The 288,358-nt window shown below is 42.6% G+C and overlaps 3 protein-coding genes across 3 annotated transcripts; 2 read left to right on the top strand and 1 right to left on the bottom strand.

Moving 5' to 3' along the window:
• Window positions 1-92,440: 92,440 nt before the first annotated feature.
• LOC125459075 (protein FAM162A-like) lies at window positions 92,441-120,150 on the bottom strand. Its single transcript, XM_048545021.2, has 5 exons — window positions 120,099-120,150; window positions 119,429-119,753; window positions 111,303-111,411; window positions 102,583-102,691; window positions 92,441-93,443 (listed from the first exon to the last, which is right to left on the bottom strand). The coding sequence occupies exons 2-5, from the start codon at window positions 119,598-119,600 to the stop codon at window positions 93,342-93,344; spliced, it is 492 nt and encodes a 163-aa protein (XP_048400978.1). The 5' UTR covers window positions 119,601-119,753; window positions 120,099-120,150; the 3' UTR covers window positions 92,441-93,341.
• A 40,132-nt stretch (window positions 120,151-160,282) lies between these two features.
• LOC125459005 (sodium- and chloride-dependent neutral and basic amino acid transporter B(0+)-like) lies at window positions 160,283-218,618 on the top strand. Its single transcript, XM_059651262.1, has 13 exons — window positions 160,283-160,303; window positions 163,100-163,253; window positions 165,010-165,141; window positions 169,453-169,750; window positions 186,124-186,256; window positions 187,590-187,730; window positions 193,499-193,727; window positions 195,759-195,884; window positions 202,284-202,402; window positions 208,800-208,899; window positions 209,128-209,237; window positions 209,330-209,500; window positions 218,140-218,618. Exons 1-13 carry the CDS (start codon window positions 160,283-160,285, stop codon window positions 218,287-218,289), a joined length of 1,884 nt encoding a protein of 627 aa, XP_059507245.1. The 3' UTR covers window positions 218,290-218,618.
• Window positions 218,619-227,658: 9,040 nt separating this feature from the next.
• On the top strand, window positions 227,659-274,155 carry LOC125459004 (sodium- and chloride-dependent neutral and basic amino acid transporter B(0+)-like). The gene is made up of 14 exons (XM_048544877.2): window positions 227,659-227,727; window positions 227,955-228,105; window positions 237,872-238,003; window positions 241,243-241,410; window positions 246,375-246,513; window positions 250,990-251,122; window positions 253,577-253,717; window positions 255,231-255,459; window positions 257,147-257,272; window positions 267,241-267,359; window positions 270,201-270,300; window positions 271,239-271,348; window positions 271,450-271,620; window positions 274,006-274,155. The coding sequence occupies exons 1-14, from the start codon at window positions 227,659-227,661 to the stop codon at window positions 274,153-274,155; spliced, it is 1,938 nt and encodes a 645-aa protein (XP_048400834.2).
• The last annotated feature ends 14,203 nt before the right edge of the window (window positions 274,156-288,358 follow it).

Here is a 288,358-nt window from a genome sequence, read left to right as displayed (position 1 = left end):
GCCAATCTACCATCCCCTGAGAAAAAGAATGGGAAATGACATCACCAATGCAGGAAATGACATCACCAACCCAAGGAAACCTAACCAATTAAACAGAAAGCGGGGCATAACACCAGCGCTTCGTTGGAGGCTCACTGACAATGTTACCTAGAATGGTGACGAAACATCTGAAAACTAACCTTCCAGCTCAGCGAGCAAACTCACATCCAGAGAGGGAGTACCAGGAGGTTCACTTAACAATGATGAACACCGTCGTCAGCCATGGTTCAGTTGGTAACACGTTTGCTGCTATGGAGGAAGGAATTCCTGGAGTATGTACAGGATGTATTTCTGTAACAGTACACTGAGGAGCCAACTTAGGAACAGGTATTTGGGTTTAATTTTGTGTAATAAGAAGAAGCTAATTAATAACATTGCTGTAAAGGAGTCTTTGGGATGTTGTGACCATAACATGACAGAACATCATATTAAGTTTGAATGTGTTGAGGAAATTATGAAGATCTGAGGGGTAAGTTAGACATAGTGGGCTGAAAATGCACTAAGCAATTTGATAATAGACAGGCAATAGCCAATATTTAAAGAAGCTTAACACAATCCACAATAGGTCAACATTGCTCTGAGGCACAAATCTCCAAAGAGAAACATAAATTAATTGTGTTTAGTAGATAGAGTTAACAATCACATCAAGTCAATGGCAACGACTTATGATGATGTCAGAAAACTAGTAAGCCTGAGGACTGGGGGCAATTCAGAACCCAATAACATCGGACCAAGAAGCTGATCAAGGAAAGAAAAAGAGAATAAGAATCCAAGCAAGTAAGGGGCATAAAGGTGACTACAAAAGTTTCGCTACCCATTTGAAGGAAAAATATTCAGCTAGAACAAATATGGGCCCCTTTCAAATGGAAATAGGATAATTTAGAGTGAAGAACAGGGAAGTGACAGAGAAGTTAAAACAGTTACTTTCTGTCTGTATTCATAGAACAAGATACAAAATGTCTCCCAGACGCAGTAGGCAACCAAGGAAGTTGTAAAACTGAGGAACTAAAAGAAAATAGCACTAGCGAAGAGTAGTTTTGGAAAAGTTAACTCTACTGACGTTGATAAATTCCCTAAATCAGATTAGTTGCATCCAGAGTATTTAAGGAGGTGATTCGAGAGATAATGTGTGCATTGTTAGGTATCCTTGTGGAAAGTTTGCTGCTGACTAGAAGGGACACATGTAACTCCACAATTTAAGAAGGGAGGGGGGAAGCTGAAGTTTTAGTTTGATGTCAACCATCAGGAAAAATGTTAGAATCTATGACAATGTCATTTTTAGAAAGGAATAGCAAATTATGCTGTGTCAACATGGAATCATGAAGGAGAAATCATGTTTGGCAAACCACTTGAAGTTTTTTTCTGGATGTTAATTGTAGCATTGATTAAAGGAGAACCAGTGGGTATGGTGCATTTGGATTTTCAGAAACGTCCCACTGGGCATAGGAGCAAAAGTGAACCATTTGGTCCCTCGGGCTTGTTGCAATATTCAGTGCGGATGCTGTCCAAACTCTACATTTCCACAAACCTCCCAATGACTTTTGATTTCTCTGCCTAACAGGAATCTACCTCTGACTTAAAAAATACTTAATGAGCCACTTCTAATGCCTCCTGAGGTATGAAGTTCAAAAAGTGCACAACCCAGTGAGAGAAAACGAAAAAGATTCTCCTCATTTGAGTCCTAAGAGGGCACCCACTAATTTTAAAACAGTGCCTCCCAGTTCTGGACCCACCCACAAGAAGAAACATCCTTTCAATGCCAGGCTGGTCAAGGCTATTCAGGATTTTATACACTTCAATCAAGTGCACCCTCTCTCTGCTAAACTCTAGTGGAAACAAGCTCAGCCTGTCTAACCTAACCTATTAGACAACTCACTTTTCACATTTATCAAACTTGTAAATTTCCTCTGAATCACTATCTTCTTTAAATAAGGAAAATATAGTATTAGAAATATCATCTCACCAATGCTGTGTATGACTGAAGTATAATGTCCATATTTTTATGATGGATTCCAGAATAACTGTGGACATAATCCAATGAGTCAACTTGATTTAGGGATCATGAAATCATAATGAGAGGAAGCAGAGTCAGTCACAGCACCCAGATGGGTGGAAGATACCACTGTCTAGGTGGAAAAAAAAACATTCCTTCAATCCTTTCTAAAGCTCCTGCTTCTTGCCTTAAGACTGTGCCTCCTGGATATTGACTCGTCTCTACTAAGGAAAAATGATTCTTACTCTTTATTCTATCAATGTCTGATAACTTTGTACCATCAGGGGTCTCTTCAGTCTTCGCAGCTCTAAGGAAAATAAACATAGCTTTTCAGTCTCTCTTCAAAGCTGAATCATAAGAACATAAGAAATAGGAGCAGGAATTGGCCATCTGGCCCCTTGGCCCTGCTCTGCCATTTAATAAGATCATGGCTGATGTTTTTCGTGGACTCAGCTTCACTTACCTGTCCACCCACCATAACCTGTAATTTCTTTACTGTTCAAAAATCTATCTATCTTAGCGTTAATAAGGTAGCCTCTACTACTTTACTAGGCAGGGAATTCACAGATTCATAACACTTTGGGAGAGGAAGTTACTCTTCAGTTCAGTCCTAAATGTGTTCTGAAGAAGAGCCACCTCACCCAAAACGTTAACTCTGATTTGTCTCCATATGTGGGTGCTAGAGCTGCTGATCTTTTCCAACAATTTATATTTTTGTTTCTAAATCTGCTCTCCCTAATTTTGAGGCTATGACCCCTAGTTCTAGCTTAACTGCCAGTGGAAATATTTTTTTCCATCCCCACCCTTGTCTGCCTTCCAGAGAGACCACTCTCTCCGTGACTCCCTTATTCGCTCCACACTGCCCTCCAAGTCCACCACACCCGGCACCTGCCCCTGCAACCGCAGGAAATGCTACACTTGCCCCCACACCTCCTCCCTCACCCCTATCCCAGGCCCCAAGATGACTTTCCATATTAAGCAGAGATTCACCTGCACATCTGCCAATGTGGTATACTGCATCCATTGTACCCAGTGTGGCTTCCTCTACATTGGGGAAACCAAGCGGAGGCTCGGGGACCGCTTTGCAGAACACCTCCACTCGGTTCGCAATAAGCAACTGCACCTCCCAGTCACAAACCATTTCCACTCCCCTTCCCATTCTTTAGATGACATGTCCATCATGGGCCTCCTGCAGTGCCACAATGATGCCACCCGAAGGTTGCAGGAACAGCAACTCATATTCCGCTTGGGAACCCTGCAGCCCAATGGCATCAATGTGGACTTCACCAGCTTCAAAATCTCCCCTTCCCCCAACGCATCCCAAAACCAGCCCAGTTCGTCCCCTCCCCCCACTGCACCACACAACCAGCCCAGCTCTTCCCCTCCACCCACTGCATCCCAAAACCAGTCCAACCTGTCTCTGCCTCCCTAACCTGTTCTTCCTCTCACCCATCCCTTCCTCCCACCCCAAGCCGCACCTCCATCTCCTACCTACTAACCTCATCCCATCTCCTTGACCTGTCCGTCTTCCCTGGACTGACCTATCCACCCCCACTACCTCCCCACCTATACTCTCCTCTCCACCTATCTTCTTTTCTCTCCATCTTCGGTCCGCCTCCCCCTCTCTCCCTATTTATTCCAGAACCCTCACCCCATTCCCCTCTCTGATAAAGGGTCTAGGCCCGAAACGTCAGCTTTTGTGCTCCTGAGATGCTGCTGGGCCTGCTGTGTTCATTCAGCCTCACATTTTATTATCTTGGATTCTCCAGCATCTGCAGTTCCCATTATCACAGTGGAAATAACCTCCCTGCTTCTATCTGTATGTGTTTCTATAAGACCCCCCCCCCCAATACTTCTAAATTCCATTGAGTATAATCCCAGTCTACTCAATTTCTCCTCAAAAACCAACCCTCTCAACTCCAAAATCAACCTAGTGAACCTCATCTGCATCCCTTCCAGTGCCAATATATCTTTCAAAAGTTAGGAGACCAATACTGTACACAGTGCTCCTGATGGGTCCTCAGCAGCGCCCTATACAGCTGCAGCATAACCTCTCTGCTTTTAAACTCTATTCCTCCAACAATGAAGGACAATATTCCATTTGCTTTCTTAATTACTTGCTGCACATTCCTCCAACAATGAAGGACAATATTCCATTTGCTTTCTTAATTACTTGCTGCACATGCAAATCAACTCTTTGTGATTCATTCACGAGGACACCCAGGCCCCTCTACAGCATTTAGATGATAGTCCATTTTGCTGTTATTCCTCAAAAAGTGAATGCCCTCACATTTCTCAACATTACACTCCATCTGTCACATCCTTGCCAACTTACAGCCTATCTATGTCCTTCTGCAGACATTACTGTCCTCTGTACATTTTGCTCTACTACTTACCCTTGTGTCATCTGCGAACTTTGACATACTACACTCGGTCCTCAACTCCAAATCATCCATGTAAATTGTTTACAATTGCAATTCCAACACTGATCCCTGAGGCACGCCACTAGCCACTGATCTCCAACTAGAAAAGCAGCCATTTAAGCTCATTGTTTGCTTTCTGTTAGTTAACCCCTCCTGTATTCATGTCACTACATTACCCATAATGCTGTGAATCTTTATCTTATGCAGCAGTCTTTTGCATAGTACTTTGTTGAATACCTTCTGGAAATCCAAATACACCACATTCGCTGCTTCCCAGTTGTCCACTGCATTTGTAATGTTCTCAAATTATTCCAGTCTAAACTGAATTCACATCCTGGTGAATCTCCTCTGTACCGTCTCTAGGGTGCACATCCTTCTTACACAATCAGAACCGCATATAATACTCCAGCTCTGGCTGAATGTTACACACAGCTCCATCATAACCTCCATACTGTTGAATTCAATGCCTTGACTACTGAAGGCAAGTGTCTAAAATGCCTCCTTAACCACCTTATCATCTTGTCCTATTGCCTTCAAGGAACTAGGGACACACACACGCCAAGGTCCTTCAATATGTAGTCCTTTACCTTTGTAGTTCTCCTAAAATGCATGACCTCACATTTTACAGGATAAAATTCCATTTGCTACTGTTCAGCCCATCAGACCAGCCTATCTGTATGGAAGATGAAAATTAGGAAGAATCCGAAGCTGGAAAAAGACAGTGAAAAATAGATTTCAAGATAGAAATTATTGTGTGAACACAAGCATTGCAAGAAATAAAATGATGAACCAGTGGAAAGTATCATTTTTATTCTTTTTATAATTCAATCTTATTGCACAAAAATTTTGAATATAAATTTAAATGACAAGCCACTTGAAAGAGTCTAACAGTTAGTGCAGTTGCATAAGCAGTCTGAAGTATTTTAATAAATGTTACGCAGCTTTGCTAAATTATCAAGTGGTCACGAATTCCCGGACAGTTCCATCTGTCTGAATTTTAATATGGAAAATGCAAATTAGGCGAACATAGAAATTAAACATGCACAAAGTGAAAAATTAAAGATAATGTTATACGTACACAATGATGCAATGAGTGACTGGCATCTTATCACAGCACGGCATTTTGTTTCTGAATGAGTATTTAATTATGCTGATCTACTTGATGGGAGCAAGATGCATTTTCTAAAGTGCCAGTCCTTTTAAAAGAGAACAGCATGTCAGAAAACTAGTGTAGCATTAACTTATAATTTCCATTGAATGTCCGCAAAACTATGAAACTGTGATGATTTTCACAACAGTTTGTCTTAAGTGTACAACATTTCCTCAAGGATTTCCATGAATGATATACAAAAGCTGTGACAGAGAATAGACCGAACTCCCAAAGACTTCAACACGTATTACACTTGTGCATCCAAATTATGAACATTGTTTATTCAAAAAAACTTGGCATTTTCCATGCAACAATGATCAGTCATAAAGTATTTACAAAATGTACTAAAGGCTCAAATGAAGTATAGCAGTGTTAGAAGTTGGTTAATTTGGCCTCCAACAACCACAATCATTCTTTTTTTCTGCTCAATGTGGCTCTAAACAGCAAAGAGTTTCACACTGATTCTATTGACTTCTGCGAGGGTGCCTTGATGTCATTTTTCGTCAAATGGTGCCTTAATATCAAGGGCAGCCACCCTGATCTCTGCTCTCTAGTGAACTCGCTTGTCCATGTTTGGACCAAGCCTGTAATAAATTCTGATAAGATGGCAGTTGAGTATGGTCTCTGAGCCCGGGGTTTGTCTGCTTCGTCTGCTTTTCATTTCTTTTCTTTTGTCTCCCCCTCTTTTCTCACATTTTTCTTTCTCTTTATTATTTCATTTTATTTCACTTACCTCTTGTTAAAGCAGCAACAGCATTGGCAGTGAGTTGGCCCAGTGCAGACCCATGGAGGAGGCGTTGGTGAGAATTTGGGTTCCCAGTGGCGTCAGTGTCCAATGCAGATTCACGGAGGTGGTGGTGGAGGCGAGTTTGGGCCCAGTGTGAGAAGCTGCGGAATCAGCAGCGGCTGAATCGGTGAAGTGGGCCCGAAGCAGACTCAAGGTGCTGGCGGAGTTGAGTTTGAGCCAGTGCAGAAACCTGTGCAGTGCAGAACATTGGTGATGTCTGCATTGGTGGGGTCCAGTGAGGACTCACAGTGGTGAGGTGGAGACAAGAGAGGGCTGAAGAGTGTGGCTTTTGTTCCAGCAGCAGGGCAGTGAAGAGGACTCATGCCTGACCACCAAGCCCATGGCCCATGACGGAGCACTTAACAAGTAGGGCTGTAAAGTTGAACAATTTTTTCCTTTATTTCTCTCTTCTTCTGCCTTTATATTCTATATTTTGGGTTTTTTTGCGCTTTAGGGCAGTGCCAAAAAGTGATGATATTATACGGACTTTTCTCTGCATTTTGTAAGAAAATACATATGACAATAAATAAGTAAAGCCAAATCAAATCATGTTCAGTCCTGACAGAACCCAAAATGAGGGCCATTTTCCACATTGCTGTTTTGTACTTGCACTCGAACAGCTTGAATAAAGGCACAGCTACTCTGGAGCACAAAGCCTCAGTTCTATTGCTGGAACATTGTCAACGACCCATAGATTTTTAGGTACCATGGCTTCAGGCATTTCTTGATATCACATGAAGAGAATTGAATTGACTGAAGACTGGTATCAAGAGGAGGCCAAGATTAATCATTTTATCTGAAGATAGTACAAATCTTATGCTTGAATTATGCCTCTACCAACATTGAAGATGAGGATATTTCTGGAGCTGCTTCCTTCCATTTGTTATTTAATTTTTCACCACCATTCACAACTGGATGTAGCTGGATTGCAGAGTTGATCAGTTGGTTGTACAATCTCTTATCTCTGTCTATCACTTACTCTGTTTATATGCTTCCACTGTTTGACATGTGGGTAGACCTCTGTTATAGTTTCATAGCAGCTCATTCCATACATGCACCACCCACTGCATGAAAAAGTTGCCCCTCAGGTAACTTTTATATCTTTCTCCTTTCACCTTAAACCTATGCTTTCTAGTTTTGGACTCCCCTACCCTGGGTTAGGCTATTCACCCTATCTGTGCCTCTCGTGGATTCTATAAACCTTCATAAGATCACTCCTCAGCCTCCAACACTCCAGGGAAGATAGCCTCAGCCTATTCAGCCTTTCCCTATTGCTCAAGCTAACTTTGGCAATATCCTTGTAAATCTTTTCTGCACCCTTTCAAGTTTAACAGCACCTTTCCTATTAGCAGGGAGACCTGAATTGAATGCAGTATTCTAAAAGTGGCCAATCATGACACCCTAACTCCTACACTCAATACACTGACTAATAAAGGCAAGCGTACCAAACACCTTCTTCACTATCCTGTCTACCAGCGACTCCACTTTCAAGGAACTATAAACCTGCATTCCAAGGTCTCTTTGTTCAGCAACACTCCCTTAGGCTAAGTCACCTGAGCACCAAGGCAATTAAAGATCACCAAGTGTCAGATTAGGGCACAGAAATATGCATGGTGGTTGGGAATTTCAAGATCTTTAGATGAAATGATCTTCAATTTTATCAACCTGTACTATCCATGACATAGAAGTAAATGAGCCTCTTGTTTTCTCCTAGACCATAGCACCACCTTGGTAAGGTTTTGTTTCAGTTTATGGGGAATGTATCCCTTATCATCATTGATTAATACTCACTGGCGATCAAGGTTGATTGATTTGCACCTTAGCAAAATCATCATTCTTCAAAGAAATCTTCTCAACGTGTGGCATCTCACAAAAAACTACCATAATTCACAAATTACTGGTTGAAGATCTTCACAAAATTGTAGCGCTTTATTCATATCACCAGCTTGCCTAAGTGCCTACAGGTCAAAAGAGAGGCAGATACAAACAACACGAGCCTTATTAAAGATAAATGAATATTTTAATCAGAGATAATGGGAACTGCAGATGGACATAGGTAGGGAGTTCCTGGACCAAGGGGAAGAAAATGGAGTCCAGATAGGTGGAGATGAGCTCGGTGGGGCAGGAGCAAAATGTGGAGCTGGATGAACACAGCAGGCCAAGCAGCATCTTAGGAGCACAAAAGCTGACGTTTCGGGCCTAGGTCCTTCATCAGAAAAGGGGGATGGGGAGAGGATTCTGAAATAAAAAGGGAGAGGGGGGAGGCAGATCGAAGATGGATAGAGGAGAAGATAGGTGGAGAGGAGAGTATAGGTCGGGAGGTAGGGAGGCAATAGATCAGTCCGGGGAGGACGGACAGGTCAAGTGGACGGGGTGAGGTTAGTAGGTAGAAAATGGAGGTGCAGCTTGAGGTGGGAGGTGGAGATAGGTGAGAGGAAGAACAGGTTAAGCAGGTGGGGACGAACTGGGCTGGTTTTGGGATGCAGTGGGGAGATGGGAGATTTTGCTCCTGCCCCACCGAACTCATCTCCACCTGTCTGGACTCCATTTTCTCCCCCTTGGTCCAGGAACTCCCTACCTATGTCCATGGCACCGCCCACCCCCTCCACCTCCTCCAGAACTTCCAATTCCCCGGTCCCCAACACCTCATTTTCACCATGGACGTCTAGTCCCTATACACCTGCATTCCTAATGCAGATGGCCTAAAGCCCCTCTGCTTCTTCCTGTCCCACAAACCCGACCAGTCCCCCTCCACCGACGCCCTCATCCGCCTAGCTGAACTCGTACTCACCCTCAACAACTTCTCTTTCGATTCCTCCCATTTCCTTCAGACAAAGGGGGTGTCCATGGGTGTCCACATGGGCCCAAGCTATGCCTGCCTCTTTGTAGGTTACATGGAACAGTCCCTCTTCCACACCAACGCTGGCCCTAAACCCCATCTCTTCCTCCGTTACATTGATGACTGCATTGGGGCCGCCTGGTGCTCCCAAGAGGAGCTCAAACAGTTCATCCACTTCACCAACACCTTCCACCCCAACCTCAAGTTCACCTGGACCATCTCCAACACATCCCTCACCTTCCTGGACCTTTCTGTCTCTATCTCAGGCAACCACTTAGAATCCGATGTCCATTTCAAGCCACCGACTCCCACAGCTACCTAGAATACACCTCCTCCCACGCACCCTCCTGCAAAAATTCCATCCCCTATACCCAATTCTTTCACCTCCACCCCATCTGCTCCCAGGATGAGGCATTCCACTCCCGTACATTCCAGATGTCCTCGTTCTTCAAGGACCACAACTTACCCCACGCTGTGGTGGAGAACGCCCTCGACCGTTTTGCCTGCATTTCCTGCAACTCATCCCTCACACCCTGCCCCCACAATAACTGCCAAAAGAGAATCCCCCTAGTCCTCACATACCACCCCACCAACCTCTGGATACGACACAACATCCTCCGACACTTCCGCCATCTACAATCCGACCCCACCAGTAAAGACATTTTTCCATCCCCACCCTTATCTGCTTTCTGGAGGGACCACTGTCTCTGGGACTTCCTTGTCCGCTCCACACTCCCCTCCAACCCCACCATACCCGGCACTTTCCCCTGCAACCGCAGGAGGCGCTACACCTGCCCCCACACCTCCTCCCGCACCCTCATCCCAGGCCCCAAGATGACTTTGCACATCAAGCAGATGTTCACCTGCACATCCGCCAATGTGATATACTGCATCCGCTGTACCAGTTGTGGCTTCCTCTACATTGGGGAAACCAAGCGGAGGCTTGGGGACCACTTTGCAGAACACCTACGCTCGGTTCACAATAAACAACTGCACCTCCCATTCGCGAACCATTTTAACAAAGGTGAAAGACACAAAATCAACTTCAGTCAAATCATAAGGTTCATGGCCTGCCAAAGATCTGGATTTGAGAAACAGTGCAGAGGGGAAGCAACATTAGGAAGGAATAATCGTACCAAAAGCACAATGACTGAGATCATATCTCAAGGCACTACAAGAAGATAAAGGAATGCCTCAATTACTGTAGCAGAAGAAAATCATGATTAGGATGGGCTGGATATCCAAAAAGACAACATGAACAAGGAACTGACATTCTCTAATGATTCAAAAAAAAATCACAATGCAGTGTATATAGATCTTCAATCACCTCTGTGGGGGAACAAAGGTCAAGATCGGAATGATTAATGAAATCACCACAGCAGTCATCCCTGTTAAACAGAGACCTGGGGGAGGGAATGGTGTAAGTAGTAAATATTGTGTAAAGACAATGATTTATGGGAATATGTAGAGTAAAGATTTAACATGCTCAAATTCAAACACTGAACAACGTTGATGATAATTGAAGAGGTCACATGATGGAGAGACTCTAAAGAGAGAAAGACTTTAAAAAGACTTCAGCGGCTTCCCTTAAGTGATGTACAGCACCAAACTGTCAAGAGTGTAATCACATTAATGGATTTTCAAAAAGATTGAGGCTGATGGTAGCTCATCATTGGGGAAGTATGCAGAAATCATCAGCCATGGCTACTGAGGATAGTAAGCAGTCAGATGTGGTATCATACTCCATAATAAAGCTGGCACATTGAACTGCCTTAGAAGATTCCCCAAAAGACTGGAGTTTCCACCTTAATTTTGGGATCACAGAAATTCTGAATGCTCAGAGGGTGAAATTCTTTTCCATTTATTTAGAAAAAGGTTCCTATAATGATGCATATTCCATCTTGAGTCTTGGAATTCAGGGGAAGCCGGCTATCATGTGAAATCTGCCAGCACATTGAGACCAAAAAGTTTGATGTAATTACAGGCTTGCGTCCTTTCTCGTACAAATCCAATTCACTGCATCCATTATTGGGCAGGTCAATTCTCAGAGAAAAGTAATAAAGTCCTTTGGGTTTAGGGAGAGCATTGTACAACTCATTATCAGTTTCTGTTCATTCCAGGCTAACTTCTTTATTTCAGAATTAAAACAGTGGATAGCCAAGCAAGAGTCTCTTTCCTTAACTCAATTTGGGGTTATCTTTTCAAGGTAATACATGAGTTAAAGTGAACAGAAAGTTTCTAATTATCACATGTCCTGGTGAAAGATAGTGTAAACAGTCTCGTTACTTATGCAGCAAGAATAGGGAGAGTTCCATTTCAAAGTACATGCACAAATTGATTGAATTCTGAAAGCAACCAAATTAAAGAAATACTGAGAAAGGAAGGGTCAGTGGCAGTGGAGGACAAGAGAAATAGTTTGACATAAAGGCTGAGGTAAGGTGAGGTGATCTTTGTCTCCAATGTGAGACTGAAGGAGACACTTAAAGGTTAAGGTTGAGGCATGTAGCAGTGAAATGGGGCATCTGGGAACACACATTAAGTTGGAATGAAATTCAAATTAGAAGAGGTAGGATAGCTGTAGGATTGAAAGGTTGTTAGGAAGAGAGTGAATTAATATGAAGAGGATAGAATCAGTGACATAATGAGAGTCAGGAGCTGTGGGTGAGATGGAGTAGATGAGAAATATGCTGAACTTGTGCCAGCACATTTCAATACTTGCAAGTATCTTTCTGCTGCTTTTACATTCTTTTTAGTTCCCATAGACAGCAATGCTACATTGATATAAATTAATAATTTAGCAGCCATGGATATAGATGTATTAATTTATTTTCAAAAATGAAATGTCAATAATTTCTTTAACAACAGCTGTCACACCATTATAAATGCGCCTTTAAATATTTGCAATTTCAGGTGCCAAACTGAACTTATAACTTTGTTATTTGTTAGTTTATACTGAGAAAAACTGTAATGCTGAACATTTAAGTTATTTCTTTATTTTTCTACATTTTACCTAACATTTTATACCTAAGTACATAGTACCTAAGGTGGTGCTGTGAATGACAACATTGTAAACTTTTTGTACTTGAGTATACATGACAACAAAGCCTAATTCTAGTTCTAGCTTCTCAGTTAATTAAAGCAGACTAGGGGCAGCAACCTACATTGACTGAACTTTGTATTCAAATATCTCTGGATTACAAACCTGGTCGAAAGTTGATTATTTGGTTTACACTTAGATTCTGCAACATCAAGAGAAATGGTCTTGAATATATTTGGCATTTTGATGGCCTTGTGACAACCCAAAAATGCTTTACAGGCGATTGCCTACTGTTTCAAATTAGAATTATTGCTGAATCATAGAAAACATGGAGTTTTGGGCTCAACAACCAAAAATAGCAATTCAATATTTCAGTGAATAGTTTGTATTTTTGGTGCTTTTCGTTATGGGATAAATATAGGCCAAGGCACAGGGGAAAGGTCTTCTTCAAACATTGCTTTGGGATTCTTTATGTCCTCTTCAGAGGCAGATTGGACCTTCCTTTACGACCTCATCTGAAACATAGTATCTCCTGTGGTATTGACTGAAGCATACTTAAGGTTTACTTCGCTTTTAGTTTGTTAATTATTTTCAAGGGCTTTGCTGGCTGGGCCAACTTTTTGTGCTGAATACTAATCATCCTTGAGAAGGTGGTGGTGAGCTGCTGTCTCAAACTATTTCAGCTCATGTCCTGTTGACAAATCCACAATGCTATAGCCAAAGGAGGACCAAGATTTTAATACAATGACAATAGACGAATACAGTTCCAAGTTAGGAGGAAACATAGGAATGTAAGCGAAGAATAAGCCATTCATACCTGCACCACCATTTTAGATCATGGCCAATGATCTATCTCAATGCATTATATTCATGTGCTGTCCCCATATTCCCTAATATCATAGAAATCTAGCCATGTCATTTCTTGAACATACTCATTGACTCAGCTTGTCTGAGATCGATAATTCCAACAATTCACTATACTCTGAAGTGATGAGGTCCCACCTAATCTTAATCCTAAATGTACTATACCTTATTTGGAGATGGTGTCCATACGGTGTCCACAGCCAGGGGAAACCTTTCCTTTTTGCACCTGCACTGTCTATCCCATTAAGAATTTTGTAAGTTTCTATATGATCATTTCTTACTCTTCTAAATGCCAGGTAATGCAGACTCAATCTTCCCTTGTGAGCTAGTCCCATCATCCCAGGACACAATCTGGTGAATTTCTGCAGCACTGTCTTTGTGAGAAGTATATCCTTCCTTATTCAAGGAGACCAGAACTGCACACAATATTTCAGGTGTGGTCTCACCAGTGTTCTGTTACAATTGAAGCAAGACTTCTTTGCTACTGAACTGAAAACCTCTTCTAATAAAGGCTACCTACTATTTACTTCCGAATTGCTTGCTGCACCTGCATACCAACTTTCATAGTTGTATCGTAGTAGTATCCCTGCAGTGTGGAAACAGGCCCTTTGGCCCAACAAGTCCACACCAACCCTCAGAGCATCCCACTCAAACCCATCTCCCTAACCTACACATCCCTGAATACCATGGACAATTTAGCATGGTCAATTCACCTAGCCTGCACATCTTTGGACAGTGGGAGTAAACCGGAGCACCCGAAGGAAACCCACGCAGATGGGGAGAATGCACAAACTCCACATAGACAGTCACCCGAGGGTGGAATCAAACCTGGGTCCCTGACGCTGTGAGGCAGCAGTGCTATCCACTGACCCACCATGCCGTCATTTCAGTGATTTATGAACAAGGGCACCTAGGCCCTTTTAGGTATTAGCACTTTCTAATTGCTCACCATTCAAGAAATACTCTCACTGTCATTCCTCCTGCCAAAAAGGATAACTGTACACTTTTTCGCATTATATTTATCTGAGATGATCTTGTTCACTCATTCAGTATGCATAAATCCCCATAGCCTTATAACAACTCTTATTCCCACCATGTTTAGCATCATTGTCAAATTGAAAATACAAGAGTCATATAGCACAGAAATAGGCCCTTCAGTCCAACTCCTCCATGCTAACCAGGTTTCCTAAACTGAGGTAGTCCCATTTGCCAGCATTTGGCCCACATAATTCTAAACCCTGTGATAATAGGAACTGCAGATGCTGGAGAATCCGAGATAACAAGGTGTAGAACTGGATGAACACAGCAGGCCAAGCAGCATCTTAGGAGCAAGAAAGCGGACGTTTTGGGCCTAGACCCTTCATCAGAAAAGATTCCTACGATCCCTTATATATCTTTTCCCTCTTACTTCAAACCAATGCCCTCTAGTTTTGGACTCCCTACACTGGGGAAAAGACCTTGGTTATTCATCTTACTTATGCCCCTTCTGGTTTTAGAAACCTCTATAAGGTCACCACCCCAGCTTCCTATTCTTCAGGGATAAAAAATCTCAGCCTATCCAGCCTCTCCATCAAACCTTCCAATCTCAGGAACATCCTTGTTAATATTTCTTGCACCCTTTCCAGTTTATCCTTCCTACAGTAGGGTGACCAGAATTGAAGCAATATTCCAAATGTGGCCTTACCAATGTCTTGTACAGCTGTAACATGATGTCCCAATTATTATACTCAGTGCTCTGACCGATGAAGACAAGCATGCCAAATGCCTTCTTCACCACTCTGTCTACCTATGACACCACTTTCAAGTAACTATGTACCTGCATCCCTAGATCTCTCTCATTAACAACACTCCCTAGGGCCCTACCACTAGCTATTACCATTAAATTACACCCACATCCAAATTCTCGATATATATATTTTGAACAGCCAGGCCCAAGAACTGCCCTTTGTGATATCTCACTTATCACAGCCTGCCACCCTGAGAAAGACTCATTTAGTCTGATTGTCTGCTATCTTCCTGTTAATCAATCCTCAATCCATTCATATGTTGACCCCATTCGCAAGTGCTCCAATTTAATTACTAATCTTCTGTGTGAGACTTTATCTAAAGCCTTCCACAAACCCAAGTATGTCGCACCCAATGATTTCTCTCATTGCTTCTGCTAGTAACAGCCTCAAAAAACTCAATCAGGATTGTCTAACCCGATTTCCCCCAATAGGATGGGGTGAGTTTTTTTGAGAGAAACTTGCAGATACTTCTGCATTTTCTTCCTTTGTCCTTCTAGATCAACCAGGTCACATGTTTGGAAGGGTCTGTCGATGGAACCTCAGCAAATTGCTTGTGCTTCATGTTTGTGTTGCACACTACTGCCATTGGACATTGGTGGTGGAGAATAGGTAAGTTTAAGGTGGTGACTGGTGTGACTATTATCTGAGCTGCTTGTCCTTGGATGGGTTTCTTCAATATTGAAGCTGCACTGTTTCAGGCCAGTGGGAATTTATTCCATCACATTTCCTGATTTGTACCTCACAGATAGGAGAAAGCCTTCACGGAATCAAGAGATGAATCAGTGGCAATAGAATTCCTAAAGTTGAATGGTTTTCAACACAAAAGGACAGCTCCATGCCATTCATCATCTAATGCTCTGGCAGAAACAGCAGTCCAAACTTTGTAGCTGAAGAAATGGCCTACAGCGTCACTAGATACCAAGCTGTCATGCTTTTTATTTGATCTTGGACTATCCCACATACAACTACAGGCATAACACTGGCAGGATTGCTAATGGGGAGAAGACTCTGCATGAGTTTAAATCTGATATTTCTGGAGCTGGGAGGGTGAAACAGCATCAGGAACACCAATGCTGGACAGAAGATTCTGCAAATTGAGAGAGACAATTTAATTTGGGGGACAATGTTTGTTGCAAGAATCACAGGAATGGCCTTGCCCGTATAAGAGGTTTGATTGATGCAAGGTCAGGTCCCATGTCGTATAAAGTTCAGGTCTGAGTGACGGTTCTGAACAAACATGTGTACCATATGAAAGCTGCAAATTTGCTAACTGTGCAGGAGCAAAGTGTGTCCTATCCCTCAGGACAGACAGAATGGTTGCCAGAACCCATGGTTCACCGTTTCTGATAAGCGTTAATGAGTCCTCTAAATCAGAGATGGACAAGATGGATGTAGTCATCTCAACGCCTTTTTCACCAGAAGAAGAATGTGAAAATCTACCAAGCCGTTCTGGGTGCAAGAAGCAAGTTATACACTGCTTGAATTGGACGCTGAGTCGGGGGAACCCAATCTAACGCTAAAATACTCCTGGAGCCTTTCCAAAAGAATGGACTGGTCTGCATCCTTACACTCAGAGGGAGAGCAATGTAGTGATTGTAATGAGGTCAGCCAGGTGGATCTCATTGAATATGAGTTCCTTGATTGGGGCTGTTAACCTGGGTCCAATCAGGGAGCTCTGGTTGGCAGATAGAAACAGGAGTGTCAGAGGTTCAAACAGTGTGAGAGCTGGCTCTGAATGAGGTAGGAAATCCACATGTGTAAATAAAGGGTGACTTGGTGAAGTCCATGCCAATCATGGTTCCAAACCAAACTAGTCCCATCTGCTTGCACGTGGCTCATATCCCTCCAAACCTTTCCTAATCATGAACTTATTGAAATGTCTTTTAGATGTTGCAATTCTACCTGATTCCACCACTTTCTTTGGCAGTTCATTCCACACGCGAGCAACTTCTTCTGTAAAAATATTACCTGTTCATGTCCTTTTTAAATCTTTCTCCTATCACCCTAAAAATATGTCCCCTAGTTTTGAACTCTCCCACCATAGGGAAACGATCCTTGTCATTCACCTTATCTTGCCCCTCATGATTTATAAACCTCAATTTAGTCACCCCCTCAACCTTCTATGCTCCAGTAAAGGAAAGTCCCAGCCTTTCCAGGGTATTTTAAATCTTAAACTCTCCATTCCTGCTAACATCCTGGTAAATCTTTTCTGAACCCTCTCCCATTTAATAATATCCTTCCTATTTCAGAAGTGCACACAGTACCCGAGGAGAGGCTTCACCAATACCAACTCTGATACATAAAGATCTGAGCAATGAACACAGCCATACTAAGCACCTCCTTGACCATCGTGTCTATCTATGATGCAAATTTTAAAGAATTATGTATCTGAACCCCTAGGTATTTCTGTTCTACAGTACTACCCAGGGCTCTAAGCCCTGTCCTTGTTTGCTTTACCAAAATGCAATACCTCACTTTATCCACCACTCCTCAGTCAAAAACCTCAGACAGTCACAGGGCAGAAGGATGGAGTCTGTGGCTTGTTAACAAATCTTATGTCAAGGACTGAAGTCAATAGTTTGTGACTTCCCAATATTTAAATTGAAGGGAACTTCTGCGCATCCAGTACTATATCTTGGACAAACTGTCAGACAAATTAGTGACCCTATAGGTTTCAAGACACTTGGAATCGGATATTAAGGGCGTACATGTAAAAACTAATGGTGTGTTCCAAATGGTATATCTGAAGGGCAACATATAGATGAGCAGAAGGCAATGATCATGGCCAGTTCCTTGGGGAACCGTGCAGGAGTAAGAGGAGGAGGCATTGTATTGGAGTTACTACTTACAATGAGACAGATAAAAATTAAACCAAGCAAATGTAGCCCAATTAGCGAGTCAGTGATAGTGTGCTTTTGATGTAAATCTTTGTGATTAGCTGTCCTAAGGATCATAGGTGATTAAGGAGGATGAGAAGGAATATTTACCTTTCCAACAGTCAACTGGAATGTCATTAATGACTTTGTTAAAGGCCATTTCAGTTTTGTAATGGAGCAGAGACTTGATTGGAAAGATTCAAATAAGATTGCTAAGAAAAACAGCAGGATATGATGCATTTATGGAAATAAAGTCAAGATTTGAGGGAAGGAAGTTTTGGGATGAGGCAGTAGTTTGCAAGGGTAGAGGGACTAAAGCTTGTCTTTTTTTGAAGAGAGTGATGAAGGCAGGTTTGGAGGATAGAGGGGTAGAATCTATGAGGGCAGAGATAATAGTGTCAATTTGCATGAGACCCATAAGGAAACACAATGTGCTGCCACAGTTTTAGATATCTAGACACCTGTCATAAAATTAGAAACGCTGGAGAAGTTCAGCAGGTCAGGCAGAGAAAAACAGAATTAATGATTCAGGGTCAGTGAGTATAGGGTTCACCAGATAAGGAGGGCAGATGGGTGGTCAACAGTTTGGTTAGAAGAGGACCTGGGGAGTAAGATATGATTATCATCACCACAATGAACAGAAGAACATGAGGAGAGAGAATACAGACAGTTATGAATTTAGGATGAGAGCAGGGAAGAACTCTAAATGAAATTAGACCGAGTGAGCTAGGTCTAGAGATAGTTGGAAGAATAAGCAAACCCTGGATGTTCCAGTTCCCTAGATTCCCTGTCCATAAATGTGACCATTCTCCCTAGTCACCGGAGAATGAACATTGTAATGGAAGCCAGTACCCTTCCGCCCCTGATCTCCTGCCACCTTATTTTAACAACTAGGCAGCTATTTCAGGTTTTGGTTGGGAGGTTCGCAAATGTAACATTAATGAGGCACAATGGTTAAAGCTGTTCTTGGTGAGACAAAGCATTCACTTAACAGCACTCTCACTCAGGAATGCATATCCAATTTAGTATTTAGCACTTTCTTATTGTGAATCAATCTGCATTTAATAATTGATGTTACACACTCTGACAGGGCTGGTTCAAATTAGCAGCACACATTTCATCACCTTCTCTGTGATGACCCTTTTAAAGATTGTAAATTACTTGTAAAGTTAGAGAAAACCAATGAACTGCTTTCTCAATTCCTTCACAGAATCTTGGAGGTTGACTTTCTGCAGATGTTCTCCCAATTGACTGGCAGAAGATGCAGAATGGTGTTTGTGTTATCCCTACAGCAGCCAATCAGGGAAGCCTTCAGCCTCACAAAAATAAACCCTTGTTTTATTGTGATACAGTTTATTGCATACTTCACTAATCCCACTAATCTCTGGTGAAATAATTATGTGGGTTCTTCATTTGAACAGAAGATAATATACTGATGATGTTCATGGGAGTTCAATGCTTTTGATTTGTATATTGTTACTTCAGGTTGCTCATCAAGTCAGAAAACTCATACATCACATCCTGTTGAGCTAGGCATTGATTGGCAAGTTTAGAACATGCTCCCTTAAAGGTATATACACATCATTTCACAAGTAACTACTTTATTCCAGCTAAGGGTTTACTCTCAAAGTTCAAACTATTGAATGTCATCAAAATAAAATTGTGCCAGAATTTCTAAGGTGTGGTTGCCATTCCTTCTCTCCATTTATTTTTTTCACCAAAGGAGACTTCGCTTTTCTGACAATAGATTCTGATTGGGGCTCCCTCGGAACTATGGAGCCATCCTTCCATTCTGGTAGAGATAGGAGGAACTGCTGATGCTGGACAATCTGAGATAAAACGATGTGAAGCTGGATGAACACAGCAGGTCAAGCAGCATCAGAGGAGAAGCTGATGTTTCGGGTCGAGACCCTTCTTCAGAAGCACGGAACTATCAGAGGAATCTGCCAAGGACTGGAATTGACTGTTCCACCCAGCCACTTTGACAGAATGTAAGATAGGTGTGAGGTTGGGGAGCCAGGAGGGCAGGGGAGTAATGTGCCTGCTGGTTAGGGTGTCAACTTATGGAGTCATACAGCACAGAAACAGACTTTACATCCAGCCAGCCCATGCCAACCATGTTCCCAACCTATATTAGTCCCTTTTGCCTATGTTTGGCCCATACCCCTCCAAACCTTTCCTAATCATGTACCTGTCCAAATGTCTTTTAAACGTTGTCTCTGTACCTGCATCCACCACTTCCTCTGACAGTTCATCCTATATATGTACCACCCTCTCTGTGAAAAAGTTGTCTCTCAGGTTCCTTTTGAAATTCTTCTCCTCTCAACTTAAACGTATGCCCCCTAGTTTTGAAATCCTTTTCTCTGGGGTGAAGATCTTGGCTATTCACCTTATCCATGCCCCTCATGATTTTACAAACCTCTAGGTGTTACCCCTCTGCCTCCTATGCACCAGTGAAAAAAGAACCAGCCTATCCAGCTTCTCCTTATTAATCAACACTCCAGTCCCAACAAAAACCTTGTAAATCTCTTCTGCACCCCTGACCAATTTAATACTATTTTTCCTATAGAAGAACAAACAGAATTATACACCGTATTTCAAAAGTGGCCTCACCAACATCCTGTACAGCCACAGCATGACGTCCCAACTCTTATATTCAATGCACTGACCAATGAAGGCAAGCCTACAAAAACACTGTCTTCACCACCCTGTCTACCTGTGACATCACTTTCAAGGAATTATGCAACTGCACCCTTCAGTCTCTCTGTTGGACAATGCCCTCCAGGGTCTTTCCATTAATTATGTAAGTCCTGCCCTGGTTTGCCTTACCAAAATGCAACACCTCACATTTACCCAAATTAAACTTCATCTGCCACTCCACAGCCCACTGGCCCAGTTGATCAAGATCCCATTGTACACTTAGATGACTAGGTAAGTAGGGTACCAGGTACATAGTCAGCCTTTTGGGTAGCGTGCCAGCTGTGCAGTGTCGGAAGTGCTGCCTGGTTTGTGCTGACTACCTTCCTGGGCCCTGACACAGGGTGTGCGAAGTGGAACGTGGTGTGGTGGAAAACACAGGAGGCAGATGCTTCAGAGGCAAAAAGAAGTCTGATTTTATTGAAAAACAGGCAAATTGAACCCATTCATAGAAAACAAACAAGTGAATATCAAAACCCGCCTACCTCTGACTGAGACCTGTTCCCTTTTAACTCGACCCCCAGCTAAGCTTTGCAGCGAAGAATTGATACAGTGGGTCAATAGATACAGTGGACGGCTATTACTTACGACAGAGAATACCTGCTGACTCAGAGTCCTATTCCACTTCTTTTCCTGGACGGTGCCCTGCGCTTTTAGCCTGAACCCCACCTTCCCGATCTCTGACTCGCCAAGTTGGATTAGAGGGTCTCGATGACCTCAAGCTAACCCCTGGTGTGAAACGCGATCGTGACTGGCTCTTGTTCATTGTCTCTTGCTGTAGCTGGGACTCCGTGAAAGGCCACAAGTGCCGGGAACAGTCAGTCTAGTAGTGTCCGCTGATGCGGTTAACACGTTAGATCACACTGGTGAGCGCCTTGGGTTTTCTTTCTTTTCCGACGGGTGGTGTGTGAGGCACATATAGGTCAGTTTGATAATTATTCAGGAGTTAAGCTAATCTAATTTTTCTTGGCTAACTGTTTTACTTACTGTCATTGTAACCCTCAAAGCTCTGATTTCAGCTGAAACTTTCAGATTGAGCCAGGTGTAGAGGAATAGCTCAGATGTGTGACACTGAATTGTAGAGTGTGCTATGATGGGGATTCTGCAGTGCCCCTGTGCTGAAATAGTGATTGTCTGGACATCAGAAAATCCGGGAAATCGTTTCTGAATGGATTTTAACATGGAACAATATATTTACAAGTTCCATGAAATGTGTTGGAGAATTGCCGATCTGTCCCATGTTTGTTGTAGTGATTCTTGCTGGAGGCTATCAGAATGTTGGCTATGGTTGCTTGGTTTTCCACATTGTGTTTCTGGTTGCAGATCTGTTCTGATTCTTAGTGGATGTGGGTGTCCCTGGCTGGCCAGCATTTCTTGCCCATCCCTAGTTGCCTTTGAGAAGGTGCTGGTAAGCTGCCTCCTTGAACTGCTGCAGTCAACCAGCTGCAGGCTGACCCACAGAGCTATTAAGGAGGGATTTCCAGGATTTTGACCCAGCGGCAGTAAAGGAACAGTGATATATATGGGATAACAAAGTGTGAAGCTGGATGAACATAGCAGGCCAAGCAGCAGCTCAGGAGCACAAAAGCTGACGTTTCGGGCCTAGACCCTTCATCAGGGGCCTTTGTTTCACCCAATCATGCCATTTGGCACTTATGCTCCCAAGGAATTTGCAGCTGGGAGCATGTTGACAATCAGTGCTGAATTCCAATACCATCAGCTGAATATTTCTACTCAAACTCTCTACTGAATGCTTGGTTTGGGCAATTCATTACTTGCAAACTAGCTATGGACATCTTTAATTTTGTCCTGATTTATGAGTAATCCCAGATACTCCTAAATGCATTGACAAGTGACGACAGAAGAGGTTTGCCTTCCCCTTTCTGCCAAATCTACGAAGGAGTTAAAATAAACTAACACCATTATCAACTAAGTGACATTTAAAGTTGTATGTCAAGCTCCGACCTTTTGCCTTTAATGTCAGGTTATCCACTTTTGTTTCCTACTTGAAAGATAACTCCTACCTGTGGGACAACTGCAGCATATAAATACCACCTACTGTTCTGTCTGACTATCACTGCTGACCTTGAGGTGATGTGCCGTTTTACGTAATTTGTCAGAACCATATGAAACATACTGAGTAACTCCTGCACTGGTGAATCTGCAGAAACTGGGCATGTTTCAAACTTCTCACAGATTTTAAAAAAAAGTGTAAAACAGAAGGTTATTTGAAAGTTTATAACATTGCAGATGTCACTGACTTTTTGAAAAAAAACCTTGCTACTGCGACTTGAATTGTGATGGTCCTCACTGAAGATTATTAGTTGAGGCTGACTAATATTGTTCTCCTTCGAAATAAAATCACAGTACTGGGTATGCTGCATTGAATGACTTTTAATTCACGTGTCCACTGACATATCCTTAGCATATTGTGTTGTTATTTCTGCAATCTTCAGTAAAGGGTGATGAGTCAACTTTCAAGTTTACAAAGTTAACTTGGAGCTTGTTAGCTTTCAGTTTGGTTGAGAGAGAAATTCGTAACATCTGTTCTTCCATCTCTCTGAGTGCAGTGAAGCACTTCCTTGAAGCTTTGCAAGGTGATCTTTTGTGCCCGAACCACAATTTGCGTGGCAGCTGGAATTATCTTTGTGATTGTGTAACCTTGCCAGGGTAGTAGGGAAATTCTCATAACCTCTTCAATTGAGTAAAATAAATCGAAGAGATAAGTATGTGTGGCACTTCACTGGAATTGCGCATCTGTAAATCATTATGTTGGGTAAAAGGGTTAATCTTTGTTTTGGCTGTTAAGATCTTTCTGAATTGCCTCATATATATAGAGAAAGGGCTTTGTCTATTTAGATGGAATAATCGGTAGCTGTCTCTCATCTCTGAACTATTGACAATGAGATGGCTCAGATTTAATATTTTTCAAGTTGCCTGGCAAAAGAACCAGAAGGGACACAAGAAAAACATTTACACAGTGTGCTTAACATTGGAATGCACTCCCTCACTGACACTGTGGTGGATACGCCTCCAAATCAGTGTTGAAAATGGCATTCAATAAATATCTGGAAATAAAAAGGAAAGAGTGGGTACAAAGTGAAAGGTGGCAAGAACTGACACAGTCTCAATGGGCTGAATAGACTCCTTCTGAGCAGCACTTTTCTATTCTATAGAATCCAAAGTACATCACGAGGTGCTTGACAGAAGCTGACGCAAGAGGTCAGAGGGAGTAATAATCAGGAGACAAAAAATAGGAGAAATAGCTGGGCCCTGATTTCTCCTTCTGGGACTGTTATAAAAGTAAATTCTTCTTTGAATTCTGACATCTGATTTCTGGGTGGCAGAATTTCAGTCAGTTAGATTTCCTTCACGATCACAATGTTGATGGAGGGTTTTTACCCCATGAGCGATAATGATTTCCCTCCCACTATCTTCCTTAACTTGGACCATAATCAATGCACCATGTCCCTGTGATGCCCATTCTCATTGCACCATGTCTACATAATGGTCACTCATCACATTCTCCCATTCGCCACAGGCACAGGTACTGGCGACCTCCTGGGATTCCTGACAGCTGTGCCATCCTTAAAGACCAGCCAATCATCTGGCCAAGCGATGGTGGCCCTGCACAGTACGTTTTATTTGCCCCAAAAATGGCTAGGTGCCCAAGTGACCAGGGAGCCATGTCCAACTTCCATGTCAAGAATTACCACCAAGTAGTTTATTTTCCACGGATGGAAAACTGCACATCAGTGAAACTGGATCATGTTATTAGATTAGATTCCCTACAGTGTGGAAACAGGCCCTTCGGCCCAACAAGTCCACACCGTCCCTTGAAGCATCCCAACCAGGCGCATCCCCCTATAACCCACATACCCCTGAACACTATTGTCAATTTAGCATGGCCAATCCACCTAGCCTGCACATCGTAGGACTGTGGGAGGAAACCGGAGCACCTGGAGGAAACCCACGCAGACATGGGGAGAATGTGCAAACTCCACGCAGACAGTTACCCGAGGCTGGAATCGAACCCGGGTCCCTGGAGCTGTGAGGCTGCAGTGCTAACCACTGAGCCACGGTGCCGTCATTGTGAGGATGTTAATACGTACTGATACATAGGCCTCTCATTTTCCCCAGCATGAATCCCAACAGGGTGGGAAGAGGCCATTCAGCCCATCAACTCAGTACTGACTCTCTGAAGAATATCCCACCCAGAGCCACCCACCTACCCTATCCTGTAACCCGCATTTCCCATGGCTAACCCATCTAGCCTGCACATCCCTGGACACTATGGTCAATGTAGCATGGCCAATCCACTTAACCTGCACATCTGTGTGGGACGAAACTGCAACACCCAGAGGAAACCAACACAGACACGGAGAGAATGTATAAACTCAACATAGGCAGTTGCCCAAGGGTCAAACCAAATATGTCTCCCTGGCACTGTGAGGCAGCAGTACTAAACACTTAGTCACCGTGCTGTCCTAATCGTCATTCAATAATGGGTTGGAAAATGGGACATTTTGCTCTCCGCAGTGGAAATGCCCTTGCTGTCAATCTCACATTCAAGTCCCACTCTCAAGCTGTGAAAGGGGACTTCACAAACATGACCTTTTGTACCCTCTTTGACACCCTATCACAAATGACTTGAATCATAGTAATTCATTGGTATGACAGAGGTCAAGCCCCAACTCAAACTCAGTCACCCTATGACTCTCTTTATTAATTCATACAATTCTCTGATCATGAACACACAAATATAACAGTAACACTGCTCTGTCAGACTCTTTATCCAACTACAAATCCTCTTATTATAGTACACTGTTCTCCAACGGAACAGTTGAAATTACACAGGTAACTGGTGATAAACTGGCAATGATACAGGAGGAGTATTCCAGAGGCCCAGGCTAATGGTCTGGGAGATGGGTTCACATGATAGCTCTTTACCCTCTGTTTATTTGAACACAACAGGGCTTTTTATTTCATTTAAAATGTTTGTAATTGCCACTCCAGTGAATACTCAGCTATTTCCACACTGTGATCATGGAAGAGCAATAAGACAGAGTTTCCTGATTTATAGATTAGAGGAGGATATTTTGACCAAATAAAAGTCCATAAGAAAAAGTATAAGAGTGAAACGTTCTGTGGCTTGGTGACTAAATTCAGGCTGGATGCAATGGTTCTCTGTTTTCAAAAAGTTTAAAACTGCAAATGAGTGAGTATGTTCCTGTCGAGTTAAGTTCTTTCTATAACACCTCCACTGTACATGGAAAGAGAAACAATAGCAGAAAGTGCTTTCATGTTGGTTTGGTAGAGAGAGAAGGAGAGGAAGAACAAAAGATGGAGAGCTAGAGAAAGCCAGAAACTGGGAGAGATAGTGAGAGAGATAGAGAAACAGAGACAGAGATAGACAAACAGGGAGAGACAGAGACAAGGGGAGATAGAGCTGGGGAGAGAGAGAGAGAGGCAGGGAGAGATAGAGAGAGACAGAGACAGATCTACTGCATAAAATGTGCTCTAAGTACAAATGATTGACTGGTCATATGACTGCTTCCTCCAAATGAACAGTAATTCAAATGTGATTGTGTATCCCAACACTCACTTGATTAGGTCAGGCCTTGGATTCCTTCTCTTAGTCAATTTGTGAAAACCATTAGGTTTTGCAGTCTTGACTCCAACAAATGAATATCTCAGGAGATTGCCAGAGTTTTGTTGCCAATGAGACTGGAGATTGGAATCCATCACTCTCCTATTGAATCACTGGGCAGAATCTATCCAGGCTTTGAGTGACGTGGTTGTGGCAAGGCAAGTCTCAGAATCAGATGAGAAGTTGGTCATCTCAATGTCAAAATCATCTCGTTACAGCTTGCTCACGTTTCTCAAGCAATGTGGAGGGATTCTCATCAGGCAGTGAGGAGTTTCTCATTGGCACTGATTGTTGTCAACAGCACAACTCACCTCAGGTTGTGACTTTACCAAACTCACCACATGAACCAGCCGTCAAGAAAAATCCACGCAGAAACCAGAGTGAATCTTTGGCATATCCAACTCACCACTTGCTTCTAAAGGGCTGGTCCTTTTCTAAAATGTAATAGGCAGGTGGTCTTGCAGTCACTGGATAGCCTTGGGTTGGTTAATGTTACGATTATGGTAGGATGGCAAATGGCAATTACTCAGAATCAAGATATCGATACCTATGCAACCCTACAGGAGTGGTCCCAGTCTTCTCCTCACAGGGCAGGAGTCTTTACCTTATTGAGGGTGAGGAGAAAGATGTCCATGCGCTATTTCTCAACTCTGTTTTGAGACATCTTCTCCTGCAGATCATGCTGTCTGTAGTGGTAATGTCACTAGTTTAGTAATCCAGATCTCCCATGCTCATGTTCTGGGGACACAATTTCAAATCTCACCATGACAGATGATGAAATCTGACTTGAGTAAAATCTAGAATTAAAAAACTAATTAAAGCATCAATTGTTATAAAAGCCTCTCTCGTTCACTAAACAGTCATCTTTACCTGGTCAGGCCTCCATGTAATTCCAGACCCACGGCAATGTCGTAGAGAGTTAGTGTTGTACAGCATGGAGACAAATCCTTCAGATCAACTTGTTGACACCGAGCTGGTCTCCAAAATAAATCTAGTCCCATTTGCCAGCATTTGGCCCAAAACCCTCTAAACCTTTCCTATTCATGTATCCATCCAGATGTCTTTTAAATGTTGTAATTATACCATTCTGTGCCACTTCTTCTGGCAGATCATCCCGTATGTGAACCATCCTGTGAGTGATAACGTTGCTCCTCAAGTCCCTTTTAAATCTTTCTCCTCTCACCTTAAACCTATGCCTCCTAGTTTTGGACTTCCCTACCCTGGCAAATAGGCCTTTGCTTTTGCCTCTTATGATTATGTAAACCTCAAGAAGGTCACACTCAGACACCAACACTCCAAAGATAATAGCCCCAGTCTATTCAGCCTCTTCCTATAGCTATAACCTGTCTGCCCTGGCCAGATCCTTATAAATCTTTTCTGAACCCTTTCAAAGCTCTGGCAACTGTTGATCTGGTGTCACATGTATCAATGATCACTTGTGATCTGGGAAATATAATGTAGCCTAAAGTTGTAAACAGAGCCTCAGTACTTTACTTTTCACTTTGCTTATTCTCACATGATTTATGGTTATATATTACAAATGAGACTTGGCGACCTTCCTTCACTGCTCATAGCAACATAGGAAGTAGGGGCAGCAGCAGACAATTTGGCCTTTTGAGATTGCTCTGTCATTCAAGGTGTGTCTGTCCCAGGAGCATAATATCCACCCCACCCCATCGCCCTCACTTGCTGTGGAAAGTGTCCCTCATTGTGGGTTGGGATAGTTGCAGTAATGAGGTGTCAGGAGGCGTCAGTACATGGAGTAGCAGCAGATGTGTCTTTGCCCATTGGAAATCCCAGAGATTTCTGTCGGCCAAGCAATTGAAATGGAGGAGTCAAGGAAGCAAAGGACCTCCCCCACTACTCAGGGTTTTCATTCAGCCCATTGGGATTCATCAGTTGCAGGAAATGCTGGAGCAGCATACCCACATGCATAGGATGGGCCAACATCCATATCTGTAGAACATTTTATGGACTGGACACTGCCAGTCACACAGGTATCCTGGAGGAGACAACAGAAGTGCCCATTTTGCAGTCCCTGCCATGCCACCTGGAGCGCCAATCATGGGCTGAGAAAATTGCCAGAAATAGAATAGGGTGTCTTACCTCTCAAGGCCAGGTCCTCAACCTCATCTTTCACGGCCCCTTCGACAGCAGAGACTCAGCATTTTGTGGTAACAAGAACTGTATGTCTCCGGGCAGCCGAGAAAGGCCATAATGTGATCACATGGCCATGTGCGTCTCAGTGGCCAGGCTGTGCAGGTTAGCCTCCCAGATAAGGAGAGCAGCCTTTGAAGATGTCTGAGTGTGGAAAGCATCCACAGTGAAACGCTGGGGAGGGTTATGCTGATGTGCACTGTAGTTATTTATCTCACTGTAATCAAAGAAACTTAATTATCAGAGGTGCACAATATTAAGTGTGCAAATCCATCATAAGAGTGTCAACTGGACTGTAACTCCACACTGTTGACAGTGAAGGCTCAAGGCTTTCTCAGTACGAGTAAGATTCCAGTGTCTTTGTGCATGGCAGGTATTATTTGTTTTGGTAATGGCAATTCACATCAATTGCACAAGGCCCTCAGGCCTTTGGGTTAATCAGCTGAACCTCTGCCTACCATTCTGACACCCTAGGACCTTGACACACCCACATGCTGATTATGAATGTACAAACTCCACACGGACAGTCACCCAAGACTGGAATTAAACTTGGGTCCCAGGTGCTGTGAGGCATCAGTGTTAACTATTGTGCCACAGTGCTGCCTTACTGTAGTAAGCTCAATGTCCTCTGCATCTCTGATGCCTCACTAGCCATGAATCCAACCTTTATGACGATAACATCTGTGACCAGAGTGAGGTGCCAGTGTGTAACTGACTGAAATGCTGCAGCAGTCCAACAGCTTGACCTGTGGAAACCTCCAGTGGTGAAGAAATTTAAGACTATTATTACTTTGACTGCTCCTGGTAGGGCCTGGCCATGAGCTGCTCACTAACAAGATACTTTAGAGAGTCAGATGCTTAAGAGACTTTTAAGTGACTTTTGGATAGGTACATGGAGGATAGTAAAATGTAGAGTATGCAGGATAGTTTGATCTTAGTAGGATAATAGGTCAGCACAACATTGTGGGCCGAAGGGCCTGTAGTGTGCTGAACTCTTCTATGTTCTATGTTCTTAAGAGTGTGGTCCTCAGTGAACTTGTGTCATGGGAGCCTACCTCTCCTTCAACACTGCCTCTCAGTCATGCCAACATCTCGTCACCTCCATCTGTAGCACTTGCGCTCAGATTAATGTCCCTTTCTCCTTATAACCCCGCATCTCACACCTCTGTACTCCTGATGCCCATCACTGTGCCCTTCCTGTGCATGACGCACCTTGTCATCTCCTGGTGCTTTGATTTTTGACGGCATAGCACCCATTTGCATCCTTTCTGGTGCCCAAATATGGCCCACACAGGCTTGGTCCATAGTCTCCCCACCTAACAGAAACAAGTTCTCAGCATCCACCCCTTCTAAACCATACATTATCTTGTAAGTTTCTATTAGATCTTCCCTCAACCTTCTAAACTCTAATGAGTACAATCCCAGGATCCTTAGCTGTTCATCATACGTTAAACCTACCATTCCAGGGATCATCCGTGTGAATCTCCGCTGGACACGCTCCAGGGCTAGAATGTCCTTCCTGAGGTGTGGGGTCCAAAATTGGACACAGTATTCTAAATGGGGCCCAGCAGAGCTTTATAAAGTCTCAGAAGCACATCACTGCTTTTGTATTCCAACCCTCTTGAGATAAACATCAACATTACAATCGCTTTCTTAATCACGGACTCTACCTGCAAGTTAATTTTTAGAGATTCCTGGACCAACACTCCCAAATCCCTTTGTACTTCTGCTTTATGAATTTTCTCACCATTTAGAAAATAGTCCATGCCTGTATTCTTTTTTCCAAAGTGCAAAACCTCACATTTGCTCACATTGAGTTTCATCAGCCATTTCCTGGACTACTCTCCTAAACTGTCTAAATCTTTCTGCAGCTTCCTCACCTCCTCAGTACTACCTGCCCGTCCACCTATCTTTGTATCATCGGCAAACTTCACCACAATGCCCCCAGTCCCTTCATCCAGATCATTAATATATAAGGTGAACAGCTGCGGCCCCAACACTGAACCCTGCGGGACACCACTCGTCACCGGTTGCCATTCCAAAAAAGAGCCTTTTATCCCAACTCTCTGCCTTCTATCAGACATCCAATCCTCAATCCAAGCCAGTAGTTCACCTCGAACACCATGGGCCCTCACCTTGCTCAGCAGCCTCCTGCGAGGCACCGTATCAAAGGCCATTTGGAAGTCTAGATAGATAACATCTACTGGGTTTCCCTGGTCTAGCACACTTGCTACCTCTTCAAAGAATTCTAACAGGTTTGTCAGGCATGACATCCCCTTACTAAATCCATGCTGACTTGTTCTCATCTGACCCTGCATTTCCAGGAATTTAGAAATCTCATCCTTGACAATGGATTCTAGAATTTTACCAACAACTGAGGTTAGGCTAATCGGCCTATAATTTTCCATCTTTTGCCTTGATCATTTCTTAAACAAGGGGGTTACAACAGCAATTTTCCAATCATCTGGGACTTCCCCTGACTCCAGTGACTTTTGAAAGATCACAACCAAAGCCTCTGCTATTTCCTCAGCCTCCTCCCTCAGAACTCTAGGATGTAGCACATTGGGGCCAGGAGATTTATCAATTTTTAGACCTTTTAGCTTTTCTTGCACTTTCTCTTTTGTAATGCCTACCATACTTAACTCTGCCCCCTGAATCTCCCTAATTGTTGGGATACTATTCATGTCTTCCACTGTGAAGACTGACGCAAAGTACTTATTAAGTTCTTCAGCTATTTCCTGCTACCTCTGAGTTAAACAGTTGTGTGTTCAAGACTCATTCCAGAGACTAGTTAGACATACCAGTGCAGGACTGAAGGAGTGCTGTACTGTTGGAGGTGTCACCTTTTAGATTGAAGTGCAATCTATCCTCAAAGGTGGGCTTAAAAGAGTGCAAAACCTTTTCAGCATACTGTCCACATGTTCTCACTCAACATTGCTACTCTTTTTCCTATCTTCTCACAGTAGTCACACTTCAAAAGTACTTCATTGGTGAAAAGGAGCATTCCAGTGTAAGTAAGTGGTGCTATGTGTAAGATATCACATGAATGAAAGTCTTTTAATAAGCTATATTGAGCAGACGGCAAAGACCTCCACGCAGTTTGGACACATAATGTACTCTCCTTTCAAATTTGTTCGTATCAATGAATTTTTTATCTCTTACCGAAGTTTGCATTTAGCACTTTTATCAGAAAAGGAGGCAGGAATGCCACAACGAGTGTTAAATCGACTTTAATTTGATAAAGAAAATGATTCATTCTTGGTGCTTTCAACAATAAGTAACCCATTGTCCTTCATATATCTCCTTGACCTTTATATGTTGAAAATTAACAACTTCAATCCATCTTCCACACATTCAGACAAAGGTTTTTTTAATGACATTTTTTGACAGTCGGATGTTGACCAGATGTTAATATCACCAGAAAGGTTGCTGCAGACGTGAACAGGGAATCAGAAATCATCCATGACGCAAATTTCCAAGGTTTCTAATGTCAGTTTGTGACATTCTCTGCCATTGTCCACCCACCATTTTTGTTTGTCAGATCGCTTTGCCACTTATACACAGATTTAACGACCCTTAATCCTGTTTCAATTATTTACTTCATGGCTCATGGTTTTGGATTTGCCTTTTAGTCTGAGAATATTACTTGTCATTTTCAGAATTAAGGATATAACTGCAGAAAGAGGGTCGTGGGTGTTGTGGGTGTTAATTGATTGCTGGGCAATTAGGGATGGAAAATAATTGGTTAGCTACCGGGGAGGGTAGTTGAGGCACAGAATCTCACAACCTTTAAAAAGTACTTGGATGAGCACTTGAAGGATGAGAATATTCAGGGCTAGAGGCTTGGTGCTGGAAATTGGGACTAGTGTAGGTCATATTGTATTTTTGGTGGTACAGACTCAATGGGCTGAAGGGCCTCCTCAGCACATTACGATTCTGTGAAAGTGGGGAATCTGACACCAACAAGCTGAGAGGTTATTCCTCTCAAAAGACCAGTTTGCATCTAGTGAGGGAGTAGAGACTGAAAGATTGACATCTTTAAAAACTAATTGAAGAATCTATAGGTTTCCAAACAAATTCTGGTGGCAAAGAAAGCAAGCAGATTAGCTTGAAAGGAAAGAAGAAGTAACCAGACACAAGAGAGAGTGAACAAAAATTATACCTCTGAGAATATCTGAAACTGGAAGAAACTAAAGTAGTTTCCAGAGGTCTGTGGCATTCTAAAGATTGACATGTGTTAATGGCAAGGAATGATTTTAATCATTCATGGAAACTTGAACTTGTTAAAGAGCAGATTTTTTGAAATACAGACTGAACTAACTTGAGCTCATTGCCAAGACATCTCTGAAACTTACATTACAGTACATTCCACTTTGCAATCACCGTTGAGATGGGGATTGTACATCTGCAAATATCCATCAAAAAGACTAAGCTGAACGTGACCATTATTTGGTTAAGTGCAAGTTGTGTTCAGTTTGGTGGAGCAATTCTCACTGCAAGGTCAAGTGAGCTTTCTTGCAATACCTTACCAATCTTGCCACATTAATTTCCATTTGAGCCCTCAGAACGGAATCACATCCCGTTTTCCACGTCATCTTACCACATGCAGTTCACAGAGGAACCCAGTGCTCTATTGTCGGGGTGGGAGAGGGCTCCCTCTATTAGACAAGCAGCCCTTCAGGTTGTGCCATTCTTAAAAGTAGGAGAGCTGCCACCTCCAAGCTCTGCTTCTCCTTGTCAGGTGTCAAAAGAGAATGAGAAGTGCTTCTCGAGAGGGGGCCGCATGTCTTTGTGAACAGGATGCTGGAGAAGAGTCTTCTTCCCAGAGAACCTGCAGAAGAGCTATGTCATTGTACTATTGCAGCCTGGTTGGAGATCACCGTCTGAATCAGTGCCATCTAGGAGGTCAGGACGATTAGGCACCAGTGCAGGAAGAAGTTGAATGATCAAAGTACAAGGTTAATAATTAATTAATAATTAATAATCAATGTACAAGGCTTTGCTCTCTGTTCATTTGCTCTTAACTGTGCCACCTCACATGAGGTTTATGCTCTGACAGCCCCTCAGTCCTTCACATTACGCTCATCCTCTCGCATTGTGAATCCTGCATGATCTCTGAGCTGCCATAGGACTCCCTCAGATCGCCTCAACGCCTTTACCTTCCCCCACCATGCACGAAACCTAATAGCCATTTCACCCGCTTGCGTCTTACTCATTCAGCCCCTTTATGTCATTTATTAAACTTTGTTTAGAGGATGTGAGTGTCTCTGGCTAGCTAACCAATTATTTTCCATCCCTAATTGCCCAGCAATCAATTGAGGGTCAGTGGGCTATTTTCCCTGGAGCAACGGAAACTTATGGAAGTAGAGAGGTGACCTTGTAGACGTTTATAAAATCATGGGGGGCATGCATAGGATGAATTATCAAGGCCTTTCTCCCCAGGATAAGGGAGTCCAAAGCTAGAGAGCAAAGAACAAAAGGGACCTAAGGGGCAACCTTTTCATGCAGAGGGTGGTACATGTATAGAATTAGCTGCCAGACAAAGTGGTGGAGGCTGGTACAGTTATAACATTTAAAAGTCATCTGGAAGGGTACATGAATAGGAAGGGTTTAGAGGGACATGGGCCAAATGCTGGCAAATGGGACTAGATTTATTTTGGAGACCAGCTCAGTGTCAACAAATTGATCTGAAGTGTTTGTCTCCATGCTGTACAACACTAACTCTCTATGACATTGTTGTGGGTCTGGAATTACATGCAGGCCAGACCAGGTAAGAATGGCTTAGTGAACTACAGAGGCTTTTATAACAATTGGCATTTTAATGAGTATTTTAATCCTAGATTCTACTCAAGTCAGGTTTCATCATCTGTTATGGTGCGATTTGAAATTGTGTCCCCAGAACATGAGCATGGGAGATCTGGATTACTAATCTAGTGACATTACCACTACAGACAGCATGATCTGCAGGAGAAGATGTCTCAAAACAGAGTTGAGAAATAGCACATGGACATCTTTCTCCTCACCCTCACCAAGGTAAAGACTCCTGCCCTGTGAGGAGAAGACTGGGACCACTCGTGTAGGGTTGCATAGGTATCTGTATCTTGACATCTGAGTAATTGCCATTTGCCATCCTACCACAATCGTAACATTAACCAACCCACAGCTCTCTGGTGACTGCAACACCACCTGCCTATTACATCTTAGAAAAGAGCCAGCCCTTCGGGAGCAAGTGATGAGTCGGATATGCCAAGGATTTACTCTGGTTTCCGTGTAGAGTTTTCTTGACGGCTGGTTCAAGTGTTGAGTTTGATAAGATCACAATCTGAGGTGAGTTGTGCTGTTAACAACAATCAGTGTCAATGAGAAACTCCTCACTGATGAGAATCTCTCCACATTGCTTGAGAAAAGTGAGCAAGATGTAACGAGATGATTTTGACATTGAGACGACCAACTTGTCACTTGATTCTGAGACTTGCCTCGCCACAACAATATCACTCAGAGCCTGGATATATTCTGTACAGTGATTCAGTAGGACAATGATGGATTTCAATCACCAGTCTCATTGGCAGCAAAACTCTAGCAATCTCCTGAGATATTCATTTGTTGGAGGCAAACCAGCAAAACCTAATGGTTTTTACATATTGACTAAGAGGAGGATGTCAGAGACCTGACCAAATCAAGTGAGTGTTGGGATACACAATCACATTTGAATTACTGGTCAGTTGGAGGAAGCAGTCATATGACCAGTCAATCATTTGTACTTAGAGCACATTTTATGCAGTAGATCTGTCTTTGTCTTTCTCTACCTGCCTCTATCTCTCCCTCTCTCAGGCACTCCCTGCTTCTATCTCTCTATATATTTCCCCGTCACTGTCTCTCTCTGCCTCTATCTCTCTCCATCTCTCTCTATATTTCTCTGTCTCTGTACCACTCTCTCTGCCTCTCTGTCTTCTGCCTCTGTCTTTGTCTGTCTCTCTCTATCTCTCCCTGTTTCTGTCTCTATCACTTCCTGCCTCTGCCTTTCTCTGTCTTTGTCTCTCTCTATCTCTCCCTGTTTCTCTTTCTCTGTCTAGCACTCTGTCTTTTGCTTTCCCTCTCTTTCTCTCTCAACCCACCTGATATGAAAGCTCTGTCTGCTACTGTTTCTTATTCCATGTACAGTAGAGGTATTATAGAAAGAACTTAACTCCACAGGAACATACTCACTCATCTGTAGTTTTAAACATTTTTGAAAACAGAGAACCATTGCATTCAGCCTGAGTTTAGTCACCAGGCCATAGACCGTTTCACTCTTATACCTTTTCTTATGAACTTTTAATTGGTCAAAATATCCTCCTCTACTCTATAAGTCAGGAAACTCTGTCTTTTTGTTCTTCCATGATTACAAGTGTGTAAATAGCTGAGTATTCACTGAAGTGGCAATTACAAGCATTTCAAATGAAATAAAAAGCCCTGTTGTGTTCAAATACACAGAGGGTAAAGAGCTATCATGCTGAACCCATCTCCCAGACCATTAGCCTGGGCTTCTGGAGTACTCCTCCTGTATCATTGCCAGTTCAGTACCATTTCCCTCTGTAATTTCAACTGTTCCATTGGAGAACAGTGTGCCATAACAGGAGGATTTGCAGTTTGATGAAGAATCTGACAGAGCAGTGTTACTGTTATATTTGTGTGTTCATGATGAGAGAATTGTATGAATTAATAAGGAGAATCATGGGATGACTGAGTTTGAGTTGGGGCTTGAGCTCTGTCATACTAGAGAATTACTGTGATTCAAGTCATTTGTGATGGGGTGTCAAAGAGGGTACGAAAGATTATGTGTGTGAAGTCCCCTGTCACTGCTTGCATGGGGCTTGAATGTGAGATTGACAGCAAGGACATTTCCACTGTTGAGAGCAGAAAGTCCTATTTTCCAACCCAGTATTGAATGACGATTAGGACAGCACGGTGGCTAAGTGTTTAGTACTGCTGCCTCTCAGAGCCAGGGAGCCACATTTGGTTCAACCCTCAGGCAACTGTCTGTGTTGAGTTTATGCATTCTCTACATGTCTGTGTTGGTTTCCTCTGGGTGTTGCAGTTTTCTCCCACACAGGTGTGCAGGTTAATTGGGTTGACCATGCAAATTGACTGAAGAGTCCAGGGATGTGCAGGCTATGTGTGTTAGCCATGGGAAATGCAGGGTTACAGGATAGGGTAGGTGAGTGACACTGGGTGGGATGTTCTTGAGAGGGTCAGGACTGAGTTGATGGGCTGGATGGCCTTTTCCCACCCTGTTGGGATTCATGCTGGGGATAATGAGAGGCCAATGTATTAGTATGTATTAACATCCTCATTATGACATGATCCAGTTTCATTGATGTGCAGTTTTCCATCCGTGGAAAATGAACTACTTGGTGGTAATTCCTGACATGAAAGTTGGACATGGCTCCCTGGTCACTCGGGGACCCAGCCATATTTGGGGCAAATAAAACGTACTGTGCAGGGCCACCATCGCTTGGCCAGATGATTGGCTGGTCTTTAAGGATGGCACAGCTGTCAGGAATCCCAGGAGGTCGCTAGTACCTGTGCCTGTGGCGAATGGGAGAATATGATGAGTGACCATTATGCAGACATGGTGCAATGAGAGTGGGCATCACAGGGACATGGTGCACTGATTATGGTCCAAGTTAAGGAAGATAGTGGGAGGGAAATCATTATCGCTCATGGGGTAAAAACCCTCCATCAACATTGTGATCGTGAAGGAAATCTAACTGACTGAAATTCTGCCACCCAGAAATCAGATGTCAGAATTCAAAGAAGAATTTACTTTTATAACAGTCCCAGAAGGAGAAATCAGGGCCAAGCTATTTCTCCTATTTTTGGTCTCCTGATTATAACTCCCTCTGACCTCTTGCCTCAGCTTCTGTCAAGCACCTCGTGATGTACTTTGGATTCTATAGAATAGAAAAGTGCTGCTCAGAAGGAGTCTATTCAGCCCATTGAGACTGTGTCAGTTCTTGCCACCATTCACTTTGTACCCACTCTTTCCTTTTTATTTCCAGATATTTATTGAATGCCATTTTCAACACTGATTTGGAGGTGTATCCACCACAGTGTCAGTGAGGGAGTGCATTCCAATATTAAGCACACTGTGTAAATGTTTTTCTTGTGTCCCTTCTGGTTCTTTTGCCAGACAACTTGAAAAATATTAAACCCAAGCCATCTCATTGTCAATAGTTTTGAGATTAAACACCTACTAATTATCCCATCTAAATGGACAAAGCCCTCTCTCTGTTTATATGAGGAAATTCAGAAAGATTTTAACAGCCAAAACAAAGATTAACCCTTTTACCCAACAGGATTATTTACAGATGTGCGATTCCAGTGAAGTGCTACACCTACTTAACTCTTCAATTCTTTTTACTCAACTGAAGAGGTTATGAGAATTCCCCTTCAGACTTTATGGATATTCACTTTGTGATTCTCTCTGCTACTGTCTCTCTCACAGACACAAAACTGCAGACTAACTCCTGTCATCCTTGAGTAAAGTTGATCATTTCTAACACTTTTCCTTGGACCTCTTAAAAAATATCTACATACTTCTTTCCATCATAATGTCTCCACAAGCTGAACTGCCCTTCAGCTGACATGAAATGTCTTTTCAATTAAAACCTGCTAATTGCCCCGACTGCCGTATTCTGAGAGTCATAAATCTCAAAGCTGGAAACATTACATATCAATTCACTTTCCAGGTACATTGCTTGTCATTTAACTTAAATCACATGATATCTGGGAAGTTATGTTAAACTCAATATTTAAAACTTAATTTCTGACCTCTTGAATTAGAAATAAAAATCTCTTTTTATTTCACTTTCAAAACCAAGTTCCCAGTTAATAACCATATACAACAAACTTTCATCATGCGACTTAAGATACAGATTCCACACACTTTTTCAAGAAATTCATTACCTCAATTAATTTAAGTCTTCTTGGCTTTCAGTTGAATATTCCTTTGTTGATAGCTTTAAACAATTGTCCCGCATTTGCCGCCTCCTCCTTTCCCTCTATTTCAGCATGCACATTTAAGTCCTTTCTCTTATGCTCAGCATTTCTCCTCCTGAAGCTGCATACTTCTCCCCACAGGCCTATCCACCCCCCTATCCCAAGACCAGGTGAGAACCTCCCAGGCCTGGCTCATGGTACCACCATCAGCTTAGGTCACAGCACCTACCCTCTTGCTCCTTCCACAGCCTTCGTTCGCCCCACCCTACTCTTCTGAAATGATGTTTTGCTGGAAACATGATCCAACTTTTCCTTCCTTCTGGCCATGGTCCCTCAATTCCTTGATCTTACAATTCCTCGATCTTCTGCCATCATTTGTGACAACGCTGATATTTCATGGCCATAGACTAGCGGACTCCCTCAGTGTTGAGAATCTAAAAAAATTACCTCTGTACCTGTTCAATAAGGCATTGGAAGAAGTCTACCATTCATGTGGAAGTCCTGTTCAGTTGATCAGTTTCATGGGCAATTTTACATCCCTTAACAGCCCTGCCCATCTTACTACCAAATTGGTTCCAAGGCCATTTATTTCATTGTTGTCAGACATATTTCAACAGCCTTCACTTTATGAAACAAGGCTACAGAAACTGGGAGTGAATGTTCTTTTAAGATCCAAGGAAAATATGAATGTTTTAGATGGTGTAAATAAGGGGATCTGTAAATGTAAATATTACCAGTGCTGAGGTGACTGCAAAGGGATTTCAAATCAATAACTTGTAAATAGAATCATCACGAGATGAAATTCCCACTTGGGACTGCTTAAGTGAATGAATCACTTCCTACTAATCAAATTTGCAAAGCACTTAGAGCTTCAAGAGATAATACAGTCTGAAATGATTCTGCCTTTCCATTTGGAGTTTGCCTTTTGCAGTTGACATCATTAATACATCAGCCTGGTGCTGGGGCTATTTTAATCAAAGGTTATAGTGTTAAAAATAGATTGTATAAATCTGGACATCTGTCATACACTCTGTCCATTTGCCGCTCATTAAATGCAGCCAAATAGAAATTAGGAAAGGGGCATAATTATAGCTGAATTGGAATCACCCATATCTGAATGTTAAGATTTATCATACTAATACTGATAGTGAGAATTCTATTTTAGCTGAAAGCTGTTCTCCTCCATCTATCTGAGCTGAGATATATAATTAATCTAATTCGCAGATTTATACAAGTAAGTTTGGTTCTGCACTTGCTAAATTAATTTCAATCTGCAGTTTAGAGAAACACTAAATGGAAGCTTGCTACATTTGCACTTAATTTAGTTGAACTTCAGAAGCCATTAAATTTGTCTGTATACTATAAAGAACTGCAGGAGAGTTAGAAATCTGGCTTTTTTTTTCTCCTCATTGCTGTATTAGAAAAACTGAAAGTCACTGTAGTCCCAGAGGATCCTCGGCTGCTGTCTCATTAGAGAGATTTGGATGACTGATGATGAGCTTCTAGCCACTTGCTTCCCTCCTGTGCCTGTGTTCAGTTAGTTGAATACTGTTTTAGCTCCAAAGAGCTTGCTGAATTCTATTTACTGGTTGCTACTGAACTGCGTCTCCATGTCATTGCCCACTTGTTGGGCTTTAAGACAGAGTCAGAAAAGGTTGTCCTGGGATTTGAAGCTTATCCCACATTTCTGGCAATAAGTTGCTGCGTTTGGAACAGAATTCAGTTGTCAGGGAGTTACGGGTACAAGCATCCTGACTTTTGAACATTTCATTGCTGTCTTCTCCCTTCCTGCACGGCAGCTACAGATCAGCATGGTGGCGCTTCTGCCGACTTCCAGATAAGTGGCATCGAGAGGCTTTCAGGTGAATTTTTCAGGAGGAAAGGTTAGGAGAAAAGCTGTGGGACATTGAAGGTTGTAATGTTTTTCTTGGGGCTTTAGATGATTTGTCAACATTCTGTCCTTGCCGCTAGCTCCTGACCAGTTCCAACCTTAAACCTTCCCAACTCAGGGTCTAGTGAATATCACATCCAGGATTCTACCTTGGTTGTAAAGAGCCCAATTACCATGCTATGCCGAATGCTTTGACTTAGTTGCACTGGGATCTTCAACCAGCAGTAAAAGCAGTGGTGTTAAAATTGTCAATCAACAGGAACATTTGGCAAAGTTCATCCACTTGATTTAAGCGCCTAATCTCTCCATTCCTGCTGAGCAGCAAGAATCCACATTCCCATCCTTACCCTAAGGCCTGCATGAACATTGGGCACCTTCCTTACCACTTTTCGTAGAAGCAGCTCAATCCCCAACCTTTTTCCTCTTCACTCCTCCAAATGTGAGGTATCTTGGTATGTTTCACTTTGTTCATTGCTTTGTTATAACTCTTCACTCTTCAAATCCCTGATCAATTCCGATACAACATCCTATATGTGTTCCCAACAGTGCTCATTTCACTTCTTAGTTGACAGGTAACATGAGAAACAGTAAAATACCTGTTATGGTTTGGAATGCACTCCCTGAATGGGTGATGGAAGGAGTTGACTGGTAATATCCAAAAGTCAGATTGAGTGCCTGAGCGAACTGCATCCAAATTTTACTGATGTTACAAAAGCTGGTAAGTAAAATATATAAAAGACTGTGTTTGCATGGAATCATGGAAACATGATGCATTAGCCAAAGTTACTAGAATCCTGAATCTGGAAGAGGAACAGGATTTAATTCATAAATGAAAGAAACTTAAAGGCGCTAGGGCCATTTAAACTCAATGTTGAGTTAAAACATGTCTCATGAGAGTAAAGATTGCTTCTTGCAGAATGTGATTGCATAATTTTTATGAGTAGACATGAATGCTTATTAAAAGGCAGATGGGGACTGTGGAACTGTCAAGTTGTTAAGTAATTTAAATCCCCTGCCTTTTAATTTTTTGATGAACAAGAAATACCTTGCTGTGTCTCTGGGTTGAAAACAATCTGTAGTTTTGGTTTAAATAGTTGTTTGTTGATATAATCTTCAGGGTTATCATCCTGGTATTATTCCTGTTTGACCACTTTCACAGTAAAGCAAAGTTAGGGCTTTATGTTCACAATTTGATTGGTAACTTGAAAATCTAATTGAGGGATTAGTTATCTCTGATGTAGGGTAATGGATATAAATGTCTGTTTTATGAGACAACAAGTACTTGACAGAATTTATATTTGTTGAATATGCTAAATCAATTAGACCACTTCTTAAAAAAGATTGTGATGTCTCCAAGTAGACTTTGAACAATGTTTCATTATATCTCAACATGGCTCTTGAGGTCTGTCTAAGTGGATATGGGTGAGTTGGCATGGAAGATGGAATAAAAATTGATGGTGGGCAATGGAAACGCATTAAGTGGACACAGGGCTACATGTGGCAGAGCTTGTGGGGGATATGAAGGGCTATGGGCATGGGTAGAGGTGCATAGCTTGGCATGGAGATGATGGATATCATTGGGGTGGGTAAAAGGGCATGAGTCAGTATGTGTCAGCATGGATGGGACATGGAGAGTAGGTAAGGGTGAAGAGATGTGTAGATGAGGACAAAAGAACAAAACTATTTTTATTTACAACTGGAACAAAGACCCAGAGCACTAAGACAGACTTTTAACCAGATCCTGACAGCTCCACTCACCCCAAACTGTTTCTGGAGCCTGATTATAGCACATTGCATCCACAGTGAAAAATCCAGCCATTTGGGTCAGATTTTCACAAGCCAGGCTTTGTGAGCAAACAAAGTTTCCCAACTTCGAGTCCCTGCCTCAAGAGAAAAAAAGTCTGGGCCAAAGAATCTGCAACTTGTTGTAGAATCAAATGGGAAAGATATTGGGAAATGCAGCATAATGTGTGGGAACTACATGCCTTTCGTGTTTGGTAGGAGGAAGTCAGAATTTTACTTTAACTGCTGAGAGATTAAATATCGTTCGCATTCAGAGCAATTTGGATGCCCTTGTGTGAGAAACACGGAAGTTAGCATGTAAGAGGTCAGCAAGACAAATTTATATTGGTCATAATTGCAGGGTGATTAGAGCAAGAGAATAGAGAAAATCTTGTTGCAGTTGCACAGATTGTTGGTGAGATTATACCCGAAGGAATGTGTGTAATGTTTGTCTGTGTACATAAGGAAAATTAGATAGGATGCCTTAGATAGGGTGTAAGGAAGGTTTGTTAGTTTGTTCCCAGAGGCATAAGAGGATTGCTATGTGATGAAATGTTAACACAAATGGCTTATATACTCTGGTGTTCAAAAGAATGTTGCATGAGCCCTTTAAAATATTGAGACGGTCAAACATTTATTTTTGAAATACTAATGTCTAGCGGTGAACTTCCCAATCATTAATGAAATGGTTGAATCCTTCACTCATAAATTGAGGGCCATGGTCACTCATCACAATAGGCTGAATATTATATTCTTTGATAAGTGTGTGTCATGTGGGATTGTCTTGGAGGGCAGCACATTGCGAGGTTAGTGAATTTCTCCAATCTACTTTAGCAAAATGGCTACATTAGTTATGAACCATAACCCTAAGATGTCTCTCAGATCTGATTTCCATCTCCACTTACCATGCACCCTTCCTTTCCCACGAGAACTCAGCAGACATCCACAGAAGGACATGGCGTCCCTTGTGCCCATGCCTTCAAAAAAGGGTCACTGTTTACCTGGACAAATATTGCCAATCCAGCTGGCAACATCATGGCACAGTAACCAGAATGCCATATTGCCCAGGCACATACCTGTCATTACTGACACAATCTTACACATGGAACCCTATTCTCTCAACACTTTGCTGTTTAACACTTTCCTGTTCACCGCTGCATCCCATCTAAACGTTTAGACATTCAAGCAATCTATATACGGGAGGCCTCGCACCGCCCCCCTCAGATTGGACCAAGCTCCAGAATCACATGATCTGCAGTCCTATGGTGTGCACCACCACAGCCCTGAGCTGAGGCATGGGCAGCATTGTGTTGGTGTCCTGCATCAGTTTGTGCGTTTGGGTGGGGGTTCACAAACATGGCAGGTACACAAAAGTGCTGTAGGACAGGGAGTTATGGCAGCTGTCAGGTTAGTGGGCACATGTCTCAAGGAAGTTGTAATAGTGATCACATGTCACCTGAACATTAATGGAATGGAACTCAATGGAATGGAACCAGATGCCTCTGCTTTTTTCTCCCCTCCCTGAATTGTGCATGCAGGATATCCAAGAGGGTGGCAGAACATCAACATTGCTGTGATGCTTGCAATAGAGGTCACCGCAAGCCAATGGCGATATTTATAAATGAATTTTCCACCTTGTTAGCAGAACCTGGTTTCCATGGTAAACAAGGTGACCAGTGTTTTTGATCTGCCCTCTGAATCAGAGATAGTGTGTTCATCACATCCCACTCTAGAGGTTTACACACATTATGTCTAAGCTGACACTGACAAAACAGGGAGTGTTGTTCTGTCAGATATGGCAATTTTCAGGTGCAACATTAAGCCAAAACTTTGAATGTCCTCGCAGGTGCATGGAACCATTTCCAGGGTACAATTTGATGAAGAGAAAGGAAGCTTCCTTGATGTTCTGGCCAATATTAATCCTTATCTCAATGTTCCTTGTCTGGTCATTCACACTTTGCTGCTTAAGACACTGGACTTGGGTGAATTGGCTGCTTTATTTCCCATAGCAGGGACTGCACGTCATTAGCTGTTAGGAAATTTAGGATATTCTGAAATCATACCAAGAAGTTTTTTTAAATGTCTACCTTTTTTTGAAGTAACTGCCTGACGCAGGAAACGGTTGAATGCTCCATGGAGCTGCATTTTTTATTTGGTTTCTTATCAGTACAATGGCCAGAATCATAAAAATGCAAACGTCTTATGATGCTAATGGACGATTAGTGAAAGTGCTAAGGAGGCTATTTTTGTCTCTCCACTTAGAAATCTTAAAGATTTGTTTTGCGTTACAAAAGAAAATTGGTTGTTCAGTCAACTCTGGTCAAAGTCTCATGCAGCAAGCTTTACATCGGCCCATGCTCCGGATATATCAGGAGTACTTTTCAAGAAAAACAGTTGGGAAAAGAGGTTACACATCCACTTCATCTACTCCACTCTCAGGAGGCTGTAACAACATATCCTGTCATAATGTTAGCTAGAGGAATGAGGTAATATTGTCTTGGGATTAGCGTCTTCAATCAATCTCCCTTGATTTCTAAACTATCCAGTGTTTGAATCTTTTATGATCCTCTAACTCCCTGTTTCGGTTTTGATATCATGAACCACACTAATGGAGATCTCCCAACTCCCTGATGATGAATGGGCCCAGAGTGAAGGATTGTTCCCACGAGCATTGATCATTTTTATAGGGAGAGGCTGATAGGCTGGGGTTATTTTCCCTGGAATGTCAGAGGTTGAGGAGTAACCTTATAAAGATGTACAGAAATGAGGGGCATGGATAGAGTGAAAAGCCAAGGCCTTTTCCCCAGGGTGGCGGAGCCCAAAACTAGTGGACATAGGTTTAAGGTGAAAGGGGAAAGATTAAAAAAGGACCAAATGGGCAACTTTTTCACACCGAGGGTGGTCCGTCTATGGAATGAGCTGCCATAAGAAGCTGTGGAGGCTGGTACGATAAGGACATTTAAATGTCGTCTGAATGGGTACATTAATAGGAAGGTTTAGAGAGAAATGGATCAAATGTTAGGAAATGGGACCAGATTAATTTCGGTTATCTGCCAAATTGGACGAGTTGGACCTAAGGGTTCGTTTCCATGCTCTATGACTCTATGACTCTAATTTCTTGTTGTATTTTTTTTTCTAGTCCTGCGGCTTGTGAACTAGTGCATATTTTTGGAGATTTCCTGTTGTTGCCTGAGTTCAAATAGTTGACAGTGAATGGTTCTGGCTGGTCTTGCAGTGTTTTCATTTCCATTTAAATCTTGTACTGAAATAAGTTGGTTCAAGATGGGTATATTTTGCTAAGTCTTCCTCTGGGAACAAACATAGCTGGGAGAATGCAGAGATCATCCAGAGCAAGATAAGCTGCTGGAAAATGATGGAGCGGTAGAAAGAGATTGTACCCACCAAGAGTCATTAGGGAGCAATTAGTTCATCTTCTGCTGCAAGGTTTGAGACTTTTGTACATTTTGTGAATGAGAACTCTCAATTGTTGCTCGTTTCAAGCCCTGAGTGTTCAGTTGAGCAAGTATCAACCCTGGTTTTTATGAAGTAAAAGTGCTCACCAGTACCTCTCAGATAAGAAACTGAGGACAGAAGTGTGAGAAGGTGCAGGAAGAAGTCTCAGAAATTGAGGTGATAAAAGAGGAGGAAGTGAAGGAACCAAAACAAAGTTGCTGGAAAAGCTCAGCAGGTCTGGCAGCATCTGTGGAGGAGAAAACAGAGTTAACGTTTCGGGTCCAGTGACCCTTCCTCAGAACTGATGGTGGCTGGGAAAACGTCAGTTTATATGCAGAAAAATAGGGAGGTGGGTGGGATAGGGAGTAAAAGATGGGATAGAGCCCAAAGAGAGAGAAAGACAATTGGACAAAGGAGTTGCTACCGATCAGGCTGGGAGGGTGAATAGTTGTTAATGGGGACTGTTAGTGACTAACAACAGTGGGGAGGAGGTGGAACTTGGGAGGAGGTGGGGGGCCAGGATAAGGAATTCTGAGAATTGGAGGAGAAACTCTCGGAAATGAGACAAGGTATAAACTGGAGGAACAACAAGACAAAGGAAAGTTATAATGTAGTTAACACCCTTTTGGCTAGAACCTGGTCCAGATTGCTAACATAGAACACAGAACATAGAACAATATAGTGCAGAACAGGCCCCCAGATGATGCGCCTGCCTGTGAACTAATCTAAGCCCTTCCCCCTACACTATCCCATCATCATCTATATGCTTATCCAAGGACTGTTTAAATGCCCCTAATGTGGCTGAGTTAACTACACTGGCAGGCAGGGCATACCACTCCCTTACCACTCTCTGAGTAAAGAACCTGCCTCTGACATCTGTCTTAAATCTATCACCCCTCAATTTGTAGCTATGCCCCCTTGTACAAGCTGAAGTCATCATCCTTGGAAAAAGAATCTCATTGTCCACCCTCTGATCATCTTCTATGACAAGTGATGACAGTTACTTTAGCCACATTTCACCATACATCAACAGTTCCAAAATTGCTTGTACACATTCACTCATTAAATAATGGGTGCAAAGTGAAACTAATTACCAGGCATTCCATCAATGCACGTCTTCCATGATCCTTTGCATATCCATGTGCTCATCTGTGTTACTTCCCCAGTGATTGGAATGGGAGGCTGCTAAGCGTAAATTGAGGAGATGTGATGTCCTTGGAGGTTGTCTACTGTGGCAGTCCAACCTTTGAGGGAAGCTGCTTGTGTTACACTGGAAACTGTGACATCGGTCTCCCGACACTGTGACATGGTGACTTCCTCATGTGTAGGCAGAGCTGGTGACTTGCTCCATGCTGAAAAGGAGCATCTCCAAACTCTGCCAAAAGAACCATTAACAACTGGTTCCATGATCCTTGACATTGACCACAAGCTTTCTGGCAAGCTTAGGCTCTGCAGTCACTCACTTTCCCCTAGACCCTGGACCATGGAAGTCTCTCCTGGCAACAGAAGTGTATTTCTCATGCATTTATCTAGCTTTACCTTAAACTCAATTCCAAACCTGTTGATGTCATCAGAGATTTTCCAAGTGGTTCGTTAATTTAAAAATGGCACAACCCTTGTTCTGATGCTGGGTATAAAAAAAGTTAATTGGGACTTGCAGACTGTTGAATATCTGACTGCTCATATATAAAAAAAGTTTGTGCAGATAGATTGTTTACATCCAGTCAATCCTTTTCACCCAATCTCAGTCACTGAGGAATAAGTTCCTTGTTGTTATGACAATACAGTATCTTCTGTGGATATTGTGGTTGGTTGGCTCGCTGAGCTGGCTCGTCGTTCCGCAGACATTTCATTACCCTGCTGGGTAACATCATCAGATTTGATGATGTTACCCAGCAGGGTAATGAAATATCTGTGGAACAACGACCCAGCTTAGCTTGGTAATGTAATGTCTGCAGAACAATGAACCAGGTTGGCGAGCCAACCAACCACAAGAATTAAACCTGGACAGCCATAAAAAACAAAGTTAACAGAATTAGTGTCTTAGCATCATAGGCTGTAACAAGATTTGTAGCAGATTTGAATGTGAAATCCAGAGAGGCCCAGCTCGATATTGGGAACATCCTGCATCAACTTTTATGCTTTCCACAAGCTGTGAAGCAGGTGCCTCACTCAACAGCGGTGTGTGCCAATTAAAAGGGATTATTGCTTCTTAATCACTTTGTTAATGGACCATCCTCACCTCAATAATATTCAGCTTTCTATCTTACCAAACTCATCAGACAAGCTCAACATTAAAATAACTTGACATGGGAGAGATAATGGTGTAGTGGTAATGTCACTGGACAGCAATGCCATTGTAGGCTATCATTTTTCATTCTGTCCATGCGGGTTTTCTGTTGCTGCTCTCAGAATCTAAAAATGTGCAGGTTAGATGCATTGGCCATGCTGAACATGGGAGTATGGGGATAGGGATTCCATTTTATGAATCAAACAAGAGCATGTATCTGATAGATTCAGCTCACTGCTTGCTCTGAAACACGCTGCGGGTTGTTGCTGCGAATCAGACAGCATCCATGGGCACAGGCACACACAAGTCTCACCCATGGGCACGAGCAGTTGTCTCTTGCCATGGTACCTCTCCAGTACACTGATAGGCCAGTTAGAAAGCTCAGACTCATTGCAAGGCACTCCAGCATCAAAAGGCAGCATTGGGGCCACTTTGTGTTCATGGGTAGGCACCCAGCTCAAGGTTCGGACCAGGCTGCACCTCAGGGCTACTTATTTGTTCACTTGATGCTAGCTCACTTAGCCTCTGCCTACAGCACCCTAACCATGCCATGCTCTTTAGTACAACGGAGCTTCAGCCATAGCCAGAGCCTGTCGAGCTGCCATATTGAAAAGCAGGCTTTTTGTCAGCAGGGACCTATCATGGCAGGAATGACACATATTTTACTGGATGCCACACGGAAATGTCAGTCTAATACCTACAGAATGTTCCAGATGCCTGTGCTGCAAACACTGTACATTTATTCAACCAAAGGTCATGTCAGAAACTGATGGAGGCTAGTCTTCAGCTCAGACAAGGAGGACGACTATCTGTCAAAGCACCACACTCCCAGCAAGGTGTCCTGGCAAACCACATAAAATAAGTTACAGCTTAAATCACAGAGCTTTATAATTCACAGAGCTTGCATTTAGGATTGTCAGTCAGAACTGGCTTTGTGATACATAAGTGGGCTTAAGTTTGTTTGCTGACAATCAGACACAAGCTAAGTTATGAAACCAGCAAACCAGCAGTGACTCACTCAGTGACACCCTCACCTCTGAGTCTGATTCTTGTTCTGCTCCAGGGATATGAGGATTGAACTCAGGTTGATAATTCCATGCAGTACTGAGGGAATGGTGTATTGTTGGGGATGCGTGTCTTTCTAAATGGCCATCCAGCTAAAGCCAGATCTGCTCGCTCAGACTCACTCATTGAAGTTGGGAGGTGTTGTTCTCCTTGGTGCCCTGGCCATTGCATATTCATTAAACAAATATCAGGGTAAAACAGGTAATCTCCTTGTTATTATCCGTCTGCTATGGAACTTGCTGAGCACTAATTGGTTGCAATTTCATGTGTTACAACAATGGCTACACTGTCATCATTGGCAGTAAAATATTTTGACACCCTGAAGCAATGAAAGGTCATGCAAAATTGCAAATTCTTTCTTTTATATTCTCAACTTCCAATACAATATTGTTTCTCTCATATTTGACATTTTACTCACACAGGCCACACTCACTTTTTCATTGCTTTTAGGTGAAGTGGAAAGTGTGTCTATTACATTAAGTTTTATCGGCCTTATATTTTGAATTTCACTTCCTACCCTTCAACCTTTCTCCATCTCCCCAAATATCTTATTTTCCAAGTATCTGTCTTCCTTTTAAGCACCACTGAACTGATTCCCCATCAATAGTTTTCTGGAGAAACACATCCTGACAACCTATTTTGTTAGGTATTTGTTTCCTGGACTCCCATTTACTGATCTCATTCAAAGATTAGTGACCTCTAAAGTACATCAAAAAAGGTGACACTGTGTGTTGTAATAATACTCTCAAATTCTGTCAGAACAAGAGTCTTGCCTACTTAAGCAGGAGATTTGACTGCTCGTCACTTTCAATAAGAGATCTTTAAGACAAATAGAAATCTTGAAACATTTTTCTTTCTGAAAATCATCATTCTGCAGTGATTTCTGAGTTCTACATTTTGTTCAGTATTACCATAGGTTTGGTAAAAAAAACTCACCTCTATGTCATGAAGGTTATGAATCCTTTCAGAGATTAGAGCATTGAATCGAGGCTAATATTCTCAACACAGTACTGAGGGAATACTATCCTCTCAAAGAGGTTACCATTCAGTAAGACTTTGAACTGAGCTCCTAATTGGTTGGGCGTAAAAGGTCGCATGATGCTTTTCGAAGGAGAGCAGGAAAGGTCTCCCTGGTTTTCTAGCCAAAGTTTATGTCACTGTCAACGGCACCAATCACAGATGAACCAGGTGCAACTCCGTTGTATAAAAGCAAGCTGCTCCAATTGCTGGAATCTGAAAAAAAAGAAAATGTTGCAGGAAGTCAGCCATTCTGGCAACATCGATAGAGAGAGAAGCAGAATTAATGCTTTGAATTTTGCCCTAGGCACTGCTTGTTTGGGAGATCTAGGTCTGATCATTCTTCCGAACAAGGGTCACTGGACCCAAAATGATAACTCTGATTTCTCTCCACAGGTGTGGCTGGACCTGCTGAGTTTTTCCAACAATTTCTATTTTTTTAAGCTGTGAACAAGTTGACTACCTTGTTTACCTGAATAAAGGCTGAGGCTGCATTTCAAACCATCAGGGAAGTGGTTTGGGGACATTCTGAAACGAGGGTCCTGAATAAATGCGCTTTCCTTTCCTTGTGGTTTAATTACGATTATTTTATGTTAACTATTTTACGCTTTCTGCATTTATTTCTATCAGCATGTTCTTCTTGATTTTGTTGCTAGCTGTGAGGAAACCAAATGACTTTATTTGAACAAGCGGTATATTTATCCACTATCTTGTCCAATTCTACTTTTTCAATCATTTCTGATAGTGTTTCCCTAATGTACTCATTAGAAATAGGCAAAAGTGACTGGTGCCAGTCTGTCAAGACATGCTAGTTTACTGCTGAGTGAAGTATAGTCTAGACATACCTGTGTGCTTTAAATCAATAACTTCAGAAATTGCAGCCCAGTTTGGGATATATGCCCAAAACATTTTTGATACGTGCCTTGATTGCCAATGAAGCAGTGGATGTAGCATTAGCACGGGTTTATGCAGTTCTCTTCTTCTTGCTGTCTCTGTCTCTGGTACCTGGATAATGTTATGCCTTTTCCAGTTAATTTCAAGCATAACACTCTCCTGAGATTCACATCACTTTTTAAACAAAAAGGAATAAGCATGAAAAATTGCATTCGTGCCTGAAAGAAAAAAAGGGAATGAAATATTCAGAAGGCATTATCACACCCTTCCAAGCTATCTACCATTTAAGAAAAAACTCATAATAATCTTGTTGATTAATGATTAATGGAATTACTTAAAAAGGTCGCATTCTTTATATTTCTATTCATGTTCCATAATATATTAACTACAGGAATGGCAAAATAACCTTACCAGTCTCAGCGACTGAGATGACAAGTGTAGGATTGTTATTGGTTGAAGATGTTAATCAACAATGCACAGTGCAGACATATATCTTTCTATTCTCAGTCTCCCTCACTGACATTTTGACACTGAATATTTCAATCTGGCTATTTATCTTTGGGCAGGGTATTGAAGGTTGTGTGTTCAATTACTTTATGTTTGACAGGCAAGCTTCACTCATTAAGGCTGAGAACTTGGCAAATACAGGAAATCAATGCACACCTTGTTATTCAATCTTACTGTTTAACACCTTTTTCGACAAAACTATTACAGTGAATCACCAGCTGTGATATTTTAAGTAGAATGAACAGATGAATGTGCATTGAATTGTTGGTGGTAAGGGAGATGAGGGGAGGTGGTAGGGAAACAGATTGTAGTCAGAGTTTAAATTAAAAAAAAGTGATTTTTTTTCTCTCTGTCTGCACAGAAATCAATGAATCCTTTGAGTTTGTTATTCTTTGTGCTAGAATCTTAGTAGCAGGGACCTTGCAAAATCACAGTAATTGAATTGCTACAAAGAAGAATGAGGCGATTTGACCCATTGTTTCTGTACCACCTCTCCAGATGAACAGTTGATTGAGTGCCATTCTCTGGCTTTCTATAACCAAAACCCAAGAAGATAGTGATGAGTAGTGATATCATTCAGCAGGGCAAGGTGTGACTTAGTTGGTAGCGCACTCACCACTGGGTCCAGTCAGCGAGGGGGTCCTGTGCTCTTTATATTGGTGTTCCATGTTTGATTATGTGCTCCGACCTGAACCTGTCAAGACCCAGCACTATGCTCACCTCCACAAATCAGACATGATATCAATGCCAACCTGACATCCCCATAAGCCTCCCGCCCACTGGTATCATCACCTCCTCAACCAAACCTAGTTTGAATACCAATCCACATTTCTCCAACATTGTACCTTCGCTGTCCAGTATCCTAACCATTTCTATTGAGTTAAGCTTCATGATTCACCAAGGTAAACATTAGTTTATTACATAACTATGAGAGCAAGTTACAAAGTTTTTAAAAAAAGTGGTATTGCGGTGAACAAAAATACTGTATACAAGACAATATGTACAAGTCAGGCCAGAAGGTCTCATTTGTCAGTTTGAGGTAAAAGCGTTTTACCTTCTGGACAGCTCTGGTAAATAGGCTTGGTGAGAAGCTACCAGAAGCTGGGCCATGCTCAAATTCCAGTTATATCTGTGTTGCGAGGGATGGAAATATTATACCAGGTCCAATGCCAGTGGTCTTCAAGTGCAGTAGCAATGTCCTGCTTTGGACCAAGAAGACTGGCGTCAAGTCCCACAAGCTCCAGAACAGCATAGAACCATTGAGTAGGCTCAGGGCCTAATGGATAAGGTACTGGCCCTCTAAGGCAGGGATTGTGGGTTCAAGTCCCGTCCGAAGGGAAGGCTTTTTTTCCTGCCCTGAGATGTTCCACATAATTTTAACAGTCATTTAGTTACTTTGTGCCTAGCTAGCTCGGCCCATAGAGAATGGGCCCTTAGTCTTGGAGTTGTTTGCTCACTTCCTGTGGTGGGCACTAATGCTTTAAATGATGGTGCTTATGGTGCAGCAGAAGTGTACCCACCTCTGGAACAGGAAGTCCAGGTTAAGTCCCGTTTACCTAACAATGTGTCCAAATGTGTTGATTTTAGAAATATTTGTATTGGGCCCACTTACTACCAGCCCTAAATATCCAGTGGAACTGAACCCAGACATAGTAAAGATCTGCTTCATTGTTGTCACTTGGCCTTTCATGTGTGAAAGTTGAGACATTAGTGAGGACCCTTCAGGAGTACTCTGTCTAGTTCTAGTTGCCCTGGAAAAGCTGGGATATTTTTCCACTGGAGTGTAGAAGGTTGAAGGATGACCTTGTAGGTGTTGGTAAAATCATGAATGGTATAGAGTTGAATGGCAGGTGCCTTTTCCTGAGAATGGGAAAGACGAGGGGACATATTTTGAAGGCGAGAGGAGAAAGATATTAAAAAAATACATAGCGGGGGGCAATTATTTTACGCAGAGGGTGGTTGTGTGTGAACAGAGGAAGTTGTGGATGCAGGCACTGTTACAAAGTTTAAAAAGTATTTAAACAAATACATGAATAAAAAAATGTTTGGAGGGATATAGGCCAAGTGAAAGAGGAGCAGATAGTCAGGAATGATGAGCCCCTTTTCAGCCTGCTGCCTGGACCTGTTAGTGGTCACCTTGGCTAGGCCCAATAACAGAGCCGGGGGGAGACCCCTCCAACTTGACTACCCGTCCCCACACTGGGTGACCTTTCTGCTTATACTTTCCTTGTGTTCATGGTGGTGAGGCCTTCTCTGCTGTCCCCAGTGGTGACCCTTTACATGGGCAAATAATGCCAACTTAACAGTCTCATGCCACTGCTGCTTGTTTTACGCAGTGGTGGGCAAGGAATTTGTAATGTGGGGAGTACAACAAACCCCTGTTGCTCGCAGGATCTAGGGGCTATGAGAGGGTGAAGCATGGTAGGTGTCCCAATGTCAAGGCTGACATTGAGAAGGGGCTTGAGTGCCCTCTGACAGAGAGAGCAGAGCCGTTGTCTGATTTATGGCAGAAACAGGTAGATTCTCAATCAGTTGGGAAATCGAGTGTTTACAGGGAAAAAGCAGGAAAGTAGAGGTAAGGACTATTGGATGGTGGAACAATCTCCAGAAGCCAAAAGGCCTACTCCTGTTCCTATTTCTTATGGTGCCCCTAATCTTACAGACAACTGACCTCCCAACACCTTTGATCCTCCACATCATTACCACCTTTCCACATTCAGTGACCTCAGATTTGGGAGCATTCATGATGGTGACCACTAGGTGGGTGTTGTGCCTAAGTGTTGCTGTTGGCGTGTACAGTTTCTGCTCTCTGATAAGTTGGCAGGTCTGGGCAGGCAACAACCTCTCCCAATGGGTTTCCCTATCTGAGACGATGAGGTAGGGTCACTGGATCTGAAACATTAACTCTGATTTCTCTCCACAGATGTGGCCAGACCTGCTGAGCTTTTCCTGAAATTTCTATTTTTGGCCCCGGTTCACAGCATCTGCAGTTCTTTTGGGTTTCCCTATCTGCCTAGGGAGTGGAGGTGTCATATCTTGCAGTGGGTCTTAATCAAAAGAGGCGACATACATGCACCTTACTGTGTCTCCAGTTAGAGCCGGGAATTTCCCCATCACCCAGTGGATTGCAGCCTGGATTTCGCATTTCTGATGGTCTAACATAGGAATTCAGTTCCTCAAACAGACTGAGTGAAATCAGAATTCCTAACACCATTTGTTTGTACATTAACACTGCATTGACTGTGTTCACTTTGACATGGAAATGAGTTGAGGGCATTATTGGTGACGTATGTGTATGATGCTCTGTTAATACACAGCTGGCAGACAGTGAAGCGTCTTTGAGAGAAACAGTTCCTTTCAATTTGCAGAACATCATTCATTGCACAGATATGCCCTTTCCTGGTGCTAATTGGCTGGGAACATTTTACAACATCCGAACAGGGCATTAGTCAGTAGACAGAATGTGTGCAGCCAACCTAATCACCTACCAGGTCACTGCCAAGTCCTCTGGAAGGCGCCGTGATTCCTGCTTCCTGTGACAGGTAAGATCTTCTGCACAGAGACAGTAAGGATGAATGAATCCTGGGAGATTCCAGCTTTCTTTAATCAGCCTTGCCGAATGACTCCAATCACCATGACAACCAGCAAGTCTGAGGAACCATGTTGAGGCCCATACTGATATCAACTTGGCCCAATGTGTGGAATCAAAAAAGGGATAGAAGGGGGTCATTCCACCCATGATGCCTGTATCAGCCTCTGAATTTTGTATTGTGAATGTCTTTAAGTTGTAGGACTCTCACTTCTGAGTGAGAACACTGTGGGGTTTCAGATCTTAGGACTTTAATGCATAGTCTGTCAATTGCTGCCTTATTGAAGGAATGCTGCTCTGTCAAAATTGTTTCTCTTTATTCTCTCATGGAAAGTGGGCATTGCTGATGGGGTCAATATTTGTTGCCTATCTCGTATTGCTTGTGAACTGAATAGCCCACAAGGCCATCTCAGTCAGCAGTTAAGAGTTAACCTTGCTGTGGGTTTCGAGTCACGTGTAGGCTTGACTAGATAGGATGGTAAATTTCCTCCCCTAAAGGACATTAGCGAACAAGATGGGTTTTAAATAACTATCAACAATGGTTGAATGGTCTCCATTAAGAAAAACTAGCTTTCAATTAGAGATATTATCAATTGAATTCAAAATCCATCAGCAGCTGTGGTGGGATTTGAACCTAGAATCCCAGTCTATTAGCATGTGCATTGCGAGGCCAACAATATTAAGACAACATCATGACCTCCCCTTTTGAACGGAGCACTGAAGCAAGACCCTCCCTTCACAGGATCAGTCACATCAAAGTCTTCTGCAAAGGTTTTCTCATTCTACCTTATCATCCTCTGGTAGATGAGCACTCATCAGTCCTGGGCACTGGCGACAAATTTGCTTCTGTGAGATTGAGAATCGAAATAGCAACCAGCAGAAAACATTGCCGGCCTCAAGGGAATAACCTCACCTCCACTGTGGATGGTGAAGGTTATAAGTCACAGTGAGGCCATGGCTGAAAATCCATTTTTTTGTTATTTGTGACATTCTCAGCTCCCTCCCTCTTGAAGTAATTGGAATGAGGCCAATCCTGTGGACCTTATAGGATATAAGTTTCCTATCTGGAGCTGTTAAACTGTTCCAATCAGGGGGCCCTGGCTGACACAAATGAACAGGAGTGTCAGGGGTTCTGCTCATTCCAGGAGCTGGCTCTGTGCTAGCTGGGTCAGTGTCATGTACAGTGCACTGTGTAAATAAAAGGTGACTTGGTGACGGGACACCGACCTTCGTGGAGTTTATTCACCTCTCTTCCCCAGTCATATCTTGAATTGTTTTCCAAGCAGTCAGTGCAGTGAAAACTCACCCTCCTTAGGATACTAGGTATTGCTAACTTTCCAGCCTATCAGATTAAATTGACTCTGTGGCAAAGCTACTTAACTGACCATCCCAGTGACAGACAAGAGCAAGGCATAGCAGAACTGAGGTGAGTTTGAAAGTCACGTTAATAAAATGTGAACACAAAAGCAAAATAGTCCCGAATTCTGGAATAAAAGCTAATCAGTAGGTCTAGAGGGGATCTTAAGAGCACAACGGCTGACGTTTCATGCCTAGACCTTTCATCAGAAAAGGGGGAGGGGGAGAGGGTTCTGAAATAAATAGGGAGAGAGGGAGAGGCGGATCGAAGATGGAGAGAGGAGAAGATAGGTGGAGAGGAGGCAGACAAGTTAAAGCGACAGGGATGGATCCTGTACAGGTGAGTGTAGGTGGGAAGGTAGGGAGGGGACAGGTCAAGGGGGTGAGATGAGGTTAGTGGGGAGGAAATAGAGGTGCGGCTTGAGGTGGGAGGAGGGGATAGGTGAGAGGAAGAACAGGTTAGGGAGGCGGGGATGAGCTGGGCTGGTTTTGGGATGCAGTGGAGGGAGGGGAGATTTTGAAGCTTGTGAAATTCACATTGATACCATTTGGCTGCAGGGTTCCCAAGTGGAATATAGGTTGCTGTTCCTGCAACCTTCGAGTGGCATCGTTGTGGCACTGCAGGAGCCCCAGGATGGACAGGTCGTCTAAGGAATGGGAGGGTCAAATCCAGCTCCACACTTTGTTATCTCGGATTCTCCAACATCTGCAGTTTCCATTATCTCTAATCAGTAGGTCTGTTTTTTTTCCATTAACACCAGCAGCTTTCACTGTGCACTAAGTCCATTAATAGCTGTGGAGGCTTCACACTGAGAACTGCAGCTTAAAAATAGGCATACTGTCAGTTTTGAAGGTGGATATTCCAACAATGAAGGTGTAGAATTTATTTGGGTTAACGTACTGTCTCCTGGCGTAACTCTGGTGTCAGAATCGGTCCCAATTCCAGACAAATGGGGGAAAACACTGCGTTACTTTCTGCAATAATTCCATTGGAAGGACTCCATGGAGATTCTATTCATTGATGCCCAGATGATCATAAATAGCAGTGCCCTTGCTCTGTGAATACTTAGATGAAATGCCATCAGTTTTAGCAGATGACCAGGAGGATAAGGCATCATACTTTTTAATCTCTGTATTGCTGCTTTATAATCTGAAAACATACTACTTTGATGAAGCATTGGTTATCTGCCATCATAGATTCATAGAACAGAATTATGGAAAATAGGTGCAGGAATAGGCCATTCAGCTCATTTGGCCTGCACCATCATTCAGTATGATCATGGCTGATCCTGCAATTTCAGTACCCCACTCCTGCTTTTTCTCCATACCCCTTGACACCTTTAGCCGCAAGGGCTGCGTCCAACTCCCCTTTGAATATATCTAATGAACTAACCCCAACTGCTTTCTGTGGTAGAGAATTCCACAGGCTCACCACTGTCTGAGTGAAGAAATTCTTCCTCATCTGCATCCTGAACGATTCACCCCTTAGACTATGCTCCTTAGTTCCAGATTTCCACAACATTGGAAACATTCTTCCTGCGACTCACATGTCCAGAACCAGCAGGATTTTAGATGTTTCTATGAGATATATCCCCCTACCCTGGCATTATTCTCAATTCCAGCAAGTGTGAGCACAGTTGACCCAAGCTTTCCTCATGCCAGTACTGTCATCCCGGGACTCAGTCTGGTGAGCCTTAGCTGGATTCCTTCAATAGCAAGAATGTCCTTCCTCAGAATAGGAGACTAAAACTGCACACAATACTTGAGGTGTGGCCTCACCGAGACCCTATATAAGTCCAGCAATACATCCCTTACTCTGATAGTCAAATCCTCTCACTATGGAGGCCAGCATGCCATTAACCATGGCCATTATCTTAGCACCTCCTTTCTGGCACAGTCTCAGTAATGTAGTTTGATGTTTCTTAGGTGTTTACGACGTCAAAGGTGCCATACTAGTGCAAATTGTTGGCAGGTCTGGCAGCATCTTTGAAGGAAAAAAATAAGAGTTTGCATTTTGGATCCAGTGACTCTTCCTCACAACTGATGGTGGCTGGGAAAATGTTAGTGTATATGCAAAAAAATGGGGAGGGGAATGGGTAGGGAGTAAATGATAGGATAGAGCCTAAAGAGAGAGAAGAGCAGTTGGACAGACAAAGAGTTGATCATGATCAGGCTGGGAGGGTGAATAGTTGTTAATGGGGACTGTCAGTGACCAACAATAGGGGGCGCGTAATGGCTGGCTATGTGGTAACAAGGCCTGGTGTGTGCGGTAAGGGGCTGTGACATGGGAGAGTTTAAGCCCTAAAATTATTGAACTCGATGTTGAATCCAGAGGGCTGTAGGGTCCCCAAGCAGAAAATGAGGTGTTGTTCTTCCAGCTTGCGTTGAGCTTCATTGGACCACTGCAGCAAGGCAGTGACAGAGATGTTTGCCATGGAACAGGGTGGTGTGTTAAAATGGCAGGCAGAAGGTAGTTTAGGGTTTTATCTGCGAGCAGAACATAGATGTTCTGCGAGCAGAACATAGATGTTCTGCAAAGCTGTCACCCAGTCTACACCTTGTTTCCCCAATGCAGAGGAGACCACATTGTGAGCAGCAAATGCTGTAGATTAGATTCTGGGAAGTGCAGGTGAAGTGTCGCTTCACCTGGAAGGTGTGTTTGGGCCCTTGGATACTGGGGAGGGAGGAGACAAATGGGCAAATGTTGCACCTTCATTGATTACAGGGAAAGTGCCGTAGAGCTGTGGGAGGGTGTTGGCGGTGAAGGAAGTGTGGACCAGGGTGTCCGGGAGGGAAGATAACAAAACGTGGAGAGATAATGGGAACTGCAGATGCTGGAGAATCCAAGATAACAAAATGTGGGGCTGGATGAACACAGCAGGCCAAGCAGCATGTTAGGAGCACAAAACTGACATTTTGGGCCTAGACACTTCATCAGCAAAGGGGGATGGCGAGAGGATTATGAAATGAATAGGTAGGGGGGAGGTGGACTGAAGATGGATAGAGGAGAAGATAGGTGGAGAGGAGAGTCCTGGAGGGAATAATCCCTGAAAAAGGCGGATGAGGGAGGGGAGTGGAATATGCGTCTGGTGGTGGCATCTTGCTGGAGGTCGCTAAGTGAGAACCTGGTTGGCATTCCATGTTTCTACACTATAGTCTTGGACAAGAACTCCAGGTGCAATTTAAACACATTCTTAATATCTGCACTGCAACTTCAAGTAGCAATTATCTTCGGCCCTTGGTCCCAACATCCTAATTCCACAAATACAGCTTCTCCAATTCACTGTGTGCTTTCCCCCTGTGTACGGAGGTGCAAGTGCATTAATAAGGCAGAGTGGTGGAAGCTTGCTTCTTTTTCCCTGTGCATTGAATCTCAACATGTAACCAGCTGAAGATCGCACAGCATTTGCATACCAGAAATTATTTTATTGAACTTGACGTGGTTTCACAAGTCATTGTGAAATTCAGCCTGAAATCATGTACCACACAATGATAACCTTCTGAATGTGAATAAGGATGGTTCCTTCAGGACACCTTACTGCTCTATCTTAGCTGAATCCAATCTAGTAGAATGGATTTCCCAGCAGTCAGCTTGGTGACACTGAGCCGTGTGAAATGTATCACCTTGAATGGCAATGGAGGAAGTAGATAAATTTTAGTCAATAGTTGAATGAATTGTGAGACCTTGTATCTGTACTGGAGTAATGTCTCAACATGTGGATGGGAATTACAATAAAAAGCAAATTGAATGGATTTTCAATACTGGCACTATTTTACACTACGCAAGCACAAGTTGGGAATTGAGACTATTGAGGTGGTCAAGTGATTTTGTCTGATATTTTCGGTGATAGAGTGACTGTTCATGCATACGTACTCAATACCCTGTCTATCAAAGCTGTTATAAATTGTGCTAATTACTTTAGGCAGTAGCGCATAGCATCAATTCCCTCACTATATTGTCTTATTTTCATATTACTCTATCCATATGACCATAAACCCACAGGACGTAAGAAATGAATTAGGCTATTCACCCTATCAAGTCTTCACCCCATTCAATGAGATTATGGCTGATAGCTCAGTGGCTAGTACTGATGCCTCATAGCAACAAGGACCAGCATTCAATTCCAACCTTGGGGGACTGTCTGTGTGGGGTCTGCACATTCTTCCTGTGTCTGTGCAGGTTTCCTCCGGGTGCTCTGGTTTCCTCCCACAACCCAAAGATATGCAGGCTAGGTGGATTAGCCATGAGAAAAGCTGTGTTACAGATTTAGGGTAGGGGGGTGGGTCAGCATAGCATGCTTTTTGGAGGTTCAGTGTGGATTTGAGGGTTGAAAGGCCTGCTTCCAAACTGTAGGGATTCAATAACTTACAAATCAGCCCCCCAGACAACGTCCCCTCCTAACTACCATTAATAAACGCACTGTAACTGCACATTACAGTTTCATACTTCAGTTCCAACTGATAAGAATGTTCACAAATACCTATACCTTCCACCAAGCACAAAAATGAGTTTTACTTTTGACTGGTTTCCTCTGATTTCAATCTTCCACACCATCACTCTCAAGTGGTGCCCTGGAATATGAACCGACAGCAGCAATTTGCATTTATATCCCACTTTAAATGTAATGAAATGTCACAAAGTGCATCACAGCTGCATAACCAGACAATTGTCTTCGAGCAAGACAAATTAGATTAGCACATTTATTGAAAATTCCTCCTTTGCTACTTTAGCAGAGCCCTTGACCTGATGAGTTAGCAGTACACCTTTAGACATTTGAAGGAAGACTGTTGTGTGAAATGCTTTTTAAATAACAGACAGAAAGTGATGTAAGATATTAGCCCCTCAACAAACACAAAGAAAGACAGAAGCTGGATGGTCGTCTGGTGGTTCCTCTTTGAAAACCCATTTGCAGCAAATGAACTAACACACCTGCTCCAAATGTATTTTCTCCAATTTACTCAATCAGCCTTGCATTTGGGATCTGAATGATGCTTTGTGTCTGTGTCCCTTGCTATTCTTCGTTGGCCACAGAACAAATGGAGAAATCATTCATGCTGTTGGAGAGCTGTGGAACATCCTGTACTAAAACTGAGCCGAAGAAGGGTTTGTTAAGCTTGGAGCAAGGCTGTTCCTTAAGTTATGTGCTGTACAGTTAGCTCTGTTGGAAATATCTTCATGGGTTCAGTGCCGACTGTTACTCCCATAAGCAGTCTAAGCATTTTATTATTACAAATGTGGGCTTGTGTCAGTTCACAAAAATAAAATGAAAAGATACTTTCAATGGTTTCATCTTTTTTGACGGCTGAAGTAAGACTTGCTATGAATTTAGGACGCTGCTTTAGTCCAGAGCAAGTGACTGTACAGAGGGGTGAATAGATTCAAGTCTCATGTTATGCCATGTGCCTTTGCAAAACTGTACAAGCAATAAACATTTGAAGGTGTACCCTGTACTTATTATTTTCTACTATCTAAAACAGGACAATGTAATGTAATGTTACAATAGCCCCAGTGGACCATAGGGCTGATCTCTCATTAGAGGGAGATGACTAGTGGCGATTTAACCTGATGGCCACTTCAGGCAAGGAAAGAGGTTGAGAAGGAAAGTCCTTCGTAGTAACCTCAGGTGGTGTAGGAATTGAACCCATGCTGTTGGCATCACTCTGCATTGCAAAGCAGCCATCACTATTAGTTCGGGCCAAATCATCCTCTCTCTGAAGTCTCCTGCCTTCTGTTTGCCTGATTTCAGTGTCAGCTTTCCGTCTTATCCACTGGCGTATCCTGGCAATGACTCCTGATGTCTTCAAATTAGTAGACCCGTCACAACAGAACCGCATGTAAATCTTCAATTGAAGGTTAAGTGGCATTTCATTGTTATTTTTATGCCGGTTCAGTGACCCTGTCGCATTTCTACTATAGACCCATAGGCCCTGTTTCCCTCCTGATTTAATCTTTGACAACAATGTTTAACTCCATAGTAACATATTTAATATTTAAGTAACCCCTCATTCTCTCCCTCTCCAGCCTTATAGGAACAACAGGAGGTGATTCAATTCCTTAAGGCACTTTTACTACTCAGAGAGATTATGACGTCTCTGTGACCTAACTCTACATACCATCCTCACCAGCTCTGACACCCAACGTCTACGTCACCCCCTCACTCAAACCCACCTTAGCTATCTCCAAACCTATCCCCATGCAGTTCCTTCGCAGCTTTGCTAAACAAATTTCAAATTTAAAACTGGTGATTTATACGGCATTGATTGTCATTTTGAGAAAGAGTGTTCTAACATCTGACAATCTGTGCCATTGGAAAGCTTGGAAGTGTTCCTTTCTATCACCTGATTGAAACTGAAGAGTGAATGCAATGAATACTTGAGGTCCCACACAGGTGTTTGCAGAATACCACATTCTTCTGGTTAAATTGCCTGGATCATTACCTCTATTTACCTTTAATTCCATGAACTTCAGTTTTACTAATATCAATGAAAGATCCTATTAAAGGATTTCTGCAAGTTAACATCAATGAGTTCCATAGACATTCTTCTGTCCACTATTTCAGTTAGCGCTTCAAACAAAAAGGAGCTTAGTCAAGCCTGAGTTGCCTGTCCAAAGGCTGTAATCTCTACCTTGTGTAGAGGCAAGGACACATCCCGCCCAGCCAGAACGGGAACCATACCCTGTGCTGTTGACGTCAGTCTGATCTAAAATAGGCTATCCAGTACATGAGGGAATCGGTCCCACAAAGAGTCTGAGTTGCAGGAGCTAGAATCTGCTCAATGTTGAGGCAATGGCCTACTGGTATTTTGCTAGAGTATGAATCCAGAGACACATGTTATGTCTGGGGGTCTGGGTTCTGCGTTCATAATCCTGTCAAGGCAGATGGTGGAACTTGAATCCAATAAAAAAAATCTGAAATGAAGAATCTAATTGTTGATTATTAGAAAAGCCTGTCTGTTTCATGAATGCCCTTTTGGGAAGGAAAACAGCCATCCTTACCTTACTTTTGTGTGATTCCAGACCCATAATTGCCCTCTGTGCAACGAGGGATGGGCAATAAATTCTGGTTGAGCCAATGATGCCCATGTCCAATGAATGAATAAAAAAACACTACGCGCACATTGTAACCTCAAGCTATGGATATTAATGATAGAGGTTCCCTCACATATACCCTGGAGATACTCAGTGCTAGTTTTCTCAGCTCAATGCAGAAACGGTGGCCTAATGGTATTATTCTTTGGCTATGAATCCAGAAACTTAGTTAATATTCTGGGGTCCCAGGTTCAAATCCTGAAATGGAGATGGTGGAATTTGAAATCAATTTTAAAAACAAGTCCAGAGTTAAGACTCTACTGATGACCATGAAACCATTATCTATTGTCAGGAAATCTGCCATTCCTCAGCCTGTCTGGCTCTGAAGCGGCCAAGTGATCCACTCAGTCGTACCAATCACTACGAAGTCTCAACAAAGAATTAAAACCAGGTGGATCACCTGGCATTGACTGTGGCACTGGAGAAGCACTGGAACGGCAGAAACAGTCCTGTCGATGCTTCAAAGTTGTCCTGAGTAATATCTGGGGGCCAGTGCCAAGATTTGACAACTAGTCAAATAATAGTTTGACAGTAGTCATATTTAGGGGATCATGCCTTACAGATGATGGCCCAGACCATTACCACCCCCAGATACGCCCTGTCGAGTGGCAGGGCAGACCCAGTGGAGATGGATACGTGGTGGTATACAATCGGGAGGAGGATTCCTTAATATTGACCCCATGAAGTCTCATGTTTTCAGATAAAGCATGAGCAAGGAAACCTCCTGCTGATTACCCACCCTGTCGTCCTTCAGTTAATGAATCAGTACTCTTCCACGTAGAACAACAATTGGACAAAGCACCAAAGTTGGCAAGGGACCTCTGGCTGGGGGATTTCACTGTCCACCACCAAGACTGGCTCAGCAGCAGCGCTACTGATCAAGCTGGTTAGGTCTTAAAGGACAAAACTTCAAACTGGGTGTGCGGCAGGTGGTGAGGGAACCAGCAGAGCGAAAAACATACTTTAACTCTTCCTCACCAGTCTGTTGGCTGCAGATGCATCTGTCCATGACTGTGTTGGTAAGAGCAACCACTGCACATTCCTTGTGGAGATAGAGTCCCACCTTCACATTGAGAATACCTGCCATTGTGTTGTGTGGCACTATCACCGTGCTAAACGGGACAGACTTCAAACAGATCTAGCCACTCAAAACTAGGCATCCATGAGGTGCTGTGGGCTATCAGCAACAGCAGAATTGTACTCCAGCTGCAAACTCATGGCATGGCGTATCCTTCACTCAACCATTACCATCAAGCCCGGGGATCAACTCTGGATCAATGGACAGTGCAGGAGAGCTCTCAGGGGCAGTACTAGGCATTCTAAAGATGAGATGTCAACCTGATGAGGCTACCAAACAGGATAACTTGCATGCCAACCAGTATATGCAGGTAGTGATAGACAGAGCTAAGCAACCCATCAAACAACAGATCAGATATAACCTCGACAGTCATGCCACATCCAGTTGTGAATGATTGTGGACAATTCAACACATCACTGGCAGGGGAGGTTTCACAAATATCCCCATCCTCAATAATGGACGAGCCCAAAACATCAATGCAAACGAAAAGGCTGAAGCTTTCACAGCAATCTTCAGCCAGAACTACCAAGTAGATGATCCATCTCAGCCTCCTCCAGTGGTTCCCAGCATTAGAGATACTAGTCTTCAGCCAATTCGATTCTCTCCATGTGATTTTAAGAAATGATTAGAGGCACTGGATACTGCAAAGGCTATGGGCCCTGATAACTTTCCGGCAATAGCACTGAAGAATTGTGCTCCAGAACCAGTTGCTCCAATACAGCGTTGACATTTACCTAACAATGCAGAAAATTGCCCCCAGGTATGTCCTGCACACAAAAGGCAGGACAAATCCAACCCAGTCCCAGCAGTGTACCCTAATCATCAGCCAGGTTAGAGAACATGTCATCAACTGTGCTATCAAGCAGCACCTGCTCAGCAATAACCTGCTCAGTGACGCCCAGTTTGGGTTCTGCCGGGGCCACTCAACTCCTGATCTCATTACAGCTTTAGTTCAAACATGGACAAAAGAGCTAAATTCCAGAGGTGAGGTGAAAGTGACAGCCCTTGACATCAAGGCCCCATTCAACTGATGGTGGAATCAAGGACCTGGAGAAAAATTGGAATCAATAGGTCACAGGGGGCAAAACCTCCCCTTGGCTGGAGTCATACCTGGCACATAGGAAGATAGTTGTGCATGTTGGAGGTCAGCCATCTCAGCTCCAAAATATCTCCACAGGAGTTCCTTAGGGCTAACCATCTTTAGCTGCTTCACCAATGACCTTCTCTCCTTCATAAGGTCGGAAGTAGGTATGTTTGCTGATGATTGCATAATGTTCAGCATGACTTTGGAGATATTGAAGCAGTCCATGTTCAAATGGAATAAGATCTAGACAATATCCAGGCTTGGGCTGACAAGTGGCAAGTTATATTCATGCCAAACAAATTCCAAGCAATGATCATCACCAATAAGAGACAATCTAACCATTACATCTTGACATTCAATGGTGTTACCATCCATGAATCCCCACTGTCAACATCCTTGGAGTTACTTTTGACCAAAAATTCATTTAGACTCGCTATATAAATCCAATGGCTATAACAGCAGGTCAGAGGCTAGGAATGCTATGATGGATAACTCACCTCCCGACTCCCCAAAGCCTGTCCACCATCTATAAGTCACAAGTCAGGAGTATGATGGAATACTCCCCACTTGCCTGGATGGATACTGCTTCAACAACTCAAGAAGCTTGAGGCCATCCAGGACTAAGTAGCCACTTGATGGTCTAAATCCACAAAAATCCATCCCTCCACCACTGACATTCAGTACTGGTAGTGTGTGCTACAAAAGACGCACTGCAGAAATTCACCAAAGATCATTGGACAGTGTCTTCCAAACCCGCAACTACTATTATCTGGAAGGACAAGGGCAGCTGAAACCAGAATACTCCACCCCCTGCAAGTTCCCCTCCAAGCCGATCACCATCCTGACTTGGAAACATATTGCTGTTCCTTCACTGTCACTGAATCAAGATCCTGGAATTTCCTCCCGAAAAACATTATCAGTCAACCTACAGCACATGGACAGCGGTGATTCAAGAAGGCAGCTCACCACCACTTTCTCAAGGGCAACTAGGCATGGGTAATAATGCTAGCTAAGCAACAACACTCACATTTCATGAGCAAATAAAAGAAACTGAAAGTTTTCAAGGCATTCAGTCAATCTATCCTAAATATTGCCTCAAATAGTAACCATAAATATTATTAACAATAAATTTTGTTACTGAATTACAACCAAACAATAATTGTCCACTTTTACTCGCTCATTGTTCTTCAATGGTGGAATGAAATGAATAATTTTCCAATCTAAAGGAATTCCTCAGGAACGAAAAGAACTTTGGAAGATTGGAGTTAGGGCATTTGTAATGTTCTCATCTAGTTTCTATAAAATGATGGGGTGGAAACCATTTAGTCCTGGTGAGTTGTGCTTTACTTTTTGCATTTCTATTAACTCCTATAAAGTCTCTACTGCATGTTTAGTTAAAGTTATGTGCATTTCCATAATTGAAATGATGAAAATAAAAGAAAGAGATATTGTCATTGGAAGCAGCCCCAGAGAAGGCCCACTAGGCTGATTCAGGTATGGAGGGACTGTGATCTGAGGAGAATTTGAGTAGAGTGGGCCTGCTGGTTGGAATTCAAAAGAATGGGAGGGGACCTTATTGAAATATGTTGTGCCCTTAGGAAGCTTGACAAGCTAAATGCTCAGCAGGTGTTTCCCCCTGTGAGAGAGTCTAGGACCAAAGGGAAAGATCTCAGAATAAGACATGGTAAATTTAAGACAGAGGTGATGAATTTCTTCTCAGAGCGTAGTCAATCTGTGGAATTCTTTACCACAGAGTGTTGTTGAGGCTGGTTTATTTAGTACAGTTAAGGCTGAGAGAGACAGATTTTTAATCAGTAAGGGAATCAAGGGTTATGGGGAAAAGGCACAAACGTGGAGTTAACAGATCAGATGTCGTTTAATGGTTGAGCAGACTCAATGGGCCACATAGCCCATTTCTACTCCTACGTCTTGTGTGGTCTTCCAAGAATCTCTTTCGGAATCAATAACTCTCGTCCCACTCTGGCAGCTTGTCTATGCTTCCTGTGGGTGTTGTAATCTGGTATCTTTGATTCCCACTCCTGACTGCCTTAAAATCATTTCTTTTAGGAATGGTTGCCATATTAGATCCTCACAGTTGGCTTTATTCCCAAAATTAATTCTTTTGGCCCTTATCCTCCCCCTGTTTGTACAACAAATGTGTATTTGACCATAGTGTGTGAGCTATGATTCTGCTCAAATGTTTTTTCTCATATATTTCTTGTTCCTCCCTTTGGTTTCATGACAGAAGAATCCTAGAATGAAGCAGTGTAAGCCTGCCCTCTTCAGGCTGTAGGGATTTAGATTGTGGGCAAAGATGTGATACAGCTTTCAAAATATAAGGAATAGATAGATTAACCAAATCAGATTGGACAATTTTAGAGAGATAGCAAGAACTGCAAATAATAGAGTCAGAGATAACACAATGCAGAGCTGGAGGAACACAGCAGTTCAGGCAGTAGCAGAGGAGCTGGAAAGTTGACGTTTTAGTTCGGGACCCTTCTTCAGAAACCTTACCAGAGGGTTTCAGTGGGAGAGAGATCCACTGAGATCTTTCTGGAGGGAGGAGGATAACTTCTTCAAGGTGGGCATCCTTAGAAGTGGCTTCACAGGGGGTTATAACTTACTTGGAGATAGTAAGAGCTGTAGGTGCTAGAGTCAGAGATAACATAGTGTGGAACTGGAGGATCATGACAGAAAAGAAGGGTCCTGATCTGAAACATCAACTTTCCTGCTTCTCTGATGCTGTCTGGCCTACTGCATTTCTCCAGCTCCACACTGGCTCATTATAGAGTTTTGCTATATTGGTTAGCTGTATAGTTCAACTTTTAATGTGGGATTGGTTAAAAACCAGTTTTATCATTCCACCTCCACCTGGTAGAATATTATGGCTCATTTTGAGGGAAACTTCAGCAAAAGAAGCTTATACTTTACTTGTACACGGCATTGTTAAGACCAAATCTGAATTATTGTATATAGTACTGGTCACCATACTTATGGAAGGATGTTAATGGAGGCAGCTCAAAGAAGGTTTATCAAACTAATACATGGAATGAGAGATTGCTAAATCAAGAAATACTATCCTGGCTGGTTCTCTATCCTCTGGAGTCTGGAAGAGTCAGAGTTGACTTAATTGATATACATAAGATCCTCAGAGGATGGAACTTGGTGTTTGTTGATAGAATGCTTCCTCTTGTGGAAGAATCTAAATAAAAATAAGGGGTCTCCCTTTTAAGACAGAGAGAAGGATTATTTTTTCCTTCAGAGGGTTGTGAATCTTTGGAATCCCTTCCTTAAAAGGCAGGTAGGGGATGCAGAATCTTTAATTTTGTTTTGAGGAAGGGTTAGATAGATTTTTCATTATCATGAGGATGAAAGATTACTGGGGGCATGCAGGAAGATAGATGTGAGGTTAAAATTAGATCAGCCAATGATCTAATTGGGTGACAGAGTGGGGCTAGGTGCGCTGAATGGCGTTCGCATGTTCCTTGTTCGTACCTTCAGATGTTTGTACCCCTGATCACAGTCAAACAATTTCAAGGCGAGCAGATTTAGGAACTCACAAGTAGAATTTTTGCAACCTGTCAGGATTGTACATTAAATTCCATTATATATGCTTCTATAGAATTTCCATGTTGCTTTCTAAATTTAACAATGCCTGACCACACATCATATGAATTTAACCTGATGGCTTTCTTGTTAATTATATCTATAATTTTTAAATAAAATTTCAGAATCTTCCTCAGTGTCCAATTGTCGAACCTTTGGAGTCATAGAGTTATGCAGCATGGAAACAGGCCCTTCGGTCCAAGTCGTCCATGCTGACCAGATATCTTAAATTAATGCCATCTCATTTGCCAGCCTTTAGCTCATTCCCTCTAACCTCTTCCTATTCATGTTCCCATTGAGATGTTTTAAATGTTGCAATTGTACCAGCCTCCACCACTTCCTCTGGCAGCTCGTTCCATACATGCATCACCCTCTGCATGAAAAAGTTGCCCGTTTTAAATCTTTCCCGTCTCACCTTAAACCCGTGCCTCTAGTTTTTGGACTCCCCCACTCCAGGGAAAAAACCTTGGCTAATTACCCTATCCATGTCCTTCATGATTTTATATCTGAGAACACTTTACACCTCATCTAGGAAGCAACTGTCGACACCATCTCTTGTTTTACTCTTGGTAAAGGTAAAACCAGTATTTACATATCTACTTCATTTTCCCAGCAAGTTTCAACTTCACAGAGCTTCGATGGGAAGTTACACACCACACTTGACACTTAGCGTCAGCCATTCCTCTACAAAGTCATAATGCTCAATCTGAACAGAATGCCAAATATCCAAATTTCCAACCTTCACCTTTAGGCAACCATCCTGTACTGCCAATGTCAATTTGGACCCAAGTGAGCTAGTGACATAGAACACAAAGATACCTTTTTTCGTAGATAGAGTTTGTTAACTACTCAGTATTACAGCTCCTTCCACACACTATATCCCTTCTTCCTCTTTTTATTTCTACCCAGTTAATTAATGAATCTATTAACTTCAATCACCCACTGAACTACTTCCTATATGGACACGTTTCATCTCCTAGGGGAGGGGAGCGGAGTTGTAGGGTAGTATTCCATATTTTCCCACTCTTTTTATTGCATGACACGATGACTGGCTCCCCAAACAAACAAATAATTTTCTGCATATACCATTTTTAAGCATTGTAATTGTCTCTGTCTTCCCACCAAATGGAATTTGAAATCTCACCTTTTTACCAAGTCCCACTCATGGCTTCATTTTCTTAAATTGTGCAGCATTGACCCATTTTCCTTGTCCTTCAGAGCTTTTCAATCCTTTGACTTTGACCTTTTGAGTATCCTTTCCTGTCTTTAGTAAGAGAATCCTGTAGAACTCTTTCCCTAAATCTTCTGCTATCTTAGTCATTCATCCATCATAGAAAACCTCCTTAAAAACCTTTTCTCTCAACCAAATTGCCTTTCTTGGTTGCACCAGTAACCATTCCTTTTGTATTTCATCCCGTAAAATGGTTTGGGAATTGTTCCCTACATATTTATTGTAATATCAAGACAAGCAAATGAGCAGAAACCTGACGGACAGAATATGATGTGGAAAAATGTGATGTTATGCGCTTTCCAAGAATTGAGGAACTGATAGTATTTAAATCAAGAAAGATTGCTCAAAACTACAGCACAGAGTCCTTGAACATAAATGACAAAAATCTGGCATCCAAGTTCAACAGATAACAGGAAAACAAAAGGAATGTTGGTCTTTATTGCAAAGGAAATGAAGTATAAAATTAGGGAAGTTTGGCTCAAACTATACAGGACACAGCTGGAGTGCTGTGAGCGATGTTGGTCCCCTTATCTAAGGGAAAATGTATTGGTTTTGGAAGCAGTACAGAGAATGGTCATAAGGTTGATGCCAGGGCCTGTCTAATGAGGACGGGTTGAGTAGACTGGGTCTGTACTCATCAAAATTTGAAACAACGAGAGATGACCCCACTGAAACATACCAGATTATTAGGGGACTTTATGAGTAAATGCTGAGGGATTGTTTCACCTTGTCGAAGAGCCTAGGAGGAGAAGGAATAATCTCAGAGTAAAGTGCCATCAATTTAAGACAGTTGTAGGAGGAATTTCTTTTCTCAGAGATTGGTGAAACTGTGGGTTTCTTGAGGCTGTCTCGTTATGTATATTCAACGCTCAGATAGATTTTTAATCAGTAAGGTAATCGAGATTGATGCGATAAGGCTGATAAATGTAGATGAGAATAATCAGATCAACAATTATCCCATTGAAAGCCTGAGCAGACTAGATGGGCTGAATGGTCTACTCCTCCTCCTCTGTCTTATGATCTTATGGTACTCAACCACCCCCCAACCAATAAATCATTCCAATTTCAATTTTTATTTCTTTACTTCACTGATGTTTCCCAGTTTACTTTTGACCGCTGAGAAAGATTAGCAATTTCTTTCCAAGTCTCGTGGCATGAACCATTCTCAATTCAAACAGCCTAATTTTCTCATTGCTAACAATTTGAAGCTTTCTAAGCACATTTGCCTGACCTGTTGGCTTCCCAAATTGAAAATATTTTGACTGGGGTGACTGATTTCCCCTAGACTAAAAACTTGATTCTGCCTTTTGAGCAGAACTCCTAATTCTGTTGAACTGAAGTCAAAAGATAATCTAATTGCCTCAGGTCTACTGTAAAAAGAACAGAATAAATATTCCATGCATTCACATCATGGGGGTGATGTCAGACACTTGACTGAAGCCACATGCCTTTTGTAAGTGATGTACTTTGATGATTCTTCCAAATTACTTTCTGACCTACCAACTAAAGAGACCTTCACAGGTAGAACACAAACAATAAATATGCCTGATCACATAACCTCGGTACTGATATGTTAGAAAATGCAATAATTTTTTCTATAATAAATATCAATGCCATGATATCCGCACATATTTCTGCATCGCCATATTAGAGGAACGTACTCTGTTCAAATCAAACTCACAACATAGTAACAAACGTAGCTGTCTTTAAAAGACTACAATATTGTGGTGGTTGATATTTGGAAAATGAATTGAACACAAACTAGACAATAACAATGGGTGATAGAGAATTTAGACAAAAGGAGAGTTCCTCACCTCTATCCACCATCAGTTTCTGTGAGTTTATTTTATTCATTTGCAGGATGTGGGTGCCACTGACTAGGCCAGCATTTATTGCCCATCCCTCGTTGCCCTTGAGAAGGTGGTGGTGAATTACGATCTTGAGCCGCTGCAATCTACCTTCTGTAGGTTGGCACACAATGCCATTAGGGAAGGAATTCCAGGATTTTGACCCAGTGACGGTGTTATATTTCCAGGAACAGTGATATATTTCCAAGATAGGATGGTGAGTGGGTTGGAGGGAATTTGGAAGAGGTGGTGTTCCCATGTATCTGTTGCCTTTTGTCTTTCTAGGTGGAAGTGGTTATGTGTTTAGAAGGTGCTGCCTGAGGATCTTTGGTGAATTCCTACTGTTCATCTTGTAGATAGTACACATTGCTGTTACTAAGCGTTGGTGGTAGAGGGAATGGATGCTTGTGGATATGGTGCCAGTCAAACGGGCGGCTTTGGGCTGCGCTCGTCCAGGCAAGTGGGGAGTGTTCCATCACACTCCTGACTTGCGCCTTGTAGATGTGGACAGGCTTTGGGGTGTCAGAAGTACAGTCAGCTTTAAAGGCATCCAGATCAGGTGTTAGCTATCAATAAAATATAGCTAATTTATTTTTCATTAGAATTTTAGGCATTTAAAGATAAGATATAATTCTAAGATTGCCTCAATTAAAAGACATGGATAAGTATGCTGGGCTCTTTTGATTGTAATACACCCCAATGTAGTACAAAAAGAGAAGCTGAAAGAACACTGTTCCTGGCTTTCAATTCAAAAGTAATTGTTTCTCACAACAACAAATGCAGAGTTGCACTTGCACTGACACTGTCAGGGACACATTGTTTAAGATTTATAATGTTTTTAAGGGATTATTATACATTCATAGGGATTGGACAACCAGTGACACTCTTACTGAATAACAACTGTCCAAATCTTATATGTAGCTCTATTTAAGACACCATGTAATAAAAGATCCTGAGAAAGGGGCAATAAAAATTTTGTTTGCCATTGGTGAGGAGGGTTTTTATAAAATTAACATGTCTGGTCACTCCGTGGATGATCAGAATGCTCCAGAAAACATCTGGAAGTTTCTTAATGACCAGTTCAATGTAAGAGTTAACTTTAGGATTAATTGATTCCATCTTATGTCATGCAGTCAATATCCCCTATCAATATTGGGCAGGTTGTCAGAAAATGTCATTGCAATGGCCTGCTTGTGACTTTTCCAAAATATTAGAGCCATTGAGTCATTCAGTATGGAAACAGAGCCTTTGGCCCAACTTGTCCATGCCAATCAGGCATCCCACCTGACCTAGTCCTATTTGCCAGCATTTGACCCATATCCCTCTAAAATCTTCTTATTTATCTACCCATCCCAGGTGCTGTTTAAATGTTGCAATTGAACCTGCCAATATACAGTTCCAAATTTTATTTGAAGCATGGTTCTAAAAATAATAACTTGTAGCGAATGCTACATGAAGGCCTTTTTTCACTGCATCAGTTTTAACATGTTTCATAAGATTACAAGGGAATTTTCGAAATCAGTTAGACTTGAGCCATTCCTCCTCGCAGAAACACTTCAGTTTATAATTCCAAAAGACAAATGGTGTGTGAACTTTCATTGCAGAGGGTTTGGGGTACCAGATTGCAGTAGTCTAATAATTATACAGAGCCTAGATGAAATCACCATTAGAAGTGTGTGCAGTTTTGGTCCCTTTACCAAAGGAAGGACAAACATGCTGCAGAGGAAGTAAGTGATTAGTTGAAGATGGATTTAAATGTGAAGCCATACTGACAAGCCAATAGCAATTAGATGACTTGGGTGCACCAAACAGTGTTGTGCCGGTCAGCAAAATGTCCCTGACCAACAACATCTGCAACTGATGTGATTTGATGAGCCTGTCCAAAAGCTGTCTAGCTTTTCATACTGTCTGTAAAGTTTGTGCTGCCGGAGGATGCTAGATAAGTATGTGCCAGAAATTCGTTTCCAAAGGTGAAACCAGACCCCAGGACAAGGCATAAGTGACAACATGATGGTAAAACACACAACACTGGCAGAACTGAAAGTATTGAGAAAGTTTATGGTGCAAGGCAATCAGAAAACATTTTTGATTGTTAGTATAAAATGTCTTGATAGGGCAAGATGACACACACCAAAAGCTAAAATTGACAAAGGAGTTAGTGCCCAACATTTTGCAACTAGTTCCAAGAAACACATGTAGCTCAGCAAGTTATTCTTCATGGTAGAGCCTATGAGACACCGTCTTACACTATATAACGATGTAACAATTCTGAGCATTGGTACAACTACACTGCAGCACCAATACGTTATTTCAAATTGGCTTCTGAAAAACTTTTAGTTGGTTGATAACAATGATCTAGGAGTGACAAGATCGCCAGTGTGTACAGATCTCATTATATTCAAATACCACCCAATGTGGAAGAGAAGCTGATATGTGACAAAGTGAAATCATTCAGTGATCTCAATCTCTTGTACCCAGACCAAGTCAACAAGATCAACAATGTTAAGTGTGTTGCAATATCAGGCTCAGAGATGATGGACCCGATTTATTGATCCTTCAAGGAAGCTCAGTGGAGGCTTCGAGTGGAACTGAAATAGATAGGGTGAAATGGCACAATTCAGAAAGTCGCCCACCATGCAGATTAGTGCAGCATTTTAAACAAATATGGCAACATAACAGCATGCCTAAGATCCAAGGCACTTCAAACTTTCACTCAAAAGGTATCAATGCAAAATGTTGATATGGAAAAAGATTGAATTTCTAATGTTAGGTGTGAAGTGGGAGTTCAATCCCCCTCCTTCACCCCCAACCACTGGGCGAGACTCAAGTTTGTCCCAAGTTTATTTGAACACCTGCAAGGGGAGCGGGGGGAGTACATATCCAAAGATGATGTATGAGCTCCCCTGGTCAGTTCCATCATATTTCTATATATCTGACTGCTGTAGTTTGTTTGATGTATCACTCACAAATTAATATGAGTTATCACTGTTTCATGGTATTCAAGTCCACTTCATACACACATTCCAGAAATATATTACCTTACGACGATCAAGCGTGCCCTTCGTAGATTAGGAACTCACACTTGCATTAAAAGCCCATCCTGTGGTTTATGAAAAACTGCAATTCTGCTTGTTGTACATTTACTGCCAGCTGCAGTCTAGAACTAAAAGCATAATTGAGCCATAGTTTCTGTGTCCCCTTTACCCCCTTCAGATGACTGTCCATTTAGCAGCAGAATGCCAAAAGCTCATGACACTGAGAGTGTTATATATCGGCTACTATCTGGGCTGTCACTTCGCAATAACATATTCCAGCAGCAAGTGGATGGAGTTTCTGAGAATGTACCTTGCTGTGTTGTATCATTGACAATCTCACAGCCGACGGTGAGGCAAAGACAGAGAACAAACGGAACCTTTAGCCAGTGATGACAGCAGCTTGACAACGCAGATTTGTACGGAGCAGCTCATGATACCAGGTAAATGTCAGCCAAATAAACCTTTTAGGGTGTATTTACACAGCCCATGGAGTTCGTCCCAGCCCAGGTAAGGTCTAGAACCCACAGAATAAGATGGACCTACAACATTGCATCAGATTTTTTTAACTTCCTCTGGAAATATATTCCTGCCTTCCGAGTTTACCTCTGCTGAGCAATTTGATCATGTCTCCGATGTGTGATAAGACAAAGTATGGAAGTGCCAGTTTCAGACTAAGGTGGACAAGGTCAGAAATCACACAACACCATGTTATAGTCCAACAGATTTGCTTAAAATCACAAGCTTTCAGAGATCTACTCCTTCATCAGGTGACTTCACCTGTTGGACTGTAACCTGGTGTCGTGTGACTTCTAACTTTGATAAGACAAACATCAACACGTCTTTGGCGGTTGCAGGGAAAATGCCGGGTGTGGTGGGGTTAGAGGGGAGTGTGGAGCGGACAAGGGAGTCACGGAGAGAGTGATCTCTCTGGAAGGCAGACAAGGGTCGGGGGAGGAAGGTAAGCGAAGTTGCGGTCCTTGAAGAACGCAGCCATCTGGGATGTGCGGGAGTGGAATGCCTCATCGTGGGAGCAGATGCGGCGGAGGCAGAGGAGTTGGGAATAGGGGATGGAATTTTTGCAGGAAGGTGGGTGGGAGGAGGTGTATTCTAGGTAGCTGTGGGAGTCGGTGGGCTTGAAATGGACATGAGTTACAAGCTGGTTGCCTGAGATGGAGACTGAGAGATCCAGGAAGGTGAGGGATGTGCTGGAGATGGCCCAGGTGAACTGAAGGTTGGGGTGGAGGGTGTTGGTGAAGTGGATGAACTGTTCGAGCTCCTCTGGGGAGCAAGAGGCGGCACCGATACAGTCATCAATGTAACAGAGGAAGATGTGGGGTTTGGGGCCTGTGTAGGTGCGGAAGAGGGACTGTTCCACGTAACCTACAAAGAGGCAGGCATAGCTGGGGCCCATGCGGGTGCCTATGGCCACCCCCTTAGTCTGTAGGAAGTGGGAGGAATTGAAAGAGAAGTTGTTGAGGGTGAGGACGAGTTCAGCTAGGCAGATGAGGGTGTCGGTGGAGGGGGACTGGTCGGGCCTGTGGGACAGGAAGAAACGAAGGGCCTTGAGGCCATCTGCATGCGGAATGCAGGTGTATAGGGACTGGACATCCATGGTGAAAATGAGGTGTTGGGGACCGGGGAATTGGATGTCCTGGAGGAGGTGGAGGGGGTGGGTAGTGTCACGGACGTAGGTAGGGAGAAAATGGAGTCCAGATAGGTGGAGATGAGTTCGGTTGGGCAGGAGCAGGCTGAGACAATGGGTCGACCATGGCAGGCAGGTTCGTGGATTTTGGGAAGGAGATAGAAACGGGCCGTGCGGGGTTGGGGAACAATGAGGTTGGAGGCTGTGGGTGGGAGGTCCCCTGAGGTGATGAGGTCATGAATGGTGTTGGAGATGATGGTTTGGTGCTCGGGTGTGGGGTCATGATCGAGGGGGCGGTAGGAGGTGGTGTCGGAGAGTTGGCATCTGGCCTCGGCGATGTAGAGGTCAGTGCGCCGTACTACCACTGCGCCACCCTTGTCTGTGGGTTTGATGGTGAGGTTGGGGTTGGAGCGGAGGGCTGCCTGTTCTGTGGGGGAGAGGTTGGAGTGGGTGAGAGGGGTGGAGAGGTTGAGGCGGTTAATGTCTCGACGGCAGTTAGAGATGAAGAGGTCGAGGGAAGGTAGGAGGCCTGGGGGTGGTGTCCAGGAGGAGGACTTGTGTTGGAAGCGGGTGAAGGGGTCAGTGGAGGGAGGGTTAGGTTCCCGGTTGAAGAAGTAGCGTGGAGGCGAAGGCGGCGGAAAAACTGTTCTATGTCCAAACGTGACTGGTATTCGTTGATGTGTGGTTGTAGGGGGACAAAGGTGAGCCCCTTACTGAGGACAGACCGTTCGTCCTCAGTTAGTGGGAGGTCTGGGGGGATGGTGAAGATGCGGCAGGGTTCAGTGTGGCTGTCTTCTCTGGGGTTGCTGGCTGTGGACGTTGTGGGTGGGGCGATGAGGTCATCGACCGTGGGCGGGGTTCCGTCGGCCGTGGGTGGGGTTCCGTCGGCGTCGGCCGTGGGCGGGGTTCTGTCGGCGGTTGGAGTATCGGGGTGGGCAACTCATATTCCGCTTGGGAACCCTGCAGCCCAATGGTATCAATGTGGACTTCACCAGCTTCAAAATCTCCCCTTCCCCCACCCCATCCCAAAACCAGCCCAGTTCGTCCCCTCCCCCCACTGCACCACACAACCAGCCCAGCTCTTCCCCTCCACCCACTGCATCCCAAAACCAGTCCAACCTGTCTCTGCCTCCCTAACCTGTTCTTCCTCTCACCCATCCCTTCCTCCCACCCCAAGCTGCACCTCCATCTCCTACCTACTAACCTCATCCCACCTCCTTGACCTGTCCGTCTTCCCTGGACTGACCTATCCCCTCCCTGTCTCCCCACCTATACTCTCCTCTCCACCTATCTTCTTTTCTCTCCATCTTCGGTCTGCCTCCCCCTCTCTCCCTATTTATTCCAGAACCCTCACCCCATCCCCCTGTCTGATGAAGGGTCTAGGCCCGAAACGTCAGCTTTTGTGCTCCTGAGATGCTGCTGGGCCTGCTGTGTTCATCCAGCCTCACATTTTATTATCTTTGATTTTCTTGAGCTGGTTCTTTCAATAAATTCTTGTCAACTGCAATACTACAATGACAGGAAAATCATAATTCCCAAAATAGATGCATCACAGAAGGCTGAGGTATGTGTCTTTTCCAAGATAAGAAGCTTATTTTTTTCAAAGGCTGTGTCATCTGCGCAACCTAACTATTCCAATATTGAGCATGAGACATTAGCTCTGGTATTTGGCACCATCTGGTTTTACATATATTTATTCGGCAAGAAACAACACAATTAAAACAAATCGTATGACATCGGAAATGAACTCTTTCAATCTGCCAATAAGTGCACCACCACATTTGCTGTATTTACTTTTCAAGGTCCAAGGATGTGACTTTAAAGGGAGGGATAAGCAAAATGCCAGGATGATTGTTATTATGGACCAAACCCAACTCTCTCAAAATACATTCAGAAAATAGTCTAGGCCCTTACTTTTTCTTGTTTTAAAGGTAAGTGTAATGCATTGCATTCCAGATGCATGCGATTTGTCAAAATACCAGATTTGAAGCAAAACACAGTTTATTTATACACTACAGTTAAAATACAACAAAAGAAAAATAAAATAATTTGCTTGGCTATAACTCAATCAAAATGCTTGACAAAATAACAGATGTAGTAACTATTTCTAACTATCTGTTCTAGTATAATAACATCCCATAACACTCCCTTGACAAAGGATAATTCAGAAAAACAGATTGTCTCACATGCAACTCCAGCAGCAGGAAGAGAACCCCTGGCTATTAGTTGTAGCCAAGAGAGGGAAAAACAGCTTCCATATCCAGCTTCAAGACCCCAGCAACAACTGAACGAAAAATCTGAGTTCTGCGGGAACTGGGCCCACTATTCAGGCTGCTCCTGTAGTTCCAACTTTAAAAATAACTCCAAGGCCCCATAAGCTGTTTACTTAGCAAGTTTTCAATTAACAGTTTGGTGCCTCTACCTCAAAGCCTCTCTTTAACAAAAATGGACAAAACACACCCCTTAGAGCCGTTATTATAATCACATTATGTGACAATTTGACAATGAATGTAGGAGTTGGGAAGTCATGTTGAGGTTGTAGCGGACCTGGGTGAGGCCTCTTCTGGAATACTGTGTCTAGTTCTGGTTGCCCAGTTATAGGAAGGATATTATTAACCTGGACAGGGTTCAGAAGAGATTTACCAGATTTTGCTGGGTATGGAAGGATGGAGTTATGAAGAGAGGCTGGATTGGCTGGGACCTTTTTCACTGGAGTGTAGGAGGTTGAGTCGTGACTTTATAGAAGTGTTTCAAATTATGAGGCAGATAGATAGAATTAATGGTAGTTGTCTTTTCCCTAAGATTGGGGCCTTCAAGACTGGGGGATACATTTTTAAGGTGAGAAGAATGAGATTTTAAAAAGACATAGGGGCAAAGTTTTTGCAAGGAGGGTAGTTTGCTATGTTAGGTTTGTTTTCAGAGACCCTCGTGGACTTGATGCAATAACAAGACACAGATCTGTTTAGAAAAGCACAAATCCTTTATTACAAAGCAAGAACAAGCCGTAGAGGATCACTGTACTCAACCCGGCACAGAGTGCAGGGTCTCGTAAGCGATTCTCCCTGAGCAGCGGACAGTCCCCGCTTTTTATATCTTACTGAGTGCATAATACATAAAGCAATTTACATCTCACAATGGCATATTACATGAAACAATCACTACATCAGACAATGACATAATACATATGCAATAAGCAGCAAGACAAGTAATTTGTCAATCAAGTACAACCAAGAACAGCCCCTACCTCTCCACTTGGGTATACACTCACCAGATCAGGAAATACAGACAAACTTCTGAAATCTTACATTGAAGTTTGACTTGATAGTTCTATAAATTCTATTTGAATTGCTTATGCAATTATCAAATTAACAGCACATGCCTAAATGAAATTATGGGCATGCTTGGGTGACTGTCTGTGTGGAATTTGTGTGTTCTCTTCATGTCTGTGTGGGTTTCCTCTAGGTGCTCCGGTTTCCTCCCACAGTCCAAAGATGTGCAGCTTAGGTAGATTGGCCATACTTAATTACCCATAGTGTCCAGGGATGTGCAGGCTAGGTGGATTAGCTGTGGGAAATGCAGGGTTACAAGGATGGGGGGGGTCTGGGTGGGATTCTCTTTGGTGCATTAGTGTGAACTCAATGGGTCGAATGGCCTGCTTTCACACTGTAGGGATTCTATGATTCTATAAGATTTTATCTTTGGGAGAAATGGGAATGTATTGTTGTGTCTCATGGTCAGGATATCAAGGTATACCTGAAAGAGATAACAAAGTGTGGGGCTGGATGAACACAGCAGGCCAAGCAGTACCCCAGGAGCACAAAAGCCGACGTTTCTGGCCTAGACCCTTCATCACCTTTTTTCTGGTGAAGGGTCTAGGCCTGAAACGTCAGCTTTTGTGCTCCTAGGATGCTGCTTGGCCTGCTCATCCAGCCCCACACTTTGTTATCCTGGATTCTCCAGCATCTGCAGTTCCCATTATACCTGAAAGAAATATGTTTATGATATCATCACTGCTTCATTACATGTGACGAGTGGATATAAAGTTCTCATATTCCTTCCTCCCTCAGATTATTTGATGCATGACGTACTACTTGATTCATACTAATCTGTTGTTAACTGCTAGCAAATGTTAGCCAATAGTGATGTGTCTGTGGAATGTAACGTTTGTATATAATAATTTGCCAGAAAAAGTGTCTGTTGGATCCTTCAATCTTCGAGTGAGTCTTCCATCAAGCCTCAACAGCATCCCCATTCCACATATAATTCTGATCCAAGTGTATGTTAATATTCCTTTCCTGTTTCTTAGCATTACAACACCCCCTTGTGGATTAAATGCATTGGGTGTTTGTTGTGGACAAACACTGAGCTGCGCTTTATCATGCAAGCTGAGAAGACAACACATAGAACATAGAACATAAGACATAGAACAGTACAGCACAGAACAGGCCCTTCAGCCCACGATGTTGTGCCGATCATTGATCCTTATGTATGCACCCTCAAATTTCTGTGACCATATGCATGTCCAGCAGTCTCTTAAATGTCCCCAATGACCTTGCTTTCACAACAAATACAGGAAGACAAAGAGAAAGGCAAACAAAGAAGGGGGCAAGAGAGAAAGGAAAAGAAATGGCGACATAGTGACATACTGGACTAGTAACCGAGAGGTCCACGATAATGCTTAGGGGACTGAGGTTCAATTCTTACCACGGCAGCTAGTTGAATTTGAATTCAGTTCAAATTTCAGGAAGTGAAAGATTGTCTTGATTCAAATCAAACATTTACTAGAGCAGGAAGGGGAGGGAGATTGTGATTCAGGGTTTGGGGAGGGGTAGGATATTGTGATTCAGGATTCGGGGAGAGGGGGATTGTGATTCAGGATGGAAGGGAGGGGAAGGAGATTGTGATTCAGCATGGAGGGTAGGGGAAGGAGATTGTGATTCGGGATGGGAGTGCAGAGGTGATGGTTCAGGGAGTTTGGCAATATTTGTGATAACCCAGGGAAAGGAGTGCCAAACTTTTTCACGTGAACTCCATTTCTCAGGTCTGTGGTGCACCTGCAGAATTCCAACAGAATGGTTGCGGCGCAAACTTGTCAAAGGGATTTGTGTTACACCTACTGACTGATTGGCGGCAGCATCAAGAATGGTCACATGCATGTGGACTTGAATAATCATTCAGAGAGAGCATTTCAAATCCCATCATGCATTGGAGGTATTTAAATCTTATCAGGTGTTTGCTCAGTACAGGCGATGTCATAATCACTGAGCTTTTGTGAAAATCTGTCAGATTTGTTAACTGTGGAAGTAAATCTGTCAGCTTTTCCTGGTCGGACCCATATGTGACTGTACAGCCAACTGATCCCTGAAGCAGAGATAATGGGAACTGCAGATGCTGGAGAATTCCAAGATAATAAAATGTGAGGCTGGATGAACACAGCAGGCCAAGCAGCATCTCAGGACTGATGAAGGGTCTAGGCCCGAAACGTCAGCTTTTGTGTTCCTGAGATGCTGCTTGGCCTGCTGTGTTCATCCAGCCTCACATTTTATTATCTTGACCCCTGAAGCAGTCAGTTATCTGGAAGATGGCTGATTAGCACCTTTTCACAGGCATGTCGTGAAGAACATTGGTCTTATCACTGGTGTCCATATACAATCGGTGAATAAACAAAATAACTTGCAGGGCAACAAGATGGTCATCTCTAACAGTGCACAACGCTGCTTGGCCTGCTGTGTTCATCCAGCTCTACAACTTGTTATCTCAGATTCTCCAGCATCTGCAGTTCTTGCCACCTCTGGATCACTTCAAAGAAATCCTGACTGTTTTTGATCTGATTTCTTATTGTCACACGTACTGAGATACAGTGAAACATACCATTTTGCATGCTGTCCAGGCAAATCATACCTTATATAAGTATAAACAGGGTAATAGAACAGAATGCACAATATAATGTTCCAGTTACAGAGAAGGTGCAGAGAAAGATCAACTCTAACATATGAGGTCCATTCATAAATGTGATAACAACAGGGAAGAAGCTGTTTTTAATTCTGCTGGTACGTGTTTTCAAACTTTTGCATTTTCTGCCAGATGGAATAGGTTGGAAGATAGTATTACTGGGACGGGAAGGATCTTCAATTATATTGGCTGCTTTCCCAAGGCAGTGGGAAATGTAGATGGAGTCAATGGAAGGAAAACTGGTTTTCACGATGGAATGGACTGCATTCACAACTCTTTATAATGAAAAACAATGTTTTCTGCTGAAGTGCAATTACAACTTTAAAGCAGGGTAAGGGCTGCATTGCCTGTGGTTGTCAAGTCCATAGCATCTCTTTTTAATTTTTATGTATGGGCTGTTTCCAAGTTATTACTGGAGATAAAAGAAACATTGTGTGGTTTACAGTAGATTGCAGCAGGACAGGAGGCTTCAGACAGCCCCTGTACATAAAGGGATAGCCCCATTTACTTCCCTCTTGCCAAGGCCAAGTGGGTGGATTGACCTTGATGGTTAGCATAGGGCTCCCGGAGGTGTAGAGGCTGCCATTGGTGGGGTTCACATTGCTTTTAGTGTGTCTCACGGGCATTTGCATGAACTGAAATAGATTTAATCCCCTCAGGGTGCAGCTGTTGTGTGACCACAGGCCATCATGCCAATGCATGCCTGTTATCCTGGTCAGGGTTTGTCGCATAAGGCATAGAAGCAGAATTAGGCCATTTGGCCCATCAAATCTGCTCCCCAATTCGATCGTGGCTGATATGTTTCTCAAATACATTCTCCTGTTTTTCCTTATAAACCTTGATTCTCCCACCAATCAATACCTGATATCGCTGTCTTAAAAACTCTTAATTACTTGCCCTCCACAACCTTCTGTAGCAATGAATTCCACATATTCATTACCCTCTGACTGAAGAAATTGCTCCTCATTTCAGTTCTAAAGGTCATCCTTTCAATCTGAGGCTGTGCCCCTGGGCCCTAGTCTTTCCTACTCGTGGAAACATCTTCTCCAATGTTCACTCTTGTCAGGCCTCTCAGTAAGCTGTAAGTTTTAGTCAGATCCCACCTTATCCTTCTAATCTCCATTGAGTACAGAGCCACAGCCCTCAGCTGCTCCTCATATGACAAGGGCTTCATCCTCAGGATCATTCTTGTAAACGCTTGCCTTACAATGGCAGCATTTCCTTCCTTAGGTGGGGCCTCCAGAACTGTTCACAATATTCCAAATGCAGACGGACCAGAACATCAAACAGCCTCAGCAGTACATCTCTCCTCCACTTCACCCAGATTTCTATCGGCTGGTCAATGAAAGGCTACATCTTGGTGGCTTCTCAAAAACTTTGATGGCTTTCCATTTCACATTGGGGAGGGGGGCGGTGTTCAAGATCTGTGTAAGCCCTGAACCAGATCAGAGTTAGACAGCTCTGTCGGCTTCGACGTGGTTCTTTTGGTAAACCTCCCAGCGCACAAACGATTGGTTGTGTACAATATCAGCTCCATCTACAGCCTGGGTCCTGAATGTCCCTAGCAGACTCACCTCTAACTGGCCTTATGTATGACCTCTGAGCAGGTATCATTCCCTCGTACGTACACTCACACCCTGTGAGCAACCATATCCATATCCCACCTTAATCCTAATCTTTCAAATAAGCAAATATTAGCATCCGAGGACATGGCCGCAAGCGTCGAATTCTTGGATAAGGTTGGTCCAGATTTTTCTCAGGATATGGAACTCCTGCCTAATTTCCAGCCGAAGCCATTTTTCACTCACGGGGCGATTCACACCAGCGCAAATCATAAAGCTGGTTTCGCCTTTAAAGTACATTGAGAGTTTTGATGTTTGCAATTTTCATTGCTTCCCCAGAGACTTATCCCACAATATGGGAGATACATGTTAACGGTAGTGTCGCTAGTGTTGCCTTCTGTTAAGTTTCCCCCCATCTCCTGCATCAAAGTGGAGGTGGAGTGGAAGTGTGTCAGTCGGCTCCACCAATATGTTTGTGGTTTGGGTATCATGGTTGAATAAGCTGTGTGTTGTAAATGTGGCATTTCAAACAGTGTTCAATGTTCTATTATGAATGAAAGAAGTTTCTGACTTAAAAAGGGTTGTGCTGGCCTGAGCAAAGATTTCTAGTCAATGGAGATGTAGGTGCAGTTAAGAGAACAGGAGATTATTCTGATGCTGGTGTTGAGAGGATATGGCCTCTAGAGAATGATCTGATACCTGCTAATTCATATCAGATCGTTAAACTTCTTCCTGAATGCATTTACTTTCCTGTAGTGACAGTCTTGGCATTGCCCAGTGCCGCCACTCCTTCCCATTTTATCTTAGAATGAATATTGTCTGTCTGTCTGTCTGTCCTTGTCTGACAAAAGCCAAAACATCAAATGGAACCACAGAATCCCTACAGTGTGGAAAGAGGCCATTTAGCGCGTCAAATCTGCACCAATCCACGAAAGAGCTTCAACCCTCCCTCCCCCATTACCACACATTTCCTATACCTAGCCGACCTATCCTTGGACACCATGGGCAGTTTAGCACAGCTAATCCACCTAATGCGCACATCTTTGTGATTTTGGGAGGAAACCAGTGCACCTGAAGGAAACCCATGCCCACACGGAGAATCTGCAGACTTTACTTAGATAGTCACCTAAGGGTGGAATCGAACTTGGGTCTCTGGGCGCTGTGTGGCAGCAGTGCTAACTACTGAGTCACCATGCTGCATTCTTCCCGCTCACATTAAGCCATTTGCCTGCAATTCATGAATAACTGCCACCTCTTTTTGTAACCCAGGTGGACTTCCCCTTTAAGAGGGGAAGGATGTTTCTCGGTATAGTGCAGGCCTTTATGACATTGAGGTCCCTGCTGATGTACGTAACCCGCGAATGACGTGTGTAGCACAAGGAAAGGAAACCAAATAAGTAGCCCCGATTTAAGGTGCAGCTCTCAAAATAATGAAGAGATGTGGATTCAACGTTTTATTGTTCAGCAGTTGTAACAACAGCAGTGCATTTATAGTGTATAATGTATTGCAAGATCTGAGCATTTGTTTTATAGCCCCCTCTGCTGCCTTCTTTATTGGGGAGGTGTAAATAATTTACTTCAATAATGGCTGTCCGCAGTGCTTTTGAATGTTGTTGTCTTACCCAGTGCAATGGATAACAGTCCTGAGGAAAAAAAACTCCCAAAATATTTGATGTTATAAAGGAAGATTTGAAGTTGAGCTTGCCTAAAGATATAGTAAGGACAGTGGCAAAAAGCTTGGTCAAGGAGGCATCTAGATGGCATCTTGATGAAAATTGATGTACAGAGCCAGTAAGGTGTAGAGCTAGTGATGGACTGCACTCAAAGGCATAGCCACTGATATTTGGACTGAAGTGAGCAGATGTCTTGAAGGGTTGCAGTGCTGGAGGAGGCGACAGTGATAGCGAGGGAAGAAGTCATGGAGCGATTTCTAAATAAGGACAATAACTTGAAATTAAAGGCTTTTAACTGGATTTCCACACTAACGTATGCCTCCCTGGTGGTGAAAGGAGATGGACATTAAAGTCAAAAATATTATATATATTTAATAATATGTATGTATACTTAAAATATACTCTGATAGAAAGTGGGACTGTTTACAAGATTCCCAGACTGATTAAATATCCCCTGTTGCATAAGGCTGGAGATAGCAGGAACTGATAAAAACCTTTACAATGGGCTGTTATGTGAGTGGAATTACACTGAGTCATGCAGGTGTGCTGACAGCCAAGATTGCAGGAAATCAGTAACTACTGTCTCTACCAAATATGGATGAAATGTTCAGGATTAGTCATGTGCAGATAATTCCAAATAAGGCGCATACTTGGCACAGAGACCTGTGTGTAAGGCAGTCTTTTTTTAAAAAAAGAATCCTTTCAGAGATAATAGTAGGAACTGCAGATGCTGGAGAATTTGAGATAACAAGAGATAACAATTTGAGATAACAGCTGGATGAACACAGCAGGCCAGGCAGCATCAGAGGAGCAGGAAGGCTGATGTTTTGGGCCTAGACCCTTCTTCAGAAGAAGCCTTGTTGTCTCTGAAAAAAATCCTTAATTTGTTTTTGGCAAAGCTTCAAAGAATCACTCTGCAGGAGGTATCATACAGCAGGGGTGGTGACCAAGACGTTGAGGTGTTCCAACCTGGCCAGGTGCCATCTCTCCCTGATAATAACATTTGGGGTTAGTTACAGAACCCAGAGTAGTGAAAGACGGTGATAGATATATTTATAGTAGTTAAGTGTGTGTTATTTATTTAATTACTTAATAAGTTAATGAAGTTTTATGGAGGCCCAAGTGTGTCTGCTGTATCTTTGTCAAGGTATATACTGTTGTCTCTCGGAAACGGGCAACACCTCTTTCATAAGCTGATTTACTTGAAGATGGAGAGAGGCAAATGTAATTCCTCTCTTCAAGAAGGGAAATAGGGAAATCCCTGGCAATTACAGACCAGTAAGTCTCATGTCTGTCGTCTGCAAGGTGTTAGAAAGGATTCTGAGGGATAGGATTTATGGCCATCTGGAAGAGCATGGCTTGATTAAATGCAGTCAACACGGCTTTGTGAGGGGCAGATCATGCCTCACAAACCTTAGCGAGTTCTTTGAGGATGTGACTAGAAAAGTTGATGAGGGTCGAGCTGTGGATGTGGTGTATGTGGACTTCAACAAGGCATTTGATAAGGTTCCCCATGGTAGGGTCATTCAGAAGGTCAGGAGGAATGGGATACAGGGGAACTTAGCTGTCTGGATTCAGAATTGGCTGGCCAACAGAAGACAGTGAGTGGTAGTAGAAGGAAAATATTCTGCCTGGAAATGAGTGGTGTTCCACAGGGCTCTATCCTTGGGCCTCTACTGTTTGTAATTTTTATTAATGACTTAGATGAGGGGATTGAAGGATGGGTCAGCAAGTTTGCAGACGACACGAAGGTTTGAGGTGTCGTTGACAGTATAGAGGGCTGTTGTAGGCTGCAGCGGGACATTGACAAGATGCAGAGATGGGCTGAGAGGTGGCAGATGGAGTTCAACCTGGATAAGTGCGAGGTGATGCATTTTGGAAGGTCGAATTTGAAAGCTGAGGACAGGATTAAGGATAGGATTCTTGGCAGTGTGGAGGAACAGAGGGATCTTGGTGTGCAGATATATAGATCCCTTAAAATGGCCACCCAAGTGGACAGGGTTGTTAAAAAAGCATATGGTGTTTTGGCTTTCATTAGCGGGGGATTGAGTTTAAGAGTCGTGAGATCTTGTTGCAGCTCTATAAAACTTTGGTTAGACCGCACTTGGAATACTGCGTCCAGTTCTGGGCGCCCTATTATAGGAAAGATGTGGATGCTTTGGAGAGGGTTCAGAGGAGGTTTACCAGGATGCTGCCTGGACTGGAGGGCTTATCTTATGAAGAGAGGTTGACTGAGCTTGGACTTTTTTCATTGGAGAAAAGGAGGAGGAGAGGGGCCCTAATTGAGGTATGCAAGATAATGAGAGGCATAGATAGAGTTGATAGCCAGAGACTGTTTCCCAGGGCAGAAATGGCTAACACAAGGGGTCATAGTTTTAAGCTGGTTGGAGGAAAGTATAGCGGGGATGTCAGAGGCGGGTTCTTTACAAGGAGAGTTGTGAGAGCATGGAATGCGTTGCTAGCAGCAGTTGTGGAAGCAAGGTCATTGGGGACATTTAAGAGACTGCTGGACACAATACGGTCACAGAAATTTGAGGGTGCATACATGAGGATCAATGGTCGGCACAACATCGTGGGCTAAAGGGCCTGTTCTGTGCTGTACTGTTCTATGGTGTATGGTCTAATATGCGGCTAACTGCCCTACCAGCCATCTTGTAAAAATGGATAATTCAAGATCACAGATTTTCAGCGCAGTTGAATATTAATAAATTCATGAATCAATCTATATCAGAAGTACCAGCCATGATCCTTTTTGAAACTTGTTGAAAAAATGAGACATATTGATAATGCTTTCTATCCTGCACTTACCAGGATACACAAAAGAATGCTGAAGAAACAATAGTCCCAATTCCACAAGAAAAGGAAACTAATTGCTTGGCAAGTTGACTTTGGCTGAGAATTTGCCATGGAGAGAGCATTGGAATTGTTTGACTGCAAGACAAAACACTTTGGCAGCAAGCTTTTCAGCAATATTCAAATAATCCCTTAATTTCGGATGCCTCTGGTCTTCACATACTGGAGATTATTTAAGAATGTAGTATGAAATAATCTCGCAATAATTATTCAGGACCCCAAAGTTCCATCCTCTCATAATGTACATTACATGAAATATATACACAGACCTAACAAAACTGTCTCTTTCCAGGCATCATATTTTTATGACAAGCAGATAGTCACCATGACTGTGCAGGAAATTTGAGCTATGAGAGTTTGAGTTGACTGTCTGATGCTAGGATTGTAGCAGCATCCTGGTTACGTTATGACTTCAAATAGCACCATGGCATTTGAGGGCATTTTTGTTCACTTACGTCAGTAAGGCTGGAGTTAACAAGTTAGCATCAGTAATGGTGACCTTGAAAGTGACTAGATTCTTGGGAAAAACAAACCACCCTGTTCAATAATGTGTAGATTTACTATTTTTATCTGTTCTGGTATCTAGGTGACTCCAGATTGTGACCACATTGTGGTCAAACTCTTATCTGGCCACCGACATAACCTAGCAAGCCGTTCAATTCTTGATTGCTTACTTGTGGGATGTGGGCATTGCTGGCTGGCCAGCATTTATTACCTGTCCCTAAGTTATGTGTGAGAAGGTGGTGAGCTGCTTTCTTGAACCGCTGCAGTCCATGTGCTGTAGGTGGGGACACAATGCCCTTAGGGAGGGAATTCCAGGATTTTGAGTGAGGGAACAGCAGTATGTTTCCAAGTCACTCACCATCCTGACTTGGAGATGAACTTGCAGGCGCTGGTGTTCCCATGCAGCTGTTGCCATTGCCCTTTCAGATGGAAGTGGTCATGGGTTTGGAAGGTGCTGCCTAAGGATCTTCTTCAGTGCATGTTGCAGAAAGTACAAGAGCATCGGCGGTGGAGAGTGGATGCTTGTGGATGTAGTGCCAATCAAACAGGCTGCTTTGCCCCATGGCAGCATGGTGGCTCAGTGGTTAGCACTGCAGCCTCACAGACCAGGGACCTGGGTTCAATTCCAGCCTCAGGCGACTGTCTGTGGAGTTTCCACATTCTCGCTGTGTCTGTGTGGGTTTCCTCCCACAGTCCAAAGATGTGCAGGCTAGGTGGATCGGCCATGCTAAATTGTCTGTAGTGTTCATGGGTATGAGAGTTATAGGGGGGTCTGGGTGGGATGCTTCAAGGGGCGGTGTGGGCTTGTTGGGCCAAACAGCCTGTTTCCACACTGTAGGGAATCGAATCAGATGGTGTCAAGCTTCTTGAGTGTCGTTGGCGCTGCAGTCATCCAGGCAAGTGGAGAGTATTCCATTATGTTCCTGACTTGTGCCTTGTATAAGAATATTTTCCTGTCGCAGACAAGAAAGACACGACTGTAGTCACCACACTAGGCTTGTCTCAATTCTTAAATGTAGTCTCAATCCGAGAGTCCCTGAGATGCTCCAGCATACATCTGTCTTCCCAGGTGAAGGATGCGAGGCTATGCAAGGAGTGTACCTCTGGGTGTGGAGATAATCTAAAGCAGAGTTACAACGGTCCAACCTATGGGGGTCTTCAGTGCAAAACCAAAATCAGTCTAACCTCAGTAAAATTATCTAAAGTTTAATGTGTCCTCAAACCATAGCTTCTCTGCATCAAAACAGAGCAGAAATAAAGTTGAGTTGCTTCCGTAGCTGCAGCCTAAGTGGTCTATTAGAATACATTCTGTTGTGAGACCTACAAGGCTACCACATTTGGGAGAACTGATATCCAGAGGAAAGTTCCCCAGATTTGACAATGATTTGTGTGGGTCAGGTCTAATGTTTGACGAGTGTCATTGGATTAAAAAATATCTTGTTATTAACAATTAGAATCATCAAGGTTTCTGAAATGTCAAAACTGAATTTCTTCAATAGTGTCTTGTGGAAAGGATCTCTATCTGCTCTCTCATATTTCGCTACTAACCTTCAATACAGTAGATGGTGATGTGTTACAGTTCACTTGGGAGTCCAGTTGTTAACAGTTCACTTTTTTAACCTGAACAGGACAAAGCTGTAGATAGTGATGGTAGTGTCTCTAGTCACAAGGCTGACTACTCCCTACTGTCCTTAGCACCTTCCATTGCTGTGTGTTGAAAGATTTACAGGTTGATTGCCAGATAAATTGATAATGTTATGAACACCCCCTCCTTGGCCATAATGTATTGGAATGGGACTTGAACCTGGAGGTTCAGGCTTAGAGGCAGAGACTCTGCTCTCAGTAAGCTCATCTATTTTCTCCGTTGTGGGAAATCCAGAACAATGGGGTTCAATTTTAAAATGGTTATTCAAGACTGATTCAATAATGCCCCTTCAGTTAAATGGTCTGACATCAGGAACTCTCTCAAAATATTGTTCAGGCTGGGGTGAATTGAATATTTTAAACTGAAGTTGATTTGTTTTTGTTAAACAAGCTTAAGGGTTATGCTGATTTTTTGTTTTAACAAGGTGGGTTTTAGGTTAGGGTGGCACAGTGGCTTAGTGGTTAGCACCGCTGCCCCCCAGCGCCAGGGAACCGGGTTCAATTCCTGCTTCGGCTGACTGCCTGGACTGGAGGGCTTGTCTTACGAGGAGAGGTTGACTGAGCTCGGACTTTTCTCTCTGGAGAGAAGGAGGAACAGAGGTGACCTGTCGAGGTGTACAAGGTAATGAGAGGCATGGATATAGTCGATAGCCAGAGACTTTTACCCAGGGCAGGATTGACTGCCACGAGTGGTCATAGTTTTAAGGTGTTAGGAGGAAGGTATAGAGGAGACGTCAGAGGGAGGTTCTTCACCCAGAGAATTGTGAGCGCGTGGAATAGTTTACCAGTGGTAGTCGTGGAAGTGGAGTCATCAGTGACATTTAAGCGACTGCTGGACATGCACATGGACAGCAGTGAAGTGAGGGGAATGTAGGTTAGGTTATTTTAGTTTTGGATTAGGATTATTCCACGGCACAACTTCGTGGGCTGAAGGGCCTGTACTGTGCTGTACTCTTCTATGTTCTGTGTTCTATGTATGTGTGAAGTTTGCACAGTCTCTCTGTGTCAGCACAGGTTTCCTCTCACAGTCTGAAGATGTGCAGGTTAGGTGGACTGGCATTCCAAAATGCCCCATAGTGTCAAGGCATGTGTAGGTATTTCCTGCAGAAGAGACGAGGCCCAAAACGTCAGCCTTCCTGCTCCTCTGCTGCTTGGCCTGCTGTGTTCATTCGGCTCTACACCTTGTTATCTCTGTAGGCTAGGTGGGTTAGCCATAGGAAATACACAGTTATGGGGTAGGGTACGTGGAGTCTGGATGGGATGGTTTTCAGAGGGTCAGTATGGACTCGATGAACTGATTGGCTTTTTCCACACTAGGGCTTCTAGAAGTAGATGGAGTTCAGATACAGATCAGTCAAGACTGAACTGAATGGAGTAGGTTTGAAAGCATGAGTGGCTTTCCAGGCTTTCGCTCATGCAAACTGCATTATAAATGTCACACACATCCTCACAGCAAATGAAAAATAACTACATTAGAACTGTGGTTTCACAAAAAAACTAACAGTACATTTGACAGGCATTTAGACAACAAGATAATTTTTATTCAGGAAGTCACAAGAACCATCAGGCTAGAATCTGCTACAAAATATTAAATTGATTTAATATTACAGTTTTAGACATGACATACATGAAACCTTTTGAAGGTCAACTTTCATAATTAAAAACAGATTTCCCTGATGTGGGAGGATAGTGGTTTACTGGCTTGGTTCACTGTGATGTGTGGTGTTTTATCATGATTGGAAAGATGCTGATAGGATGTTGCAAATTTAGCTCTGATAAAGATCAATCCACACTGCAGGAGACCAACCTGGTTCTCAAAGTGTAGGAATTATACTAGAAAAACAAAATACTGGCGATGCTTTAAAAAAAATTGAAATAAATGGAGGATCATTCATTAACATCGCCAGAGAGCTGAGCTGCGACCAAGTGCTGACGTGATGCTTTGAGTATTCAAAAAGAGGTAGCGAAAATTCCATTATGTATTGAGATTAATAATTTAATAGAGATGTGGCCCAAGTATCCGTGTCATATAGACACAGACTCCAGCAGGAGGAAAAAAGTCTCAAATTTCTCAGCTTGTCATCAGTGAATAAAATACCAGTAAAATGAGCTGGCTTCTCTGCTAGAAACGAAAACAACAATTCATTGGAAGGTGTCAATAATAATCTGGCTTCAGTTGACAATCATAAAATCTTTAAAAAAAGTTTCAGAGAAGTGTGGAAGAGTATAAAATGGAAATAAGGGAGGATTGGTCCATTCTTCAGACCAAGCACTGATGACATTGCTGAGTACTCATCCTGACTGTCGTTAACTGTGTACCAACATACTTCAGAACCCACTGTTGAAGAGACTATTAGTTTGTCTTCCGTGCCACTGATAGGAAGAGGTAAATTGGTACAGCTAGTCTTTATTGCAGTTACTGTGCCTTTTCTGTGGCCAGCTTCTGTTCGAATTCCTCCTTCAGTTTGGCTTTTTTTTCCAAGTTCCATTTGGTGAGGTTCTCGTGCTGTTTAAAAGCCTGTAATTGGGGAAAGGGAAAGAATATAAATGAAATAATGCATCAAAAATACAATGTCTGAGCAAAAACAAACTCTGATTATCTGAAAATTTTGAAACAAAATCCAGCTGATCTGAGTGAGTAAACAACCTGTACAGAAGGGAATGGGTTCATGTGGCTCAGTGATAGTGTGACTATCTTTGGACCTGGAGGCTTTGTTCAGGTCCCACCTGCATCAGTGGTGTATAACCACATGGAGATAGCAAGAACTGCAGATGCTGGATTAAGAGTCAATACAGTGTGAAGCTGGAGGAACACAGCAGGTCAGGCAGCATCAGAGGAGCAGGAAAGGTGGTGTTTCAGGCCTGGACCATTCACCAGAGCCCAGATGAAGGGCCCAGGCCTGAAACACTGACTCTCCTGCTCCTTTGATGCTGCCTGACCTGCTGTATTCCTCCAGCTGCACACTGTATTGACTGTGTATAAGCACAACTCTGAGCAGGTTGATTTTGGAAAGCATTGATGGCAGGGAGAGCTCCTCAATTACAGGTTCAAGACTGTCAATGTCCAGGTTCTGCTTTTCTGGGGACACTTAGCACAAGGTGGTAGATGGATGTGTGTGTGGGGAGTCTTACTGTTATCAAGGTGGGACCAACAGTACACAAAGTAATGCAGCAAGGTCACCAGTGTAGGACCATAAAGGTGCATCCACGGCAAAGACTGGAGATGATGCCCTTCTGAAGAGACTAGCTAAAGGCAGCTTTGTGTTTGGTTTGTCATCATTATCATTCATTTCATAGCTTATTGTCACTCTCTCCATGGCAACATTATGAAACAGCATAGAGTTCAGATGATGTCAGAGAAATCCTCCAAGGGATTGAAGCTTCCAGACAGTGAGGCCTGTATTCAGTGAGATGACCGTTAGCCTCACCCCACACACATTATTTTCATCTCTCTTAAAAAATGCCATCTGATTTCAGGCTGAAACCAAGAGGACAATCATCGAATCCCTACAGTGTGGAAACAGGCCATTCAGCCCATCAAGTTCACAGTGACCCTCTGAAAGTATTCCACCCAGATCCACTCCCCACCCTATCCCTGTAGCCCTGCACTTCCTGTGGTGAATTCACCTAGCCTGCTCATCGCTGGACTCTACGGACAATTTAGCATAGCCAGTCCACCAAAGCTGCATATCTTTGGGACAATGGGAGGAAACTCACACAGACACCGTGAAAACATGCAAACTCCACACAGACAGTTGCCCGAGGGTGGAATCAATCCCAGGCTGCTGATGCTGTGAGGTGGCAGTGCTAACCACTGAGCCACCATGCCGTTGTGAACAATCTTGACCTCTGTCTTCAGTCAAAGATCCCATTAATCCAGGATTCTGTTGCAGTTGCCTTTCTGTCAAAACAATGAGCTGTTTCTGAAATAAATGCATACTCTCAGACATCAGAGTTTCTTTTTAAAAACAATCTTCCATAAGGACTGCTTGCTGTTTGGTGTTCAAAAACTGGCTTTGTGACATCCTACAACACTCTCACAAGTGAAACGATTGTGATACGTTCACCCGTTCTCTCCTAATATGCCGTTCAGTTCAATGGCAACTCCAGGGCCTAAGGCTGTGCTAGGCATTGGATGCTGGCAGGGTTTGAGTCAGACCTGAGGTAGGCCTGTTGGGGTCATGGGTCACTTGCAGCTTTGAAATAAATCACTGCGTAAGCAGGAAAACAAATAAGCCTGATGTCAATTAGCACCTAGCAAAATTGCACAGGTCAGTTTGTTTTAACGGAGTAAAATGGAAAAAGATGATGGCACTTTCTGCAAAATATCCAATTTTCAGACACCCCTGGTGTTTTTGGACAGTTGGCTTTGAGCGACGATACCAGTATCTTAAATGAAAAATGTCTTGTGTCAGACTGCAGTGCTCAGTGTTGAAGAAATCTAACTAAGTTGATTCTCCATGCTTCTCTCTCAGCTAGTATGGTCACTTTACATTGCAGCAAGCAGTAATTCATTTTGAACAGACTGAAGAACTGCAGGGTTTCACTGTGAATCTACAACTAACTGGGTTCTGTAACCTGTCACTATATACATGTTGTTACTGTAAACTCACACCTTTTTGGTCAGGATGAATGATAAATTAACATATGTCTTTCATCATCCCCTCTCGGCTAGGTCTGTTTCGAATATGGAGCATGTGCGGCCTTTAGTTTGATTGCAAATATACCAACTTCATCGAGCCAAATCAGGCTCAAATTTGTCAATAGACAGTCCAGGTGTAAATCCGCTTGAGTTGCTGCCAAGATCGTGTTTCCTTTGAATACACAACAACTTGTGTGCTCACTGCAAATTTAATGACCAACCACTGATACTAGGGTCTGAGTTTCCAATCAAGGCTCAGATTGGAGGTGAATGGTTCCACAAGTTAGCACTGACAAACTTTGTGCAAGTTCCCCTCCACATCCCCAACTCAAAAGGACTCGAGTATCTTTAAGACAGATTCCTGTTAAGTATAGGGGAGAAAAGTTACCTGGGCCTAGTTGGAAATGTGGAGTAATCCGATCAGCCATGATGTTTTTGATTTAAGGAGCTGGCTCGGGGTGAGGTGGCTGAGTGGCCTACATTTACGTGGAATTTGCATGTTGTTAATTGGGGCAAGACAACATCAGATTGGTGGAGGAGAATCTCCTCTTGCGAATGCTGTGATGCTCATTATGCACAGGAAGACAGTCCAGTAAATAATCTTTCACTTTTTCCTGATTATTAATTCTGTTTAGTTTCTTGTTTATTGGTGTCAGGTTAATGAGTTGGTAGATTTCCCCAAACTTCTGGCACTATCATCCATTCCTATCAAAACCATTATCAACATTCTCCCTTCAAAGTATTCGCTCTCAAACCCTTTGTCCCTGATCATTACTGCTTTGTCTGTAATGTCTTTTTCCTTGACAGCTCCTTGAACATGTTGCCTCTCAAATCAATGCAAAGCTTTCATTCAGTTCACTCTTTGAATCTGTAATCGGGTTTCTGTCTGCACGACAGCACTGAAATGGCTCAACCACAAACAACAAATGGCATCTTTTATGAAGGTAACTTCATAAGTTACCTTCTTAAACTACTGCAGGCTTTAGTATCACTGGGAGCAGGGTGCCTTCCAATTAAACTGTGAAACTATAGACGTGATTTTCATTGTTTGGCAATTCCTAGAGAAATGCCAGGAACAATACCAATTACTCTACTCTATATTGCCTTCATCGATCTAACCAATGCTTTTGACCCCGTCAATCAAGAAATGCTATGAAAGACCCTGACAGTAGCTGGCCTTGCAGTGAAATTCAACAATATCCTCTGTCTCCTCCATGATGATGTCACTGATGGTCCTCACCAATGGTAATATGCTGAATTCCTTTAAGGTCAAGACAGGGGTCAAGCAGGATGTGTCATCATCATCACCACCCTTTTCTCCATTTTCATCACCACCATTCTTCACTTTGTTAAGAAAAAAAAACTTTTCCCAGTGGTGTGGACATGGAATCTCAGCTAGTTGAAATCCAAGGGAAAAAATAACACGAATCTCACTTGTGGAAATTCAATGTGCACATGGCCATGTTGTCTCTGCTCTCTTGGAAGAGAATCTTCGAGCCTCACTTGATGTCGTCATGGAAGCATACTGAATTAGACTCAGCCTCAAGTACCAGAAGATTCAAATCCGTTAACCGTCCCGAGTCATGTCCTGGTCCATCTCTCCATTCAGGCCAACAGAAAAATCCTGGCAGATGTAGAATACTTCCCTTCCCCGGGAAGTAACCGCTCATCTAACGCTGACATTGATGTAAAGATTCAACGTTGCATCCAATCTGTGAACACTGCCTTCGCACGCCTAGGGATGAGAGTCGTCAACAAACGTGAGATCCGTGCACATGCTGAGAAATGTGTGCATACCAGTTATTTTTCTGACTGTTCTATATGGCTGTGAATATTAGAGTATGTAAAGGTGCCACGTCAGTACCATCCATGGTGTTTGAGATGGATTCTCCACATCACCCAGCTTACTAACAACAGCATCCTTGAAGGAGCCAATAACACCAGCATCAGGGCCGTGACCATCCAAAACAAACTCAGCTAGGCTGGCCACAGGCTTCGATGCTTGAGTTCCGAATGTCAAAGCAAATCATCTTCGCCCAGCTAAAGGAAGACACTCAAACGAATGGTGGAAAAAGGGTTTCAAAGACTCTCTGAAGGCTTCCCTCAAGAAATGCAACATTGATGTCAATGTGTGGGAACCCTCTTTCATAAGAAACTGAATTGGGATAATCTGTATGAAAGAACAAATTCTTTGAAAATACCCAGCGACAAGAGGAAGTATAGAAGAGAAACCAGAGAAAGGAATGCCAATAATCTCAAGCCCAAGGAGCACTCCCACTTTCTGGAAACTTCTGCCAAATGTGTGGTCAGATTGGGGCTCATCAATCATGTAAGGACCCACAGAACCCATGACCCAGTGAAATGGAATTTCCTATGTGGACAATCCATTAGCGAATGATTGCAGACATCAATGATGACTTGTGAGCGCAAGGTGAAAAGCTTTGACAAGATGTGGCTTTTTCAAATACTCAAAGATTGTAATTTCCCCTAATTCCTGGCTATGTCCCTCGAATGGACTGCAACTCCCTGGTGAGACTTGCTGATGGACTGAATTTCTCAATAACTCTAAAAGGGCTAGAAATTCCCAGTATGACTTTCTATTGAGCTGTGGTTCATAGGTTACAGATCAAAGGGCTGTTATTCAGACTCTGACTTGTTAATATAGTGTAATCTGTGTGACTTGTGAATGGACTGTAATTCCCAGTGTGACTGTCTAATGTGTTTGTACTTCCTTGAAATGGTAATGTAAATCTTCCTAAACATTGCTTTGCAATTTTATAGTTGTTGTGTGTAGGTGCTTACTGTCCCTGAGAATGAACAATAGTACATCTCTTTCTATCTCTGAGATTCTAACTAAGAGGGAGGGTTCAGCTCTTTCTGCCTAGTCTAAACCATCTGTTTTACTAATGTCCGGTCCCACGGCACCAATGATGGGTGTTGGATGCCCGCTATATTTAATATTTAGTGTCCTTGCTAGCAAAAAACTGCAAATAACATTGTGACTTAGCACATTCACTCTCTCCCAGACATCCTCATCCAATTCCTTAGAGGCTTACCTTCTTCCCAGACCAGTCTCATTATGAGTATTTATAGGCCTGGTATTTTGCATCAGCCTCTGTGTCCCAGTTCCCTTGACGGCCCTAAACTCTCTGCACCATTGCTCATTCCCTGTTATCCAGCCGGTGTTCTGAATTATCAATTTGCAGCAGTACTGAAAGGTGACGGCTCCACATTCTGTGCTCCCACCATTAGTACAATTTACTTTTGGGTTTTTATTCACTTTCTCCCCAACTTAAAGGGTTAAATAATAGCTCACTAATGAGAGATGCACACTGATGAGGACCTTACTACCTAGACTGTTGTTCCTTCCTGGAATTACACAGAACATATTCTTCAGCAGAAATTCAATTTGCTAAAATTGGCTGTAAAACATTTCCCCAGATATTGACCATTTTAAAGCTTCCACACAGATTGCACTCCTTTTTGCTTCATTGCATCAAGGTAAGACTCATTATATACATAGATAGATGTGGAAACAGAAACAATAGAGAGAAATTGAAGTGCTTTTAGGCTGCTCCTGCTTATTTGGTCTTTTGCTCTATCTGTCATGATTTCTACAGTACAGGAATGCTGCATTCAATTATGGTCTCCCTGCTGAAGGAAGATGTTGTGCAGCTTGAAAGGATTCCGAAAAGATCTACAAAGATGTTGCCGGGATTGGGGAATTTGAGCTATAGGGAGAGGCTGAACAATCTAGGGCTAACTTCCACAGAACGCTGGAGGCAGAGGGGTGACATAATAAGAGGTTTTAAATAATCATGAGGGGCATGGATAGGGTGAATAGCCAAGGTCTTTTTCCCAAGGTAGCGGAGTTCAAAACTAGAGGGTATAGGTTTAACGTGAGAGCTAAAAGATATAAAAGGGACCTAAGGGGCAACCTTTTCACGCAGAGGGTGGGGTGTGTTTGGAATGGGCTGTGAGAGGAAGTGGTGGGGGCTGGTACAATTACAACATTTAAAAGGGGTCTGGATAGGTACACGAATAGGAAGAGTTTGAGAGGGGAATAGGCTAAATGCTGGCAAATAGGACTAGATTAATTTAGGATATCTGAACACCATGGAAGAGCTGGACCACAGGGTCTTTTTCATGCTGTATAACTCGATGACTCCTAGTACAAAACAGAATGCCTGTACTTCTTACGGTTCAGTACAGCATGTAGTGTTCCCAACTATTCTATATTTTGAAGCTTAACCCATATTTTCACCCTTCGTCCCAAATTCCGTCCCCTTGCATTTCTCAGTCATTTTTCCTGTGTTTTTTCAGGCAGTGACTGGGAGGTTGGCAGTCTCCCATTGCTGCTACCTTTTGGGTGTTACTTGCCTTCAACGTATTTCACCATTGGTCACAAGGTAAAGATGGAATGTGGAACATGATTATTTCATTGAGAAATTAATAATAGAGATTCTGCTGCCTCCCTGATTCTCATCAGTAACTGCCTCCTGCTCTCATCAGCTATTCCCCCTCATAACCCCATTCCCATTTCCATCATCACTCACCCAATATCCACTACAGACAGACCTCAGCAGTCACGTGGAGATGAAAAAAAATTAACAATCTAATAAAGCTCTGACTCTCATGCACACTTGAAAAACAACTCTCATTGAAAGTTCTTAAATCTCCAGAATTGGACAATCTGCAAGAATACATTTCATTTCAGCAACCAAAAAACAATACTTATTGCAGGGAAAAAAAATCTTTCTCACGATGTGAATGTCACTGGTTAGGCCAATATTTATTGTCAATCCCGAATTGCCCAGAGAGCAGTTGAAAGGCAACCACGTTGCTGTGAGTCCACGGTCAGAAGTAGGCCAGACTGGGTAAGAATGGCAGATATCTTTCCCTAAAGAGCATTAGTGAAACAGATGGGTTTAATCCTATAACGTTTTAGGCCTGTTAATCAAAATGCACTCTGCTGAGATGAGTTGTTTTAGAGCTGTAGAATCTCTGAAATGTGTTCAAAATAAGATCACGATGTGGAGGTACCTGGGTGGGCAAAGTCAGAACTCTCACACACCAGGTTCCAAAAGCTTGTGATTTCAAATAAACCTGTTGGATTATAATCTGGTGCTGTGTGTCTTCTAACAGAATTAGGTCAGGTATAATCTTGTAATGCTCGAGGTAGATCAACAGTGAATTCTACTGAAACTTCAGGAAGAGTGGCTTTTTTCTTCAAATCTACACCAGATGGCCTGCCAATCAAAATGGTCCATCAGTCTTTCTTTTAACTATAACTGATTGCTGCAACCTGATTTTTTTTTTCTCCCATGTTTAAAGGACTGGTGATTTAAATAAGAACGTATTACTTAAACAGATTTTATTTGCCCTTCAAGAGCATTTCCCCTAAATTAATGACTACCACGCTGGGTTAAATTATAGGAACAGTGGAAACTGTATCATTGAAACAGAAATTAGGAGCAGGAGTAGGTCATTTGGCCCTTCAGACCTGCTTCTCCATTCAGAATGATCATAGTTGTTCATCCAACTCTGTATCCTGTCCCTACTTCATGCCACAGCCATTGATCCATTTAGCGCTAAGAACAATACCTATCTCCTTGAAAACATTCAATGTTTTGACCTCAATGGCTTTCTATTATAGTGAATTCCACAGGTTCACCACTCTGTCTGTGAAGGAATTTCTTCTCATCTCAATCCTAAATGGCCCACCTGTATCCTTAGACTACGATCCCTGTTTCTGGACTCACCGGTCATTGAAAATATCCTTCCCCGCATTAACCGGTCCAGTCCTGTTAGAATTTAATAGCTTTCAATGAGATCCCCTGCCTCATTCTTCTGAGCTGCACTGGATAAAGTCCTACCTGATGCAATCTCTCTTCATACATCAGTACTACTGTCCCACGAATCAGTCTGGTAAACCTTCACTGCACTCCCACAATAGCCAGAACAGCCATCCTCCGGTAAAGAGACCTCCGCAAGGATGTTGCAAGCCACACCGGAAATTATATTCTGAAGACGATGCCTTCCATCGGAGCTTCACTTGGACTGTGCTGGGACCAGTGCCCTGGTGAATTGAATAACTAAGGCTGTAGAGACAGCTTTTATCCAAATGGTGGGAGGGAAAGGAAAGGGATCAGGAGACGGTAAATGTAGTAGTGATATTGAGGGCATCCATTTTGAGTTGAGGTTAAAGGGTATGATCCTGTGGTGATTACAGAGACATAGTAAGTCTAACTAAGACTTTAGGGGTGGTCTCACTAAGGCCCTGAATAATTGCAGTCCTGCACTTTTACTTGAATCCTCTTGCTATGACAGGTTTCTTTACCACTTTTTTGCATGCTTTCTGTGACTGCTGTACAAGGACACCCAGTTCTCATTTGCACCTCTTTGTTTCCCAATTTATTGCCATTCAGATAATTATTTGCCTTCCTGATTTGTTACCAAAGTAGAAAACGTCATATTTATCCATGTTATACTCTCTTAGCTTTGTATTAACCCACTCTCAACTTGGCCAAATCACACTGAACCATCTCTGCACAGCTCACCCTCCCACCCGTCCTTGTGTTGTTGTACAAACCTGGAGATATTACATTTTAGTCCCCTCATCAGAACCCCTAAACAGCAATGAGAAAAATGACGAGATGATTCATTGTTTTAGATGTTGGTTGTTGGATAGCCAAAACAATGGAGAGAATGGTCCTATCCTCCTGGATGAGACTATTTGCGTGAATTTAAAAGCAGTACTGAGAGATACAGACTGAGCAGACAACGTTACTTTGCTTCCCAGACTGCTAAAATGAATTAGAAACCCATTGTAGAAAACAATATATGAGGAGATGAGGAAATTGCTACCTTGAGATCTGCTAATGTACTGTTAAGGCAAATGCTTCTCAATATTGTCTGCATTTAAGAAGAGGAGTTGTGGTGAAGAGGATAAATATGATTCAATTGCAGATACGTTAAATAGTTTCTCTGGACAATAGGTTCGTGATGAACATACCTTCTTTCCAGACACCACCATTACCAAACAGGCCATAACTGTCAAACCTATCATTATGTAGCAGATCTTCACCCTGATTTTGTTTCCAGCTGCATAAAGCATTTCATTCCTGTTTTAAAAAAAAACAATTTTCTTTAAGATTCCCATTTGGAAAAAAAATAAAGTGACTGTGACATCAAACACCAAAGTCCCTGCATTGCTTCCAGTTCAAAGTAAGCTGAGCTGTTGTTTTTAAATAAAAACTGAATGAGCTGCGGACACTGTAAGTCAGAAACAAAAACAGAAATTGCTGGAAAGTCTCGGCAGGGCTGGCAGCTTCTGTGAGGAGAAATCATCGGAATTAACATTTCAGGTCCAGTGACCCTTGCTCAGAACTAACGGTAACTAGGAAAATGTTGGTTTATATGCAAAACATCGGGGGGGTAAAGCGTTAACGATAGTTGGGGATAGAGCGCAAACCCAAAGACCTACAATCTCACCTAACATCCCACCAGCATCCACATCCAGAAGATCATCAGGTGCCATTTTTTTGCCACCTCCAGCAAAATGTCACTACCAGACACACATTCCCCTCCTTTCCCTTGCTTGCCTTCTGCAGGGATGGTTCCCTCCAGGAACCTGTAGTCCACTTTTCCTTCACTCCCAACACTGCTCCACAGCACCTTCCCCTGGAACCACCAAAGGTGCAACACCTGTCCATTTACCTTCTCCCTCTTCAGTATACAAGTGCCCAAACACACCTTGCAGGTGAAGGCGCACTTTACCTGCACTACACATAGTCTAGTCTACTGCATTTGCTGCTCACAATGTGGTCTCCTTTACATTGGAGAAAACAAAGTGTAGACAGGGTGATTGCTTCACTGAACATCTATGTTCTGCCTACAAAAGAAAGTAAGAGCTTTCAGTTGCCTGCCATTTTTGACACACCACGCTGTTCCTTGGCCAACATCACTGTCTCAGGCTTGCTGTAGTGTTCCAACAAAGCTCAGTGCAAGCTGGAGGAACGACACCTCATTTTCCGCTTAGGGACCCTGCAGCCCTCCGGACTCAATATTGAGATTAATAATTTTAGGGCCTGAACTCTCCCATGACCTAGCCCCCAACCCCACAAACCAGGCTTTGTTATCACATTACATCCTACCTATTGTTAGCCATTACCAGTCTCCATTAACAGCAATTCATCCTCCTACCCAGATTGTTATCAACTTTTTTTTGCTGTCCAATTGTTATTCTCTCTCTTTGGGCCCCATCCCCACCCATTGTTTACTCCTTACCCTCTCACCCTACCTTCTGCATATAAACCGACATTTTCCTCGTGACCATCAGTTCTGAGGAAGGGCCTCTGAGCCTGAAACGTTAACACTGATTTCCCTTCATGATGCTGCCAGACCTGCTGAGCTTTTCCAGCAATTTCTGTTTTTGTTGCTGTTAGTTTTGAAACTTTTCATAGGTTTATCTTAATGAAATGTATGTCCCAAAAAAAAACAAAGTTCTCAGCTTCCCGTGTACTCAACTCTCCAGAATGTCTGATCCTGCCACAGGAACCTCTATTCATAATGTGTTCAAATGTAAGTGCGGCTTTTAAGAGCATTAATGATGAGTTCTAATTAAACAGCAAGAAAGGACTAATGGGCAATAGATGCTGATTTTGCTGGCAATGCCCACATCCCCAAAGTAAACAAATAAAGTTATTTTTTAATGTTCTGCAAGTAGATCAATTGTCTATGATGTACCCAGCCTACCTCTTTTTTTCCATTTTGGAGAATTGCCTTTAATGTATAACTTGGCAATGATTTTGCACCCTTGTCATTTGTAAAAGAGAAGAATGGGTCTAAAACTAGAATATTAAACTTAAATCAGGGCAGATCCACCATTTGCGGTTAACTAAAAAACACTAAAGATATTTTCAAAGTTAACTGTGATATAGTTGTGCACAGTTAGGTGATAGATCAGAAGAATGGACAGAATGTCAAAAACAAAGCACAGAAATTTTGCTTTGGTCTTTACTACAGAAGATATAAGAAACATCTTAATCATCTGTGTAAATCAGGAAGTGGAAGGAAGGACAGAAGGAATTTAGTGAAATCAAAATTGGGGAAGTGGTATAAAGCAAAATGATGGAACTGCAAACTGACAAGTCTCCTATAGAGATGAACTTTCATCCTGGAGTGTTAAAGCAGATAGTTAATGAGGTTGATGGTGTTTTCGTGCTAATATCCCAAAATTTCCTGGACTGGAATGTAGCAAATATAACCCCTCCAATTGAGAAGGGAGAGAGGCAGAAAACAAGAAAATGTAAGTAAGCTTGATGTCTATCACAGGGAAGTTTTTAAAATTGATCATTAAAGAGGTTATAGCCACAAATTTAGAAAATCTCAAAGTAATCAATGTGTCAGCATGATTTTGTGAAAGGGGAGTTGTGTTTAATTAAGAGAGAGAGGGGGATGATGGAGGGTTGTTTTTCGGTCTGGAGGCCTGTGACCATTGGTATGTCACAAGGATTGGTGCTCGGTCCACTACACTTTGTCATTTATATAAATGACGTGCATGTGAATGTAGGAGGTATGGTTAGTAAGTTTGCAGTTGACACCAAAGTTGGTGGTGCAATGGATCATGAAGATTATTATCTCAGAGTATAATGGGGCCTTGATCAGATCGACCAATGGGCTGAACAGTGGAGTTAGTGATTAATTTAGATGAATGTAAGGTGTTGCATTTTGTTAAGACAAATCAGGGCAGGATTTATACAGTTAACGGTCCGGCCCTGGGAGTGTTGCTGAACAAGAGACCTAGGAATAGTTCCTTGAAAGTAGTGTCACAGGTAGACAGGCTGGTGAAGAAGGCATTTAGCATACTTGCCTTTGTAGGTCAGTGCACTGAATACAGGCTTTGGGTGGTTATGTTTTGGCTGTACAGGACATTGTTGAGGCCTCTTTCAGAATAAAGCATTCAGTTCTGCTCTCAATGCTATAGGAAAGATGTTGTTAAACATGAAAAGGTACAGAAAAGATTTAAAAGGTTTTTGCCAGGACTGGAGGGTTTGGGCTATAGAGAGAGGCTGAATAGGCTGGCGCTGTTTTCCCTGGAGCATCAGCGGTTGAGGGGTGACCTTTTATAGAGGTTTAAAAAACATGAGCAGCATGGATAGGGTGAGTAGCCAAGGTCTTTAACCTCGGGTTGGGGCATCCAAAACTAGAAGGCACAGGTTTAAGGTGAGAGGGGCAAGGTTTAAAAGGGACTTGAATGGCACTTTTTCATGCTGAGGGTGGTGAGGATATGGAATGAGCTGCCAAAGGAAGTGGTGGCAGTGGGCACAATTACAACATTTAAAAGGCAACTGGATAGGTACATGAATAGCAAAAGTTCAGAGGGATATGTGAAAAGTGCTGGCAAATGGGACTAGATCAGTTTAGGATATCAGATCGGCATGGACAAGTTGGACCAAAGGTCTGTTTCCATACTGTACTACCGTAAGTTATTGGACTTCTTTGAGGAATGAACATGTGCCGTGAATAAAGGGGAGCCAGTGGATGTACTGAACTTGGATTTCCAAAAGGCAGTCAATAAGGTACCATCTCAAAGGTTATTGTGGAAAGTAAAACTCTTTAAGGAGCTAACAAGGTGTGGAGCTGGATGAACACAGCAGGCCAAGCTGCATCTTAGGAGCAGGAAAGATGACGTTTCGGGCCTAGAACCTACATGAGAAAAATTTTTTCTGATGAAGGGTCTAGGCCCGAAACATCAGCTTTTCTGCTGCTAAGATGCTGCTTGGTCTGCTGTGTTCATCCAGCTCCACACCTTTGTTATCTCGGATTCTGCAGCATCTGCAGTTCCTATTATCTCTTTAAGGGGCTAACATATTGACATGAATCAAAGCTTGACTGGCTAACAGGAAACTGAGCAGATGTAAGTCAGTCATTTTCTCGTTGACCAGGTATAGCAAGTAGCAACATTTGTTGGTGAGGTAAAGATAGGTAGGGAAGTAAATTGTGAAAAGGGCGTAAGGCAGCAGCAGAGATATATCAATAGATTAACCAAGTGGGCGAAGATCAGTCAAATGGAATACAAAGTGGATAAATGTGAAGTTTTCCATTTTCTCAGACAGGATGGTGAGACTTTGAAATCCTGCCCTCAAAAGACAATGTAAGCAAAGTCTGTAAACATTTTAAGGCAGAGGTGCATAGCAATTGGCTGAAAGACCATCTGGGCTGGGGATGGGGGAGGTGGTAATGTGGAATAATCAGATGAGCCATGATCTTACTGAATGGTGGAGCAGGCTCAACGTGCTGAGTGGCCTACTCTTGTTCCTAATTCATATATTCAAATGAATACCACCAATTTTTTGATTTTTTTTAAAAGAGGCAGATACTTCAAGCCTGTGTAACACTACTTCCACAATGTAGCTGTACAATATTACTGTGGAGGGATGGTTTGGCACTACAATTCTCCACCTGGTATTTGACAGCTACATGTTTGCTGCTGGATTTTACTATTCCTGTAAAGATAAATGTCTTTGTTCCTGAGTAGTGCAGCCTGGTTATAATGTCTAGCTTCTAAAAGGCTGTCGAGTTTAAGATAGCCTTTAGGTAATTGCTAAATCAGTCTAATAGGACAGTAGTTTTAATGAGTGCATTCAGTTATTTGTCCATGGCCTAACAACTGAAAAATTAATGTGTGCCAATGTATTGGCTTGGAAATTTCTGATATCAAGTCAGAAATAGCCGACAGAAAATTATTATTCATTGAAAATTACTTTGCATCATCAACACTACTTCTGTCATCTTAGCACCATATCTGTTTCTACACCTTGAGCACTGTTCAGAAGACAGCTCATCACCACCTTCTCCAGGGCAATTAAGGATGGAAAATAGATGCTGGCCCGGCCAATGATTTCCATATCCAATGAATGAAACAAAAATTCTGTATGCTTAATAAACCAAAGTGGTTCACAGATATAATTAGTAAATCTCTAAAGGTTTGTTTACTTTTCATGATGTGTTACAGAAGGCATTACAAATTCAGGTGTATTATTCTAACAGTTTTGTAACACTCCTGTCAGACACTTCATTGATGTGAAAAATGCTGTAGATCATAGCGGGTCAGGCAGCATCCATGGAGAGAAAGCAAGCTAATATTTTGAGTTTAGATGACTCTTCATCTGTTCATTTCAGCTCAACTGAAGAGTTGTCTCGACTCGAAATTTTAGCTTGCTTTCTTTCCATGGATGCTGTCAAGGTTAAAAATCACATGACACCAGGTTATAGTCCAACAGGTTCGTTTGAAATCACAAGCTTTCAGACCTCTGGTCCTTCCTCAGGGCCCTTCCCTGTGTCAGTATATCTCCTCTTCTACAGTGCACCTGAGGAAGGAGCAGAGCTCGGAACAGACACACAGTTGGAGGAGATTTCATAGAGAAGAAAAGTTTGCTATTGCACAGTAAGATGAACATGTCATACAAGTATCGTTCCCCAGCTCCTGAGTCCAAGCCCCTAAATATGCCTTCAACTAATTCTTTAAAATAAGCAATATCTGTGAAGTCCCTTACTTAGATAAGAACGTTTCTACTAATGTGCACTTCAACACCCTCTTCGTGGACAGAAAGCAATCAATGGTATTCGAACATAATGGGCATTTTGTTTTCCCTACAATAGTCCAGAACACACATCACAGGGAATCAGGTTCTTGTTAAGATAGACATTTCAAAGTTTATTTACAGCATTAAGTTTTTAAAAATTAATTCAAAGAATGTGGGAGTCACTGGCTGAATTAGCATTTATTGCTCATCCTTAGTTGTCCTTGAGACTAAAGGAATGACACTGATTTTCCAAGTCAGAATGGTGAATGTCTTGGAGGGCAACTTGAAGGTGGTGGTGTTGCCATGTATCTGCTGCCCTTGTCCTTCTAGATGTTTGTGGTGGTATTGTAAGGTGCTGTCTAAGGAGCTTTGGTGAATTTCTGTGTGCGCCTTCTAGATGATACACATTGTTGCTGTTGAATATTGATGGTACATACATAGCTATAATATCACAGACTTACACATGTGGTTTGAGGAAGACCTAGAGATAGTGACTAGCCTCTAAAAGAGTAAGTGAGAAAGGACAATGCAGCGACAGTCACCAAGAGCAAATAAAGCAGGAGAAAGGATGATCCAGCTATGGTCCGAATGGAACTTAAACGTTAATTCTTTCAGAACCATTACTTTAATAACAATACACTGAGGAAGAATCTCCATTAAAGAACCCTTTCCCTGTAGGTAGAGTAGCAGGGGCCTTGAAAAAGTGTTTCGGATCACTATGGAATGCTTTTTGACCTGTAAAATGTTTGGAGATCTAGTAACAGTCAAAAAGAGCATTTTGAGACCATTTCAAGGACTCTCTGTTGTAAGACTATATCTTTACTTTTCTGCGTTTTTGGTAGTGAAATAGGAAAAGCACAGTTTTAAAACTAAGGATGGGATTGCTGCATGGCTCAGTGATTAGCACTGCTGCTTCACAGCACCGGGGACCTGGGTTCGATTCCACCCTCAGGTGACTGTCAGCATGGAGTTTGCACATTCTCCCCGTGTCTGTGTGGGTTTCCTCCGGGTTTTCCGGTTTCCTCCCACAGTCCAAAGATGTGAAGGCTAGGTGGATCAGTCATGCTAAGTTGCCCATACTGTCGACGAATGTTCAGGTGAGGTAGGTTAGACAAAGGAAATGCAGGGTCTGGGTGGGTTGCTCTTCGGAGGGGTGGTATGGACTTGTTGGGCCAAACGGCTTGTTTCCACACTGTTTGGATTCTATGAATAAAGTAAGTTTCTGAAACTCATTGTAAGTGGCATTTACTCTGCTGCTTCGAATAACTCATGAGAGAAGGTTGGCTGCAGATATGCTGTTTGGGGGTGTTTACAAATTAAAATTCAGCTGGCAACAAGTAGCTGATTGGTTTGAGGAATGGTGACCAGTTACAATGACGAAAACCACCAGCCTGTCAACAAGCAAATGATTGGATCCTGGGTACCTGGACAGCTTGTGGATATGAAAAGTTATTTCCAGAAGCCTTTGGACCTTGATAAGGGGAGGTGGTGTGTCTCTGTGGTAGAAATTACCTGAAGAAAGCTAGTAATCCCTTGCTGGTTACTGTAAGCTGTAGCTTTTAACCAATAAGTTGGAGACTTTATAATTTATGAATCAGTCACTCTATTGCTACCTGCAAGAAAGTGAAAAGTAGCCAGAGAAGAGAGAGTAAAGAACAGCAAGTGAAAGGATCATCTCAGTGAACCCTCTGGACAAGAACCACTGAATTGCCTCTTTAGTGTTCCTCTCTGGCCATAAATATAGATGTGTGTGTATGTGTGTGTGTGTATGGGTGTGTGTGTTCAGGGGGGTAGAATTTTACATGGGATTAGACTTTAACTGTGAGAATTGTGAGTTGACAGTTCATAGATTCTACATTTAATGATTTGTAATAAAAGTAATTCTTGTTAAGTCCAGAAACCTTGTCGATGCTTTGTTCATCTAGTTCTAAGCAAGCTGGAAAATTGGGGAACATTTGTGTACTTTGATAAAATCTTTAACTTTGGCAATGACCCTGTGAATTGCAGACCTTGATTTGCAGTGTGCTGTTCCAGTGAGGCGTGAGACTGTGCATAGTCTCAGCGGAGTTAACCTGCAGGGAATAACTGATCTCTGATCACTACAGCTTTGAAGACATGGTTAAAAGGGTATAAGTTAGGCCTAGCTTTTCACTGCTCCTAGCTGAACAACTGGACGCAAGTCAAAACGTCTCAAAATATGACATTTTAGGATTGATCAGCACTCCACTTCTGCATTTAGAGTTAAAGGGACTAGTTATATTATGAGATAATAGGGTGTGAAGCTGGATGACCATAGCAGGCCAAGCAGGAAAGCTTAGAAGGGTCCCGACCTGAAACGTCAAGCTTTCCTGCTCCTCTGATGTTGTTTGCCCTGCTGTGTTCATCCAGCTTGACACTGTGTTATCTCAGATTCTCCAGCATCGGCAGTTCCTACTATCTCTGTAACAATGGTTATTATTATGAGTTTTATTTGTGGTGCGGGAGGGGTGGGTGGGGAAGGTGAGCAACCGATTTAGACTCTGGCTTAGCTAAAACAGAAGGCTGAAAAGTGTGCTAATTTTTGACAGTTAACAATTGAAGGCCTGCGCGAAACAGGCCAATGGTTTTTTCTGTGAATTAAAGGCAAATACTGAGACATAAGGCTGGGAATTTTGTGGACAATTCCGTTTTGTGGAATATTCAGAAAACCGAATGTGCAGACATTTTCTGCATGTTGTGGAACAGGGAGCTGGATGAAATGGGCTAGTTGTCCTGTAGTTTAAAAAGTAAAAAGACAAACTGTACTAGGAACATTCAGCTGCTGTGGGATATTTCTAAGGTGATGACACAAAGAAACCGAAACAAAATGAGTTCAATAGTTTTGCATTTTATTGTTACGTCTTGCATGATGTTATGCACCTGCTCATTGGCTCTCTGTATGTTGTTCACAGTCTTGTGACTTTGAAACACTTCAATAACCTTTTATTTTATAATCCTGATGATTTTATAACCCTGTGCATTTTCCTGCATCATTAGCCATTTTATTCTGGACTCAAAATAATCCAACTGTTATAAGGCAAATAAGAAGATAATCAAAAATGATAGTTAAATCCAATCTGTGGTACGGAACTTGTGGTTGATTAAAATGTCCCAAATGTTCACTTACGAAACCATTTCTGGTATATCCTGCTCTCTCTTGAAGCGCCCAGACCACAGGAGAAGCTTCTTGTCTAATGCTGAAGGTGTACGGCCTTGGAGTTTGTAGGCAGAACAGGCTGTAAGAAAATAAGTAGTTACACCACAGGTCAGACTGAGCAACAACATAGTAATTTAAACACAAGACTGTCATAATCACTTGTAAGTAAGGAGAAGAGGTGGCAGAATATTATGCAGTCGATTTGACTCCTGTCTCAGTCACAAAACCTAACTCGGGTGCAATCAACAAAGATCAGGAAGGACTAATCAGAAAATTTCTCTCCTGTTGACTAACAAAATACAGCATCATTTGGCCTAATTTTAGAGCTCGACAAGTACAATAAATGAATAAGCAATCAAAGTAAATTTAACATCCTGAAAACAAGGCAAAATTGGAATGTAATTTCTAACATTTTAAGCAGCATGTTCCAACATGCAGTGCCCACAGGTTGATACCCACTGAACGTTCCTTCTATGAGGCAGAGACAAAACCCCGAGCTAAAAGCTGGCAGCCTCAGGGCCCGACCCTTCCCAACTAATCCTGAAGCCAGCGACCATTGTTCTGGGTTCCCAATGGGCAGTAAGTGTCAACTTCAAACTGGGTTTCTGAACTCAAGCTATGTCGACTGGATAGCAAAGAAAACACATTTTGGGAAATTTTCACAGTACTAACAAGGTTCCAAAAGTACTGAATAATCAAGGGGCAACACGAAGGGATCAAAACAATAGCTATCACTGGAAAAAAGTGTTTGTAAAACTAATGGAGTTAAAGACTAATAAATCACCTGGACCTGATGGAAAGCAGCTTAGGATATTAAAATAAGTAGCTGCAGAGATAGTAATCTTCCGAGACTGTATTAACTTTGGCAGCACACAGGGTAAAATTGTAATGATTTGGACAGATACATGAGCAGGAAAGGTTTACAGGAATATGGGTCAAATGCTGTCAAGTAGAACTAATTTAGTTTGGGAAAACTACTCGGCATGGACGAGTTGGACCAAAGGATCTGTTTCCATGCTGTATGCCTCTATGATACAGAGATGATTAGCGTGGCCCCATACACAATGATGACATGCAAATTTGTGAAGCTTTCTGATTTTTGAGGGACCCTCTTGTGGCACAATGCCAGTATCCTTACCTCTACACCATGAGGCCAGGGTTCAAATCCCAATTGCTCCAGAGGTGTGCAATAACATCTATGAACAGACTGATTAGGAAATAGTTTAAATTTAAAAAAAAAACTTCCAGGAATCCTTACATTCTGTAAACTGAGGACTTGAAAACTGCAAATGTAACACTTTTATTTTTAAGGGGAAAAAGACAAAAAACAGCTAACTAAAGGCCAAATTACCTTAAGATTGTTATTGGGAAGACGTTGGACGCTATAATGAAGGATGGAATAGCAGCGTATTTAGAAATGTATTATCTGAAGAAGCTGAGTCAGCATGGTTTCAGGAAGGGGAAATCATACCCGACAAACTTATTTTGAGGCAGGATAGATAAAGGGGAAGTAAAATAGGCAATATGTTTGGATTTTCAGAATGTGTTTGATAAGGTATCACATATTAGGCCTTTAATAAGGTCAGTGTTAGAGGTATTATATTAGCGCAAATAGAGCATTGGCTAACTAATAGACGCAGACATTTAGGATAAGGCAGGTCATGCTCAGGATGGCAGCCGAAACTAATGGTGTGCTACAGAGATCCATGCTGGGGCAAGAATAATTTGTAATATATATTTATAACTAGAATGAGGAAAGTGCACATACTCTACCTAAGTTGGTGCATTATACAAAACTAGATAAGAATGCAGGTGGTGAGGATTATACAAATTATCTTTGGAGGATGTGGATGGTTAAGTGAGTGGGCAAAAAATGTGGCAGATAGAATATAATGTGGGGACATGTGAGGTCATGTGCTTTGGCAGGAAGAATAGAGGAGGTGAATATTGTTTAAATGGAAAAGATTGCAGAAAGATACAAAACTGCGAGATTTGAGATCCCTTGTGCATGGATCCCAAAGAGCTACCATTCAAGTCGCAGCTGGAATAGTGAGAAGAATTTTAGGCCCCTTATCTAGAAAGATATACAGACATTTGAGGCAGTTCAAAGAAGGTTCACCAGGCTGATACCGTGTTTGAATGCTGTTCATGAGGTCACAAAGCTCAAAAAATGCTGAGATGAGAGATGGAGGAAACAGTCTTCCCCAGTTAACAGAAGATGGATAAAAGAGAACTGGGAGAGTGGAAGAAATGCAAATGTAAATGCTTTAGCATTTCAAATAATCAAGCTATTTGCCTTATGAAAGTATTATATTCTTCTCATTTAAAATCCTACAATTGAACAACACAGCAAGAAGCCTTTCTATTCCTCTTGCCTGCACCAACTCTCAGAGAGAGTTAACCATTCAGCCTGCTCTTTCACCAGAACCCTGGAAACAAGTCTTTCTAAATAAAGACCCAATTACTTCATCAAATTATGAGGGGATGTCTCTCCTTAAGTCTTTCAGGAACTGCATTTTAAATCATAACAATTCAGTCTAAGAAAAATTATCTTCATCTCTCTCTGTCTTTCCTGTCAATGGCATACCACACATAAACCTCAAGCTTCCAAATTACAGGCAATAACAAAATCAGCCAATAATTCTCTTCATTTAATCAAAAAACTATGTGAGTCATGGATCATTCTGGCTAATAGTCAGACATTTGCGTTCAAAAAAAGAATGAGGCAATCAGTCCACTTTAGAAAACGGTGAAATATCATCATCGCTGCCTGTCCTTCAGCTTAATTCTACTTTTGCAATGTCATTCTGCCTCAGTCAGCAATGTTTAATTGAAGTTCAGTCAAAGTTTATGGATCTTACCTACCACTTAACATTTAATATCCAGACAATTCATCTGCGATCTTTGTGCAATAACTGCTTGGTAATTTAAAATAATGCCATTACTTTTATTTGTCACAGCCACTGGAGAAAGTCATTGCAGCAAAGTTGAGAGGTACAGGAGGGGCAGGTCATTCCCAGCCTCACCTAAGTACTGCTGATCAGAGTGGTTTACTGTATACAGAACTGTTCAGTATTTTTCCTACTTACAATAAAACTGTTTTCAACAGACAGAAAAAAATGATGTGGTTACAATAAAAAGGATAGAAATGGGGTGGAGGAAAGAAACTAGTGTTATAGTGCTGGGGAGAAGTACATGAGTGAACACATGAGAGATTGTGCAATTACTGCTATTGTCACTGGGTTACCAATCCAGACTATTTTGTTTTTATTTCAAAAATATACTTTATTCATTAAAAAATTCTTAAATATTCACATAGTCACTAAAGTAGTTGGTTCCGTACAATAAACTATGAGGAAACAAACATTGAAGTTTGACTCTATCCAGCAAACAAACCCAAGGCATTTGTTATTTGTAGAAGACTATATGTACATGCATTTGAGACAATCTAAACTAAAACCCTGTGGACACGGGTTCAAATCCCAGCATTGGACGTGGTGGAATTTGAATTCAGCCAACAACATCTGGAACTGAATTACTGACCATAAAACTATCATCATTCTTGTAAAAACTCATTTGATTCACTAGAGCCCGCTTAGGGAAGGAAATCTGCTGTGACTCCATTAATTCTGAAATGGCCTAACAAGACAGTCAGTTCAAGGGCAATTAGGGATGGGAACAAATCCTGGCCGGTCCTATGATGTCCACAACCCGTGGATAGTTTCTTTTTAAATGGGTAGGTTGGGAGGGAATGGGACGGATAGGCAGAGAGTGTGAGGAAGTGGGAAAATGGAAGTCAAAGGAAGCGGTTATAATTGGGCCCTAAGGAAACTGTGAGTTGATTTATTTTCAGAGATAGTAGGAGCTGCCAATGTTGGAGAATCTGAGATAACACGGTGTGAAGCTGGATGAACACAGCAGGCCAAGCAGCATCCGAGGAGCAGGAAAGCTGACGTTTCGGGTAGAGATCCTTCATCAGAAGGGTCTCGACCTGAAACGTCAGCTTTCCTGCTCCTCTGATGCTGCTTGGCCTGCTGTGTTGACTTATTTTCAGCTAGGTTTTCTCCTCTTCTATGTTCCACTCAGGGCAGATTGAAACATAGGCTTTAACTGGACATTGCACTTATATCCACAGTACTAGAGCCTGACAATGTTATCTGAGAAGTTCTTAGTACAGGAAATGACTTAGTAACTTTCTATTTTTGAGTGGACTGGGGACTGTATATATTGTGACAGCACAGGATGAATTGTCAGATGAGGCAGTGCACCGTCTTCTGTATGTCATTGATCAGATATTTGTATCATTGAATTTCATTCCAGGTGTTGAGTCCTGCAGGATGTCAATGTGACTAGTGAACATGGTTTCACAAGATTGGCTTGTGTTCTCTTTATTGCAAATGTGGCACTGATGGGGCCTTGAGCTGCCAGCTGACGTTTTGGCTATTAGTTTTCCTAACTGGAGTGGACAAATGGGGCAGACCTATCTGACTGGATTCATTTCAGTATCACTGGGCCAGGGAGTGGAGGCTGGTTGTATCTGTACCCAGATATACATCTGTATGTATGTGCATTGCCAATCTGCTCAATAAGGTGGAAAACCATACAGACATTAAAAGCCACCTCTGTATTAAAATCCTGTGAACTTAAGTTCACTCTTCAATCACAAAATCCTTCCCTTTCCTCTGGAAACCTACCATGAATCACAATGGATTTAACAATGAGCCTGTTATCTCCTTTTTCCTTGCTATTCGTGGCCCCAATTACACTTTCGAGATGAAGCAGTGATTTACTCTAGTCTGCTGTATTTACTGCTCACAATGCGATCTCCTCTACACTCTACACAAACACAGAGCGGCTGATTGCTTTGCAATTCCATTGCAGTCCACAAGCTTAACCCAGAGCTTCTTTTTGCTTGTCACTTTAATTCTGCACCTTGTTCTCTCTCGCACTGACATCTCTGACTGCCGCCTCCTCCTGCACTGTTCCAAGGAAAGCTAACTATGAGCCTCAAGGAATAGTGCTGCATCTTTCACTTTGGCACTTTGCAGCTTTCTGGACTCGACGCTGGATTTGACAATTTCAGACCATCACCCCAGCACTCATTTCATTTCTGTACTCTTTGTGCAAGGTAGTTTTACTCCTGTTCTTGACGTTTAAACAGCAGCCATTCCTCATTGTACCCCTTTGCAACTCCTCAGTGTTACGGACCAGACCAGACCCCCTCAAAATATTCAAAGAAAGTAGCTGAAATAAGTGCACAGAAGCAGGTATCCTGTCTTCAAATCACCCTTTTATTTACTTGTGCATAGTACACTGGCTGTGGCCAGCCAGTTTGGAGTCAGTCCCCTGGACCAAGGAGATTCTAAATCCAATGTTTATTACCAAGTCACCCCAAATTCACTTGTGCACAACACATTAACTATGGCCAGTCAGCTCAGAGTCAGCCCTCGACTGAGGAGATTGTAATCTGGTTATATTTTCTTTTTCTAGTGCTCACCTGAGGAGATTCTAATCTCCTGGTTAAATTTTTTTGTCCTTTTTTTGGGTGAGACACAGTTTAAAAAACATACCAGGTGTGCAAATAACTTTATTAACATACCACCACCAGGAAAAACACCCACGTGGCCTAAGAATCGGTATCAAGCACAGCCCCTGTAGGGGGAATGCCGATGTGAAAGAAAAAGTGATGGGGAGGGTAGGGATCAAATCAAAACAGTTTGTAGGGGAAACAAAGCACTCCACACCCCACAGCGTCCACTTCTCCCAAAAGGCATCAAAATTACTGGTACACAATCCTATGTTTGTATTAGTCAGCCAAGGCGTTCCTGATCGGCCCAAGTTAACAACCCCAGTCAAGGACCTCAAACTGAACAAGATCCACCTGGTTCCAATCACTGTAGCAGCCTACACCCTAATGTTTCTTATTTTAAAGGGAAACGTAAAGAGTCCCAGATGCGATGTGACTGGTCAAACTACTCGACCTTAAGCAAAACTCAATTTATTTAAACACTAGTTAAAATACAACCAAAGAAAGTGGAATTTAGAATAAGAATGCTATTGGAATCTTAACAGAACAATAGATACAGTAACTATTACTAACGAACTGTTCCAATAGAGTAAACATTCCATAAACTCAACCCTCGGCAAAAAAGAAAATTCAGACACAGATTCTCACATGCAGATCTCCAATCCAGGAGGAAAGAAACATCACAAGAAAATTCAGAGTGGCATCCAAGAGGCATTCAATGAATCTTCCACTGCTTTTTGTTAGGTTCGTTTACATTTCAGTTTAAAGACCTCAATAGTTTCTGCTGCTACTGAAAAAAACATAACCCAGAAATCCGGATCTGTGAGAGCTGAGCATACTCTGGTTGCTTCCATTGTTCCAATGTTTCTTTTTAAAAACCCAAGGCCTCCCAAGTTATTTACTTTCTTAGAGACAGCTTGTTGCCTCTGCCTTACAAACTCTCTTCAAAACTAAAATGCTAGGACAAAATCACCTCTTGGAAGCCACATTATCGTCACATCACACAAAGGAGATTCATTTCACATGGCAACAGAAGTTCTTTGTGAGCCTTAGATAGGCCCCAAAAAGGGGGTAATCCTAGAATCCTACCCCTGAGCAATCTCTATACATGCTAACCCACAGTCCTGCCCCCAACATGTACAAAGCACCCACAGAAATAAGAACAGCTCCCTCCTGAGTTGGTCAGTGCCAGATGGATGACAATTTTCCAGCCCCTAGCAAAATGTCATGGGAACTGGGAGACAACATGCCCGTCTCCCACTGCGTTCCTGCACTATTCTGCCAGTCTTCCCTCCTCCTAGTCAATTGCGATTGGTGTTGGAAAAATTCTAGCCCCGTCCATTTCATTTCCTTGCACATCCTATTCCCACACACTCTATCCCTCCACCCCCAACTCACTCTTACCTTCTGCTGCAGACCCATCCTTTGCATTCCAACTCCCTTCCTGCAATCGCTCAATCCACACCAAAGTATTTCCAACTTTTCCCAGGTCTGAGGATTGGTCATAGACCTGTCACATCCATCACAGTAACAGCAACAAGTGCTGAAGAAACTTGAACACCAAGATAGGTTGGTAAGGAACTTCTGAAGGAGATGTAAGGAAGCTACAAAGGGATAATATGAGGCCATTGGAGAAAGGTTTGGCAAATGGTGCATGGAAGTGAGAAATTGTCCAATTTGCAAGAAGATGAAAAGAATATTATCTAAATGGTCAGAAATTGAAGATCGCTAAGAGGCAGAGGGATCTGTGTCCTAGTGTCAGAATCATAAGGGGTTAGTATGTAGATACAGCAAGTAATTGACAAAGCTATAAAAAAAGACTGACAAATTGGAACAAGAGTAGGCCATTTGGTCGGTCAAGTCTGCTCCACTATTCAACAGGATCATGGTTGATCTGACATTTCTGGTGTCTGCTTTCCTCATAACCCTTGGTTCCTATACTGATCAAAAATCTATCTTAGCCTTAAATATACTCAGTGTCCTGCCCCGACAGCTCTCTGTGGCAAGGAGTCACAAAGACTCACAGGTCTCTGAGAAATCAAATTCCTCCCCCTCTCAGTCTTAAATTGGCACCCCCTTATTTTGAAACTATGCCCTCCGGCCCTAGACTCTCCTATGAGGGGAAACATCTCTCAGAATTGGCCCTGTCAAACACCTCAAGAATCTTGCATGTTTCAACGAGATCACCTCACTCTTCGAAGCACCGGTGAGTAGAGTCACAACCTGTGCAGTTTTTACTCATAAAATAATTCCTCCACACCAGGGATCTGAACCGGTATCATAGAATCCCTCCACTGCAAAACTGCCTGCAATAAAGTCCTACCTTTCCTTCAACAGAATGTTATTATTAACACGTATAAAATTCACAATTGATATGAAACTCGAACAGTCTCCCTTTCCAATGAATGCTGTCAGATCTGCAGAGTTTCTCCAAAACTTCATTTTATTTAGTTCAGATCTCCTGAGCGTTTCGCTTTTATGATTTCTTTTTTCGCCACAGGTTATCCCAACCCAAATTATTTAGTTCCGGACTTGCCCGGGGTGTTGGGCTCCTGTCGCTGTTCCTTACCTGGTTGAGGTGCTGCAGGCTGCATACTGGGCTCTGTTGCTTGAACAGCTCCGCCCTGGTTCACTCGGCTACAGAACTGCGCTGTCCCAGGCCTGGCTCTCGGAAGGACCCGGACTCTGGCGGGGATTGCGCCTGGCAGCAGGCTCCTGGCTCTCAGTACAGTTCTCCACATATCTCGCAATGTCGACTCCGGGGACGGACAGCAGCGGGGTACAGGAATCACTGAAGTGTTGGGTGTGGTGGGGGGGCGGGGGAGAAAAAAACCTGACAGGCGAGGTGAAGAGTTCTCAGCAATGACGCTCGTCAGCTCTGATGCAACGCGCTGCTGGAGGAAGTAAAGAAGCTGAAGTTTCAGTTCTGTTGTTTCCTTCCTGCGCCAGTCACTGTCTGACTCATCACCTTGTGAAATCACGCTGATTTCCCCGAAAGGAGAGCTTCTGCTGAAGGGATTGCAGAATTTCCTTGCATATTGTGGAGTTCCCGGCAATCAGCAGAGACCCGAAACCTGCTTCAAGTGGCGGTTGCCAAAGGCTAGAAAGAGTTGCAAAGCTCCCAGTTACTCCCCGCCTCACTTTTTTGCTTTCTGTTTACTTTTCCCAGTTCTTTCTCTCTCTCGCTCTTTGTCTTTTCAATTCTCAGTCCTTTATCTTCTCGTCAGTATTTTCCTTACCTGTCTGCCAGATATGGCGCAGGACTGTGCCCCTGCGAGTTCCCCTCCGAGCCACTCACCATCCTGACTCGGGAATATATCCCGGTTCCTTCACTGCAGCTGGGTCAAAATCCTGGAATTCCCTCCCTCAGGGCACTGCAGCAGTTCACAGGAAAGCAGCTCACCACCTTCTTGAGGGCAACTAGGGATGGACAATAAACGCTGGGCCAGCCAGCGATGCCCACATATCATGAGTGAGTTTTAAAAAATTATTTCAACATTTTTTGTCCAACCCATGATGTTCCTTGTTCACAGGGCAGACTACAGGCAACCTCCTCTTGCTTTTGAGTTGGCACGTTGTATACCACTGTAGGTCAGAGTGGGGAAGGGGAGACTGGCATGATTACACAGATGGTCAACAAGATGGTCCTATTCTCACAGAGATGAGATGGGCTTTGTTAGGCAGCTGATTTGCTAGCCGGATCTTCACGTGGATTCCTTCTCTACCTACCCCTCCTCACCCCTGACAACCTTGGTAGACAATGGCTTCCCCACGTCGATTAATACCAACTCTGCCTGTATTTGCTGCATAGAAACGTAGGACTGAGAAGATGCACTGTTTAATATTCCCAATATTCCCCTCTCCTTTGGCCAGCTGAGCTTCCAGACTCTGCTACCTCTTCTCGACAGGCAGCGTCCAAAGGCCATGGCCTCCAGTTGTCAATGCCACTGCACACCTGAGTTCCAAGTGTTGTTGTAGCAGATGTGTGGAGACCTGGAGCTGGGAAATGTCCTTGACCCAGTGGCGAGTTCACTGAACCAAGAATGTTTGGTCAGTGCTCATCCATTGAATGTGGCCAGGCCAGCCCAGATAATGTCGACTTAGAAACGAAAATGGGCTGATGGAATGAACATTCTCAAGGGCTTCCTGGATATGTCTTTTGGTTGCCAAGAGAACTCAAGGATTTTCTTGGTTTACAATGGATTGCAAATTCTATACCATGGAAAAAATCATCAATGATGAATCCAGGGACTAAAATAAAAAATTAGTTCTATCTGAAAACATCAGGAACAGGAGTAGGCTGCTCCTTTTCTTCACTATTCTGTAGATTCTAAATCGTGGCTGAACATCGTGCCACTTTCCCACCCTATTTCATATCTATTGGTATTGTTAGTGATTTTTGTCTTGAACATGCTCAATGTTTGAGCTCCTTCAGCACTCTGGGCTCCAGAATTTCAAGATTCACCACAAAGTGAAGAAATTCCTCTTCATCTCAGACTTAATTTTCAGCTTTTCATCCTGAGTTATATCCCTGGTACAATTATCAGCCAGGGGAAACAGCCTATTAAGATTCACTCTGTCATACGCCCTGTAAGAATTTTTAATGTTTCGATGGGACACTTCTCATGCTTTAAACGCCCAGAGAGCACAGACCTAATTTCCTCAGTTGCACCACAAGAAAATCTCACTATCCATCTCACCAGCAAACAGTCTGGTGTATTTCTGCTGCATTCCCTCTATTGCAAAAATATTCTTCAATAAATAAGGGGACATAACAGTACACAATTTTGCAGATGAGATCTCAAATCCCCTTGTGATGACTACTAATGTACCTTCCTTACTGATTGTTGCACTGCCATGCTAGCTTTTAGTGACTTATAGAAGTTTATAAAATCGTGAGGAGCATGGATACGGTGAATAGCCAAGATGCTTTTTCTCAGGGTGAGGGAGTCCAAAAATAGAGGGCATAGGTGTAACGTGAAAGGAGAAACATTTAAAAGAGACCTAAGGGGCAACATTTTCATGCAGAGAGTAGTGCGTGTATGGAATGAGGTACCAGAGGAAGTCGTGGAGGCTGGTAAAATTACAACATTTAAAAGGCATCTGGATGGGTACATGATTAGAAAAAGTTTAGAGGGATATAGGTCAAATGCTGGAAAATGGGTCTAGAATAATATATAGTATCTGGTTGGCATGGACAAATCTGTTTTGACTGTATGACTCTGTGTCTCACAAACAAAGGAAACCCACATCCTTTTGAAATATTTTTCATCAACCTGTTCAGACTTGCTCTCTCTAACCTCTAGGGCCCAACCTCTCAGCATTTAAGAAATTATTTTTCTTACTGTTAGTTTTGACTGAAGTGGAGAACTTCACACTTACTCATTTGATTGCATCCACCAAGTTCTTGCCCATTCATTTAGCCAATCCAAGTCTGCTTGAAACTGTTTTACATCTCCCTCACAACACCCATTGCCACTTAATTTTGTGTACAGACTACTGGAACCTAAAATTGGGGGCGGCATTGTGGCTCAGTGATTAGCATTGCTGCTTCACAGTGCTAGGGACCTGGCTTCAATTTCACCCTTGGGCACTAGTCTGTGTGGAACTTGCACATTCTCCCTGTGTTCCTGTGTGTTTCCTCTGGGTGCTCTGGTTTCCTCCCACAGTCCAAAGACATGCCGCTAGGTGCATTGGCCATGCTAAATTGCCCGTAATGTTCAGGGATGTGTAGATTAGGTGGGTTATAGGGTAATGGTTCTGGGTGGGATGCTTTGAGGGTCAGTGTGGACTTGTTGGGCCAAAGGGATTCTATGATTTTATGATAAAATGAGGGGACAAGATTGTAAGATGAGCACTTAGGATACTTGTGTTTATTAGTCAAGGCCTAAAAGCAGGAGGTGATGCTGGACCTATTAAAAACTTTAGTTAGGCCACAGCTAGAGTATTGTCTGCAATTCTGGAATTCACATTGTATGAGAGATGTGATAGCACTGGAGAGGACACAGAGGAGATTTACCTACAATGATGAGTTTTAGTTAAGAGAGTTAGGGCAGACTGGGGTTGTTTTCTTCCAGCAAAGGAGACTGACATGTATAAGATTGTTGGAGGGTTTAGATGGCTAGACAGAAGAAAGTTCTCCCATTGGAGAAAGGACTAATGACAGGCGGCACAGATTAAAGGTAAACAGCAGAAGATTTAGCGGGGATGTGAGGAAAGGAAATTTACCCAGAAGACGGTGGGAAACTGGAACTCGCCTGTGAGGGTGGCAGAGGCAGAAATGCCCATAACATTTAAGAGTATTTAGATGTACACTTGTAATGTCAAGGCATGCAAGGCTATGCACCAAATGCTAGCAGATAGGATTAGAATAACTAGGTTGTTTTGACAGCACAGACTAAGTGAGCTGAAGGGCCTTTTTTCTGTGCTGTAGATTTCTATGACTTTACATTAAACCTAAAAGTATTTGGGAGAGATCCCTTTATTCAGGGAGTGGTTAGAATCAGGAATAATTATTGCCAACAACATGACATGTTGTTATACGAGGGAGGTGACAAAAGCACATGAGGGAGAAATGAATATTAAAGGATAGGGTTTGTTAATTTAGGGTAGGAGATGGCCGATGTAGAGAATAAACGGTAGAAAATTAAACATTGACTAAATAGAGTCATACAGTACGGAAACAGGTCCTTCAGTCTGACCAGTCCATAATCCCACATTGAACTAAAAAGTCTGTTTTTGTATTAGAACATCTTTCTTTATAATTTTCCACCAATGCCTGCTGTTGGGGGCTTGAATGCCAGTTTCAAATTCCATATCCCTCTTTGTCACCAGCACTGCCTAGATTCACTTTGTGGAAACTGTACCTTATAGAGTTCCAGAAGAGAGCCTCCAAGATATGGGAAGAAACGCCCAAAGAGGGCAGATCTTTGGGAGCCATTAGACCTAGTGAATCTATAACTGGGGACATTGTCTGAAAATGAGAGCAAAACTGTTTAGGCCGGATGTTAGGAGCTGCTTCTGCACACAAAGGTTTGTACATTATTTGGAACTCTCTTCCACAATTGATAGTTGAGGCTGGATCAGTTGTTAGTTTTAAATGTGAAAGATTTTGTTTTTTTTTGTTGAGCAAAGTTATTATGGAATATGAATCAAAGAAGGGTATATGGAGTTAGGTCACAGATCAGCCATGCCCACTCTCAATCTGAGTGACTGGCAAATGTTGCAGCCCCACAGCATCTGCCCTGAGTTGTGGGCTTTGCTGGCACTACATGGAGTGCTAGGAGGCAGGCCCCCAGAGTTTGGGCAGGTAAAGATCAGAAATTGGAGTGGAAGGGCTACAGACTGTTGATGTGGTGATAAGGCCTGAGGGTACACAGGAGTACCACCTTTGGCAAGTGGTTGTGGCCCAATGTGCGCACAAAGGCACACAATGCCACGCCACCTTTTTGCCAAATGTATTAAATAATTGGTCTTTTCCCTTTCTTCTGCCTTTCACTGCATTAGTGGGGATGGATTGAGTGACTTAACTGGGCAATAATTAGACACTTAACAGTCTTGAAAGGCCTGAGGGCAGGTGAGATTTACCTAATAGAGACCTGCATCATGGGGACCGGGTTGGAAGGCATGGGATGTAATTGGACTCATTCATTATTTTTTATGTGTGGACCCCCCTCCCCCAGACCCCTTCTACCACCCACTGAAAATAAACTGGTGGAGGGAGACACAGAATTCAGCCCAACGTACCAATACTTGGGTTCGATTCTCACTCTGATTTGATCCAGCTAGCTCAGCCAGTTGGTGGCAGTGATGTTCAAACTGACCTCAATATTGCCTGGCAAAAGAGTGGAAGGGGATGCAATATATTCTTGAGCTCATGTTGTCAAAGAGTGTGCATATGTGTTTGTGGAAGAGGTAGAGAGGAGGAGGCAAAAGTCGCAATCAACTGAACAGCCAACATTCGGTGTTCACTGCTGCATGTGATTCATCCTGAAGTGGGTGAGGTATTGGAAATCTTCCAGTTCCAAGGCAACCACAGCCCAGCATGACTCAGGACTTTCGCAAGAAAGGAGAAAGCAGGAATATTAATTACCAGCCCTGTTGTGGTTTCCTGTTGATGTTTCAGGTAGAGCACTGAACAGGAAGTGACAGTGACTTTACTGTCATTACTCCAGAAATGCATCCTCTGAAGCTTTTCAACTTTACTGTTAAACTGATCTCTGGAGGGGAGGGACTCTCTTTGAAGGGAGATTAAGGAGAGTCGGGGCCCATATTGTAAAATGGTTTTATGAATAAGAGGTGATCTCATTGAAGCATACCCATTCTAACAGGGTAAATACAGGAAGAATGTTTCCTCCTCATTGTGTCTACAACCGAGGAACACAGTGTCAGAGTAAGAAGTAGGCCAACTGAGGTGAGAACAAATTTCTTCACTCAGAGGGTGACAAACCTTCGGATTTTTGTACCTCAAGCCTATGGCAACTCTGTCATTGCATATACGAAAGACAGTTATGAATAGCTTCCTAGATATTAAAGCTATTAAGAGATAAGGGAATAATGCAGGAAGGTGGTATTGATGTATAAGATCAGCCTGATCTAGCAGAATGGCGGAGAATGCTTGATGGGCCCAATGGTCTATGCTTATTCTTGCTTCCTATGTTCCTAAAACAGCGCTGTTCTTATCATGGTTTTCTTTTAACTGAAGTAACACATTGCACTTTTGTAGTTTTTGTTTGTGCCTGAATGCATAGAATCCCATTTCCACCCAACTTGCATGCTCTGTATCGTGGTCAAAACCATTGGCGTCCTTTATTTCTTCACATCCCCTTCTTGTCCTGACCAGAATGTCTAAGGTATCTGAGGACTCCAGCCTCCGTCCACTTTCATGATATCCTAACAGGTCCATTCCCTGCTTTTGCTCCATGTCTGACATGATGGAAGAGAGAGGGGGAGAAACAAAGACTGTGGCAAGTATTTGTGAGACCCAGATTCCTGACCAGTTGCTGAAGGATACTCTGTTGAGCTAATGCACATTTTATGACTGTGCTATTAGCCAGCAGCATAATTAGTGCCAAAGTTAGATGTCATATGATACCAGGTTATTGTCCAACAGGGTTATTGAAATCACAAACTTTCGGGGCAATGTTCCTTCATCAGGTGAAGTGGTTGCCGCTGCTGCCTTACTTCACCTGGCAAAGGAGCAGCGTTCCAAAAGTTTGTGATTTGAAATAAACCTGTTGGATTATAACCTGTGTCGTGTGACTTATGACTTTTTCCACTCCAGTCCAACACTGGCATCTCTACGTCATAATTTGTCACAGTTATGAACTGAACTCAAAATTTTGAAGGGATTTGATCGAGAGAAACTGTTTGCACTTTTGAGAGGGTTGTCAACCACGGATACAGATTTAAGGTAATTCTCGAAAGAGCAGGGTGGATAAAGATTTTATTTGAGTGGCTATGATCCATATTATAGCTTTGAAAAGGTACTTGTACGGGGAAAAATAGTAATGCAGGTTCTGGGAAAGAGCAGCAACATGGGACTAATTAAAAAAACTCTTTCAAGAAGCTGAAACAGGCACAATGGGCTAAATGGCCTCCTGTACATTATGATTTTGTGACTCATTAATAGCAATTGAATTTCCATTGTCTCCAAACCTCTTTGGCTCAGCATCAGTTTCTGTTGCTCCTCTTTGAAGTGTCCTAGTAGACATTTCAGTAGTAACGTCAATATCATTGCACAGTGCTAGTTTTATTGACACTGTTGCTAGTGCCGTGATTGGAGAACATGGAGACAAATCCCAAAGGAATTTGTGTTTTCTTCTCCATCGTTGTGTTTAAATTCTGTTACTTTCAAAATGGACAACCTCGCTGGACTCAAGATAATAAAGTGTGAAGCTGGATGAACACAGCAGGCCAAGCAGCATCTCAGGAGCACAAAAGCTGATGTTTCGGGCCTCGACCCTTCATCAGAGAGGGGGATGGGGTGAGGGTCTGGAATAAATAGGGAGAGAGGGGGAGGCGGACCGAAGATGGAGAGAAAAGAAGATAGGTGGAGAGGAGAGTATAGGTGGGGAGGTAGGGAGGGGATAGGTCAGTCCAGGGAAGATGGACAGGTCAGGGAGGTGGGATGAGGTTAGTAGGTAGGAAATGGAGGTGCGGCTTGGGGTGGGAGGAAGGGATGGGTGAGAGGAAGAACAGGTTAGGGAGGCAGAAACAGACTGGGCTGGTTTTGGGATGCAGTGGGGGAGGGGCGGGGACGAACTGGGCTGGTTGTGGGATGCGGTGGGGGAAGGGTTAGGGTTAGGATTCCTTCCCAAAATCCACAAACCTGCCTGCCCTGGTCGACCCATTGTCTCAGCCTATTCCTGCCCCAGCGAACTCATCTCCACCTATCTGGACACCATTTTCTCCCCTTTGGTCCAGGAACTCCCTACCTACGTCCGTGACACCACCCACACCCTCCACCTCCTCCAGAACTTCCAACTCCCTGGCCCCCAACACCTCATTTTCACCATGGACGTCCAGTCCCTACACCTGTATTCCGCATGCAGATGGCCTCAAGGCCCTCCGCTTCTTCCAGTCCCGCAGGCCCGACCAGTCCCCCTCCACCGACACCCTCATCCGCCTAGCCGAACTCGTCCTCACCCACAACAACTTCTCTTTCGATTCCTCCCACTTCCTACAGACAAAGGGGGTGGCCATGGGCTACCGCATGCGCCCCAGCTCTCTGCCTGCCTCTTTGTAGGTTACGTGGAACAGTCCCTCTTCCGCACCTACACAGGCCCCAAACCCCACCTCTTCCTCCGTTACATTGATGACTGTATTGGCGCTGCCTCTTGGTCCCCAGAGGAGCTCGAACAGTTCATCCACTTCACCAACACCTTCCACCCCAACCTTCAGTTCACCTGGGCCATCTCCAGCACATCCCTCACCTTCCTGGACACCGCAGTCTCCATCTCAGGCAACCAGCTTGTAACTAATGTCCATTTCAAGCCCACCGACTCCCACAGCTACCTAGAATACACCTCCTCCCACCCACCCTCCTGCAAAAATTCCATCCCCTATTCCCAATTCCTCCGCCTCCGCCGCATCTGCTCCCACTGAGGCATTCGACTCCCGCACATCCCAGATGTCCACGTTTTTCTGGGACCGCAACTTTCCCCCACAGTGATTGAGAACGCCCTTGACCCCGTCTCCCGCATTCCCCGCAACACATCCCTCACACCCCGCCCCCGCCACAACCGCCTCAAGAGGATCCCCCTTGTTCTCACACACCACACCACCAACATCCGGATACAACGCATCATCCTCCGACACTTCCGCCATCTACAATCCGACCCCACTACCCAAGACATTTTTCCATCCCCACCCTTGCCTGCTTTCCGGAGAGACCACTCTCCCCTGACTCCCTTGTTCGCTCCACTCTGCCCTCCAACCCCACCACACCCGGCACCTTCCCCTGCAACTGCAGGAAATGCTACACTTGCCCCCACGCCTCCTCCCTCACCCCTATCCCAGGCCCCAGGATGACTTTCCATATTAAGTGGAGGTTCACCTGCACCTCTGCCAATGTGGTATACTGTATCCATTGTACCCGGTGTGGCTGCCTCTACATTGAGGATTGGGGACTGCTTTGCAGAACACCTCCGCTCGGTTCTCAATAAACAACTGCACCTCCCAGTCGCGAACCATTTCAACTCCCCCTCCCATTCTTTAGATGACATGTCCATCATGGGCCTCCTGCAGTGCCACAATGCTGCCACCCAAAGGTTGCAGGAACAGCAACTCATATTCCGCTTGGGAACCCTGCAGCCCAATGGTATCAATGTGGACTTCAGCTTCAAAATCGCCCTTCCCCCAACGCATCCCACAACCAGCCCAGCTCTTCCCCTCCCCCCACTGCATCCCAAAACCAGCCCAGCCTGTCTCTGCCTCCCTAACCTGTTCTTCCTCTCACCCATCCCTTCCTCCCACCCCAGCTGCACCTCCATTTCCTACCTACTAACCTCATCCCTCATGACCTGTCTGTCTTCCCTGGACTGACCTATCCCCTTCTTACCTCCCCACCTATACTCTCCTCTCCACCTATCTTCTTTTCTCTCCATCTTCGGTCTGCCTCCCGCTTTCTCCCCATTTTTTCCAGAACACTCACCCCATCCCCCTCTCTGATGAAGGGTCTAGGCCCGAAACGTCAGCTTTTGTGCTCCTGAGATGCTGCTTGGCCTGTTGTGTTCATCCAGCTTCACACTTTGTTATCTTTGATTCTCCAGCATCTACAGTTCCCATTATCACTCGCTGGACTCAAACTGGCCAAGACTGATCATGTAATTGTCTTTATCAAAAGTTCTGAGCCCCTTGCATCATATAAATGCTGAAGCCGAAGCTGACGCAAAAGCATTGGAATTGTGCCATCCACCTCTAGTTCTGGACAAAGGAAAGCATCAAAACGCATTATGTTCAAGTTGGTGGTGATGTTCTTCAGGATAACACATCATCTCACGATGCAAACTTGAATGGGAAAAGTAAACTGGAAGCTGAATGACCTTCCAAGTAGCCCTCGAAGTCAGGCCACCAACACTTGAACTGCCCTTGTCACATTACTGAAATTGGAGTTTGTTGAATTGTTTAAAAATTCAATTCTGGGAATGAATTCTGGGGGCTTGCGTTTAAGGTGAAAGGGGGAAAGTTCAAAGGAGACGTTTGGGGCAAGTTTTTTTTTACACAGAGAGTCTTAGGACCCTGGGACATGTTGACAGGGGTGGTAGTGGAGGCACATACGTTAGGCTTGTTTTAAGGGACTTTTGGATAAGCACATGAATATGCAAGGACTGGAGGGAAATGAACCAAGGGCAGGCAGAAGAGATTAGTTTAATTTGGTGTCACGTTCGGCACAGCATTGTGGGCCGAAGGGCCCGTTTCTGTGCTGTACAGTTCAATGTTCTATGCAGTCAATTGCTATGTGACCCCCAGTGGGAATGCAGGGCATCAGGCTGAGCCGTCAGTCTGCCTTAAACCCTCTGTCTCCACCTCCAAGCTTTTGGCTAGAAAGAAGCGCACCTTTTATCTGTAAGAAGGAAAACCATGAGCTCTAGCTTCAGTGAGGAGACAAATATTGGACATGGAGCTCCAGGGAAGTTCTAACTCATAGCGACTGTGCGTGTGTCTGTGTGTAAATATGTGAATGCAGTAATGGAGCAATTCCACTACATTTCAACTGTTTTGTTCGTGAACTCTATCTTCAATTTCAGCTGAGATTTTGTTGCTTCAAAAATTTGGATTGAAAACCAGGGTTTAGGGAGCACGGTTGGTATACCACAGCAATGGGAATGGAGCGGAATCAAAAGTGAAAATAAAGTAGACCAAACAGTGCGTTGCTATATCTATCCTAAGAGGGGAGAATAAATTCTTATGTAAATTAACCCCATTTCCCCCATTGCCCAGGTAGAATTGGGAACTCATGTCTATACATGATCTATTAAAACAAGCAATAAAGTGTATCGAAATTACAAAAATATTGACCAGCATGCAAAAGTTAACAAAAAGCCTGAAACAGAAAGGAAGAAATTGATTGGCAGCCAATTCTAAAAAAAAATCCGTGGCTAGAATTGTTTGCAAATGCAAACAGGAACTACAATAAAGCCTTTTAGATCTAACAGTAGAACGATGACAAATATTGATGTGAAGGTGCTCCTAATTGGTTAGAAATTGGACAAGTGAAGCTTACATCCATGGGCACAGAACAAAATTTAAAAAAAACTGTGGATGCTGGCAATCTTAAATAAAAGCACAAATTACCGCGGAAACTCAGCAGGTTTATGGGAAGAAAGCAGAGTTAACATTTCTAATCCAGTGACTGTTCATCAGAAGCTAGGAAAAGGTGGTATTTATGTGGAAGCTAGGAAAAGGTGGTATTTAATTTGGTGTCATGTTCGGCACAGCATTGTGGGCCGAAGGGCCCGTTTCTGTGCTGTACAGTTCAATGTTCTATGAAGTCAGTTGCTATGTGACCCCCAGCGGGAATGCAGCGCATCAGGCTGAGCTGTCAGTCTGCCTTAAACCCTCTGTCTCCATCTCCAAGCTTTTGGCTAGAAAGAAGCGCACCTTTTGTCTGTAAGAAGAAAAACCTTAAGCTCTAGCTTCAGTGAGGATTGGTGGGAGGGAGAGGTGAGCCGATAGATGGAGATGGAGCTGAGAGAGAGGGAGATATGAAAGGGGTAGACAGAGAAGGGGATCATCGATAGTAGGCCAGAACAGAAGAGAAGCTGAATAAGTGATAATGAGAGTCGGAGACAATGGGTGACTGTGCTGAAAGCAATACATGGAATGACAGGACCAGGCTGTGGGAGTGCATAAAAAATATGCATCGGATGGAATCAGGCTGTGAGGTTATTGAACTCGATGTTGAGTGCTAGAGGCTGCAAGGGGAGAATGATGTGCTGTTCTCCCAGCTTGTGTTGACGGTTGCTGGAGTACTGCAGCAAACCTGAGACAGAGATGTTGACCAGGGAACACGGACGTGAAAGGCAACTGGACGCTTTGGTTCATTTTTACGGATAGAATGTAAGTGTTCTGCAGAGCAGAGACCCAGCCTGCATTTCATTTGCCCAGAGGAGGCCATATTGAGAGCTATGAATACAGTAGACTAAATTGTATGGAGTGAAAGTAAAACACTGCTTCACCTCAAAGGAATGTCTGGGGACTTGCATGCTGAGGAGGGAGGAAGTAAACAGGTAGGTATGTTACACCTTCTGTGGTTGCAGCAGAAGGTGCCGTGAGGCTGTGGGAATGGAGGAGGAGTTGTCCAAAGTATCCCAGAAGGAATAGTTCCTCTGGAAGGCTGTCAAGGGGAGGGGGGGACAATGTGTCTGGAGCTGACATCCTGCTGGAGGTGGTCAAAATAGTGGCTCAAGATCCTCTGGATGTGGATGCTGGTGGGATGGTAGGTGAGGACAAGGGGTCCCTATTGCTGTAGCAGGAGGGAAGACAGTGGGTGAGGGTGGAAGTGCAGGCGATGGTTCAGTCATGGCTGAGGGGCTTGTCAACAACAGTGCTGGGGAATCTTGAGTTGAAGAAGAAAGTGGCCATTTCAGAGGCTCCCTTGTCAAAGTTAGCATCAGAAAAGATGCGACAGGGAGAAACTATGAGAATGGAATTGAGCCTTTACAGGAAGTAGAGTGTGACGATGAATAGACGAGGTAACTGTGGGAGTAAGTGGGTTTATACTGGATATTAGTAGCTAGCGTACCCCCAGAAATGGAAACAAACACCGAGAAAGGGACAGGAGGAGTCAGTGACAGACGAAATGAAGATGACAGAGAGGTTGAAATTGGGAGTAAAATAGTTAAACTTTTCCAATTCTGGAAGAGAAACGGAAGTCGTGCTGAAGATGTCATCAGTGTACTAGAGAAAGAGTGTGGGTTGGGGCAGGTGTAGGGCTGGAACAAGGAATGTTCTAAGTACCCCACAAAGAGAAAGTGAGATGAGTTAATGGAGAAGTTGTTCAAAGTGAGGATAAACTTGGCCAGGTGGATGAGGGTGGTGGCAGATGGGGGACGGATCAGGCCTTTTTTCCAGGCACAAGCAGAGGGCCCTGACACCACTCCAAAGTAAAGGGACTGCACATCCATAGAAAAGAGGAGGCCGCCGGAGCCCACAAACTCGTTATGAAATTGGTGTAAAACTTCAGAAGAATGGTGAATGTAAGTGAGGATGGGCTGGACAAGGGAAAAAAAAACAAGTCAGGGTCAGTCAGCCAGCAATCCCAATGAATTTAACAGACGATCAGGGCCATGGCCTAAATAAAATTAGCTGAAGTAAATGATCGATATTGGGGAAATTAGTAGAAGTGAAGAGTGACAAATCTCCAGGATCTCATGGCTTCCATCCATGGGATTTAAAGGATGGAGGAGAGCACATTGTCGCTGCCCTAATTGTAATTTTTCAGAGTTCCCAGGATTCATGAGTTGTATGTATGGATTGGAAAGTTGCTCATGTCACTGCTGTTTAAGTGGGAAATCTGGCGTTTACAGTTCAATTAACCTAATATGCATGGTGGGGGAATTATTGGAAACTGTAATGAAGGGTTGGGTAATTGATAACCTTGAAGTTTCAGTAAATATAGGAGAGTCAATCTGGGTTCATCTTAGGTCGGCCATGCTGAGAAACCTCAGAGTTTTTTGAAGAGGTGACAAAGGCAAGTTCATGGATGCTGTTTTACGAGCTTCCAAAAGGCTTTCCATAAAGTTGCACACAAGAATCTGTTAGCTAAGGTAGAAGTCCATAGAATCGAGGCCAAATTACTGACATGGATTGGAAATTGTTTGAGTGCAGGAAACAGAGTTGGAATAGTGACTAAAGTATTCAGATTGGCAGAATGTGATTAGTGGTGTCCCACAGGGATCTGTGTTAGGGCTTTAATTATTCTCACTATTCATGAAACACTTCGATAATGGTATAAAAGTCAAATATCCAAATTTGCTGAAGACACAAAATTGGGCAGCATTGTAGTCTGTGTTGATAACAACATAAAATTAGACAGGACGTTGATAGAATAGATGAATGGGCAAAGCTGCAGCAGATGGATTTTCATATAAACAAGTGCAATGTTATCCGTTTTGGATCGGGTTTTTTTTTGGAAGGCACAAAGTTAAAAGCAGTGAAAAACAAAATTTGGTGGATCAGATGCATCGCTCTATAAAATGCCACGAATAGATACAGAAAATAGTCAAGAAGGCTAATAGAATGCAGGCCTTCATATCTGAAGGACTAGAATATAAGGATGCAGACATTGTATTGTAATTATACAAAACCCCAGTCAGACACCACTTGGAGTACTATGAGCAGATTTGGGCACCACACATTGGGAAGGACATTTTGGCTCTGGAGAGAGTTCACTGTAGGTTGATGAGACTGATACCTCACCTTCAGGGGTTAAGTTATGTGGCGAGGTTAGACAATTAGGCCTTTATTCTCCAGCATTTAGAAGATCAAGTGGTGATCTAATTGAGGTTTGCAGGCTATTAAAATGGAAAGTCAGGGTAGACAAAGATACACTATTTCCACTAGTTAAAGATTCTAGGCCAGGAGGCATAGCCTAAGAATTGGGGCCAGGCAAACCAGGAGAGTTTTTAGAAAGCATTTCCACATGCAAAGAACAGTGGAAGTTTGGAACTCTCTTCCTCAAATGATGCTCAATACTAATTCAATTGTGAAATTAAAATCTGAGAGACTTTTTTTTATTATATGAGGGTGTCAAGGGATACGGGGCCAAGGCAGGCTCTGGAGTTAGGTCATAGATCAGCCACAATCTTATTGAATGGAAGAGCAGACACAAGGAGATTAATGGCCTCTTCTTATTCCTAGGTTTCTACGAAATAAGGTCTGTGGTGCAGGAACAGGCAGAAATAATGGGCTTGTATCTGGAGGAACACAGCAGGCCAGGTAGCATCAGAAGAGCAGGAAAGTGGGCATTTTTTTCAACTTTCCTGCTCCTCTGATGCTACCTGGCCTGCTGTGTTCCTCCAGTTCCACACGGAGTTATCTCTGACTCTAATATCTGCAGTTCTCCGACCTTTGGGACTGCCCAATCAGCTCTGTTTGTGGATTTTGCAGAAAAAAGGTAGAAATGAGCCGTACAATGTCATTCTGAGGTGAGAAGCTATCGGGAGAGATCTCCAGTAGTCTCTTGTGAAGAAGGGTCACTTGACCGAAAACGTTAACTCTGCTTTCTCTCCAAAGATGCTACCAAACCTGCTGAGTTTTTCCAACAATTTCAGTTTTTGTTTGCAACTTAAAAATAATCCTGCTCCTCAATTTGAATAACAACGTGGAGTTCTCTCAATCACAGAGTTAATATTCTTCCTATAAGCCATGCCTAAACTAAATGAAGAAACCAGACATTTCTGGAGTTGTGGGGGAACAGTCCCTCTTCCGTACCTACACTGGCCCTAAACACCACCTCTTCCTCCATCACATTGACTGACCATATCGGGGCTTGAACAGTTCATCCACTTCACCGACACCTTCCACCCCAACCTCAAGTTCACGTGGACCATCTCTAGCCCATCCCTCACCTTCCTGGACCTCTCTGTCTCCATCTCAGGCAACTACCTCAAGCCCACCGACTCCCACAGCTACCTCGAATACACCTCCTTCCACCCAGCTTCCTGCAAAAATTCCATCACCTATTCCCAATTCTTTCACTTCCACCGTATCTGCTCCCAGGATGAGGCATACCGCTCCCGTACATCCCAGATGTCCTCGTTCTTCAAGGACAGCAACATCCCCACTGCACCGCCCCCCCACCCCTTCTCCGTGGCCGAGAACAACCTCGACCGTGTCTCCCACATTTCCTCAACTCATCCCTCACGCCCCGTCCCCACAATAACCACCAAAAGAGAATCCCTCTCATCCTCACATACCACTCCACCAACCTCCAGATGCTACACATCATTCACTGACACTTCTGCTATCTACAATCCGACCCCACCACCAAAGACATTTTTCCATCCCTACCCTTGTCTGCTCCACACTCCCCTCCAACCCCACCACACCCGGCAACCGCAAGAAGTGCTACACTTGCCCCCACACCACCTCCCTTACCCCCATCCCAGGTCCCAAGATGACTTTCCACATCAAGCAGATGTTCACCTGTTTATCTGCCAATGTGGTACACTGCATCTGCTGTACCCGTTGTGGCTTCCTCTACATTGGGGAAACCAAGCGGAGGCTTGGGGACTGCTTTGCAGAACACCTATGCTCGGTTCACAGTAGACAACTGCAACTCCCAGTCACGAACCACTTCAACTCCCCCTCCCATTCCTTAGATGATATGTCCATCATGGGCCTTCTGCAGTGCCACAATGATGCCACCCAAAGGTTGCAGGAACTGCAACTCATATTCCGCTTGGGAACCCTGCAGCCCAATGGTATCAATGTGGATTTCACAAGCTTCAAAATCTCCCCTCCCCCCACTGCATCCCAAAACAAGCCCAGCTCATCCCCACCTCCCTAACCTGTTCTTCCTCTCACCTATCCCCTCCTCCTACCTCAAGCCGCACCTCCATTTCCTACCTACTAACCTCATCCCGCCCGCTTGACCTGTCCATCCTCCCCCGACTTACCTATCCCTCCCCTACCTCCCCACCTATACTCTCCTCTCCACCTATCTTCTCCTCTATTCGTCTTCGGTCCGCCTACCCCTCTCTCCCTATTTATTTCAGAACCCTCTCCCTATCCCCTTTTCTGATGAAGGGTCTAGGCCCGAAACGTCAGCTTTTGTGCTCCGAAGATGCTGCTTTGCCTGCTGTGTTCATCCAGTTCTAAAGGTTGTCATCGCGGATTGTCCAGCATCCGCAGTTCCTATTATCTCTAAATCACAATGGAGTTGCATTTTCTGCCAGATAGAGACATTAAAAATGCCTCTAATTCTCCACTGGGAGAATACATTGATACAGTGGAGAGTACAATTTTAATGCTGTTCAGTTGGATTGAAGGGAATAAAGTTGATGTAGAGTTCAAGGGAAAGATGAGGAACATTTGATTTCCATTTCATTTGTCAGTGATTGATATGGGAACAGACAGGTTGAATAGCTCTCCTCATTCTGAGAAACCATCACCTTCTGAAGAGCACAAACTTTTGTGAGACTGATCTGGAGAAAGGCCTACTGCTTTGCATTTCAAAAGTATACCATGAACACATTTCCCCCCAAATATTTAAGAAGGCTGGGGAAACAATTGAAACTCCCAAGATTGAGATCAATCAGTCCTTGTTGGGTAATCGTATCAAGTTTATGTACCAAAGGCAAATCAATAGATTTGAGATACAAATCAGCCCCAGTCAAATTAAGTCTGGAATGGGTTTGAGGAGCTGAAGGGCCTCCTCAACTAGGTCCCTAAAGCGGGTGGTAAATCTGGCCTACATTTGAATCATCTAATCTCTCACAGGTCTGGAGCAATAGAGGCTTTCATTGTTTCATCTCCTTGCTGCTGTGAATGTGGCAGTGTTTGTTTGTTTTCATGGTCCAATTTGACTCCCAATGCTTCTATCCACCCTTTTCAAGACCTAAGACCACCCAGGTAGTTCTCCCTAACTCCCAGGGTGCTGCCCAGAAGCAAGACTATCAGAAAATGTTGGCAACAGGTTCAGCCAGAATGAATGAGGTCTGACCACATCAGTCACAGTAGCCTCCAATGGGTCATCTCAATTGGAAGCCTGACTTGCATACTGCATCCATTTGCCCAGCACAGCTTGGACTTCACATTAAACTGCCATCTGCCTGAGAAAGTGTACTGCAGTCTTGCTGTCTTAGCCCTAGAAAGCCTCAGTATCCATGTTTTGTTTGTTTTAATACAATGTTGGTACACATTAATGACGTGAATTTCTTATTATTATATGTTGCACCTCACCAACCACTTGCTCATGGAGCCCTGAAGTAAATTTGTACATCCAAAATCCAGTATAAATTGTAAACATTGGTGATGCAACTACAGATACTGGAGGCATTCCACAGACCACGTCCCAATTGCTGGACTTTCACTAAAAAACCGCACTCAATTGTGTTTAGAAATATAGCGCTGTGATTTGCAGGCCACTTGGGGAGTCTTTTTTGGATTCTGCTCAGAGAGGCTCCTCACCAGCTTGAAATGAATGCTGTCTGTTGGGGTACTGCACAGGCAATCCTCAAGTTTATTCCTGATAAATCCAAATTATAGTTGCTACCAACTAAGAACTTGCAAATTCGGAGCAGGAATCAGCATTTCAGCAGAGGAGGTGCTGGAGAGTGTAGTGCATTTGTAATGTCACTGGACTAGTAATCCAGAGGACACGATGGAATTTATCTTCAGATTTTAGAAATGATTTGGAATTGAAAGCCAGTGTCAGTATTGGTGACCATGAAGTGATCATCAGTTGCTACAAGTCCCATCTGGTTCACTCATGCCCTTTTCAGAAAGAAACATGCCTTCTTTACTTTGTCTGGCAAACATGTGACTCTGAATGTAGTTGACTGTTAATTTGCATTAGTCTAGCAAGTTACTCAGCCAAGGGTAATTAACAGTAGGCAATAAATATTGGCATTTTCAGAGCTGTCTGTACTCCATGAGATCATAGAAGAAAGAAAAATGCTGGCCAAGGCCTTCTGCGCTATTTAGCAAAATATTATAGAACATAGAACATAGAACAATACAGCGCAGAACAGGCCCTTCGGCCCTCGATGTTGCGCCGACCTGTGAACTAATCTAAGCCCCTCCCCCTACATTATCCCATCATTATCCATATGCTTATCCAAGGACTGTTTAAATGCCCCTAATGTGGCTGAGTTAACTACATTGGCAGGCAGGGTGTTCCACGCCCTTACCACTCTCTGAGTAAAGAACCTGCCTCTGACATCTGTCTTAAATCTATCACCCCTCAATTTGTAGCTATGCCCCCGTGTACAAGCTGAAGTCATCATCCTCAGAAAAAGACTCTCACTGTCCACCCTATCTAATCCTCTGATCATCTTGTAAGTTTCTATTAAATCCCCTCTTAGCCTCCTTCTCTCCAATGAGAACAGACCCAAGTCCCTCAGCCTTTCTTCATAGGGCCTGTGCTCCAAACCAGGCAACATCCTGGTAAATCTCCTCTGCACCTTTTCCAATGCTTCCACATCCTTCCTGTAATGGGGCGACCAGAACTGCACACAATATTCCAAATGAGGCCGTACTAGCATTTTGTACAGTTGCAGATTGACATCACGGCTCCGGAACGCAAGCCCTCTACCAATAACACCTAACACACCGTAAGCCTTCTTAACAGCACTATCAATCTGGGTGGCAACTTTCAGGGATCTATGTACATGGACACCAAGATCCCTCTGCACATCCACACTACCAAGAATCTTCCCATTGACGCGGTATTCTGCCTTTCTATTATTCCTCGCAAAGTGAATCACCTCACATTTATCTGTATTAAACTCCATTTGCCACCTTTCGGCCCAATTCTGCAGTTTATCCAAGTCTCCCTGCAACATTCTTCCACACTGTCCACCACTCCACTGACTTTAGTGTCATCTGCAAACTTACTAACCTATCCACCTATGCCTGCATCCAAGTCATTTATAAAAATGACAAACAGCAGTGGTCCCAAAACAGACTAGTGACCTGGCTCCAGGCTGAATATGGATGATCTTTTTTTGATAATTCTCCTTTATCCGAAGCAGCTACTCTTAAGGTGCTTCTGTTAATTTTTTTTTCTAACGACTTATGTCAAAAACAATGTATAAAAACTGACTCATTTGAAAGACTGTGGAACTGCCTGGACTTGTTTAGTCACAGTGTACTGGAAGAACACTTTTTGATGTTTTTTTAAAAAAATCACTTATTAGTAGAGACAATTAAACACAGTTAATGATTAGATCCATAAAGACAAATTAGATCCAAAAAGAACTTCCAATTCCCTGGCCCCCAACACCTCTTTTTCACCATGGATGTCCAGTCCCTATACACCTGCATTCCTCATGCAGATGGCCTTAAGGCCCTCCGCTTCTTCCTGTCCTGCAGGCCCTACCAGTCTCCCTCCACCGACCCTCATCCGCCTAGTCGAGCTCGTCCTCACCCTCAACAACTTCTCCTTTGATTCCTCCCACTTCCTACAGACAAAGGGGGTGGCCATGGGTACCCATATGGGCGCAAAGCTATGCCTGCCTCTTTGTAGGTTATGTGGAACAGTCCCTCTTCCGCATCTACACTGGCCCAAACCCCACCTCTTCCTCCGTTACATTGATGACTGTGTCAGCACCGCCTCTTGCTCCCAAGAGGAGCTCGAACAGTTCATCCACTTCACCAACACCTTCCACCCACACCTCAAGTTCACCTGGGCCAACTCCAATACATCCCTCACCTTCCTGGACCTCTCTGTCTCCATCTCAGGCAACCAGCTAGAAACTGATGTCCATTTCAAGCCCACCGACCCCCACAGCTACCTACAATATACCTCCTCCCACCCACTGCCCTGCAAAAATTCCACCCCCTATTCCTAATTCCTTCACCTCTGCCGCATCTGGTCCCAGGATGAGGCATTCCACTCCCGCACATCTCAGATGGCTGTGTTCTTCAAGGACCGCAACTCCGCTCCCCCCCCCCCACCGACCCTTGCCTGCCTTCCAGAGAGATCACTCTCTCTGTGACTCCCTTGTCCGCTCCACACTCCCCTCTAACCCCACCACACCCGGCATTTTCCCTGCAACCGCAGGAAGTGCTGCACTTGCCCCCACACCTCCTCCGTCACCCCCAACCCAGGCCCCAAGATGACTTTCCATATTAAGCAGATGTTCACCTGCACATCTGCCAATGTAGTATACTGTATCCACTGTACCCAGTGTGGCTTCCTCCACATTGGGGAAACCAAGCGGAGGCTTGGGGACTGCTTTTCAGAACACCTCCACTTGGTTTGCAATAAACAACTGCACCTCCCAGTTGCAAACCATTTTAACTCCCCCTCCCATTCCTTAGACGACATGTCCATCATGGGCCTCCTGCAGTGCCACAATGATGCCACCCGAAGGTTGCAGGAACAGCAACTCATATTCCGCTTGGGAACCCTGCAGCCCAATGGTATCAATGTGGACTTCACAAGCTTCAAAATCTCCCCCTCCCCCACTGCATCCCAAAACCAGCCTAGCTCGTCCCCTCCCCCCACTGCATCCCATAACCTGCCCAGCTCATCCCTGCCTCCCTAACCGGTTCTTCTTCTGACCTATCCCCTCCTCCCACCTCAAGCCGCACCTCTATTTCCCACCTACTAACCTCATCCCACCTCCTTGACCTGCCGTCCTCCCCAAACTGACCTATCCCCTCCCCATCTCCCCACCTATACTGTCCTCTCCACCTATCTTCTCCTCTATCCATATTCGGTCTGCCTCCCCCTCTCTCCCTATTTATTTCAGAACCCTCTCCCCATCCCCCTCTCTGAGGAAGGGTCTCGGCCTGAAATGTCAGCTTTTGTGCTCCTGAGATGTTGCTTGGCCTGCTGTGTTCAACCAGCTTCACATTTTGTTATCCATAAAGACAATGATTTGCTTAAAGAAAAGTCACATTTTTGGGTTTATGGCTGTCAGATTTTTTTTATTTTCGAAAATGTTAATTGTAAATGTCAAATTTGCAAGTGGGCTTGTGTGGAGGCTGGGATGGATTATGAGTTATTTTTTATTTAACCTATTTTCCTAATCAACCTGTTCAGAGATGTTATTTACACACCTCTGGAGCAATTGAGTCTAGAACTCAGGTTTCCTGGTACGGGGGTAGGGACGCTGCCACGGTACCCCCAAGAGCCCTTGGATTATGAGTTTTAAAGGGCTTTACCAATCCACAACAGCTTTTTGTGGTGAAGCATTTGAAATTAGACATTAAACCACAAACTAGGAGACTTGAAATTTGAAACTAGTGGCTAGAATCTTGAAGATTGGCATGCAAGGGTAGATGCGTGTATAGAATTTGAAGAAGACAGGGTTACACGGCACAGATTATACTGGAAAGTGTAGCATCAGAATTTGAGGCAAGCAAAGTAGGAGAGAAGGAGGAATGGAGAGCACCTTTAAGAAGCTGGAACTGTATTTGCAAAGAGAAAAAGATGAGAGGTGGAAGGGAGAAATGGATTCAGAAAATTAATACTAATTTAAAGGCTGGAACAAACGAAGACTTGATCATGACTAATAGAAATTTCTATGAGGAAAGATCTGACTCTAAACCAGTCAGAAACTCCATAAATTTACGGAAGACTTCCAGAGGAAGGAGATGTGGAGGTTTTATTTAAATAACTAAACATATGTGGATAGTGTGACTATGTAGTGGATGGTGGAAACTGGATGAGGAAAGCTGTAATCTCCAAAACAATATTGGAGTAGGCTCGAAACTGACAGATGGATTTCAACTCTGATAAGTGTGCATTTAGGGAGGTCAAACAACAAGAGGGAAGACACAATAAACGGGAATATACTGATAGGGGTAGATGCAATGAGAGACCCTGGCTTGCAATAAGGCTCCTGAAGGTAGCATACAGTGTCAGGAACTGGGTCTGTTTTGATTTGGGCGACTGTGTGGGGGAGTTTGCGTGTTCTCCCCCTGTTTGCATGGGTTTCCACTGGGTACTCCTGGTTTCCTCCTACAGTCCAAAGATGTGGAGGTTAGGTGGATTAGCCATGGGAAATGCATGATTACAGAGAATGGGTGAAGGGGCTAGCTCTGGGAAGGTCGGTGCAGACTTGATGGGCTGAATGGCCTCTTTCCACACTGTAGGCATTCAATGATCTAAAAAAGTGACCAAGCAAGACAAATTCAACACGCTCAACCTCCCAACATTAGTGGATGGCCTGTGCACTTTAAATAGACTCCTGACTAAATATGTTTATTTTCATCACTAGGCCTGTCGAATATTGTTATTTTTACACAGATGGCTATGGGGCCAAGTGCTGGAAAATGAGATTAGAATAAATGAATGTTTGATGGGCCAAAGGTTCTCTTTCTATGCTGTAAAAATTCCATGATCCTATGAAATAATATAAATATAGGCAAATAACTAGAACACCCTTGTGAAAGTGGAGAGATTGGAACATAAACAAGTGTGGAATACATATGTTCAAGTGCATTCTAATCTTTGCAGTCCCGTTTGCCACATTCCCTCTGTCTTTTGCTTATTTGAACCTGAATGGTTCCTGACAGTTCCTGTAGAGTGCAAAAATAAACTTGGCAGATGCAATAAAATAATAACAGAGGAAACTAACAGTTATAGCTCAAAAACCTTAACTCATCTTTTTGTCCAAAAATACAGCCAAACCTATTACATTTATCCAGCATTTTCTGTTTTCATAATTCCCTTGAATTTGTAGGTGTAGGCTGCCACCAACTGGCTAAATATAGCATGGCAGCAAGACACTGGAACATCTATCAAGTGAGACTCAACTGGACTGCAGTCTGCAATGGCTGAAACCAGGATAAGGTTAGCCCATATCATAATTACAGTGAATTTTTAAATCTTTTCTCACTGGCCAGCGAGAGTTCCCAACAATCTGATCACCAGTCGTCTGAGCACCCAGGACTGCAAGGAGCCCTGCTGAGATCACACGTGGGCAGTGGATCCAGGGGTAAGTCCCTGGCTTCTGGTGGGGTAATTGCTCACCCTTGGGAAAGGCTGAAATGTGTGGTATTCAGATTTGAAGCCAGGCAGGAAGGGAAAATGTTGATGGGACGGGGGTATTGGTGGGGGTATATAGGGAAGGTAGCGGTGAGTTTGCCTGTAACAGGGTATTTTACCTGGTGCGAGAATGTTTATCTTATTTCCTGTAATATAAGGAACTGCATGTGGATGTCAAGGTATTGAATTCAACAGAAAATTATTACAGCTAACTATTATGTATAAGCAGGGAGCTGCTTAGCTCAGTTGGCTTGAGTGACGCCTACAGCAAAGGTTCAGTTCCAGCCAGATTACCACAAAGGACCCTCCTTCTCAACCTCTTCCCCTCATCTGAGGCATGGTGACTCTCCAGTTTAAACCACCACCAGTCATCTCTCTCTTTCACAAGAGAACAGCCCTGTGGTCTAGTAGGACAATGGCGACTTTATCTTTTAAGTACAAAAATTATATTCACTAGACACACAAGTGCCTGGGCTACTAATAAGCAATTAGTTTACAACAGAGGAATATGCTTCCAGTGCAGTGCCATGCTTCAATTGGTTAGAGGTAAGATGGAGTTTGAGACGTTTAAACTCTTAGGTCACTATATAGTAATGATTACATGAGCATATTTTTTAAAAGTTATACTGACTATCAGATAGCTGGATGCAAAAAGTAACACACGTTCCCCAGTGGAATATAACTACTTGCTAACTGTCTCTTTAGTGTTATGGACCAGACAAAACCCTCAACACATATCAAAGAGCTGGCCCTGCCCCTAACTTATGTAGTTTTTTTTAAGAGGTAAGTGTGTAAGGCACGGTATTCCAGATTTAATTGGTCAAAATGACTAGGCTTTAAGCAAAACACATTTTACTCTCACACCACTGTTAAAATGCAAATAAGGAGAAGAACTGGCATAATTTTAACTTTAATAGAAGAATTATTATTTAACCAGTACTCACCAACTCTTCTAATTTAGCAGCATCCCTTAAGTATACCCTTATCATGGGAATTTAGCAAAATAGTTTCATCTCATGTACTGTCTTCTCACTCTCACAACAGAGGGAGAACTCTGCAACAGACACAGAGAGAGAGAGAGAGAGAGCACTGTATTTAGCAGCTTCAACTCCCAAAAATTCCAACTTCAGCAACTCGTGCTTCTTTTGTCTATTTTTTTTTGTGAAAACTCAAAACTATTTACTTTGCTTTCTGTGGAGCAGATGCCTCAGCAGCAGGTGACAACACCTCTCTTGAAGAGAAACAGGGCTGAACAACTCTCTCTTAAAGGGACGCCTCATCATATTGAAAATTTGTTTTAAAAATGCCCTTCCCACCCTCACTCTCACCAGTATATTTCAGAAGTGGAGTGGACTGGATGCCATTAAATGGTCAATAATCAGTCCTTAAAAGGTGGACAAGCTACTGAGCAAAACCTCAGGAACTGCTATCCCACTCCAATTTCACAGTGGAGGAGAATATTTTTAATGTGCTTTTGCTATTAAGGGTTGTGTTTCAGTCCTTAATATTTGCTGGTAACAGCGCCCACCCCACCCCACCCAGTTGAGTGTTTTCTCTCCAAAAACTCCCTCGAAATTTGTAGTGAACAACCATTCACAGACAAAGCTATCGGGTGTGACCATTGCAAAGCAGGGATTGTTCCTGAGCAATCAAGCAAGTGGAGCTGTGACTGCTAGAACTGTTCGTGGGTGACCTCTTCTGTGCAATCTCAGCTTCTTTTAGCCCCACTTCCCTGCTGTCCCTGTTTTGAAGCATAGCGCCCACTGCTGGTGATCCTCACATGCTTCTTCATCCGAAGAGTCATGAGAAGCAGTGATAACCACCTCCTCCAAGGCCACACTTACTCGCTCATGATCCCTATTCAGCACCGACAAACTCCCCCAATAAATATCTCGCAGCTCGGACCCAGTAAACTGCAGGAGGCAGCTGAGGAAACTGAGGAGGCAGCTTTGAACGCTGAATGTTAATTTATATGGCAAACCTCTTGCCTTTATCACCGTGATGAAGAGCCAGTCTGTACACTGTGTTTTCTGAACCATTCAGAAACAGTACAGCAATGAATTGTTCCAAATTAAATTCAAAACAGTAAGATCCGATCCTGGTTTAAAATCTGTTAATACTGATTCACCTCTTCAGAATGAATTGCTCAGACATCCGTTTTCTAATTGTCCCTCAAGAGGAACTGGCACTACTTTTAAATTTATTTTATTTAGCCTGTTTTTCTAATCAACCTATTCTGAGGTATTATTACATACCTCTGGAGCAGGTAGGACTTGAACTAGGGCCGCCTGATCCATGGGTAGGGACGCCACTGTAGCACTTTTAGAGGGCCGACAATTCTTTTAAATTTTTTTAAATCTTTTGTGGGATATGGATAATCACGTGTTGGCAATTTGTTGCCCAAACATAGTTGCTGTCTGATTCTCTGGGCCTTTTCAGAGGGCAGTTGAGAACCTGACACATTTCAGTGGTATGTGAGTCAGCGAGGGTAGGCCACACCAGGAAAGAACGGCAGATTTCCATCTCTGAAAGAAGGGGTTTTGGAACAATTGTGCTGCTTCATAATTCTCTTATGTGTCATAATACTGTGACGTCTGTTAGGGTCTCCTTGATATCGACATTATTCTCCATGATTCCCATTTTCTCCATAACTGTTTTATTTTTTGTCTGGGTTGTTTGTTTATCTTCTTTCCTTTGGTCAGTCAGGTCAGTGGCAGCTGGGTTGCCCGTGCTCATTCTTTCATACAGTCCTCTTCAGAACAGTAGAATGATCCCTAGAACACACTTATTTCAAACACCAAACTTCTGATTTCAAACGCCAACGTTCTATTCTCCAACCGTTCAGCCATCAACTGATTGTAAGCAAGGCCCTCTACACGCGGGTCCCAGGAACTGAGTGTGTTGTAGTCTTACCGTTTCTCTGATGTTTTTTGGAAGATTTTTTTTAACCTGATATAGCCTTGACACATTGGTCACTTACAATTTGACTTTCTTTATCTCCTATGAGCATAACAGAGGTGGCTGTCAATCTTCCTGCCTTTTGCTTTGATTCACCCTTTCCTGTTATAACTGCCTCAGACCCGAAGGAACTACAGCCTAGACAGCAAACACCAAATAAGGGAACTTTTAATTTTTCTGGTTTTGATTTTTTTCCTCCCTCTTTCTCCATTATTCATCTGACAAAAGGGCTGAGTGAGAAGGCAGGCAATTGCTGAAGACACCTTTCTATTTCCTTTTCTGAGTAACACCCTTCTATGCTGAAAAAAATGATAAAAACCTTTTTTTCCAAATATGTAAATAAGGTTTCTCCAAATGAATTTGAGGTAAGTAATTTTAACAAACTGCTAAAAAAGTGAATTAATATAAAAACAGTTTCAAAATTTGCCAATGAATTGGGAATTTGTGCTCCTTAGTTTGCTCTGTTGTGAATTCATTATTGAAGCTATCTTGAAGTTCAATTTTTCCAAAATACCGAGTGATTAATGAGGACTGACAGGCTAAAATTGGACTAATACGGCATTTTCACAGTTGAGTACTTGAATGCTTTGGGATTGTTTTGTGTGACATTATTATATGAACACTACCCAATTTAAAGCTTTACTAGATTAATTCCTGGGATGAGTGTGTCTGCTATGCGAGCAGATATTAAGCCTACAATTTTTGGCATTTTAAATAATGAGAGATAAGCTATCTAAAATCTATAAAATTCTTAAAGAACTTGAGAGGTTTGAGAAGCTATATCCCCCGGCCTAAGATTTGATTTGACATTCTCAAGGTTTAAAGAATTGATCATTTAGGCGTGAGATAAAAAGAAATCTCTTTGCTCCGGGAAGTGTGAATATCTGGAATTTTCTATCCCAAAGACCAGCAATGTTCACTTGATAAGAATACTTAATCAGTAGGCTTTTGAGGCATTGGGAGTCACAGGATATATGGGAAAGGATGGTTGATGTCAGAGATCAGCCATAATCTTACCCAGTGGCAGAGCAGGCTCAAAGCACTATGGGCCCCCATCCTGTTCCAGTTCCTTATGTTCCAATTAGCCATCAGAGGACTTTGACATGAAAATATCATTTGTTGTCGTCTGAATTTTCCATTCTATAATCAGAAGCTAGACCTCTGATTAACCTCACCTCCCACCCCTCACAACTTTCACTCCCAAGTCGAAACAAGCCAGTTCAAGCTTCCTACCCAATTCTTTTTAGTGCATCTTTTGAAAGTTTACCTGTGTCGCTCTGCTAAACATGAGTGTGTCAGCTCCCAGGAGGGACAACCTGTTGAAGTCGTACAAGATGTTGGGGAGGCCTCTTCTGGAGCGCTGTGTCCAGCTCTGGTCTCCCTGTTATAGTAAGGGTATTATTAAGCTGCACGGGGTTCAGAAAAGATTTACCAGAATGTTGCCAGGTTTGAGATGAAGAAGTGGCCTGGAAAGGATGGAATTTTTTTTCACTGGAGCCTAGGAGGTTGAGGGGTGACCTTGTAAAGGTTTATAAAATCATGAGGGGTATAGATAGGTGAATGGTAGATGCCTTTTCCCTAGGCTGGGGAATTTCAACACTAGGGAGCATATTTTTAAGGTAAAAGGAGAAAAATTTAGGCAAGACACAATAGGTAACTTTCTTAGAGAGTGGTTCGTGTGTGGAATAAACTTCCAGAACAAAAGTGTTGGATATGGGTCGAGTTACTACATTTAAAATACATTTGGATAAGTTCATGGTTAGGAAAGGTTTTGAAAGATATGGTCCAAAATGCGAGCAGGTGGGACTAGTTTAGTTTGGGATTATAGTTGGCATAGACTGGTTGGACCGAAGAGTCTGTTTCCATGACTATCTCCAATCAGTTGTGAATGGTATTGCAGTATTGTTGTCAAGTTATGAGTGGCTTAAAAATATTCCATTTGTTATGCTTGTTTGTCAACTAATTTCCTTTTCCGTCAAGCTGTATTAATGTATTATTCCATTTATGGCAAAAACACTTTAGGATATCCCAGGAAAATAATGAGGTATAGTAGTAAAATAACAAAAATGTGCATTTATTTAATCTTCTTAATATTAGGAAACTTTCCAATTGTGTTTTACAGGAGTGCTGTTTGATTTTTAGTCCTCCATGCGATGTTGGTGTCATTAGCAAGGTCAGGATTTCTCTAATTGTCCTTGAATGGAGTTGCTCTTTAGGCCATTTCAGAGGGCAGTTAAGAGTCAGCCACATTGCTGTGGGTCTGGATTCACATGTTAGGCCAGATTCAGTTAGGACAGAAGATTGCCTTGCCTAAAGAATCTTTGTGAACCAGACTTGCTTCTATGACAATCACTGATGATTTCAAGGTTGTGGATATTGAGATTAGCCTCTCGTTTCAGAAACTATTTTGGATAAGATAACAAAGTGTGAAGCTGGATGGACACAGCAGGCCAAGCAGCATCTTAGGAGCACAAAAGCTGATGTTTCGGGCCTAGACCCTTTATCAGAGAGGGGGATGTGGAGAAGGTTCTGAAATAAATAGGGAGAGGGGGGAGGTGGACAGAAGATGGATAGAGGAGAAGATAGATGGAGAGCAGAGTATGGTAGGGAGGGGATAGGTCGGTTTGGGGAGGACGGACAGGTCAAGGAGGTGGGATGAGGTTAGTAGGTGGGGCGACCCCTTCTCCCGCCTCCAACACAAGTCCTCCTCCTGGACACCACCCCCAGGTCTCCTACCCTCCCTCGACCTCTTCGTTTCCGACTGCCGTCGAGACATTAACCACCTCAACCTCTCCACCCCTCACTCACTCCAACCTCTCGCCCGCAGAACGGGCAGCCCTCTGCTCCCTCCACTCCAACCCCAACCTCACCATCAAACCCGCAGACAACGGAGGTGGAGTTATAGTATAACGCACTGACCTCTACATTGCCCAGGCCAAACGCAACTCTCCGACACCACCTCCTACCACCCCCTTGATAACGACCCCACCCCGAGCACCAAACCATCATCTCCAATACCATCCATGACCTCATCACCTCAGGTGACCTCCCACCCACAGCCTCCAACCTTATTGTTCCCCAACCCCATACTGCCCGCTTCTATCTCCTTCCCAAAATCCACAAACCCGCATGTCCTGGCCGACCCATTGCCTCCGCCTGCTCCTGCCCCACCAAACTCATCTCCACCTTTCTGGACTCCATTTTCTCCCCCTTTGGTCCAGGAACTCCCCACCTACGTCCGTGACACCACCCACGCCCTCCACCTCCTCCAGAACTTCCAATTCCCTAGTCCCCAACACCTAATTTTCACCATGGGCGTCCAGTCCCTATACATCTGCATTCCTCATGCAAATGGCCTCAAGGCCCTCCGCTTCTTCCTGTCCCGCTGGCCCAACCAGTCCCCCTCCACCGACACCCTCATCCGCCTAGCCGAGCTTGTTCTCACCCTCAACAACTTTTCTTTCGGTTCCTCCCACTTCCTACAGACAAAGGCGGAGGCTTGCGGACCTCTTTGCAGAACACTTCCGCTTGGTTCACAATAAACAACTGAACCTCCCAGTCGCGAACCAAATTAACACCCCCTCCCATTCCTGAGATGACATGTCCATCCTGGGCCTCCTGCAGTGCCACAATGATACCACCCGAAGGTTGCAGGAACAGCAACTCATATTCCGCTTGGGAACCCTGCAGCCCAATGATATCAATGTGGACTTCACAAACTTCAAAATCTCCCCTTCCCCTACTGCATCCCAAAACCAGCCCAGCTTGATTCCTCGCCCCACTGCATTCCAAAACCAGCTCAGCTCATCCCCGCCTCCCTAACCTCTTCTTCCTCTCAGCTATCCCCTCCTCCCACCTCAAGCTGCACCTCCATTTCCTACCTCCTAACCTCATCCCGCCTCCTTGACCAGCCCGTCCTCCCCAGACTGATCTATCCCCTCCCTACCTCCCCACCTATACTCTCCTCTCCACCTATCTTCTCCTCTATCCATCTTCAGTCCGCCTCTCCCTCTCTCCCTATTTATTTCAGAACCCTCTCCCCATTCCCCTCTCTGATGAAGGGTCTAGGCCTGAAACATCAGCTTTTGTGCTCCTAAGATGCTGCTTGGCTTGCTGTGTTCATCCAGCTTCACACTTTGTTATCTTGGATTCTCCAGCATCTGCAGTTCCCATTATGACTGATCAATATTTTGGATAAGAGCAGTTTTACGTAGAGTGATAGGTGAGATTGGCTGCCAGAAAACTTTTTACCTCATTGGTATCAGAAAGGTGTGAATGGGGGCTTTGGTCTCAAGTAATTTCAGGCAAGGGTGGCTATCGGCAAAATTAGGGGGTGTAAGTAGGTGGCCTTTGTGATCAAGTAAATGTGGGGTGAGAAACCCAGTCTAGAATCAGTTAGACAGTTGAGTATACGTAAAGTTTGGCACAGCTTGGGACAGTGGTGAGGGACTGAATGGAGACAGTGGACAGAGTGAAAGGCTGGGTTGGCAGAGAACAGTTTCAGTCTTTCCAATATTCAATTTGAGGAAACTCCTGTTTATTCAGAACTGATGTTGGCCAACCCATCTGACATTCCTCAGGAACTGAGGGTCAATGTGGCGAGCATGAATTAGGAGTTACTGGTATATAGGGAGCTGGAGTGGTTTTGGATCATTTTGCCTGGGGATACTGTACAGATGGAAAATAGGAGGGAGTAGAAGACAGAATTCTGGGGCCTTCTAAATATAGTCGGATTGAAAGAAAAGGCATGGTAGGAGATAAGGAAGGGCTGCCTTTACTCAGATGGGGAGATGTTCAAGGTCAATGATGTGGTCAGTTCAGTCAGAGATAGCAGTTAAGATGAGAAGATACTGTGCATATTTGACATGTTTGTTTCAGTGGTAGGGTTGGAATTCTGCATGCGGCCTTCAAACATGGAGTTTCAGGTAATTTTGGGGTGACAATTGTTTCAAGGACCTTTATTGAACAGTGGAAAGTTGGAAATGAGATTGGTTGTTTGTAAGAACAGAAGGCTAAACTATAAGAGATAGTAGGACCTGCTGATGCTGGAGTCTGAGGTAACAAGGTGTAGAGCTGGATGAACTCAGCAGGCCAGGCAGCATCAGAGGAGCAGGAAAGCTAATGTTTTGGGTCTGGACCCTTCTTCAGAAATGGTGGTGGTGGGGAAGGGGGGTTTGAAATAAGTAGAGATGGGGAGGCGATGATGGAAGGTGGATAGAGGAGCAGATAGGTGAAGAGAAGATGGATAAATCAAGGAGGCAGGGTGGGAGCCAGTAAAGGTGACTGTAGGTAGGGAGTTGGGATGGGGATTGGTCAGTTGGGAGGGAGGTGTGGGTAGGAGGGAGGGAAGACGGACAGGTCTCGGGGGTGGGGCTGAGGCTAGTAGGTAAGAAGTGGAGGTGGGGGTTGGTCAATGCGGTGGGAGGAACAGAGAGATGGGAGAAAAGATGGACAGGTCAATGAGGCGGGGACGAGAGGGGCTGGTCTTGGGATGAGGTCGGGGTGTGGAGATTTTGAAGATTGTGAAGTCCACATTGAGACCATAGGGCTGCAGGCTTCCCAAGCAGAATCTGAGGTGCTGTTCCTCCAGCCTTCGGGTGGCATCGTTGTGGCACTGCAGGAGACCCAGGATGGAAATGTCATCCAAGAAGTGGGAGGGGGAGTTGAAGTGGTTCGCGACTGGGAAGTATAGTTGTTTGTCACGAACTGAGCGTAGGTGCTCCACAAAGTGGTTTCCAAGCCTCTGCCTGTTTTCCTCGATGTAGAGGAGACCACATTCGGGAACAGCGGATACAATATACCACATTAGCAGATGCGCAGATGAACATCTGTTTAATCATAGAATCCCTACAGTGTGGAAACATGCCCTTTGGCCCAACAAGCCTGCACTGAACATCAAAGCATCCCACCCAGCCCCATCCCCCTAATCTACACATCCCTGAACACCACAGGAAATTTATCATGGCCAGTCCAACTACCATGCACATCTTTGGATTGTGGAAGGAAACCAGACCACCCTGAGAAAATCCATGCAGACACGGGGAGAATGTGCAAAATCCACACAGACAGGCAGACAGGCAGTCACCCGAGGCTGAAATTGAACCCAGGTCCTTGGAGTCAGCAGTGCTAACCACTGTGTCACTGTGCCGCCTTTAATGTTTTCCCTAAGGTGGAAGGTTTTCTTGGGGCCTGGGATGGGGGCGTTGGGGGAGGTATAAGGGTGGGTGTAGCACTTCCTGCAGTTGCAGGGAAATGTGCAGGGGGTGGTGGGGCTAGTGGGGAGTGTGTACGCGGACAAGGGAGTCATGGAGAGAGCGATCCCTCCGGAAAGCAGATAAGGGTCGGGAGGGAAAAATGTCTTTGGTGGTGGGGTCGGATTGCAGATGGCGGAAGTGGTGTAGGATGAAGTGTTGAATCTGGAGGTTGGTGGGGTGGTACGTGAGGACGAGGGGAATTCCATCTTTGTTATTGCGGGGAGTGGGTATGACGGATGAATAGTGGGAAGCGCGAGAGATGTAGTCAAGTAAACTGTAAGCTTTTTGAGGATGTTGTTGATCGCAGCAGAATTGAAAACCAAGTAAACAGTACCTGAGGACAGGGAACTTACGTTAATTAATTTAATTTGGTTAATGACTTGCATTGTGCCTTGCAAATAGGCTTTGGTTACAAACGATTAAAAACCACTCATTTGAAAATTCATCAAAGCAAAACATCTTTAAGTACCTGGTAATTTATCAAAGGGCAAGGGGCTTGCATCTAGGAAAAGCTCTCACAAACTGAAAACTAAATTGATAAACTTACAAAGCTCCTATCACTTAACTTACGAGCGATGTTTAACTGCAAAGGATATGTAAGGTTTAACTCTATCCTATGTATTTGATTTTCCTTGTGCTGGAATGACTTATAGATGAGCAGAGTGTTGGTTGTGAGGTACATGTTGAATCTTCACAATGAGTTCCCTAGTTCTTGTATCCTTATCTAAAAAGTCATATGAGATAGTTCTTGTCAAGATGCATGAACCACATATCAAAGATATGTCTGCAACACAATGTCAATTTCATATTAGCAGTATACTTAAGAAAGTGTTACATCCCTGATTATCTTTGTGAACTACATCTTACTTCCCTTGATCTGCCCTTCCCTGTTGTCAGTGTTCATTACAACATGGGAGCAACATCAGCAGCTCCACCTTGCCCTTCAAAAAAAGAACAAGAGCACAACAGCACTGACACCAACAGTACCAGAAGCACCATCAGCAAGAGATCCTTCCCCACATTCAGCTACTGGCCCATTGATCATGGGGGAATGGCCCCAGGGCTCAAACTTGGATAATGTCCCAAACAGTGGAGATCTAGACAAAGAGTTGACTGCCTTGAGCTGACAAACAGCAGGTTTTCACTGATGCCGGTAGCCTGCTGGAACCAGAGTTCCATCAAGAAGTGGGTAGACATTACCAGTGGCTGTCAAAGCCACCACAGCCTTGAGGTTCTGTGCACCCCTTAGTGACAGTTGCAGGATTTCACATCGGGTGCCAGATTTACCAAGGCTGTCACTTGCATTCACACCAACACCAATGAGTCCAATCAGGCCCAGCATTTGCTGCAGTGGCTGGATTCTGGTGGGTACTGGAAGATGTTGACTACTGTCATGTGCCAATCATGGGTCTGTTAGCTCATTCCTGAAGTGTCGATCAAAGCCAGTGTGTGCCTGAAGAAGGCTTCACTGCACGCCTGTGCACAATGCCCCAGGAGCTGCCATGATGCTTTCATTTTGCACTCAGTCCATCTTCCTCAGATTTGCAGAGCCCCAGGCGCAGTCAGTGGATGATGTCTTGGAGCCAAGAGTGAGTTTTTGATGGCATGCTGTGAGAAACTCTATCATTGATGTAGATGGAAAAATGACCCAAAACCACAGGAGTAATCATCAAGGAAGCCACTGGGTCACTTAAAGTGTGATTTAGCTGCCTGGACAGATACAGTTACACGCTTTGACCTGTACCATCGAGGGCATTCAAAATGGTAGCTGCTTTGAGAAACATCACACTACAGAGAAGACTGGAAGATGAGGACCGCCCTGCATCCATATTTTGTAATACAGTTTCAACCCACAAAAAAAAGGGTATTTGAGAAAGGCATCCATCAAAAGCAAGTAATGAGGCAATTAGTTCTTTCAAAAGGAGGCATCAATGGCCTAATGGTATTATCACTGGAATGTTTAATCCATAGCCCCAGGTAATGTTGTAGAGACTCGGGTTGGAATTTGTATTTAATATTAAGAGTCTAGTGCTGACTGTGAATCCGTTGTCTGTTGTCAAAAAAATTCATCTAGTTCACCACTGTCCTTTAGGGAAGGAAGCTGTTATCGTCACCTGGTCTGGCCTTTATGTGACTCCACACCCACAGCAACGTGGTTGAGTCTTAACTACCCTTGAGGCAATTAGGGATGGGCAATAAATGCTGACCGAGCCAGCTACACCCTCATCCCATGAATGAATAAAGAAGAAGGAAAAGTCTTCAGAGGAGGAGGAACCTACTATTGTTGGAGAGCCTACAGCCAGTCGAGAGGCCAAAGATAAACCTATCCAGGCAAAGTTTTCTAACTCGTGTGTAAAGACTGTGACACAACAATGTTGAGCTCATTGTTCAAAGCCCACACACAAACCATTCCCACAGTCAGAAATCTGTCCATTTTCCTCCTACTCCTTGCTCATTTCTGCTCTGTATACAATATTCTCGCCAAGGCTAATGTCCATTTGGGAGCAAGAAAACAATGAATGGATGACAGAAACTTGAAATGAAGTGCATGATTCATTTGTATTTTGCAATCCATTGCAGCACCATCACCCAATGAACTCCCATCATTGTGCACCGGAAAACTCTTAATCTTCCACGTCCTGTTATCTATTCCCTGTGGTTTCAGCAGAGTTGGAAGTAGGCAGATTGATAGCCTGATTTATGTGATAGAAGTGACCAACATCCTCTGGGATTTCAGGTCTTTCAGTATCGTGCCAAAGGTTGCCCCATCAGGGTCTCTGGTGGGAACAGACCTGACCATCAAGTAGGAGTAATGTGTGTGATTCTCCGTGGTAGGGGTTCCTGGAAGGGCATGCATGCGGGACGAGAAGTGGGAGCTTCACAAACAAAATACTTGTTTCTGTGTTTCCTTTCTCCAACCTCGATCTCATGGCAGCAAAGAGTCAAGGCAAAGCTTTCGACTTGTGTAAACTGGTAGTCTGAGGGATCAGGCTGTTCCATGGGCTATGGCTGGCTTCCGTATCTGATGGACCCGGGTTAGTGGCTGCTATTTCCACAGAGGCCGGCAGGTGAGAGATCACTGCGCTCATGATCATAGTGGGCTCTTATAATCTCTCCTCGAGAGTGTGCACTGCCCCAAGAAAGAACTTCGAGGACCTGACGCTTTTTCTATTGCTGCTCCAAAATAACTCTCTTTGTGGATGAGCCTCAAGGCCTAGCATCTACATTAACCACAAAAGTGATCGATCTGACTGACAATAGCTTGTAACCTCAAGTGGGAGAAACATTGATCTACCCAGTCCACAACAGAATCACCCTATGTCTTGTCAGTTGCCAACAGTAATACTTCTGTATTTTTTTTCTACATTCAGCTGTGCAGAAATTGGGGTGGCTACAGCTTAGGAATGACTTCTGTCCCTATCTATTTGTGCGTGATCTTCAACATGAAAGTACCTCACACTCTCTAGAACAGCATCCACTGCAGTCTGCATTTCTGCATTGGTGGGGAGTACACGTGACTCCCTCTAAGGGCTCTGTTGCCTCCTCCCACACCAGTTCCAATGTCATACTTTTCTTTCCCAAAAACATTCTTCATTCAAAAAATATAGTTTTTTTTAAAAACGTGGTCACAAAACATTTCAAGCTGATCAAATCCAACTATCTAAATACATCATATTCCACCCATACCATCACAATAGTGTTAATAGCGACAATATATATGCCACGTCAGATAAACAGCCCAAGGGTAAAGCATTTCACACTGGAAATTGCAGGAAGCACAGTAGAAATAATCGTTTCTCTATCAGCATGTTCCACTTTGAGGTGCCTCATTATGGATCTGCAGGACGCGAAAACCCCGAAGGTGAAGTGACAAGGGGAAAAATTGGAAAAATAATGCCATTGTGGAAATATTCAATTTTCAATGGTAGAGCCAGCACAGTGATTCTTACATGCCTAGTGGTAGGGTGATAGCTGATTGCATCTCCTGAAGGAGGCGTCCATCTCTCCATCTCCACTGAACATGCTCTCCTCCATTTGGCCAGTCCCTATGGCTACTGTATCTTCTGCAGGTGTGGTGTGAGAGGGTTAATGTAAAGATGTAAATATGATAGCCCATATTGTCATTGGGAAGTGATGTGGGAGCTAATGACTACTAAAGGTCGTTCTCCTCCCTCTCTAACAACCTTGTCAGGGAGGAGAAGGCTCAAACTGTATATAATTGTCATATTTAACCAAAAGGTTCATTTTTGCAGACATCAAAAAACTCCTGCCATATTTACCAAGCACTGTCTTGGATCCAAGCATAAGTATAGTAGACCCAGTGGTCAGTCATTAGAATAACATCCTCAGTTCTTTAACATAATGTGGAGCTGCAGGAACGCAGCAGGCCAGGCAGCATCAGAGGACCAAGAAAGCTGACCTCTCGGGTGGGAATCCTTCTTCAGAAATCTGACCCAAAAAGTCAACTTTCCTGTTCCTCTGATGCTGCCTGGCCTGCTGTGTTCCTCCAGATCCACACTGTGTTATCTCAGACTCCAACATCGGCAGTTCTATCCTTAGTGCTTTGCTTCTGTCTGGAATTCTGCATCTCTCTCCAAAATTGAGAGAAAGCAAAATGTAAGAAGTGAATAAACAGGGAGAATAGAATGTTGGAGGAAAGCATGGCTGCGAGATTGCACAAACGTGGGTGCTTGTTAGTGGTGACTGTTCAGAAGGAGATATGGGAAGTTGCTTCAATTTCCATTTTTGAATTCTCTACAGCGTCATCAGCCCATCAGCCATTCTGAGCCCTGCTGGATCTCTTTAAACAGCTACTCTTTTGTCAAGGAATGTAGTCATCTCGCTAAGAACCTGTGATTGGCTGGGAAATTTGTAAGTTGTTGCCAATGTTGTGATTGAGTTGAAGAGATACAGCAAAACTTGCTCCACATAAACTCCAGACTCGGGTATATAAGCTCCTGGCACTCAACATTGTTACTATGGACTGAATCTTATTTTTTGGTTAAGTCCAGGACACACTAATTTTGCTGGAGGTAGTCCACCAGCCTCCTTAACTACTACACTGCCCCGTGGCATCCCTCACAACCAGTTCCAGTCCCATCTGACCACATGACACTGCCAGAACAACCTGGCACTCAACAAAATATCCTGGAATTCATTGGCATCCCTTAGACTCAGGCCTGCATTAAAAGCCTGTTGTGCACCAGGATAACCTCTCAGTGTTGAACTGACCTTTATGGTTCCTCATATTTGCCCTGGATATGGCAGACTGGGGGAAATCAGTAACCCAGTTTGCAGGCAGGGACTTCTGCTGGGCAGGGTGGTGTAGAGGTCCGCCAAGACCAACAGTGGAAGCCACTGTGCCAGACTATGCCAGCTAACCTTTTGAAGCTACCTTTTGAAGCACTGTCAGCCATATGGAAGAACACCTAGCAGCGTAGGAAGAAGGTCAATGACCCTTTCCACTTCACTAGCACATTTGTGTCCACCTTCTCTCTGATGGTCTCAGACTCATTTTATCTCTGAAATTGTACCCACCTCCCAACAAGGCTCATCCTCTGCCACTAGACCCACTAATTGTACTTTTGTGCATGCCTACAAGCTTTGTGCATGACTTCTGAATCTGACAATTCACTGGCATCCTGATTAGCGGGTGTGGAACCTCATGCAGCTTGGCAGGAACATGGTGTTCCTGGGTGCCTCTTAAAACTTGGTAAGTGGAGGCGAAAATGAATAATTATATATTTGGGTTTTGGATTTATAGCATTATCAATAATCTGTTTATTCTGTATTTTCTGTGAGGTACGTCTTGGATGACCTTTAAATGCAAAAAGTGATTTTGTGCTTAAAAAGGATGGACAGCTCTGGTCTAAAAGCATAAGTTAGTAAACATAAAGAGGAAGGTTAAGCAAATGCGACGTGTTACTGATGATGGAAAATGTTGAAAAATCCTTCTTGTTAGTCCAGTGAAAGACCAAGATAAAATGAGTGCTTGGAAGGTTTTCTCCAAGGGCTCGGCTGTGATGAAGCTTTTGTTGGTGGAGAGAGTGGCAGTGAGGCAGAGGAACATAGGGTGAAGACCTTGGGTGTCAACCAGCTGGCCGAGCGTCGCTGTTTATGGCTGCTTGTAAAGTGGAAGTCCTTCAGGGAAGGAAATCTACTGTCTTGTATGGTCTGGCTGACACATGAGTCTAGATCTACAGCAACATGGTTGATGTGTCCTGCAAGTGAAGACACTTTTAAAATGGAAGGGAAAAATGTGTTGGTGCAGGCTTGGAGGGCTGAAGGGACTGTTCCTGTGCTGCATTGTTCTTTGACTCCCAAATCCATCTATACTGCAGCTTTCTGCAGTCTTTATCCATCTTAATTTGCCTCTGAAAGGGCTCAGCTCAGGGGCAGTAAGGAGTGGGTGATCAATGTTGGCTTTGTCTGTGAAGCCCAGATCCCATAAAAGATTTAAAAAAGTGAAAGGGATTGGTGAATGCATAATCAGCCAGACTGTGAACAGAGGGAAGAGGGAGCTGTGATAATGGGCTAGAGAAGGTTGAGGAGACTAAAACTATGGAAGGAGCTTCAAGACAGGATTTTACAAGTGATACTCTAAAACTGAGCTGTTTGTTTACCAATACCGTACAAAACGCTTTCCTGTAAAGCAGATTAATTCGTAATAACCTTTTTTGATTTTATTTATTTATTGCCATGTCTACAGAGATACAGTGAAGAGCATGGTTTATGAGCGGTACAGACAGATCATAGTAAGCAAAAGGGTGTTCAGAGCAAGAAAGACTTAGAGGCATACAGGTTACATTGCACAGGGCATGTGCTAGGCAAGATCAATATTAGCAAGATCAATCATTATTTGAGGCTAAAAAGCCCATTCCTCAGTCTGATAACGACAGGGAAGAAGGTGTTCCTGAGCCTGCTTGTGTGTGTGTCCAGGCTTCTGTATCTTCTGCCTGATGGAAGGGGTTGTAGATGATCATTACCAGGGTACAACGTGGTCTTTGATGATGTTGGTCACCTTTCTGTGGCAGCGAGCTGTGTAAATGGAGACCATGGATGGAAGGTTGGCTTTTGTGATGGTCTGGGCTGTGCAAACCACCTTCTGTAGTTTCTTACGGTCCTGGGCAGAGCAGTTGCCTTGTCAGGCAGTTATGTACCCAGACAGTACACTATCAGTGGTTCATCTGTAGAAGTTGGTGAGGGTGCTTAAGGACATGCCAAATTTCCTGAGCCGCCTGAGGGAGAAGAGATGTTGTTGTGCCTTCTTGACTGTTTGCATTTATGTGGGAAGTCCAGGACAGGTCGTCGGTTACTGCCACTCCAAGGAACTTGATGCTATTCAATCTCTCAACTTCAGTTCCGTTGATGTCGATGGGGACTTGTTTCCCTCTTTTCTTTCTGAAGTCAATGATCAGTTCTTTGGTTTTGCCGACATTGAGGACAGATTGTTTTCATTGTACCATATCACCAACCCTTCTATCTCCCTTCTGTCACTTGACTCATTGGTGTTAGATATCTGTCCCACTACAGTGGTGTCATCAGTGAACTTGTAGATGGCGTTTTTTTGGAATTTGGTATCACAGCCGTGGTTATACAGGGAGTACAGCAGGGGCTGAGGACGCATTGTTGGAGGGCTCTAGTGTTTAGTGTTATTGTGGAGGAGGTGCAGTTACCTATCCTCGCTGGTTGTGGCCTGTGGGTCAGAAGTTGAGGATCCAGTTACAGCGGGCGGAGCCGAGACCAAGATCATACAGTTTGAGATCAGCCTGGAGGGGATAATGGTGTTGAAGGCAGAACAGTAGTCAATGAACAGGAGTCTGACGTAGGTGCCTTTGTTGTCCAGATGTTCCAGGGATGAGTGCAAGGTTAGGGATATGGCATCCTCTGTGGGCCTGTCATGTTGGTAGGCAAATTGTAGGGGATCAAGGTGGACTGGGAGACTGGAATTGATGTGGGCCATGACCAGCCTCTTGAAGCACTTCATGATTATTGAATGATTATGGAGGTCAGAGCCACTAGGCAGTAGTTATTCGGTACGATGGTGGTCTTCTTGAAACAGGTGGGGACTTTGGCTTGTACAGGGAGAGGTTGAAGATGTTGGTGTATACCACCACCAGCTGGTCCTCACAGGATCTAAGTGCACAGCCAGCAAGTTTGTCTGGGCCCGTTGCTTCCCTTGGGCTGACTCCCGGGAAGACCGATCTGACATCTGAAATGGTAACGGAGGGAGCAGGTGTGTCTGGAGTTGTTGGGACAGGAGTGACCATGCCACTGGCATTCTGCTCAAACTGAGCAAAGAAAGCGTTGAGCACAGCAGGGAGAGATGCTAACTTGCTGTGCTTCATTTTTAATCCCATAATGTTGTTTTGGCCTTGCTACAGGTGGTGGGAGTGTGTTTGGTAGATTTGAGCCTCTAACTTAGTCCAATACTACCTCTTGGCATCCCGAGTTTTAAGAGACAGCCAGTTACATACACTGAAAACTTGAACTTTGATTTGTCCCTAAAGCCCTACTTGGTATTGTTTACTAATGCCAGAAATACGAAGCAAACCTGCTTTGTTTTTCAGTGTCATAGCTACAGGCTCACTTTATACTGGGTGTCCTGCACTTACTCCTCCTCAGCTACTCTCCATGTCGGCACTGTAATTGGCAATGTATAAACTTTTCACTATACTCATTGTGTACATGGTAACAATGAAGGCTATTCCCATTCTATTCTATTCCAGATTTCTATTCTGTATCTCTACCAGGAAGCACTGTGCAGTAACTCAGTGGTTGTGCAGAATGTAGTTGGCCATGATAACTTGTGAAAAACCCTATGGCAAGTCTGACATCCTATCCGGGTTATTTCAGCTTGGTGAAAGCACATTGATCGACTGAATTACATTGTGTGGCCCAGTGATCCATGGAGATCCTGCATCCTTCCAGAAGCCACACTGCGTTCTCTCGTGGTCACTTGTACTGAAGGGAAAGGAGATTGAGCAGAATACAGGCATTGCGACGACTGCCCGAACATAGACAAGAATGATATGCTGATTATATTCATACACTAGCTGGGCATTGAGGGAACGTTTGCAGCATATCTCCACATTTTCATGCCATGCCTGCATATCAACCAGGGTGCATTTAATGCCACCCTGCTCCACACTCCTGCCTGGAAAGAGAGATAGTAAAATGCCCCTTAGAGAAGACAAGGCTGTCTTTATTTGGTCTGGTATAAAAGTGACCCATAGAAATCTGGTTGGCTATTAACCGCAGTATGAAATTGCCATATTTCTCAAGGTAGCCTTCATATGGAGGTGCCAGTGTTTGACTGGGATGGACGAAGTCAGAAGTCACATGACACCGGGTTACAAGTCCAACAGGTTTATTAAAAGTCACAAGATTTCGGAGCGCTGCTGCTTTGTAAGCTGGAGTATTATGTCTTCACCTGACAAAGCTTGTGAATTTAAGTAAACCTGTACAACTATAACCTATTGTTGTGTGACTTCGGACTTGGTTTGAGGGGGCAGGGAATTAAGGTGGGCAACAAATCTTGGTCCAGCCAGCAACATCTTCATTTCTGTCTTCGTTTCCAGAATGGGAATGATCTTCTTTCTACAATGGTGAACTCTAAACTGTAATACATTGGAGATATCCTTTCGGTGAGATCGTAGCTGATATGTTAATCATTGACTCTAATAATGAACAATCTGCCCCAGCCTCAAATGTGCCCAGCCCACTGTGGGGGAAGAAAAAAAAGCCACAGATTAAGTATCCTTTGAGGGAGGAAATTCTTCCTTATTTCTGTTTTAAACCTGAAAGCCCTTATTCTGAGATTATGCCCATCGAAGCTCGACCCTCCTACTAGGGGAAATGACCTGTCAGATTACCCTGTCATGTCACCTAAAAATCTTGAATTGAGTTTTAAGTTTCACTTAGATGCCTCCTCATTCTTCTAACTGCCAAATCACCTTGCTCAAACTCTCCCCATGAGGAAATCCCTTCACACATGGAATCAACTAAGTAAATCTTCTCTGGACTGCCACCAATGCCAGTATACCGTCCTTTAGAAAAGGGCTCAAAGCAATTCACAATATTCCAGCTATAGTATATCTAGTGCCTTGGATAGTTATAGTGAGATCTCTCTATTTTAATACTTGATTCCCTTTGGATTGAAGGGCAAGTTCCCTATTACCCATTAAACTTGGTAGTATCTTTTTGTGGTTTATGCACAAGGACACCAAAATCCCTCTGCTGCAGCTTTCTGCAGTCTTCATCCATTTAAATAATATTCTTCTCCTCAAGTTTTATCTTACAGTTTGTAATGAGAGTTAAATTTGGTTTGAAGACTTAGTCGTGTATCTCCTTGCTCAGATGCTGCTTAGTATTTCTATAGCTTTCAGTTTTTACTTCGGAGGATTTGCAGGATTTTCTGGGATGCTTTTCGATCTCTCCCACCCCATTATGGTATAATAGATGCCCGGGTTCCAAATTGAACTTTCTGTACTTTGTTTCACGTCCAGAATTTTGGATAAATTGTTAGCTATGTGTTCCGCGAACCCTAATTCTCATTGCCTTGTGTCTGCCTGAGTTTGTCACTCCTTGTGACTCCCTGGGGACTGCTTGCAGTACTGATCCTGTCCACTGTACTTCGTGGCATTGCTAGGACCATCAGCTCTCCGTGCAGGAGCTTTCTTCCCCCCTGAGTTGGTGAGAGGAGGGGTGATGCAGATTGCCCCACCTCCACCAAATGTGAGAAGGTCATGTTTCTGGTGTTGGGAAGGCATGGGCTTTTGGCATTCTTTTCCTAGGTCAGCAAAGAAAAATTTTAATTCTAACTTCCTGAATATGCTGTTTCTTTTCTCTCCTGTAGACTGAAAATCCTGAGGACCAGGAGAAAAATGACGAGAATGTACGGCGAGGTACCTGGGCCTTGAAAGCTGACTACTTGCTCTCAGTGATTGGCTACACTGTGGGACTGGGTAATATCTGGCGATTCCCTTACCTGGTTTACAAAAATGGTGGAGGTACTGTAGCAATTTTACAGTAAAAAGAAACAAATGAAGGGGAATAATTTATTGATTTATACAGACAAAATGGTCATAACGCCCCCCCCCACCCCCAACACACACACACACACACACACGCACACACACACACACACACACACACACACACACACACACACCACCACCCCGCTGGGGAGACTGTGACATAATATAACATCTCTCACAAGTAATCTAGAGATTCAGGCCATTGAAACTTTGGCCGCATGGGTTAAAACAAGCCCCACCATTCACATTAAGTTCAATTAATTAATAAAGAAATTTGGAATTGAATGCTTGGCTCCATAATGGTGACCATGAAACTGAATAAATCTTTAATAAAATGTAAAATCTTTACCTTGGCTGGTGCGTGGCTCCAAATCTATGAATTTTAGCTGCACCCACATTCGACTAACAAACAAACAATAAATTCCTGAATTGTACAGGCAGTAAAATATTGTAAAACATTAGCAGAAGTATATGGAGACAGAGTCCTTGTGCATGTTTAAGGCTGAGTTAGATTCTCGAACAACCAGGGACTCGAGGGCTATGGAGAAAGGGTGGAAATGTGGACATGAGAAATGTCGGGTTAGCCATGATCCTGTTGAATGGCAGGGCACGCTCGAGGGGTCGAATAGCCTACTCCTGTTGCTATTTCTTATGGTCTTCTGTTTTAAGAATGATTGGAGGTTCTAAATTCTAGAAGTGGGCTTTAGGGAGCAGGGGAAAGTACAGCTTTATTAATCAAATGAGAAAATTATCTGTCCACTGTTAATAAGGGCTTGTTGACCAAAATTGGGTGCCATTTTACTTGCATTACAACCAGAACTACACTTCAAAAGTACCTAAATGGTTGTGAAACGCTTTAGGAAATACTGAGATTATGAGGGATACTATGTGAATGCAAGCCTTTCTTTTTGCACGGTGCCTGCCTGGGTGTTGGATGTAATATTGTAGGTTGTAAATCTGAAAGTCCAGACTGGTTATTTGTTTTTCCATGTTGGAAAACAACAGAAGTGCCAGGGCTTTGTCTTCTGTGACCACCCAAGGCAGTTCAGTTTGTGATGGGAAGTGCCAAATCATGAAGTCAAACAGCCTTGAGCTAGAAAATAAAATTGGCAGACTTGTCAGATACTGCAAATTGCTGCTTGTGCCATAATGCTCCTAAGATCAAGTGCCAATGCCAGTGAAGGGGCTTGCTGAACAACTCCCTAGCATTAAAGCAGGGGGGAGGGCATCAGAAAGGATGGGCCTGTGTCAGTAGGTGACAGGGAAGGCATGTGGTGCTAACTGCTACCTGTTTCCAAGCCCATAAAGGCACTGTCATTATTCTCCCCTTGCTCCATTATACGGAGGCTGTGTAAATTCAGTAGAATTTATGGGCCAAAATGACACAAGCGCGCAGCTCTGAGTTACTTCCCACTCCTTTCCTGCATGCAATGCGTCATGCATTTTAAAAGGTTGTTACCTTGACAGTTTGGCTTAGTGGCCAATTGTGTTGGCCTTGTTACCACTTACCTACTGCTTAGTCACTGGACTATTCTTAACCAAACCAGGGTTGGCCTGACCCACCTATTGACCATTACACCCAGCTCAAATTTGGTGAAATCCAAACTATAACACAGCCTCTATCCCAAGGCTGCAGTTTCGGAGAGAGTGCCTACTCTGCCAGTGCACCTACAGTTGTGAAAATTCTATGCCACAGTAACCTTTCTCTGCTCTAACTATTGTCTTCCAGGTGCTTTTTTAATTCCCTACATCATCATGATGGTACTTGCTGGGATGCCGATGTTTTTCATGGAGTCGGCTTTGGGGCAGTTTGCCAGCCTCGGGCCTGCTCAAGTGTGGAAAGCTGTGCCCATCTTACAAGGTCAGTGTTGACAGGCAGTAACACAATCTCAGGTGCTATTCAAACAATGGTTTTGAAATTGCTTTGGACGTGAGATTCCTTGAGGTATCTGTTACTTCTGTGAGACTTCAAACAATAAGCCATGAACCTCTTACAAACACATGTTCCAGGTGTGTTGATACATTCCCAGTGCCTCAGGATATCAGCCCCATACACTGGCAGTATGGCATTGGGAGCACGAGGTGTTAGACTCCCAGCTCCGTGCCATTTCTTAGAGCACTGCTAGGTTGAGAATATGAAAGATCAAATTTTGTGACCATTTTCCATTACAATTATACTAAACTCCTTTGGGAACAATAAAATTTTACGTCCTGTTCCACCACCAGCCCCAGATACTTTCTGGCAGTTGGGAATGCAGTGGAATGGGATAGCTGTCAAACGCTTAGCATCATTGTTTTAGCAGATGGGGATAGACATCACGTGGTGAGCCTGCCTGGTATAACTGGGCAGTGTGCAGTGTGGCAATGGTGAACTGATGGGTGGTCTTGGCTTTTGCTCTCCATGAGGCAGGATGATTCACCTCCAAAACTGCTGGCTAACCAAAGAGCTGCCAGCTCCTGAACTGTAGCAGTGCCAGTGTAAGCAGTGGCCACCAAACATTTAAGCAAGTTGGACCTCCCAATCCTTCCAGCCTGCTCTGCCATTCAATAACAGCATGGTTAATCTGATGGAGCTGAATGTGGGTGCAGGGTGGAGCTGAACAGGGTGTAAAGTGAGGGGGACAATGAGGGACTCCATTTTCAGACTAGAGGGTTATTTAAACAGGCCTTGCAAGCTTGAGGATTCCCTGTGCGATGCAGAGTCTCCAGTCAGGAGGTAAATGCTGTCTTCCACAACACCATCTGGATTTGTACTTTGCCATGTTCTCCGTTTAGAATCTTGAAAAGTTCGACCTCTTTGTCTAATCATCACTTCCACTTTGTCATGCAATTTAATGATGACCTCCTGCAGTAGCAACCATTTTCCAGCACATGCTGCGTGTCTGTGTAAATTTTTATATACAACTTCTGAAAACCTCATCTGTTAGTGCTGAGTTGAGACAAGTGAAATATCCACACCTCCAGGTTCCAGTTGTCAGTACAGGATATTTCATCTTTTAATCCTGAGGACTGGCTGGATTTGTCTCTCCTCTGTCCTGTTACTGCCCTCCTTTGACAACTCAAGTGCACAGTTGCACTGTTGGCATCGGCTATTGTTTCATTAATAACAGTTTTATGTCTGAGTTGGAAGATTTGTGAGTTCAAGCCCCATTCCAGAGAGTTGAGAATGTAATCTAAGCTGTGTGAGGTTTCACTGCAGTGTTTTGTGGGTTTAAAATTATTTATCTTGAGTGAATGGCAGTAACATCTGAGTTTTGTGTGAAGAGTTACTTTCTGAAAAACAGATTGAAAACTACAATTAGACTTAACTGCAAAGGATTATCTCCAAGTGTTTTATAGGCCTGTGTGGCTGGTCAAGCCATTACATGTTAGCTGTGATATACATGTTCTTTTTACGATTACTTTAAATAATTTTTCAGGGGAGCACCTGGGTTATTGAATGGACAGGATCATATTGCCCTACAGAAATTCTCCTGGTATTAGTTACCTCGATGTCATAGAGTCACAGCGCGGTACAGTACGGAAACAGACCTTCAGTCCAACTCGTCCATGGTGACCAGACATCCTAAATTAATCTAGTCCCATTTGCCACCATTTGGCCCATATCCCTGTTAACCCTCCCTATTCATATACCCATCCAGGTATCTTTTAAATGTTGTAATTGTACCAGCCTCCACCACTTCCTCTGGCAGCTCATTCTATACATGCGCCACTCTCTGCATGAAAAAGTTACCCCTCAGATCCCTTTTAAAATCTATCCCCTCTCATCTTAAACTTATGCCCTCTAGTTTTGAACTCTGCTACCCTGGGGAAAAGACCTTGGCTATTCAGTCTATCCATGTCCGTCATGATTATATAAACTTCTATAAGGTTACCCCTCAATCCTAAATGGGAAAATACCCCAACCTATTCAGCCTCTCCCTATAGCTCAAACCTGCCAACCCTGGCAACATCCTTGTAATCTTTTCTGAACCCTTTCAAATTTCATGTCATCTTTCCTGTGGCAAGAAGACCAGAATCAAACATAATATGTCAAATGTGGGTTCACCAATGTCCTCTACTGCTGCAACTTGACCTCCCAACTCCTATGAACCTGCACTTCAAGGTCTCTTTATTTAGCACAGTCCCAAGGACCTTACCATTAAATGTATAAGTCCTGCCCTGGTTTGCCTTTCCAAATGCAACACCTAACATTTAAAGTCCATCTGCAACTCCTCAGCCCATTGGCCCATCTGATCAAGATCCCATTGTACTCTGGGGTAACTTTCTTGTGTGTCTATTAACTATACCTCCTATGTTCAAATCCAAATCATTTTATATAAATGACAAAAAGCAGTGGATTCAGCATCGATCCTTGCGATGCACTACTGGTCACAGGCCTCCAGTCTGTAAAGCAACACTCCACTACCACTCTGTGTCTTCTACCTTCTAGTGAATTCTATATCCAAATGGCTAGTTCTCCCTATATTCCATGCGATCTAACCTGGCTAACTAGTCTACCATAAGGAACCTTGTCGAACACTGAACTGAAGTCCATATGGATCATGTCTACTGCTCTGCCTTCACCAATCCTCTTCGTTACTTCTTCAAAAAACTCAATTAAATTAGTGAGTCATGATTCCCCATGCACAAACCATGTTGACTCTCCCTAATCAGTGCTTGGCTTTCCAAATACATGTAAATCCAGTCCCTCAGCATCCCTTCCAAAACCCTCCTCACCACTGATGCCTGGCTCACTGTCTGTAATTCCCTGGCTTTTTCTTACCACCTTTCTTAAATAGTGGTACCCCTCCAGTCTTCCAGTACCTTACATGTGGCTATTGATGATACAAATAACTCAGCAAGGGATCAACAATCCCTTTCTAGCTTCTCACAGAGTTATGGGGTATACCTGATCATCTCTAGAGGATTTATCCACCTTTGTTCATTTCAGTTTTTAAAGATCAGTCAGAGTGTTATTCATACGATGGAGTAGAAATCTGACCTGATTCTATTCACCTTCCATGAGCTTTTTAATCAGGGTTTATACTTATCTCCCTGTATTTCATTCTGTAGAATTCCCCTGGATAACTCTACAATGTCCTTGCATCATCCTTCAAGTCAGCTTTCTTAGAGTTTATTATTTATTCTGCTCTGTGATCAATTATTTATGTTTGCAGCTGCTCAGAATAGTTATTCCATTCAACCATTGTAATTCCTTTTCATGCTATATAATGTGATATTTCGCTATGGTCCTATGTACTAACTGACACATCTAATTGGAGGCTTGCTGCAATATAGTTAACTGAAAGATTCAACACTGCTTCCAGTTGAAGTTTTTTGTTGGTTTTAGGACCTCTTAACCATTTATAGGACAATGAGCCTCAGTATCAAACTATCAAACACACACATGATGTGGGAGGCCCTTGCGTTCAATCACGATCAAATGATCTTGTTTATCAGGAAGAAAGAAACTTATAACGGCTTTTTGTATTTGAGCAGTAATAGCTTCACATTACTTTGACTTTCTTGTTCAGCTCTGCAAAAAATGCCGGTTTATAAAATGTAGTCAAGTTTTTAACTAGTGTTAAACCTGTAATCTGGTAGTTGGAGGGAATGCTGCTCTGTCAAAGGTATCATTCTCAAATGAGACATCGAGGTGAAGTCTTGTCAACGTTCTTGGGTAAAAGATTATATAATAATATTTTGGAGAAGAGTTGCAGAGTTTTCCCACTGTCCTTGGTCGATACTTATCCCTTAAACAGCAGTTCAACAACAGATCATCACATTGTTATCAGGAAGGAGCGAGATGTAGTTCTTAGGCTGAAAGGGATCAAAGGATATAGGGAGAAAGTGGGAATCGAGACTGAATAGGATGATCGGCCGTGATCATATTGAATGGCAGAGCAGGCTTAAATAGTCCTGTTCCTATTTTCCATGTTTCTACTCTATTGGAATTTGTTGTGTGCATATCAGATATGAAGTTTTCCATGTTAAAACAGTGACAGCATTTCAGAAAGTACTGAATTGACTGTAAACTGACAAGTACTATTTGAGTCCTCACTGCCTCTCTTAGAAGTAACCATTTGCAAAAGAATAAATCTGTTTAGTCTGACCGGCATGCACAATTTTGAATATTAAAGGGTTTGTCCTTACTATTCTATTCTGAACTCCTTTTTGTTCACAATTGAAGGTGTGGGACTCCTGAGCTTTTTTGCGTCAACATTTCAAGGCATATATTACAACTGTATTGTTACCTACTGCCTATTCTACTTCTTTGTTTCCTTCCAAACACCTCTGCCATGGCAAGAATGCTACAGTTGGGGGGAAAATGATAAAATCTGCCGCAAGACTCCCACAGGTACTGTGATAATTTCAAGAATGTATAAAGCCATTGCCTCTGGTGATTTATCATTCTGTTTGGTTGAGAAACTGTTGGTATTGATTCCCCACAGAAAGGTTATAAATAATGCTTCCGTAAATACAAAGAGGTAGGCTGAAGATGTCAGAGTGTGAAGTAATACTGGTATATTTGTGATGCCCTACAAGGAGTTATCATATAGTAGTGTAATGAAGCTATTACTGACACCAACAAGATAATGGACAATATCTATAATTCTGGTTGTCACAGATGTCACCTCTTGGGATCTATTTCCTTCCAAACATTGCTAACATTGCCGGACTTGATACTTACCTGTTCCAACGCCAGCATGCCACTGCTATAGTATGTAAGTTGAACAGAAAGTTACTGCCACTGCATCTTCCCCTCAATCATCTTTCTCTAGAAAACCATTAAGTTCAGGTTTCTTTCAAATCTTCCTGGCACAGATATAGATTGCCAGTCCTTCAACATTGCTGAGCTGATACTCATTGCCTAAAACTCTTGTGAAGTGTGGTATGAACATTGCAAGGGAAGCTGTTCAAGTTCTCTTGCTTATACACTAATTAATGTACAATTTCAGCCAATGTGGATTTTAGTCCCTCTCAGCCCATGAGGAACTTCAGAGCTAATCCGCATCTAACAACCTGTTGTGAAGACTTTGCTCACATTTTGACAGCTGTTACAAATTCCACTATGACAGCTGACCCCAACCTAAAGTCAAAGCCAATAACATTTTAAAGCAATCAACAACACTGTAAATAAAACAGCCTGGATCTTTTCAGTATTATCTGTGGGTTCTGAGAAAGGGACACCAGACCGGAAATGTTAACTCTGCCTTTTCCTTCACAGTTACTGCCAGACCTGCTGACCTTTTACAGCAACTTTGTTTTTGTTCTTGATTTACAGTATCCGCAGTTCTTTTGGTTTTTATTTTTTATGATCTGCATATGTTTGTTTATTTTAGCACAATCTAATTGTTTGGTCTGAGCAGTGGTACTGCTTAACTGTGAATGAAAAGACAATTGACAGCATTCAGTTCATAGTGTTCCCTCTAAGTTTCTTATTGACTTTGCAGCCTCTGAGATCCCCGCTTTATTTTATACCTTTCTCTTTTTATAATGCACTAGTATCATTGTTATACCTGTGCTTTAAAACAACAGAAGAAAAAAAAAGTAGCAAAAAGAGACTGGAGACCTAAATACAAAGTGAAAGCCTTATTTTCACTTTAAAGATTATAACTGTTCCCTAATTCTACTCACCAGTCAGTTGCTGTTCATGCAAAAATCAACCAAACACCTCTTTTTCCTTTTACTGCTGATCTCCTTGAGATGCTCAATTCTAGAGCTCTGTTCTAAGTCTCATTATAGTGCTCAGCTACAATAATTTGGTTACAAATACACATTCCCTAAACAAAGCACCTATCTTTGTTAGTTAATGAGGATCCAGTTCCAGCCACTTCTTAATTAGCCTGCACTTTCACTGTGTCCCTTGAAAATGAATATGCTCCAAGCAGCAATTTAAACATTTAATCCAACTACAAATTACAGTTGAGATTAGGCTGACATAAATTGAAGATTTTAGACACTTTGTTACCCAGCAAATGCATGTGCTTGCTCATTTACTGTCCCAGCGTAAACACATTCCCTCTATTATCCAGAAAGTCTTTCTGTCATACTATGAATTAAAATAATTCAACATAAGTACAGAAATATCGACAAGTTAATTTTTAAATCCTTTCAGACTCATAAATGAGATTTTTCATCCCAGGCAACATCCTGGTGAATCTCTTCTGCATCTTGACCAGAACAATCACGTTTTTCCATTAGTGTGGCAACTAGAACTGCACACAATATTTCACCTATGGGCTAACCAATATTTTAATAAGTTGTGAAAAGACTTTCTTGCTGCTATATTCTAGGCCCTGGCAAATAAAGGCAAGCATCCTATGTGCCTTCTGCCTGTCTATCTGTGCTGACACCGTCGGGGATCTATGAACTTGTACACCAAGGTCCCTTTCCTCCTCAGTGCTCCCCAGGTACCAACCGTTCATTGTGTATATTTTCTTACTATTAGGTCTCCCAAAATACATCACCTCACGCATCAGGATAAAATTCTGTCTACTGCTGCTGTGCCCAATTTACTGGCTGATCAATGTCAGACTATCCTCCTCACTGTCAGCAACTCCACCAATCAGCAGACTTATTATTTATAAGTTCTACATCGCATCCAAGTTGCTACTGTACAGAAACAAGCAGCAAGGGTCCCAGCACTGATCCCTTTACTATATTTCTAGCCACAGGCTTCCGACCACAAAAACAACCCTCCACAAACTCTTTGCCTCCTATTTGTAAGCCAATTTTGTATCCGGTTTGACAATTTGCCTTGGATCCTATAGGCTGTTTCTCTTGGACCAGGCTTCCATGTGGGAGCTCGCCAAAGGCCTATTGAAGTCCATATAAACCATATCAACCACATCAATATATTTAGTCACTTCTTCAAAAAACTCAGTTAAATTTTGTGATATGGTATCTCGCTCTAACCTATCCATGTTGACCATCCCTTATTGATCCCTGCCTTTCCAAGTTTTGATTAATTCTGTCACTCAGGACTTTTTCCAATAATTTCGCTGTCACTAATGTCAGACTAACTGCTCTGTAATTACCTAGCCTATCCTTGTTGCCTTCCTTGAACAAAGGAACCACACTAGCTATCCTCCAGTCATCTGGTGTTTCACCTGTGGCCATATCTCTTCCAGGACCCTAGCAATCTCCTCACTTGCCTCGCATAGCCGCCTAGGATAGATCTCATCAAGCCCCAGGAATTTATGCACCTTTGTGCCTACTAAAACATTTAATACATCACCCTTATTCATCTTAACATGTTCTGGAATTTCACCATCCCAATCAAAATCCTCAGCTACAATGTGTTTCTCCTCTGTGAATACAGGTAAGAAATATTAATTTAAACATCTCAAATCATGTCCCCTGGCTCCACAAACAGATTATCCTCCTTTGGTCTCTAATAGTTCCCACTCTCTCAATGGTAATTCTCTTGTGCTTATTATATTTACAAAATTCCTTGAGTTTTCTCGTTAATCCTATTTGCTAAGAATATTTCATGGCACCTCTTTGACCGACTAATTTTATTAAGTACCCCCTACACTGTGTGTACTCCTGATGGGCGGTCCCTGTTTTTAATGCATCAAACCTGACGTATATTTCCTTTCTCTTTATCAAACTCTCAATATCCCTTGATATCCAGAAATCCCTGGACTTGCTGCCCTTACTCTTCATTCTTTGAGGAACACGCTTGCCCTGAACTCTCACTATATTACATTTGAAAGACTTTCACTTCACAAATGTAGACTTACCTGCAATCAATGTTCGTCAGATCTCCTCTAATGATATTGAAATTGGCCTTCCTCCAATTAACTTCTGCACTATCCTGATCCTTCTCCATAATTGCTGTGAAACCTATAGAGTTATGGTCACAGTCATCTCTCCTGGATGCTTTTTAAAAATTCTATTCTGTCTAATCCTTTCATGCTAGATTTCAGTTAATGTCAGCAAAGTTGGAATCCACTACTACTATAACCCCATTATTGTCAATGATTTGCCCATGTATCTGCTCCTCTAACTCCCTGTGACTGATGGAAGGCCTGCAGTATAATCTTAGCAAACGGGTCACCTCTTTTGTATTTCTAAGGTCTATCCAGATGGTCTCATTTGAAGAGCCTTCTAAAACATCCTCCTCATTACTACAGTGATGGTTTCTTTTAGCAATAATGTAACGACCCCACAATCTTACATCCCCACTCCCCCCACCCACCAACATCATGTTTGAGATTGCTGTACCTTGGGGTGTTGAGCTGTCAGTCCTCCCCTTCCTTCAGCCATGTTTCAGTGATTGCAGCAATATCGTATACTCACGTGCTGCTCAATGCTCTACATTCATCCTCCTTACCTGGCAGACTCCTTACATTAGAATGGATATAATTTAGCTTCCCAGTCCTCTTACATGCCTTATCATGTCTATATCTTTTCCACTTGCTAGATTGTTTCAGTGTTCGTTCTATACCTGATTAAGCCTTGCTCCCAACTTTACATCCACCCCCTACCAAATCAGTTTAAAACCTCTCCAACAGCATGAGCAAACTTTTAGCAAGTATATCGGATTATTTCCACCTCAGACTTGTACAGCTGACCCCAGAAACTTAAGGGAATAAATAAAACAATGTTGATAGGTGGATAAGTGCATTAAAGGCTAAAATACTTAAGATACTCTCAGAGACATTATTATTTTAGAAGAATTTAAAAGTTTGCTCCCGTCTGTAATAAGAACTCCTGTAGAAGACTAAGGGGTTGCAATGGTAAGGCAGGTAGTTATAGTGGCCGATGATTATGAACTGATTGATAAACCTTTTTACTGTCACCTCCAGAAATTTAAGAAATGTAAAATATGGGAGACTGAAAGGAAGGCAGGTAGTCAGGATAGAGGATGGACAATAAGGAGTGGCTGAAGAACATCTCCTCATAATACGACAGAAATGCTGAGGGTGGAGGGGGCGTTTGAAAACTTAAATGTTCCTATTGTAATAAGTTGCCACGTGCTCATTTGGAATGTTAGAAGTTGTAAGCTTATGCCATGAGGCATATAAGACTTAGTAAAAACGAGTTGGGAAGAGAGTTCAAAAAGACAACGCCACAAACCAGATGGTGCCTCTACCTAGAACAAAAAAGCCAGAAATGAGGTCTGTTGTTAATAAAGAAATAATTATGTAGACGGGAAGCATGCAATGCTTTTGTTGAAAGGAGAAGTAAATCGTTTTTTCTGCAGGTGAGTTGTTAAACTCATAATCATACTAATAGATACAGAGACAACACAATCACTTACTGGAGACAGACTTAATTTTCCCTCCAGTGGGTTCGACAGGAGCTAAGGTCTTATTAAATGGGATTGATAGAAAATATATTCTGGTTCCATGAAACAACGTACAATTGGAATGTGATCTGTTGTTAGGGGGAAGTGATTGTTGGTGTAGTCAAGAGATTACCTATTGTGGGAGTAGACTTACTTCTGAATAGCAATTCGTGGGACTAAAAATCATAGCTTTTTTCATCACTATGGAATGCCCAATGGAGGTTCAAGAAACAATTGCAGGAATCAGTTCTTGCTATTTTTCCCTTATGAGTGGTGACTAGGGTGATAGTTAAACAAAATCCATTATTAAAGGCTGATATGACACCATAAACAAATGGAAGGCTTTTCTGAAAAGCAAAGGTAACCCAGAGAGTGTATTTGGTCCCAACTGAAGCAAAGAAAGCAGGCCTTGAATTAACTGAATTAGCATAGTCATCTCCTACTGAGGGAGAGGCTGAAGGAGATAATACCATCATCTTAAAAATGGAGTACTGATGAGGAAATGAAGATCTCCTCACACACCTGCAAATGAATAATGGATATTTATTCATCAGATTGTGGGACAGCCCAATTATTACAGGAAGATATTATGAGTAGCACATGAAATTCATATAGCAGGACATGTAGCAATTCAACAAATGCAGGCATTTTACATGGCCAAAATCAGATGTTGTGCAGCTTTGTAAACATGTTATACTTGTCAACCTCAATATGTAGTTAAACCAGTGTCCCAGTTTTTAGGAACCATTCGATTGTGTCTGAGTGGATTGTGTAGGACCATTACCTAAAATGAAAAGTATAAATAAATATAATCCTCATAATTATGGATATGACTACTCAATTTCCTGAAGCCATTCCCTTAAGAATAATGAAAGCTAAGGTGGTAGCCGAAAAACTAATAGTTTTTCAATCATTATGGTCTAACAATGGAAGTATAATCTGATCAAGGAACAAACTTTATGTCAAAACCTTTACAGGATATCATCAGTAGTTTGAGAGCTAACAGTTAAATCGACTGCATACCATCCACAGACCTAATGTGCTTTGAAGAGATATTACCAGACTGTCAAAACCACGGTTAAAGTCTGTTTGCTATGCACTTTCCGAATCTGTTTATGTATTTTTGTGCGTTCTCTCTCACTCCTTTTATTTATCTTAAATAAATTTCACCGATTATCAGGTGGGAAGGTATTCATTGTTATGAAACTCAAAACACTGCTGCCTCACAGCACCAGGGCCTGTGTTCAATTCCACACTTGGGCAACTGTCTGTGGAGTCTGCACTTTCTCCCTGTATCTGCATGGGTTTCCCCCAGGTACTCCAGATTTTCCCCACAGTCCAAGTATGTGCAGGCTATGTGGATTAGCCATGGGAAATGCAGGGTTATAGAGTAGGTGGGGTGTGTCTGGGTAGGATGCTCTTCGGAGGGTTGAGGTGGACTCAATGGGTTGAATAGCCTACTTCCACACTGTAGGGATTGTATGATTCTGAGTGTCTAAAGGATGGTGTCAAAAGTTTAGATTTTCGCTTATTTGTGACAAGAAATGCTCCAAAATGAATCTTCTGGCTTTTGTTCAGTGAACTCCGGCCATGAAATAAAATGGCCATTAAAATTGATCGGAGATAAATCGTTCAACGTCAGATAAATGAACTTTCAATGTTAGAGAATGTGTTCACATTTCCGAAGAGGTTGACAGGAATGTGTAGAGTTGTGCAGGAATGTCTGAAACATTCCCAAGACAAAATGAAAGAGTGATCAGAAAAACATATGACAACTCAACATTTCAAAGCTGATGAAAATGTTTTTGTACAATTGTCTTTTAAAGAAAAGCTACGAAAAGCGATGTTCAGTTTTCCCAACCAAAGTAGTTAAAATTGTGAATGAAGTGACGTATTTAATTGATACTCCTCATTGGAGGGGAAAGAATCAATTGTGACATGAACATGTTAAAACAACAGGATTATAGAAAAGACAATGAGAATGTACAGGTGTATCAGGGAGTGTCATAGAGGATGACAGAAAGAACAAGGATGACAAAGAGGAGAAATGAACAATCTCCAAAGAAGGGTCCTGACCTAAAGCGTCAAGCTTTCCTGCTCCTCTGATGCTACTTGGCCTGCTGTGTTCATCCAGCTTCACACTGTGTTATCTCAGATTTTCCAACATTGGCAGTTCCTACTATCTCTGCAACAATCTTCAAAGTGAACTTAGATTAACAAATTTGGAGATGTCAGAGAAAAATCAACAGATAGATGTAGTGAGATTGCTCAGAAAATCCAAATAAACTTCCAAAGACACACATGGGCATACCACATTAACCAAACATGATGTTTGCAGGCAATTCACATGCAATAAACAAGACACATTATCAATTAAACCCAGGGACAGAACCCAGAGACCCAAGCCTAAGCAACAAAAGAAATTTTATATATATGTTGGAGCATCATCTGATTGAACTGAGCCAGAGTAATTGAACTTTTCCAGTCAAATTGGTTTCTAAACCAGGTAGTTCAATCAGATGTTATGGAGGAAAGGGAATGCAATTGCAAAAGTAGATTTGTGCCCTTTCCCAGATATCAGGAGGGCTACAGTCAGGGTTAAGTTTTCCCTTGGATGGTGCATTTCAAGACTAGGGGGCACGTTTGAGATGAGAGGAGAGGGATTCAAAAAAGACATGGGGGGAAATTTTTTAAACAGAGGGAGCTTCCTGAGGAAGAGATGGATGTGGTTACAATTACAATATTTAAAAGACTTTTGGATAAGTACATGAATAGGAAAGGTTTGGAGGGATTTAGGCCAGGGGCAGGCAGGTGGGACTAGCTTAGTTTGGAATTATGTTCGGTATGGACTTGTTGGACCAAGGGGTCTGTTTCCATGCTTTGTCACTCTATGACTCTATGATTGGAAAATTTCGTTAAGCAGAAACAAAACCAGGTCAGAGGAAGGGTCACTAGACCCAAAATGTTAACTCTGTTTTCTCTCCAGACTTTCTGCCAGACTGGCTGAGATTTTCTGGTAATTCCTATTTTGGTGTTGTAGATGTTTGAATTGACAGAGTTGGTAGCTTGTCATTTTCAACCAAAAATTGATTTGTAGAAAGGATACTGGCAGGGACCTGTCCAAGAAAATTTTTGTCATACCCATGGATTGTACCAATATTAGGTTATGGCTTTTGGATTTAAGAATGCCCCATCCACGTTTCAATGATTAATAACAGAGTTATAACTGAATTATGTAATTTTTTTATTCACTGTGGGATTTGTCATCGCTGGCTGGCCAGCATTTATCTCTGCTTGCCCTTGAGAAGGTGGTGGTGAGTTGTCTTCTTGAACTGTTGCAGTCTATGTGTAATAGGTAGGCCTATTAGGGTGAGAATTCCAGATTTTGACTCAGTGACAGCAAAGGAATGGTGATATATTTCCAAGTCAGAATGGTGAGTGGCTTGGAGGGGAACTTGAAGGTAGTGGTGTTCCTATTTATCCGCTGCTCTTGTCCTTCGAGATGGAAGTGGCCATAGGTTTGGAAGGTGCTATCTAAGAATCTTTGGTGAATTTCTGCAATGTGTCTTGTAGGTGGTACATGCTGTTGCAACTGACCTTAGGTGATGTCGGGAGTGGAACCTTGTAGACATGATACAATCATGTGGGCTATTTTGTTCACGATGGGTTCAAACTTCTTGAGTTTTGTTAGAACCGCACTTATCCAGACAAGTGCGCCTTGTAGATATGAACAGATTTTGGGGAGTCAGGTGGCGAATAACTCGCTGCAGTATTCCTAGCCTGTGACCTGCACTTTTAGTCACTATGTTTGTCTGGCAAGTCTAGTTAAGTTTCTGGTCAAGGGTAGCCCTAAGGATATTGTTAGTGGAGGATTCAGTGATGGTAACTGTATTGAATGTCAACAGTCGGGGTGGGTGAAAGGTTAGATGATCTGGATGTGAGTTTGCTCGCTGAGCTGGAAGGTTCGTTTTTAGACGTTTCGTCACCATTCTAGGTAACATCATCAGTGAGCCTCCGATGAAGTGCTGGTGTTATGTCCCGCTTTCTATTTATCAGCCTTACCCAAGGAAACCTAACCAGATAAATAGAAAGCGGGACATAACACCAGCGCTTCGTCGGAGGCACATTGATGATGTTACCTAGAATGGTGACGAAACGTCTGAAAACGAACCTTCCAGCTCAGCGAGCAAACTCACATCCAGAACCTCAACCTGAGCTACAAATCTTCTCAAAACTCGCTGGTTAGATGATCTCTTATTGGAAATGGTCATCCCCTCACACATTTTTGTGGCGCGAATGTTACTTGCTACTTGTTAACCTAAGCCGGTATATTGTTCAGATCGTGTTGAATTTGAACATGGACTGCTTCAGTAACTGAAGAATTGTGAATGATGCTGAACATTGTGCAATCATCCGTGAACATCTCCACTTCTGACCTTATGATGTAGGGGATGTCATTATGAAGCGGCTAGAGGTCTAGGACATGTTCCCTAAGAATTTCATTCAATAATTTCATGGAACTGATATGACTGACTTCCAACAAATGCAACTAATTTTCTAAATATGTGCCAGGGATGATTCCAGCCAGTAGAAAGTTTGCCCCCAATTCCCATTGATTCCAGTTTTGCTATGGTTCCTTGATGCTATACTCAGTTGAATACAGTTTTGTCAATGTTTACCAAGACTGTAATGAGGTCAGGGGCTGAGTGGCCCAAGTGGAGCACAAACTGGGTGTCACTGAGCAGGTTATTGCTGAGCAGGTGCTACTTGATAGCACTGTGGATGACATTTCCGTCAATTTTCTGTTCATCAGGAGTAGACTGATGGGGCACTGATTGGCCCTGCTTTTTGTGTACAGGACATGTCTGAGTCGATGTCAATGTTGTAAACATACTGGAACAGCTTGGCTAGTGGTGCAGCAAGTTGTAGAGCACAAGTCTTCAGTACTATTGTCAGAATATTGTCAGGGCCCAGGACCTTTGCAGTATCCAGTGCCTCCAGCATATCTTGATATCGCATGGAGTGAATTAAATTAAATTGGCTGAAGACTGGTATCTGTGATATTAGACACCACTGGAGGAGTCTAAGATGGATCATCCACTTGACGCTTTTGGTTGAAGGTTGTTACAAATGCTTCAGCCTTATCTTTTACACTAATGTGCTGGGCTTGTCCATCTTTGAGAATGGGGATATTTGTGAAGCTTTCTCTTCCAGTGAGTTGTTTAGGTTGTTGACTTGCTTGCCAAGCTGTCTTGTTTTTGTTCAGATGTTTCATCACCACGCAAGTTAACATAATCAGTGAGGCCTCTGATGAAGCAATGTTGTTCTACTCCACTTGGAATTTATACTGTCTGGACCGTCATGGTGAGTGATGTCATTTCTGGTTTTGTTCCGTATGGGTTTGTATATGGGGTCCAATTCTAGACATTTGTTGATTGCATGATGGGTTCAGAAGCATGCCTTTAGGAATTCCCATGTGTGTCTATGTTTGGCTTGGGCTATGAGAGTTACATTGTCCCAATGATGGCCACAAACATTACATTGGACAGCCAAGAAGGAACTAGCCATCAGAACACATGAACATCAGCTAGCAGCAAAATGACACAACAAACTTTCCTTAATATCAATGCATTTAGACAATGAACGCCATCAGTTTAACTAGGACAACATTACTATAGAATTGGAGCCCATATACAAACCCATACAGAACAAAACCAGAAATAACAGTACTCACCATTACAGACCGGACAATATAAGCTCCAAGTGGAGTAGAACGACTTCAGTTCAGCGGAAGCGTCACTGATGATGTTACTGAGCAGGGTGACGAAACATCTGAACACAAACAAGCCCGCTCACTGAGCAAGCCCACAACCTTACCCATAACCTGAACTACAAATCTTTGTTAAACTCTTAAAGTGAGTTGCTGAACTGCCCACCATCATTTATGACTGGATGTGGCAAGACTGCAGAGATTAGATCTGATCTGTTGGCTGTGGGCTCATTTAGCTCTGTCTATCACTTGCTGCTTGGCATGTAAGTGGTCCTGTTTAATAGTTTCACGAGTTTTGCACCTCATTTTTAGGAATGCCCAGTGTTGCTTCTGGTCTGCAGTCTCCATTGAACCAGGGTTGATCCCCTGGGTTGATGGTAATGGTTGCTTGGGGGAATATGCCGAGCCATGAGGCTGCAGATTGTGCAGGAGTACAATTCTGCAGCTGTTGTTGGCCCACAGTACCTCATAGAAACCCAGTAATGAGTTGGTAGATCTGTTCAAAGTGTGTCCTGTTAAGCTCAGTGATAGTACCACATAATACGATGCTAGGTATTCTCAATGTGAAGGTGGGACTTTGTTTCCACAAGCACTGTGTAGTAGTTGCTCTTACCAAGCCCTTCATGGACAGGTGCAGCAGCAGCTGGCAGATTGGTGAGGGTGATGTCAAGTATGTTTTCTTTCGTTGGCTCCTTCACCACCTTTTGCAGACACAGACTATTGTACCATTGGATGATAGGGTAGCATCCAGAAAGGCATAAAAGGTGCATGTAGAATAAATAGAAAATTTATTTAAATAATTATAATCATTGAGATGGGTGCTAAATCGAGCAAAAAACTGTATTTGTGAAAGCAAAATTATCAAATTTGAGACATATTGTTACGCAGGGATGAATATCACCAATGTAAGTATCACTTTCCTTAATGGCTCTCCTTATTTTACAGAATGAACTCTATCCTACATTGCAGTTTGGTGAAGGAACTTTTAAGTACATCTACCGGGGATTTTTTTTCACTTGATATTTCATATTTCCATCCAAACTGATTCTAGACTGTGATCTTTGAAGCCAAGATCATTTCCCATAGTTGCACTAATTTAATGCTTTATCATAGATCTACTCCACCTTTTTTGTATTTCTTTCTACCCATCTGAAATATCAGATGCCCTTGAATATTTATTCCCTAGCCTTGGTTACCTTCCAACTTAAAAAAAAGTAACCTCACAATCCATCCTGCTGTAAAGAAAAGCAACATTTCCACCTGAGATAGTAAGAACTGCTGATGCTGGAGTCTGAGATAACACCGTGTGGAGCTGAATGAATATAGCAGGCCAGGCAGCATCAGAGGAGCAGGAAAGCTGACGTTTTAGGTTGGGACCCTTCTTCAGAAATGGGGGAGGAGGAAAGGGACTCTAAGATAACTAGAGGGCTGGTCAGGTTGGGGTAGGGAGGTGGAATGGTGATGGTTGAGTGAAGATCAGTAGTGGTGGGGATTGGTTAGTGAGGTGGGAGGAGTGGATAGATGGGAGAGAAGACAGACAGGTCAAGGAGGTGGGGATGAGAGGGAGGGTTGGCCATGGGATGAGGTTGAGGGTGGGGAGATTTTGAAGCTAGTAAAGACCACATTGAGACCATTGGGTTGTAGGCTTCCAAGGCGGAACATGAGGTGCTGCTTCTCCAGTTTCCGGGTAGTGCCGATGTGACACTGGAGGAGGCCTAGGATGGACATATTGTCCAGGGAGTGGGAGTAGGAGGGGGAGGTGAAGTGGTTCACAACTGGAAGGTGTTGTCGTTTGTCGCAAACAGAGCACAGGTGCTGTACAAAGTGGTCTTCGAGCCTCCACTTGGTCTCGTTGATGTAGAGGAGGGCACATTGGGACCAGTGGATAGGATATACCACATTTGCAGATGTGCGGGTGAACATCTGTCTGATGTAGAAGGTTTTTTTGAGGTCTGGGATAGAGGTGAGGGAGGAGGTGTAGGGACAAGTATGGCACTTCCTGTGGTTGCAGGGAACGGTGCCGGGAGTGGTGGGGCTAGTGGGCAGTGTGGAGCAGACAAGGGAGCTGCAGAGAGACCGGTCCCTATGGAAGGCACATAGGGTGGGGAGGGAAATATATCCTTTGTAGTGGGGTCAGATTGCCTATGGTTGAGAATGATGCGTTGAATCCAGAGGTTAATTAGATGATATATGGGGACAAGGGGACTTCTGTGTTTGTTTTTACTGCGGGGACGGGATGTGAGGGCAGAGGTATGGGAAACGCAAAAGATGAGGTTGAGAGTGTTTTTGATCACTGAAGGGGGAAAAATGCGGCCCTTGAAAAACAAGGACATCGGGATGTCCGGGAGTGGAATGCCTCATCTTGGGAGCAGATGCGGCAGAGGTGGAGGACTTGGGAATAGGGGAAAGCATTCTTGCAGGAAGGTGGGTGAGAGGAGGTGTAGTCTAGGTAGCTGTGGGATTCGGTGGGCTTGAAATAGATATCAGTTTTGAGGTGGTCACCAGAGATGGAGACAGAGAGGTCCAGGAAGAAGAGAGAAGTATCAGAGATGGTCCAGGTGAACTTAAGGTTGGAGTGAAAGGTGTTAGTAAAGCTGGTGATGCATGAGGCAGTGCCAATACAGTCATCAATGTAATGGAGGAAGAGGTGGAGGATGGTGCTTGTGTAGCTGTGGAAGAGAGATCATTCCATGTATCCTGCAAAGAGGCAGGCATAGCTTGGGCCCATGCGGGTACCCATGGCCACACACTTTGACTGTAGGGAGTGGGAGGAGTTGAAGGAGAAGTTGTTCAGTGTAAGGACGAGTACACTTAAGTGGATAAGGGTCTTGGTGGAGGAGCACTGGTCGGGCCTGCAGGAGAGGAGGAAGTTGGAGGGCTTTTAGGCCATCTGCATGGGGATTGCAAGTGTATAGGGACTAGATGTCCGTAGTGAAGATGAGGTGTTGGGGGCCAGGGAATCGGAATTCTTTGAGGAGGTGGAGGGGTGGGTGCTGTCCCGGATGTAGGTGAGGAGTTCCTGGACTGGGGGGAGAAATAAGAGTTGAGATAAGTGGAGATATGTTCAATTGGCAGGAGCAGGCGGAGACACTGGGTTGACCAGGGTAGTCAGGTTTATGGATTTTGGGACGGAGATAGAAATGGGTGCTGGGAGGTTGGGGAACAGTGAGGTTAGAGGCAGTGGGCAGGAGGTCACCTGAGGTGATGAGGTTATGGGAGGTCTGAGAGATGATGTTTTACTGGTCAGGGGTGGGGTCGTGATTAAGAGGGTGGTAGGTGGAGGTGTCAGCAAGTTAGCCCCTGACCTCAGCAATATAAAGGTTAGTGCGTCATACCACAACTACACTTACACCTTGACAGGAATATAAGTGACCTTGAGAGAAAAAAAATCACAATGAATCAGACTGTGTTCAATGCAGCTGATGTTGTTAAGGTGGAAACACTTTAAAAAGGTAAATAAGAGAATGATTATCTTTTAGTGTTTAGACAAATGCAAAAGGGATATTATCTTATCATTAGGAGAGTTAAAAATGATTTGATTTTTATTTAACGGGATGATCTCAACAAATACTTTTTGCAACTAATTGTTGAGGCTGATTGAATCACTATTTGATTCACATTTACCATATAATAAAACAGAATGAGTAGAAAAGTCTGAACAGATCAGAAAGTCTGAATGCAGCACAGGACCAATGATGTTCTCCCGAGGTGAATATTTTAGGCATTATTTATCATTTTTCAGATCCCACATGCAACTTGACATCGTCTACAGAAATTAATGGAAATAAAAACTGTCAGAATTCTTCATTCCATAAGATCCGAAGTGAACACTTTTGGGAGTGAGTACACATTCTACTCAAAGTGGGTACTATAAAAGCTAGTGAAGCTAGGGCTCTGGAATTACTGTTTGTCAGTTCACCGAAATGCAAATACTAATGTAGAGATTTGAGGGTGGGAACTGATTTCTGCATTAAGCATTATTGTGCACCGGATGGCTATGGTTTGCCAGGTGATCATAGAATCAGTGTAGAACCAGTTCGCTTGATGATCGGTGTAGGACCAGATCCAATTTTTGGCCTGGAGGTTCCAGCTCTTCAAAAGTTTGGTAAACTGTGAAAGCATGACAATATCTGCAAGAAGCAATTCAGCAGTCTATGGGTTGAAGGAATTGTACAGTGTAGCCAAAATTTCAGGAACTGTGGAGGCTCTGTCAAGGGCAGCACATGAGATCAGTGGGTATCTTGTAATCAACTTGTAAGACTACAAGGCCCCAGACCCAAGAATAACTGTCACAAAAATGTTTGCTTTGCCTGACCTACAGTTGAAGATCCAATGAAGAGTTTTCATTGGTAACACATCTTCCTACATACAGTTTTGAAAGCTGGGAGAATATGAGGGGTTGTGAGCCACAATACTCCCAGTCACCATATAAAAAAGGGCCTCCGCATAGTTACAAATGGAGTCTAAATGAAATTGCACTCAGAAATTGACAGTGGTGTCAACTTATCACGTTCTTTCATTCCTTTCGCTGCCTTATTTTCAAATACAAATGCAATGGTATTTTACAGGAAAATCAACCCCAATTTTAATATGTGTACGGAAGATATCAACCCCATTTTTAATTTGTGTACGAAAGATAAATTGGGCTTGCTGTTTACTGTACTGTTTAAAAACAATGGTTTGTGAAATTTTTGCTGCATAAATGGTGAAAACAAATGGCTGCATACAATGTCTGCATTGATTTTGAATTTCCAGAGCTCCCCAGATTCTAGAGGTACACTGATAGATGGTATAGCAGATAGAGTATAATATATATCGCTCTAAAATTACTTGAGTCATCTGAGAGCCCTAAAGCAGAGTTCATCTTCGATCTTACTCTCTGAGGAGTTTTCACAAGAGGTACCCTTTCCTCCACTCTGGCTATGAAGAGCCTGATCTTCTCTACACATACTGAGGCCTTGCCTCGACGCTGTCACCTTTTGGATATGTTCCCAATGGCCTCGCACATTATATTTGGAATTCAAGCGTTCGAGATATGTGACTTTGAGGTGATTACCTTTATAATGAGAATCACCGAATTCTCACTGCTTCCATGTTGTGCTTCAGGGCCTGAATAGGTAAATACTGATCGTTGTCCAATACACTACCCACTGTGGCGATGTCATCTGGACTGAACCCCTTGGGATGTCAAGACCTAATATCTGGTCTGCCTCAAATCAGTCTTTCTTATAAATATAATGTGTAACTAGTTGCTGGCATGCAATAAGCTGTACCTCATTATCCACGAGAGATTCTTCTAGTTAGATGAGGCAAGTGTTTTTCCTGTAACACACTAGACCATGTTTCTTACTATTAAAGAAAAATGGTAGCAGTGAACAGTGGCTCACACATTGCAGTGAGCCTCCAGCCTCCTGCAACATGATGCATCACAACTGCTTTGCAGGCTTTCTGTTGGTATAATGTAGCCCCCAGCTCCCAGTGTCTGGTTCCTGATAAGTGGCTCTCAGCTGGCTCATGTCTGTGCCTCTAGCTCCACTCAGTGATACAGGTACCTATATACATGTCTATTGTCTCTCTTATACTTCACATTGGTAATCATGCTAGATTAAAATTTGTCTTCCTTTGGGTTTCTTTAATTATTCACACATTTTTATTATTCTTTTGTGATGTTCTTTTCCAAGAAACAAGACAAGCTGTAGTGCTCCCTTGAGAACTTAGCCTCGAACAGGGACAGAATTTATTCTTCAATGTAATAAATACTACTCTAACCAATTCTGTCTTCATTCATTCAGTGTTACAGTTTTACATCGTTCAAGTTCAATTAATGAGACTGGGAAGGTCATCTGGCATCTAGCTGTCTGCCTACTCATAACTTGGATAATAGTTTTATTCGTGCTGTGCAAAGGAATAAAAATTTCTGGAAAGGTAAAATGAATTTTGGAGTAGCTGAAACAACGTTTTTACATTGGCCACAGCTACAGGGGTCCGGTTTTAAGGAATAGAACTCAGAAACAAGCACACAATGAGCCCCAAATACAAGCCTTGTTCCGCCGATAAGTAATGTGTGCTGCAGTTCAGACGTTTTTCGATGAGGCACTGACTCGAGTGAGCGTTATCTTTTGTGCCTCGTCATGGTTAGTTCACTGCATTTCTCTGCAAAGAGATCCAGTCAAGTTTTACGGCACAGTTGATTGTGCCACTTCGTGTCAAGTATGCCAGCCTTCTAGCATGTAGAAGCTAAAGATGCCCTAGCAAATCAATGGCTGTGTCTTTCTGACCCAGACCCTGAGATTGAACTCCATTCACTGCCATTGTCATGTGTAGTGGGACTACCGGTGGGATTGTCCTTCGTTGACCCAGCTCTTAATCATTCTGCAATCTTTTTTCTTTCATGTAGTGCTGCCTTGAACATCAAAGTTCTTTTGCAAAATCAGCTCAGAAGTTAATCATGTGTTCAAATACTGTAGAAACACCCCCTCTAATGGAGACTTTGCTGTGCATACTCTGTCCATCAAAACAAGGCATTTTCTTGTAATTTCTCTTTGTAGCTGCATACTCCCATATTTTTGACAAATGAACATAATTTACCCTCTGCAATTTTTGCAAATATCTCATTTTATATCATTCCAATCAACAATCCACATATACAAGGGAGGGAGAGATACACTATTATATGAGCAGCTGACCAAAAGTAAGGCAAAATTAATAGCAAAGCAACTCAGAAATATGCTTCCTGAATCAATTATGGATTGTTAAAAAATGCTTCCTGAGAAAATGTTCTCGCTCAGGCCTGCTTTATCTCATTGCCATGTGTAGAGTGTTGCTGAGTTAAATAGCTTCTGTGGCAGCTGTGACTATGTTGCCGACCTCTTGATTAGTTATAAATTAAATCAAGATGATTGTTATCAGTTTGGTAATCTTCAGTCATTGTGCTCATTGAGATATTATTCAAGTGAACTAAATTTTTAAACACTACCGGAGAAGCATTGAAATTTTTGAATCAACTTTCACTGTCTTTGATGCATAAAGCATGCTAATATGTTGTTAATAAACTGATCAATATTAGAATAATACTCTGTTGTTTGGAATCAATCTGCACTCCATATCAAATATGCACTTCATGGCATTATTGTACTTGGTTTCTGCTTCATTCTCTGCATTGATTTGCATCATATTAGATTTTCACTCAATTGGTTTCAGTATTGTAAATGTTGTACCAAAAATACAGAAAAGTCTAACAATCTACCCTCTATGTCAGGTGTCTTATGTTGCTGTGACAGTCCCATATGCTTCCCTAGTTTTACTTGTGATCCGAGGTGTTACCTTGGAGGGAGCTGATATAGGGATTAAATACTACATTGGAAGCCATTCAGACTTCTCCAAACTGGCTGATGCTCAGGTAAGCACACCAGGATAATGGAATTCAATCACATTTCTTAAAGATTAATGTACTTAATTGTGTTTATCAGTGGACCACTTCTGTGGTTAAGTGTTGCAAGAGACTGAAAGAACCTTGGTGCAGAAGGGGAGAATTCAATCATTGTGGTCCATAAGCCAACAATATAGGGAATATGAGGCATAATTTGAATCATATGGGAAGCTAGACGATACAGTAAAGAACAGAATCTCAAAGGTTAGTGTCTTTAAGTAATCTCTAAGGCCGCACAAATTGGATTCAGGATAACCAGGCCAGGGAGGTGAACATAAAGTTAAAGGCATGGCAAATGAGCGACGGTTCCATTTCATGAGACACTGGAACCATCTTTGAGACAGAATGAATCTATTGGGAATGATTCCACCTGAACCAGGCAAAAAATAGAAATAAAACAGTCATGAGGACTTTAAACTAGTAAGTTGGATGTGTAGGTGCCGGTGTTGGACTGGGGTGGACAAAGTCAGAAGTCACACCACACCAGCTTATAGCAGCTTCATTTGAAATCACTTGGCAACTTCATCTGATGAAGTAGCAGCACTCCAAAAGTTTGTAATCTCAAGTACACTGGTTGGACTGTAAGCTGGGGTTGTTCGACTTCTGATGTAGTAAGTTAGAGGAGGACAGAGTTAAAAAGGTAGTGTAGTAGTAGCCATAGAGAACAGAGTAGCAATCTGAAATTGTGAGTTATTTACTATAGGAAAAAGGAAAACTTTGCTTGGGTTTCTTCTGGGTGCTCCGGTTTCCTCACACAGTCCAAAGATGTGCAGGTTAGGAGGACTGGCCGTGCTAAATTGCCTGTAGTGTTCAGGGATGTATAGATTAGGTGGGTGATAGGGGGATGGGTCTTGGTGGGGAGGGGGTGATGATCTGATGGCCGGTGTGGACTTGTTGGGCCAAAGGGCCTGTTTTCACACTGTTGGGGTTCTATTCTATTCTGTTCTATTCTTAAAGGGGCAAAGTGATTAAACTGTAAAGAGAATGAAATAAAAAAAGTGAATTAATGTTACAGTGAAAGGACAGCTTAGGATGTGCATGACCCAAACACAAACACACTAAAATTACTGCAAAAAAAGGAACCACTCAAATACATTATGGTTAACTGTAGACACATGGAGTGCTGGCCATTGCTGAGACATGGGTCCAAAAGCTGATCAGCACAAGAGACTAAACTGTGGTGAGACGAGAGAATCTGGTAGAAAGGAGGTGTTGCAACAATAGTGAAAGGTGAGATTAATTCTGACAAGATATGATATAACACATTAGAAGGAGGCAGACGGTAGAGAGTTCACGGATAACATAAAAAGCCAGAGAATACAAAGTATTATATGTTGGAAGTTGTTTAGAGACCAGCGCCCAGCCCACACTAGAGCACTGAAGTGACTGAACATATTAATCCACAGGAACTAGATCAGCACATGTCAAAAAATGTGACATGTTGTGGCACTGGTCACTTATCTTGAGACTTCAGGATTGTTGTTGTAAAGGCAGAGGGAAGATATGAATTCCACCTTGCATGCTATTTTCTTTGTGATGGGAATTACTTGGGAATGTCACCACTACTCTTGGAGAAGCTGCTGTAGAGTAAGAAACCTACTGACAACTTCAAATGTCATTGTTAAACATGGGGAACATTTAAACATCTATAGGAATATGTCATTCGGTCTTTTGAGCCTGCTCCATCGTTCAATACGGTCATGGCCTATCTTCTATCTCAATGCCACATTCCCATTTTCTTCCCATACCCCTTGATGTCTTTAGAATCCAAAAGAAAATCTACCTCTTTCTTGAAAATATTCAATGATTTTTACCTCCACATTCTTCAGTGGTGGAGAAATCCATGGGTCAATGACACTTTGAGTAAAGAAATCTTCCCTCATCTCTGTCCTAAATGGACAGCCCCATATCCTGAGACTTTGTCTTCTGGATCTAGACTCCAACCAGTGAAAATATTCCCCGTGTTCCTAGTCTGTCCAGCCATGTTAGAATTTTCCACATTTCATTCATATACCCTTCTCATTCTTCTCAACTTGAGTAAGTACAGGACCAATCGAACCAGCCTATCTCGTGTGACAATCTTGCCATCCCTAGAATAGCCTAGTGAACTTCTGGTGTACTTCCTCTATGGCGTGTATATTCTTTCCTAGTCAGGGAGACCAACCGGCACATAATCCTCACGTATGGTCTCACCAAGGCCCCGAATAACTGCAATAAAACATCTCCATTTCTGAATTCAAATCCTCTGGCAATGAAGGCCAATATACCATTCACATTCCTAACTGCTTGCTGCATCTTGCTGTCTACTGTCATTGATGAGTGTACAAGGGCACTCCGATCCATGTGCACATCCACGCTTCAAAATATATCACTTTCCAAACAATACTTGGCCTTTCTGGTTTTCAAACTGATGTATATACCTTGACATTTAATTATGTTGTACAGCATCTGCTATGTTAGTGCATATTTTTCAAATTGTAGTTTTAATGTTGTAATTGATCATATGCCTCCATCCTGAAAAGTTAAGTTGGCCATTGCATTAACTTGTATTCTGTCCATGTTGAAACATATTGGAATGTTGCCATCTGGAGAAAATATTCCCATGCAGTGACAGTCAAAATCTTTGGATGCTTGGGGATCCTTCTGTGGTGATCATCTAGATGTAGAAATGCAGAGGGAAAAAGATTTGATATGAAAATACTTCCATGTCTCTGGACTCATTTGATTGACAGGCCATCTGCTTTAGCTTTAAAAAGAAACAAAAGATGGCTATCTGTACCTTTTAAGATATTTTCCAACCAACCTGTTCAGAGATGTTATTAAATGCCTCTGGAGAAGATTGGACTTCAACCCAAGCCTCCTGACTCAGAGATAGGGATAATCCCATTGTACCATAAGGGCCCTCTAAAGTGGACCTTTTTTTTGTTTCATATCCAGAAGTGCTCTTAAACACAACTTTTATTTTGTATCTCAGTCACTAGATCTATTATCCCCACTACCAGTAAATCCGCTATTGATTCATTCACCAGTAAAGCCCCATTAAAAGTATTGCAGACCATCAATGGTGAGGGAGAAGTAGGAAGCGGGGAAAGAGATCAGACTGTGCCTTTTTTTCCCCTTTGTAACCAACCTGTTCAGAGATGTTATTACACACCTCTTGAGCAGGTAGGACTTGAACCCAGGTATATAAGATCAGAAGTAGGGACGCTACCACTGCAATACAAGAACCTTTTATTAAAAATTTAACCCATTTTTCTAACTAACCTCTTCATAGATGTTATGGAGCAGGTGGAACTTGAACCAGGTAGGGACTCAGTCACGGTGCCACTAGAGGGCCCCCAAAAGAGCACGATTTTTTCTAGTGAACCTATTCAGAGGTGTTATCACACACCTGGAGCAGGTGGGTCTTGAACCGAGGTCTCCTGGTCCAGCGGTGGGGACATTACACTACCAATGTGTAATAAATGGGCCTGAACAGGAACACCCTTTGAAGGGTTGGTGCAGACGCAGTGGGCCGAATAACCTTTTTCTGCACTGTAGGGATTCTCTGATTCTATAAAAAGAGATTCACTCAGTTGATTCCTAGAATGAAAGGATTGACCCTGTCAAGAATTATTAAATGTCTTTTCTTAAAAAAAAGTGGAGTTTAGAAGAATGCGGAGTGATTTTTTTATTGAAATTTGGAAGATTTTGAAGGGGCTTGACAAGGTAGATTTTGAGATATCTCCACAACTGGGGAAATCTCAAACCAGGGAATGCAGTTACAGTTGAAGGAGACAGTCATTTAAAACTAGAATGAAGGGAATCCTTTTTCTCAGACTGTAATGGATGTCTGAAATTCTCGACATCAGAGTTGTGGTGGCTAGATTGCAAAGTGCTTAAAGGGCTGGCAGATATAGTTTTGAAATGTTGAGAAGTTGAGGACTGTGAGGAATTAGTACAAAGGAAGAAAGCAACAAAACGGCAGTATGATGAAAACTTCGCAAGTGTTATCCAAGTCAAAAAGAAAAATGATCATAATAGGAGGAAAATAAAAGTATGGTTAAGGGTAATGTGGGACTTTCATAAGTTGTTTGTTGAGATATTATAATTGGAAGTAATGCTTTACATCAATATTAATCTTCAAGAAAATGCTAGAATACTGGCTATCCTAATGTCACTGCTAAATCTGAGATAGGGAGTCATTCAACTTAAATGCAAAATCAACAATCAGGAAGAAAATAATGGTAGCAGAGTGAAAAACCTAGATGGTTTCCATCCTAGTGAAAAATGAACATTGACATTACTGTAAAATAATGTCCTAAAGTTCTCTTGATTTGGGAAATATTCCTTAAGTTCCATGTGCTCTTCCCTAATTTAAGATGGGTGACAGAGTTAGTCCAGTATGCACTGTTATGAAATTACTCTGATCTCTGAGTAAATGAACACTTTCTAACTAAATAGAAAAGTGGCCTGAATTTATAAAGAGTATGCAATTCCTGAGGGACATCGTAAATTTGATTGAAGACGTGCCTAACATTGACATGTCGAACTTACTGTATAGACTACTTGAGAAGAGAAATGTCTCTTGTCTGTGTTTTTCATGGCAATGTTAATTTGCATTCCCTGAAGAAGCTGACATCCCTTTTCAAAGTAACGTGTCAATAAAGGACAAAAATAAAGCGTCACAGTCTACAACAACAGGCCACATTTATATGAACATTAATAAGACTTGGTGAAATTTGTGCCCATCAAAATAACTGACGTTAGCAGCATGGAGTGAAACATTGCCCGGGGATCAAGTGTTCCCTGATCAACTATCATAAAACTGGGTACAGATAAACACTTTTTTGACTGTGCCCCAATAATATACCCGAACCCCAGCCTTAGAACCCCACCAAGTGCAACAAACAAGAAATGGAGCCAAGTATTCACATTAGCACTGTCAATTAGGAAATTTGCTTACACACTGACCAACATAGCTGAGCAGTGAGACTCCCCCAGGCAACCCACAACAATAAAAGCATGGAGAAACAAAAGGGGTAGTTTTAAGACTGTGTTCTCAGTAGAAGCCAGTTAGATGTGGGGGGGGGGGGGTGCGGGGGGGTGGGGGGTGTGTGCTAGAGGTGAAGACACCATAGCCTTACCAAACCATCGGGATGCTCTTTCATTACAGAGAGTCAACTGGTGCTGGTTTAACCTAATGGCCACTACACCTCAGATAAGGTGAGAGGTTGTGAAGGAAAGATCTTCATGCTATCCTCAGCCAATGTGGGAACTGTATCCATGGCATCAGCCTGCATTGCAAGCCAGATGTTCAGCCAAAGGAGCTGATCCCTGGCCTGTGTGACCTGACCCGGGTTTGGGGCAGCTCCTGCTAATGTTGCCCACAGCTTTTTGTTTAATTTATTGAGAAAACAAGAGAAACAGATACCTGCCCAGAACAGAGCCTCGTGATGGAAGCCATGAAGTTTGTTGGAAGCTCCAGAAAATTGGATGAATCATATGAAACACACAATGGTTCATGAGCAAGCAATCAAATTACATGCATGAGCGATGGAGATGTGGCCCAGTGTACATGATGGGAAAATGCAGCCACAGTGCTGAAGTCAGTGTTCATGAGACATCACGGTGAGATTGGCAAGGGGTGGGGATGGCAGGGGCAAAGCATGGGGTAAAATATCAGTAAATGTGAAGCTATCACAAAGGAACATCCAAAAATCACTGTTGCCAATTAATTCTATCTTACATTTTATCAGGTTTGGAAAGACGCTGCAACTCAAATTTTCATTTCTCTGTCAGTGTCGCCAGGGGGTGTAACAGCACTGTCATCTTATAACAACTTCCAGAATGACTGTTTCACAGATACCCTCATTGTTGCTTTTCTTAACTGTCTTACGAGCGTGCTGGTTGGATTTGCCATCTTTTCCATCCTCGGACATGTGGCTCATCACATTCATTTACCAGTTTCAGAGGTTTCACATTCAGGTACCTACAGTACTTAAAATATTTTATCTTATCTAACCATTAACAAAGGTGACCTCTGATTCCACCTTTTGGTCATTTTGTCTTCTAGGCATTCTGACTTCCTTTGGTCAACAGGGTTATTTGCTATATCCCCTACTTTGGACTATCTGAAAGTTTGGAGACCACTCCACCTGTCTTTTAGATTTTTCCCAATGATTTAGGTTAGGACTTAATATTTTATTAATGAAGAACTGTGGCCCTTTGAGTCCAATTTGAACTTACTGATGGGGCACTCCCAATAGCTGTCTGCCACAGACAGGAGATCTATTCTACCATGTTATCACTCAGTAGACAAAGTTTAAAATTGTCTCCATGGTGTTTATTGCAAAGCGTAGTCAATTAGCTGTAACTTTTCACACCTTTTTTCATATCTTGATTTATCCAATGGTGGCTTACTCAGGGACAAATAATGTTTCTCCCTTCTCCTCCACCAGAACAACCTAAACCAGTCCTGAGGAACAGTCACCGGACTCGAAAATTTAACTCTGATTTTTCTTCACAGATGCTGAGCTTTTCCAGCAACATCTGTTTTTGAACCTAAACTATTGTTCTAGCCTACAGGTTTGGGTCTTATAACCAGTCTTGGCACTCAACCAACCATTCTTTGTGATACCCTCTGAGGCATCCGTTTCTCCATTTGATCTCCATTATGGGTGTTTTGTTGACTGCCAAGAATAGTTAAACAGTTTGAAAGGGAGTGCAAACTGTATTTGAATTTTCTAAGCACTTGTTTGTTTGTTTGGACAAGATCAAGAAAGGTTAAGAAGAGAGAAAAAAACCTTTCAAGATAACAAAGTGTGAAGCTGGATGAACACAGCAGGCCAAGCAGCATCTTAGGAGCACAAAAGCTGACGTTTTGGGCCTAACCTTTCCTTTTGTTTTATTAATTGGTACTTGCAGAGGAAGTTTTTATAATCTGTTAGTCGATTTAATCAGTTTTGGAATCATTTCAAAGAAACAACACATTGTTTCTTACATTGTTAGTATTGGTAAGATGCATTTGAATGATGTCCAGGGGCATGAGAAGGATAGCGGGGTAATTGAAGGGAAATGGACAGTGTGTAAGAGGCATGGTGCAAGCATACAGTAAATTAGGGGAAAGGGGCCATATAGGGTACATAGAGATATGACAGGTCATTGAGGGGTATACAGGATATGAAGGGATAGTAGAAAGACCTTTTAAATGTAAGTGCCAAAAAGTCCCTGACACCGAAGTAATATTTGTTCTGAGATTTACAAACTAATTTACCTGATAGGGATCACACAGGCTCCCAAATCCTTTTGTTGCGGGTATTGTAAGCCTTCATGTAGAGATGTTAATATCCTAGGACGTATCTGTCAAATTGTGATTCAACACATCCTGTAGCTCGTGAAGGATATAGGGAATGGAGGGACAAGTTTGGAATTCTGATCCCAAAAATCTACTGGTTTCCATTCCAGCCTGAATTCTGGGCAGGTCTCAGAGGGAAAGTTGAAAATGAAATGTAAGAATTTTCAAATTACATCATTTTAGATCTCAGACTAAGTGTCATTTTTAATGTTGGACCCAATGACAATATAATGCCAAAAGCAAGATTTGGGTCATTTTGGAGGAGTTATACTCCTTTCTATTCTGCAGTGAAAGGTGTCAGTTGACATATAGTTGTGTTTAAGGGCAGGCATGGCACTGCAGGGCAGTGAAACATAGCACATTTCCCTCTTGCCCTAGTAGGAGATGGCTACCCTTTCTGTTAGCTGGAAGCTATTTGTCAGTTAGGAACTATTCTCCCGGCATCTGGCACACTGCAATGTGTTTGCACTGTGGAGGGGACAGCCATTTTAACTGCCCAGCAGAAGGTCCCAGCCAACACGATGGCAGAGGGTATAGTGGGATTAGTAGCATATAGCAAACTAGAACTGCGCCCCACTACTGTTAAGTTAGATAAGGTACAACATTTTGCCAATGACCTTGTAATTCATTAATAACACTGCATACTTTTATTCACTGTCTAGGCTTAGGATTGATCTTTCTAGCATACCCAGAAGCTCTTCTCCACCTTCCAATTGCCTCTCTCTGGTCCACTGTATTTTTTAGTATGGTTGCCACTACAGGATTAACCAGTCAGTTTGCAATTGTAGGTGAGTGCTGCATTTGCTAATTTAGTTTACATCCGATCTTCCAAGAAGGAAGCTATCAAATTAATTAGTGAATTCACTGTTTAAAGTATTTTTGCACTTTTTTTCTGAGTTGTATGCAAAACTGTTTGAGCCATTCCCAAATAGTAACAAGAGCAGCAATATGTTGATTCTTCTGCAGAATTATCCAGCCATTTCGAGCAGACAGATCACAGCAACTGAAGTACAGGTTGATTTGGCTGTCTGTTTATTAAGCAGTAGCTTGTGTTATATTGATCAAGAAACTTAACCACCAAGTAAACAATTGCTCCACTGTTTACTTTACAGTATGTGTAGTCCATGGATATACTAGTTGTGGGTGTTTGCACCCCATCTTTAGTTATTTGAAAAACCTTTTGCTGTGTTTTGGTTGCACTTCAGCCCCATGCTCCTGGCTTTGGGGCACCCGATGCAGAGGGAATGGGGGAGATCGAAGGACTTCCCCGTGGGCCTGCTTCTGGGCCTAGTCAGGCTGGCTCTCAGCAGGTCCAGGCAGGCACCTCTGCTGAGTGCATGCACCTCTTCTGTGGTTACTTTTGAGCCCAGATGCCCTTGGAGAGGGAGCATGTGGTGTCCATCAATGTTCTTGATGCCTTTTTGGGAGTGGTGGACACCACAGAGGTTGAAGCGCTTTATTTTCCCCTCCTACTCCATTTTGATTTAACCTTTCCTTCTCTCCCTAACCACACCCCTCACCTTCACATTGTAATAACTGCATTGCCCTTAACTTGCTTTGCTTGTAAACTCTTAATTGGATCAACTAATGTTCCTACTTGTGGTGGCTACTAGTTTCAAAATAAAAGGGAAATAGAAATCACAGTGATTTTCGTGGTAGGAAGGCATTCAGTTGTGTATGATAACACTTCTGGGTAGAAAAAGAAAGAAAACAATTGTTTTTATTCCCTCAAACTGGTGCTCGCAGCAACTATTAATCTCATTTGTCTTATTACTGACCTCTTGGTCTGGATTTTTACGTTGACCATGGGAAATGGAAGTTGAAAGTCCAATCTTGTCACCGTCTGCACATTAACCCTTTATAGTCAACTCCCAAAGACATAGGCGGAGAGTGTTTGTCTTTTCCTATTCCAGAACCAGCTTCAGATGAGTTCAGATGCCAAAGTGGGCTGGTTGCAAGATCTGCCTTACTTGCTGAGACATTGGGCCAGCTCTCTGATTTAGGTTTTCATCTTTCTAACCCTTACCCCATCCTTACTCATTCCCAATCCTCCTCACATCCAACCCATCAGCATGTCCCTGTGTATTCCCCTCTCTGCATTCAATGTACCCTCCATAGCTGCTCACCCACTATTCATTACTGGTTAGCTTCAGAAGAAATGTCTTTGCAATGGACCCTAAAGAAAAGACTTCTCACAATCTGATAAATCTGTTATATTATCACAATTCACCTGAAAAAAACATTAAAAAATTAAATTTCATCAAGTGGCCAAACAGTTGTAACATAATCAAAAATATACACAGATGCCATTTTTAAAGACACAATATCCTTTGTTAACATCCTAAAACTGTCAGTCATTCTATGAGCAACTCCCCTGCTAAAATAAACTTCTTTGTTGCCTTTGAAACTAAGCCAGACATTGATAATGTCTCAGTTTGCAAAGCCAACCATTAGAAACACAAACAAGACAGAATATTGCAACTACAAAGACAGTGTTTTTTCTCTTAATGTACTCTAAATATGCAGCCAAACAATGCAGCTGACATTTTCTTCACAAAAGGAAAGCTGTAGAATCTTTCTATTCTAATTTAAAAGGGCACAGGATGTTAAAATCGCTATAAATCGTGATACTAAAGTTTGAAAGCAGAGTTTTTTTCTGTTATGAAAGTATAATTTCACTTTTTCAAATAGACAAATACTCCAATGCATTATGTTATGTTTGTTGTGTATTGAAAACTTGTCGGACAGAAGTAGCTGTACCCTAGTCAAGCTGTTCTACTACAGCAACAAAACCAGCAGCTAGCTGACAATGTTAAATATTGCTCAGGTCTATCGTGTCCACTGAATCAGATTGAATCCAGCCAGTTACCACTTTATCAGTCTCCTGTCAGTCATTCGCACAATGATGGAAAAGGCCAATGACAGCGCTATTGAGCAGTTCATGCTCAGCAATAACCTATCCTTTGGTGTTCAGTATGGGATTTGCCAAGCCCACCCAGCTCCTGACCTCATTATTGTTTGAGGCCAAATGTGGACAAAAGAGCTGAATATCACAGCTGAGGTGAGAATGACTGCCCATGGCCGAAAGGCCACATTTAATTAAACATGGCATCAGAAGCAAAACTAGAGCCAATGCGAGTTAAGGGGGATGTTCTCTGTTGGTTGGAGTCAGACCTGACAGAAAAGAAGGTAGTTGTGTTGGTTGAAGATGTTCACTGATGTTCACACAATATTCAACACCGTTTGTGAGTCCTCAGATGCTGAAGCAGCCCATGCCCAAACATATCAAGACCTGGACAATGTCCAGTCTTGGGCTGACAAATAGTAAGTGACATTTGCACTACATAAGTGCAGGGTAATGATCATGTCCAAAAATAAAGAAATTAACCATCGCCCCTTGACAATCAACAGCATTAACATTGCTGAAGCCTTCACTATCAACATCTTGGGGGTTACCATCGACCAGAAACAGAACTGGACTAGGTGTATAAATACAGTGTCTTCAAGAGCAAGTCAGATGTTAGGAATCCTGTAGCAAGGTTATTTTTTCCCTTTATTCATTCACAGGATGAGGGTGTCACTGGCTAGGCAGCATTTGTTGCCCATCCCTAATTGCCCAAAGGGTAGTTAAGAGTCAACTACATTGCTGTGGGTCTGTCATCACATGTGGGCCAGATTAGCTAAGGATGGCAGTTTCCTTCCCTAAAGGGCATTAGCAAACCAGATGGTTTCTTTCCAACAGTCAACACGTGGTCATCATTAAATTCTTAATTCCAGATACTTATTGAAATAAAATTTCATCATCTGCTGTGGCAGGATTTGAACCCAGGTCCTCAGGATGTTACCTAGGTCTCTGGATTAACAGTCCAGCAATAATACCACTAGGCCATCACCTCCCCTTGCTTTACATAACACATTTGCTGATTCCCAAAGCTACCCCTTCTAATTCTAAGGCTATACCCACGGGTCCTAGTCTCCCCGCTTAACGGAAACAATTTCCCAGCGTCCACCCTTTCTAAACCATGCATTATCTTATACATTTCTATTAGATCTCCCTCAACCTTCAAAACTCTAATGAATACAATCCCAGGATCCTCAGCTCTTCATCATATGTTAAACCTACCATTCCAGGGATCATCTGTGTGAATCTCCGCTGGACACACTCCAGCGCCAGTATGTCCTTCCTGAGGTGTGGGGCCCAAAACTGGACAGAGTATTCTAAATGGGGCCTAACTAGAGCTTTATAAAGTCTCAGAGGCACATTACTGCTTTTATATTCCAACCCTCTTGAGAAAAACAACAACATTACATTTGCTTTCTTAAGTACGGACTCTACCTGCAAGTTAACCTTTCGAGAATCCTGGACCAACACTCCCAGATCCCTTTGTACTTCGGCTTTATGAATTTTTGCACTGTTTAGAAAATAGTCCATGCCTGTATTCTTTTTTCCAAAGTGCAAGACCTCGCATTTGCTCACGTTGAATTTCATCAGCCATTTCCTGGTCCACTCTCCTAAACTGTCTAAATCTTTCTGCAGCCTCCCCACCTCCTCAGTACTACCTGCCTGTCCACCTATCTTCGTACCATCGGCAAACTTTGCCAGAATGCCCCCAGTCCCTTCATCCAGATCATTAATATATAAAGTGAACAGCTGCGGCCCCAACACTGAACCCTACTGGACACCACTTGTCACCGGTTGCCATTCTGAAAAGAGCCTTTTATCCCAACTCTCTGCCTTCTGTCAGACATCCAATCCTCAATCCAAGTCAGTAGCTCACCTTGAACACCATGGGCCCTCACCTTGCTCAGCAGCCTCCCGTGAGGCACCTTTTCAAAGGCCTTTTGGAAGTCTAGATAGATAACATCCACTGGGTTTCCCTGGTCTAATCTACTTGTTACCTCTTCAAAGATTTCTAACAGGTTTGTCAGGCACGATCTCCCCTTACTAAATCCATGCTGACTTGTTCTAATCCGACCCTGCACTTCAAAGAATTGAGAAATCTCATCCTTAACAATGGATTCTAGAATTTTACCAACAACCGAGGTTAGGCTAGTATTACTAGCTAGCCTACCTTCATATTTGATCCTCTCCTTCCTTATTTCTCTCTTTGTTATCCTCTGTTTGTTTTTGTAGCCTTCCCAATCTTCTAATTTCCCAGTGCACTTGGCCTCTTTACAAGCTGTCTCTTTTTCTTTGATACATTTGATACATTTCCTGATTTCCTTTGTCAGCCATGGCTATCTAATTCCACGCCCCCCCACCTTCCCCTGGATAACCTTTCTTGTCCTTTGGATTAAAATCTGCACTGTGTCCTCAATTACACAGAGAACCTCCTGCCATTGTTGCTCTACTGTCTTCCCTGCTAGGCTCTGCTTCCAGTTGATTTTCGTCAATTCCTCTCTCATGCCCCTGTAATTACCTTTATTTAGCTGTAACATCATTACATCCGATTTTGCCTTCTCTCTTTCAAACTGCAGACTGAACTCTGCCATAATATGATCACTACCTCCTAAGTGTTCCCTTACTTTAAGATCTTATATAAAGTCTGGCTCATTACATAGCACTAAGTCCAGAATAGCCTGCTCCCTTGTAGGCTCCATCACAAGCTGTTCCAAAAAGCCATCCTGTAAGCATTCCATGAATTCCCTTTCTTTGGATCCACCGGCAACATTATTCACCCAGTCCACCTGCATATTGAAGTCCCCCAAGATCACCGTGACCTTGCCTTTCTGACATGCCCTATCTATTTCCCAGTGCATCTTGCACCCCTGGTCCTGATCACTGTTAGGAGGTCTGTACATAACTCCCATTATGGTTTTTTTTGCCTTTGTCGACTGTCCTACTGTCTACTGTCCAAATATCTGCAATCAGCCCTATGTCAATTTTTGGCTGAAAAGTTCAGAGGTTTACCTTATTAAAGGTGGTTGAGAATGTGAGATACATTGCTACCCTAGACGTTGGATTTATCCTGGTTCAGACTCTAACCTTCATCCTCGCTTGTTTGTAAGTGCCAGGTTGTTTAAGAAATTACAAGGCTGCTATCCCACACGTAATTGCTAACTGATCCCATTATTACTGACCTATGTGGGTTATTGCAGTAAGTTAACTTCAAATAGTTATATTTCTCTTTATATACCTCTTTGGCTTGTCCCACCCATTTCCCTTTCACCTTGTATTCAATTCAAAATAAGTTCACCTTGTCAACTCCAACTCTTTGTCCACCACTGCACAATTGATATTCAATTTTCAACCTCCTCAACGTTACCTTGTTCTCTAAGCAATCATTTTAGACACATGTGTCTGAAGGCAGGCAGGAGTACAGATAGATGCATGTTCCATTTGATGACAAGGCACCCACCATCTCCCTGACAATTTAATACAAAAACCATATTGCCAAGTTTAGCTTTATGAACCGAGCAAGCTTAAATTGCGATGAAATGCTTCCCAAGAGAAAAGAACTAATTTAAATTGACTGAGTGGATAGCACAGTAGCACAGTGGCTCAGTTGTTAGCACTGCTGCCTCACAATTCTAGGGACCCGGGTTGAATTCTGGCCTTTGGCAACCGTCTGTGTGGTGTTTGCTGTTTCCTTCCACAGTCCAAAAGTGTGCAGGTTAAATGGATCGGCAATGCTAAATTGTCTCAAGGTGTTCAGGGATGTGCTGGCTAGGCGGATGAGCCTTGAGAAAATGTAAAGTTACAGCAATAGGATAATGGGCTGAGTCTGGGTGTGGACTCAATGGGCTGAATTGTCAGCTTCCACACTGTAGGGATTTTACGATTCTAGAAGGCGAGTTTGGGAGAAGTTCTTATAAAGTACATGATCCTATGCATTAATGGCTCCCTGACTCTCCCTTTGTTAAATGGAGTTATGCCTGCCAGTACTGCCCATATTTTTCACTGAATGTTACATGCCTTGCTCCTAGTAAAGATGGGCTACTATGGATGAGCAGCTATCTTGCTAGGAAGCCACACCGTTCAGAATTCCAACTGCCAGATCACTGATCCTGGCCAGTGTAGGCACAGGAAAAGCAATATCTCACGCCGAGCCTGGTCAGTGTAAGTTTGATTTGTTGTAAAGCCCAGAAGTGAAAGGATATGCATGGAGAAAAAGTGAAGGAGATGATCTCATCTGTTTTCCTGTGCGCTAATTATTGATTGATGTCACTCCATTTTCTTTCACCAGAAACAATTATAACAAGTCTTCAGGATGAGTTTCCCAGTTTACTGCGAAACAAACGTTTTTATGTGACAGTTGCCGTGTGTTTGATCTCACTTTTATTTGGAATTTTGCTCGTAACAGAGGTACAAAGTCCTTTAAAAATGCCATATAGCATTTCTTTTGTAGATTCTAGTAGCTATGCACTGAAGGAAGGATTGCACTATATTCTGGCTGTTAACATAACGCATTAATAGTTTCTGTTGAAATATCATTGACCTGAAAAACTAACTCTGCCTCTCTCCCTACAGAGGATGCTTGATCTGCTGAGTAGGTCCAAGTTTCCTGCTTTTAATTTCAGATTTCCAACTTGTGCTGCATTTTGTTTTGCTTTGCATTGAAGTATTGCTTTTAAATGTATTTAATTTTGTGTAAACCATTGATGCAGCTTAATGGTAAAAAAAAACCCTGCCGTCACAGGACAAAGGCAACGGAAATTTTGGCTTGAATTTTTGTGGGTAAGCCTTCCTGCTTCAGTAAAAATGGCACTGGAGCCTGATTTCTAGAAATGCCACACCCAAATACAGCACTGACCGTTTTCACTACGAGGGACAGGGATGGATTGTAGTTTCCATTATCTGCAGTTCATACAGATGGCTATACTTTTCCACTGCTTTATAAGCAGATCCAATTTTCATTAAGATGATGTCCAAAACTGGAACCATATTTTTGGACCAAAAGTTAAAGTCTGTCAGAACTGTTTGAAGAGAGAGGGTATACTTCAGATAGATTCAGAGCCACCTTTTGTATAGGCAAGATATCCTTTGGCACACATCAGAGTAAACATGATTGTACAAAAAAATGCATTAAACTCTGTGGAACTACCAAGCTTTTATATCTCCTGCCCCTTGCATTAAAGCACACGCCTAGTTTGAAAAAAAAACTGCCCGCAAATGCAATCTGCTGACCCAAGCCCAGGATGTATCCTTGTAAGATTTGCGTTGCACTACTGATTTCATCACCTATCATTATTACAGTGGGGTGCCTGTCAGTTTTATGGACAAATCCAAGTGGTAATAAAGTCTTTGATGCAGACTTTCAGAACAAAAAGTTCTTTAAAGACTTTAAACACTTGAATGAATTTAAATAAAATGAATGGATTTTATCAGTGAGATTTTTAAGCTGCCGCAGACAGTTAAAATATTGTTTTATTTAATTTTACTACGGCAAATGAAGTCTGTTAATGAGGGATACTGAGAGAATTATAATGGGAGGTTAAGTCAAGGGATTGTTCATGGGGCATGGGTTAGTGTTAACTTGGCATGCGGCATAGGGTCAAAAGACAGGTAGAGGGGCATAGGTTTGGTATGAAGTGTATAAGAGCCATGGAATTTGTGTTGACGCATACGTTAACATGGATGGTCCATGGGGAGAATGTGGAGTTGTGAGGGGGTGAGGGTTTTTATGATTCATTCACTTTTTTACATGTTTTATAGCACCGAGTTCAATCTTTCACACAGCCCACCTCTGCACCCGAAGTTCACATGTCTAGTTGCCGCCATAGAGTATCCTAGGATGTTGAGCCTGATTCACACTAATGACTGCCCCAACCCACCCTGCAACTAACATTTAAATATCTGGACTACTTACTCCTAATTCATACTTGAGAAGACAAAACTTTTCTTGTTGTAAAGTATCAAAGTTGGGAAGGAAACATTTCAGGAATCATTAATCATTCGAAGAAATAGTCCAAGATGGGCAACATAAGAATGAGGAGCAAGGGTAAGATTCCAACAGAAAGTTAATTAAGAATTTGAATAAAGTTACTGAGGTACTACATGAATTAATAGGTTATAAACACAAAGCAGTAGCAACTGAGGCATTAATTGAGGCCAATAGCTCAATCAGATTAATACCCAGATTGTTAAAATGGTTAGTCATTTGATTGGACGAATAGAAGAAATGGAGGTAAACTTCAGAGTGATTTTGTACATAGGGATTTGAATGCCTCATGCGTGAATCACCAAAAACCAGCATGTAGGTACAGCAAGTAATTAAGAAGGCATCTATAGCTCAAGGAATAGAGTTTAAAAGTATGGAAGTGTTGTTGCTACTATACATGGCATGAGTGAGACTGCTTAAAAGACTAAAAACCCTGGTCTGTGAGAGCTGGCCACACGCATCCAGGCTGCTTCAATTGTTTCAACTTCAATGAAAAACCCAAGACGTCACAAGCTGGTAACTTTATTGGCTTGCAAAATAGACAGCTCTCCACCTCTGTCTTAAAACCTCTTTTAAAAAAGGGACAAAATAACTTCTTAAAGCCTTAGCATTGTCACATGCTGTCAATTAGCACATGGTATTTCCAAATTGTAATTTGCACCTATAACTCCCTAGTCGTCTTCGACACACTCCATGCATTCATATACATGTTCCACAGAATGCTTAAATTAGGCTTTGTTCCTTTCTCTCATACACTGAACCTACCTAAAAGCTCACTATTACATTTTTAAAAAAATTTCTATTCAATATGAAACTATTTCCTTGTCATTCACTGCCAAGCACTCTAGCTTTCTGCTGATTTTATGCTTACTTTTCTCCACTTCATTATGTTGGTACCCATTATCACCAGTATAGTTTAAATCCTCTCCAGTCTCCCTTGTGCAACTCTCTGTGAGGGCAATGATCCCAGGCCTGTTCAAGTGCAAACTGTTCGTTTTGAACAGATGCTTTCTTCCCCAGTATTGACTGCAATGCTGAGGAACCTGAAGTCCTTCCTCCTGCAATGTGCTCCCAAACATGCAAGGACTCGAGCTATCTTCCTAGGTGTACTTTCACTAATATGTGCCCCTGGAAGGAACCAACAAAACCATCATTAATGTCCTACTTTTTAACTTCTTCCTAGCTCCTGGGAATCTGACCATAAATGTTTGCCTCTGTATATTAGAATCAATGAGTACCACAACATCTGGCTCAATTTCTCCTTCTCTTTGGTAGTGACTTATGTCCTGGAAGCATGGAGGCAAAACACCACATGGGAATCTCAATCATAGCCACAGAAATGCATATCTGTCTCCCTGTCTGTGGAATGTTCCATAACAAATGTATTTATATACTTTGCTGCCATTTGGTGATTAATATCATGTTCTCAATCACACTACTCAGGGTATCGCCACTCCCAACAGGTTCCAATGTTGTACTGGTTTAAAAGGAGCATGCATCTTTTGGATGTCCTCCAACCTGCTGTCCTAAACTTCCGCTGCCAGGGGATGAGCACCTACTGAAATATGCCATCAAGGAATTTTCATCCTTCGTAATGCTCCTCAGTGAGTTCAGCTGTCCCTGGAGCTTGCAAATCCTGACCTTGAGCTGGAGCGGGGGGAACACTTCCAATATACATGACACCTAAGATGCGTAAAATGCCCCACATATTACGAAGTCCCATCAATAATGTAAAAGAAAACCTCTATTACCATTTTAACAATCTGGGTATTACTCTGATTGAGCTATTGGCCTCAATTAATGCCTCAGTTGCGACTGTTTTATGCTTTTAACCTATTAATTCATGTAGTACCTCAGTAACTTTATTCAAATTCTTAATTGCCCAATTCCTAGTTAAGAAGATATATGTTTCAATAATAAGAAAGACAAATACTCATTGACTATTTACTTAGCTTGCTTCCTATAATGTTGGAAGCCTCTGCAGGTCTCACAGCAACTCTTTCATTTCCACTTCCTCTTCCTTTATCTGTGCTGTGGCAATACCCTCTCCCAGAGTCTCGAACAGAGACTCTTTTGCTTTCTCTGCTGCTGCTTCAGTTGGGCACCCTGTTTGATCAGCACCCAATCCACCAGCTTGAACAGTCAGTCACTCCACTACCAAGCCACAGTGTGCCCAGTGTACAAGGTCTACTGAACAACATGCCATGGCTGCTTTAAGCAGAATTTTCTAAACTTGCAACCTCTACCAACTATGAGGCCAATGACTCAAGATGCATGTGCATACCATCGCCACGGGTTCCCATCCAAGCCACATACCCTCCTGACTTGGAACTATTGCCATCTGGTCAAACTTCTGAAACTCCCTTCCTAACAGCACTGTGGGTGTACCAGCATTTCATGACTGCAACATTGCAAGAGGGTGGCTCACCACCACACTCTCTAAAGTCATTTGGGATGGGCAATCAAGACTGCCCTTGCCAGTGATGTACACATCACATAAAGGATGTTAAAAAGTCCTCTACCATAGGACACATTAAACAGACATCAATATTTTTAAGTGGTACAGGATATTCCATTTTAGACAAACGCAATCAATTTTTCCCTGGTTTCGTGCTGTTGTAATAATGAAATAATGAGCACATATCTAAATGTGTGAAGCATTAAAACCAATCTGTCGCTCAGTGTCAAGATGTCCTTTAAGTACACTGCATCTTGGAAGTAAATCATAGCCACCTGGATGTGACTAGAAAAGTTGATGAGGGTCGAGCTGTGGATGTGGTGTATATGGACTTCAGTAAGGCATTTGATAAGGTTCCCCATGGTAGGCTCAATCAGAAGGTCAGGAGGAATGGGATACAGGGGATCTTAGCTGTCTGGATACAGAATTGGCTGGCCAACAGAAGGCAGCGAGTGGTAGTAGAAGGAAAATATTCTGCCTGGAAGTCAGTGGTGAGTGGTGTTCCAGAGGGGTCTGTCCTTTGGCCTCTACTGTTTGTAATTTTTATTAGTGACTTGGATGAGGCGATTGAAGGATGGGTCAGCAAGTTTGCAGACGACACAAAGGTTGGAGGTGTAGTTGACAGTATAGAGGGCTGTTGTAGGCTGCAGCGGGACATTGACAGGATGCAGAGATGGGCTGAGAGGTGGCACATGGAGTTCAACCTGGATAAATGCGAGGTGATGCATTTTGGAAGGTCGAATTTGAATGCTGAGTACAGGATTAAGGATAGGATTCTTGGCAGTGTGGAGGAACAGAGGGATCTTGGTGTGCAGATACATAGATCCCTTAAAATGACCACCCAAGTAGACAGGGTTGTTAAGAAAGCATATGGTGGTTTGGCTTTCATTAACAGGGGGATTGAGTTTAAGAGTCGTGAGATCTTGTTGCAGCTCTATAAAACTTTGGTTAGACCGCACTTGGAATACTGCGTCCAGTTCTGGTCGCCCTATTATAGGAAAGATGTGGATGCTTTGGAGAGGGTTCAGAGGAGGTTTACCAGGATGCTGCTTAGACTGGAGGGCTTATCTTATGAAGAGAGGTTGACTGAGCTCGAACATTTTTCATTGGAGAAAAGGAGGAGGAGAGGGGACCTAATTGAGGTATACAAGATAATGAGAGGCATAGATAGAGTTGATAGCCAGAGACTATTTCCCAGGGCAGAAATGGCTAACACGAGGGGTCATAGTTTTAAGCTGGTTGGAGGAAAGTATAGAGGGGATGTCAGAGGCGGGTTCTTTACACAGAGAGTTGTGAGAGCATGGAATGCATTGCCAGCAGCAGTTGTGGAAGCAAGGTCATTGGGGTCATTTAAGAGACTACTGGACATGTATATGGTCACAGAAATTTGAGGGTGCATACATGAGGATAAATGGTTGGCACAACATCATGGGCTGAAGGGCCTGTTCTGTGCTATACTGTTCTATGTTCTATGTTCTGTAGCCATGAGTCAGACTTGCTTTCAGCAGTTGTGAGGTAATATAAAAATTACAAGCAATTTTTAAGAGTTTTATAATACAGGAAGTCCTCACTTAATGTCATGACATGCAACATTATTTTGCATTAACAACACCCTGCAGTTAGAGCCCTGCATTTGTACTGCATTGCAGCTGTTTTTCATTAATATCATTGCATGTCAGGATGTTTTGGTCTAGCTCCCATATTGAGTTTGCCAGATCTGGGATGCAGGTCTCGAGTAAGGAGGGGAGCAGGACAGGATTATGAGCCTCAGACAGACTGTTTTGCAATATGTTCTTCCACTTACCATTGTGGTTTCATATAACCAATTAACATTAAGCAAGAACTTCCTGTAATCTTACCTACTTATTTCAGTGCAGTGAAAATCAGTCCAAAAATACAAGTGGCTCTGAGAAGCAAAATAGGTTTAACCACTGCTACTAAATATCCTTGAATTAAGAAAGAATTGATTACAGCCTTCGTAAAAATGTTTATGGATGTCTAGAAATTGATTCTGTGATTGGGTGTGCTAGGATGTGGGAAATAACAAGGTTCATCACTGCTGGTTTGTGAAATTGTTTCAGGCTGACTGGATTGGCAATGGGGATTGGGAGAAGAGACGCTATAGAGAGACAATAGGAAATACTGTCTGAGCCAAATAAATAAACCCTCAGCATTGCTGAGTAGCCATAAATTCTATTACAACTGTACTTTAACAAAGGTTATACTGTATTGTACTTTAGTGACTGTCTCTAAGAGAATGGGATGTGTGGTTATCTATGTTTTCAGTAAAACGCGGTTTGTTCAGTATTTGACATTCTGAAAAGGACCATCTCCTTTATCCGTTTTCTCAATGTATTTTTTAGTCTGGGATTTACTGGATAACTTTAATCGATCACTTCTGTTCTGGATGGGGCCTAATTTTGATTGCAATACTGGAACTCATCGGCTTAAGCTGGATTTATGGTAAGCGAAGGTTAAAGTGCTTAGAATCCCTGAAGTACGTAGATTAGCAGAAGGAAGTAAATTGGTATTGGGATTTATTTACCAGCCATGCCCAAAATACTGATAATTGGAAGTTGACTGTTCAACAGTAGCACCCAAAACAGGATGAACTTCAAATTCAGAAATAGGCTGCCCAGAAGACTGGAAAACGTGAGTCATGGTGTCTCTCTGTTTTCTTGTTGTTCACAGGGATAAACAGATTCATTAAGGACATTGAGATGATGATTGGGGAAAGGAGTTGGCTGTTCTGGCTGTGGTGGAGAGTCTGTTGGATTGTTGTTACACCTATTCTGCTGACTGTGAGTGGATGTTGCATCTTTTAGTGCCTTAAACTACCATTGATCAAGTGGCATGTTTTTGGCTCATTTAACATCTTTTTCTGTTTTTTTAGCTAATGCTAATCTGGTCTATAATAATATTTAGACCACCAGAATATGGACTTGTGGCGTATCCTTCTTGGGCAATAACACTTGGCTGGCTTATGTTAACATTTTGTTTCCTTTGGGTCCCTGTTATTGCACTGGTTGTCATTGTTTATGCTGAAGGTGACAGCCTGTGCCAGGTAAGAGAAGAAAAACATAGAGCTTATAGTGATGTCTGTATTTAAACTAAACATAATGTGAGCTATTTTAGGGTAGTAACACTGGATGTGATTCAAAACACAGAAGTAACCTCTTCTTTAGGTTAAAGGAGGCGCAAAGTTACAAAGGCTGCCTGGAAATAATAAAAACCGAAAGAACTACAAGCTGCTGTAAATCAGGAACAAAAACAAAGCTGCTGAAAAATCTCAGCAGGTCTAGCAGCATCTGTGAAAAAACATCAGAGTTAACGTTTCGGGCCCGGTGACCCATACTCAGAACATTCCGAGGAAGAGCTACCGGACCCGAAAAGTTAACTCTGATGTTTTTTTTTCACATAATGTTCTGAGGAAGGCTTACTAGACCTGAAATGTTATCTTCTGATTTTTTTTCTTCGCAGATGCTGCCGGACCTGCTGAGCTTTTCCAGCAACTTTGTTTTTGTGCTTGGAAATGGTAGTCAGGTTATCACTGTCCTAAGCTTTGCTTCACCATTTTCCATTTAATTTTCAAGAGAAGCAATTTCTGTGTCATTACAGGAGACAGTGCACAGGAGGAGAGGTTCTGCAGTAGAGAGATTCAGAAAAAGTCTGGAACACAGGAATGTGGTGAAAGAGGGCCAAGAAGACAGCCTGGGATAGGGGGACATACGATGAGCCTGCAGAAGAGTGATAGAAAGGTTCTTGAGCTGAGTGATGGGAAGTTGTTCTTGGTCATAGACACAGAGAAAGATTCTGGAGCAGAGGGCCTGAGAAAGATCTTGGATCAAATTCTGGAACACAGGGAAAAGGCAAGAGCCAGGATTGGAGGGTTAAAGCCAGATTCTGTTATAAAGTGACAGGGAAAGTTTCTGGTGCCGACATTCAGAGAGAGATAGCAGACAGATTCTGGAGTTGAGGGTCAGGGAGAGATACTGGAGCACAGGAGTAGGTTGTGATTTTTGGAATTGTGGAAAAAGAGGCAGTAAGTTATTCTGGAGCAGAGCGACAGGGAGAAACTGTGGAGCAAAGAAACAAGGAGAGTTACTTTTATGCATGTTTGCGTTTTGTAATGAACTTTAAGTCTACATCGCAACTTAAAGGTTTGTTAACAAAGCTCACCAAGATCCATCTAGTTCACTGTCTACAATCCTGGTCATCATGGAATGCAATTTACCATGGAACTGTTGACTAATGTTGATGATCTGTTCTTTCCATTAGTCCACAATGGGCTAAATAAATGAGAAAAAACCCACTGGAGAAGATCTTTGGGAACCTTGTTCTTAAATCACTTACAAGCATCACTCATCATGTTTGCTGTTATTGATGATTAAAATGTTATGCTCAAAATATTATACTCTGAAAGTAAACTTACTGATTTACATTTAAATGTTTCAAGGTGAACTGGATTAATTGCCTCTTTGAGGGTTGGCTTCCGCACATTGATGTCTTGTTCATTGGTTTTTGTTAATGCAGATTTAGACAAAGATGAAAGCTAACATGTTGGGATTGAGAATGAAGCTACTCCGTTGGGCTTGATGAAGAGGCTGCACTCTGAGGCTTGAGATGGTATGGTTGTGTTGGGATGCTGGAAGACGCTGCTGTATTGAGATGTGAAATAATGCTGCTTTGTTGCAATGGATAGGTTTCTGCAGTGTTGGAATGGGGATGGAATCTGTTTACATGGAGAAAGAAGTTGTGGGGTGAGGGAAGACCAGGCTCAAGGGGCTGATTGGCCTAATTCGTTAAGTTCGTATTTCGAACAGTGTTATGTGCAACAATGTTTGACTGAAGCAAGTTACTTAGTAAGTGTGTTTGCTTTTTTGAAATCAAGATCATTGCTATTGTACTGGGATGGAGGAGGATGTACCACTGTTGTACCACATTACCATCGTAGAAAATATACAGCAGTATTTAATTGAGTCAGTCTGCTGCAGATCGAGATGGGAATGCTAACAGGCATGGACACACTGAGGGAGAGTGTGAAGTTAGTAGACAACAGGATGTTTTCTTGTTTGGTAAATACCTATGTTGGTAAGACAAGAGAACTATGGGTGATAATAAAATGTGAGGCTGGATGAACACAGCAGGCCAAGCAGCATCTCAGGAGCACAAAAGCTGACGTTTCGGGCCTGGACCCTTCATCAGAGAGGGGGATGGGGAGAGGGAACTGGAATAAATAGGGACAAGAGCGTTGCAATGGGAGAGAGATTCCCTGAGGTTGGTCCGGAGGGAGGAGGGTAACTTCTTCAGGTTAGGCATCCCTGGAAGAGGCTTCGCAGTGAGGTTAAAATAGTATCAGAGATAATGGGAACTGCAGATGCTGGAGAATTCCAAGATAATAAAATGTGAGGCTGGATGAACACAGCAGGCCAAGCAGCATCTCAGGAGCACAAAAGCTGACGTTTCGGGCCTGGACCCTTCATCAGAGAGGCGGATGGGGAGAAGGAATTATTCCAGTTCCCTCTCCAATCCCCCTCTCTGATGAAGGGTCCAGGCCCGAAACGTCAGCTTTTGTGCCCCTGAGATGCTGCTTGGCCTGCTGTGTTCATCCAGCCTCACATTTTATTATCTTGGAATTCTCCAGCATCTGCAGTTCCCATTATCTCTGATACTATTTTAACCTCACTGCGAAGCCTCTTCCAGGGATGCCTAACCTGAAGAAGTTACCCTCCTCCCTCCGGACCAACCTCAGGGAATCTCTCTCCCATTGCAACTCTCTTGTCCCTATTTATTCCAGTTCCCTCTCCCCATCCCCCTCTCTGATGAAGGGTCCAGGCCCGAAACGTCAGCTTTTGTGCTCCTGAGATGCTGCTTGGCCTGCTGTGTTCATCCAGCCTCACATTTTATTATCTTGGAATTCTCCAGCATCTGCAGTTCCCATTATCTCAGAACTATGGGTGAGATGTGAATGATTTCTAAGGTGTATAATGATACTGCAATGGTTGGTTCTAAAAGAATTCTGCAGTTTTTGTCACCAGTAGAAAATTGTGGATATATATGCTGCAGTGATTGTATTTAGCAGGACACTAGAGGGATTTGAAAAGGAAGGGGCCCAGTGTTCAAGGATGCCACTTTGTCATCTGTGAACCAGAATGCTGCAGTTTTCGTATCCAACGTCACGCAGTAGAGTTCTCCTACATACTAGCTCAGCAACATCTTTTGCCATTTAGAATGGTGCAGAAGCTCTCTCCATCCTGGCAATGCAAATATCAAGCATCCTTCTCAATCTCAATGTGGTAACTTCCTTCTCAATCCCTGCCCCAACAGCTCATCTGTCATTTATAAATGATGCACCGTATGTTCCCATCACACCCAGTAGCATCGTCATGCACTGAACCCGTGAGAATTTTCCACAGTGCAATTATTCACAGGCTAAAGATTCCCACAGTGAGAATTAGCCAGGCACATTCGGATGGAAAAGGTTTTTGCAATGTGAACACAGAGAAATGCTGCAATGATGGGATAAGGAGGGCTGCCGCATTGCTGCGGGTGAGCATGATTTATAAAGGTATAAAGTCGTTTCAATGTTTGTATTTCAAAAAAAGGTCTGTATTTTCACTCCTCTGTTATATGCATTGAAGTGGGCTAATTCCTGAATCTACAAACATGGACACAGAATTTATAAGCAAAAGATCAAAGGGTCAATGAACTGATGCTATGTTGAACAAACCTAAGGTAGTTGTTAAATCTCTGATCAATCAGAAATTGTTAATATGCAAGTATCAGAATTTCTTTCAAGTCACTGCCCTGAGATAACTAGTGGTTTTATTAGCATACTAGGGTTGACATCTCAAGTTGGATAGTGCATTTTAAGTGTGTGGCCTTGTTTAGAATCTGGCTGTGTAACAACTTGGAGTCAGATTGGTTTTATTTCCAAAGGATGAATTTATAAAAATACACAATGACCGTCGACAAATTGGGTGCTTTTTGGACAAAATAGAACGTATCTGCAATTACAGGTCTGCAAATGCAAGTTCAACTCACAGACTTATATATATATATATATATATGTGCATGTGCATGTGAGGGAGAGAGAGAGAGCATGTGTGCATGTGTTGAGCGAGTGTGTGTGCATGTGTGTGTGCATGTGTGTGAGTGAAAGAGTATGTGCATGTGTGTTTGGGAGAAAGCATATGTGTGTGTGTGTGAAAGTGTGTGTGCGCGTGTGTGTGAGAGAGAGTGCACGTGTATTTGTGAGTGCATGTGTGTGTGTGTGAGAAGCAGCGCACGTGTGTGCATGTGAGAGAGTGCGTGTGTGCGCATGCACCTGTGTTTGTGAGAGAGAGAAAGAGCACAAGTGTGTGTGTGTGTGTGTGTGTGTGTGTGTGTGTGTTAGAAAGAGCACAAGACTGAGAGGGTCTATGCAAGTGTGTTTGTATGAGAGAGTGTGTGTATATGTGTGTGTGAGAGAGTTTATAGTGTGGTGGGGTCACCTGTAGTGCGATGTGAATCCAAGATCCCAGTTGAGGCCATCCTCATTGGTACCGAACTTGGCTATCAGCCTCTGCTCGGTGACGCTGCGTTGTTGTGTATCCCGAAGGCTACCTTGGAGAACACTTACCCAAAGGTCTGAGGTCGAGTGACCTTGACCACTGAAGTGATCCCCCACTGGGAGGAAACATCCTTGTTTGATGATTGTTACACAGTATCCATCCAACCGTTGTCATAGTGTCTAGCCTGCACATCCCTGCATATGATAGGCAATTTGACATAGCCAATCCACCGATCTGCACATGTTTGGACTATGGAAGGAAACCCACAAAGACAGGGGAGAATATGCAAACTTACACTGAAGGTGGAATTGAATCCAGTTCCCTGGTGCTGTCACTGAGCCACTGTGCTGCACACATCACTGTGAAATGATAGTTGTAAAAACCCATATGTCCTTTAAAGAAGGCAGTCTGTTAGCCTTACCTAGTCTGACTGACATGTGACTCGACATCTCACTTTAACTGCCCTCTGAAATAGTCTTGCAAGCAACTCAGTTCAAGGAGTGTTGAGGGGTGGGGAACAAATGCTGGCCTTACTAGTAACACCCATATCTCATGAAAGAAAGAAGTTACAAAGTGAAGGATGCAATATTTGATAGTATAACACATTGATGAGCCATTATGGCAAGGAATTGCACAACTCTGTTGGAAGGAAGGGGATGCTGCAGTGTTTAGATAAAAATGGATGCTGGAGTCTTTAAATCGAGAGCATCACAATAGTGCTGGCTGTTGCATGATGGTCAGTTGTTCGGAATTTGATCAATGTGGGGAAGGGGAAAGATGTTACTTTTTAGAGATGGGGACAATTGGTGTTCTGGGATGCTGGTGTGTTGGGATTATGAAGGTTATACAGAGCAGAAGCAGGTCATTTGTTGTAATTAGTCCTTTTTTTACGCTCTCCTCGAGCTTCATCCCATTTTATATAAATCTGACTTTGTAGCTATCTATATTCTGTTCCTTTACATGTTGACTAGCTCTCCCTTAAATGCAGCTGCATAGTTCACTTCATTATTCATTCTGTATGGTATAGATTTTCACATTCTCATCACTCTCTGGGCGAAGACAATTCTGATGAATCCCTGATTACATTCTTGGTGACTGTCTGGTCATGGTGGAATCTGGTTCTGCTGTTCACAATTGCTCTGTATCCACTCTATCCAAACCTTTCACTGTTGTAAAGATCTCTCAGGTTACCGCTGTTGCCCGGCTACCTTCCTTGACAACAGTCATTGGCTTGGCACAAAGAGGAAAAGATTCTAATCTGTTTCAAATAATCACTAACTTTATTAGTTTAGTTAAAACAGACATACAGTTCATGCCATTTGGTCAAGGAAAGATCAACAGTAGCCATGCAATTCATAAAAGGCTAAAATACAAGTGCACGTCCATTGTTTTTCAATGTCGTACCTGGAACAGTCAAAAAATTTAAAGGCTAATACCCAAGAATAGAAGATCATGTTGGCCAAGTGTTTTCTCCCAGGTCGTGGAGTCCTCTCCACATGGGGCCCATGATTTTGCGAAGATTGCTGCCGAGTGTTTTCGCTGATGGCACACAAAAATCCTTCATCTTTATCTTGGAGGTAACAAGAACTGCCGATGCTGGAGTCAGAGACAATGCAGTATGGAGCTGGAGGAACACAACAGGCCAGGTAACATCAGAGGAGCAGGAAAGTTGACATTTAGGATCGGGACCCTTCTTCAGACCTGACTCGTCAACTTTCCTGCTTCTCTGATGCTGCCTGGCCTGCTGTGTTCCTCTATTTTTATCTTTTCCTTATCCCCAAACTGTGCTGTCTTGTTCCTGTTTGTTCATGGCACATCGAACAAGCTGGTGTCTTTCCACTATAGGCCCACTCCAAGGACACCTTTAGGATTACCTCATTACCCTTCCACCAAATAGTGATTTCCCCAAATGTCATCCTCAGAGGTGAACAAGCACAAACTGGCTCAAACCAGCAGCTAGGGCTCTGGTAAATTCAGTTTATAGATACTAGCTTCATGTGCGAGTGGCCCGTGGCCAACATTTCTCCATTCTTTCAGCAAGGGATAAGGAACCCTGCCTGTCAATTCTTTCTTGATGTGTATACTCCTAAATTCTGGTATCATCCTTGTAAATCTTCTCTACACCCTCTCTATGTCCTTTTATATTAAGTTGGCCTGAACTGTGTACTGAACGTTAAGGACTGTTTAGTCATTCATGTTTCAATTCTGTATGACTAGAGATGAAGCTTAGTGATTGGCTTGCTTTCTTTTTGATTAGTTGTAGTACAGTTTTTAATGATTGGAACTAGTATATAAAAACATGCCAAAACAATTATGATATAGATGATGAAAATTCAAGGATAAGTTAAGAAATATGAGAAAAATACAACTGAATCACATGATCATGCTGCAAGCTGTTACAATGACAAGTTGCATTTAAATGGTGCCTTCACCATAACAAAATATGAAGGTGGATGCGGCTATCCTAGCAGATGAATGAAGAAGGACTTATTTCAGTTGGGATCAGGATACACACTGTAGGAATAAGGTGTTCCAGTCCATTTTCTGATAAACTTGCACCAGTATCACAGCAGGAAGGAGCTATAGTACTGGAATGGACTGCTGTTGAACTCAGCAGGCGTGCTCCAGAGTCAGGATGGAAAAAGATAAAACTGCATTTGGATAGAGAATGATGTTACTGTGCTGGCATGGAGGCAGTTGTTGCACATTTAAGAGCGGAAAGCTGACGTAATGTTGGGATGAATAGAGAAACTGCAGCTTGGTGCTGGAGAAGGAAGCTCCATTGCTGTATTGGAGATGGTGGCTACATGTCAAAGATGGAACAGGATTCTGCATTACTGAACTACAGCAGCTTGTTATATAGATGAACCAGAGAAGGTTGATGCATTGCTGAGCTGGAGCAGGTTGATGCATTGTGGAGCGAGAGCAGGGTGCTGGGTTGCTGAGTGGCAGTAGGGCGCTACATTGCTGAGCTGGAGCAGATTGATGCTAAGTTGCAGCAGGTCACTGCATTGTGGAGCTGGAGCAGGATGCTGTGTTGTGGAGCTGGAGCAAGTTGATATGTTGCTGAGTTGCAGTAGGATGCTGCTTTGCATATTGTAATGGAATGCTTCAATGTTTGGAAGAAAGCTAGCTGTTTTGAGATGAAAGAAATTAATGCATTTTTAAGATGGAGATTGATACTACAGTGTTGGCTCGGAGATGATGGGGTGTTGGATAAAGTAGAATGGAAGCATAGTTACCCCATTTTATCCATTTTGACCCCTCAATGCAACCCCATGTCTCGGCATTTTGTCCATAGCCTTGGAAATTACATTACCCTTTTGTTAACTGCAAAGGGCATTTCTGTCTTTCGTGCCCTTTCCAGGCAGCTCAAAACAAAATTCCACCACAGATTATGTGAAGAAATTTGTTCCTCAATTCTTCTCAAATCCTTCCAATTACTTTGTCTTCTGGTTATTGGCACCTTTATGAAGGGAAGTGGATATTATCCACGCCTCAATTCATTTTATGTAAATCAGTTAAATGCTCGATTGGCTTCTTCTATCCAAAGGAAACATCCTTAGCTCATCCAGTCTCTTTTCATATATAAAATTCACTGTTCTTGATTGCATCCTACTTCTGGAATTGTACATAACACTCTAACTTTGGCCTAACACATTTTTTATACAGTTCTATTTTTGCCTCTCTGCACGTGCATGCAAGTGCAATGTTAAGTGGGTTAGCATGCTGTTATGTTGGGATTAGGAAGGATATAACTTTGTGGGAAAAAGAAACACTGCATGTGATTTGATGAAAGCTGTTATTGCTTTTCGGGAAAAATAAGAAGCAGTAATTTGAATACAGTGTGACAAAGTGTGAGGCTGGATGAACACAGCAGGCCAAGCAGCATCTCAGGAGCACAAAAGCTGATGTTTCGGGCCTAGACCCTTCATCAGATGTGATGAAGGGTCTAGGCCCGAAACGTCAGCTTTTGTGCTCCTGAGATGTTGCTTGGCCTGCTGTGTTCATCCAGCTTCACACTGATTTGAATACAGTGTGAATGGGTTGGGTCATAGTAACAGAACAGCAAGTGAATAGTACTACAATGCATTCATGTGATTGACACGCTGCAAAAAAAATGTTAATAATTTCAATCTTGTTTCCACAGAAAGCCATTGCAGTTTTCAGACCAGCTCCTGACTGGGGTCCATTCTTGGAACAACACCGAGGGGAGCAATACAGAAGACAACAGCAGCCTATAGAGAGATTCCACAAATCCAAGACTTCATTTATTTCTTTCGGGAACAAAGAGAAATAAGAAGGTTTTAGGGATAGGGAAGGAAATTTTCAAGTATAAATGGGCACATTGCTTTCCTTGGCAGCTAGTGGCCTAACTACAGATCCTCGATGGAAATTTTAGGAAAGGGTCTGGAATTTTCTTTTGTAAAGGACAGGATTATCTAGGACTGGAAGAGTCAGAAGTGTTCTCCCTATTCCATGTAACTGATTTCATCTCCTATCCTAGTAGTGCCAGCTGATTACCTTGGCTCCTCTCAACTTGTGCAGTGCAGCATGGGGGCCCATATTGTACCCGTGGTTCATTACAACTCTTCAGGGGAAGACCAAATGCCAAAACGGCTCAGGGCATCTGACCATAGTGTGGCAGTTCCATCAGATTTGTGCTTGTTTTGGGGCACAAGTTGAATTCTGTCATTGTTTTACCTGGTTTCTTTCCAGGGACTAAACGATTTTCTACAAGAATACTGCAAGCCATTCAGGGATACTTTTACAAGTAATACCAACAACTCTTTTGCTTGTTGATTGTTAATTTCCCTCTGTAGTTTTGCAGTTGATCACTTGAAGTGGTAAGGTTTTGACTCCTGTACATGCACCTAATTTATTTGTCCACCTTTCTTCTAAATAAAGGGTTTTAAATTTGTATATTTAAACACTGAAGCCCAGAGGTTGCTGTCAATTATTCCTGTTCTTTCAATGTGTACTTCATTGAAGGCTCCATATGAATAGATGCAAACTTCCATATCAACACTATTTACCTCATCATTAAAATAGTTGCAAAAGTTATGCCTTGTAACTGTATTTGCAACAGCGTATTAAGTTCATAGTTTCTCATGAATAACGACCTTGGCCCTGAAAAACTAATTTTAATGTTGGTGGAATTCTTCCAGCATGATTTTTATAATATCACACAGATTTTTAGAATAAACTTTTTTTAAATTAATGCTCATGCAGAATATTTCACCTTTTCCTTTCCCAAACTTCATTTTGTTTGCTATGAAACAGTGAAAAAGGATGATCGGTGATTTATTCTTCCTGACCTCCTGTCTTCGTGAATGGGCTTTTGTGACTTTCTCAATGTTGAGACTGAAAAGTTCTGTTTTCCAAACAAATGCTAAACATTGAAACAAGATTATCACTACTCCTTGGCTTGAGATATTTGTGGATGGATTAACATTCATCACCAGCTCAGTATTACTTAATCTCACTACATTCAAATGGAGTGACCCACTCCATCTCATTTCGAATTTGTACTAGACCCCAGAATTTCTAACATGAAATTGAGAGCAGGCTCCTGGCAATTCGAGTTTGCTGCTCATTACTCCAGAACTCCACCTTGGATGCCAGCACTAACATCTCAGAGTATGCACCATGGACAGCAACTGCACACAGTCCATGTTCAAGGATATTAGCTTCGGACACCCATCAGCATCAATGCATTATTAGGACACTTCACTTGCACTTCCGTCTGCAGTCCAATACTGCAGTTTGTAGCCCTGGCAGCTCTTACTGCAGTGCTGCTTTAAGACATTTCTGCACCTAGTTCATGAAGTAGATCAGGCTTTAACTCCAGGCTCCTGACTCACCCTCTTTGCACTCACTCACCTTTTGCCTACTTGAATGCTCACAGCATCCATGCCTTGCCATATCTTCAGCGGCACTCTAAGGGCTGACGGTATTTTTGTCTGGCCTTAGTGTTTAGCACAGACACAAAGTCTGGCAGATTGTCAATCTCACACATAGAAGACAAATTGATAGTTTACATGGCTAATGGACTGCACATGCTTCAACCCAAAAGTTAAGTCTCAAAGCCAATGGAAAACAATCAAGAAGCGGACTGCCATCGGTCAGGGCATAGTCAGTCAAGTTCATTGTCCACTAGCATTTCAGAGGCTTTAGCAGGGTCAGGGTAGGGACTCTGTCTCACTACAGCCCGAGTAAAGGGCCATGGTCAGTTCTTCCAATCCAGTGCAAACAATGAGGAACTTGAAGAGACCGGCCAGGCATCTGGTCATTCTTCAGTTGGGGCTGGCCATCTGATGAAGGGTCTAGGCCCGAAACATCAGCTTTTGTGCTTCTGAGATGCTGTCTGGCCTGCTGTGTTCATCCAGCTCCACACTTTGTTATCTTGGATTCTCTAGCATCTGCAGTTCCCATTATCAGTAATGAGTCCCTGCCCAGTTTCCAATCTGGCTATATGGTTGAGTACAATTTTATCATGCAGGAAAATAGCATGTGCTGTAGGTGTTGGCCTGTTTGGTTGTGCATCTCATGAAAAAAAAGCATGTCATGACAGCAGTATTAATAAATTCGAGGTCTGGCAAGGTGATGAGCGCATGTAGGCTGATGCTATGATAACAAGTGCTAAGACAGTAAATATATTGCCCAGAGATGGTGGTCTAATTCGTGAGCTGTGTTCCTATCCATTTGCTCAAAGTATCCTTGCTGCAGCCTTTTGATGCTAGTGGATCGGTGATGCGCATTAGGGGTTGGCATTTGCTGGATGCCAATGACTATAGATGAGAAGCGCACGTATTTCATGCTCTGAGGTGGTGTTAGGTGCTGAAGAACATTGAAGCTGGCTGCGGCCAATGGTGAGCTGCATTCACCGGGTATGTGCTCTGATTTTCAAGTCACGTTTTTGCAAATTAAATATTGTTTGGTATATTTGGTAAAATAGAAAGCCAATTTCTTCTTTATTCATTCGTGGGATTAGGTGTTACTGATTGGGCCAGCGTTTATTGCCTGCCCCTAGTTGCCCTTGAGAAGATGATGGTCAGCTGCCTTCTTGAACCACTGGAGTCTATGTGCTGCAGATTGTTCCACAATGCCAATAGGGACAGAATTCCAGGAAGCTCTCCCTGAATCCCATGTGATCTAACTTTACCATTTAATCTACCATGCAGAGCCTTGTCAAAAGCTTCCCTAAGGTCCAAGTAAATAACGCCAACCACTCTGCCCTCTATCTTTTTGGTTACTTCAATAAATAAAAACTCAATAAACCTCAATGAAAAAAATTGTGAGACATGATTTTATCCTAGCCTCCCTAAATGCATGCAAATCCTATCTTTCAGAATCACCTCCAAAAACTTAGCCACCACCAATATTAGATTCACAGGTCTATAGTTTCTAGGATTGTCCTCACTGCTTTTCTTAAACAATGGTACAACATTAGCCATGCTCCAGTCCTCTGATACATTACCCATATTTATAGATGATGCAGATATTTCTGCTCCAAAAAATTCATCCCTAACTGCCCACAATATCCTGAGATATGTTTCATCAGGTCTTGGAGATTTATCTGCCTTTTTGTTTCCAAGATCTCCAGCACTTCCTCTTCTGTAATGTGAACTGTTTTCAAAATGGCAATGTTTATTGTCCTGAGTACTTCAGCTTCCATTTCTTTCTCAACAATGAAAACTGATGCAAAATATTCATTTAATATCCCTCCCATGTGCTGAAGTTCAACAGATAGGTGACCTTGTTGATCTTTAAGGGATCCTTTTCTCTCTTTCTCGTTGGTATCTTGCTCTTAATGTATTTGTAGAAATGTTTTGGCTTATCCTTAGCCTCATCTGTCAAGACTATCTCATTCCGCTTTTTCTTCCTGGTTCCCTTCTTAGAATGCCTCTACTCTCTATGCACTTCAAGAGATGCAATTGATCCCAGTTGCCTCCATCTATTACATTATTCTGTCTTTTTTATTCTTGACTAGAATCTCTGTATCTTTATCATGCATTGTTCCCTAATTTTATCAGCCTTACTTTCACTCTAAAAGGAACACAATGCCTCTGAACTCTCATTATCATTCTTTTGAAGGCTTCCCACTTGTCAGTCGTCCTTTTACCTATTAACTGTCTACTGCAATCAATGTTTGAAAGTTTCCGTTTCATATCCTTAAAATTTGCTTTACTCAAGTTAAGAAACTTAAATTTATGGAAGACTTATCCTTTTCCATAACTATTTTAAAACTAATAGTGTTATGATCTCTAGACCCAAAGTGTTTCCCTACTGACACTTCAGTCACTTGCCCTGCCTTATTTCCCAAGAGAAGATCATGTTTTACTCCTTCTCTAGTAGGCACATTTACATTTTGGTAAAGAAAGTGTTCTTGAACACGTTTAATGTGATCCAAATCTTTAATGGGACTGCAGTCCCAGTTAATGTTTGGAAAATTAAAATCCCTTACTATTCCAACCTTATTATTCTTACATATATCTGAACTGTCTCTGCATATTTGCTTCTCAACTTCCCTACAGTACAATCTCATTAAGGTGAACATCCCTTTCTTATTTCTAATTTCAACCCATATAATTTCACGAGCTGATCTCTCCGAAATCTTTTTCTAATTACAGTAGTAATGTTTCCCTTAATCAAAAATGCCACTCCCCCTCCTATCTTGCCTCACTTTCTATCCATAATTTAACCTCTAAAACTCAGAACATTGAACTGTCAGTCCTGTCCTTCTCTCAGCCAAATTTCTGCAACAGTTACAATGTCCCAGTCCCATGTTCTGATATATGCTCTGAGTTCATCCACCTTACCAGCAAGACTTCTTGCATTGAAGTAAATGCAGTTTAATGCTTCAGAGTTACTTTGTTCACTAATTTGCTCTTACCTGTCTTTTCTAATTAACTTGCTCTTTTCTGATGCAGACCCATCCTCATCTTTCTTACTGTTTTCACTATAACTAACTCCCCACAGTATTCCTACCCTCTGACCTGATCTTGTAGCCACTGTGAGTATGTGGCAAGCCTAGTTGAGTTTTTAGTCAATGATACCCCAGCATTTTGATAGAGGGGAATTCAACACCATTGAATGCCAAAATGTTTAGATAGATTCTTATTGAAGATGGTCATAACTTGACATTTGTATGGTGTGAATGCTAATTGCCACTTGTCAGCCCAAGCCTGGATACTTTTCAGATCTTGTTGCATTTGAACTTGGGCTACCTTCTGCATCTGAAGAGTTGTACATTTTACTGAACATTCTGCGATTGTCAGCAAACATTTCCACTTCTGACCTTATGAGGGAAGGTCATTGGTGAAGCAGCTGAAAGTGGTTGAGCCTAGGACACCACCCTGAGGAACTCCTGCAAAGAAGCCTTGGAGCTGAGATGACATACCCTTAATAACCACAGCCATTTTTGTATATGCAGTTATGATTTTAGCCCGTGGAGAATTTGCCCCCGATACCCATTAATTCCATTTTGCTCGGGAACCTTGATAGTATTCTTGATTGAATGTGGTCTTGATGTCAAAGGCTGTCACTCTCACCTCACCTCTGGAATTTAGCTGTTTTGTCCGTGTTTGAACCAAGGCTGCAATGAGGTCAGGAGCTGAGTGGCCCTGGTGGAACCCAAACTGGGCATCACTGAGGAGGTTATTGCTGTGCAGGTGTTGCTGGATAGCACGGTTGATGACACCTTCCATCACTTTACTGATGATTGAGAGTGGACTGATGGGGCGGTAATTACCTGGGTTGGATCTCTCCTGCTTTCTATGTACAGGTCATACCCGGACAATTTTCCAGATTGTTAGGTAACTGTACCGGATGAACTTGACTAGGGAAGCAGCAAGTTCTGGAGCACAGGTCTCCATTACTATTGCCCAAATGTTGTTAGGGCGCATCGCCTTTTTGGTATCCAGTGCCTCCAAACTTAATGAGGCGAGTTGAGACACTAATGAGGCATTTACCCAGCTCCAATCCTTGTTAGTTGGCAACTCTCTGCTGCCCAGTGGAATCTCATCGCGCCACCTGGCGGAGTTATAAGAGATGAAGCCAGTTTCTGTCAACATTGAAACGGGTCTCACTTAACTCCTCATGTGATGTTGCACTCGACTTGCCATAGCCCATATCCACTCATATCCTTATAAGATTCTGCCTATGGGCAGAATGACTTCCCATCATCATCACGTTTCCAGTTACGCAGGATACGAAGAGGATGAGAACAGTAAAAATCAATCCGGTTTACTCATTGTTCCTCTTTCAGATCCTGCTTTAATGACGTATGTCCACTCAACTCTACACTATTCAATGAGCAGATTGTCATTGGTTTAATTACAGACTAGGAAGACAGGACAGAGTGTTTGAAATTATTCATGGATTTTATGCTATCACACAACAAATGGTACTCTCATCAACAAGAATGCTCATTTGATCATTTTTGGTGTTTCGGGATATGGGGTTTTCCAAAAACCTGGCACTAGGTGCGGGTTTAAGGACAGCTTTGGAAGATGGAAAGGAGGGATATGAAAACACATAATTAACTTGATTCACCCAGTTCTGCCATGGAGACCACAAACTCAAGTTTTGGTCCATGTATTTTCACACACTTTTTCCTCTTCTAATGATAACAAGGAAGCATTGGAGAGACTTGTAGACTGAATATTCCCTTCCATTGTCATTCAATCTTGGAATGGGAGCATTCTAATTCTATCATAAGCACGCTACCTGACAGAGTCACTGCTACTTCACATGGTTATCCTAGAGTCACAACACTATTTTACTATTACTCCAAACTGCGTTACCTTTGAAAACAGATTGTTCACCAGGACTATTGTGCCAATGGGTTGACTGTATAATATCACCTGTGCTTCTTGATGACACATGGAAGACTGAATGTGTGAAAATGTGGTAATATTTGCATGTCACACAGCCAATCATAACGTAACAACATCATCACAATGAACTAATGTCATGGCTTGCAAATGAGACCCTGTGATCTATGAACACACAAATTTACAAAATAGTAGCGGAAGTGCACCTTTCAGCTCCTCCAGTCATTCAATTTTAAATTAGTGCCCCTTTGCACTGGATTCACTGGTAAGAAGTAACATCTCTTCCATGTTAACCATGTCAAAACTGTTCAAGAAATCATTCAAGTCACATTCTGCTTACCTTCATTGGAAACCAAGTTAATCAGCACAAACTACTCATGGAAAGAAATCTGATAGCGAGCTCGAGAAAATTTTGAAAAAAAAACCTGAGACTTGTCCACATTTAGTCCCAAAGAATTCCTGAATAATATTGCTCTGCAAAGGAAAGGTTTACAAATAATAACTTAATCCCTGTGACAAAAACAGAAGTTGCTGGCAAAGGTCAGCAGATCTGGCAGCATCTCTTTTAAAAAAAAATCAGAGTGAGCACTTCAGGTCTGGCAACCCAAGCTCCGAACTTAACATCTGTATTTACAAGCAATTTCCGAGTAAATAATGCCTATAAAATAGTTCACAACATTCAAGAATTTTGGACACTTTGATTATTTCAATAAAAACATTTCAAGGATGAGATGGAGGGAACGACCAAACAGACTGAAGTCGAAAGCAAAGCACGTTTAAAATTGCAAAATCAACATTCAAAGGGGTAACAGGAAGTAAAATTAGATGGTGAAAATGACAACAGGAAAGGACATTGGTAGAACTGAGAAGTCAAGTCAAAATTAAGTGCACATAGGGTGCAAGTCACAATTAATTCATGCTGTTAGACATGTTACAGATTAATCCTGTAGACCATAGATTAAAAATTACATCACAGAAGAAGACCATTTGGCTGTCATGTCCATGCTAGCCCATCAAGATCTCACTACAGTAATCCCATTTTCGAGCTTCTAGCCTGTATTTCTAGAGAACATGGCAACATAAACGAATAGTTAAATACAATTTTGCTGTTATGAGAGGTTCTGATTCAGTAACATTTTCAGCCTGAGTTCCGGACTGTCTCAAGCTTCTGAGTGAAAACATTTCTCCTAAACCCTCCTCCAACGTTCTATGTCTTCTCTTAAATCTGTGCTCCTGGTTATTGGTCTCTCTATTAATGGAAAATATGCCTCCTTATTGAGCTTATTCAAGTCCCTCATATGCTTACATATATCTACCAGTTCCTTTCTCAACCTTGCTAGTCCAAGGAAAATCAGTCAGCTTTTGAAGTATATTTTGAAAGATCAGCTCCTCCAGCCCAGGCAACATTCAAGTCCATGCCCTCTGAACCTTCTCTAGAACAATTGAATTCTTCTTATAATATAATGTCCAAATATCCATGCAACACTCCCATTGTGGTCTAACCAACTTGAGTGTTGCCATGAAGGAGATAGTTTTAAATATACAATGTAGATGTGGTACATATCATTTAGCTGCCCACCTCCCCCTTCATTCAAAGAAATCAAAACAGATCTGTGTTTTATCTGCATTTGTCTGACTCTCCCTTATTCACCAAACATCTGTCAACTCACATCTGAAATAAAGTTGTTTAACTCAACATCCACAGGCTTTTGGATCTCTACTATACTTTGTTCAAAGAAGTACTCCCTGAATTCACCCTTAAAAGAGCCTACTCTAATTTAGATATCAATTATTTGAGGATATAACTGCCCTTTGTCTATCCAGTTAAATCCCTTGGTCATTTAACAACCTCAATTCAATTTCCCCTTAAAATTATTCAAATTCTGGTTTGATGCTTTGATTATAATTTTGAAGAAAGGAGTTTGGTACTATGCCTTAAATATGCGTGCTGATTATAACATCCACAGTCATTAGTTGTCTCCAATGGTGTAACTCAACACTTGTTAACACTTTGTTCACACTGTGCTAAATACTGGAGGCACTGGTGTTGGACTTGGGGAATAAGGTCAGAAGTCACGCAACAACAGGTTGTAGTCGAGTTAGTGTATTTGAAATCACAAGCTTTTGAAGTGCTGCTCCTTTGTCAAATAAAGTGACAAGTGAACACTTCACTTGGTGAAGGAGTAGCGCTTCGAAAGCTTGTGACTTCAAATTAATTTGTTGGACTATAACCTGGTGTCATGCAACTACTGACCCTGTGGTATATAGGTGCAGCTGAACTAGAACAAGTTCATATTCAATACTTAACATGAGTATTTGGAGAAGCAGGATGTTCAATCCAACAGTAACTGCAGACAAAGGGCCATTGATTAAGTTGTTTGGGAGTTTGATTAAATTTAAGCAAGAGCTGAGTTACTTAATTAACTGCCTTCACTTTGCAAATGTTAGAAAGAACTTGTTGTTCTTTTCAAGTGGCCAGGTTCATAGATTTGCTGGTATTGCACTACAACATGTCCCAATTGTCAAACTTGTAACTACATTGTGAATACAATATAATTAACAAATGAAAATAATATATACAGTCTGCAGTAACAACTTTCATATATAGTAGATTAATTTATTAACAGTCGAGGTCCTGGGAGATTGAATGTCATTATGACCTGAATGAACAGAGTTACACCCCTTCAAGCTTGCATAAAACCATGACTTCTGCCAGCGAAGGAGTCACTATCTGATGTGATACTGAATTATTCCTAACCAGCAGTCTGCAGCAGTGCAAAGTTTGAAGAATTTAGGGCAAAGGTAGAAAAATTGTTCATCATTGCTTAAAAATGGACAAAAGAAAATTAGCTTTGGTGTTTTCACAGAATGATCGGCAAATCCACCCTTCGGAGGACAGTGTGAGTATTTTATCAAAATGTGACACTAAACACATTTAAAATCCTGATGATATGAAAATTTTGGCTGTTGTGAATTGCAGAGTCTCCATGCAGGGTTCAAGATGCTTCCAAACTAACAACCGGTTTCTGCTAAATGGACAACAACAGTATTTTTTGTTATACTTATTGCATGAGTTCTGGGTTGAAAAAGTTTAAATTTGATTCGCAGTTTCCTCTCCCCCCTCAAGGCTACCACTCAACCTACAGGTAAAAGTGAGGAGAATGTGGAGCGGGGTAACTGGTCCTCAAAGACTGACTACTTGCTCTCGATGATCGGTTACGCTGTGGGCCTCGGCAATGTCTGGAGATTCCCATACCTGGCTTACAGAAATGGAGGAGGTACTGTCATGAAATCCAAGCCATAGCAGAGAGAAATGAAAAGGACAATTAATACTTGAATAATAAATATAAGAACACAAGAATGTAATGAAAGGCACAGTGATGAAGTATGTTAATGTCAGGACTGATTTATTGTGTAGCAATAAAGTATTCGACTCTCAATTCTGTGGTTGACTTTAGCAATGTAACTGTTGGGGGTGGGGGCTGCAATAAGTTCATTCAGTCTTAGGCAGAAATTAATCAATTTCAAGAAATCAGTACCAGTTACTTCAAATTAAAATAACACTCACTAATTTATTACTTCTTGCTTTGAATATTTGGATCAACATATTGAACTGAAGTGGAAGATGTCATTCAAAATTAAGTCATGTATTTCACAAAAACAGAGGTTGCTGGGACAGCTCAGCAAGTCTGGCAGCATCTGTGCAGAAAAGGTCAGAGTAAACATTTTGGCTCCAGGACCTCTGCCTTTTTTTCACAGATGCTGCCAGACTTGCTGAGCTTTTCCAGCAACCTCTGTTTTCGTTTCTGATTTACAGCATCTGCAGTCCTTTTGGTTTTTATACAGTGTATTTCACAAGATGGGAGTATACAGTCTTGATCAGATTTTACATGTTTGCAGTTGCAGATGAGGCAGTTTTGCATTCAAATGGAGCTACAGAAGTGCTTCATGTTGACATTAACTTTGGAGTGTAGTTCAGGACTAAAACTGACTAAAATGTGGAGTGTAACTCCATTATACAGTAAGTTGAACTGTAAACAAAAAGCTACTGGAGATCACAGCGGGTCAGGGAACATCAAGGAGAGAAAGCAAGCTAACGTTTCGAGTCCATATGACACTTCATCAGAGCTGAAGTGTGGAGGCTGCGTTTATGCGAGAGTGAGAGGGGGTTTCGAGTGCTAGGGGAGGAAGGATGTTAATAGTTCAGATTAAATGATTGGAATACTGTAAATTGTTGCTGCAAGAGCCACACTTTGTTTTCTTGCTTAACAGTATTCAAGCTTAAAGAAATGTTTGAATTTATGTGGTGTCTCTGGACATCCCAAAATACTTACAGTTGAAGTAAAAACAGAAGCTAAAACATCCTCAACAAGATTCTAGCAGAGCAATAAAATGAAAAGATAGATCAGCATTGTTAATGGTTATTTTAAGAGATTAATATTCCCAAGGAATTTAACATTCCTTTTTATCAAAGAATGCCATGGAGTCTTTTATGTCCAACTAAGAGGTCTCACAGGGCTTCAGTTTAACTTCCCATCTAAAAGACAACACACCCACCAGTGCAGACCTGCCGACAGCACAGCACTGATGTGTCCAATCAGATTGTGCAAAATGTAACTTTGGTAACACTTTATTTATTGTATTTATTTTATATTGTATTTAGAATCATAGAATCGTCCAGCATGGAAACAGGCACATCGGTCCAATTCTTCGATGCCAACGTCCCAATCTGATCTAACTCTATTTGCCAGCATTTGGCTCATATTCCTCTAAACCGTCCTCTCCATGTACCCATCCTGATGCCTTTTAAGTGTTGTAATTGTATCTGCCTCCAACAATTCCTTTGGCAGCTCATTCCAAACACGCACCATTCTCTGCATGAAGAAGTTACCCATCGGGCCCTTTTAATTCTTTTCCTTCTCACCTTAAACCAATGCCCTCTCGTTTTTAACTCCCCTACCCCAAGAAAAAAAAAGAATGTCTATTCACCCTATCCATGCTTCTCATGATTTTATAAATCTCTTTAAGGTCAGCTTCTGACGCTATGTCGAAAATAACCCCAGCCTATTCAGCCTCTCCCTATAACTCAAAGCCTCCAGGGCCAGCAACATCCTTGTAAATCTTTTCTGAACCCTCTCAAGTTTAACAACTCCTTCCCTATAGAAGGGCAACCTGAATTGTATGCAGTATTCTAAAAGTGGTCTCACCAACAACCTGTGCAGCCGCATCATCATGCCCCAACTCCGAAACTCAGTGTTCTGACCAATAAAAATATGCTTGCCACATGCCTACTTCATTACCCTGTCTGTCCACAACTCCACTTTCAAGGAGCTATGAACCTGAACTTTTTTAACTTGAAGTAAAAGCGCACTTCATCAAAAATATTCTTAATTAATCATGGTTGTTGAATACAAATTAACATGTAAAAGCACTTAGCCTTGAAGAGTGCAATTGTTAGGAACATGATTTATTAACAGCAATGCAAAAGCCACATTTAATGAAGATTGCTGTCTGTATGTTCTACAATTGTGCAGAAAATACAATATCAGTTGTCAAAACAGCAAGCAAGTCAGCGCATTCCTGAAACACTTCTGCAGGCGATTATCTATAAGGCACCTACCATACTCCAGGATTCACTTGCCGTATTTCAGCAGAATTAAATCAGAAAATATGTTTACCTTTAGCACTGAGTTTTATAAGATAATTGCATTTTTAAAAAAAATTAAGGGTTGTTACATATACGAAACAGTTTTCTTTAGGTGGTAAAATCAAAAGGTATTACCTTGTGAAGATAGTGCAAGAATGTACACATCTATTATGCAGGAAAGACCTGGTAAAAGGGAAGAGGCTTGTTTTAATTTAAGAAAATGGGAAAGGTTCAAAGGCAATCAAGGTATTAAATACAATCTCAGAAATACTACATATAGGAGAGACATGATGTCAGTGAACCTGACAAGATAGCAATGGGAAACTTGAATTTGCAATGCTTTATTTGGCATTAACATTGGAAACATTGTTGTTTTCCCATGCTGTCTACAGTACATGTGCACTTTATTGTCTTCCAAGAACGGTTTCAAGAACATATCTCAGTTGTGGACCCTTTTGTGAGCGTAAGATTTCTCATTCGATATCTGACTTTTGCAGCAAAACAGCCCATGATCCGTGCTTCCTCAGTTATATAAATCACCCTTATCTCTTACTCCATTGTAATACCTGCTGATGGCTTTCGTACCCATGGTGCACTTCTCTGACTTGTTCACTTTCTATCATTGTTGTGGTAACACATGTGCGTTACATTGCCTGTCTCAAGTTAAGAATTCCATATCTGAATCAGAGCATTCCCTTTCAATGTACCTCTGCAACTGTAGGATGAAGTTTGTGACTTTGGTATCTATGAAGGCCTTAACTGACCTGACAAGGTCATGCTCTGAAGGCTTTTCAACCCCTTCTCGAATAAAAATTGAAACTAAAACAGAAATTGCAGGATAAGCTCAGCAGGTCTGGCAGCATCTGTGGAGAGAAATCAGAGTTAATATTTTGGGTCAAGTGACCCTTCCTCAACTGATATTGCCTAGGAAAATGTCGGTTTATATGCAGAAGATAAAGTGGGGAGAGGAGTAAATGATAGGCTGGGATAGAATTCAAAGAGAGAGAAGTGCAGTTGGACAGAGAAGGAGTGAATAAAGATCTGGCTAAGAGGGTGAATTGCTATGACTGGGTACTGTTAGTGGCTATCAATGGATTCTGTGTAATAGCAGACTATGTGATAACAAGGCCTGATGAGTGGCCATTTGGGTAAGGACATGGGACAGCTCAGGCCCTCAAATTGTTTAACTCAATATTGAGTCCGGAGGGCTGCAGGGTCCTGAGGTGGAAAATGAGATATTGTTCCTCCAACCAGTGCTGAATTTGCTGGAGCACTGCAGCAAGCCTGAGACAGAGATGTTGGCCAGGGAACAGGGTGGAGTGTTAAAGTGACAGGCAACTGAAAACTCAGGGTCTATTCTGAGGACAGAACATTAGATGTTCTGGGAAGTAGTCACTCAGTCTACGCTTCATTTCCCCAAAGTAGAGAACGCTATATTTTGAGCAGCGAATGCAGTAGACAAGATTGTGTGAAGTGTGAGTAAAGTTCTGCTTCAGCTTGGGTACTGAGGAGGGAGGAAATAAATGGAGAAGTGTTGCACTTTCTGCAGTTCCAGCGGAAGGTGCCATGGGGCTGTGGAGGATGTTGGGAGTGAAGGAAGAGTGGACCAGGGTGTTGCAGAGGGAATGGTTCCTGCAGAAGGCTGACAGGGGAAGGGAGGGAAATATGTGTCTGGTGGTGACATCTCACTTGAGATGGCAGAAATAGCAGCTAATGATCATCTGGTTGTGGATGCTGGTGGGATGGTAGGTAAGGAGAAGGGCAGTCCTATTGCTGTTGAGAGAGGGAAGAGAGAGAGTGAGGGAAGAGTGTGGAAGACGGGTCAGACATGATTGAGAGCCCTATCAACAACAGTGCTGGGGAATCCTTGGCTGAGGAAGAAGATTGACATTTCGAAGACCCCCTTGTTGAAGTTGACATCATTGGAACGAAAGAACAAGAGAAGGATATGAAGGATCGTGAGATTTTTGTGGAGCATGCTAATATGCTACGGCATATGGAGATCAAGAAAGAAGCAGTGTTGAGTCTCTTGAAGAGTGTTAAGATGAATAAGCCCTCGGAGCCGAATGGTATCCACCCTAGGTTGTTGAGAGAGGCAAGAAAAGAGATTGTTGGGGCCTTGACCAAGATCTTTGTACCCTCATTAGTCATTGGAGAGGTCCTGGAGGACTGACAAGTGGCAAATTTTGTTCCACTGTTCAAGAAGGGAAATAGAGATAATCCAGGAAACTATAGGCCAGTGAGTCTCACATCGGTGGTTGGGAAGTTATTGGAGAGAATTCTTTGGGATAGGATTTACGTATATTTAGAAAGCATGGCCTAATGAGGGACAGTCAGCATGCTTTGTGCAAGGTATATCATGTCTTACTAACTTGATTGAATTTTTTGAAGAGGTGACAAATGTGGTCGATGAGGGTTGAACAGTGGAAAATCTACATGGATTTTAGTAAGGCTTTCGACAATGTCCCTCATGGTAGGGTCATCCACACGATTAATATACATGGGATCCATGGTAGCTGTATGGATTCAGTATTGGCTTGCCCATAGAAGGCAGAAATTCATGGTGGAAATGTGTTTTTCTAGCTGGAGGCCTGTGGCTAGTGGTATTCAGCAGAGATCCATACTGGAACTTTGCTGTTTATGATATATATAAATGGCTTCAATGAAAATGTAGCTGGATGGGGTAGTAAGTTTGCAGATGACACAAATATTGTAGAATTGTGGATGATATAGAAAGTTGTCAATGGATGCATAGGATATAGATCAGTTTCAGATATTGGCAGAGAAAAGGCAGATTGATTTTAATCCAGATAAGTGTGAGGTGCTGCACTTTGGGAGATCAAATGTTAAGGAATAGTATGCAGTTAATGGTAGGACCCCAAACTGCATTGATGTACAGAGGGATCTTGGAGTTCAAGACCACAGTTCCCTGAAGCGGCCACTCAATAAGATAGGATGGTAAAGGAGACAAATGGCATTCTTGCCTTTATTGGTTGGTGAATTGAGTACAAAAGTCAGGATGTCATGTTGCAGCTTTGTATGACTTTGGTTAGGCCAGAGTTAGAGTATTGCTTTCAGTTTTGGTTGCTATATTACAGGAAGGATGTAGAGGCTTTGGAAAGAGTGCAGAAGAGGTTTATCAGGATGCTGCATGGAAATAAGAGTATGAGCTATAAGAGGAAGCTAGAAAACTTTGTTTACTCTGGAGCAGCAAAGGCTGTGAAGAGACAAGATAGTAGGCTTTAAAATTATGAGATGCATAGATAAGCTTGATGGTCAGAATCCTTTTCCCAGAGTTGAGATGCCTAATACTAAGGGGTATGCATTTAAGGTGAGGGAGGGGGGCAAGTTCAAAGGAGATGTGAGGGACAAGTCTTTTACATAGAGAATAGCAGGAGCCTGGAAGGTGCCAGTGGTGGTGATGGAAGCAGATACAATAGGTGCATGAAAGGGGCTTTTAGATAAACACATGAAAATGCAAAGATTGGAGGGATGTGGACCAAAGGCAGGCAAAAAGGATTAGTTTAATTTGGCATAATGTTCAGCACAACTTTGGAGGCAGAAAGGCCCATTCCTGTACTGTATTATTGTATGTTTTATATTCTAGATGCAACGGAGATGGAGGAACTGGGAGAATGGAAAAGAGTCATTACAAGAAATAGGATGTGAGGATGTATAGTCCAGGTAGCTGTGGAAGTCATTGGGTTTTTAGTGGATATTGGTGACCTGTCTATCCCCTGAAATGGAAACAGAGGTGTCGAGGAATGGAAGGTAGAAGTCAGAGATGGAGCAAGTGATAGTGAGGGCAGGGTGGTAATTGGAAACAAAATTGATAAACTTTTCCAATTCCAGACAGGAGAGGGAAGCAGCAGCAATGATGTAATTGATATACCAGAGGCAGAGATGTTGGCAGGAGCTGGAAAAGGACAGACATACGAAATGTTTCCCCGTATGCCACAAAGAGACAGGCATAACTGTGGCCTGTGCAGACATCTACGGTAAACCCTCTGACCTGAAGAAAGTAACAAGAGTTAAAAGTGTAAGTGTTAAGGGTGGGAACAAGTTCAGTCAGACGGAGGAGGCTAGTGTGGATGGAGACGGCACAGGCCTCTGTCCCAGGATAAAGTGGAGAGACCTGAGACCTTCCTGGTGGGGGATGGACATGTAAAGGGATTGCATATCCATGATAGAGAGGAGGCGGCTGGAGTCTGCAAACTGGAAAATCTGAAACTGGCATAAAGCATCAGAGGTATCACAGATGTAAGTAGGCAAGAGCTGGACTGAAGAGAAGAGACTGTGTGAAGATAGGAAGAGAGTTCTATTGTTTGAGACAGGATTGGGCACAAACAATGGGTCTGCCCAGGCAGTCTTGTTTACAGATTTTGTGAAGGAGGTAGAAGTGAGCTGTGCAGCATTGGGAAACCATCAGCTTGGAGGCACTGGGGTGGGGGGGGGGGGTTGATTACTGGATGAAATGAGATTGGTGATCACAGTTGACGCAATGGCCTGATTTTTCATGGTGGGATCGTGGTCCTGGGGAGATAGGATGAGGCATCTTAGAGATGGCGCTCATCCTGTGCAATGTAGAGGTCAGTCCACCATACTACAACAGCACCACCCTTATCAGGAAGCTTAATTACAAAGTCAGGGTTGTGTCTGAGAGCATAGAGTGTAGCCAGTTCCTGGGAGAATAAGTTAGAAAGGGTAAGGGGGGAGAGGGGGCAGAGAAATTGTGGCGACCAATGTCACGTTCTCAATGAACAGGTTGAGCGTGCGTGAAAGGCCACAAGGATGGGTCCAGATGGACGGTGAGTTGTTTTGTTGCTGGGCAAAGGATGGGGAGAGGACTCTTGTTCAAAGAAATGGGCATGGAGTCAAAGGCAATGTAAAAAGAGTTCAATGTTATTTCATGCCCAAAATTCATTAAGGTGGGGATACAGAGGGATAAAACTGAGACTATAACCAAGTATATATTGTTGAGCATCAGAGATCAAAAGATCAGGAGGGATGGTGAAAATGTGACAAGAGGTGGGGTGGACGAGGGGATGGAGTCAGAGAGAAGGTGAGGGGAGGAAGGTTTTGGAGGGCCATGAATATCCCTAAGTCGTTGCATCTTGTGAGCCTGATGCCTGAAAGGAAAATAAAATGTTTCTTGTTGGCAAGTTGAATAAGCCAAAGGATAAAGTGGGATAGGGGAGTGGTGTAGTTCTGAGACAGTGTGAGGCAATGCTATTGGAGAGAGAGGTTGACAGTATGCATATGATGACACATGGCACTGAGTGTGGATCTCAGGATGTAGCAAGAGTAGCTGTCTGTGGAACATTAAACATCATGGAGATACCTATGATCCTGAATGAATTCAAAGCACAAAGGATGAAACTTTAGTTGGCATCCGCATGAGCTGATTCTGAGCTGGAGGTGGTTTATGAGCATTGTGATGTGGCTGTGGAAACATATTTTAGCAAAGATCAAAATTGAATTTTGTTGTCAAATTTAATCTTGATTATGTTATGGGGCCACTGTTGACAGAACAGAGACAATGGGGAGTACACAACTCAGAGCTGCCTGAAACAAATCAGAAGCAGTACATTGCAGTTCTTGACTCGGCACAAAAGCTGGTTCCCAAACACTTTCTCTCCCCTGCATGTTCCACTTCTTAAAGATATTTTTAGTCACAGTAAACTTTGATCTCTTATGAGGGATAAATAGGGAGCTTCTAACAAATTGTAATGACATAGAAGAAAATAATTTTCTCAGAGGGTTAAAAGAAGGTAATTGAAAATTGAGGTTGAAAAGATCCCATTGGCTTCCTGGCTGTTACATTAGGGCTGTAATTAATAGTCCCTTTTGGTCACTTTCTTCTCTGAGGGCATTGGGTCATATCTCACAAGAAAAATTCCAATAATAATAATACAAGCTCAGTGAAGGTAGGTATGACTTAAATGCAAGGAAGGAAGGTCTGTTATAATGAGTCAATCCAGATCAAGGCACGTTTTGTTTAATCTCTGTGAATGCTTTAGAAACTGTGTTGCTATCTGTTTAAATTTTCTTTTTTTTCTTTCAGGATTCTCTGCATTTGGATTTTTTTTCTTTTTAACTAGTACTGGTTGGTGCCTTTTTGATGCTACAACTTATCATTTGAAGTGAGGTAATACTATGGGCATGACCTTGGTGCTATACCCAGTGTTGAAACCATACAAAAAAGCTGCCATTGCAAGGCATTCAATCTATTCCCATTCCAATCACTTCTACGACTAATCCCGTTACTATCACCACATCGCTGTACTTTGTGGACTTCAGCCCTGTCAATGTGGGAGTGAGCAACTTGTTTGAAAGTCAAGAAATAAATCAGTTATTTAAGGCACAGTCAGTGTTGTATGGTAGAGATAATGGGAACTGCAGATGCTGGAGAATCCAAGATAATAAAGTGTGAAGCTGGATGAACATAGCAGGCCAAGCAGCATCTCAGGACCACAAAAGCTCCTGACGTTTCGGGCCTAGACCCTTCATCAGAAAGGGGGATGGCGTGAGGGTTCTGGAATAAATAGGGAGAGAGGGGGAGACGGACCGAAGATGGAGAGAAAAGAAGATAGGTGGAGAGGAGAGTATAGGTGGGGAGGTAGGGAGGGGTTAGGTCAGTCCAGGGAAGATGGACAGGTCAAGGAGGTAGGATGGGGTTAGTAGGTAGAACCAGTTTGTCTCCTCCCCCCACTGCATCACACAACCAGCCCAGCTCATTCCCTCCCCCCACTGCATCCCAAAACCAGCCCAGCCTGTCTCTGCCTCCCTAACCTGTTCTTCCTCTCACCCATCCCTTCCTCCCACCCCAAGCCGCACCTCCATTTCCTACCTACTAACCCCATCCTACCTCCTTGATCTGTCCGTCTTCCCTGGACTGACCTATCCCCTCCCTACCTCCCCACCTATACTCTCCTCTCCACCTATCTTCTTTTCTCTCCATCTTCGGTCCGCCTCCCCCTCTCTCCCTATTTATTCCAGAACCCTCACCCCATCCCACTCTCTGATGAAGGGTCTAGGCCCGAAATGTCAGGAGCTTTTGTGCTCCTGAGATGCTGCTTGGCCTGCTGTGTTCATCCAGCTTCACACTTTATTATCAGTGTTGTATGGTGACAGGGCTAGGGAGGGAGGTATGTGTGGTGCGGGCTGTGGGTTTTGTAGGTGAGCAAGTTACTGAGCGGGAAGAGTGGGGCCACTCTGCCATGGGATTCAAACACAAAGATACGGGCCAAATCCTGACAAATGGGACTAGATTAATTTAGGATATCTGGTCTGCATGGATTGTTTTGGAAAGGACTTCCTACATTAAATTTACCCAAATAAACCTAGTCAGTCTAAAATGCAAACTCTGTCTCGATTTCCTCTGCTCTATTTTCCAGGTGCCTTCCTTATTCCCTATATCGTCATGCTGGTATTTGCTGGGATGCCCCTGTTTTTCCTGGAATGCTCATTTGGACAGTTTTCCAGTTGTGGACCCATTGCAGTGTGGAAAGCTGTGCCAATCCTACAAGGTTAATTTTTATTCAGCAAACACAGTCTCGGCAACAGTTCATACAAGCATACAAACAAGGAACAACAATAGACTACTTGGCTCTTCTCCATTATTCAATAAAGATCTCATTTACCTACCTATTTTTGTGTCAATAGCAAATTTAGCTACCAGATCTTTGATCCCTTCATCCAAATTTCAAAGATTTGAGGCCCCAGCACCAAATCCTGTCCCACTTTATCCACAGCACACATTACTTTTTCAAAGAAGTTGAATTGGTCAGTTAACGATGAATTCCCTTCTACAAACCATGTTAACTCTGCCTGATTACCTTGATCATATCCACATTTAAAAACAGCTGCTAACAGTTTGTTAACAGATGTTAAGCTAACTGGCCTATAGTTCCCTTCAAGTGAGCAATAGTGCTTAAATAATATTGATTTAGAATTTTCTACCAAAATAACGATAAGATGAATGTGCATGTGGATTATTCATGTGAATGTCATTCAGTAATTTGCAGCATTGTAAGGAAAATCCCCTGTCTCGGAAAAAATGAGACAGGTTTCCATTTTTTCCCCCATGATTACTGTATTTCTATGCAAAAAGAGTGTACTGTCCTATCAACAGGTTGATTGTACCCATCAAAACTTACAGAAAAAAGTACTTGTAAATTTTTACCGAAAGAAACATTGTTTATCACCACACATTACCCCCACATATTTAAATTGTAATGACTCAATCTTATCTCACATAGACAATCACAGATATAGAGATTAGATATACGTGACTATAAAAAATGCAATTACAATTTTATGACAGACTTTTGCTTTCTTAGATAATTTGATGTGTCTTGGAGCAGAGGGTTCATAGTAAGCTTATAGTTCCTGAGATTACATTTTTAGGCAATTGATATTCAGGTCAATGTGAACTGGAACAGATTGGGGGAAGTCGTTCTCTTGGTTTCAGGCTATTATCATTTAGTACCTTAGTTGCTTCAATGACTTAAATGTTCAATACCTTGCCTTCAATAACTTTCTGAAGGAAATCTCTCTCTACAGAACAGCTTCATGCTGAATTCATGAAGTTTGAAAGAAGACAACAGAAATGGCTTCTTTATTATATGACTTGTACAAGTTTAAAATGCTTTTTAAACATGGATGAAAAAGTGTGATGTTGTAAACTTATTCCGTGTTGGTGTAAGGGAAACCATTATAATACATGAGAGATCAGTATGATCAGTTACATTTGTCTAACATACATTGAGTTTTGATGTGTAATTTTTCCCAGTTTAAAAAAAAGATGGGCCAATCAGCTGGAATGCAAATTTTTTTTTGTTTGTGATCCATCTACACATAGAAAGAGGTGTAAAGTCCTCCAGACTTTATTGAGTATTTGCTTTGAAACTCAGGACTGCCTGGAACTCAAAATGATACAGATCACATGGGCACCATAATACAAATCATCTGAAACTCCGCAACAACTGTGCCATGGATTTTGTGAAATTGCTGCATTTTCATGTTAAAATCAACACAGAAAATGAATTCCTCTTTCAAAGTGGACATTAATATGCTGCAAAGTAATGCCATTTTTCACAAATCAAATGGAATTTCATCACAATTGATGATAGCTTTATGATCACCTTTGCCAAGATTTGTACTCTATTTTGGAATTTGATGAATTTAAATTCCATCAGCTACAATGACAGGATTTGAACCCACATCCCACAAGCATTATCCTGTGAATATGGATTACTAGCTCTAAATCACTACCACTATGCCAACATCTCTCCTCACAGCTATTTCTGCGCAAACTCCAGTGGCAGCATCCTTTTGAGTATTGATGATTTCCCTAGCCTAAGGATACAACTCAGTGAAGAGTGCATGCCCACTTCTTTCAATTTACACTCAATTCCTTTGCAATAAGTTTATGCAGCCTTATATTTGCTTGAATACCTAATCAAGCAGGCCTTGTTCAGCAAAAGTCCATTTGTGGCCCTCTATCATTTTCAAATATTGCCTAGCCACTTTGAAGGCCTAAATTGTCTTTGAGCTGACTTTCTCCCTCACTTAATTACAATTAATTGAATTATCATTTTGTAAAAAAATGATCATGAATCAACACGAATGGCAGGAGGATGGACAAAGGCTTCTGACATTGAGTCTAGCATCTGACCAAATTTTAAATTGAGAGAAAATATTTTTCCTGCCACATCTGTCTCTCCACTGTCTGTATCAGTATTTGTAAAATGCTCAGCAGATCAAATTGTAAATAGTACAGCAGGAAAACTATGCTTATCCCCCATTTAATGAGGAAAATTTAATTGAAACATTAAGAAATGAGGATTGGTGAAGTGCGATACCTTGAGGCAGATGTCACTAGTTGGATATTCCTCTTGAAAACCTCAGCTTTAGAACATTGACACAATAAATTGTTGCGAGTGTGAGCTGATGATAGTGGAACAAGATTAATAGGGTATTTGAGACTTCGGAGAATGTTGTACCCAACAACATAGCTCCTTCATCAATAAGATTTAAGGAACGTGAATGAAACTAATGATGGGGCAGGAAATAGGATGAATCAGAATCACATTCAGTTCAAAAGTAGAAACAAAGCGAAGGAACTAAATAGATAACAAGGTGTAGATCTGGATGAACAAAGCAGGCCAAGCAGCATCAGAGGAGCATGAAAACTGACTCTTAGGGTCTAGACCCTTCTTCTTCAATTGTTATGAAAATCCATTTGATTTGTTGATATACTTTCAGGAAGGAAATGTGCCATCCTTATCTGGTCTGGCCTGTGTGTGACTCAGGACCTCCCCAACAATATGGTTAATTCTTGGCTGCCCTCCAGAATGGTCCAGCAAGCCACCCAGTAGCAGGAATGACCCTAATCCTATTGAGTGCATGCAGGGATAGGAACAAATACTAGCCTAGCCAGTGACATCTGCATCCCATGGAAGTGTTAATTAAAGAAGACGTTTCAAGTTCCATGCCTTATCATCTCAGCTGCAACACTGTTCAACTGGCTGCCTTATAGATGAATTACCCACTGTCATTCACCATGCAAAGTTAATCATCGGCAAAGCCCACTTAAGCTGGAGGTCATAGGTTGCCACCATGTATAAATAGTATTCCATAAATGAAGTCAAATGATAATAAAAACCAGGGATGAGAAGGAGTTTACTGGTCCTTTTGTAGCTTATTGTTTTAATATTGGTTGAAAAATTCTAACTTGAGGTTCACTTTCTCTCCCCATTTAAAGGTGTGGGCGTCTCCACAGTCCTTGTGTCGACATTTGTGACAATTTACTACAACTGTATCATCGGCTACAGTCTGTACTACCTGTTTGCTTCCTTCCAATCACCTCTACCATGGGCAGACTGCTTCAGTTGGTGGGGAGCAGATGAAACATGCAGCAGGACTCGAAAAGGTAGCGTATCTTCCATTTTGTGAATTCTTGGGAGACAGGACTGTCCAGGGAAAAGCCTGGATGCAAAAAGTTCAGAGGCATAGCATCCACAGTTACAAAATAACCATTGTATGGCTGCTTAAGGTATCCATTAGGCTGAAAGTGTATAGGCAAACCAACATTCACCCTTCCCCTGGTACAATTCCAGCAGAGATGGGTAGGCAGTTGACTCACTGCCCATCCAACTTTGCATCTCATGCATCTTCCAGGGTGGCACTAAATACTGGCCAAACAAGATACTTAATCTCAACTTTTCTGCCACACTGTTTGGGGCCCCAGTTTTAATTTTGTGCTTAGTAGTTTCAAAAGGATGCCAAGGCCTTGGAGAGGGTGTAGAGTAGGTTGACGAGAGTCACGCCAGGGATGTGAGGTTTCAACAATTTGGAGCATGAATGAGAAAATGGAGATTCTATGCTAGTAACTAGTTGAGTGGAGGACTTCTCAATCTTCCTCTGAACAATGGGGAGAATGCCAACAATAACTTTTGTAGCCAGCTTCATTTGAACTGCAGAAGATTAATGTTGTGTGACACCCTTGTTACTGTTACTGGTCCAAACAATCTGATCTAACACAATCTGTGCCAAAATGAACTTGCCAAATTTCCTGAGCCCAGATGGCAAACAATCTCTTTTAAAAGGAAATAGATCTTTCAAACTGCCTGCCATGTGGAGCTCCTTGAGTTTGCTTTGAGCTTCTTGCTACCAGCCTTAATAAATCGTTTGCAAATGATATTGGTGTGGTAACAAAAGGAAGGGATTTTAATGACATTAACTGAGATAAGCCAAGGCATACAAAGATGCAGGGTTCTCATACAAAGACAGAAAGTGCTGGAGAAACTCAACGAGTCTGGCAGCATCTGTGGAGAGAGAAGCAGAGTTACTGTTTTGAGTTCAGCGACTGTTTATTAGAATTGAGAAGCTACTCAAAGTGAGGATTTCACATCCATGATGAGGAGGAGGAGGCTACTCCCAGCAAATGGACATCTTGAAACTGAAGCAAAGTGTCAGAAGAATCACTGATATGAGTGGGAAGGGACTGGACAAAAGGAGAAAAGTCGAGCCCAGGTCGTAAAAAATGAGTTCCCTGGTATAGGAACAGACTGAAACAGTGAATCTTTTCCAACAGCCCTGTTTATGGATTTTGGCTAGAAGGTGGAAGCAAGCTGTATGGATTTGGGGGTTATGAGCTGGGAGACTGTCAAGGCAACATCTCAAGATGGAATGAGGTTGGTGACAGTGGTTGACACGATCGCCTGATGTTCCATGTTGGGGTCACGGTCCAGGGGTAGATGGGAGGAGGTATCTGAGAGCTGGAGCCTCTGCAACGTAGAGATCAGTCCACTGTGCTACACCAGCACCACCCTTATCAACTGGCTTGATGACAAAGTCAGTGCTGGATCTGAGAGTTTGCAGTGCAGGAAGTTCAGAAGGAGATCTGTTAGAATAGGTGTGGGGAGCAGCGACAGTAGGCTGACCAATGTCATTTTGGCAGATCTCAAAAAATGGGTTGAGTGCAGTTAAAAGGGGTCCAGGTGGATGGAGAGTTTTGAAGGTGGGTGAAGGGATTTGGGGGATGGGAAGGCAAAGGCGATTGAAGAAGAGTTCAACCTGAAATTCGTTAACAATGGGGAACAGAGAGATAACACTAACCTTTGCTGTGTACAGAACATTCAGCATCTGGGAGTAGAAGGCCAGAATGCATAGTAAATACTTAACAAGAGGTGAGGTTGGGGGGGCTGATGGAGTCAGAGGGATGGGAAGGGGAGTAACAGTCCAGAGTGGTGTGCGTACCTCTGAGCTATTGAAGCTTGAGCTAATATTTGAAAGGAAGAGAAAACATTTTTTTGTTATAACAGTGAGTGTGCTGAAGAACAAAGTGTTAGTAAGGGGACAGGGCAACTCTGAGATAGCAAGAGGTGTTGCTGATGGAACGAGAGGTCAACAGTGTGTGTATGGCAATGCATGGCACTGAATGTGGATCTCAGGATATGGTGAGAACAGCTATCTGAGGAGCATTGAACATCATGGAGATACCTATGATCCTGGCTGGATTCAAAACACAAAGGATAAAGTTTCATTTGGAATCCATGTGGGGCAATTCTGAGCCAGAGGCTGCCAATGAGGAATGACATGTGACTGTGGAGGCCAGTTCTGACATATAACTGGTTAAATACCAGGAGGGAAAAAAAAAGTAGTAACGGTGAACAAAAAGAAAGATTTAAATGGAAATCCTGTCAAAGAGGAGCAGACCTTTTTCAAGGTGGGCATACTTGGAAGAGATGTGACAGTGAATTAAAGACTAAAAAAAACAACTGCAGATGCTGGATACCTGTCACAAAAACAGAAAGCAATGGAGTAGCTCAGCAGGTCTGGCAAAAAGCCCTGTGCCCCTTTGTCGGATTCCTCGTTGCAAACTTTTTGTCCTGTGTAACAAGCCTAGCAGGGAAAAGGGCATGTCTGTACTTAATATTAACAGATGACATGAGGATGCAAGTGTAAAGGGGAACAGCAGAGGGTGGTGAATCCTACTGATAATGATTGTAGTTCAGTTTGATTTGGCAGAATTACACAAAATAATGACTGAAGACCAAGAATGAGGGGGAGAAATGTGTTTGAGTTATCATTCTCCAGACCTTCTTGTGTCTACATGATGGAAGAGAGAGAGAGAGATGAGATTGCAGAAAGGAGAAACTGTAGGCAGAAGGAGGAGGAGGAGGAGACAGCATTTGCAGTTTTCTTTTAGCCGTTAATTCACTGTCACATGTCTTCCAAGTATGCCCACCTTGAAAAAGGTCTGCTCCTCTTTGACAGGATTTCCATTTAAATCATTCTTTTTGTTCACCATTATTACTTTTTTTCCCCTCCTGGTATTCCAAGAGGGACAAGACATGGAAGAGTGCTTGAGTGCTATATACGTTACTGGTCATGGCACTATGGGAAGAATGTGCTTGCGCAGGAAAGGGTACTGAGGAGATGCACAAGGATATTGAAAGGACCATAAAGGGTAAATAATGAATAAGAATTGGATAGGCTGAGGTTGTCATCAAGATAACAGAGAAGGCTAATGGTATATTTAAAATGTATGTGTGATGTATAAAATTAATGTGTAGCTGGAGTGAATAGAAAGCATCTACTTCCCTTTGTAGAGAGATTGATAGCCATGGGATAAAGAAAAGAATAGAATAGCCTTTATTGTCACATATGATCAATGACTTAAATGCAGGAGGAAGGCCCTCCTGTTCTCTGAATTCTCACTAGGGGATGACTAGTCCTTCCAAGTCTCAAAATAGGGCCACAGAGATCACAAAAGTTTGGAAACATTGATTCATGTTATCCTCCTGATATCTCACAGTGCTCCCAAGCTCCTAAGATTCTAATATTAGTAGGAGGGCATTGAAATAATCATACGCAGACATAACAAAGGTATGAAGGAGGGTTTCAGCAGTAGTTTTACTGAGACAAGACTAAAGTTAACTGATATTACAGAGGTGGAAAAAAAGTGAGCTTAGGAATGAGTCTAGGGCTTATCTCAGGGTCAAAGATGACACCAACATTACAAACAAACTTCTGAAGAAGAGTCACTCATACATTCACTCTGCTTTCTTTGCACAGATGCAGCCAGACCCTGAGTTTCTCCAGCAATTTCTGGTTTGTTACAAACAGACTTCTTTAACCTCAAAGGGTTACCAGTGAGAGGGATGGAGCCCATGTCTCGCTAATGGAGCGGGGCCTGGAAGAAATGGTTATACTTCCCCTGCATTTAGTTGAAGGATATTTCTGTCTGCCTGGTATTGGATTTCAGTGGAGCAGGTGTTGAGCACTCAGCAACAGGAAAAAAGGAGGATTTGGTAGAGATGATCATGAAATAGACCTGGGTGCTTTAGGTATACATGTGAAATCTAATGCTGTGCTTTTGAATGGCATTGCTGGACAGTAGTGCAGAAGAGCTGGAAGGTATTTATGCAAGGAAGTCAAAGGTTGCATGCAAACAGATAAAACATTATTTGTAAGAAAATATTTGATACTGTGACATTGTTACAAGGTGGAGTCAGAGTAGGAATCTCTAGCAGGAGCTCACCTGCTCCTCGTGTTCTTCTTTTCTTCCTTCTCTTCCTTTTTCTTCCTCTTAGTGCTTTTCTTTCTTCCTCTCTCATGATCTCTGATGACTCTCAGCCCTCTGGCGCTGATTCCCAGCCTCCAGCAATGACTCCCAGCCTCCAATGAGCGACAATTCCCATCCTCCAGCCGGCGATGACTCCTGTCCACCGATGGTAAAGCCCAGCCTCCAGCGACAGTTCCCAGCTTCTGTCAAGTGACAATTCTTGTCCTACCAGTGATGACCTCTGGCCTGGTGCAGAGGCCTCCTGTAGCCGCCTCTTAGTGCGGCGTAGTGACCTCCCACCCTTCCGCAGCAGCCTCCCAGCGTGGCATGGTAATGTCCTGGACAGGCGCAGCGGCATCTTCCCACAGGGGCCTCCTGGTGTTGCATGATGATCTTCCAGCCTCCAACAACAGCCTCCCAGCATGGAGTGTCATTGGCATAATTTGGGCCCAGGACCGGATACGGATTGGAAGCTTGGTGCCAATATGGCCTGCTGTCCTGAAATGTTGTTTCTGCAATGCATACATGTTTTATTTCTCTACTGTCTAAGATCTAAAGAAGTTGAGCCTAAGTACTTTTGTACCTGTCAGTGCTGTAATTGGGAACTTATAAATTTTTCACTGTACCCATTGTGTATCTGCAGAAATCACAGCTAATTCCAATTCTAATTCTAGGGAAGGACTCTGATCAGAGGGATTCAAACATGGAGTTCCGGGAAAGATCAGCATGGATTTGGGAGGACTTTATTTATGTTGCTCTCTGAAGTGCATTGTGATAGCATTCCCGATCATCGCTAATTCTAAAACACATTCCCCATTTTCTAGATCCGCTCTGCAACCTCACCCTGGATGATGGATATTTTGAAATTGTTAATAGTACGTCGCTGCAGGCGAACAATGAAACTTGTCCAAACGGATCAGAAATCTTGGTTCCTCACCAGGGTCCGAGTGAACAATACTGGGAGTAAGTACATTGCTGTAGAGAGCTGCGCCTGTAACCTGCACAGATTGTCCAGTAGCTCCTCTTGGGACAGTTAGTTGGTGAATATCCTGTTTAATGAGAGAGAAGCATCTCAACAGGAGCCATCTCGTTAATGTAATCTGGTGGATGAATGCAAATCAAATCAACTGATTTATCCTGGATATTTTAGAGCCTTTTAAATGTGATTCCCATGGTATGCATTCAAACAGTTGGAGAATATTCCAGCACTTTATTGAAGACGTGATTTTTATGTTGTGGAGAATCTTTTGAGTTAAGAGGTGAATCATTTACTACAAAATAACTGGCATTGTATTTGTTGTGCCATTTTGGTTGGCCAAGTTTAGTTTCTGGTCAATAGTAGCCTCTAAGATATTAATAATAGGTTATTGAATTATGAGAATACCATTAAATGTCAAGAAACGTACTTTCAGAAGGTATTCTCACATTTGAGATGCTCATTGCCTGCCTTAAGTGTGACACAGATGTTACTTATCACTTAGTGTCCAAGCTAGAGAGTATGCTAAAGTCTTGCTGTGAGTGAGTGGCATTGAAATAATCAGCAGTTAAGGAAATGCAAATAGGGCTAAGCAGTAGCCAAAATCTGTCTTTATATAGCACGTTTAGCACAATTAAATGCACCCAAGTGATGCTTCACAGAAGCATTGACAAATAGAAACTGATGCTGAGCCACAGAAGGAGACAAGGAATCCAGAGGGATGAATGAACAGGACTGGCCATGAATTAAGATACAGATAATAGAGCTTGCAATCTCAGCAAATACCTCAAGTTATAATGGTGGGAAAGTCAATGTTAAATCATCCTTGGATACTATCTTAAGGGTCTCCTGCAGTTCATTAATTCAAGAGAAAAAAAAACCCAACATGTCCCACTTTGCAGGTGCCATTCTTGTAAAACTCTGCCCCCTCTCCAGTCCCTCCATTTTCTTTTCTTTCATAATATGGTGTTGAAAACTACATGTATTTTGCATGTATGGAACTAAGCGTTGACAGAGATTTAGCAACATATAGCTACTTTTGAATCCTCTCGAAAAACCTATTAAATGGTTTGCTTCTTTTTAAGATTCTGCTAGCCTCTGTCAGAACTATCAGAGATGAAGTCTTGACCAGATGCTTGACTACAAAATTAATAAGTATGATGTATGAACACACTGATGTGAGTCTGCCTCCATCAGGGTATTTTACTGATGCGTCAGTGATTATGTTATGCTCTGTAAAAAAAGAAAGAAATTGGTGTTGGATAGTTATTATATACAAGCTATACATTCCTAGGCACATATGTGTCAGGGCCAGCATTAATCTGATGGGTTACAACAGAAAAACATGCTTCCAGGAGAGAGTTATTCTCCAAGTATGCTCCCAGTTCTGAGGAAGGGTCATCGGACTGGAAACGCTTTGTTTTCTCCTTCACAGATGCTGCCAGACCTGCTGAGCTTTTCCAGCAGCTTTGTTTTTGTTCTTGACTTACAGCATCCACAGTTCTCTTGGTTTTTATGTTCCAAGCAAACCCTGGCAACGTGAGGAATGAGGCTTGTGAACATAAAAATTAACAGTAGAAGGACACCCTTCTTCAAGACCCTTCAAGACTGCTCCACATTTCAATAATTGTTGGTTTAATTGTATTTTGTATGCCACTATCTCATCTGTCCCCAGTAACGCTCGATTCTCCTGCATAATATACCATCTATATATGTTCATCTTAAAAATATTCAATACTTTGCCTTCATCACCTTCCAATTTGCACAGCCCTCTGAGCAAAAGGAAAAAAGTCCCATCGCTATCCTAAGAGGCTGACCCCTAGTATTAAAAGAATGTGTTGTAATTCTGGACTGACACGAAGGCAGAATCGCCCTTTCCACATCCACCCTGTCAAGACCAATCAGAATCTGACACACTTCCATCAGTCACAGTCAACTCTTCAAAATCCAATAGAAATAAAGTTAGCAGTGTAATCGGTCCTCATAAAACAACATGTTAAATCCAGTCATACAGGTGGAAAATCTCCTCTGAACTGTATCCAATGTATTTATATGCTTCTATCAAGTAAGGAGACCAAACTGCATACGTTAATCAAGATATGGTCTCAAAAATACGCTGTAAAACTGAAGCATTACATGCTTATTTTTTATGTTAAATTTTTCTCTTAATAAAGCACAGCATCCTAATTTCCTTGATAAACTGCTGTACCTGCATACTGAACAAAAAAAAAGCACTGTGGGTGCTGGAAATCAGCAATAGAAACAGAAATTGCTGGAAAAAGCTCAGCATGTCTGACAGATTAGATTCCCTACAGTGTGGGAACAGGCCCTTTGGCCCAACAAGTCCACACTAGCCTTTGGAGCATCCCACCCAGACCCTTCCCCTTATAACCCACACAACCCTGAACACTACAGGCAATTTAGCATGGCCAATCCACCTATCCCGCACATCTTTGGACTGTGGGAGGAAACCAGAGCACCTGGAGGAAACCCACGCAGATATGGGGAGAACGTGTAAACTCTGCACAGACAGTTGCCCAAGGCTGCAATTGAACCTGGGCCCCTGGTGCTGTGAGGCTGCAGTGCTAACCACTGAGCCACTGTGCTGCCCATAAGCATCTGGAAAGAGAAGCCAGAGTTAATATTTCAGATCAAGCGATCCTTCTTCAGAACTGTACCTACTAGTTTTATCTTCTCCAATCATATCCATGTCATTAACGTACATATCAAATGGCAAGGGTCCCAGCACTGATTTCTGTGGTACACTGCTGGTCACAGGCTTCCAATCACAAAAACTATCCTCCACCATCACTTTTTGCCTCCTATTCATAAGCCAATTTTGGATCCAGTTTGCCAACTTGCCTTGGATCCCATCAGCTCTTAAGTTTTGGACCAGCCATCCATGTGGTACTATCCAAAGGCCTTACTGAAGTTCATATAAACCACATCAGCTTCTCTACATTCATCAATATATTAAGCCACCATTTCAACAAAACTCAACTGAATTAGTCAGACGAGATCTCCCTTTAACAAATCCATGTTCAATATCCCTGATCAATCCCTGCTTTTCTAATTAATCCTATCCCTCAGAGCGCTTTGAATAATATCCCAATCACTGACATCAGACTAATCACTCTGTAATTACTTAGCCTGTCCCTGTGGTCTTTCTTGAACAAAGGAACCACATTAGCTATCCTCCAGTCATCCAGCACTTCACTTGTGGCCAGAGACGTATTAAATATCTCTGCCAGGGCTCCAGCAATCTCCTCTCTTATCTCCCACAGCAGCCTGGGAGACACCTCATCGGGCCCTGAGAATTTATGCTCCTTTGTGCCTGCTAAAACATCCATTACCTCATCCTTATTCAAGTTAACATATTCTAGAGCTTTACCATACCAAATGAAATCCTCAGATACCATGTGTTTCTTCTCTGTGAATGCTGTTGAGAAATATTTGTCTTCGATCTCACCCACATACTCATGTTCCTCACGCAGATTGGGCCTTTGATCTTTATTCGGCCCCACACTTTCTTGGGTAGTCCTCATTCTTTGTATACTTATACTTAAGCATTGGGGTCTTCCTTAACCCTGTCTGCCAAAGATATTTCATTGCCCCTCTTTTCCTTCCTGATTTCTTTTGTATGCAGCCCCCTATACATTCTATGCCAGTAATGGGGTTCTACATGTCAGCATGGATAGAAGATTGGCTAGCTGTCAGAATACAGAGAGGATGCATCAACAAGTCTTTATTTAATTGACAAGATGAGTTTTGAATAGTCCCTCAGGGGCTAAACTAGGCTCTCAATGTTTTTTACAATTTCCCATCAATGACTTAGATGAGGGGAATGAAGACAGGGTGTATAAATTTGCAGATGACACCAAGATAGCTAGGAAAGAATGCTGTATCCTCTAGAAATGAAGACAGAGCCAAAATATTTGTTTTACCATATGTACCAAAGCTTTGCCATTTCCTGATTGCCTCCTGTTAATTCCTTATCTCACTCTCCAAAGGGCCACCAGTCACTTTAGACATTCTTTGTAAATATCTGTGGAAATGAGAAATCTGTAGAAATCTCCTGATTAACCTGTTAGACATTCTTTGCAGTTTTTAAGATTCTGACCAATCATGTGACCTACCAGTCTTCTCTGTACATATGCTTTTTCTTGAGTTTGATGTTTTACATAACCTGTTCAGTTAACCATGGGTCCTACCTTTAGAATATTATACCTTTACGCCTTAAGGTCATATGCTATGATACAGTAATACCTTTTAAAGATGCATTGACCGTGCAGTATAGATAAAGATGGAAAACAGCAGCTGATCTATCAAGCCTGTTTCTTGATACCTGGAGCAATAGAATAACACATTTCCAGCACTCACTGTGACTACATGTAATTCATGTATCAGTAACAATGCTTGTATATATTGTCCTTACATAAAATATGTCTTGTTAATTTATTCAGTAAAGTGGCTTTGGACCGTGCTAGTTCATTGGATGAGACTGGGGAGATAGTCTGGTATTTAGCTCTCTGTCTGCTTCTGGCCTGGCTTATAGTTGGAGCAGCGCTATCTAAAGGAATCAAATCTTCAGGAAAGGTAAAATGATTGCTGATGCACCACTTGGTAACAATGTCCAGTTTCCTCCTGTGACATATGTACAAACCGTGCTTGTTTATAAATGAGCCAGATTGTTATTGAAATGAAGTTAATGATGTTTGGGAGTGCTGGAAAATCCATAAGGAACGAATGCATGGATCTGTGTCATGAGGGAAAAGTCTGCAGCAATCTTTCAGGAATTGGGCAAACATTAAGTTGATTGAAGACAAAACAACCTTTCATCACAGAATCTAACCACCTCTGTAATGATGTAGATCCTTCCACTATCTTAACAAGAAGATATTTCAGCTACTAAACTGCACAAAGAGAAGCTTCAGAAATCAGTCTTGATGTTACTTTTACCAGATCCTGGAAACTGCTATGTATCCAATGACAAAGCAGAACTGAATAAAATTCGGGCAGCATGGTGGCTCAGTGGTTAGCACCCTCTGGCAACTGTCTGTGTGGAGTTTGCGCTTCTCCCTGTATCTGCGTGGGTTTCCTCCAGGTACTCCAGTTTCCTCCACAGTCCAAAGATATGCAGGCTAAATGAATTGGCCATGCTAAACTGCCCATAGTATTCAGGGATGTGTAGCTCAGGTGGGTTATAGGGGGATGGGACTAGGTGGGATGCTCCACTGGTCAGAGTGGACTTGTTAGGCTGAAGGGCCTGTTTCCATACTGTAGGGATTCTATGAAACTATGAAAACTAAAATAGTGCTCATGCTAAAAATCTGAGGTAAAACAGTAAACACTCAGCAGATTTAATGACATTTACAGAGTGATAAAGAGAGTTGGCATTCCAGGCCGATTGGGTTCTTTTACAACTGTGAAAAGTTAGGGATGTAACAGGCTTCATGCAAAGGCAGAAGTGAGGAAAGATTGAATGAGGAAGTATGAAGATGGAGAGTGATGATAAATATGGAGTTTTTATATGATAAGTGGGATAATGTTAGAAGGTTAATAAAGGGGACAAGCAAAGGAATAAAGAGTGGAGTTGGATTAGTTGGGGTGGGATTTCCAAACTATAGTCTTGGGAAACTATTGCTTCCATTAACAACATACACAGAAATGCTGTCAAGCCTCAAAGCTCATTTGTGGCACGAATTCCCCTGGAAAACAATGGAAAACATTTTAGGATGTCCACAAATCATTTTTGAAAAGGGCAAATATCCTTACTAACCAATGGGGGACCTTGACTACTGACCAAACAAAATGGAGGAGGCTTATCCGAGAAAATACTTCATTAGGAATGTGCATGTGTGAAGTGTCAAAGGCACAAACTTCCTGATAGCACTTTATCCAACTCAGCAAGCACTGCCTACTCCACAGGTGGCAGCATCTGCAGATACACACTTTTTTTTAATATTCACGTTGCCAACGCTAATTGTCAACGACATTGCTGTGAGCCTCGAGTCACAATTAGACCAGACAAGGTGGAGATGGGAGATTTCCTCCCCTGCAGTACATTAGTGAGCCAGATGGGGTTTTTATTCTCTTTACAATTAGCAATAGCTTCATGGTCAGCAGTAGGTACTTAATTTTTTTTATTATTAAATTTAAGTTCCACTATCTGGCCACGGCAGGATTCGAAACCCTGTTGCCAGGTCAGAAGCTCAGTTCCTGGATCACGTGATGGCGGTAGGCCATTGTCTCCAATATGCAAAATAGGCAAAGACATAGACCATCAGCCCTTAAGCCTGCCCTGCCATTCAGTAAGGCCAGGACTGATCACTTTATATTTAAGATTTTGCATTCTCACTCACCTTCACCCCTTGTAACATCCAGTTCCTCTGCCTGTTGTATGTTATACCTCTCCATTCGCTTTGAACCACTGAACTGGAATAGAAGCAAGTCTTCCTCAATCCCAACGGACAACTAGGGAGAATTGGAAGAGTAACAAAAGCTCAAGATGTGCAAATAAAACAAAACAAGGAGCAGTCCATAAAACATAGGACAAGTTACATATGGGCATATGAATTAGGAGCAAAGTAGGCCACTCGGTCCCTCTGGGCTGGTGCACCATTTAGTAAGATTGTGGTTGATCATTTACACCCAATAATTTTCATCTTTTATTTATCAGGAAGCTATCAACATCTACCATAAAAATACTCAAAGGCTTTGCTTTTAGCACTTTTTGAGGAAGGGCATTTCATGACTGTGTGAAAAGAATTTCTCCCCATCTCTGTCTTACATGTTAGCCCTTGTCACTCGTCAAATAATCTTCTTCAGTCTCGAACATTTCTGTGCTACCTCAGTTTAAGCTGTAAATAATTACCAACATATATAATTCAATTACAACATGCTGTAAATGCACTCACTATTTAATCTCTGTTCCTCTGCAATCTATTGCTTTGGCAGCAGTCCTATCAATTTTCCATTTAAATAGAATCTAGCTTGTAAATGCTGCATAAGAAATGCAGGAAAATCTAACATGTTTCTCTCCATGCTCAGGTGGTTTATTTCACTGCGACATTCCCATACGTGGTTCTAACCGTACTCCTGATCCGAGGGGTTACCCTGGATGGAGCCTCTGAAGGAATAGAATTCTACATTGGAAGCCAGTCGGACATCTCAAAACTGGCCGATGCTGAGGTGAACATTGCAAAATAATCAAATTCAACTACCTTTCTTAGTCAAACTGTTTTAATTTTGAGTTTCACATCTCTTTTAATTGCAATTTGTCAATCAATACTGCCATGTATGTTTGATCAATATGCATATATATATGACTCATTTTAGAATGATGGCAGCACAATGTGAAAAAGTAACTATTGGCATGAGATCTGACAGTTAATTGGTTTCTTTCACATTTTAGATACAGGCCTTTGTCTTATATCAAAGCTTTGGTGAGATTTTGTACCCCTGGTCTGAGTATGCTAGAGTGAACTGGCTACTAATCTTATGAACAATCTGATTTTGTTGGTTTAGAAGTTAAATTTGCCATGCAACCCATACCATAGGTACTGAACAGGTAATAATCTGAAAAAGAATACCCGTTTTAGCTTTTTGTTTTAACAGAAGTATAATGGTCACTACGTGACACCGTGCACTCTGTATATAAAGAACTGAGGCATTGCCCAGAAACATGTCTTGCAATGAAAGACATCAAAGATCTTGGAATCCCTACAGTGTGGAAACAGGCCATTCAGCCCAACAAGTCCACACTGTCCCTCCAAAGAGCATCCCGTACAGACCTGTTCCCCTAATTTCCCATGTCTAACCCACCTAACCTAAGCATCCCTGGGCACAATGGGTAATTTAGGATGGCCAGTCCACGTACCCTGCACATCTTTGGGCTGTGGGAAGAAATCGGAGCACCCGGGGGAAGCCCACGCAGATACAGGGAGAATATGCAAACTCCATGCAGACAGTCACCCGAGGCATGAATCAAACCAGGGTCCCCGGCACTTTGAGGCAGCAGTGCTAACCACTGAGCCACTGCACTGCCCACTAAGGGTAAAGTAGACACGGTTCTTCCAGACCATAGGGCTGCCCTCTCATAAATGAGACAGATGACTGGAGATGGTTTAACCTAAGGGTCACCACACCTCAGGTGAACTTGGTGGCATTTTAGCAACAGGCTGTAGGATCGTAGAATCCCTACAGTGTAGAAGCATGATATTCGGCCCATTGAGTTCATGACATCCCTCTGAAGAGCAGCCCACCCAGACCCATCCTTCTACCCAATTCTTGTAACTCTGAATTTCCCACGCCATTAATTTACCTAGCCTACACATGCCTGGTCACTATGGACAATTTAGCACAGCCAATCCACTAAACCCGTGCATCTTTGGGCTGTAGGAGGAAACTGGACCACCCAAAGAAACCCCATGCAATCATGGGAGAATGTGCAAAACTGCACACAGACAGTTGCCTGAGGGTGGAATCAAATCTGGCACTGTCCTAACCACTGAGCCACCATGCCACCCAGACAGTAGACACGGGAGGCAGAGAAATAATCCTATAATAGTGGAGATATTGACAAACGAGAGTGAATTTCAACAGTCCTCTCATCCCATGTTCCTCACAGTTACTATAGTATGACTAACTGAATGACTGAACTCAAATAACCCACTGTTAACCCATTCTACCTTCCAATTTCCAGGTCTGGAAAGATGCTGCAACACAAATTTTTTATTCCATTGCAGTATCTTTTGGAGGTTTAACAACACTGGCATCCTACAACAAATTCCACAACAACTGCTACAGAGACACCATCATTGTCTGTGTTGTTAATTGTGCTACGAGTGTGTTTGCTGGATTTGCCATCTTCTCCATCCTGGGACACATGGCTCATGTACAAGACAAGCCTGTTTCAGAGGTTGCACAGTCAGGTATCTGGGCTGAAAATTACTGCATTGTGCTCAAGTATTTCTAAAGTGAAGAGATGAGATTGTCCTGTTCAATATTTGCAAGTGTGTATGCGGGAGGGACAAGAGAATTGCAATCTCTGAGATGTGAGTAAAGATCTCTGAATTCGAAGCAATTTAAACTGTTACTGATGTTCAGTCACCATTATCTTGAGACTATAAGATTCTTACGCAGGAGCTCACACTAGCTTCTTATGTCGTTACTCCGCACACTCGCTGTATTAATGACATGAAACTAACTTTGGATACTATCTTCACTTTATGTGATACTCCTTTACTAAAGCTTTAAGTAGTGGCCTGTATCCACAGTACCCATTGATTCATGAGATCCCTTGTACAAGAGGTCATCTCTGTATGGTTATTTCACCTTATGTTTTATTGTGCCAACCCAGTCATGCTTTCCTGGCTGCAGCAGTGACATCTTTGACAATTGTGATACATTCCTTCCTGATCCTGGTGCCTTTGCACATAAGGAAATGCCTCAAATCAGGTCATATATTTGGATTGTCAATAAGACTGTGGCTAAACAAGATTACATGCAAGTGGCCATTTCCTGATCTTAGGGATAGGTCACTGGGTGCCAGAAATGGATGTGACAGTTTTATCTTGGTAAGGCAGGAAGAAAACCACTCACACATGTCCACAGATCATTGTCTAGGAAAGTTTTGTACACAGGGAGTCTGGTGGTGCTCACCATTGGATTGATATGCTCTGATGTGTCTCTATGTCTATGTGTATGTCTCCAAGCCATTACAATTGCCTCAGTTCTTTTAAAAAGATGTTTAACATGAGCCCCAGTGATGATGCTTTCAGTCACAATTCATCTCCCTTCATAACTCTCTGAGTAACTCGCTAAGATCCAGACAGTGGCCCACATCTCAACTGGTTACATTTCACTCACAATCAGGAAGCCAAGACATATTAAAAAGCCCTATGTCATGCTATAATTTTACACAAACTTCAAAATGCTTCAACAAGAATAAATTAACGCAGGACTCATCAGTCCACTGTCACATTCCTGAGCCAGCTGCTTTGTGCTGTGGATATGAGAGGTTTAACAAATAGACCATTCCATACATAGCTGCACTATTTACTGGCATATCCATTAATGTAGCTAAGCACCTGGTAAACCTGTCAGCCGGATTGGTCGCACTGTTGTGCCCACTGTTCTGATGTGAATGAGCGTAAGTGTTCATAATTTATGCTACGGACCCAGCCATGGTGGCATCTTAGAAGCATTGGATCTCTTTCTCCTATTACTGGTGTCAGCCTCAAGGCAAGGTAGGGATGGAGAGAGGTGAGGGTGAGTCTGGCCATAAGTCTAGTTTCAACACAAAAAAATCCCAGTAAGCGGGCTACAGCTGACTTTGGCTGTCATGCTGCACTCCAGTTCCAGGTAAGGAAAAGCGATGGAAATCCAGCTCCAGGTCACTGCACACAAATGCTCTATCTCACTGTGAAGCTCAAATTTTGACTGTCATTATTGGATTTTAAACTTTGCATTTAGTTTCACTTTCTGAAACTCTTACAGATTGATTGAAGCCACAACACAAGATCAGTACATTCGAATTAAATAAATGCCCCTCTCTTTACAGTTTATCCCTTTTAAGTTGCATTCATTTCTCTATTTCAATTTGTATCTACTGTCTAGGTTTTGGTTTAGCCTTCATTGCCTATCCAGAGGCCCTTGCACAGTTGCCATGGGCACCTTTATGGTCCATTTTGTTTTTCTTCATGCTGCTTACTCTGGGACTCGACAGTCAGTTTGCATCTGTAGGTAAGAGTGACATGATAAATTTCACAAATCACTTCTCACTTGTATATAAAGGAATCATGCCACTTGTGTTTTGTATTATTGTTTGATTAGGAACACATGAACAGCAGAAATTTAGCCCCCGGAACAACTCAAGTAAAGCACACCCCTAAATTCATGTGCCTGGATAGCAAACATGATGCTTTTATTATGGGTAACTTCAATTATCTCAGCATCCACAGGTTAGCATAGATAGAATTCCATGTGTATAGCACCTCTGTGTGAAAGCATAAATTCCAGATTTCCCTCCGGAATAACTCAGCTCCTGTTTTAAAATTGTGAATGCACATCATTGATGCCCTCATCAGATGAAACAGTTTCAATGTGTGTCACCTCTCAAATTTTCTCAATGTCTTAACTCACAGAGACAGATCACCCTCAATGTCCTATCCTTAACAAAGTACCAGATTCAGAGGTAGAGATGCTCATGGCTGAGAACAAGGTATGCTTGGTCAGGTTAATTAACTTCAGGTATTTTGTTCCAGTCCAACTTCAGGGGAAAGCCAAAGGACTGAAAGAAGTATGACCGAGAAAACCACTAGTTATAGGAACCATCCAATTTTAATTTGATTTGTTTCTTCAAATTAAACTGCAAGAAAAAAACTAAAGGATACAGATTCATGCTAATAATAATAATGAAGCAAAGAATGATCAACATGAATATATTTCCACACATAGCGAGACAAAAGTCAAGAATTATTTAAGAGACAACAGAATAGCAGGACGGTGGAGCTCTGAGGATTGATGAATTAAGGTGAACTGAATGGCCTTTATCATCATAGTACCCCTGCAGTATGGAAGGAGGCCATTTGGCCCATTAGGTCCATACCACCCCTCCAGTGAACATTCCACACCCTCTACCCTGTCTCTGGTCACTGTGGACAATTTGGCATGACAAATCCACCTAACCTGTACATTTTTGGGCTATAGGAGGAAACTGGAGCACCCAGAGGAAAATCATGTAGATGTGGGGAAAAAGTACAAACTCCACACAGACAGTAATCCAATGCTGGAACGTTTTGTACACAGGGATTCTGATGGTGTTCACCATTGGATTGATGTGGGTCCCTGGCGTTTACGAAGCAACAATGTTTACCACTGAACCACTGTGCTATAAGCCAGTGCTATTGACAGTAGAAAACATAGTGGGTTAAGGTTAAATTCTGGATCATTGTTTTCATGCCACCATTTAAAAGAAATTGCCCTCTCTGTGCTGTATTATTCCTCATTTGTACACACGCTCTTGACAGGGGTATCATTAACATTAGTGACCTCATGATGGCTCTGACTTTTCCATGGTCTTGGACTATTTCTGTCATGCTGAGTTGTCCTGAACCATCAGAATGTTGGTATCAATCAAACAGCAAACAAATATCTAACAATGTAGGAGCATGCATTCAAGAATGGGGTTGGTTAACTCAGTTAGCTGGACAGCTGGTTTCCATTGTATTACAACACCAATGGCTGATTCCAGGTAAAATTACCATGGAGTTTGTGAAGAGCTTAGTTTGTCAAGACAAACAGACAAGTGCCTTGAAGTTAGAAAAAATTAAATTGCAAATGAGACAACAGGAGTTAGAGAATGCAAGGACGATGAGAGGGTTTAAAGTATGGTTCCAAGCAGTGGAAAGAAATAAAGAAAGGGAGAGAAGGTTCTTAGCTGAACAAAGAGAAAGCGAGAGTTTGAACTTCAGAAGTTGCAAATTGAATGGGAAAGTCAATTTAAAACGATGGAGATGAAGGTGAAAGATAGGCTTAGTGACGAGGAGAGCGATGATGAACAAGCTCAGCATAGCCAAAGACATGGTAGGGATACATATAACAAAACATGACCAAAAATCGATGAAAATATGGAGAAGCCTTTTTGTTTAAGTCGTGAAACTGGCTAAGCAGATGAATTGGTCAGAGACTGTGTGGGTAGTATTAATTCAGACAAAGTTGGTAGGCAGAGCTCGTGAGAAGTTTGCAAAACTGTCAGATGAGGTGTTAAGAGACTATAAAGAAGTAAAACAAGCTATTTTGAGTGAACTGGTACCAGAAGTGTATAGGCAATGGTTCAGAAACATAAAAAAGGAAGTAAGTCAGAGTTATGTCAAATTTGAAAGAATTAAACAAAGCAACTTCAATAGGTGCTCCTTCAATAGGTGCAATTTTGTGCTCCTAAGATGCTGCTTGGCCTGCTGTGTTCATCCGTCACACCCCGTCCACGCAATAACCGCCAAAAGAGAATCCCCCTCATTCTCACACACCACCCCACCAACCTCCGGATCCAGCGCATCATCCTCCAACACTTCCGCCATCTACAATCCGACACCACCACCAAAGACATTTTTCCATCCCCACCCTTGTCTGCTTTCCGGAGGGGCCACTCTGTCCGTGACTCCCTTATCCGTTCCACACTCTCCTCCAACCCCACCACACCCCGCACTTTCCCCTACAACCGCAAGGAAGTGCTACACTTGTTGCCACACCTCCTCCGTCACTCCCATCCCAGGCCCTAAGAAGACTTTCCACATCAAGCAGATGTTCACCTGCACATCTGCCAATGTGATATGCTGCATCTGCTGTACCCGTTGAGGCTACCTCTACATCGGGGAAACCAAGCGGAGGCTTGGGGACCGCTTTGCAAAAAACTTACGCTTGGTTCGCAATAAACAACTGCACCTCCCAGCCATGAACAATTTCACCTCCCCCTTCCCTTACCTCGATGACATGCCCATCATGGGCCTCCTGCAGTACGACAATGATGCCACCAAAGGTTGCAGGAACAGCAACTCATATTCCGTTTGGGAACCCTATAGCCCATTGGTATCAATGTGGATTTCACAAACTTCAAAATCTCCCACTGCATCCCAAAACCAGCCCAGCTCGTCCTCGCCTCCCTAATGTGTTCTTCCTCTCACCTATCCCCTCCTCCCACCTCAAGCCGCATCTCCATTTCCTACCTTCCAACCTCATACTGCCCCCTTGACCTGTCCATCCTCCCCGGACTGACCTATCCCCTCCCTACCTCTCCACCTACACTCACCTCTACAGTGTCCATTCCCCCCCCACTTATACTTGACTGTCTCCTCTCCACCTATCTTCTCCTCTATCCATCTTCGATCCTCCTCCCCCTCTCTCCCCATTTATTTCAGAGCCCTCTCCCCATCCCCTTTTTTTAATGAAAGGTCTAGGCCTGAAACATCAGCTTTTGTGCTCCTAAGATGCTGCTTGGCCTGCTGTGTTCATCCAGCTCCACACTTTGTTAACTTCAATAGGTGGGTAAAGATAGAAAAGACATATGAGAATCTTAGTGAAAATATTTTGCTGGTGGAGTTTAAAAACCGACTTCCAGAGATGATAAGAACTCACACTGAGGAACAGAAAGTTACCAAAGTAAAAAGAGCCGCAGAGATGCCGGATGAATATGTATGACTGCATAAATTGAAATTTAGATTCTGACAGCAATTTTATTCAGTGAATGATAGAAATTGGGAAAAAGGGAGATCCTTCAGTGAAAAACAAAAGGTAGATCACACTGGGAACAGTCTACCACAGGTGGAAAAAGAAAAGAGGGTGAAAAGGCCTCAGTTGTTTTCAATGCTGTAAGGTGGGACTCACAAAGTCGCAGTTCCGGTGGTTTAAGGAAGGCACTGGGAAAAAGGAATTGGTAAAAGAGGCTACATCAGTGAGATTAGTTGCGGTAATGAAGGAAATCCAAAACGGAGTCGAGGAGTTGCAGGATAGTCCGCAGCCTTATCATGGGCTGGATAGTGAGACAGTGCCCATTCTTAACAAAGACATTGCCTCTGTGGGTAAGGTATACTCAGGTAGAATGGGGAAATGGTAAACAAGTTATAATATTGAGGGATATGGGGCCTGGTTAATCTCTAATAGTAAGAGATGAAAGTATTTGCATTCATTCAGAAATGCTACCTGAGAGAATGGAAATCTGTAGAATAGATGAACAGAGATTTAGCATTCTCCTGTGTAAGATTGGGTTGGAAAGTCCAACAAAGTCTGGGAAAGTGGCAGTGGCAGTGATTGAAAGAGTGCCTATTCTAGGAATACAGTTTGTTTTTGGAAATGACCTGGCAGAAGCAAAAGTGGGAGTGACACCCCTTGTAGTGGGGAAGTCAAGGGAAAGCCAGGAAACTGAGGAGTGAAACTGAGAAAAAAATACTCTGGAATTTTTCCAGACTCTGTGGTGGCAAGATCTCACAGACAAATGTTAAAGCAAGAAGGGAAACCAAAGAGAAAGATGAAGGAGTTGAGGCCCAGTTAGCTGCCATCCTGTTTGATGAAATGGTAAAGGAAGAACCTAAGTAGGTAGAGGATCAGGCAGAGGTGTTTAGTTCTGGAAGATTACCGAAGTTACAACAAAAAGATGAGACAGTAAAAGATCCATATTAAAATGCCTACTGAGAAAAGGAATCGGAATGTATTCCTGAGTGTTATTATCTCAAGGATAGAATCCTAAGATGAAAATGGAGATCTTAGCAAGTTGGTGCAGAGGAGTAATGAATGGAAGTTCACCAGATTGTGTTGTCGGTAACATACAGACAGGAAATACTACGGATGGCACATGAATTACCAGTAGAAAGTCATTCAGGAGTGAGGAAGACTCAGGCTAAAATGCAAAAGTTCTTCTATTGACCTGGATTGCATAGGGATGTGGTTGAATTTTGCCATACCTGTCATACATGTCAGATGGTAGGAAAGCCACAGGCAGTAATAAAACCCGTACCTTTGATGCCAATGCCCACATTTGAAGAACTTTTCACATGGGCTATGATTGATTGTGTAGGTATCCTCTCTCAAATCAAAAGTGGGAACCAATATTTGCTAACCATAACGGATGCATCAACCAGATTTCCGGAGGCAATTCCATTACGAAATGTCAAGCCAAAAAAAGGTCGCAGGAGAGTTGCTTGCTTTCTTTAGCTGGTATGGCCTACTCAGGGAGATCACTCAGACCAAGAGTCCAATTTTACTGCCAAACTATTTAAGGAGGTCATGGATAGCTTAGGCATCAAACACTTTAAATAGAGTGTGTACAATCCTGAATCCCAGGAAGCATTGGAAAGGTAGCATCAAACTCTAAAAACCATGCTAATGGGCTTACCACTAGAATTACCCAAACGATTGGTAAAAATGTGTCCCATCTATATTGTTTGCCATTAGAGATGCCCCATATGAATTGACTCCGTTAACTCCATTTGAGTTGATATTCAAACACGAAGTAAGAGGGCTTTTAAAATTAATTAAGGCAAAGTTGATAGGCCTCAAGTCAGAGATTTCACAGTTAGGTTATATATCTTAAGTGAGAAAACGGTTAAACAGAGTTGGTGAATTAGCTAGACAACATCTGAAGATGGCACAGCACTTGATGAAGCAAGAAGCAGATAAGAAATCTAAGCTTTGAATGTTTTCCCATGGGAATAAAGTATTGGTGCCATTACCAGTGATAGGACATCCCTTCAAATGAAGGTTGAATGATACCTATCAGATTGAGAAGAAGTTGAATCAGGTGAATTATCTGGTAATGATGCCAGATAGGAAAAGCTTTATCAGGTATGTCATGTGAATATATTGAAACACCCCCAATGACAAGGGCAGGGAGCTAGAGAAACAGGAATTAGACCCTGACCCAGAGAGTGAGAAATCAGAATCTAAATCTTTGGATTTTTATGTGCCTCAATGTAAATTAAAGAATGAGGCAGATCTTGGAGAATGGGATAGGATAGTAACCTATCTATCTCAGATACAGAGAATTGAATTGAAAGGCTTAATGCAGAAATATGAGAAAGTATGTGGGAATAGAATGGGGAGGACAAATACAATAGTGCATGAAGTTGAAGTAGGGAATGCTGTTCTGATAAAACAATGTCCCTACAGGTTTAATCCTCTTGAAGTTGCACAGGTACAGAAGGAAGTGGAAGCGATGCTGCAAGGAGATGTAATTGAACCAAGTCAAAGTGAATAGATTCACCAATTGTGTTGGTTCTGAAGTCCGATGGTACTCAATGGTTCTGTCTGGATTATTGGAAGGTCAACTCTGTAATTAAATTGGACCCATATCCAATTCCAAGGCTGGAGGACTGTGTGGAAAAAGTCAGACAAGCCACTTATATCCCCAAGTTGGACTTTATCCATGCTTACTGGCAAGTGCCTTTGTTAGAGACAGCTAAAGAAGTTGCTGCACCTGAAACCCCAAACGGATGGTATCAACTTAAAGTAATGCCCTTTGGTATGAAGAATGCATTGGCCACATTACAAAGATTTATGAACAATATTGTAACAGGATTGATTAATTGTGCTGTTTATTTAGATGATATCGTGATCTTTAGTCATTCATGGCAAAATCACATGCTGCTTTTGGCAGAACTCTTTGAAAGACTATGGGAGACAAAACTGGTTACAAGCCTAGCAAAAAACTGAATTCACAAAGTGACGTTCTTGGGACTTCATATTGGACATGGATGACCCTGAGGAACACAAAGATGAAGGCCATTGAGAAATTTCTAAGGCCATCCTCAAAGAAACAGATGCTTTGATTTTTGGGAAGGAGCAAATTCTACTGGAGTTTGTGCCAAACTTTAGTAGCATGGTGGCACTGCCAACAGATTGCTAAAGAACACAAAATTTCAGTGGACAGAACAATGCCAGGAGGCGTTTAAGAATTGAAAAGCGTTTTAACCATCACACCAGTTTTAGCTCCACCAAATTTCTTGAAATCCTTTAAAGTCACTATCAATGCCAGCAATATGGGGGTTGGAGATGTGCTGATGCAGGAGGATGATGGTGAAATTGAAAAGCCAATTGGTTACTACTCATAGAAACTCAATAATTCTTTTTCAATGGTGGAGCATTTTCTCTGATGAATATTGTGTTGTTATTGGCCTTACAACATTTAAGGTGTATATCGCCAACAGTATTTTGGAGATGGTTGTGTATACAGACCACAACTCACCATTTTTTGGAAATATTTAAGGACAAAATTTCATTGAGAGTCTAATGTCACAGACTTATAATTTACAGATTGTACATGTTGCGGGTTGTAAAAATGTTGTCACAGATGCGTTATTGCAGGTTTAAAGAATATGTGTAGATAAGATACAACTGGTACAAACGGAGTTTTAAGTATGAAAGGTATAACGCTAGAGTACTGAACTGTGTATTTCATGGTAATAGTGTTAAGATTTTTTTAAAAAATGCTTTCTTTTCATAATGATGTTTCATTTCTTTCTTAAGTGGGGAGTGTTACAAGTTGGGTAGAAGAATCATGAATTGGAAGAGAAGAAGTTAGAAATTGTGGGTAAAAATGATGGTGGGCCAAAGAGTGTCATGGTCTCTTTAAGAGCTCATGTTTTATCTGTGCTTGGAGGTTTATAAATGCCCGAATGGAAAAATTTTGTACAGAATAACCAGGCAGCATTTTTCCGAGACAACAAGTTTACATTTGGCCAATTAGTTTAAACCAAGCACTTAGGTACAGAAAGCCAATTGAATTTAAATCTGATGGTGTTAACAACCTGAAACCTATCAAGTTATGGAAGAGAATTCCAAATGCTACTGACCATTGTGCATATAAATATTCCTTGATTTTACTCATGAAAAGTATGACTAATTATTTATACAATGTACCCAAACCCTAGACTCCACAAACACAGCAGAAATATTTTCTCTGTCTCTCTCCTATCTGATCCTCTAAGCAATACAATTAGCCTTAACCTCAACCATTGTTCAGGAGAATGCCCTCATTTCCACAATTAGAATGACATTCTAATGGTGTGGTCTCTCAGTTCAAGTTTATCAAATCAACATTGAACTGTGATCTGGAGGGAGCTATGAAATCTCATTTCTTGAACTTAAAATACAAATGATCAATGTTCCTGGCCCACAAGAAACCCAGTTACCTGCATCCAGCTATCTCCAGAGGCAGGTCCATAATCATATGGCTACACAAAGCCAAACTGAACCAATAAACAAAGCTTGGTCGGGAGGGAGGTGGGGAGCTCACCACCAGCCAGTTTACTATTCTCCAGAATGTGCAAGTATCTGCTGCAAATGTTTACAAACTGCCCACACATCAAACCATCAAATTTCAACCATCTACATTGATGATTTCAATAGCCATCACTGACAGTGGGAATTACCAGTCCTATTTCAGAATATTAGATTAGATTCCCTACAGTGTGGAAACAGGCCCTTCGGCCCAACAAGTCCACACTGCCCCTTGCAGCATCCCACCCAGACACATCCCCCTATAACCCACACACACCCCTGAACACTACAGGCAATTTAGCATGGCCAATCCACCTAGTCAGCACATCTTTGGACTGTGGGAGGAAACCGGAGCACCCAAAGGAAACCCACGCAGACACGGGGAGAATGTGCAAACTCCACACAGACAGTTACCCGAGGCTGGAATTGAACCCGGGTCCCTAGTGCTGTGAGGCTGCAGTGGTAACCACTGAGCCACTGTGCCGCCCCGATTACAAGGTTTAATATTGTTAAGGTTGGCATGCAGATTCAGTTGGCAGTTAGGAAGGCAAATGCAATTTTAGCACTATTTTTCAGAAGCTTAGAGCACAAAAGCAGGGAATGTACTACTAAGGCTGTAACAGGCTCTGGTCAGACCACATTTGGAATATTGTGAGCAGTTTTGGAACCCTCGTCTAAGGAAAGAATTTCTGACCCTGGAGGGTGTTCAGAGGAAGTTTATAAGAATGATCCCAGGGATGAAAGGTTTGTCTTATTAGGAATGGTTGAGGACTCTGTGTGTGTATACTTTATGGAGTTCAAAAGGTGGAGTTGAAGATCTAATTGAAGACCTGAGGACACAGCCTCAGAGAAAAGGGTCAGCTCTTTAGAACTGAGATGAGGAAGAATTTCTTCAGCCTTCTGTGGTGAAACTGTGGAGCTCATTGCCACAGAAGGCTGTGGGTGCCAAGCCAGTGAGTGTATTTAAGACAGAGATAGATAGGTTCTTGATTAGTGAGGGGATCAAAGGTTAGGGGGACAAAGGAGGAGAATGGGGTTGAAAAACGTATCGGACATGATCAAATGGTGAAACAGACTCAAAAGGCTGAATAGCCTAAACCTGTTCTGATATTTGATGATCTTACAGCCTTATTTCCTCAAAGGACTCCTATAATTAAAGATAGGGTGAAGTGACCTGCTTCAGGAGAAAATAGAGAAAAAAGCTTCAGAACCAGTTAAGGAAGTTTCAGCACTGTCCAACCTTTGCTTGAAGCATGATTTTTGGTGCTGCTCCACATACAGTAGGATCTGGCTTAAGTACATATTCCTGTTTAATGATGTTCTAGCTATGAAGGACTCCCAAAAGGTTTGTCACATCTCACCAAGACTGTCTGTCTGTCACAATCAGTCCACAGCACTCATGTCTGTGTTAGCATCTTGTGGACTTTAGTCTCAGTCCAGAGTCTGTTCTGGAGAACAATATCCAGACCCAGCCGCTCTATCCAGTACTGTTGCCACTACTGTCCATTAGACAATCAAAATAACCATAAAATGAGGACTCACTTTCCTCTTGTATGGAAACTCTGCATCATATAGCACAAAGAATGAGTTCTTCTCAATATCCTGGTCAATATTGAACATTCGATTAGCACCACAAATTATCAAGTCACCATATCATTGCCATTCACGGGCAACTTACTGCGCATAATTTTTCTGCTACCCATCCAGTAACAAACTCACAGCAATGCCTACACCTCAATGTCTGTGAAGCTCTTTGCACCACCTTGAATTCAGATCAAGTGCAATACAAAAGCAAAATCTACTTTCCTACATTCTGAGGTGTGCGGGCTCCCAGATAGAGCAACTCATCTTCTGGCTGGCCTTAATGAAACATGAGCTTCCTTTGATTTAGTAGAGCCTGTTCAAATGGTATAATATTTCAACATATTTTATGTTTATGCCAGAAACAATTACAACAAGCTTGGAGGACCAGTTCCCTGCTCTTCTGCAATCAAAACGACATTATCTGTCAAGCGTGACTTGTTTTCTATTGTTTCTCTTTGGCCTCGTTTGTGTAACACAGGTAAGGATGTCCTTTTAATAGAAGACTAGATTTCTAAGTGTTCAAATTAGTTGTTGTGATGTGTGATTTGACTTGGAAGAGAAGTTAAAGTATAAATTGTTATTTAGGATAACAAAGTCGGGAGCTGGATGAACACAGCAGGCCAAGCAGCATCTTAGGAGCACAAAAGCTGACATTTCGGGCCTAGAGCCTTCATCAGAAAAAAACCCTTCTGATGAAGGGCCTAGGCCTGAAACGTCAGCGTTTGTGCTCCTAAGATGCTGCTTGGCCTGCTGTGTCCATCCAGCTTCACACTTTGTTTACCTCGGATTCTCCAGCATCTGCAGTTTCCATTATCTCTGATACAGTTGTTATTTAGGCGTCTGGTATCCAGTTATGATATACTGAGTTTTCATAGAGCCTGGGATTTTTACAAAGCAGGGCAGTTAATAATTAAAATTAATTCCCTGATCATGGTTGTCATTAGTGGAGGTGGCTGAGAGTGACTTTATAGATGTTTACTAAATCATTAGGGACGTAGATAACATGAATTGCCAAGGTTTCTTTCCCAGCATGGGGAAGTCCAAAACTAGTGGACATACGTTTAAAACAAAAGGGAAAGATTTAAAAGGGAGATGAGGGGTAACTTTTTTCCACACAGAGGTTTGTGCGTGTATGGACAGAGCCACCAGAGGGAGTGGTAGAGGCTGGTGCAATTACAACATTTAAAAATTATTTAGACAGGTACATGTTTTGGAAAGGCTGAGAGGGACATGGACCAATGCAGGTAAATGGGAGTAGTTTAGATTCGGAAACCTAGTTAGTGTGCAGGAGTTGGACTGAAGGGTCTGTTTCGATGCTGTATCACTCTAGGGTCAATTATGATGCCCAATGTGTCTGAGTGTGTTTTGGAATCTGCTTTATTTAAACTTGGAGGAGGCATCCTTAGCTGAATAAGATGGGATTTTATTTTCACTTTTAGCTTGAGTAGTGTCTTAGTCCTGTGAAGACTTTGGAACAGGATGACTGTCTGGAGCAGTACTTTTGAGAAGAGAAGGGTATAATGACTTAGATCCTGAGTTTGAAAAGTTAGTGTTGGTTCCAGGCCAGATCTTTTAAAAAAAAAGAAGTGATTACCTAAGCAGAGTGCTGTGAAACTCAAGATTTTGATAACTCCAGGGAAAATTACTGCATTATGAGATTAAAAATTGAGGTTTTACCAATGAACCAACCAAGGTGTTCCATACAGGGAGAGAGTAATGAGCATATATGAATGGAGCTTTGGATACGGTACTAGGTGAGAGGTTCTGGATGCTATTCAAACTGGTTTGTTTCTTCTCAATTTATAAAGTGGTGGTTTGGGATGAATGGGGCTATTATTTTATCATTTGTATAAAGTCTTTGAATTTGAATTATAAATAGATACTTGAGATTGTTTGTGCTAAACTTCTATTTACTGTTAAAAAAAAATACAGCATTGCTTACTTGTGGTTCTGTGAGAAATCAAATCACTCAAGCTAAAACAAATAAAGTTATGATCTATCAAGTTGGGTTCTTGCCTGGGATCTGACTTGTGTGGCAATATCTGGGATCATAGTCAGTTCCAGAATTTTAACTCAATGAAAATGAAGGAAAGTCAGAATATTTCTAAGTTGGGATGGTGTGTGATTTGGAGAGGAAGTTGGATGTAACATTGTTCCCCTGCACCTCTTCTTATCCTTCTAGATGGTAGAGGTCATGCATTGATAGATGCCTTGGGAGCAGCCTTGATAAGCTGATGCAGCGCATCTTACAGTTGGTACCAGCACAACCACTTGTACCATGCCACACTAAATTACACATCACAAATTTTAGAGCTTCCTCTCTAAAAGTGGCAAGCATTTTCCTGCATTGCACTCAGTGCCCTGATGGGAGTGGCCCTTGTTGCTTGTACACAGGAGACTCCAACAGATCTTTTTGGCAGATTGCCCAGGTATATGCAGTGATCTGCCCTTCTTGCAAGCTCTGCTGGTGTTTTTAGAATACTAATAAGAGTGGGATGTTAGCCTGAAAAGGTTATAGAAGTGTCTCAATAGGCCTGGGTTTGAAAGACTGATTGGAGTCTTTCTCCCACCCCCGCACCCCCCCCCCCCCCCCCCCACCCACCCCCACCCCAGACTTAATCAGGGTAAGATGATGGACTGATCATCCTGCTTCTCCCTGACCAATTAGCGCCTCAGCTTCCTTGTCCACTGCCTTTCGAAATTCCCCCCTCTGGTGACATTAGTGGGTGAGAGAGAGTGCCAGAGGGCACAAAAGAGCAGTCGTTATTAGAAAAACTATAACCTGGGGATGCTGGAAATTGGAGCTATAAGCAAAAACTGTTGGAAGTGCTCAGCAGATCTGAAAGCAGAAAAACAAAACTTGTTTCAGGTTGATGATGTTTCATCAGTAAAAATGATGAGTGGAAGTTTGGAAATTAGAATGAATAGGAAAGCTTTCAGTGGGGAGGAAGACAGGAGAGATTAAGTTATGAAAGGATTGATGATGCAAACCCAAAACAAGTAGAACGTAAGAAATACAAGACGTGGCTAGAAAAAGTGTGAAAGATAGGATCCTGAATGTTGCAATCCGCAAGTTATAACTTGAAAGCTACAAAGTCAAATGGAACAAAATGAAGTCAGCCTTAAATTTTTGACTTCTGTGCTCTGTATAAAGAAGGCTGTGTAATATCTCATCAAACGTTGAGGTCCTAATCATCAAACTGAACTTCATTGGAATACAATTCACTATTGGCTAATTTGTATTGAAGAAAAATTGTTCAGCTTTGGTGTTATGATAATATACAGTGTTTTAGAGTTTTCTTTTCCATTGTCTTAACAGGCTGGGATTTATTGGGTGAATTTAATTGACCATTTCTGTGCTGGTTGGGCTCTCCTTACAATCGGTGGTCTGGAGTTTATAGGGATTAGCTGGATCTATGGTAAGCACAACACAAACATCGAAAAAAATTCATAAATGAAAAAGGCATCGGTCTCTGTATTTCTTCAATAGGAGGAATCAATTTATTTCGAAACTTCTGGTCCCCTTCACTAAAAACTGGCTGTTAAAATTAAAAATAAGCTTTCATTATTTGTCCAACAGGCTTAATCATACATGCGCACAAAAAATGCGTATCCGTTTTGAAATTCTATAAAATTTTTTTGATCATAAAACACAGGGGCAGAAGTAGGCTGTTCAGCCCATTGAGTCTGCTCTGCCATTTAATAAAATCATGCTGATCTGATAGCCCTCAACTCCAGCTCCTGGCCTTTGCCCCACAACCCTTCATTTCCTTACTGATAAAAAAATCATCTATCTAACTCTTGAATGTACTTAATGACCCAGCCTCGACAGCCCACTGCTCTTAAGTAATCCCACGGATTCAACCCCATTCTGTGAGTGAAAATGCTCTTCCTCATTTCTATCTTAAGTGTACTCTGTAACTGTAATTCTAACAATACTCTGAGATCATACACTCAGGCTCTGGAATCGTCCACCGGGGGAAACAATCTCTTTGCAAGTACCTTGTCAAGCACACTACGAATATTATGTTTCAATAAGGTCTCCCTTATTCTTTTAAACTCAATTGGGTGCACACCCAACCTGCTCAAACTTTGCTCAAAAAGAAAAGAAAATGCTAGGAATCAGCCTAGTGAACCTTCTCTGAGGTGCCTCCAAGGGCTGACTCTTTAAATAAAAGGATCAAAACTGTTTGCAGTATTTCACCTCCATTCTAAACTGTGTCTTAAATAGTTTTGGCAGCACTTTATACTTTTATACACCATTCCCTTTAAATAAAGGTTAACATTCCATTTGCCTTCTTTATCACCTTCTGAAAACAGAGGAAAATGTAACTCTCTCCTTTTCTGTTGTTTGCAGGGGCAAACAGATTCATCAAGGACATTGAGATGATGATCGGGGAAAGGAGTTGGCTCTTCTGGCTGTGGTGGAGAATCTGTTGGTTTTTTATTTCTCCATGTTTGCTGGCAGTAAGGAGATGCCACGTCTTTTACTGATTTCAACTTAAAACAATCAAATTGCAGATAGATGATCTATATCTAATCACTTTTCATGTAATCATATTATTCAGGTTATCTTAACTTGGTCTTTAGCAACATTTGTCCCACCAACATACGGACCTGTTGAATACCCTGGCTGGGCAATAGCCCTGGGCTGGTGTATGATCATCTTCTGTATTATGTGGGTCCCCATTGTCGCTGTGGTGAGAGTTGTTCAAGCTGAGGGCTCTACCTTGGGCCAGGTAAGGACAAACCTGTCCATTGTTTAATTTTGTTTCAGGAAGGTTTGAACTCTTGAAATTTTGGGCTATCAGAGCAGAATGGTAGAGAATTTGCTTATCAAGTGCTCTGAGATCTGTTTTCAATCTAACAATTTTGACCTCCTCTTTGACAAGCACCCAACAATAAATGGTTGCAGCAAGAATACGTTTCATATCACTCATTCCTGTGTTCTTGCTGCATGAAGTTGCCAATTTCGTATCAATTGAAACCAATACGATGTACATTGAGTACATGTGGGTGTTCATCTCGGAAACAAGTATAACAATTCCACATGTCTCATTGGGATTTGAGTTGGATTCCTGACAATAAAGAATAATGATCTTGAAACTGATTTGATCTCTTGCATTGAACAAAACAAGAATGTAATAAATAGGAGCAGGAGGTTAGCATCAAGATTGCTCTTACAATAAATATTATCAAAGCTGTTCTGACCTCAACTCTACTTTCCTATCCAATCCCCTTATTGCGATTTACCAGTGTATGCTGAACGAGGTTAGTGAGGTTAGGAATAAGACTGCAGCAAATCAGTTTTCAGTCTCATGAGATTATAAGGTGCATGCTGCAATTAATGGCTAACTACTTTCTCAAATAGACCTCTGACTTGTTTGAGCTCAGTATTTGCAATGGAAAATGCAGAAGTTTCAAATGTGCATCTTCAATGCCTCCTGAGAAGTCCAGCTCCTGCACATACAATGAGCAATAAAAATAAACAAGTTGTTTTATGTCTCCACAGTCAGTATGTCAGTATACTTCTAAGATACTGCAGAGAGTTGTGAGAGCATGGAATGCGTTGCCAGCAGCAGTTGTGGAAGCAAGGTCATTGGGGTCATTTAAGAGACTGCTGGACATGCATATGGTCACAGAAATTTGAGGGTGCATCCATGAGGATCAATGGTCGGCACAACATTGTGGGCTGAAGGGCCTGTTCTGTGCTGTACTGTTCTATGTTCTATGTTCTATACATTAATCATGCTATCACCACAGCCCTATAACTTGTGACCGGAAATTATAAATACCTTAACTCTGATTTTTAAATTGACCTACTTGAAGCTCTGATGAAACGATTCTGCCATTTGTAGCTAAATAGTTTAATGTTAGCCTAAACCCTGAAGTACTTGTGCATGTGATCTATAAATGAGCTGCAATAAAAGCGGAGGCTTGCGGACCGCTTTGCAGAACACCAATGCTCGGTTTGCAATGAACAACTGCACCTCCCAGTCGCAAATCATTTCAACACCCCCTTGCATTCCTTAGATACATGTCCATCCTGGGCCTCCTGCTGTGCCACAAATGATGCCACCCGAAAGTTGCAGGAACAGCAACTCATATTCCGCTTGATACCATTGCGTTGCAGGGTTCCCAATGTGGATTCCACAAGTTTCAAAATCTCCCCTCTCCCAACTGCATCCCAAAACCAGCCCAGCTCGTCCCTGCCTCCCTAACCTGTTCTTCGTCTCACCCATCCCCCCCTCCCACCTCAAGCTGCACCTCCATTTCCTACCTACTAACCTCATCCTGCCCCCTTGACGTCTGTCCTCCCTGGACTGACCTATCCCCTCCCTACTTCCCCACCTATACTCACCTCCACAGGCTCCATCCCCACCCCTTTAACTTGTCTGTTTCTCTCCACCTATCTTCTCCTCTATTCAACTTCAATCCGCCTCCCCCTTTCTCCCTATTTATTTCAGAACCCTCTCCCCATCCCCCTTTCCTGATGAAGGGTCTAGGCCCAAAACGTCAGCTTTTGTGCTCCTAAGATTCTGTGTTCATCCAGCTCCACACTTTGTTATCTCGGATTCTCCAGCATCTGCAGTTCCCATTATCTCTGCAATAAATATCTGTTGTATTTTTCAATACTGTGTTGTCAGTGTTCCCTTTAATTTTATTTTTGCTTCATTAGGAGCATTGCAATGTAACCCATACCTCGCTCTTTTGTTAAATGGGTTAACATAGCATTACCATAACTGCTGGCAGCAAAGCATACATTATAGGTGGCCAACATTATTGAACTTTCTGATGCCTGTAAAATGAACACAAGGGAATCCAATTTCAAGACTAAGTTTTAAACCCCTGAGGTATCTACTATTAGTTCCGACATATTTAAAGGAAATTGCCAGATCAATGGGGAATCACAGAATGATCATAACTTACTCTGCTTGAAATCCTGCAAAATTAGTAAATTGGACTGCAGGAAAAATACCAAAACATTTCAGTTCAACACAAGAGGCAATATTGTGCTCCAGCCTTAAAAAGTACAGAATGTAAAACTGTCAACATGTATTCATTTCTATATTTCAGAAAACACCAAACATAATCTATTAAACCTCTTGCCTTTCTTTTCACAGAGGATTACTGCAGCTTGTACATCGACACCAGACTGGGGACCATACTTGAAGCAGCACCGAGGGGAAATATACAACAATCAGATATGCCCTAAACCACAATTTATCAACATGGAACTTCCAAATATTCATCATGTAATGTCAAAGTTCTAGGGAAGATGTTCGTCCTTAGCTTGTGACTGACATGTAAATAATTATTCTTTTAGGGTGAAAAATTTAAAAGCGTGTTGACTGTAAATATTTTTCAATCTGACTAATAGCTTAAAGTGAAAATTATGCAGTTTATTCTGTGGAAAGTCACATTTCTGATACATTAATAGAGATTTAATGGTACATTTCATAATAATGAGAAAAGCTGCTATCTGCTCAAGTGCGGTTAAAATGGTTTGGGTTGCTAGATCTTCATTAGCATTTAAAATATCACCGTTCAGTCTCAAGTATTTTGTTTTATTATAAGGTTGTACATCTAATACAATCACATGACGTCACAACTGATATAATGTTACCAACCTTGCTTTCTGCCATTCCGTTACAGTACATCTGCAAGCACACAACTGAAACTATATGTATGAGTATAAGCTATGGCAGTTCTGAGTATTTAGTGTTAGAAATACATTTCAAGACTTTTTTTTCTCAAAGAGAACCCAACTCTCTATGCGCATGCTATGTGGAGTAGCATATAGAAAACCACAAAGGCCATTGTGCATTGGCAAATGTTTTTATAGCTAAGACCCCTTTGAGAGTTTTTAGGTAGGACATTACTCATACATTGATGAGTGATAAGGGTATGCATATCACATGAACTTTTTCGCAAATGCATGAACACTGATTTAAAGAGATGCTGGTTATGTCATCATCACTCTGTAAGATCATGTACAGAGGCAGATAGCCTTTAAAAGTAAAGAATTTGTAAATGAATCCAACAGAAAGGATCTGATGGGCAAGATTTCACTTTAGACATCGTGAGAACTGCAGATACTGGAGTCGGAGTCGATACAATGAGCTGGAGCGACACAGCAGGTCAAGCAGCATCAGAGGAGTAGGAGAGTCGATGTTTCGGGCCTAGACCCTACAATAGGACAGAATTGCTGCTGTTGCCTGACCTGCTGTGTTCCTCCAAGGTTTTACTTTATATAACTTTGTTGAAAATGTAACACAAATATCAACGTAATTCACAAATCCACTGGCAAACAATTGTTCAATTAAATTCAACAAATGTCAGAATCCCCACAGTGGGAAAGCAGGCTCTTTTCATAACCATGTGCACTGTGGGGTGACTTAGCATGGCCAATTCACCTAACCTGCACATCTCTGGACTGTGGGAGGAAACACGTACAGACAGTGGGAGAATATGCACACTCCACACAGACAGTCACCTGAGGGTGGAATTGAACCCAGATCCCTGGTGCTGTGAGGCAGCAGTGCTCACCCTTCGGCCACTGTGCCAAGTTTGCTTTAAGCTGATATTACAAATATGACAAGCACACATACAACATTAAGAGCAGTCCCAAATTTATTCCCAGAAATCCAAGAGAAATCTAGAACTCCTCGCGATGCCCAATGACCTTTGCCAACCATTTCACTTTGTCCAATTATACTCAGCTTGCAATTACCTACGGGAACAGAAGCAGAGAGTCAAACCAGTGAGAGAAACATTGAGTGAGGACCTACAGCACGAGTCCAATATGTGTCTTATCATTTCCCAGACTTGAAATGTTGACTCTGTTTCTGTATCTCTTTTGAGATGCTGCCAGGCGTGCAGACCGCCGTCCTCGCTGTTTGTCTGGACGCAGCACCAGCCTATTGTACAGAAAGTAATGTTTCTCCTGCTGATTGTCCTCATCTTCATCCTTGGAAAACTACTTCTGCTCTCCCAGCTCTAACATCCCCCTTTGCCTGCTCCAGTTGAGCAGAATACAGCATGAAAAGGTCATATGGTCCATGCTGCCTAGAGTGTAATCACCGCCATCACATCTCTCCCACACGATTTTGATTCAATCATCAGAAATTCATCTTCAGCCAACTATCGTCTGCTCCATGGCAGCCCTGTGTGAAGAATGGACTCCACCCGATCTATATTTGGCCTCAGTCAAAGTTTTTCATAAAGAATTCATCAGCCATGGTCACAGGAGCACTTGACTCCAGTAACCACTTGCATAAGGCATATGTTTCTTAAAGTGAGGCGGGAATGTAAGGATATAGGCGTTTTCACAGCTTCTAATGCACCTGAGTCAGGCTTCTGAAAGTGGCACTGATGATCACTTCCATCTAGAAAGACAAGGGCAACAGATACATGGGTATACCAACATCTGCAAGTTCCCCTCCAAGCCACTCACCATCCTGACTTGGAAATGTATCAACGTTCCTTCACCATAGGTAGGTCAAAATCCTGTAATTCTTTGCCCAAGGGACCTTATCACATACGATGCCTTGACCTGTGGAGCAATTGGGTTAGAGAAAAGCAGCACATGCCTGCATCAGTCTTAGCAAATTTCTTTCATTTACTTGTGGGGTATGGGTATCTCTGACTGGGCAAGCATTTATTGCCGATCTGTAGTTACTGGTGAGAATGTGGTGGTGACCTGCCTTCTTCAACCACTGTATGGCGAAGCAATGGCCTAGTGGTACTATTACTGGACTGTTAATCCAGTGACCCAGATAATGTTCTGGGGACCCAGGTTCGAATCCCACCACAGCAGATGGTGGAATTTGAATTCAATAAATATCTGGAATTAAGAATCTAACAATGACTGTGAATCCATTGTTGATTGTCAGAAAAATCCATCTGGTTCACTAATGTCCTTTAGGGAGGGAAACTGCCACCCATACTTGGTCTGGCCTACATGTGGCTCCAGGCCACGCAGCAATGTGGTTGACTCTCAACTGCCCTCTGGGCAATTAGAGACAGGCAATAAATGTTGCCTAGCCAGTGGCGTCCTCATTCTGTGAATGAATAAATGAAATAAATAGGGAGAGGGAGGAGGCGGATAGCAGATGGATAAGGAGAAAATAGTTGGAGAGGAGACAGGCTGGTCAAAGAGGCAGGGATGGAGTCAATAAGGTGGGGAGGTAGGGAGGAGACTGGCTCCATCCCCACCTCTTTGACCAGTCTGTCTCCTCTATTCATCTTCTATCCGCCTCCCCCTCTCTCGCTATTTATTTCAGAACCTCCTTCCCCTCCCCCATTTCTGAAGAAGGGTCTAGGCCCGAAACGTCAGCTTTCCTGCTCCTAAGATGCCGCTTGGCCTGCTGTGTTCATCCAGCTCTACACCTTGTTATCGAAGCAGTTATTGCCAGATTTTCTACTGATGAATTTATCACTTCAGTCTCTGCTCTGTAACACGTCAGCACACACACTGACTGATCTCTTTGGGCCGTTCCCATCTCTCTGCGTCACTGAGTCACTAAGCAACAGTGCACATATATCCCCCCATCCTCCATCTCCCATGTATTTTTTTTTGGATGCATAGAACGACTAACATCCATTTATTCACTTCAAACGTGAGATGCCTTCAATAAGATGCATATAAACAAACACATCTCCAGGCACTTGGGTGCCAAGTCTGCAAGAACATTCTAGAATAAAAATATCCTTATCTCAAAGTTCTTAACACACTAAGTAGAATAATATAACTTCATGCAAAGTTGTACATTGCTCCCAACACTTTTCAATCACATACTCCAGTTCATAGAACATAGGACGGTACAACACAGGAACGGCCCATTCGGGCCAAGATGTTGTGGTGGGCATGATGCCAAATGAAATTGCCACTTTTTGCCTGTTCTACGTTCCTATCCATTCGTTCCTTGCATTTTCATGTGCTTATCTAAAAGCCCCTTAAACACCGCTATCGTATCTGTTTCCACCACCACCTCTGGCCGTGCATTCCAGACTCCTGCCACTCTCTGTGTAAAAAACATGCCCCATCACATCTCCTTTGAACTTACTCCCTCTCACCTTAAATGCATGCCCCTTAGCATGAGACATTTCAACTCTGGGAAAAGGATTCTGACTGTCAACCCTATCTATGCATTTCACAATTTTATAAGCTTCTATCAAGTTTTCTCTCAGCCTCCATTGCTTGAGCGAAAACAACTTGAATTTTCTTAAACTCTCGTTATAGCTTGTACCCTCTAATCGAGGCAGCATCCACTTTAAGTGTAACCGAAGTCATATAAAGCTGCAACATGACATCCTGACTTTTGTACTCAATTCCCTGACCAATAAAGGCAAGAATGCCCTATGCCTGCTTCATCACCCTATATCCTTGCGTGGCCACTTTCAGGGAGCTACGGACTTGAACCCCAAGATCCCTTTGTACCCCAAGATCCCTTTGTACATCAATGCTGTTCAGGACCCTCCCATTAGCTATATACTTTTCCTTATCATTTTATCTCCAAAAATGCGGCACCTTACACCTATCCAGATTAAACTCCATCTGCCATTTCACCGCTCGTATCTGCAACTGATCTATGTTCCACTTTATCCTTTGACAGCCTTCTACATTATCCACAGCTACACTGATTGTTGTATTGTCCACAAACTTACTAATCCACTCATCTACATGTTCATCTAAGTCATCTATACATGTACTTGTGTAAAATAACTGGATTAGCATACAGCATTGTAAGTGTGGCCTAACAAAACTTTGCTACAGGTTTTATGTATTATGCCTACTTCTCAAATCTATACTTCTAAAAATAACCCCAGGGCTCAGTTTGGTTTTGTGGCTTAACGTGTAATGATTTAGACTTTGATCCATTTGTTCCTCACTTCCACTATCATCTTAAATATGATGAATGTTCCACCTCACATTTTCTGCATTGACATTCGTTCCCACTAAAGGCCTGGGTTTCAGAGTCAGGTATCAGGTAAATGTTCAACTCACCACGTTCACCTTGGCGGAAACTCCCTGAATGGTTGGCTCTTCTCTTGGAACGTGGGTATGGGTTTCAGCCAGGCCTCCACTCTTGAGTGAAGAAGAGTGCTGAGGGGAGCTTCTCAAAATGTTCAACGTGGTTCTATGGGACTTTACTCCAGTTTTAAAGTCTGGTCTTGTCTCAAACCACCACCGCCCCAATCCATTCCTCAAGACCCATTCCACTGTCATCCATTCCAACCATACCCCACCGACCTCCATGGCTTCTTCTAGCCCTATGTTAACATAGTGCAAATCCACTGATCCCATAGTCCCACATTGCCCCATGTCAATCTAATATAAACTCGTGATCCTGCCAACCATCCTTACACCTTGCGATCTATAAGCAGGCTCCAGGAGCTATGTTATTATGAAATGAAAAAGAGTACAAAAAGGAGCCTATTACATCCTTTAGCATATTAAAAAAAGGTCACTACTCATGAAAATCCAGTCAAAACATTTAAATCCCCACAATAATACCCTATTTTAAAATTCGGCTGCATTCATAACATTTCAAAGACATCTAATTTTTTATTAACCTGCTTGAACTATCAATCAAACCATGAACCTACACTGCCCTACTATGAAAAATAATTATATTTTATAAAACAACACAGCATGATTAAGGGCAAATGATAAACACTAGAGCTATGTCACACGACAGCTATTTGTAATCACTGGAGCAGATTTTTTTTATAATCAGCAGTGTAAAAAAAATTAAGGGCTAGTCAATTAGTAATTTGGCAAGTTGGAGGCTGTTATTGATCTTATCTGCCCTTCAAGAACATTTATGGCTTATTTAGTACTCAGGCCTCACCCATTGTGTGTTAAGGATGCGGTTGTACCAGCTTTGCTGTGATTAGGTTTCCCACAAATTGCACGTCCACTTCTCTCCCAGAAAAAGAAATGGGACTTGTTGAAAGGAGAAGTGGGATTTCTGGATCAGAACCCCATGGACCATTTTGGAGTTAGAGGTGTGATGGGTGTATCCTATGTTTAGAAAGAGTGTTCATTTGAGAAGGGATGTTCAAAATCCAAGGTTGCCCATCAAAATTGGGCTTGATCTTGATTGATAGCACCATCTGTAGCATAGTATTATCTCATTCAAGGAGTTCCACTCAGTGAGCAATTACTCCCTGCTGCTTAATGATCCGTAATAGCCATGCTGAGGGTGGCTGGGAGCAGCTGCCCACCATTTTTCACCTCAACCCACTTCCACAATGATGGAAATGCCTGCATAATGGAGTTCAATTTTGCTGCCCAAAGCATTAAAATGCAAAAATAGAAACTGACGGAGGAACTCAGTGGGTCTGGCAGCAACCGTGTAGAGAAAGCAAAGTTAAGCCTTTGAGTCTGGTGACCCTTCTTCAGAACAGGAGGGTTCTGAGTTCTGAAGAATGGTTACTGGACTGAAAGTGTTAACTGCTTTGTCTCCACAGATGCTGCCAGACCTCCTGAGTTTTTCCAACAATTTCTGTTTTTGTTACAGATCTTCAACATCTGCAGTTCTTTGTTTGTTGCAATAAAGTACAGCTTGTTCTAATCTGTTAATTTAGTTTTGATGAAACAGTAATAAAATAGTTTTGTTTTGTCTACCAACTGAATATGTGCGTAAAAGTTCAGTTCAGATATAATCAAAACTAGTGTGTTGTTCTTCCTTTCATTTTATGTGTTGGTATAACCACAGAACTTTTTGTGAAGTTTACTACTCCTGTATCATCAGCTACAGTCTGTACTACCTGTTTGCTTCCTTCCACTCACCCTGCCATGGGCAGACTGCTTCAGTTGGTGGGGGGGCAGGTGAAACATGCAGCAGGACTCCCAAACGTACAGTGTTCACTTTGATTGGGGCAAGTATGGACACCAACTGTTCATTGTTCATTCTATCAGTCTGAATGAGGAAGAGAAATGGACAATAGTTTCATGGACCATTCTCACTGTGACTGTACATCAGAAAGGCATGGATAAATATCAACGTTGTGCATTTGAGACATTGGGACTAATAGATATTCGATTCTAAATTGTCAGTTTGTAAAATGGAATGTTAAGAAACTGCTTGATGTTACACATATAAAAGTAAAAGTCAACTGAGACTCAATCTTCTTGCCCCTCTGTTTCTCACCTGTACATTTCTTCTGATCCTGCTCATTTTATTTCGATTTTACAATCATGTCTTTATCTTTCTGATTCTTAAACAGTCTCTCCAGACTCTGTCTTTGTCCTGCTGTGTTTCTCTTGCTTCCATCTCTCTGTGTTTGTGTAGAATTTCTTTTCTCATATTTTTGTTTCCCATGATGTCAGTCTTCATTGAAATGGTTCCCACCTCTTGTATATTTGTACATTGCATTGTACAAACTTTCTGGGGTAGGGTTGGTTAGAGGGGTCATGATTCAACCCCTTCCAAAATAGAACATGAATGTCAGGAGTATGCTTACCCCAGGCCCCAATGCTGTTACTCCAATGTAAAGGTTACTTTGCCTTTCTAATTTAAATGATAACAGTTGAGAGGCTTCACCAGGAGATCTAAGCTTGTGTGAGTCCATTTGCTCAGACTTAATGCCTCTTAACCCATGGAACTATGAACAACAAGACTCACTTATCAGCTCTGTTCCATCGCAATCTCTTTCACTCAAGCTCAAAATTTTCTTCTTCTCCAGGTCTGCTTTAGCTCACTCCATCTTCTTCTCCCATCTGATAGCATCCATTCTTCTGCCACTCTGCCAGGGCATGCATGTGAGGAGGTAAAATACATGTCCCGCCCGCCTCAGTCAATGATCTGTTCCAGCATATCAAGGAGATGCTTCTGACCAGTCTCTGCAGCAATTCTTCCTTGGTGATGTTCCCTCTGCAAGGAATATCCAGGACACTACAATTGGCAGCACTAATGTGACATCTGACATACATGACACATGTGTAGCTTGCTGTGGACATGATTATGGACATGTAGAGTCACAACTTCCTGGCCACGTTGACAGTGCCCTGTGGCCACTCCACGTGGAGATGCTGCTTTACCAGTCCTTGTGTAGATGTCAATCTCTACGTCAGCACCATTTGTAGATGTTGTGGCCCAGATGGGAAGGATGTCAATGTCCTCTGTGCTGCAATGGTGATGAAGGTGCAGAAGGGACTTTGTGCCATCCAGTTCTCAAACTTCGTCTTCCAGGAGCTGATACATTGACCAAACCTGGCAATACAATTCTGAAGGTGTAGATCTAGGTGACCACAGCAGGCCAAGCAGCATCAGAGGAGCAGGAAGGCTGATGTTTCGGCTCTAGACCCTTCAAGGGTCTTCTTCTGAAGAAGGGTCGAGGCCAAAAACGTCAATCTTCCTGCTCCTCTGATGCTTGACACCTTGTTATCTCAGATTCTCCAGCACCTGCTGTTCCTACTATCTTTAATACAATTCTGAAGTCTGGTGAATTCTTTTGAAACACATGTGCATGCAATTCTTCAGCAAGCAAGACACTCTTTGCACCACTTGAACTCAGCCTCCACCACTTAAAGCATGTCTGTGCCACTGAAAGCCACTTAAAAGCAGTGTGCATCATTCAAAACCAACCTGCACCTCTTTTAAGACTCTCTTAACCCCCACCTCTTCCTCCGTTACATTGATGACTGCATCGGCGCCGCCTCTTGCTCCCCAGAGGAGCTCAAACAGTTCATCCACTTCACCAACACCTTCCACCCCAACCTCAAGTTCACCTGGGCCACCTCCAACACATCCCTCACCTTCCTGGACCTCTCAGTCTCCATCTCAGGTAAACAGCTAGAAACTGATGTCCATTTCAAGCCCACAACTCCCACAGCTACCTAGAATACACCTCCTCCCACCCACCCTCCTGCAAAAATTCCATCCCCTATTCCCAATTCCTCCGCCTCCGCTGCATCTGATCCCAGGATGAGGCATTCCATTCCCACACATCCCAGATGTCCCAGTTCTTCAAGGACCGCAACCTTCCCCCCGCAGTGGTCGAGAACACGCTTGACCGCGTCTCCTGCATTTCCTGCAACACATCCCTCACACCCCGCCCCTGCCACAACCACCCCAAGAGGATCACCCTCATTCTCACACACCACCCCACCAACCTCCGGATACAAAGCATCATCCTCCTACACTTCCGCCATCTACAATTCGACCCCACCACCCAAGACATTTTTCCATCCCCACCCTTATCTGCCATCCGGAGAGACCATTCTCTCGGTGACTCCCTTGTTTGCTCCACACTGCCCTCCAACCCCACCACACCCGGCACCTTCCCCTGCAACCGCAGGAAGTGCTCCATTTGCCCCCACACCTCCTCCCTCACCCCCATCCCAGGCCCCAAGATGACTTTCCATAATAAGCAGATGTTCACCTGCACATCTGCCAATGTGGTATATTGTATCCATTGTACCCGGTGTAGCTTCCTCTACATTGGGGAAACCAAAAGGAGGCTTGGGGACCGCTTTGCAGAACACCTCCGCTCGGTTCGCAATAAACAACTGCACCTCCCAGTCGCAAACCAGTTTAACTCCCCCTCCCATTCTTTAGACGACATGTCCATCATGGGCCTCCTGCAGTACCACAATGACGCCACTCAAAGGTTGCAGGAACAGCAACTCATATTCCGCTTGGGAACCCTGCAGCCCAATGGTATCAATGTGGACTTCACCAGCTTCAAAATCTCCCCTTCCCCCACCGTATCCCAAAACCAGCCCAGTTCGTCCCCTCTCCCCATCCCCCTCTCTAATGAAGGGTCTCGGCCCAAAACGTCAGCTTTTGTGCTCCTGAGATGCTGCTTGGCCTGCTGTGTTCATCCAGCTTCACACTTTGTTATCTTGGATTCTCCAGCATTTGCAGTTCCAATTATCTCTGCACTTCTTTTAAAGATGTTTCCTGGCATTCACTCAGTCCATATACCTCAAAGGGGTGCAGTCCAAAACTGCACCTGGAATCCCTACGGTGTGGAAACAGGCCCTTCAGTCCAACAAGTCCACATCGACCATAGATCATAGAATCCCTACATTGTGGTGAAATATCTAATGCAGTAAAATTGCTCAAGGTAATGACCTCCAAGGGTAATGACAATTTAAACTGCCATTCGCTGCAGCAGCACCCTGGGGAGCCCAAGGCCAGGGGCAGTCTTACAGGTACAGAGAAGATAGGCACTAAGAAAATTCACGAGGATGATTGGCAAACTTTGTTTGGAATATTGGAAGGTCTGAATTTTAAAAACTTTTGGAATGACATCGAGGAAGACAAATTTCGATTAGATTAGATTAGATTACCTACAGTGTAGAAACAGGCCCTTCGGCCCAACAAGTCTACACTGCCCCTTGAAGAATCCCACCCAGATCCATCCCCCTATAACCCACACACCCCTGAACACTAGGGGCAATTTAGCATGGCCAATCCACCTAACCTGTACATCTTTAGACTGTGGGAGGAAACCAGAGCACCCAGAGGAAACCCACGCAGACATGGGGAGTATGTGCAAACTCCACACAGACAGTCGCCCGAGTCTGGAATTGAACCCAGGTCCTTGGTGCTGTGAGGCTGCAGTGCTGACCACTGAGCTACCGTGCCGCCCCAAATTAGAATTACACTGTAAAAATGTTTGCAATACAAGAACAGGGTTATTTTCAAAGAGCTCCTTGGAAGAAATGATAACCCAGAACTAAAAAAAATTAAAACATATTTCCAATAAGAGACAATTTAACCAATGTCCTGTGGTATTCAATGGTGTTACCATCACTGAATCTCCCATTATGAATATCCTTAGGGTTACAATTGACCAGAAACTCAACTAGACTCATCATATAATTACAGTGGCTATAACAGCAGGTCAAAGGCTAGGAATACTGTGGTGAACTAACACACTTCCTGACTTCCCAGAGCCCGTCGACCATCCACAAGGTGCAAATCAGGAGTGTGATAGAATGCTTCCATTGAGTGCAGCTCCAACAACATTTGAGAAGCTTGGCACCATTGACGACAAAACAGCCTGCTTGTTTGGCACTGCATCCATAAGCTTCCACGTCCTCCGCCACCGACACTCAGCAGCTGCAGTGTGTAGTATCTCCAAGATGCACTGCTGAAATTTTCCAAAGATCCTTAGACAGCAACTTCCAAATGCATGACGATGTCTAGGAGGACAAGGTCTGCAGATAAAAGAAAAAACTACCACCTGCAACTTCCCCTCCAAGCCTCGCACCATCCTGACTTGGGGACATATTGCTGTTCCTTCACTGTTGGTGGATCAAAATCCTAGAATTCCCTCCCTCAGGGTATTATGGGTCTGTAGGCAATACATGGACTGCAGCATTCAAGAAGGCAGCTCAGCACCATCTTCTCAAGGGCAACTAGGAATGGGTAATAAATGCTGGCCAGCCAGAAATACACACATCCCATGAGCGGATAAGAAAAGATATATATTAGTCCAACCCACCTCGTGTGCTTCAAAATGGAGCATAGCACCAATATCTTCATTTCCAGGTATTACTCTCTTATTTTTACCCTCTGCTCTGTCATATCTTTGAAAGAGCTATTTCAAAATTAACTTCAGTACGGTCAGTGCTTATTCTTGCACGCTGTTTGTGAACATTGTTTCTTTAATTCAATATTGAATACAATCAGTTCTGAAGTCTCAAGTGAGATTTCATTCAGGGAGCAGATAATTTTGGACCCAGAAGGAGTTATTAACCATTTCTTGCATTTGTGGCCAAAATGTTCTCCAAATTTCAGAAAACTGGAGAGCTGGTAGCTATTGCTTTGTTCGGAAGCTCAATCGGTTTTGATTTCTGTGTAAACAACAAGGTATTGAGAATCAATGGTTCAAGACCAGTTAGATCTATGGAGTGCAATTGACAAGCCTGGAAAAAAATCTTTTAAGTTTCTTTAATGCTTAATATACAAATTATATGGGCCATATTCTATAGTGAAGTAGCATTGCATTTGCTCATTACGGGGTTATGTTTTACAGTGTTGCAATTGTTGAATTGGGTTGATGCCTTAAATTAGATATCCTATGTTACATTGGAGGGTCTAGGCCCAAAATGTCAGCTTTTGTGCTCTTGAGATGCTGCTTGGCCTGCTGTGTTCATCCAGCTCCACACTTTGTTATCTTGGATTCTCCAACATCTGCAGTTCCCATTATCATTGATATATATAAGTGTTTGGTAGGAAGAGTCAGGCTCAATGGTTTGGTGTTGCAAAATCTAAGTAATTCTGTGCAAGCTGTTAAAAGAGGGTTATTATTGTTTTTTAATATGAATATACATGAAATTTACAAATGAAAGCATATCTGTCTAAATACTTGTATGCACAGGACCTAATAATAATTGCTTTACTGTCTTCAGTCAAGCAGTTTTAGGCCGTTCCAGTTCAATGGATGAGATGGGGAGATAGTCTGGTATTCAGCTCTCTCTCTGCTTCTGGCCTGGCTGATAACTGGAGCAGCATTATTGGAAGGAATCACATCTTCAGAAAAAAGTCAGAAATCACATGACAGCAGGTGAGAGTCCAACTGGTTAATTTGACAACACAAGCTTTCGTAGCCTCAGTCCTCCTTCAGGTGTTAGTGAGAGGGGTTGTATCAAACACAGAATTTACAAGTAAAAGATCAAACATTTGACACCATTGATAGGGATGTACTAAACAAACTTAAAATGTTGTTAAATCTTTATTCAGTTGGAAGGTTTTAAATGATTAATATGTATGTGTAAATCCCCAAATTCCTTTCAAGTCACGGTCCTGAGTTGACGAAAGGTTTTATCAGAATAAAGAAAAGGTGACATTTTAGGTCAGGCATTGCATATTAGCTGCAAGTCTTTATTTAGAATCTGTTTGTGTTTTGGTTTGAAGTCAGATTTATATTTAAAGTATTTATAAAATGCCACATTGACTGACTGTCTATAAATTGTGTGCTTTTTGGACAAAATAGAATGTATCTGCAAATATAAATTCACCCCACAGACTCACATGTGTGTGTGAGTGAGGGAAGAGAGTGAACTCACACACACTCTCCCCACCCCTCCATCGATCTCTCTGTCTCTCTCTCTCTCTCTCTCTCTCTCTCACACACACACACGAATCTATGGGGGAAATTTGTATTTGCAGATACATTTTAAAGGCACACAATTTATAGACAGTCAGCAAACATGGCATTTTATAAATTCCTTTAGATTAAGACCATAAGGCATAGGAGTGGCAGTAAGGCCATTCGGCCCATCAAATCCACTCCGCCATTTAATTATGGCTGATGGGCATTTCAACTCCACTTCCCTGCACTCTCCCCTTAGCCCTTGATTCTAAACAGGATCTCACATCTAACATGCACTGTTTGACCTAAAATGTCACCTCTTCTTTACACCGATAAAACCTTTAGTTCTCTCGAAAGAAATTTGGGGATTTACGTGTACATATCTATCAACAAAAGCCTTCTAACTAATTAAAGATTTAACAGCATTTTAGGTTTTTTTAGTTCATCCTAATCAATGGTGTTGAACATTTGATCTTTTACTAATAAATTCTATGTCTGATACCACATTTGACACACCAAAGGCTGCTAAATAAGATAAAGCTGAACAGTATTACAGGTAATGCATTGGCATGAATAGATGATTGGTTGACCAGTAGAAAGCAAAGAGCAGGGGTAAATAGGTGTTTTTCTGATTGGCAGTCATTGGCTAGTGGTGTGCCTGAGGGATCAGTGTTGGGACCACAATTGTTTACGATTTACATAGATGATTTGGAGTTGGAGACTAAGTGTGGTGTGTCAAAATTTCCAAATGATACTAAGGTGAGTGGTAGAGCAAAGTGTGCGGAAGTTACTGAAAGTCTGCAGAGGGATATAGATAGTCTAAGTGGGTGGGCAAAGGTCTGGCAGATAGAGTACAATGTTGATGAGTTGAGGTCATCCATTTTTGGTTGGAATAACAGGAAAATGGACTATATTTTAAATGCTAAAAAATTGCAACATGCTGCTATACAGAGGGACTTGAGTGTCCTTGTGCATGAATCACCAAAAGTAGGATTGCAGGTGCAGCATGTAATTAAAAAGGCAAATGGAATTTTGTCTGTCATGGCTAGAGGGATGGAGTTTAAAAACCGGGAGGTTATACTGAAGCTGTAGAAGGCCCTAGTGAGGCCACACGTGGAGTACTATGCACAGTTTTGGTCTCCTTACTTGAGAAGAGATACACCAGCACTGGAGGGGGTGCAGAGGAGATTCACTTGGTTGATTCTAAAGTTGAGAGGGTTGGATTCTGAGGAGGAACTGAGCAGATTAGGATTATATTCACTAGAATTCAGAAGAATGAGGGGAGATCCTATAGAAACACATCAGATTATGAAGGGAAAAGATAATGTGGAGGCAGGGAGGTTGTTTCTGCTAGAAGGTGAAACTAGGACTAGAGGGCATAGCCTCAAAACAAAGGGAAGCAGATGTAGGACTAGG

This window comes from Stegostoma tigrinum, chromosome 15 (genome assembly GCF_030684315.1).
Source record: "Stegostoma tigrinum isolate sSteTig4 chromosome 15, sSteTig4.hap1, whole genome shotgun sequence".
Lineage (NCBI taxonomy): Eukaryota > Metazoa > Chordata > Chondrichthyes > Orectolobiformes > Stegostomatidae > Stegostoma > Stegostoma tigrinum.
The sequence above is the reverse complement of the archived record's forward strand: the minus strand, read 5'-3'. Positions and strand labels throughout refer to the sequence as shown.

Bases quoted from the DNA above. Each gene is read 5' to 3' on its own strand.
- LOC125459004 (XM_048544877.2), top strand. From the start codon at position 227,659: ATGGACAAAAGAAAATTAGCTTTGGTGTTTTCACAGAATGATCGGCAA. The intron at 227,728-227,954 runs GTGAGTATTTTA...TCCCCCCTCAAG, and splicing joins TCCACCCTTCGGAGGACAGT to GCTACCACTCAACCTACAGG. The intron at 270,301-271,238 runs GTAAGCACAACA...TGTTGTTTGCAG, and splicing joins AGGGATTAGCTGGATCTATG to GGGCAAACAGATTCATCAAG.
- LOC125459005 (XM_059651262.1), top strand. From the start codon at position 160,283: ATGGTGGTCTTCTTGAAACAG. The intron at 186,257-187,589 runs GTAAAATGAATT...CCTCTATGTCAG, and splicing joins GAATAAAAATTTCTGGAAAG to GTGTCTTATGTTGCTGTGAC. The intron at 202,403-208,799 runs GTACAAAGTCCT...TGTATTTTTTAG, and splicing joins GAATTTTGCTCGTAACAGAG to TCTGGGATTTACTGGATAAC.
- LOC125459075 (XM_048545021.2), bottom strand. From the start codon at position 119,600: ATGTGGAGAACTGTACTGAGAGCCAGGAGCCTGCTGCCAGGCGCAATC. The intron at 111,412-119,428 runs GTAAGGAACAGC...ATTTTCTTACAG, and splicing joins GCCTGCAGCACCTCAACCAG to CCTGTTCTGCCTACAAACTC. The intron at 93,444-102,582 runs GTATGTTCATCA...CCCCAATTACAG, and splicing joins TGGTGGTGTCTGGAAAGAAG to GCTTTTAAACAGCACGAGAA.